Source organism: Diabrotica undecimpunctata, chromosome 7, assembly GCF_040954645.1.
Source record: "Diabrotica undecimpunctata isolate CICGRU chromosome 7, icDiaUnde3, whole genome shotgun sequence".
Taxonomy (NCBI): domain Eukaryota; kingdom Metazoa; phylum Arthropoda; class Insecta; order Coleoptera; family Chrysomelidae; genus Diabrotica; species Diabrotica undecimpunctata.
In genome coordinates, this window is record NC_092809.1 from 12,903,004 (window position 1) to 13,118,307 (window position 215,304).

At 32.9% G+C, this 215,304-nt stretch overlaps 10 protein-coding genes across 10 annotated transcripts; 6 read left to right on the forward strand and 4 right to left on the reverse strand.

Moving 5' to 3' along the window:
• The first annotated feature begins 14,904 nt into the window (after nucleotides 1-14,904).
• LOC140446274 (uncharacterized) lies at nucleotides 14,905-15,342 on the forward strand. Its single transcript, XM_072538812.1, has one exon. The coding sequence runs from the start codon at nucleotides 14,905-14,907 to the stop codon at nucleotides 15,340-15,342; it is 438 nt and encodes a 145-aa protein (XP_072394913.1).
• Nucleotides 15,343-16,933: 1,591 nt separating this feature from the next.
• Nucleotides 16,934-95,943, reverse strand: MYPT-75D (Myosin phosphatase targeting subunit 75D). Its single transcript, XM_072536732.1, is given in 8 exon segments — nucleotides 16,934-31,413; nucleotides 44,207-44,421; nucleotides 47,711-47,786; nucleotides 47,844-47,969; nucleotides 50,065-50,308; nucleotides 53,748-53,949; nucleotides 62,179-62,449; nucleotides 95,924-95,943. Coding segments are annotated over 7 exon segments (1,611 nt in total). The 5' UTR covers nucleotides 62,411-62,449; nucleotides 95,924-95,943; the 3' UTR covers nucleotides 16,934-30,897.
• A 9,460-nt stretch (nucleotides 95,944-105,403) lies between these two features.
• On the forward strand, nucleotides 105,404-106,009 carry LOC140446275 (charged multivesicular body protein 6-A-like). The gene has a single exon (XM_072538813.1). The coding sequence runs from the start codon at nucleotides 105,404-105,406 to the stop codon at nucleotides 106,007-106,009; it is 606 nt and encodes a 201-aa protein (XP_072394914.1).
• A 2,219-nt stretch (nucleotides 106,010-108,228) lies between these two features.
• Nucleotides 108,229-115,756, forward strand: LOC140446277 (uncharacterized). The gene is made up of 3 exons (XM_072538814.1): nucleotides 108,229-108,545; nucleotides 108,599-108,720; nucleotides 115,405-115,756. Exons 1-3 carry the CDS (start codon nucleotides 108,480-108,482, stop codon nucleotides 115,754-115,756), a joined length of 540 nt encoding a protein of 179 aa, XP_072394915.1. The 5' UTR covers nucleotides 108,229-108,479.
• LOC140444973 (uncharacterized) lies at nucleotides 110,152-115,319 on the forward strand. The gene is made up of 5 exons (XM_072536731.1): nucleotides 110,152-110,397; nucleotides 111,653-111,760; nucleotides 111,970-112,546; nucleotides 112,602-114,215; nucleotides 114,403-115,319. Exons 1-5 carry the CDS (start codon nucleotides 110,345-110,347, stop codon nucleotides 114,493-114,495), a joined length of 2,445 nt encoding a protein of 814 aa, XP_072392832.1. The 5' UTR covers nucleotides 110,152-110,344; the 3' UTR covers nucleotides 114,496-115,319.
• Nucleotides 115,757-122,323: 6,567 nt separating the features above from the next.
• parvin (beta-parvin) lies at nucleotides 122,324-156,711 on the reverse strand. The gene is made up of 7 exons (XM_072536733.1): nucleotides 155,891-156,711; nucleotides 151,785-151,976; nucleotides 151,558-151,647; nucleotides 151,233-151,504; nucleotides 150,871-151,173; nucleotides 131,054-131,297; nucleotides 122,324-124,711 (listed from the first exon to the last, which is right to left on the reverse strand). The coding sequence occupies exons 1-7, from the start codon at nucleotides 156,612-156,614 to the stop codon at nucleotides 124,635-124,637; spliced, it is 1,902 nt and encodes a 633-aa protein (XP_072392834.1). The 5' UTR covers nucleotides 156,615-156,711; the 3' UTR covers nucleotides 122,324-124,634.
• A 6,843-nt stretch (nucleotides 156,712-163,554) lies between these two features.
• glu (structural maintenance of chromosomes 4-like protein gluon) lies at nucleotides 163,555-189,467 on the reverse strand. Its single transcript, XM_072536734.1, has 20 exons — nucleotides 189,112-189,467; nucleotides 188,861-189,052; nucleotides 188,622-188,798; nucleotides 188,295-188,399; nucleotides 186,987-187,174; nucleotides 186,674-186,814; nucleotides 184,130-184,319; nucleotides 181,475-181,657; nucleotides 180,569-180,931; nucleotides 178,951-179,153; nucleotides 178,550-178,734; nucleotides 177,145-177,380; nucleotides 176,763-177,079; nucleotides 173,446-173,624; nucleotides 173,246-173,385; nucleotides 172,830-172,994; nucleotides 170,042-170,289; nucleotides 169,708-169,891; nucleotides 166,652-166,919; nucleotides 163,555-163,847 (listed from the first exon to the last, which is right to left on the reverse strand). The coding sequence occupies exons 1-20, from the start codon at nucleotides 189,367-189,369 to the stop codon at nucleotides 163,717-163,719; spliced, it is 4,053 nt and encodes a 1,350-aa protein (XP_072392835.1). The 5' UTR covers nucleotides 189,370-189,467; the 3' UTR covers nucleotides 163,555-163,716.
• A 239-nt stretch (nucleotides 189,468-189,706) lies between these two features.
• Nucleotides 189,707-190,393, forward strand: Pfdn6 (prefoldin 6). The gene is made up of 2 exons (XM_072536735.1): nucleotides 189,707-189,871; nucleotides 189,924-190,393. The coding sequence occupies exons 1-2, from the start codon at nucleotides 189,808-189,810 to the stop codon at nucleotides 190,238-190,240; spliced, it is 381 nt and encodes a 126-aa protein (XP_072392836.1). The 5' UTR covers nucleotides 189,707-189,807; the 3' UTR covers nucleotides 190,241-190,393.
• A 2,404-nt stretch (nucleotides 190,394-192,797) lies between these two features.
• On the reverse strand, nucleotides 192,798-193,623 carry LOC140444979 (mitochondrial import receptor subunit TOM20 homolog). Its single transcript, XM_072536736.1, has 2 exons — nucleotides 193,421-193,623; nucleotides 192,798-193,366 (listed from the first exon to the last, which is right to left on the reverse strand). The coding sequence occupies exons 1-2, from the start codon at nucleotides 193,545-193,547 to the stop codon at nucleotides 193,023-193,025; spliced, it is 471 nt and encodes a 156-aa protein (XP_072392837.1). The 5' UTR covers nucleotides 193,548-193,623; the 3' UTR covers nucleotides 192,798-193,022.
• A 298-nt stretch (nucleotides 193,624-193,921) lies between these two features.
• Nucleotides 193,922-198,499, forward strand: Blos4 (biogenesis of lysosome-related organelles complex 1 subunit 4). Its single transcript, XM_072536738.1, has 3 exons — nucleotides 193,922-194,128; nucleotides 194,183-194,476; nucleotides 198,318-198,499. The coding sequence occupies exons 1-3, from the start codon at nucleotides 194,063-194,065 to the stop codon at nucleotides 198,387-198,389; spliced, it is 432 nt and encodes a 143-aa protein (XP_072392839.1). The 5' UTR covers nucleotides 193,922-194,062; the 3' UTR covers nucleotides 198,390-198,499.
• The last annotated feature ends 16,805 nt before the right edge of the window (nucleotides 198,500-215,304 follow it).

Sequence of the window (215,304 nt, forward strand, 5' to 3'; positions counted from 1 at the left end):
AGGGAACTTACAGCAAGCGTGCAGCTATGGGAATTATAACATGCTGCGTGATAACTTTTTCATCACATCTGGTTCTTTATACTTTGTTTTCGATAGATCAATAACACCTCTTGACTTTTCTGTAATATTTTTTAAGAGAAGTATTAATTTTTCCATCACTTTTATTATCAATAACACATATCTATTGTTCTTTCATGTTTTGTTAATAAAAATAAATTCAGTTGGTACAGTTTAAATTCCGATGCACGCCATTATCTACGTCAGAGATTTAAGTTAACATTGTTGGCAAATTAAAAAATTTCCTGAATTCATTTTAAATCAAATATATCACATATTATTGCAGAAGTGGATTATACAACTAATTATTCTATTTCTTTGTCACTATGTTTCTTTAATTATTATTAATAGAAACCTTCAAACATTATTTCTAAGCGTATATAATAAAATATGTCTAGTGGTTGTAATTCTAGTGTACTTAGCTAAAAGTTTCTAAAAAGGAACATACCTACGTGAGAGCGCCCACCAAACTGGCATGAAAAGTAGAAAGTAGCGCGAGTCTAACAGGTTACTTAAAATGTAACCAATGTAAACGAATGATTCAGCGCAAACCAAAATGACAGTGGCAGTGTCATGCAGCTTGCTATGCCGCGTCGTTAAAAATAGAGATTGTTCTACTTTTTGCCACTTGCTACTTGCATTTTGCATGTGTGTTTGTTGAAAAAGTTTAATATGGAAGACAGTCCAGAATTTAATATTCGTTTTGTCTCATTAATTAAGAAATTTTCAGGTATTTATGACAACGCAAGTCCGGAATTTTGCAGAAGGATTGAAATTTGGCGGGATGCATATTTAATTCTTTAAATACATTAAATCCACTATGCTCTTACATCTCTTTCCAATAAGGGTGTACCCAAAACTCACGTTGCCGTGGAGTTTTGTTCATATTGTTGACGTTTAAAAGCGTAGACATACCTTCATCCTCAGAGGATGGCATTTTGAATTTAACTGACGTTTTTAATGTCATGCTACTTTAGTGTGCGCTAGCTGCTACGTCAGTGCCACGCCCGTGCTATGTCACTGCCATGTTACATGTCACCCCAGTTTGGTGGGCGGTCTCGCTAAGACTTAAATATTTTGTGTTGGTATCATGTGACGTCACTTAATATGACGCGGATGACCTACATCGGGATTGATACTGTACCAACTGTATGTATTATTTATATATTAACTTATCAATCAATCATGGTACCGCAGTATGTTTCATGCGACTTAAACTAGTGATGATACCCTTTTGCACTCACGTTTTTATATATAATAAATAGATTTTTTATAGGTAAGTCACAACTTATCCCAAATATATATTAAAAAAATACACAGTTGTTCTAAAAAAATGTTTCTCAACTCGTACTCTATGAAATGGAGTAGACATTTTAAAGTATTCGACATTTGCTGCGTATGTGCTGTATGTTCATTTCTTGAATTTCCAACATTATATAAAATAACACTTCCAATAATGATTAAAGTATCTCAATTAAATTGAACATCTAAATTGTAAGTACTTTATAGTTATAGACGAGTAAAAAGTAACTGGAGATAACACCAAAATATTGTAATAGATATACAGGGTATTCCATTATTCTTTTATAGTAAATTTGGAAAATCAAACATTCTTTAGTACAAAAATTATTAACAAGAAATTATTTTCTATTTTGTGATAATTTGAATACTCTGCATAATTATTACATTTAGCATAACATTACATACATTTTATGTTTTACTATTGATTTTTTTCTGATTGTAAATAATTAATTTTAGTTGAATAAGACAGGTTTTCTGAGTGTGGACTGATGTAAGTGTACATATTGTTTGAAAACTATTGTATTTTCGCTAAATACTTTTAAAGTTTTTATACATAATAAAAGATTTATACAGTATGAACGTTAGCAGAAATGTGTATATATCTTAGCTCATTGTTCTAATTTATTGTTTTTCTTTTACAATGCCTAATTGTATAAATTTTAGTGTCCAATTGTGTTTAAACAACTTGTTAATTTTTGTGCAACATTTTTGTAAATATTGTTGAAAGATATATTAAAACTGATATTTTTTACAAAATTGTTTTATTTTTATGTTTATTTTTTTATTCACGGTGTCCCAAGGAAAATTTTTTACTTTTTACCCATAACTCGACAAAATAAATAATTTGACAAATATTTTAAAACCGGCTGATTTTTATATCGACGGCTCAATTTTTATACAAAATCATGTCAAACGAACCCCATTCCACGCTTAAACTTACTATTTAACCTAATTAAGAACACACACATTTTTTGAACACAAGGATATACACAAGTTCACGAGAGAAGTCAGGAGCAGAAATGAAAAATCAATTCTAGATTATGTTCTCATTAATAGAGAATTTAGGAAAGAGGTCACTGATGTCAGAGTTAAAAGAGGTCCGGAAATCTATAGTGACCACTATCTGGTAATGGCAAAGATAAGATTACCTCAAAAAACCCCTAAAACCACTAAACAAAGAACGAAAAATAATAAAGTGAACGGGAATATCCAAAACTATAAACTAAATGACCAAAATGTCGCGGCCATGTTCAAAAGTAAAATAGAAGAAAAACTAGCCAAATTAACTAATGCACATAGTACTGACAACTTACAGGAAACTTGGAAACAATTTAAAGAAACCATCGTGACGACAGCAAAAGAAACGTGTGGAATAAACCATGTAAACAGAAATAAGAAGCAAACACGATGGTGGGACGATGAATTAAAAGCCCAAATAAAATATAAAAAACAGAAAAATGGAAAATATACTTAAACAAGAAAACAGAAAATAGTTACGAAGAATATAAACGACAAAGAAAGGTGGTGAAAGAAATGGTACTGAAGAAGAAGAAGAAAGCCTGGAATGAGTTTGGAATGAAGATGGAGGCAGATAGTCGGGGTAACCAAAAATTGTTTTACAAGGCACTAAAGACGCTAAGAAAAGGTAAAGAAACAACGATGAAACAGGTGAAACGTAAAGACGGCACACTGATTATCAGACCAAATGAGATTATGGAAAGATGGAGACAATACTTCAGCGAACTCCTAACACCAAGACAACCGAAAGAGGAAACTTTAATGATAGAAGGAGAACATGGACAAGAAAATGATATTCAAATAGAAGAAGTCAAAGAAGCAATTAATAATACAAAGAGAGGTAAATCAGCTGGCCATGACAAAATCACTGCTGAAATGTTAAAGACAATGGGACCGAAAGGAGTTGAATTTTTAACCAAAATTATGAATATGGCTTGGAACCGATGTACAGTCCCCGAAGATTGGAGAATTGGCATAATACTACCAATCTTTAAGAAAGGAGACCCAAGTTCTTGTGAAAATTATAGAGGAATTAATCTACTCAGTATCGTCTCCAAAATATATGAAAGCATCCTAGAAAAGAAATTAAGACACATCGTTGAACCACATCTGGATGAAGTACAAAGTGGGTTTAGGAAGGGACACAGTACGCAAGACCATATATTTACGTTGAAACAAATAATTGAGAAAGCTAGAATAAAGAACACAGAAATATATATGGCATTTCTAGATATTGAGAAAGCATTTGACAGAGTGTCCCAGGAAGCAATTTGGAAAAGTCTGCAAAATAGAAATGTTGACCATCAACTAACAGGTGCTATCAAAAGTCTGTATCAAAATAACAAGAGTTATGTACGTAAGGATAACTTGGAATCAGAGATGTTTGCAATAAACGAGGGTCTAAGACAAGGAGGTGTTATGAGCCCCACACTGTTCATATTGATTATTGACGACATAATTAAGAAAACAAAAGCAAGTATACACAAAGTACATATCGGATATAGTAAACTACGACCGATTGGTATAGCTGAGTGTGCATTCGCAGATGATCTCATGTTATACGCTTCCAACGAGAGGGACCTCCAGAAAAATATAGATAGATGGAATAATGAGCTGGCAATTAGAAACATGAAGATTAATGTTAAGAAAACCAAGGTGATGCTAATAGCGAAAACTAACCGAAATGTTAACATAGAAATTAACCAACAACTCATAGAACAAGTAGATGCATTCAAATACCTAGGGGTTACAATAGACAGAGAAGGTACCATGCAGAATGAAATAACAGAAAGAATAAGTAGTGTTTCAAAAGTGTACCATAATCTTAGTAGAGCATTCATAGGTAAACCTGAAATCAGCAGAAGAACCAAAATGACAGTTTATAAGACAGTATTCCGACCAATCTTGATATATGGAAGCGAGAGCTGGGTTTTAACAAAGCAATTAAAAAGCAAGATATAAGCCATTGATATGAAATATCTAAGACGAGTCAAAGGAATAACACGACGAGACAAAATAAGAAATGAAGATGTTAGAGAAGAACTGGGCATAGAATCTGTACTACACGCTATTGAAACACAACAAATAAAATGGTTTGGTCATTTGTGCCGAATGAACGACAACCAACCCGTTAAGCAAGTCTGGAAGGCTAAAGTGAAAAAGTTTAAAACCAGAGGCAGACCACGGAAAACCTGGGATGACGAAGTAGGGCAGATTTTGAAAAGTAGGGGAATGGAATGGTCAGAAGCTCAAAATAAGGCAAAAAACAAGAAAGAATGGACAAAATTCGTGCACAGTCTAACTAATCTAATTAAACTAACCCTTCTACACGCTTGATCTTGATGAAAAATGGACGAACGTCTACAGAACCTGCAGGTCTCTCCATTGAACTTTTAAACTATAGACCGAACTCGCTACTGCAACTACTCCCTTTTGTGTTCAATTGCTTTTTGAGAGACAAAGAACTGTCACTCGAATGTGTGATGGTAGCTCTTTTAGACAACAGATTCAGTAGAACACAGGTCTAATTTAAATAAAAATATATTCGAAATTAATAAATAACAAAATAAAATTAGATCGCGCTATGACCCCACTGTTTACCACATGCGAAAAATAAAATACAATTAATGTTATACAAAAAGGTGTAGTAAGGGGGTTATACAGATTATAGCAAATTAAGTTTATACAAAGTCTTACCAATACTTCTGCTACACACACACTCGCGGTATTTACAGGCTTTCATTTGCGGTTGTTCTTCATACGGGGAAGCTGTATGGGTACCGGTTTCTGAACACGTGTTTCGCGGTACTAACACTGAGATCACGAGGTAGAGCACATTTTGCGTATGTACACGATTTAAAACAGTATTTGCGGTATTTTTCGCGTAACTATAAGCGGGAGAGAGAGAATGTCTGTTGTTAGCGGCAGTCAACAGTAGAGAGTATCCTCTGTTACTAACGATAGTCAACAGGGAAGAGAGAGCGACTGTTCGTAACTACAGACAAGAGAGCGACTTCTTGTTTGCTAGTTTAAAACTGTCTATATTTCTAAAGGAGGGGAGGTTGAAATGGAATAGGAAGGGTTATCAAGGGTTGGACTAAGGCAATGATTGTAAAATTGTGGTAGAAGGATAGTTAGTAATACAGCGAAAAAATGTCATGATTTTTCGCATGTGAAAAAATTGAACATATGTCATAAAATCTAAACGGTAAGTACGGTGTGTTAATATACACTTGGCGAAGACGGAAAGGGACGTGTCGAAAGAATAAAGATGGACATCTCTTTGCTTAGCTATTTCAGCTTGAGCATTGACATCAAATGTAGGCTTATATCTACCTAAATATCCTTTGATACTTCCTTATTCATTATTAAACCTACGCAGTGTAATTCGCGGTACTTTAAAGGTTTTTACTGCTGTTGCATGTCCCATTGTTTTTATGCGACTGCGAATATAGCTTTTTTGGTGTTGTTGCCAAATAAATTTTAAAAGAATGTTACGTAGGGAAACAGGGATTATTTATTTTAACTTACCAGCTTGTAAATATATAAGAATAGTATTAAGCTTTTATTTTTACATGTTTCTTGAATACCACGTAATAAATAATATTTATAAAAATATTTAAACTTGGCAACATCCTAATCAACCCCCTGGACTATTCAAAAAAAAAAATTAGGTGGGTCTTTTATACATAATTTGTTCTTGGTTAAGTTCAGTTGTGTTTTTTTCTAACAAAGAAAATGGCTAGTTGCACCTCGTGTGAAATTTCAGACAATGATAGTGTTCGCATGGATTGTAGAAATGAAGTAATGAACTTTTTTTATTCACACGGGGTGTTAACCCTTAACAACAGAGATCCGGAATTTCTTACCGGTGGACGGTCCCAAAACGCGGATTTCGTGGTATCCGCACCACTTACAATTTCATGTGTCTCAGTACCTCTCGGGCAGTTTGTCTAACTGTGCTAATCAAAGCGGTGGGCGTCTATTCTGAATATTTTCTTTCGTAGCTCACATCAAATTGATTTTGTCGCAAGTGATGTGGACTCAGATATAGGGTATTTATCAACAGACCATATACTGAATCACTGAAGAAAGAAAAACCACTCATATTTGCATAATGTGCAAGATCCGATATGTTTACAATGCAATTGCAATCTTTCCAAGAGTTTGCAAGGAACGTGCCATTTAATTTTTTTGACAATTTTACCTCTTTCAGATTTTTTCTCATTGATGTATAGATTTTCGTAAATACTATTTTATGTTTCTTTTATGATTCTATATTTGGTTTATTTGTTTAAAAAAAATCTAAATTTTTGTTCATAGCATTTATGGTTGTTTGTTTCAATAGACCAAAAATGTTACCAAAATTATCCTTTAATAGATTATCTTGTATCTTTAAAAATCTTGTATTTTATTATTAAAATCACCCATTTCACCAGTTCTCCCATATCTAGGCACTACAGAAAAATACATAATGAATTTTTTGTTATTAATTTCATATTGGACTTTATATTTGACTCCATTTTATAATGACCGGTAAAAAATACTGGGGCTCTGTTGTTACGTGGTAATAATGGAATGCCTGTAGTTAAGGGTTAAAAAACAATAGAACATGTCCAGTTTGCGGCAGTGTTTTGAAAGTGGATGGCGAAGAAGAACGCTGTGGTTTCTCTGCATCGGCAAAGAAGGCTACTTTTTTTGAGTATGCTAAATTTCCGATAGCGAAAATATGCTAGTAGTATCCATGCAATCTGGAACACATAATCTTTTTTGTTCATTTCTTTATGTTACCATTGTTATTCCGTGTAATGTGTTCGATTTCATAATTAAAAATCATCTACTAAAATTGTACATTTTTGGACAATTTATGAAAAAATAATATTGCGTCCTGTTTTTCTCAAGAGAAGGAAGACTTTAACTTTAATAATGACATAAAGCATGGTACAATGAACACAATGTGTTCATTGTCCTCCTCAGTCCTAATCCCTTTTGGGATGTGGTGACACCATCAGGCCTTTACAGTTTTTTAAGATTTCCCTCCATCCCTCCCTGTCTTGGGATAGTTGTTCGGCTTCATGTAACCCTTGGTTAATCAATATTTTTGTTTGATCTACCCAACGGCTTGGAGATCTTTCCCTAGGTCTCTTTCCTTCAACTCTACCCTCAACTATCAGTTTTTCCATCGTACCTGTTCTTCTAGCAATGTGTCCAAAATACTGCAAATATCTCTGTTGTATTTGTTTAAGCAATCTATCCTTTACTTTAAGTTGTTCTAATATCGATACGTCAGTGCGATGATCAATCCAGGATATTATTAACATGCGGCGGTATACCCACATTTCAAAAGCGTCTAGTTTATTTTTATCCGCTTTCTTTAAGGTCCACGTTTCGGATGCATATGTGGCTATGGGAAAAATGAGTGCCCTTACCAGCCTTAGTTTTGTGTGTATCGTTATGCTAGAATTTTTCCAAATTGTTACCAGTTTCATCATAGTTGTTCTAGCAATAGTCAACCTTCTACGTATCTCTCTGTCACACCATCTATCATTTGTTATTAGGGACCCCAGGTATATGAAACTATTTACTACTTCAAAGGCCCCAATTTCTTTAATGTGTTGAAGATTATTCCGAGCTCTGTCTACTATCATGATCTTTGTCTTACTCTTATTTAGCTATAGTTCATATGTTTTACTTTTGCTTTTCTCCTCCAGACATCTCATTATGTCTTTCATTTCTTCTTGATTTGCCGCGATTATAAAAGTGTCATCAACATATCTCAAGTTACTGATTTTTTGACCTCCTACTGATATTCCATCCTTCCATCCGTCTAATACCTTTCGCATAATGTGTTCGCCGTAGATATTAAACAGAGTTGGCGAGATTATGCATCCCTGCCTGACACCTGCCTCTGTTCTGAAATGATCGGAATGGGTATTGTTTATTTTTACTGTGTACTTATTATTTTCATATAGATTTATAATTAGTAGAATTAAGTGGTGTTCCCATTTCCGCTAGTATGGACCATATCTGCTGCCATTTGACTTTATCGAAGGCCTTTGTGTAATCCACAAAGCAGATAAGCATAGGAGTATTGAATTCGCGAGTTTTTTCGGTTAGCTGTCTGACATTAAGGATGTGTTCTCTTGTGCCTTTTCCCGCTTGTTTTCTGATATCTGAGACAATAGAAAAGCTTTTAGTCTTTCATGTATTATATGAAGTAGAGCCTTGCTTGAATGCGATATTAGGGTTACCGTTCTGTAGTTGCTGCAATCTAGCGGAGTTCCTTTTTTGAATATAGGGATGAAAGTGGATGTTGTCCAGTCGTTCGGCCACTCTCCGGTTTCCCCAATCTTTTTGCAGATCATATGCATAAAATTTACTCCAACATCTCCAGTCTCTTTTAAAACTTCTGTGCGGTGATCTGGTCTGCGCCAGGAGATTTTCTATTTTTTAACTTTTTGATTGCTTTTTCTACCTCTGACTTTAGAATGTTTGGTTCTCTCTCTGCAGTGAACTCGCATTATTGTTTGTGTGATTAGTTTAAATTCCCTTGATAGATATCGGACTTTGTTATATAACTCATGGGATTCATATCGCTTTGCAAGTCTCTCTAGTTCTTCGCATTCTTCATTTAAATGTTTATTTTTATCATCACTACCTGCTCTTTTAATTTCTCTATTTAACCTTGCTAATTCGTTTTTGTTGCTGTCGTTTTGATATATGAGAGATTTGATTTTTCTTCGCTTTTCGAGAAGTTGCAGCGTTCTGTCTTCATCCAGTGTTTTCTCTTGATGATCTTTTTTTCAGTTCTGGTTCTTTCTACAGAGGTTTCTATGGCATTTCTGAAACCTTTCCACATTTCTTCTGGGTTGTCTTGTGTGTTCAACATACTATTTTCCTTTAATGCATCTCTAAATGTTTTCGGATTTGAAATCTCCAGCCTGTTTTGATTTTGGTGCGACATTGTTCTTTTTAGCTTCATCTTGAAACAAGCCCATAACAATTTATGATCGGATCCACATTCAGCTCTTGGTCTAGTTCTTACGTTTGTAAAACATGTCTTCCATCTGTTTCTAATCAATATGTAGTCGATTTGGTTCTTGTATTCTCCATTTGGGCTGGTCCACATCGATAAAGGACGGGCATGATCTTTGAACGTTGTGTTTACAATGGACAAACTGTTTTCGGTTACAAAATCTATTAAACGTTCGCCTCGACTGTTTCTAATAACTAACCCATAGTTTCCTACATTTTGGATGTTATCATTTCTTGTTTCTCCTACCTTAGCGTTAAAATCGCCCATGATTATGAGTGGTTCTTTAGATGAAATATTACTTATTGTGTCTTCAATAACGGAGTATACGTCTTCCACTTCATTGTCTAACGCGTCTGAGGTTGACATGTAGACCTGAAGAATGTGCATTTTGTTTGGTGATGCTAGTAAGGTTATTTTTATAAGTCTATCATTTATCGGTTGGTAATCATACACGTATTGTGAAAATCTTTTAGTCACCATAATTGCAACACCATTTCTTCCTGTGTTATTTGCTCCCGATATGTATACAACATGATCTGCCATTCGGAAGTGTCCTTGTCCTTTACAATGGGTCTCCGAAAGTCCGCATATTTCTATATCCTCTCTTTCGACTTCTCGTTGTAGTATACCTATGCAGTTTGCCTGGTTGCAATAACCCTGGAACATTCCCATTGCTTTTCTTAACCATTATACCATGGACATAAAGTGACAACGAACAGCGCTCAGGAACGAGACTACCAGTGCCACTAACCGGAAGGGTGCCCAAATAAAAACGTGCGTTGTCCTTGGCTATCCTTGTTACCAATGTGCTGTTAACCAGAGCAGTAAAATAGATAAATTACACAAGTGGGAGTGTGCTATGGTAGTACTCATAGATAAAGAATATATTGAAGTAGTACTTCACTGAGCATAAAAATATATGCTGAAAATTTAGCTCCCTGATCCAAAGATACGAACGTATGTAATCCTTAATACTAATGCAATTAGGCACATGAAAAAAAAACTACTGTTTAAAAAAAGAATATATTAAACTTAACTGTTGACAAATTTACATAGACAAAATAAAGGTACAATTGTGCACATGCAGTCTAAAAATTCTTATCATTAATGGAATACGTATTTTATTTTCTGGTGCATTTTATGCGTTTACGTGATTTTATTGTCTAAAGATGAAGTACAGTTCTTGTTTCAAAAGGAGCTTTTACAATATTATTAAAAGAAAACAGACACAATAATAAAACAATACATATATATATATATACATATATATATATATATATATATATATATATATATATATATATATATATATATATATATATATATATATATATTAAACTTAGAGCTAAGATTAATATTATTATGAAGTTATGAATATTATAATAATATTAATCTTAGCTCTAAGTTTAATTGTACTAACCGCGGAAATCTTTCCGAACATACCGGTTTAAAGCTTATCATATAATATATTGCTACTACATTAATCAAAATTATAGTAGAAAGACTTCATTCAAGTTATATTCACAAACTTTTAGTTTTGTCTCCAAACTAGGTAGGATATAAATATTCCTTTTATTGGCAGTCAAATTGAACAATTAACAATGTGTATGTAAATATTTACCCACACACATGACCAGGGCCGCCGAAAGGGATGAGCGGGCCCCGGTAGGAATTGAAGAACGGGTCTCCGGCAAACAGTGAAGAGCAACAAAATTGTTTAATTTTTATAGAAATAAAATTATCAATAATAAATAGTAATTAACATTTCAAATATTAAATTTTGATTACATTTATATTAATGAAAATATTTATAATAGAAGTGCTATTCGAGATTTCTGATTGGCAAAAATGTCTTAACGCGTAACAATAAATAGACTTAACGCGTTTGAAATGTGGACATTTAGAATATTGTTAAGGATTACATGGGTAGATAGAGTCACGAATACAGAAGTGTTAAGGAGAATAGGCAGAGGGAGGGAAATGGAAAATACAATAAAAGAAAGAAAATTGCAATATCTCGGACATGTGATGAGAGGCGAAAGATACAACATCTTGAGACTCATAATTCAAGCAAAAGTAGAGGGTAGGAGAAGCGTAGGAAGAAGACGCGTTTCCTGGTTGAAGAACCTGAGAAAGTGGTTTGGTTGCAGCTCAAGGCAATTGTTCAGAGCAGCTGCTTCGAAGGTCGGAATAGCCATGATGATTACCAACCTTCGTCGCGGAGATGGCACTTAAAGAAGAAGAAAAATAGTCTATAATTTTCTAAAAGTCGCATTTTATCAAATCATGCTCAATGCACAAAGTTGCTAGATCAGTTAACCAATCCTGCTTCATTGTCGATATCATAACATTTTTTATGCGAGAAAGATAACTAAGGACATCATTTCATCTATCAATTCTTCCCTGATGTCTTCTTTATAAAATTCGCCCAACATATCAATTTTTTTTTTCTTAATATTGTCGTCATCTTCTACTGGGACTAAATGTTAAATAGCGAATGAATTTCATTTTCCGCATTAAATCTTCTGGTTAAATTGCTTATTATACAATCTATGACAATATTAAATATTTCACAGCGAAATATTGCGTCGGGCTCAAAATTATCAGTGGCGTCACTACTAAGCTAATGATTTCCTTGTTGGATTGTTCCAAGTACATGTTCTAGATTTGTTCTTCCTAAGTTCTACTCGAAAATATGATTTGGAATAATAAGAAAAATTATTGAAATTAGTGATAAGTTAATATTTAAAAATTTAAAAGTTTAAAAAAGTTTGATTGGGTGGTTGAGTAAATAGTTCTTTAAGCTGTAAACAATTAAGTAAAATAAAGTTTATAAATATAAATTAAATTCTTGGAGAAAAAAATGAAGCGGACATTATCTGGTTTAAATCCACTAGTACTCATCAAAATAAACAATACTCATATTAATTAGGTCTATGGAATTGTAACTGTTACATTTTTATTTATATGCATCCTTCACCTCGCTTTCTTCAATCCATCACTCCTCCGCACCAAAAGTAAAATCGCTCGTTAGAGCAATTTTCGGAACTGTATTGTAGATTTTTCGCCATATTTAAATGAAAATCGAAGATATACAAGTTGCAGAATAAATTTATAATTATAATATTTTTTTGTAACAATGAACAAATGAAATAAAACGTAATTCTACGTAAACTCTACCAACATCTGACATTTCAAACATATTTTGTTCTTGAAGCGATAATAATATTAATTATATATTAATATAATTAATAATACGATTAATTTTTTCGCAAAATTGTCAAAGATATTGATTGCTGTAATTTTAAGACAAGATTTAATAAAAAAAAATAATTTAAAGCTAACAGAAAGAAATCTGAACTACCAACTGACATGAATAAACATGAATAAAAAATATTCCCATGAGATTTTTTGAATAATCACTTTCATAAAATACCGCAGAATAATGTTCAAGAGGTCGCTTATACAAAAAGTGGTCCTAATTTATCAAACAGTTTTGTATAAATCCATTTTTAGCTTGTGATAAGGGCCTCAAACAACTAAAAACGATGTTTTTAAATTAAATAAGCCCAAACTAAAGTACCAGAAATTGATAGAACAAGGTTTGGTGAATTCAAAAATAATTGTGTGTTTTTGAGCCTTCAATCATCATTTTTCGTTTTTTTTTTCAGTTTTAAATTGTAAGTTGGAAACGATCTACTTTAGAGAAAAATTACAATTAACCTTTTTTATTCAGAATGATCCAAAAACTGATAGAATATTAAAAACGATTGTTTATAAAAAAAAAAATCGGTTGCCTGTAAAGTCGGTTTTACGGGCGAAGATTTTACGTGACGTCTTTTTTTCGGTAGAATATTTATTGATATGAATATTATTAAATTGCACAATAGGAACAAGGAATTGAATTAAAATAAGAATTGCACAAATTTAAACTAATTTCTATTTGAGTGATTTTGTTGAGGATAGGACGATGATAGGAGAAATATGAAATGAAAGGAAGTGTTTCTGCTGTAATGTGTCTTGAACGCCAAGAACGCTCGAGAAAGACAGACACACAAGCACGCACCGATTCAACGCGCCTAATTCTCTAGTGCTGCGCGCGCAGCGGACCGATCATGTTTGAGTGGGAGAGAGACGCAAGGCATTCGCCGGTCCGGCGGGCCTCTCTCTCGTTCGGTGACTCACTGTAACAGACGTGAGCGGGCGTTACACTTTTTCATGAATGACTCCGAGCCACAACCTAATTTAAGACGTTGTCACGTCAAAAAATTAAAATATTAAAGCTATTTCACTAACGCAAAAACTAGTTCGTCTCTGTCTCGCTACGATAATGCACTGAAGAGAACTGCATGTTTTTAGCAATGCCTGATATTATTGTTTCGTTCGTAGGTCGACGTCACTAAATGATTACGTCAGGTCCACGACGTTATGAATTATCCCTACTATTTTATCCAATGGAAGTGACTGTAGAGTTGAGAAGATTCAACCGTTCTAATCTACAACATTTTATAACCTAGAATTAATTCCTTCCATCACAAATTGTAAAATCAAAAGAGATATTTAAACATTAGTGTGATTTCTTTGACAATTAATTAAATATTGGTGTTCCGAAATAAATTTTACGTTTATCTTACAGATAGGTAACAGTAACATAATAGACGGGTACATTTTACTCTATAAATAAATGTCTATCCTTCAGATAACTATCTGTCAGATAGGACAATATTTATCTGGAGGCTGGAGGTGAAAAGACCGGCCCTTTAATAAAAGGAGTTTATTATTTTAAAAATTTAATTTTTAATTCTTTTGAAAGTTGTTGATCCTAAAATATTGGCTGCGAATTTGGTGATCGGTAAAAAATATAATACAAAACTCGAGCTTTTCCAACAAATGAATTAAAAAACTAGAATTACGCTGATTTTTAGTGACTTATTTGTTATGAAAGTTTTACAGCAGACTAAAATATCATTTTGTTGTTGAACTGAAAATTTACCAATCATTATGCAAACAAATTATTCGGTGAACAAAATTTTTACAGATGAACAGGAAGACATTCTGTGTAACTACATTAAAACTTGCAGTAATATGGAGTACGGCCCAACCACCGTAGCAGTAAGACGCATCGCATTTGATGTAGCAAAAGTAAACAAATTGAAGGTACCAAAATCATGGACAGAACGTAGAATGGCCGGTATCGACTGGCTTCGTGCATTTATGAAAAGAAAAAAGTTGAGCATACGACAACCTGAGGCATGTAGCTTGGCACGCTTGACTTCTTTCAACCGACACAACGTTCAGCTGATTTTTGATAATCTTCAAAACATCCTAAACAAATATCCTATTTTAATTGAGAGTTCACGTATTTTTAATCTTGATGAGACTAGCACAAAAACTGTCCATGACCCCAAAAAAGTTATAGCACTAGTAGTGAACATGGTGTACTAGTTACCACCTATTGTATATCCGCCCTTGGCACATATTGTCCACCAGTGATGGTGTTTCCACGTAAATTCTTTAAAGAGCATATGCTTAATGGAGCACCTCGTGGTACCTTAGGACTACCTAACCCTTCAGGCTGGATGACAGCAGAACTTTTTTTACAAGTATTAGAACATTTTATCAAATACAGCAGCAGTTGGAAAGAAAATCCGTCGCTGCTAATATTTGATAACCACGAGAGCCACGTCACAGTGGAAGTAATCATGAAGGCTCGAGAAGCAGGTGTCCATATTTTGACGTTGCCTCCACATTGTAGCAACAAACTCCAGCCATTAGATGTGACTGTCTTTGGGCCTTTCAAGGCATATTATAATGCTGAATGTGAGGCTTGGCTACTGAATCATCCAGGAGCGCCCATCAAAATATACAATATCGCTGAGTTGGTTGGTACAGCACACGATAAAGCTCTCGTACCTCAAAATATTCGGTGAGGCTTTGAAAAAACAGGGATATGTCCCTTCAATCCAAATGTTTTAAGAGGGAGCGACTTTTTTGGATCGGCAGTGACAGATCGTCCTATGGAAATTGTAGAAGAGGGGTCCTTCCAGGACCATCGGCAATAAACTCTGTTCCTCTAGACCCAAGTACTGAAACACCCTCTAGAACTACTAAAGAAAATAAAAATTTCATTTCACCAGAGATGTTGCAAGGATAGCCTAAGGCCAAGGCAAGAAAAGTTAATAGGAAGCCGAGAGAGAAGAAGAAAAGTAGGATCCTCACAAGCACGTCTGAGAAAGATGCGCTCGAAGCAAAACGGAACCAGTTGGTTTCTTCGACAATGAAACAGACAGTTACACGTGTTGTGGATATTGAAAGTACTTCGGATGAGAGTGAACCAGTTTTTAATTTGGGAGATAGTCATGATAATGATGGTTCTTGGATAGGACCAGTGGATGATGAAGCATTTGACTGCAATCGTGACCCTGTAGAGGGTGACTATATTTTAGTGAGATTCAAAGAAAAGTCCAAAAATATATTTTACGCGGGACTTGTTGTATCGTGCAAGAATTCAGAAGTAGAGGTCAATTTTATGCGCAAAACCAACAAAATAGGTGCCTCGTATTTCGTATTTCCCACTGTTCCTGATATTGCTTTCGTAGAGAAAGAAGACGTCAGATTTGTTCTTCCAAATCCAACGCCATTTCGCAATAACAAGGCTGACAGCATCTCACAATAAATTTGAAATAAATTTTGGTCATCTAGACGTTCGCTAATTAGCCTTCATTTCAGATATCAGCTCTTATGTTTTCTTGGGAAATATATAAGTATTTTACGAAGTTATATTGACTATTTTTTTTATTTTTATTATCGAACTTTGGAATATATCATGTGTCTCACTTTGTACTAGTAACATGTCGCAATGTGTACCAGGGGTGGTACACACAGAGACATGTGCAAGGTTGTTTTTAAAGTTACATAACTTTTTTTAATTAAAACTACAGGCCTTTATATTCTGTCAGTTCTTATCGATGATTAAAACAATTATATCGCCAATAATTCATTTTTTGTCTCACTGTGTACCACCTTCCCCTGTATTTTTTTACTTTTTTGTTGTTTGTTTAAAAATTAAATAGGTAAACAGTAACAAAAACACTTTTTTGATATACAGATTCTTAACAATAAAATCACTATTCTGATCTACACATTGTTATCACACAAAAATAGTTTCTTTCAGAAAGTTATCATTCTTCTGAAGAAGCTGATGTTGAAGAAGCGAATTATGTGGTTGACTATATTCTGTCGCAATTAAAGCAATGTTTTATTTTATATTGTATTATTGATATGAATTTACATAATGTAACTGTCAATTCCATAAGTAGTTCAAAGTATAATCTTTTTCTGAAATGCTATATTTACTTGTATATTCTAGTTATAAATTCAACTGCAATATTCGTATTCGGCAGTAAGGTACTGTTTATTTTGATGCGTCAATGTGAGAATCTGACTAATCCGATTAATTACCTATATCTTGAACACAACACATAAATATCACATTTTTGATCTTATTGAAAACACACAAAAAAGAATTAAATAAAATATATTTCTTTCAATTAATACGTTTAACAAAATGTTAGTTACAGAAATATCACAATATTTATGAACAATGTTCAAAAATAAGAATAAACATTTGAGACAAATGTTTATTTAGAATGATAAAAAATTCTTGTATAAAGATAAATTTAGAAATGAGGTAGAAATATATTTAAGTTTAATAACTATAATTCCTTTCCATAGACCATTACAAGAGCAATAAGGTACTACGATTCAAATAGTTTATTCTTATTTTTAACACCATCATTGAAACCAATTAAATGTGGAAGGATGTGGAATATCACTATCATTGTAAAAATTAAAGTAACCTACATCAATACAAAAACATTCAACTGTATTGTCTGCAATAACCCAAAGCCAGAATTTCGACAAAAAAATTAAAAATATAATGCTGTAAAATATATCAATAATATTTATAATTTTATTCTGTGTCTGGTTATAAAAAAATATATATATCAAATTGGAGATACATAAAAGCAAAAGTGGCTCCATTTATGAACTGATACTATTATTATAATAGAATAAACCAGGCTTTATTATTATTATTCCATTTATTATAAACTAATTGAGACATAACAAGTAAGAATTATACTAATTCAAATTAAATGCATAAAATACCTAACTATATATAACGGATATTGACGTATTAAAATAAAAATATAATTTCCCTCCAAACTGTAGTTTCCATAATAGAAAACTTAAAAACACAATACTTTCCTTTATTTTTAAGAAATTTAATTTTTATTTGATACTAAAAATGTAATAAATCGCTCTTAACTCAAGTGACAAAGAAGACCAATCAAATTGCATGACGTAACTTGTTCACCAACATCATCGGTTATACGTTATTTTGTTCCTAATAGTATACTGATTTCTATGCAGTTACTTTGAAATTTGCCTATTAACGAATAAAATCTCTTGGATCCTGATTTTAAGAAGTTTTTTCACATTATAAAAAGGGGATTTATTAAGTGACATAGTTCTATTTTGTCAAGAATTGTTTTACGGTGGCCAATTTACTTGTATTTATACTTATAGCCAGTTACTTATATTATACTGGAATTAGGAATATGAAGACAATGTAAGTAATTTACAAAAAAAGGCGGTACAGTAGGTGGTACTGTAGACAAGCGCGAAGCTTCATATAGTTCTTCTCAGAGCCTTCTTTCAGTACGTCAAAGTTTTTCGATTTCTTTCTAACGCATTAAGTTGGATGGGACGGAAAAAGCGGCAGTTCCGTGATTAAACACAAAAATATTGCAGCGTTACATACATAAGTGTTCTATTCCCAACTTACGTTTAATTCGTTGATATTTAAAATGCGCGCTTTCTAAAGCCAATCAATTACGCGAATAACGAACATTTTAAGTAAAACTTCATCCATCCTTTCGAAGTGTAAAAGTCGGTATTTGGTCAGGTCAGTATTTGACATTATTTCACAGTGCTATGCATTATTTTGTGTTTTGTTTATTAAAATATTTTAGAAATACCAAGATATACAGAAAAGGAACAAGTACTGATATTCAAATTACTTAACTATTTTTAATTAGAAAAGGAAGCTGGACAAACTTTATTACCAATTTCTGCTGTTCGTGAAGTGTTTTAAATTATGCTGAAAATAAAATTGTTTTACCTAGTGTTCAGCGTGTAACTGAAGCTTTAGAAATTTCTTTGTCAACTATAAGACGATTGGCAAATGAAGGTATGGAAAAAAAACATATGATTATTCCAGCACAATGAGCGAATCAGTAGCCATTAGTCTTGATCCCAAATTGTTAATAAATAAATGAATCGAATCAAATATCAAATCTAATCGAATCAATTATTGAATCGAATCGTATATCGAATCTAATTGATTATCTAATCAATTATAGATCGATTATAGATATTTGAATCAAATCGATTATCAAATAGAATTGATTATCGAATTGAATGGATTATCAAATCGAATCGATTATCGAATCGAATCAAAGCGATTACCGAATCGAATCAAATCTCGAATCTAATCGAATCGATTATCTAATCTAATCCATTATCGGATAAAATCGAATTGATTATCGAAATGAATTGATTATCAAATCGAATCTATTTTCCAATAGAGTCGATTATTGAACCAAATCGATAATAAAATCAAATCGAATGGAATCAAATCGAATAGATTGTCGAATTGAATCGATTATCGAATTGAATGGGAATAGAATCGATCATCGGATCAGATTTGAGTCGAATCTAATCAAATATCGAATATAATCAAATATCGAATCAAATCGAATCGATTATCGAACCTAATCGGATCGAATCGACTATTGAATCTATTATCGAATCGATTACTGAATGGAGTCAATTATCGAATCCAATAGAAATAAAATAGAATTTAATAAATAATAAAGTAAATTAAAATCATCGCTCCTTGCTTAGACGATAAGAAAGCTATGCTTCCTCGCCTCGGTCACTCTCGGAGTGCTACATCCGTTTTTTTTTGTTTCATTAGTTGATTAGTTACATAATAAAAATTTTTTAAAACAATCTTTTTTTGTGTTTACAAAAAATGACGACAAATTATTTAATTGTATAAATATAAAACGAACCTATGCTTGTATTATATACGATTACAAAAAACAATAAATGGATCCTTTTGTCATCATTTTTGCTCCGATCACTCTGAAATTTTAACTGAATACTCTTGAAGAGTTATACTATCGAATAAACAAATTTAAAAAATCGCAAAAATACCCTTCCCCCTTAGTCATAAGTTAGTTTGTTTCTTTTTTTCGCTTTATTTATGGCCTCGTCTGAACGAAAAGAAGGATCGATATGTGAGGATATAAGTGGCAGTAAGCAAGCTAGTAGAGGTGAGCTAAATATCACTACCTTGTGATTAGAAAATAACAATCACGACCTGTGAATAGCAAAAAAATATACTGTGACTATGATTGTGGTTTCGGTTTTATTTTAAGTCTGTAGTTCTTAATCGCTAAAACGTGATATATCACGTTCTCGTTTCAGTCGCAAAGTTGTGAAATGAGAGACGTGTAACAGGATAACAAGAAACGAGATAAAAGTAGTCGGCACATCGGCGGTATTGTGAAGTCTCTTTCTAATGAGGAATGTAATTTAAATCTCTGTTACATCATCACAATCACAGGTAAAAATTACAATGAATAAAAAATCACGATCACAGTTATACCTCTGACTGCAGAATCACAGTTTAGCCCACCACTACAAGCTAGTATAAAATAAAAAAAAAATCTACCAAATATCTAATGAATTAAACTTGAGTTAGTCGAGAAAAGTTCATCAATTTAAAAGTTATGATATTGATACTAAGCTTTGATACATTGTTGAAAGACAATTGCGTCGCAGTCAGTTTATAATAAATAATCTTTAGTTTTTATATACGTGACGACTCCAAATTTAAAAATATAGTTTTGTAGAACTAAAAAAAACTCTGGTACAATACAGGGCGAACATCAGTTGATGTATGGAATAAATTGTTTAAATCAGTAACATCATAACAGTATAATCTTAGCTGCTTAAACGTAATGTCAATTATGACAAAAGATATTCAAAGTTTTCTGATGTGAATAAACGTATTTTAGACTGAATACACTACATTTCGAATTGGTGTACTCTCTTCTTGATTAAAAAAAGAACATACTATTAAGCGATTCTTATAGTTAAAAAATTTGAATATCTGCAATATCATAGGTACTAGGTACATTGTTTCATCGAAATACCTACAAGAATTGTAGAATATAATACTGTACAAAATTGCAACCAATACTAGAAATAAAAAAATATATACAATAACAAAAATATATGCATAAATTTACAATATTATCCTACAAATGCAAAATATATTTAAAAAGCGGCAATCTCTTGGACGAATAACATAATAACTTACTTTTATTATGTGCTAAAGTTCGATATATACATTTTTAGGAAATAATATTTGAATTAAATATGTTTTTTATTAACTCGTGGAGAGAAAATCAAAAATAAAAGTTGATAATAATATCAAAATATTTATATTGATCATTTGATCTTTTTATACACATAACTTTAAGACAACTTTTCAAAAATAATGGTGACGTTATAGTTTTATTTTGAGTTTTCCAATTGTGTTTGAAAAATGTCTTAGGAAGTAAAGATATCTGTAATGAAGAAATATCTTGTTATGTATAAGATTAATACAATTGAATATTAACAAAACCAGTACACTACACAGGCATGTTGTTATTTACATATTTATATAAAACATGTCATCATACTGTGTCATTTAACGTTGCGATTTCTAGATACCTAAAGAAGAGATGAAAGACGGAAAGTGAAAGTAATAAAAGTATGTTAACAACAACGTAGTGTAGTGATTTGACTTAAGTGACGAAGAAGTGATAAAAATACTTAGTTTGAAAATGACACCAAATATGCTATTCGAAGGAAATTATTTGCTTTTTTCTAAAATGGGATCCCAAATTTCCACAAAACCACAGTCAAAATACCTTCCAATGGTTTGATACAAAAAAGGAACGACGTGATTTATTGTGAACATTAACACCTTCACAATCAGCGTATATCGCATGGACTGACACTACGAGCGGCCATAGAGTCGTCTGTATTGTAGCATTGGTTAGATACTTTCAGAAAAAAAATAAAAAGTATAAAAAACATGCAAAAGCAAAGTTTTAACCACTTGTCCACACAATACCAATATCTCATCCGCAGTGTCAAGTGAACAATGAAAGTAAATGTAATTTGCTGCTTTACACGACCTGTGGCCTCACTGGCACGTACAAAAGGCACACATACGGTGTGATCGACAACGAACGAGTTCGGGGAAATGAATATTAAACATAGGAAAAGAAGTAGGAATTGTGTTAATGTAAAAAGAGACGAAATTATCTCTTTGCAGAGTTAATAATAGCAAAAAATCCAAAAGTAGTGTTAAATTCTGAATCCAACAAGTGAGTAGAGTAGAGTATTTATTTAACTAGATAACAAATACCAATATTGTTTGTAGCAAGTCAAAAAAAATACATAGTATATAAAAAAGAAATATAAAACGTAACTTAAAATACATACAAACAAGAACACATATTAAACAGAAAAAGATTTATGGCAAAGTTACGGTAAGCAGTTTAGTGGATGTTCTGCAATGATCATATATTCTTCTGAGCAGTAAAGACAATGTTTTAGAAGATATTTGTTTATAACTTTATCGAAACTATTACAGCTTAGCTGTAGAATACTTTTTGTTAAAATATTTTAATAGATATAATTAAGGCAATTTTTTTCTGAAAGACTTAATCTACAGCGATTTGTTCGTAGGTAGTGACAGTTTCGCGTTTTGTGAACGTGGACATCAGATTGCTTTATTAAATGGGTGCGTTTTCTGTGAATTTCAGTTAGAACTTGAAGTATCAACAGGATAGGTAGCGGCATAATTTTGTATTTGATAAAGAAAGGTCGGTAGTGTTCTAGTTAACTAACCCCTGCTAAAATCCTGATAGCTTTCTTTTGCATTCTAAAAATTTGAAGTGCATTTGTTGAATTGCCCCATATGATTACACCATAGTGTAGGTGAGAATAGAATAAAGAAACATATGTCATTTTTAATGTTTCAAAGTTGACGACCCATGTTAGTTGGCGAATAACAAATAATGAACTTGATAGCTTTTTTTTTAAGTTGTGAGATATGAGCCGACCAGTTCAGTCGATTATCTATGGTTATTCCCAATAGTTTAACAGTCTCTTTGCCATCTGGATCATTATGTAAATTACTTGTAGATAATTTTGCGTTTTATCAGAGTTAAGTTTTAGTTTGTTTGCAGCAAATCATGGACTAGATTTAGTAAACACTTATTCATGAGACATTTTTAAATCATCATTATTTTTTCCTGGTATAATGTATGTCGTATCATCTGCGAATTGTATGGATCTGTACGGATATATGAATTTAGACAAATCGTTGACATAAATAATAAACAAAAGAGGTCCTAACACCGAACCTTGTGGGACTTCATGTTTTACGAATAGAAAATCGGAGAGATGACCTTTAGACACTACCGCCTGGTGTCTGCCACATAGATAAGAAGTAACAAGCTAAGAGGGTTAACTTCGTGAATGTCCCTGCAATTAGAATTACTAAGAGACTTTATTATTTGAGAGACCTCGTCTTTCACACCGAGCCGAAAAAACAGGACTTGCTCGAAGAAGGATAATTTCTATAATTGAAGACGACATCGATATTAATAGTGCGACGACATGTAATTATATTTTCTGCAATTGCAGTAAAAAATTGATTTATTTCGTCTGGAGATAGATCAGGGTGTGTGGAAATAGATGCACAAAAATTTGAAGTTTAGTTTTCAAAGAATTTATAACCTCTTGAATAATTACGTTGTCGATGAAATGTATTGTGAAAGGAAATTCCTCCCTATCTAACATAACGTGAGCTAAACCGTATCAAGCTTATAAAAACACAATTAAAAAAAAGATGGTATAGTAGGCGGTACAGTAGACTAGCGCGAAGCTTTATACCATGTTTTCTGAACTTTTAAAATGTTTAAAATTGAATAGAGTCGAGAAAAAACTTGACTTCTAAATTGGATGAAATGAAAAGCCTGCTAGCTACTGCAAGAAAATTTTAAGACTGAGTCATAGAAAAATTGCGTTAGACATATAAAGGCAGCATATGGGATCTAGACACATGGGATTATTGTCGTAATTAAAGAATTTTTTTAATAAATATTGACTTTATTGAATATATTTTCTTTGATGCTTTATCAAACAAACCGTGTTCATTATTCTATTATTTGGGTGCTGTATTTTATAGTACTATTTAGGTGAAAGTCTCATAAATAATTTTGGTATTATGTATCCATTCTGATTTTTTCTCCACGAGTTTTAATATACAAGCGGAGAAATAATTTCTCCTAGTAAATTCACAACCTCAATCAAGGAATTACAAAAGTTGAATACTAATCGCTGATTTCTCAGCTCTCAAAATCGTTATTTATAATTAACAATATATTTAACCCTTCATTTTAACGATTTAATTTTTAAAAATTATGTATTAAGGCAGTCAAAAGAGCAACAATTTTTTTAAGTGCAAAAATACTGCTTTTTCGGGGTTTTAAATACTATTTGTATCACTATAATTGTCTAACATATTTCTAAAGTCTATAATGTGTTCTAAATAACAATAATTGGTGTTTTTGCTACTATTGCATTTGAAAATATTCAAGCATATGTCTAATATTCAATTAAACGTATGAAATCTATGTACAAAAACTTTTATGAACACATATCCAGACATTTAATTTCAAAATTTGGCTTGTGCTTCACAAGATTTATTTCAGCAAAAATTTTCTGACCAACCATCTCCTATATTTATCATTTCGGATAGAATTTTAATTCTGAAGTAGATTTTACATTTTAACCAAATTAATTTTAGGCTACAGTACACTATGACAGGTGCAAACAAAATTCAACTATTCTGTTCAAGCTGTCGGATATTTCTTGCTAAAAGAAACCTTTTATAACATAGCAAATAATCGATACTGAATGCTTTAACGTCAACGTACTCTTATTTATTAGCATATATACCAATGAATGGAACAAATACACTGGATAAAATAAATCACTGATTCTAATATTTGTGGATTACGAAAAGGCTTTTGACCGGAAGGACCATGGCAATAATTGCTGCACAGCTGGTTGTAAAGATATCAAACACAAAAAACCTATATAAAACGCAACATAAGTGCGAAACTTCAGAATTATACATCAATATTACAAATGGAACATAAAGTAGGAGAAAGTGATAACAATAATGTATTCAAACTTTTTACAATGCTGTTAGAAATTACTCATTATATAAAAATTTGAGTGTACAAATATTGAAATAAACATTGATGGTGAAATATTACCACACGTATGCTTTATTGACGACATCGTGCTGATTTCAGAGGAAAAATATCGTGTAGATTTAGACTGTGATGGGAAGAAACAAGGAGTGGATAGTAAACCAATTAACGGCATTTTGATTTTTAACTCTTAAAGGCTAACCTAAACCAGCGCGTTCAAGGTGACTTCCTTACAGGTTCAGTGCGAAGTGAGACTGATAGGGTCTCACACTTTTGTGGGATGTTGAAGCTGTAGGATCTATGGAAGCCACTCTGATCTCACCATTTATGGCAAAAAAATATATTCTGTGATATTTTAATTTGTATGTAAGGTGGCATTCAACGTGTTTAGAGCATTCAAACAGCTACAAAAGCTTCAAAGAAGCTTAAAAAAAGAACTGAAGCGAAGAGTGTCAACGAACTGTCAGTTGAATGTCGCTAACATGAGTTGAAACTTTTTTGACGCTTTTTTAACACTTTCTAACGCTTTTTGGGCGATTATGACGCTTTTGCTTCGGTTTTTTTGACGTTATTAACGCAAATAAAAATTTTTCTTTTTTAAATTATTATTATTACATTTAGCGCTACATTTAAACAATAAAAGTGATTATTTACTATGTTATGAGACCTTCATGTAATTTCAGAACATTTTGAAATAGAAAATAGTGTATAAATGTTTACCATAGAATAAGCTCTTTTTCGAAAGTCGATGAACACATTAAGCTTAAAATTATTTCATAAAATAGTTCGATAATAAATAATTTGAGCTTTAATTTTTTTTAATTTAACTATAAGTAAATAATTTTTATGATACCTGAATTATATTCATACATTCTATTGTTAAGTAGATTAAAAATGAGTAAATCTTCAACTTGGTAAAAATCTAAGTATACAGTTGAGTCCATGGTTCTTTACCCGTGCATGGCGAGATCAAACCCATACTTTTTATCTAGCATCACTGTCTTTCGGACATGAAACTAAGATAAACCAGCTAACCCTTGTTATTAAGTAAAGACACACGTTTGTCCTGTTTTGCATTTAGAAGTTATTTAAATTACACTCACGGGTAAAGAACCATGGACTCAGCTGTACATACACCAACTGTCATTTACGGTGAGGTGCGAAATGATGTATTTTCGCTTTACCAGAGAAAAGATCGGAATCTCGGCACGCATTTTATGGCGAATCTGCGACTTAATTACTGCTAAGTGTTATTTATCCTTTTTAATTATATTGCTTGGTTCTTTATAATAAACTTTAGCATAGTTGACGTTTGCTGTAACTGGCAATATAAGAGATATCACAAGTCTAGATGCAAAAGGAAGCCAAGGAAAGAACGCTTTTAAAAAGTATCATTGCAGAAACATATGGTGGACAAAATTGCCGAACAAAAACTATTTCGTCATAAACTATTATCTTTTTTTCAATCTAGAACTCAAAGATTAGATATTATATTAATCATTAAATTTATTAATTTTAGGCTCTATATTTCAGTTTTTATGGCCTTTAATTTTGATAAACTTTGTTTTATACCTACAAAGGCAATTTAAATAAGTGCAAGTCCTAGTACACAAATGTAAGTTAATCGACATGGACATTTTAAAAGTGAAGCTCTCGGCCCAAGCGAGTCGTGGTTCAGTGATATCTTTTTATTCAATCAAAAACTATTTCTTTAAATATGAAACAGCGAAAAATATTGCTTTATGTTGTCTTTAGATGCCGTTGAATAAGATTTAACAAGGCGGAGAAACACTACAGAATGAACAAGTTACATTTATGATATAATACAGGTATCAAAAAATTGCATAAGATATGCTAATATAGGTGCTTTTTACGTCATTCACTTTTGTATATATATATACGTTTCCGTATATCTCCGGATTTTCATCCGTTCTGAAGTTGACTTCCTTTTAGTAGAAAAGGTTCATAGACGTTTCGACATTTTTACACAAGGTACATACAAAGCAGAAATAATGAATCATATTTCGAAGATCTACAATATGTCGAAACGTCGACAAACGCAAAATAATTTCTGAACGGATGAATACTCGAATACATACGCAAACATTTTCTTCCATACGTGAACCCATCACTTTAAATAGTGAAACATGCAATAGAGTACACTCTAAAATTTATTCGTTTATAGTGCAAATGGCATAAGACATGGCAAATCTTACTTTTGCACAGTATCAGAGCAAAATATTACAAATCTGACAATCTAATAAAAAATACTAGATCGGGAACGTGTTTGCTAGCACTTTAACGGGCAAGACATGTTTGGCAAGAAGGTTGTTTTTAATTTTGTTAATTATATGATTCGATTTGGGAATATTAATGGATATCTTTCAGGTTATGAATAGAGAAAATAACTTAATTCTTTCTCGGCCAGAAAGCGTTTATGGCACTCGAAACAGATCAAACTAACAGTCTAAAGAGAACAGACATGAACGCTTAAAGTAAACAAGTCTTTTAAATAGTTACTATTACAGACAAAAAAGAATATTTAAAGACATATTATACAGTACACTATAGCAAGATCAGGTTGAGTTTACCGAAAGTACAAGCTGATTATAGCCGCAAATGTCAAACATGGAACAAAAAAATTCGGTTTAGCAGTGTTGACATGTTTTTATAACGTAGATGCTGTATGCTTCAAATATAAAAAGGTAAAGCTTTAGAAAAGTACATTTTGTTTATATTATGTTATGAATTCTGCAATTTTTGATTTATATTAAATAAGAATGAGTAAATATTCGTTACTTTGGAGATTAATTGCAGTTAATTATTAGAAATTTATGTTGGCAATTGGCCTTTGATAGATTGGGGGATAGATTGGCATCAATTAATCTCGAAAGAGACAAATACCTACTCGTTATTGTTTCATATATAAATTAAAAATTGCGGAATTCATAAAATAGTATAATAAAAATGTACTTTTTAAAAGCTTTCTCTCTTTATATTTGAAGCATACAACATATGCATTATAAAAACATGGTAAACATGGTTGACATTTGCGGCTATATTCAGCTTGTACTTTCGGTAAACTCAACCAGAAGATCATAAAAAATCACAGGACAGCCGCGGAGGAATATTAAAATAGTCTAACAGTACTTTACAATACGCTTTTTATGAATATTAAAAAAATAATAATAAAACTCAAATACACATTTCATTTAAACATTATTTTATTTAAATATGACTGTTGTGTTAAATAATATCAAATATTTTTCTGAAAATCTCATTTAGATCCAAAATAATATTCTTAGATTTTTTCTTTTCTTGTTAAAATTTTAAATTCGTTGTTTTACAAATTCCTTTGTTACCAGATGCAATTTTCATTATAAGACAGTTTATGGAAAAACTCAGGAATAAAGAAACAAACGCTCATATGGTATTCGAGATACACTAAATAAGAAAGGAGTCCCCGTTGAATGTATAAATACTGTGAGAGACATGTACGAGTCGAAACAACTAGTGCTAAGACAGGTGTGGGAGAGACTGATAAATTCCATGTGACAGAAGGATTTCTTAATGGCTGGTTGCTTAGTTGTTAATTAATCTCATTAGTGTTTGATCAGATAACAGAGAAACTGCAGGATAACATTCCCTGGTGTAGTATTACAAATTAATAAAGGACTTATCTTACAAACACTGAGATAAATACAGTAATTCAAAAATATTAAAAGTATTATATCGCAAGAAACATTTGTTTTCAATAGAAAACGTATCATATATAGGAGCACACGTATCTCTTATCACTTTCGTTGAGCATGACTCCGGTCGGTGTCAAAGTGGTTCTTTGCTAGGTGCGCATGACTCCGATCAGGGACAGTTGATTTTTAAGACGGTATATTTTACTTAGTACGACGCCGGCGTTAGTTAACGTTTGTCAGGGTGTGACCGCGGACTTAAAGTGCCAAAATTGTTTACCAGTTCTTTGCTGTAGTAGTATCGTGATTCAAAATGGCGGAAAGTATGCCGGGCCCTTCAAACTGTAAAAACAAGACATAGTATTTCCTACCTCCAGACTTAGTATTTCGAAAATTCCTATGGTTAATAAGGGACGAACAAAGAGAAAGCGTTGTAAAATATGCTCCGAAAACAAAATTAGAAAGCAGACAACATATCACTGCGAAAAATATCCTGATCAACCCGGATTTTGTGTTGAATGCTTTTTAAAATTGCTCATATGTGAATCAAAATCAAATGAATATATGAATCTTACTGTATTTTATAGAATAAATAAACTTTTTTTTCTAAAATTCTTAGCCAGGTGCGCGTAACTCCCATCATAATCTCCAATGCACAAACTCCAAGAGACCAGCCCTCCCCTGAGCACAAGGTGCCTCGTACACCATAGCCGAGATGATATTAGTGTTCAGCGACCCCAAAACCCCTGAGTAACGAGTTTGCACTAATTTTGTATCAAATTTATACAAAACTCCAGGAGTCAAGGCGGTACTGTGCCCCAAGTACCTCGCACACTATCGGTGACATGATATTAGTGTTCAGCGATCACAAAAACCCCTGAGTAATGAGTTTGCACTGATCTTGTGTCAAATTTCCAAAAAAACTCCAGGAGACGAGACTCAGGTGCACCAGGTGCCTCGGAGGACATCGACGTCATGATAATCATGTTCGTGACCCCAAAAACCCCCGAGTAGTAATAATCGAACTTATTTCCGTTAATTACTTCCGATTTACAAATTTATCATTTTTCATCACTTCGAAATGCATTTTTCTTGTTAAATAATGCAATTTTCATTTCCACATCATCATTTTTATTCACAAAATTTCCTAACAGTCATACGAATCGAATAGTTCATGTGAACGACGTTCAAAAATTGCATTAACACCAGCAACCATAGCAAAAATTCATGAATATCATTTTGGAAGATCGCCTATCGAAAAAACTCTATCGATCTCATTTCATCTCATCTCAAAAATAGATTCGAATATGGTTTGGAGCGTTTTAGAAAATATACAGAGGATTTTAAGCACTATAGATCACACTTAGTATACTATCATGATCCAAATTTAGAACAAGGGACTAAAGAGTGGTATGAACCCGGTACTTTGGCTCTGAAGTGAGGTAGAGTCCAGAAAACGCTAATATAATTTATTTGTGTCCCAGCTGGATGTAAAAATCCGTGAGAAAGGTCTGCCTTTAAATAAGACAAACAATTTTTTCATCAAGTCAAACCCTCCCTCCCACACATTCATTGCCGAAATCAGTGAATTAAGTTACGAATTCTTAATATATGACCTAACCTATCTCCTTTTTACTTCCGACTTCTCACATCTCAAAAAACTCCTATTTGCGAAGCAATTTTGATCGAACGAAGAGGTAGCAGCAAAAATAAAAATGTTTTTTGACAGTTTTCTGTATTTTTACTTCAAAGATGGAAACTATAGCTTAGAAGGATACTGAAGTGTATTGATGCCCAGGGAGATTATATTGAATATAAAAATTTATTGCAAACTATAAAATCGTTTTCCTATCGAACGACAAAACTTAAGCTAAAAAAGAAATTTTTATGTACTCTTAGTTTGAAAATATTCGTAAGCCACAATTTCTGCCGTAACAATTTAATAAGTCATTTCTTTTACATAATTAATATGCGTTGTCTTTATGTATGGTAACAATTTTAAGGAGTCAAATTATCTACTATAAACAAGAACTTATTAGTGTGACGGATCTGAATCCAATGTTAAAAATAAAAGTTACATTCATTTATAATAAATATATATTAGATTGTCAGATTTGTAATAAGGCTTCATAAAGAATAATATATAACGAGTCTTTACAAAAAGGAACTTTTTGACAAATTAAACAAAAAATTTGTTCACTGGAATGTAAAAATGGCCATTTTTCGCCTAAGACTTTTTCGAGAAAGCACTCGCAGCTTAGGAAGTTTTTTGTTTACGTAAAATTTAATAAATTTCTAAACTACCATCATAGATAGTGTAACAAAAATGTTCTCATTTCTAAGAAAATTCTAAAACTTCTATAAAAAATATTGATCTTCACATTATTACACAACACCTTTTTGGTTTGGAATAATCCATATTTTCTTCAGTTGTGTTACCCGTCAACCTTAAGATATCACTCTCGGGGTCGGGATTTGCCTCGTTATCTGCGATACTACCTACGGGAGATGTCAAACTGCTGACGTCATTACTGCTGTTTCGTATCTGAGTTCTTTGTTTCTTCAGATCGGCTAAAGTGCCATTCCCGTTTATAGTAACTACTACATGGACAGTTACTTTTCCGTTCACGTCGGTGGTGTAGGTTTTCTCTTTGGATCCGTCGACTTCTCCTATCGAATCGTTGTCTTTTCCTTCTGGGGCTGACCTCGTGTCTTCGATGAGGTGAACAGAACTATTGACGGGAGATATGTGGTGGTTTTCATCGTTGATATTACTTGAATTTAAGTCTGATAGGTGATTGTTGTTTAATATTGATTTTGGTGGAGTTGTCGTCGTTGTGGTAGTAGCCGATGGTGGTGGATATGATGCCTTCTTTTCAATGACTTCTATGCTCTAGAAAAATATAAATTTAAGTGAGTAGAGTTCGAAAAATTTTATATTTAAATTATTTGGGAAAATAACTCATATACATTTTCAATACTGCAATAAATACCAAATGCAGTATTAAAATACCTAGACAATTTTTTTATTTAAAATTTTTTGAAAAGTACTTAAAAAAAGAAACGATAATAAACTTGTGAATAAGACGAGTTCCATATAAGAACCTTTAAATTATATAACTAATCTAAAATCAATATGAGACTTAATGATTAACGTGTTATTATCTATCTATATAAAAGGTTAGGACGACAAGTCACACTAGGAGTTACAGTATAACTACCAACATCTGATATTTCAATCATATTTTGTTTTTGAAACGATACCGTAGAGTTGGGTGACTTGAGTACAATTTGGACATTAATTCAGTAATACTTGCCATACCGATAAATCTGTTACAAAACAAAAAATATGGTGTTATGCCACTTTTGGTAAAGAATAGAACCTATATAAACTTATATTTTTTTGAAAAAACAAAAAAAAAGTACAAAAAAAAATAAAAACCGTGTTTCGCAAGTTTCAGATAAGAATTTGCAAGGAGGAGACATAACGGAAAGTCAATACTAAGCTGAATGAAACTAATAAAAGAGTATTTAATTATTTATGAACGTATACGTATATACTAGTAAGTACTATTTTGTAGACAACAATTAGGTATCTTGAGAAAGGTATTAAGTGCTCAATAGCGTAGCCAGGCGAAGTTTTGATTATCCAATCGCATTCGGTAACCTTCGTATATGTCCGTGTCTTTTCGTATCCCACGCGCACTTGTCGCGTTCACTTACTAACGATTACTACCGAGCGAAATAAGTAAAGTAGATTACAATTTACAGTGAAGTTAATTCGACATTATTGTAATTTGACCTACGTAGATTTAGAATTTTGCACTATAAAGGTTCAAAGGAGTTAACAAGATAACTGTAGGCAATTAACACATACATCATAACAGCATTCAACCACGTGGATGATCTTATTAATGCTTTGAAACTTTTGAGACATAAAGTTGACGAAGAATACCTCCATTTCTACGAAGAAGCAAAGGTGTTGTACTCGAAAAATGGAGGGATACTGTTTATGTCACGTATCGTCGGAAGGCAGTTGAATCGCTCTAACATTTCTGCGTCGGATATCTCCATGTATTACAAAATAAATTTATTCATCCCATTTCTCAACCATAAAATTCAACAATTGTTTGAGAGGTTTATAAAACACCGTAAGGACTGTCCCAATTCCTTCCAGGAGCTTTTTTGCGTATCTATTTTTTACACCTTTAATGTTTTTCTTATGAATAACGGGTTATTTTTTGTACTTTTAGTCGTTTTATTTTCTTGAACCCCCCTCCCAATACTAACACCTGACTACGGCCGTGGTTGTGCTGTAAACGAACATGACGTCTCTGTTAGATAATTTGGAAGATTTGGCACAATTTTTACATATTTATTTGTAATTTGATTATGAAATCATCGTTTAGGTTAAAAGATGCATGGGCGTTAAACGGGCTAATATCAATTTATTAAGAATCTGTACGCGGTAGAAAAAAATTATTCAAACAAAAAATGTAGCTGAAATAATTTTAAACAAAAATGTTTATTAGAATTTTTTCTGTAAATAGAAACAACGCTTGAAGCGACCGGCGATGTTGAAAGTTAGTTACGCGCGCGAAATCAATTTTAAATAAAATTTGTATTAACTCGACGGTAAAAATCCGACATCTTTTGATCAAAGTGTACTATTAACCAAACTTAAAATGGGATTTAAAGGTTATGAATAAAAATTAGATACTTTTGGAATAGTACATATATATTTATCAGTTTTTTCTTTTCTTTTTGAAAATTTGGATTTTCGTCCTCTTAAATAAGTCATTTAATCGCATTGCACAGGCCTTTTTTGGAGGTTTAACAAAAATAAGAAAAAGGTTTCAATATATCTTTGGAACAAATAATTAGTTTGGGCGATTTTAATAACCGAACCAAGTACAACTTACTGTATACAAAATGCATTTAGGTATAGAATCATCGTCAGGAATATCAGAAACTACCACTTCACACCAAAGACACATTTTTAACAAAAAGAAAACAATTATGAGTTCGACACTAACATTTAAATGAGATAAAACACTAGACACAAAAAGATTTTTTCATTAAACTAGTAAGAAAACCATTATGAGAACAGGACAGTCGCGGTCGACAAAAACAAGTGATTAAGACAACATTCCACTGAACATTTGCTTATCAAGAAAGTTAGACGATTTCATTACTAATATCTTAGGGCATTTGATATGCGTTACAAACATATTAGTAAAAAAATTAAGATGAATTTTGTTTACAAAATACGCAATTATCAAAAATATAGACAAAAATGGTTATTAGAGATTAATTAATAGCAAAACACTCTTAGTTTTATCTCTCCAATTTATAAATTCATAAACAAATAAATTTTTCAACTTGCTGCTTAGTCAATGTAATTTTATTTCATCAACTGAGCCCTAATACACACAATGTCCAACTTCATACTGCACATAATACACAATATCAATAATAAATAGTCAAAAAATTCAATTTATTTTGTAAACATGACAAAATTTAAAAAGCTTAAAAATTAAAATCTTCAATTTAGTGCAATTTAAGCGAGCCTACGTGATTAGTCGTATTTATTTTGTAAACATGACAAAATTTAAAAAGCTTAAAAATTAAAATCTTCAATTTAGTGCAATTTAAGCGAGCCTACGTGATTAGTCGTATGGTGTAACACGGAGCAGCCGAGCGCATGGTGTCATTTTATTTCCTGATTAAATTGATAAAACTTGAAAATAAAATATTAGGTTACTTGCAGGTTATTATTATTTACTGAGAATAATCCACATAAGCCATTTTACTTTAAAATAAATTTATTTTGACGTTTAGATTTTCTAAATATAGTAAATTGTATTAACATCATCATCAATCTGTATGCGTTCACTGCTGGACATAGATCTCCCTCAGCTCTTTCCATATGTCTCTATATTGTGCGGCTTGAATCCAGTTACCACTAACACACTTCAGGTCGTCAGTCCATCTGGTTGGTGGGCGTCCTCTGCTCCGTAGTGCTTATTGTCTTGGTCTCCACTGGACAATACGTTTTGTCCATCGGTTGTCTGATAATCTGGCGACGTGTCCTGCTCAATTCCATTTTAGCGAAGCGATTTTTTTGATAGCGTCTGTTTTCGTTTGGGATTTGGTCTCTCAGAGAGACATCCAACATCTGGAGCTCCACAGGCCTTTAAGTCACGCAAATCTTATTCACTATCTCTTTATGAGTGTTAATGTTTCCGCTTCATAAGTGAGTATAGGTAAGATACATTAATCAAAGATTTTCCTCTTGAGGCATATGGGTAGGTCCGATTTAAATACAAGCTTAATTTACCAAACGCTGCCCAGGCTAATTCTATACGACGTGGAATTTTTCGATTTAGCATCAGATTAATCATTACTTGCGTCTTGTTCATATTAATCTTTAGTCCGACCATCAAGGAAGCGTGATAAAATTTTCCAACATTATTATTGCATCATCGATACGATCGGCTTTAAGAACGATGCCATCTGCGAATCTCAAATGGCTTAGCTCTCTCTCTCCATTTATGTTGATACCATGCTCGTAGTGTAGCGATGGTGTCTATTCGGAATTCTGGCAATACTTTTAATATGTTCTGCTGGCTTATGGTATCGAATGCTCTCTTATATATATATTGTTGTGATTTGCTTATAATTGTAAATCTACTTATATAGTCTGAAAAGTAATAAGTTTATCTTTATCAAACAAATCAAAATCAAAAAATATCTCAGGGCTGAAAATAATTATTATATATAATTTTTTTAGTTAAAACGTGGCTTCAAAGTATCTTCTGCTAGTTCCATTTAAGAAAGATAAACAAAAAGAAAAAAAAATACTAGACAATCAATTCTGATATTATAACAATTGTCCTTTATTTTAAAATATATCAAATTAATTGAAAATTCCGTTGAGGATAAATCTTACACCATACACTATAAATAGAATAATAAAAAAAATATAATCAATCATCCATCAAATCACACATCCCTTAATAATTAATAAGGTTTAACTACACATATTTCTAAATCAACTATCTCTTAATATAAAAATTTTAAGAAAGAATTATTGTTTCCTTTGCTTGGATTTTACCACAATCTCCAAACTCCAAGATAAACAAACTGCTTCCTCTCAGACACAACGAAAATATATCTGTGTGTACTTACACAGTAATGCCTCTGTTTCTACTGGCATTCGTCTGTTTACCACAATGGCTGCTTAATTTTCCACACAAAACACTAAACACTACTTCTTATAAATTCTAAATTAGAATATCTTTTCTATAATATCAGAAAACCACCAAAAATTCATAAATTTTTTAGGAGCATCTCTCAATTCGCGTTCTCGTTTGACAGTTCTTTTGACAGTTATTTTGACAGTTGTTTTCACAGTTCCCTGTCATCCAACGCATCATCGGATTCTTAGTTCATAAAAATTTTTTTGTTTTTCCAAAAATTACTTGACGTTAAAATACTTTCCTTCAAACGAACTTGAATTCTTTTTTCAACTTTTATAAAGGAGAAAACTCAATAACCAATAATGCTTACTTATTACTTTCTAATCTATTATATCCGCAAATTTCAAATAGTTGTGTACTAAATCTAACTGCTTATGTCCAAACCGTATTTTTTTTTTATTGGAGAAAACTGTCCAAATCACTTATTCACTTATTCGGAAACCACTCATGTACAACTAAACTATTTCTATATACAGGGTGTTCTCGATTTTTTTAATGGTCTTTCTAATTTTAATTTTATCTAAAATTTGGGGATCTTATTAATATATATATATATATATATATATATATATATATATATATATATATATATATATATATATATATATATATATATATATTGAAATTTCTGCAGGAGTTATATGTGATTTACACCGCGTTGAATAATTTTGGCTTTGATAAAAACCATTATTTTGACGACGTTTCGGCAAGGTCGCACTTGCCATTGTCAAGTCAGGTAGTAGCGCTTCTCGCTGATGCTTGAAGTTATTTATTAACTAATTAATAATTAACTTTCATAGTATCTACTTTATGGAGCGTCTGAATGCAGAACACGTGGCTTAATTGATCAAATACTGGTAGGAAGCAAGCGCACGTAAGTAATAACTTGTGTTTAACTAAAAAAAAAAATAATATCTGGCGTTGAGAATAAATGCGAAAATGGTGTGATGAATAAAAGGAACTGTATGGATAAGAAGCTGCAAGAAATAAAGAAGTAGATCAAGAAATTGAGAAGGGTATTGGGAGAGGAGAGGTATAGGAAATGAAATTAAATGTTTTATTGGCAATGACATTAAGACAACGTTGATAGGTAGTTTTAAGAAATAAAACAAGGTTAAAGACCCTTTTGTGAATATTTTTGTTAAATTGATTTGTTAAATAATTATGTTTAATTATATTTAGAAAATAATTAAGGTTTAGGTTAAATTGACTTAAATTAAATTGAGAAATTTTGAGTTTAAAATTTTAAACATTTAAAATGCAATTTCAACATATTCACTGTTTGTGATGGGTCTATTAAACAACCACTCTTAAGTAAGTAATCTGAACCACATGTTTTATTTAATCGTCAAAATCGCAACCACATTACCTAGTTTTAAGGTTCACTGATGATGGTCTGACAGAACCGAAAACGTTGTAAATAATTGTAATCCCTTTGGATTTTAAAATTGAAATATTTTATTAAACATTATATACCAATTACAAGAAGTTTTAAGTTCGCTGTAAAGTTTTTTTAAAATAAAATATTATTTAACTGTTTATTACACTGAACGGCCAAAATAAGGGGCCACCCTATAAATTTCCGAAAATAAAAATTCATTGAAAGTTTTATGCATTGTTTCATATTGCGTCTCAATTTAAATATTTATTGCGATTATGTACGCTTGTTTTTGACCGTTTTGACATTTATGTTGTTGTTTTCTGTAGTCGCTGTTTATCTTTTAAGTTAAAAACATTTAATTAAACAGTAATTTAGCTTTTCAAACGTGGATTTCGACTAAGTGAATAATTGAGATATAGTGCTATCTACAGTAGATGTTGCCCGAATAATTTCATTGCTACAAGACGGAAAAAGTCTAGTTTATGTATCCCAAACTTTTGGTATTCCGAGAACTACAGTACAGAGAGCTTTCCATCTCTTTATAGAGACTGGTACATACTCAAGTTGACCTGGTTCAGGTCGTTGAAGAGTTACCTCGCAAAGAGGTGATCGTTTTATTGTGATGGAACTTATAAGAAATCGTCATTCCACTGCAATTGCTGCAAGAAACCGTCTGCAGGAGGTTCGAAATGTAAATGTAAGTGAGAGAACGGTTAAAAAACGCCTCAATGAATGAGGACTAATGGCAAGAAGGCCGGCTATTGTTCCCGAATTACAACCCAGACACTGTAGGAATTGAATAGGTTTTGTTCGACATCAACAAAGGGATATACAGGATTGGAGCCAAATTCTCTTTACTGATACATATCGGTTCTGTTTGGCGATGGCTAAGAGAGGGTTTGAAGACGGAAAAATGAAAGATATGCCCAAGCTTGTATGCCCCAGAGAAGAAAGTATGGCGGTGATGGTGTCATGGTTTGAACTGGAAATTCATTTGAAGCTCGAACTTCACTTATTTTCACCAAGGGCCCCCTGAATGCTCACCGGTATATAGAGGATGTTTTGGCAAAAGCAGTAGTTCCATTTAGTCCATTTTTTGTGGACAATTTTGTCTTTATGCATGATAATGCACATACTGTTTACTGCAAGAATCGCGACAAATTAAGTACTTCGGGAAAGTAGAAATCAATAATCTAGAATGGTCAGTCTGCAGCCCTGATTTGAATATCCTCGAACTTCTTTGTAATAAACTTCATCGTAGGGCTAGAAGTCAATCAGGCCATCCAAAAAGTCTTGCAGAACTTTAAAACATGCTTCGTGTAGAATTTGAACGTATTCCTTAAGTTTTTATTCAAAATTTGTTCCTTTTCCTTCCAAATCGTATGCAAACGGTTATTGATGTTTTCGGGCATAATACCCGATATTAGACAATTTCGTTCAAGTTCACTCGTAATTTTTATTGTTTGTTAGATATTACAATATTTTCTTTTGTAGATTTCTAATTAAATTATGTTAAGGAATCAAGTAGTAATGGCCTTTTTTTTTTGTTTTAAAAATGAAAGATGCTGAGTAAACAAATTGAAACAGTGCATAAAGCTGCCAATGAATTTTTATTTTCGGAAATGTATAAGGTGGCCACTTTTTGTGCCGGTCAGTGTATTATCCTAGTATTTAAATGAACCGATGGTTTTAAAAAGTTTTTTTTTAATTAATAAGATCAAAACTCACTTTATACGATAGACAAACTACAGACGTCGTCGTCGTCTTTTTCCTGCTTGGCATGCTAACAAAATGAGCCTTTCAACAAAATCACACAACACAATCGCCACTCGATTCGATAAAATACCATTTTCAAAATAGAAATAACTCGCGGAACCGTCTTTCCGATTACAATCTAAGACGAAAATAGATTATATTGTTTTGAGTTTCTTCATTGCTGGTGAACTTTCTTGGAATGCGAGCATAACTCGTGTGTATTCAGTGATCGTAAATAATTAAATCAATTTAGGATACTAAACACTCGTATATGAAATTAATTGACTTAATCATAACGCGGTGTTATCATAAAATTAATGAGAGAAAAGAGAATTGCATAAAAGTTTCACTTTTTGTAGGTATATGCAGCGATTGGAACTTTTATTTTTCATATAACGAGTCGATCATTTTTTTAATAAGTATGTAGATCTAATGCGGAAGAAATTTAAATGAAGACAAGGAGAGATTTTGATGTTACATTCATATTGGAATTAATCAACTGGAAACAAATGATGTACTCATAATAATATGATGCAACAAACTGCATATAAATAATTAAGATTTTAATTTAATATAAATAAAACCACAGACGATTAAACTGGATGAGTGTAATGAAAAATAAACATACATCATAAGCGTTAAAAATTTGACAACTACTAATAAAAGTGGCACACAGTGAACAAAAAATATAACTTAAAACAGGAGAGTTTCTAGTGGTTGGCTGTATACCATACTTAAAAAACTTTCTAATGAAATAAAAGGCTTCCAAAATAATTGGTACATTTGTTTAAAAAAAACGTTCTTCTTCTTCTTCCTCTTTACAAGCAATTCTGCTTGTTCACTGGCGGATTAATACCTCTATGGAAGGTTGTCACTCCATCTTTTGCGCCGTCGTCCGATACTACTTCTGCCGATTGGTGACTTATCTCCTATTTTGACGACACGGGTCTCCTGTTTTCCTATTTTGTGTCCATTCATTTATACACTGTACGTTACATTTTCTTCTAATGTCTTCACTTCTCTTTCGATCTCTCAGCGTATTTCCTGTCATTCTTCTCAGTACTCTCATCTCTGTCGTTTCCAGTAGCCTTTGCGTTGTGGCTGTGTCGGGTCTTGTTTCTGAGACATATGTCATCATTGGTCTTACACTGGCTTTATAAATTTTTAAATTCATCTAAGTGTTAATGTGTCTGTTTCGCCATATAGTGGCATTTTGCTTTTTGTACTTGATCTCTCACTTCTTTGTCCAGGTCTCCATAGCTAGACAGTGTAATTCCCGGATATTTTATTTCCATCACTTGTTCAATACTAATGTCATCAATTTCTATTTTACATCTGGTTGGTTCTTTGCTGACTACTATTGTTTTAGTTTTTTGAGATGAGATTGTCATATTAAATTCTTTTGCTCTTATGTTAAATCTGTGAACCAGTCTTTGCAGACTATCTTCATCTTGGGCTATCAATATCGCGTCGTCTGCGTAACACAGTATTTTATTTCTTTGTTTCCCATTCTGTATCCTCTTCCTTTGTTAACGCTTTTGATGATTTCACCCATGATTTCACCAATTGAATAGCATGGGGCTCGATGAATCCCCTTGTCTTATTCCGCTGCCTATTTCTATAGGTTCTGTAAGTTGTCCATCTATTCTGACTTCCATTTTTTTTGTTTTGGTAGATGTTTTCGATAGTATTTAGAGGAAATTCTTTATTATACAGAAGATGGATTACATGTTTGAGTCTTACTCTGTCAAACGCTTTCTTTAGGCCAATAAGACACATAAATGTTGGTCTATTATACTCTGGTGATTTCTCAGTAATTTGCTTTATATTGTTCTGAAGCTATTTTCTTGTGGCATTTTAAAGTAATTACTATTTAAATGGGAATAAGCCGCAATTAAAGGTTAAAGTACGTTTATTGACGTTTCAATTTCCACTTCGGAAATTTCCGATTTAAATAGTAATTAATTTGCTTTATAACGAATATTGCATCTGTACACGATTATTCGGCTGTTTTTTATCTCCTTTTTTGAATAGTAGAATTATTTCGCTCGTGTTCCATTCTTCCGGTATTTTATTGTGTTTAATAATTTTATTAATTAATATTGTTAATTGTTCTGTCATTACTGCTCCACAACATTTCAGTAATTCGTTTGGTATCCCGTCATTACCTGTTGCTTTTCTGTTCTTCAGGTGTTCAAGTATTTTCCGAACTTCCTGTATATTTATAGTAAGTTCTTCATTTGTGGTAATTTCTGGTGTTTCCGGTTTTAGCATCGTTTGTTCTTCCTCCGCATAGAGCTTTTATAGGTAGTCAATCCACGTATCCTTTTCTATGTGTTTTGGTTCCATTAGTTTCTTTACCTCCGTTCTTTGACCTCTTATGAAGCGCCATATTTCCTTTTGCAGACCGTAAAAATCCTTCCCAGTGATCATTTTTTTAAATTTTCTTACAAGTGCATGTGTTTCGTTTCTAATTGTCTTGTAATTATGGTATGCCTCTTGTGTTTTGGTTGACATGTATTTCAGGTAAACTTTTTTCTTTTGTTTACATTTTTCCTTGACTTCTCTACAAAACCATGGAGTTCTTCGCCTTGGGAAGATTTATTTTTATTTATATTTCTTTCACCAAGAAGTTCCTTGGCCGAGGCCAAGGAAGATATTAGACTTAATTTTTGCCCAGCTTTCTTCGACTCCATCACTTTCTGTGATGTATGTATTTCTGCTTTTTTCGGTTATGCTTTTTTGGAATAGGTATCTTGTGGAGCCATCCTGTAAGCGTTCGACTTTTATCTTTGTGGTGTATTCTGGTGTTTTGTTATCACATATGTGTTTTCATTCGGATTTTGCACAATACCAATTTATGATCGCTTCCTATTTCTGCTGATGTTGGTGCTCTTACATCCAAGATTTGAAAGGAATGTAACTTTCAAATTAGACAGAATATAGTCTATCATAGATCTTTGTCCTCTACTGTTTTCAAAAGTGTATTTGTATTGTTCTTTGTGAGAGAAAAATGTATTATTAACCGTTTCTACTTTAACAAACGTTAAAAATAAAAAATCTAAACGCATTGCAATTGTTCAAAACGTTTTGGGTCCTATTAGACCATCATCAGTGAAAACACGAGTACTAGCTTAATATCCCGTCACAAAACAGTATTATCATTATCATTCTGACTTTATAACTTTGTGTGGGTTCTAGCCTCCTCAAGAATTTCTCTCCAATCGTCCCTATCCATCGCCTTCCTCCAACGAAAACGTATTTCCATGATTCTCTTGTCTTTATCGATGTTATCAAGGGTCAATGGATCTATTAAGGAACGTTTTTCTAGATGAGTCAGTTTGTTTAACAGGAAACCGACAAGAAATTGCCAATAAATTCAACAAGATGGCGGGCGATGAGGACGCATGTTCAGTTGATGGAGATAAAATAAACATTTTTCTTCAAAATTATCTCAGCTACTTATCTCAACTTTTTGTACGGCGCCGGCGTACAGATTCTTGGTAATTAGATTCCCCCTCCCCTAAGAGGGAGTTTTAGAGGGAAGTCGGGGATAAACTTTTTTGCATCTTTTTGGGGTCCCAGAATGGACGTTCTCGGTAAAATTCAGCTTGTTCGTATGATTTTTAGAGCTTCAGTGGCATTTTCGTCTTTGAGGACTGAAGTAAATTACCAAAAAAGTGAGAAATAAAGTGAAAGTGAACCCATTTTGTTGTTAACATCACAGAATATGCAGCCTACACAATCAGTTATATCTAAAAGAGGTTGTAGATAACAGTAGGTCATCTGAACCAAGACAGTTGGTAGTAAACAACAAATCTAGTAAAAATAAACCAAAAGGAATGTTGAATTTGGAGAATAATGGCTATTTGAGTCAGAAAGAACAGAATAGTACAGTTATTGTTGATAATGAGTCATGTGAAAATAGTGGATTTGTAGAAATGATAAACAGACGCTATAGAGTTCGGCATGCCAGCGTATATTTGCTTCATTGATCTGTCGAAGGTGTTTGACAGGGTTCGCCTGGGAGACATTCTAAATATATTAATAGAAAATAAAACGCCGACCAACATAACAAAGATAGTCCATAACCTAAATAACAACAATGTAACCAAAGTTAGAGCAGGAGACCAATTCACTGAAAATATTCTAACACCGGGAGGAATTAGACAAGGCGACAGTTTAAGCCCCTTCTTGTTTAACCTACTCATGGGCAAAATTATAAACAAAGTAACATCTCTCAATCTCGGATACAGAATGGGCAACAAAAGAATTGGTATGGTGTGTTACGCAGATGATGCAGCAATTATTGCCGAATCAGAAGATGATCTTCAGAGACAGCTCTTTCAGTTCTTTCAAATAAGCCGACAACTAAATATGACCATTTCTACCAACAAAACTAAATGTATGACAATAGCAAAAGATCCGCTCAGAAGTTAGTGGTTGAGAACAACCTCATAGAACATGTGATGCAATTCAGATATCTGAGCATAGATATATCAAGAAGACACGACCCAGTAAAGGACCTAAGGAGTCAGATCAACAAAGCATCCGCATTATCGGGATGTCTGCGGGAGATAGTCTGGTCAAATCCGTATATGAGCAAAGATAGTAAAATTAGAATCTATAAGACTTGCATACGACCGATCATGACATATGGCATAGAAGTGCGCAAAAATACCAACAAAACGAAACAGATGCTAAGGGTTGCCGAAATGAAAACCCTAAGAACAATAGTGGGCAAAACAAGAAGGGACAGGGTTAGAGAGCAGTGCAAAGTTCAATATATTGTAAGTTGAGGAAGGCAGCGTAAAAGGATGTGGTACAATCATGTAAGACGAATGGATGAGAATAGATTCCCAAAAATTGACCTAGAAAACAACCCGCCCGGTTCAAGACCTCCAGGAAGACCACCTAAAACATGGAGGGATAGTTGGCAATCTACGTCCCAGGAAATTAACCAGAGGCAGCTTCAGAATTTAAACAGATCGAAAGATCTCCAAGAGGTAGAAGAAGAAGAAAAGAAGAAGATAAACAGACGAAGGAAAAAGTGGAAAACTAAAAGAAAGATTTGTACTGCAGAGATAAGTCCAGATTAAAATGGATAATAATAATGGCTAATAATCATAAATATTTAAATAATGAACTAAATATACAAAGCATTTTGCCATTTTCACATAGATACAAGGGATATATTGTCTCCCAAATCTACTATCTGCTGATCCTAAATCTACGAAAATATTCAGCACGACTACAGTTATTGTTACTCAAAATAAAGATATACTCACATTGCTTTCCGCTTGCAGCCTCAATCTGGCTTCTTCTACAGCGTCCCTTCTTGCGGTCAAGCCTTTATCTCTCAAAGACGTCCGCCTAACGGACTGTGTGCGTGTGTTACTCTGAGATCTTCGAACTTTTCGTTTAGCTTCTGCTTGTTTCTTTATTTCCTGCTCCGTTCGGAGTTCTAGAATTCTATCTTTTATTTCGGGATCTTCACAAATATCTGTAAAAAAAAAGGAAATTTTCTTTTATAAAATATTTTGTCATTAGAAAAGAAATAAACGGAAGTTTTAATAAATCGCCATTTAGAAGCTGGACTGGGACAGTAGATCAGCATACTGAAGTACTATATATCTTTCTAAGAGGTGTTAATTAAAATGAGAGATAAAAAAATAGTAAAAACCACTAAAACTAGAAAACTAATGTTTTCTAGTTTCTTAGATCTAGTGGTGCCAGGAAGAATATTCGGAAGAAGTGAATATTTCAAGTGAAGACGACAATGATATGCACAAACAACCCAATCTCTGTTTCCAGTAGCGGATAATACGGGGATGATCTTCAATATGGTAAATATTATGCCTGTATGGGATTAAGAGACAATTGATTTTAGTGAAAATTACATTTTCTTAATGGGAAGTGTCTACGTTTTTAATTACATGTTTCTGCATTCGTCGCATTTTGTTATCGATGAAAATGGCCGAGAGATGCCAACACCGAATTTTCGTTAAGATTTGCTTTAAAATCGAAAAAGTTGTGCGGAAACTGTCAAGTGATTCAAAAATCCATTGGAGATGAATATATGAGTAAAATAGAGATAAAAGACCGCACATCTCGTTGACACTGACCCACGTTCTGGCCAACCTCCCAATATACCAAAAACGGAAATTGTCGAACGTGTGAGCAAAGAATATAGATAATATAATTAAAACGCTCTTCTTATAAAATATAAATAAAATTAATTAAAAGTCAATCACTGGGAGAGAAAGCCCAAAAAAATTCCAAGGTGTTTCGATCAAAAACCAATTCCGGATCTCGTTAGTACGCTAGAATTGCGTTTTAGCACATACACCAAAGTATTATTTATTATAATTTGAAAATTCAAAATTATAAAGTATAATTTCGGATTTTTAAATTTAAAAAATAAATAAGTAAGTCACAAAAAAGGCCTCTGTGGAGCTCAACAAAGGAAGATGAGGAAAAAGGCAAAAATGGCTGCTGGGATATGGACCATAGCAAATTCCAAGAAAACCAAATCGGCTACATTTGAGAATAAAAAGAGACTTTGTGAGAATACTATCACTCCCCTCGCAACAGAATTTGCTAAGAAACCAAGAGGACGAGCAGACTAGGTCATAAAGCAACGTGACAAAAATATAGAGAATGGTAGTAGCTCACAGACCTCATCTTGATACTCAACTAGATCGGGCTCCAGCAGATCTGATCATTAACAAATTGAAACAAGCAGCTGATGAGGCTCCTATCGGAGGTCAGAATGAACTTCTGCAGTTCCATAAAACGTCGTTTAGAAAAGGGGCTCTGTGGGTGAACTGTGCTAACGAGTATTACAAAAAATGGATTACTGAAGTGGTAAGGACTATGGAAGGCCCGTGGGAGGAAGCAATCTTAAATATAGCTGATCCAAATAATATACCCAAGGCCAAATGATCCTCACCCTCAAAGGGGCTGATAAAGAAACCACCAAGGAGGACGAGGATGATTGATGATAAATCATTGAGGGCTGCTCATTTCAAGACATACTACAAACTTGGAAAGGTATCCTTTAAAACAAACGGGGCCTGTCAGATAGTTCTCGGATCAGCATACCTCCCATATGATGATCCCGAACAACCATCGTCAAGGGATCTACAAACCATAAAAGGTATACCTCTTTACAACCAACTCTACCTCAAACAACCTGGTTTCAGAATTTCAAAGCTCCTCGTAAATATATTACTACTATAAATCGAATACGCTTTGGACATGCATGCTACCCATGCCATTTATTTAAAATTAAAGTCATCGATGATGATAGTTGCAAACATTGCGGCAAGCTAGGTGACCTCGATCACATCTTCTTTGAATGCCCTAAATTTATTCAGCATTCAAACTCCCTGTATACAAAATTAACTAAATGCAATACATACGCTCCATATAATATACAGTCTTTGTTAGCCATAGGTTCTGTAACAATATATAATTTAATTATAGAATTTTTGTCAGACACATGCATAGCTTTATAAATCTGGTACTCGTTCATGAAAATTTTCATGAGCGTGTATAGGATTAGACTTGTACCCTTTGTTTATCCTATATGTAACAATACCTTATCCGTGGTCCAGTATTGTTTGTCTGTTAAAATAAATGTCTTGACGGACCCCTAGACGAGAAGCGAGTGTCCTTGTATTTCCCTTCGACGTGTTCATCTATTAATTATTCGTCTATTTCGTTTTAGGGATATCGCTGTGCATTTGTCTGAGAGAAATAATCTGTACTTATCTGTGTATACTTTTTTGAGGAATATATTATAACCTTTCGAGACTGGCTGAATGACGAAAGTCAATGCCACATAAAAAAAAAAAAAAAAAAAAAAAAAAAAAAAAAAAAAAAAAAAAAAAAAAAAAAAAATCGTCAAGGGAGTTAGAACAGCTAATGATAGATTGCAGGGAACATGTACTGCAGTTAATCATTAGCTGTGATGCGAATGCGTATAGACGATAAGAAAGCTATGCTTTCCCCCCTCCCCCACTCTTAATACAATAGAGTTTTTGGAGCTTCAAAACATCGAAGTGTTAAACCATCCACCGTATAGTCCCGACCTACATCCCAAGGACTTCTTCACGTTCCTAAAGATAAAGAATTCAATACTTGCAGCGATTCCAGTCGCCAGAAGAAGTCATCGATGCCTTTAAAAAAGCGATTTTGAAGGTGTCAACTAAAGACTGAAATATCTGTTTTACGAATTGGTTTGAAGGTATGCAAAAGTGTATCTATTTTGGTGTGACATATTTTGAAAAGCAATAAAGTACTTTAAGTCTATATATTTTTTTGTCTTTATGGCTATATGCGAAACGGAGGTTGTTTCATGTGAATTGTTTATCATCATCTTTTTATGTCAATAATAGGTTCTATTGAATTGTAGCCTGATGGTGTTCTACTTTATAATATATGCCGCATTCTGCATTTATAGTTTATCCATGCTCTGGATATTTTAAGATACAGATACATGCATTTGGTATCCGTCACTGCTTAAATCGTTCTTAGTGTTTATTTCAAAAATTCTCATTAGTTCATCATTTCCAAAATAACACTTTAAAGTTCGAAAAGACAAACTATTGTGATCTATTGGCAAAGCCGTTTCTTTTGTATTTGATAATCAATTTCGAGACAATGATGATATCTGCTTTAAAAAATGCAAGGCTTGATCGATACTTTTGGGACGTGTAAGCTAGAAAAACCATAACAATGATAAGTACACAAGTTATAGATACAATACTAAATATACAAATTTTTACCTGAAGGTGTTTCATCATGTTTATTCTTAGCATTTAAGTTTGCTCCTGCTTGTGCCAATAATTCTAGTACTTCTGGCTAAAAAAGTATACATAACTTAGAAAAATATGGAGGACAATGTAATTTAGTACTTACATGACCCCAACAAGCTGCTGCATGACTAGGTTGCCATTCGTCTTTGTCTTTCACGTCAGTTCTTACACCCATCTCAAGAAGAAACTACACTACAGATAGGTAGCCATTGGCGGCAGCGATATGTAACTAAAACAAAAAAAGCGTAAAAATTATAAATATAAAAATATAATAGTATTTTATTAAGTAGGCAATACTGAGTTCATTTAATACTTTCTGTTATATTTCAAGTTATCAAAGTTATCTAAAAGTCTACGACTAAAATATAATATATATTTTAACAGAAAACTCTGTGCGAGTATGTTTCTTCTTAGAGTGCAGTCTCCCTACGAAATTTATCTATATCATAATGGCTATTTTTATTTTTGAACTTGATGCTCTATACTACAACAATTTTCAATTGAAGGTGATTCATTGGCAACATCACACTTAAAGCGACCATCCGATATTCCACTTATCAACTTTTCAGAGGCGTACCAAAATAATATTTTAATGATTTATTAGTTATTTAAACACATAAGTAATTACGTAAAAATTAAATCTAAGACCGATATAATTTTATTAAATTATCAGGTGTATTTTGACAGGTATCTTATAATTGTCTAGCAAAATAACGTAAAGTTTATTGTTATTATAGAGTGCCTAATACAGTACTTCAAAAAACAGAAAACTTTGCAAAATAATTATTATATTCCATTTATATAGAAGAAGAACTATAAAGCAAAGAAATAATTACCTAAGGTATGTTTATAAAGTTTTGGAATCCAATGACTCGTCAGAATAGTTAACCCAATAAACCAATCGTTCCTTGTGAGTTCTAACAAACGTTGGACATCAGAAATGTTATATGCCACCTTTTCACGAGCCACGTAACCCTTTACTTGAGCCCAGATTAATTCTATAGGGTTTAAGTCGAAATGGTAAGGAGGAAGTCTCAAAATGGTGATGGCTTTAACATGAGCCATTGTATCCATAACATGCTGGCGTTATCTGTCACGATGCTGTCTGATGACACTTGTAAGCTCAACCTTAACCATGTTCCCGGAAAATGGAATTCCATTTTGTCCTTACCAACTCTGCATGTCTGCTTCCATCACTATTACCGAATTTGGCTCGACTCGTGACAGAAGGGATTCAAACCATTTTTTAAAGCGTTGGGCGTCCATGTCTTCGTGATAATCCTCCTTTTTTTGGATAAAAAATTAGTGCACTATCATCTAAAAAGCCACTCTCACTACCTATATGAGCGACAATCAGTCGTTGCCCTTTACCCGTTGGTCCTCGTAACCCTGTTGATAAACCGTCCACAAATGCTTGACGATAACTCATTACAGTAGTATTTTGCCCGATCTTAGATACTGTGTGGCCAGCATTCACCCACGTTTCGTCCAGATAATAAATCTTTTTGTGGACAAAATAAACTTCTCTAATAGAGCTAAGATATGTTCGCCGCCATGAGACTAAATCTTCTTTTTCTATTAAGACAGATTTACGGGATCGTTTCGCATATAAAAATTTTTAATCTTCTTTTATTATTATCTTTAACGCCTCTTTGCTTATTTTTGGAATGAGATCATTCTCCATTACCTTTGTCCTAATGGATTCGAGGGTTGGCGTTTTATTTTCAAAAAAGAAAGAATGCATAGTAGTGCGTACAAAATTTTTCTGATAACTTGTCACTTCTGATAGTGTTTTTGAATTCAATCTCCAGTTATTTCCCTATTAAATAATATCCATATCAAGGTTGTACTCCTTTTTTGTCCCTCAAGGATTTATTTTGAGCCCACAACCCACAATTAATTATATGAAAGAAATTATAATATTGTACCGAACTTGCTTATTTCGACGTAGCCCATATAACGGTTGCATCTCGAGACGACGATGATCTGTGTTCGATAACCTTCCGGATGTATTGGACGGGATGGAATCGAAGCGATAATGCAAGAGAATAGAGGTGGACTATTCCAGAATATTCTAGTACATAATAACTTATATAAGTAGCGCTGATATTACCTTAAGTTAGTTGATAAGATATTATCGTGCTGTAAACTTATAAATAAATATATTTATATAAATTAGAACCGCTCGTTTTATTGAAACACGCTACAAGATATTAACGAACATTCGAACTTGTATCTTAACATTGTTTAACATGAATCATATTATCTAATATCTTCCAATTTACATTAAAATGGTGTGCAAAACATAAAAAGGTAAGACTTACTGGTGTGGCTCCTTGTTCATCGTAATACTCCAAATTTCCACCGGCAGCTGCTACTTTCTTCAAGTCTATTAACATTTGTCTTTCCGTTGCGGCCCTGGTATCGTCGATGAGTTCTTGAGTGACACCGCGTTTCGCCATTTCCGTTTCGATGTAATCTAGAGCTGCATCGTCCTCGCATATATCGTACGGCATGTTACCGTCAGCATTCACAGCTAATAAGTTGGCTCCTCTTGCTATAAGAATCCTAAAACAGAAAAAAAATTACTACATACTTTAATTAGATTTACAAATGGTCTTTTTTCCTAAGTTCTACTTGAAATCTCCCACTCCGACCGGAAAGTAGATAAATATTCCTGTCGGAGTGCAGCTGCGACCGGTAAAAACGGGTAGCAGCTAAGGGAGCAGTAATACCAGAATTATTATGATATTACGATATAGAAGGGCAGATCGATCGACTGCATTATCAATCCCAAGAAAGTTAAGCATAATGTCCAATAGAATGCTTTGGATGTTGTCACGCAGTCCGGGTCAAGGAGTGAAAAATCTGCTACCGGCCAGGCATCGTGTATAAATTTAGTTACTGGCCTACACAGATCACAATCAAGACAAATAAGGAATGTCGGTACATGGAACGTGCAAGGGCTGAAGACACATAATGGAAAAATGACATTTATTGAAAGAGAGTTGGCAAGATACAACATTGAAATCGCTGGACTAGCAGAAACGCACTGGTTAGGAGAGGCCCATTTCAGAATTATACAGGTGTAGCCAGTTAATTGAGTTTGCTACCAAAAATAATTATTCTACCATGAACACTTGATATGTTATGTACACCGACTCTATACTTGGAAAAGTTCTGAAGATAGGTCTAGAAATCGAATCGATTATATTCTCATTAATATTCGCTGGAGATCATCAATCATAAACAGTCAAATCATATCGAGGGGCGATATGCGAATAAGATCATATTCTCCTCATAGCTAAAATAAGTTCAAACTTAAAACGCCCAATAAACGGAGAAAGACAAAAAAGATAGAAATAAGGAACAAGGAAGATTTTCTCTTAGAAGTGGAGAAAAATACGCCCTCTATTCGTAATGGTACATCCCAAGAAATAAGGGAAACTATTAAACACTGTGTAAGACCAATAAACCACCCAAAAGTAAATAATGGAGCGAAAGGGAAACACTGGATAGTAGTGTAGATACAGAAATGGAAAAAGCTAGTTTAAGAAACCCCTAAACAGCTTCTTGTATGTAGGCTTTAAAGCTTCTTTATTCTTCAATATTAGCCTCCTAAATTGTTTAAATTTTCGCACCATCTTTTTCTTGGTCTGCCAATACTTCTTCGTCCATTTGGTGACTTATCTCGTGCTATTCGTTTCGCACTATACTATCCTCTGCCATTCTACTAATGTGTTCGTTCCTCTCCTGTTTCCGTTTTGTCACCCATCCATTTATGTCTTCTATATTGCATGCTCTTCTTGTGTTTTCGCTTCTCTCCCTATCCAACAGACTTTTCCCTGATATTCATCGAAGTACTTTCGTCAGTGTTTTCTCCACCGTGTATGTTAATATAGGTCTAATTGCTGCTTTATAGATTCTTGTTTTTGTGTCTTGTCTTAGGTGTTTGTTCTTCAAGATTGTGTCATTAAGAGATCCCGCCGCTTTACTTGCTTTTAAGCTTTGTTGTCGTACTTCTTCTTCAACAACTCCGTAACTAGTTATATCTATTGCCAGATATCTAAACCTTGCTTCCTGGTTTATTATTTACCCATCAATTTCGATTTTACATCGTAGTGGGTATTTAGATGTTGTCATACATTTGGTTTTTTCTGTTGATATTATCATATTGTATTTCTTGGCTGTTGTATTGAAGATGTGTGTTAATCTTAGGAGCTCGTCTTTTGGCTATCACAATATATACAAAAAAATTGAGAGCCACGATTAAAACAACCAGCCGAGAAAGCTGTTTACAAAAATGCGCTACATAACAAGAGATTCTAAATCCAGAACTTGGACCATTAAAGAACCTTGACAAGAATCTTGAGAATAAACAGAGAAAATATAGCAGGGACATGGAGATTATACTGCAGGGATCTGCATATATAAAGACGACCAACACCAGAAACTTGTCCACCAAAACCCTGACGAAATAGAAGAAGAACCTGATGTACTCGAAAATTAAGTAAGAATGGAGATGAGTAAACTAAAGTTCAACAAAGCACCAGGTCAAGGTGTGATAAAAGCAGAAATGCTCAAAGTTACACAAGGAACTGGAATACATTTGCTTCACTTACTCTGCAATCAAATATGACATTCCAGACAATGGTCTAATGACTGGATAAAATATACAATAATGACAATATATAAAAAAGGAAGCTTCCATAAACCTGACAATTACAGAACTATTTCCCTTGTCGCACATGCCAGCAAGATAACGGTACACATACTCAATCAGAGACAGAAAACTTTCCTACAAAGAGAAATACCACAAGAGCAAACCGGATTTACCAAAGGTGGAGGTACACTAGAAACCTTTTGAATATAAGAAAAATAATCGAAAGATCTAGGGAATTCAATATCCCGTTGTTTCTCTTTTAAAAGATTATCGCAAAGCGTTCGACAGGGTCAAAGGGCAACACTTATGGCGTATCCTAATATAAGTAGGTTGATTTCGCTCATAACTGAACTATACAAACATACTATTGAATCAGTAAAAGTGATTGGCACACTTTCCAATGACTGAAATGACTGAAAAATAACCAATTTGCGATGTTAGGATGGTACAGCCCTTTTTGCGAACAGTCAAGAGATCACAGACGACTGGAAATATACTTGGTGTGCAGTTAAAGATATCAAAAACAAAAATCATGATAGTAGATAGAATACATAACAATCATCCACACATATCCACGACTGTGAATCACTACAGGAGATAAACCATATCTAATATAGGTCTAGATAACCAGGTCTAATAATTTAATTTTAAGAGAACTAAAGATCAATCAACGTCTCTCAAGATCAAACACAGAAACAATGGAGAGACTCATCATCCAAGAAAAGGTAGAAGGCATCTCCAACAAGATGGGTCGACCAAATTACAGGAATATGCATAAGACCAATGCATGAATTAAAATAAATGACCAGAGACCAGAGATCTTTGAAGACAGACCATCCACGACGACTACTACACTTCCTACGGAGGGTCAGGACTGAAGAGAGAGAGAGAGAGAGAGAGAGAGAGAGAGAGAGAGAGAGAGAGAGAGAGAGATATTACTGCTTGAGAATTTTATTTTAAAGAATACAACGAAACGAAGCTTTTTGTATAGTGTAGATTCCACAGTTCTCAAGCTAATTGCAACTATGCACGTCTCTCTATCAATAATATCAAAGTGCCTCAGGTACCAATTAATAGCAAAAGTAATGAAGTGATGTGAACTAGAGTCTCAAGAAGCTGAGTGCTGAACATATCTCAGTAGTAAATCATAAGTTTAATTTTTTTAATCATTACAATAATAACTAGACTATAATCGATATTTTTTAAATTGATACAGCTTCATATTCCTGTTATTATATCTCTGGCTACCCAGGCATTATTGTACTAACAAGCATAACAGTACTAAAATTTTATGACATTTTTTATGACGTTTTTCATACAATTCTGAAATAATACATTACCCACCTTACTAGTTTTAAATGTCCACAAGTAGCTGCGGCGTGTAAGGGTGTCCATCTTTCGCTATCCTCTGCATTCACGTTAGCGCCGTACTCCAATAATAATAGTAACATGGATTCATTATCATCGATGCAGCATTGGTGTAGAGCTGTGAGACCATCCTCGTTGCAAGAATCAGGACTCACGCCTTTCATCAGCAACCTTCGAACTAAAAAGATCTCGTATTAATATTGTTTATTGTGGTAATTTTCACCAGAAAATATATTGATGTGATATAAATTTAGAAATTTGATTAATTATCGACAGTAGTAAAATTACAAATATGGTAAAGAGTTTTACATGTACGTAAGAATATTCAACAGTTTTAAGCTGCAACAAGATGTAAATATGATACGATAATGATATGCATGCATTTAACATCATATTTTATTATTTTATAGATACATGAATTTATACGTTATAAAATTTTCAAGTGACCTAAGGTCCTGAACACATGAGGGCGTTAGAAATCGCGTTTGCCTAAGGGTGCGTTCATAACGGAGACCATCGCACCGTCTCCTCGACTAAAAGCGTAGCACTGACGGCGAACGCTCGCATTTAAAGTAATGCATTTATTTTACCGAAAATAGATTAAATTATACCATCCCATGGCCCGAGCCAGGGTCGGCGCCTCGTTATGAACGCACGCTAACGACGTGTTCTAAGGGCCTGTACACATGAGAGCGTTAGACGCCGTGGTGAGCGCACGTTAGAAAAAAGTGGTATCGTACACACGACAGTGCTTAACGCCGTTGTTTACCAGAATGTCGACAGCCAGTACAGTTATGGAGTTAGCATGTATTTGGTTATTACACCGTAGATTCAGAGCAAGCTAAAGACGACAAAGAAGATGGTGGATGCACTCTTTATTGACCATGGGTTCTTTTGTAACTCTATACCCCAAATTGAGACAATAAACGTACTTTAACCTTTAATTGTGGCTTATTCCCATTTAAATAGTAATTATTAATACAGGTAAAATGACCCCTTTAGTTATGTTGTACAGAAAAAGTAATAAAACATTGCTATTTACAAAAATCGCAAATATACATACAATTTCTGCTTTCCAGTTACACCTGCTTATAATAGATGGCCCCATTTATTGCACAGGGTGCACTTAATTCAAACCTCCTTTTGTTTCCCAATTCCCAAAATATTTTATTTTCTTTCTTTTTCTTGACGTTTTAAGTTGACTTTGGTGTTTTTTGTTTTTCTTTTATCAAAAGATAAATTGGTGTGGATGTGAAAACTTTGTTCCTTTAATCAAGTTCATCCTTACGAAGGTCTTGAACTCCTTATCAAAGGAGGTGTCTGAGATGATGGAATTTGAATGGAAATGATGGTATTGAATTACCAATTGCAGAGCTTTTAATGTCAACTTTATCGTTTGAAACAACAACTTCCGGATTTGAAGCTGCAGTGGATAAAGTTTTATTTTCTGATAATCCCCCGGACTGTTTCCAAAAAGGTGACATCATCCGAAGATCGTCCATTTACTTCCCATTCCTCTCACTCGTCTGATGAAGATGTATTACGATTTTTTCTTTTCCTTGTAAGTAAAGAACTTCGAAGCGAAGAGGTATCTCTTTGTATTTTTCTTCTCCTTATAGATAAAAAACTTGGAAGCGAAGAAGTATCTCTTTATGGAGAAGTAGTTCTTGGTTCATGAATAGGATCAATGGTTTCATTTTCCACTATAGGTCGATGAGTTGTACACAATGGTTTAAATTTATAATCTGGGAATATGTTCGGATTAAAAGGACAAATGCATGTTATCTGGAATCCACTGAGTCCGTTGTTAAGCGTGGCAGCTGTTCGATCCGATTTTTCAAACAAGCTAACAATACTGTACAGAATTCTTTTCCAGGGTTTTTAAGTCATAAACTAACTTCCTCAGTAAAATACAATACAATTCAATTGACCACTATGTATGTTGTTGAAAATGATTTAAGAACAGAATTAAGGTGTCAGATTTTCAGGTATCCAGATTAGTTGTAAAGAGAAAGTGTTCCATACGGGACGCCTTGATTAATTCCTTCGTTTGCGGGGGAATATTATTGCTGGAGGAATAAATTGACCCGCAGCATTTACACAGAGAACAATGGTGACATTGTATCTCCTTTCAGCGCATGTTAAGAAACCAACCCGTTTCTGCCCTTTATGTGCTAAAATTTTGGGCAACTTGCTAGAGGCCGTCTGGATACCAGACTCATCCATATTATACATTTTCATAGGATTGATCTTATTTTTATTTTGTATTTCATCTAAAAGGAAAAAAATTAAAGCTTCTCGCTCTGGTGGCTGAGGTAGCCTCAGTAGTTCTAAAAGAAATTTCTGAATGTCTCTTTAGAAAATCTTTAAACCAAGCTGTTCCAGCTGACTTGTAGTTTTCAGAAAACCTGTGTTTATTAACGTTGCTGTCAGCAAGCTCGTAGGCTGTTTCACAAATGTTTTTCTTCGCCATGTCGAATAGTCGTTCTCCCATCTCTAAAACATATTTCTTTAAGTAAGTCTCCCATTCTTTGAATAATGTTGTAGTGAATCGACCAAGGCTTTTCGAATAATTTGTTGTGTACAAATTGTGTTGTAAAAGAAAGTACCGATAATGTTCTGACATCTCTCTTACGAATAAAGTAGTCTACATTTAGTTCACTTATCAACACATTATGATTTTCGGTCCTTTTTTTAAGTACTTAAGAGCAGCAACCATTATTTCTGTATCGATGATATATCTACATATGATTATTATAAAAAATATTTCCAAAACTTTATTTGGTAGGCTAAGGAAGGGTAAAATGGTCCCGGAGTCAAATGGAAAGACCATTTTACCTCAAAATCTGATTAAATATAAAAACTAATTTATAGGAGCGATTGATGATAATTAGGGAATTCCAACATATATGAAATAAATAGAAATAATGCCTTTTTAAACTACATTAAAAAAACTACCTACTTTAATTAAAACGACTAAAAACTAAACTTTTGTAAGTACGAAATTAGCAATATTACATGTATTTTTATAGGCTATTGTTACGAACAAGCTTTCGGCATGGCCTATGTAACGGTTGCATCTCGAAATGGCTTCGAGAACCTTCGCGATGTATCGAGCGCTGTAGAAATCCATTTGTCGAACAACGAATTAGAGGTGGGGCTACCCCAGAAGTTTCGAGAATAATACTTTTTGGTATATATATGTAATGATGTTATGAGTAGTTAGTTGTTAAGATATTACCGAACTGTAAACTTATAAATAAATATATTTATATAAATTCGAACCGCTCGTTTTATTTAAAAACATTACACTATATTAAAACTAGCCTATAATGCTTCGCACATCTTCACGGCTTCGTACATAAGTGGCACTAGTAGTACTGAATATAATAAAGAAAGCTAAATGGCGGTTTTATGAAAATTATGCGACATAATATGTTTACGACCAATTTACCCCACAATATTGTTATTATACTATAATTCTGATTTATAATTATTATATTTTGATTAAAGATCTCGTAAAATAAGGATTTTTAAAGTGATAGCGAATACGTCGTTTTAACAACAATCTTATGTGTTTTAAATAACTTTAACTTGCAAAAACTTTAGCTGCAAATTATTATAAGGAAATGCTAAAATTAATTTTTCAATAGTTAAATATAAAACTGTATCTTATAATCACATTTGTCTAATTGATTTGGGTTAACTTGTCCTTATTTTAAAATCCAAATGCAGTTCAAATATTTACACATATGGAGCACTCTGTATAAATGTACAACTTTTAACCCAGTCAAGCAAATTACGCAAACATAAATCCAACCACAATCTAATCGAAAACTATCTCTAGATCTACGAATATCTTTTACTAAATACATTTCTTACATCATGTTTTATGTCTAGTACCCTATATATTTTCGACTTATTTATCGATTCTTTCTGTGACATAACTTATTAGTGAGAGTACAAAATAAATATTAAAATACCATCGCCGACTTTTTAGTATTCAACGTCACATTTATCGGACACTTTTTACCCAAATAATTGCCTTCTTTATAGAATTAGTCGAGACTGTTCAAGTGAAAGAAGCTATTAAACAAACTAAATTGTTTTCCCATATAAATTAAAATGACTTTCACTGTATTACTGTAATTTCTTTGCTTACGAAAGAACTACTTAAATCAAGACTTCTACGCCACAAATATCTGAATCAAATTTCGATATTGAGGCTATTATAATCCGCCAAATTGGTTTCTCAAGTTAAAAAAGTTGAATTTTGTTTAAAAAACTTTTGCGAGATCACAATAATTACGACAGGGTCTATTTTTAAGTTATAATTTGAACCCAGCCTAATTAATACTTTTAAATAGGAATGTTCCGAGACAACTGGTTGGACAATACCCTAATGAAACACTACTAAGAAAAAAATATTTAAAAAGTAATTAAAAATGCGAATATGCAAATCTGTAATCCGGTCTGTCATGACTAATATCGCAAAAACAAGATTTCTTTCAAAAACAAATTCAAGATATTCTCGCGTCCACTTTTGGACATAAGCCTCCTCCATAAAAAACGCTTAAAAATGATTAAATCCTCAGGAGATTTATATAGAGAAGTATATCCTGGAAATTTGGCAGACTTGTTTGTGTTACCAAGTAGTTGGAGAGTATATATTATAAAACAAATTCTAGGATAATGAATTGTTCAGTATACGAGAGAACTGAGAACAAATATTTTCCCAAAAAATTGTGCGAAGTATCATTCATATACGCTGTACGGCAAAAAAAGTGGCCATCCTATAAATTTCCCAAAATAAAAATTCATTGGAAGTTGTATGCACTGTTTTAAGAGACTGGTACATACTCACGTCGACCTGGTTCCGGTCGAAGAAGAGTTACATCGCAAAGAGATCATCATCATTTTATTGTGATGGTACTTTTAAGAAATCGCCATTCCACTGCAGTTACTGCAAGACACCGTCTGTAGGAGGTCCGAAATGTGAATGTAAGTGAGAGAACAGTTAGAAGACGCCTCAATGAAAGAGCACTAATGGCAAGAAGGCTATTGTTCCCGAATTGCAATCCAGACACTGTAGGAATCGATTAATTTTTGCTCGACAACATCAACACTCTGGGATATACATGGATTGGAGTCGAATTATCTTTGCTAATGAATCACGGTTCTGTATGAAGTCTAACTATGAGACAGAAAGGGTTTGGAGACGTAGAAATGAAAGATATGCCAAGGCTTGTATGTTCCAAAGAAGAAAGTTTGGCGGTGGTGGTGTCATGTTTTGGGCTGGAATCTCATTTGAAGCTCGAACTGAACCATCAATGGCCCCGTGAATGCTTATCAGTATATTGAGGATGTTTCTGCAGAATCAGAAGTTCCATTTGGTCCATTTATTAGGGACAATTTCGCCTTTATGTATAATTATGCACGGCCGCATACTGCAAGAATCGTGAAAAATTCCTTGTGGGAAGTAGGAATCAATACTCTAGAATGGTCAGCCTGCAGCCCTAATCTGAATATCATCGAACATCTTTAGGATAAACTTCATCGTAGGGTTACAAGTCAACCAGGTCAGCCATAAAGTCTTACAGAACTACAAAACATGCTTCGGGAAGAATATGAACGCATTCCTCAAGTTTTTAAACAAAATTTGTTCCTTTCCCTTTTAAATTATTGTATGCAAACGGTTATTGATGTGTTAGGGCATAATACCCGATATCAGACAATTTTGTTTAAGTTCACTCTTAATTTTTATTGTTTGTAATTCGTTTTGATATTACGCTATTTTCTTGTGTAGCCTTCTAATTAAATAAATTATGCTGAGGAATCAAGCAGTAATGGCCATTTTTTTGTTTTAAAAATGAAAGATGTATACAATATGAAACAGTGCATAAAACTTCCAATGAATTTTTATTCTCAGAAATTTATAGGGTGGCCACTTTTTTTGCCGGTCAGTGTATATAAGGTGAAAATGACTTATGGAATAAAATTATTTCTGTCCTTGTTTTAAAAAATTATAAAAAAATCTGAGACCCGTCCACTTTTATATATAAATATGAGTTTTTAAACATAAATGTAACTGTACAGGGTGACTCACGCAAGCCTAGCATAGTTCAAAAGCTTTTTTTAATGGAACACCTTGTATATTTTTTTATATTTTTAAAAAGCTCCTTAACAACCTGATCTCAACGAACTATATCGTGTTGAGTCTATTATGACTTATGAGTAATACAGGGTGAAATTTTGAAATTATAAAGTATGGAAACCACTTATGGAATAAAATTATTTCTGTCCTTATTTTAGAAAATTTTGAAAAACACTGAGACACGTCAACTTTTAAATTCAAATGTGCGCTTTTTAAATACAAATTTAATGTAGAGGGTGATTCACACAAGTATATTTACACCTGTATAAAATATACACCTGTATATTTTTACGTTGAGGTTCATTAAATTTGATTTAATTTAGTTAATGTTTATTTATTTAACACCCTTTATAAAAACTGACTTCATTTGCGGCAAAATACAAAAATTGCATACGAAAGCTTCACTCTTCACCTTTAAAATGCATTTTAATTTTTGTCGATAAGACACTTTGATCAAAAGATATAGAATTTTTACCGACGAGTTGATACAAATTTTGTTTAACTGATTTCGCGCGCATAACAGACATTCAAAATCGCCGGTCGCTTCAAACATTGTTTCTGAGAGAACAGTTCATTCTACATAAAAAGTGTTAATAAACAATTTTGTTCAAAATTATCTCAGCTATATTTTTTATTTGAAACATTTTTTTCTACGACGTACAGATTCTACGGAAATCGATTTTTTCCGTTTTTTTTTTGTCTTACGAGAGGGGTTTTAGGGGGTTTTCTCGGTTACGATATTTCCCGTTTTCTTCTCCTCTCTTAGAAAAAAGCCCGGGGGTAGGAGAGGAAAACTTTTTGCATATGTTTTGGGGTCCCAAAATTAATATTCTCAGCAAAATTCAGCTTGTTCGTATGATTTTTAGAGGTTGAGTAGCATTTTCGTCTCTGACGACTGGAGGAAGCGAGTTTTTTCGATTTGTTTGGGATCGGGATACTAAGTTCGCAGGTTTACGCAGCTAATTCCCTTTCAGGATCTTCATTCAGATCCTTGGTGACTAATTATTATGTACTTCAAATAGTACATAAGACGCCACTATTTTGTAGGGTATAGGAAAAAAAAATTTTGGCGTTTTCGCCCTACTGTGGTGGGTCTCTATTCCAACAATAACTTAGTCCATCCATTATCGCCAAGCCGTGCTGCAATGTCCTCCATTTTAGCCTTGAAATTTATTGTTTGACGGCTTGATGGTTTGTCAACCATCTCTTGCATGATTACGAGGCACTAGATCGCAGGCGAAGACCACTTTTTGGAAACTACCAAGTGATTCCAAAAACATATGGTACCTATCAATTAGATATGTACAAACTGGTTCAGGGTTCCAAGATTAACCCACTAAGGGGCAACGTTGAAGAAACAGACAATACGACTAAATAAAAAAAGAAGAAAAAGAATATGCATACTGTAAATCTTAGTTTGCGTTACTTTGCTAAATTATATAAGTAACTCTGCCTGTGTTAGTTGTGGGGTGAACTGAGTAGCTCTAGACGCAATGTAGCCGGTCCCAAGCCCGGAAAAAGAGGAGGGATAAAGTAGTATCACCTCTATAAAAACCAGTTCAGCTGGCCAGGCTGATAGCACTACGTGCGAGTCCATTATCTAGGGTACAGAAGAAGATCACAACGGTGATGACAAACGGGTGAATCAAGAATGATCAACGGCGTGCAGATATGGAAAGCAACGGGAAACTACCACATTAAAGGTTTGTATGATATCCCTAGAACAGTCATCATGGCAGTGACAACAAGGAACGTAAACGGCACTGATCACGGTAATTGTAATCCGAGATCCGACAAAAGTGGCACAAGGATCACATGGCCTACCAGGTCATTAGCAAGCGAAACCCCTGTGATATACTGAAGAATACACCTATATCTTCCTCATCAAGTACCATGTACTTTCAGAAAGTTGGTTACCATCATAGTTATCTTAATTTTATTCACTGTCACCCTAAATAGCATGCCTAATTCTCTGTCTTGGTGTACGGAGTTGAAGCCTGGACTATTACAGATGTAACTGAAAAGAGACAACACACGTCCAGGTTGAAAAATTTAAAGCAGTGTGATCAAAATAAATGAAAAAAAAAAAGAGGTAGGTAGACCCTAAAAAAGATGGGTAGATGATACAGCTCTTACATTTACCAAAAATATATAAATAGTTTGATTTTTAATGGATTTTGTGATTCCAATGTCACCCCAATAAAAATAAACCATAACCCGTTTTAAAAATAAGATACATTAAAAAACAATCACCTTCATCAATGTCATTTCTAGCTGCAGCTTCCAGTAATACGACGCTGTCATTAAAGCAGATTCCCCTTTTGTTCGATTTTTGATATTTGGCGCTCCTTTTTCCAAATTCCTTCTCCTTCTGCAACCATAACCTCAACTGAAAGGTTCTTCTCTTCCTTGCCAATGTCAGTCTCTCTTGTGTGGGCATCTGTTCCACTATAGGCATTTCCTCGATCAGCTGTTGGTGCTCCATTGTGGCGTTGTTATTTCTGCTGGGGTTTATCAGTCTTAACTGTAATAAGAAAAAAATATTATAGTCGTATGTATTTAAAACAATTAACCAAAATAGTTTTGTATGTAGCTGTCTATTATTGTACTATGATTATTTTACAGAATGGGCCGCTGAAAAAACTCCACTCTTATATTTGGCAATACTCATTAGATTTTGTGAAAATGGTCGATTTTTATTTCAAAAACCAATACTATTATCATGTATGGCATTACAGTAAAACCTCGATATAACGGACCTCTATTTAACGGACTTCGGATATAACGGATAAAAAATCCGGTCAAATGTAAAAAAAATAAAAACATACTGTTAATATTACACATGCGTCTCATATATGTAATCAATATGGCATAAAAAAGCAAACTTTCGGACATAAAAAAAAACAAATACAAAATAAATAAATTTCCTAAGACAGAGAAGAATTATTTCACGTTCAGAGCGCTTGCGAAAGCCGTTCTGATGATGCCTATTGGGCTGAAATACGTATAAACGGATGCGCAAGCTCCCTATACATGAAATAAAATCTTAACTGTCTTTTCCTTGTTATTTCGATATACTCTGTACGAGTACTAGAAACCAATTCGCTAAGAATTTTGCTTAGTTGAAAAGATATGTTGTGGAATGCAAGTTTTAGATTCCCCATGTCTCTCTTAACACCTTTATCAACGTCTGTTTTTGCCTTGCAATTCTTAGAAGGCACAGATAAAAGCGGAATTCTTGAATTTGGTTTCGAAAATTAGTCTACGATTTTATTATCAGATGTCGCTACATTGCGTCTATACGAAGCCATGTTATAGTTGCTTCCTAAGACAGAGAAGAATTATTTCACGTTCAGAGCGCTTGCGAAAGCCGTTCTGATGATGCCTATTGGGCTGAAATACGTATAAACGGATGCGCAAGCTCCCTATACATGAAATAAAATCTTAACTGTCTTTTCCTTGTTATTTCGATATACTCTGTACGAGTACTAGAAACCAATTCGCTAAGAATTTTGCTTAGTTGAAAAGATATGTTGTGGAATGCAAGTTTTAGATTCCCCATGTCTCTCTTAACACCTTTATCAACGTCTGTTTTTGCCTTGCAATTCTTAGAAGGCACAGATAAAAGCGGAATTCTTGAATTTGGTTTCGAAAATTAGTCTACGATTTTATTATCAGATGTCGCTACATTGCGTCTATACGAAGCCATGTTATAGTTGCTTCCTAAGACAGAGAAGAATTATTTCACGTTCAGAGCGCTTGCGAAAGCCGTTCTGATGATGCCTATTGGGCTGAAATACGTATAAACGGATGCGCAAGCTCCCTATACATGAAATAAAATCTTAACTGTCTTTTCCTTGTTATTTCGATATACTCTGTACGAGTACTAGAAACCAATTCGCTAAGAATTTTGCTTAGTTGAAAAGATATGTTGTGGAATGCAAGTTTTAGATTCCCCATGTCTCTCTTAACACCTTTATCAACGTCTGTTTTTGCCTTGCAATTCTTAGAAGGCACAGATAAAAGCGGAATTCTTGAATTTGGTTTCGAAAATTAGTCTACGATTTTATTATCAGATGTCGCTACATTGCGTCTATACGAAGCCATGTTATAGTTGCTTCCTAAGACAGAGAAGAATTATTTCACGTTCAGAGCGCTTGCGAAAGCCGTTCTGATGATGCCTATTGGGCTGAAATACGTATAAACGGATGCGCAAGCTCCCTATACATGAAATAAAATCTTAACTGTCTTTTCCTTGTTATTTCGATATACTCTGTACGAGTACTAGAAACCAATTCGCTAAGAATTTTGCTTAGTTGAAAAGATATGTTGTGGAATGCAAGTTTTAGATTCCCCATGTCTCTCTTAACACCTTTATCAACGTCTGTTTTTGCCTTGCAATTCTTAGAAGGCACAGATAAAAGCGGAATTCTTGAATTTGGTTTCGAAAATTAGTCTACGATTTTATTATCAGATGTCGCTACATTGCGTCTATACGAAGCCATGTTATAGTTGCTTCCTAAGACAGAGAAGAATTATTTCACGTTCAGAGCGCTTGCGAAAGCCGTTCTGATGATGCCTATTGGGCTGAAATACGTATAAACGGATGCGCAAGCTCCCTATACATGAAATAAAATCTTAACTGTCTTTTCCTTGTTAAATAAATTTGCATTCATGTGTGATGTAGAAGAGCATAGCAATCTTGGAAAACGAATGAAATTGGCTCGTGAAACTTCACTGGAAGAAGCAATCTTAAAATGGTATGGGTAACAACGTTCTAGTGGGATCCTGGTCCGAGCAGTCGAATTGAAATTTGCTACAATTAAATTAGCAAATCATATGGACATACCATTCAGAGCAAGTGATGGATGGCTCTGGCGCTTTCGTAAAAGGCACGGAATCATGAATAAAAGAATTTACGGCGAAGCTTCAACTGAACCAAAAGAAGAAACAGAACCTTTTAGGCAAAAATTAGTAGCAAATATAGCAAGTAAGTAACGAAATGCTATTAGAATCTCAGATTTACAATGTTAACGAAATTGGTTTGTTATGGCGTACTTTGCGTAAAAGCGCACAAGCCTCCAAATATGAAAAATCGGATTCTGGAAGAAAAATCAGCAAGGACAGGATCTTGTCACTGCTTTGTGCTAACGCTGATGGATCGCATAGATTGGCACCTGTAGTGGTTGGCAAATCTCGCAAACCTAGAGGTTTAGAAGACATAATGCATCATATGCCCCTTGTATACTATAGCTCTAAGAAGGCATGGTTCACCTCAGATATTTTCAAAAATTGGTTTTTCAAAGAAATTGTACCTTCAGTGAGAAAATTTCAAGAGAAAAAATTGGGAATACCGTCAGAAGAGGTGTAATGTTTATTGCTTTTAGACAACGCTCCTGCTCACCCCTCTGAAAATATTCTACGTTCAGAAGATGGAAACTTCAGGTGTATGTTTTTGCCAAAAAATACAACATCGCTTATTTAACCCATGGATCAGGGAATAATTTTGGCAGCCAAACGAATACATCGCAGAAAGTTTTTAGACGAAGTAACGGTTGTATTGTACGATGGAGATAATGCAGAAGATACAAGAGCGCAACGTACCTTGCAAAACTTAAGGTCTTACAATTTAAAATCAACAATTTTTAATTTTGCTGCAGCATGGGAGGAGGTGAAAGAGCAAACATTAAAAAATGGTTGGAAGAATTTGATGGATGGCCAAGATGCAGACATAGATTTAGAAGGGTTGAAAGTTACTAATTTCTGTAGGACAATACATAATAATGCCGGAGAACATGTAGCTGAGGAAGATGTTTTACAATTGCTAGAAGTAGATGAAGGTGACCCTGGGTATAACATCATGACTGAAAGTTAAATAGCAGATGAAGTTATAAACCTTAAAAATAAGGACGGAAGTAAAGATAGCAAACAAGACGACAAAACAAGACTGTTAAAAATGAAGTTATCAGAGGTAAGATCGCATCTCGACGATCTAACAACATTTATTGATTATTCATCCAATAGTTAAACTGTTTTCAGGGAGTTGATCGGGATTACCCAAAACGGGATTACCAACAGCAAGCGCGTCGATATCCACAGCAACGTCACTTCACGACGAATGTCCGAAGACAATTACTTAAATAGAATTTTGTTTTTATGTTGTATTTTATATATATATATATATATATATATATATATATATATATATATATATATATATATATATCTAATTACAGTGTACATATATATTTTCAAAAAAAAGTATTTTGATTTATTTTAACCATATTTTTATATAACGGACTTTCGGTTTTAACGGACACCCCCTCCCCCCAAGTAGTCCGTTATATCGAGGTTTTACTGTATTATTAAAAAAGCACTTCGATAAAGCATTCAGATTTCCATGATTTTTCTTTCCCCATCGATACTTTTAAATTCGATTTTTGTGAAAAGTATAAATTTATTGAAAGTCATACACCGCTTTCGCCGACGTTTTGCTAATGTGTTACATTTTTCCTTTCCTTCAAACACTACATTCAAACAAATTTTACAAAAGTTTGTAACTAGATATTTGGATGGTTGATAGAGTTTAACAGGTGTTCAAAACAGGTGTTTAACATACAAAGATCACACTCACAATTTTGAAGATCTGATCAATTAATTATGACTAATGACTAAACTGTTCATGGATAATAAAATTTGTTAGTTTAGTTCATATAGCGTTTGATGTAATGGAAAAAACTGTATAGGAAGTTATCTGTAATTTTGGTAATCTTGGCGCTATTGACCCCAAATTCAAAGAAGAATCTATTTACCAAGATTCAATAATAACTGAATCATCTGCATTATTTCGACGATGTTCTTCAGGAAGCTACACAAACTTCGAACGTTGATAGTACCAACTATTAGAATATTTATTATAAATAAATGAATTAAATAATACTTTATTTTAAAATAAAAATTCCTATCTATATAATTTTTCGCAAATAACAAATATCTAATTTATACCAAATCTAATCTTAAAAAAATCTGTGACAAAACATGTGAGATTAAAAAAAGCTGGGGATATTAAAACAGATTAAACCGAGTTATTTTCTAAATAAAAAATATAAGTACTTTTTCAATGTTGAACCACCTATTGTGATCTAATGCATCTAAAAGGAGTAGATTTGGATTAAGTTGCCTTCCATGATTGGTTGAAACACGACCAGTTTTACGCAAAGGTTAAAATTCGATTCGAATGGCGGAAATGTTCCAAGAAATCGTTTATAGCGCAGACAATACTTCAAGTTTAGTAACAATGATAGCAGTGGTGTTCTAAAAAATACATACTTTTAACCCAAATTATTAAAAATTGGTAGGCACAACAGTGTCTTTACTTGAGTGTGTTCTATTTTTATTTAAAATTGTCTCATCTACATTTTTTATTTGGAATATTTTTTTCTACGCACAGTTTCTTGGTAAATCGATTTTTCACCTATAAGGAGGGGTGGTTTTAGGGGGAACCGGGGGTAGGAATACTAAACTTTTCAATAGTAAATATAATTTAAATAGAAGAAAAAGTAAATAAAAGTTCAGTGGCATTTCGTCTCTAGATCGACAAAAGATGTTAAAGCAACTATCTATGTTAGGGATACCCAATAAGTTGGTTAAACTTATACGAATGACTCTGGAGGGTTCCAAAGCTATGGTGAGAATAGATGGAAATATGACGCAGGCCTTTGATATTGAAAATGGAGTTAGACAAGGGGATGCCTTATCAACAACACTTTTTAATCTAACTTTAGAAGCTGTTGTTAGAAAACTGGATATAAACGGCTGTATTAATACAAGATCTATGCAAATATGCGCATATGCGGATGATGTTGCCATAATAAGCCGCAACAAAAGGGTATTAAGCGAAAAAGTTATAAAACTGAAACGAGAAGCTGCTACGTTTGGTTTATATATAAATGAAAGCAAAACAAAATATATGGAGAGCACAAAATCGAATGAACATGAGAATCTGAAGGTAGACAACCATACCTACAAATATGCCTCCACTTTTCCCTACCTAGGCTCAATAATAAATTATAAAAACAACATCAGTCAAGAAATACAAGCACGGATTCTTAGCGGTAATAAGTGCTTTTATGCATACAAAGACTTAATGAAAAGTAAGTTACTGAATCGTGAGTCTAAGCTGAGAATCTACAAAACAGTAATTAGACCAGTGGTCACATATGGATGTGAAACGTGGACCCTCTCAACCACTGATGAAAATCAACTGAAAATATTTGAGCGCAAAATACTAAGGAAGATATTTGGACCAACCCAATGCAGCGATAGTTCGTGGAGAATTAAAATGAACCATGAGCTGGATGAACTAATGCAGAGCTCAGATATTGTCAGATTTGTAAAGTCACAAAGACTAAACTGGCTTGGTCACCTAGAAAGAATGCCAGATAATCGAGCTGTAAAAGTAGTCCAGAGACGGAAGCCCCAAGGAAACAGAACAAGATGAAGGCCCCGTAAAAGATGGATAGACGACGTAGAGAGGGATCTTAAAACCATGAAAATCAGGCAGTGGCGAAGGAAAGTATCCGACAGGGCAGAATGGAAGAACATTGTTAAGCAGGCCAAGACTCACAAAGGGTTGTAGCGCCATCAGAAGAAGAAGAAGGCATTTCGTCTCTGACGACTGAACTATAAATAAATTAATTTATTTATAACAAAACTAAAGCATCTCTGGCATTTGGCATGCGTTTTTTTAGATGGCTCTATTCGATTTACGTCGGATTAAAAAAAAAATGAAGAAAATTGCTTTATTGGAAGCCGAGAAAATACATTTTTTTAAGTATACCGATTTGAAATTCAATTTTCTTCAACCTAATTTTTTTGGTATTTGGTATATCAAACTTTGACCGATTGTATCTCAGGAACCACCATTCGTAATTCAACTTTTTTTATTTTATAAGAAACTACTTGCCGAGTCTTTTTCAATGCGTTTCCTGAATTTAATTTAAGGCAAACCTATGATAGGATTGTGCCAAGAAAATGGATAATTTATGGAGATTTGTTTCTAAAATGGCTTATACATTTTAGATATTTCGTGAAACCATCATTGACCTCGAAAGTAATTTTATTAGTTGATGGACATAAAAGTCATAAGAACTTAGATGTACAGTGAAACATCCGTTAACCGAAATAATTGGGGGGGAGGTCGTTTCGGATAACAAGAATTTCGGTTAAAAATAACATTTTATAATATATATTTACACATACACATACATTTTATAATAATCTTGATCAAAGTATTGGTATTAAAAAATACTATGAGTTGATTTCGTAATGTTTTCTAATTTCGTTTTCGTTTGACAACGATGTTTCTCTCTCCCTCCATCGTTAATTTGCAGAACGTCATGAGTTTGCCTCATTCGATTGTTCGACGAAACGTAAAGCAATCTGAAAAGGACAAAACTTTATGTAATGACAACAAAAATTAAGAATCTAGTCGTGTCCCTAACTAATTAGGCCTACTGTATAAAATTCTTTCCTCTAAAGCATTGAAAATCTCGTCAACGGTCTTGTGCTGCCTGTTGCCTCTTGGGTCGTCATCTTCGTCATCTGATATGCTCAGGTTGTCTTAATAAAGAACCATATCAATGATGTCCTGGTCGATGAATTCACGTTCTGAGTCATCAACTGCTAACCAGTCACGTATCTCTTCTTAGTTAATTTCGTCATGCCCCGGCAAATTTTTAATGAAAGGTTTAATTTCTTCTGCCGTTTTCTTACCATTTTCTTGTTCAGGATCGTCAATCAAAATCTTATCAAAAAGTTTGTTCCAGCATTTTTCCAAAATTGAAGATTTGATCTTGGCCCACGACTCAGCTCACCAATAAAAATGTTTTTTATTGTTAAAGATTTGAGAATTTCGGGAACACTTTTGGATTAATTCGTCTCCTGTAATAACAGATGTCTTAAGAATGCTTCTCTATAATGTCTCTTGAATGTCTCTATGACTCCCTGGTCTAATGGCTGGATTAAGCTTGTGACATTCAGTGGCAAAAATCTGACAATTGTCACCATTTTGTAGATTTTGAGGGTGAGGGCGCATTGTCAACAAGCAATAATGCTTTGATGAGAAGGTTTTTTGATTTTAAAAAGGATTTTACACTTGAGACGAATTCATTTTCAAACCATTCTAAAAATAAAGTGGTCGACATCCATGAACTTTTTTGGCTTTCTATACCTTAAAATGCCTTTTCGGAAATATCTTTTAGAGGTCTTGGTTTTTGTGATTTCCCAACACACATAGACATCAATTGGTGAGTGAAATTAACGGAATTGTTTACGTTTTGCGACAAACATTTACTTTTTATTGACGACATTATTGAAACTGTCAGCCGTTTAGGTTAAAAAGGTTTCGGTTAAGGGAGGTTTTACTGTATTGCAATTTGCAAAACAAAATGGTATTATTCTATTTTGTTTTCCGCCTCATAGAACGCTTTTTTACAACCATTGGATGTAAGCGTTTCTGGGCCTTTAACCATTTATTATGATCAAGAAATTCAGAAATGGTTGCGATCAAATCCAGGTTGTGCTGTGGCGCACAGTCAGGTAGGGGAGTTATTTTGTAATGCATACAAAAAAAGCAGCTACAATAGAAAATGCTTTTAGTCGTTTTTCTAAAATAGAAATTCACCCGCTAAATGATATATTTCCTGATTATGTTTTCGTTGCTGCTGAAACTACAAATATTGGAGGCCGTCCAAATAATCCGATTTCAATTCCAAAAAGTACGTTAGAGAGGTTAAGTGCGTTTTTATAAATAAAAAAATTAGCCCAGGGAAATAAGCATTTTTTCATGACACTCGTCCGGACAGGCAAACGACAGTTGTTTTTAGTAGTATGGTCCTCTGTAACAAAAACCTATATGTTTCCTGCAGTCGATTTTTTGGACTTAATTAGTTATTAACAAATTAAGGTCAAAAAACGGAAAATTTTTGCTTTTTTCGTCGATCAGCAAAAAGTGAAGCATTTTAGACAAATTTTAGAAGAGAAGAAACTTATAAGTCATATAAAAACCTTTAAAATGGCGTTTTCTAAATGTTTCTATCCTTATTTGTTGCTTGGAAAGTTGCAAACTAAGTAAAAAATTTCGGTTTTTTATAAATGTTAATAACTTTTTTGAAAATAAACTTATAACATTTATATTTCATGGAATGCTGTGCCTTGTAGTGCTTAATTGGTTATGGTTAATGGTTAAATATGGTTAAAATTTCAAAGTGATTAGTCAAATAGTTTAAAAGTTATTTTATTTGTTTATCCCAAATTTTTTTTGCAACAATATAAGTAAAAAAATTATAAAGTTTTAGTAATTATAAGGGTAGTTTCTGGAAGAAGAAGACTTGTTCTATTATTAACATTAAAAAAAATTAAGAAAATTAATTTTAAATATTGCAAAATAATTTTGCAAAAACATGTCGCTTTTTTGCTTATAAACAATTAGAATAACTTTTTAACCATTGCCTGCAAGAATATTATTTTTTTATATTTAAGAAGCCTGAATTTTTTCACAAATTTAAAAGAAAAAAAAATTGTCCTAAAATAATTTGGGACAAAGTTAGTCTCTTTTTTTATTTTATTCATAGCAGCTTTGTTTATAATAATTAATAAATCTGATTAGCGTTATATAAAAGAAAATACTTTATAGTTTTAACGTACCAAATTCTAAAAAGATTGCCCTTCAACGAAATCGTTCACAAAGCTTCAAAATGTGGTCCTTAAAATCGGCTGGCTTCGAAACTCACGGAAGCCGAAGGGAGGGGGAAGGAGCTGTTAGCTGTATCTCTGGTTCTTATTTATGGGTTTCAACGTTCCTTTTTTAAATTGTATGTACTGTTTGCGTACATTACGAATATGCATTATTTCAATAAATTGTTAAATAAACTATCTAATCTGCTTCAATTTTTTTTTTCAATTTTTATTATAATATTTGAGATAATTTTTATTTAAAAACATAAATATTTATAATTAATTTATACCTCTTTAATAAAATTGTAAATAATTTATTTATAATAGATTTTATGGAAACAACAAATTGTCCTATTCAATTGTTTCTAAAAATAGTATTGCTTTGGAAATATTAATTAAAATGATTAATAAATAATATTAATTAATAATTTTTCTAATGTCTATTCTTTATTATTTTATTATTATTCTTTTTAAGTTAGAATTAATTTCATGTTATCGAATGAACTATCCTACAATAAAGTCGTCCCAAGAATGCAACTCAGTAATATTGGCAATATAATTTTAAAGTCATCTACTTTAAAATATATGTTTATATATATATATATATATATATATATATATATATATATATATATATATATATATACATGGTGATTGATTAGTGTAAGGATTAGTTTTAAAATTAATTACAATCTTACAGGCTGTTCCATAAGATGGTGGCAGACCAAACTTTTGTTTTTTTCTGCTTCACTTCCACATCACAACAATGTAAAGTTTTATTATATTATACCGGGGATTTAAAAAGTTCTAACCAATATTACCTGAAAATCGTATCAAGTTTAACTCCCTGTATAATTAAAAAGGTGTATAGGAACATTGATATATTGCAACCATAGTTTTTTAATAATTGTTAAAAATTATAAAACATATTCGTTAAATCAAATACAGGGTAAACGTTAAAATATCTACCAAATTAATACTTTGATAGAAAAATAAAAATATCTAGAAAACTGATAACTTTAGGTATAGGGAGTACTTTATAAAATTTGAAGTACGATATTAGTACTTTTTGATAGTGATATAAAATACAGGGTGTTCTATTTAAAATTACCAAGAAAATAATGTACTTGCATTTTTGAACCAAACAAAGTTTGGTCTGCCACCATCTTATGGAACACCCTGTAAGATTGTAACTAATTTTAAAATGTGGAGTTTAAAGCTGCCTACAATTTTTGTCAACAACTTTTTTTTGTAATTCTTACTATAACAGATCTACTGAGATTTCTTAATTGTTATAAACAAAGCTGCTATGAATTAAATAAAAAAAAGAGGCTAACTTTGTCTCAAATTATTTTAGGACAAATTTTTTTTCTTTTAAATTTGTGAAAAAATTTAGGCGTTTTAAATATAAAAAAATAATGTTCTTACAGACAATGGCTAAAAAGTTATTCTAATTGTTTATAAGCTAAAAATCGACATGTTTTTGCAAAATTATTTTGCAATATTTAAAATTAATTTTCTTAATTTTTTTTAATGTTAATAATAGAACAAGTCTTCTTCTTCAAGAAACTATCATTACAATTACTAAAACTATATAATTTTCTGACTTATATTGTTGCAAAAAAAATTAATTTGGGATAAACAAATAAAATTAACTCTTAAACTATTTGACCGATCACTTTGAAATTTTAACAATATTTTAAGCACTCATAGACACAGCATTCTATGAAATATAAATGTTATAAGTTTATTCTCAAAAAAGTTATTAACAATTTCCTAGGCAACAAATAAGGATAGAAAATTTTGAAGGTTTTTATATGACTTAAAAGTTTCTTCTCTTGTAAAATTTGTTTAAAATGCTTCACTTTTTGCCGATAGACGAAAAAAGCAAAATTTTTCCGTTTTTTGACCTTAATTTGTTAATAACTAATTAAGTCCAAAAAATCGACTGCAGGAAACATATAGGTTTTTGTTACAGAGGTCCATACTACTAAAAACAACTGTCGTTTGCCTGGCCGGACGAGTGTCAAAAACAGGTTACTTTTTTTGCTTATTTCCCTGGCCTAAATTGGCAAACTTCAAATTGACAAAAAATTCAATTTAAAAAAAAATTTAAATTGCAAAATTATTATGCGAAAACTCTATTAAATCGATTTTAATAAAATTTGATAGGCGATTTCATTACGTTTTAAAGATTTTCCAGACGAATTATGAAGGTCTTATGTTTAATCTAAGTGGTAGAAAAACATTGAATAAAAAAAAGACTTGTAGACCCCCTATTTTTTGTATTTATTGCTATTTTGCAGCAAGGGTAATAAATTAAAACATTATTAACCAGCCGTATCTTATAGAAAATTTAATTGTCTCTATTTTATTTCAGTACGACTTTGCTCCGAAATGAATTGTTTTAAAGTTATAAGCAAGGAAAGTTGAAAAAAATCGATATTTTTTGTAATTTTTAATTATTTTAATTTTTTTAATAATGTTACCGACCTATTTGAGAGGGAGGATGAGTCAATTGTTATTACTGAAGTTATCACCTAATTATTTCTGCAAAAATCCGAATGCCATCTCTCACATCCATCTCAAAACAGATCCGCCCTTCTCTATTAGTCATTAATATGAAGTACAAGTCTGTGGCTGGAAGGCAAAAGGGGATAAGTCGATTTTTTGCGAAATAGTGTTATGTATACCATTCGACAGCATTTTTGATTCTGCACAATCTTGGTAAAGAGAGTTAAGTGAAAGTTTACTAATTAAAATATTATTATTGATCAAAAAGGGGTAACTTGGCTACAATTTAATCGTTACGACTGTTTTAAGTATATAACTCAAGATATCTTCTGGAGAGCAAAATAGTAATTACTAGTAAAATGGTATATGTGCACATATTTTCTAACATTATGAAATTAACTGAGAAGCAAAACGATTTAAGTCATGTTAACTTGAGAATTATTCGAAATGTGTGCTAGTAAAAGGGATTAAATCAAGATAACCCCTTTTGCCGGAATGTGATAGAAGAAATATATATGAAAGTATTGCTAGGATATACAAAGTTATCCCTTTTTGCAAGAATGCGGTGTCCACGCAAATCATATTCGTATCAGTTTCTTGTCAGTACTTGTCTAGATTGTGAAGAGAGCACACGCAAATTTTATCAAGGAACGTTCACTACGATGGCAACTCGAAATAACAATTATTATTCCTCCACGTGTGGTATAATTGTTGATTATTGATCACTACATTCCATACTTTTTTTTAGTAAAAGAAAATATACAGCAAGATTTTGACTCAGACGACAGCGTAAAAGACCCGGCCTATGATCACATTCAAGAAGACCACCATAGTGATTCTGACACCGAACAGGAGAAAAATGGCTCAGATGAACCAAATTTTGAAAACAATGAAGAACATGGCCAACCAATGCACACAATATTGAAACGAAAAGTAGGAAAAAGAAAAAATAGACAGGTTTTACGAAATACGGGTAAAGGATATGAAACAGACAAAGGAAACGCAATAAAGCTAGGCAGTCACGGTCACTGCGAGATTGTAGAAGAAAGTGTAAAAACAAATATTTGGTGAACATAGATTATCTCTGTTTCAAAATTACTGGAGAATGGGCAACTCCGGTAGAAGGGTAAGTTGTATTGCCTCATTAATTCAAATTTCTGACAAGAAGATTACTACTAACAGAAGTGATACTGATAAACCTTCAAAAAATATAGGGAAAAGTGTGTTACATATTTTATAGAAATCCAAGGAGGAAGAATCCAATGCTGCAAGGTATGTTTTTGTGCTATTTTTGACAAAAGTAATAAATTTATAGACACTGTTACAAAAAAGAAAATGTCATCCAACTGTGGTATTAATATGGCTGATAGCAGAGGCAGGCATAAACCAAAAAACAAAATTTCCGAATCTAGAATGGAACTCGTCTATAGCCACATATCAAAATTTCCTGCCTATGAGTCTCACTACTCACGAAAACATACTAGTAAAAAGTATCTATTTTTTTTTATAGTAGCAGAATTAACAAAAGCTAAGATGTATCAAATGTACACCCAGGACATAATATCTGAACCGGTTTCTTATAAAGTTTACTCTCAAACAATCGATAAATTAGGCTTAAAGTTTAAAAAACCAAGCAACGATACCTGTAACAATTGTGATATTTTTCAGAATCATATTAATATCAGTAAGACAGCTGATGCAAGGAAAAAATATGAGAATTTATTAGCAGATCATCATATAGAATTTGAAACTGCTTACGACTCAAAGAGATTAGACAAATTAAAATGTATAAACAGCAAAAGTCAAAAAATATTTGTATTTGACTTACAACAGGTTTTTCCTATTCCTTACTTACAAACTAATACCGTGTTTTACGTGCCAACGAAATTGCTTCTTGTTTATTTAAGAGTTTTGCTAATTTACCTTCTGAAATGCTTTCTGCTAAAAGGAATGTTAATAAAGAGAAAGAAGAGAGACAATAAGACTGAAATTTGCTGGAGAAATATGAAATGGCTAAGATACACCAAGGAATTTGGCATTATTAATTTTAAAACATCGCTTCAGGAATATCAGCTATTTCAAGAAATAAATTTTAGAAGACAAAAAAAAAGATACACTCATCGATATCAAGAACATTACTTTAGATAATTTGTATGATAAGCCAAGACAAATAAGTGAAAAAAAAGTAAGCGATCTTTCAGAGCTTATTATGTTAGTTGATGAGAGTGCAAAAGAATGTTATCGTGGACTTGCCCAAATCCCACGAAATTCACAAGATCTGGATAATACTGCTGACACAGATCCAGACATAGATAATTATTTTAGTGATGACGATTTTTAATAAAATATTCTAAAACAAATATTTGTGTAGTTTATTATTTTAAAGAAACAGCTTCCGAAAAATATTTGTGTTCATCAAAATTTTTTTTTCTTCCTGCGAAAGCTATTCTGTTCGTATTATATAGAATATATGTTTTTATTTTGTGTTTAGGATGCGCCTTTAATTCTCTTTCTAAGTATCATCTTGATCAATTGTTAATTTGTAAACGTATCATCAGATTGCTATAGAAACCGCCATGTTTAATAAACTTTTTGAAAAAATGTACGTTTTATTTCTTGTTCTGTCAATGCTATATCCAGAACAAAATATTTTCTTTGCTTTATTGTGGTTGCCCTTTGTAAGTAGAAATAACTGCAGTTAACACTACAGTGCACATATAATGTTAACCAAGTTACTACCGAGCATAAGGGTATAAATCTACATAACCCCCTTTACCAAGATGATTTTATGTTCATTTCAACTATAACTTGACTTATCTCCTTATGCTTTCTTGAAATAATTAAAAATAATAAAAATATCCTAAAATATTTTTTTTAATTTATCAAAATATTGGACACATAGATATTAATTTAAGAAAAAACACTTAAATATATCTAACAGAATGTAAGTCGGATCTAGAAATATACAAACGTTACTAATATTACGTCTATAAGGTAACAAAAAGACCATATGAACTAAAAATGTCTGTACTGAAAAACTTCCAAATGAGAGTTATCCCCTTTTGCCTTCTAGCCACAGAAGTGTTCAAAACTTCAAAATAAATGTATTTTTAACTCAAGTTGTGGTTAATTTCCATTAAATATTAATAAATAATTGTCAATAATACTAATAAGCAAATCACGTTTATTTTAAATTTTATTTGGGTATAAAAGTTTCAATATATTAAATACTAATGCACCACGTAAGTTGATGAGTATAAATATGTATCCATAAATATCAAATTTACGTAAGAGTCAATTAATAAATCTACCTACAAAAGTCATGACCATAAATAGTTGACATTGAAACGATTTTAAGAACTATGTGAATAGCTTATTTATAAGTATTTGATCAACTTTAGTAACAAGTTATATAAGAAGATAAATCTCGTGTTAAGAACGAAACCAAATTTGGAAATAAATCTTGTCGCTAAGAAAAAATGTAGTAAAACTAGATTAGACAACTTTTTAATACATACAAAACGAAGAAACTGGAAATCTCAAATTGCAATATTTTTATATGCTCATTATTGTACAGCTTTATCTAATCGATGTATAGAATATGTTCAGATAACTTAGGGTTAGTTTGTATGCTTACGAGGGTATATGGCAAAAAAAAACGATATAAAAAAAATATAATAAAATTTTACACATTCACATTTAAATATTTGGAATTGGATGACTTAACATTTAACACTCACATACACGGTGGTGGTCTATCAGAACGGGGTTTACGCGCAAAAAGCTATTTCTTACATAAATACTATACATATCTGTTTTTTTTAGTAGGTACCTTTCAGGCACCTAAAAAAAGTACTTATCTAAATATTTTACAAAAATTAAAGCTTTTAGTTTTTTTTGTCCTAATAGACCACCGTCGCGTCGCGCGGTCATGTAACTTTTAGAAATATGTACTTCCATCTATCGGCTGTGGATTAAAGTCACGTTCGAACGTTAGTAAATAGGAATAAAAACAGTATACGGCAGTGTTTGTTGTGGTAATTCCCAGAGTACTCATATAAGGTTAATTTAGGCTAATAAACGTGGAAAATGGTTCAACTCTCTTGAGAACAATAAAAGTAAATGGAAGAGAAATTCCTGCATATTTCTCTAACAATCAAGGACGACCTATTGGCTCTAGTACATTTGGGTTTGGTTCAAGAGGAACACTCTTAGTGTCATATAAACAAAAAAAAAACAAAAACGTTTTATTATATTCCACTATGCACCATGGGGACGACTTTGATCCTGTAACTGGAAAAACAAAATACATTGCAAGTTTTTAGGAAAATTAGAATTTTTACGTTTTATTGTATAAACTGTTTTCCTTTCTTTTCTAAAGAATTGAATCGTTTAAAAAGAATAGTAATCTCCACTCATATTTTACGTTAATAACAGACCAAATCCATTAAAGAAATTTAATCATGTTAATTTTAAAAAGTCCCCCTACTATGCTGGTCCCTTTTTTTAAACCGTTCTAGATAAATTATGCGCACAATATGACGTTGTAATAGAAGATGGCCTATGGTTGTTTTTGTACCGCCTTTTAAATGTTACAGCAATAAATTCCATTGTTATTTACAATTGTAACATTCCAAATTCCACAAAGACCCGACGAGAAGTTTTGATAAATTTAGCATTTAGCCTTACGTATAACCACCAAAAGAATCGAAGCCAAAATATCTATACAGTGATGAGTGTCTTACCACCCGGCAAAATAGCGGAAAGGATAGAAGACAGATTAAGTTGTGAGATAGTACGAGATAAGGCTAGTTATTAGACGTGTCTATTTGACTTCAGTCATAATTATACGGATGACCTCGAAAATATTTTATTTTAATAATTTCTGCTGTTAGAATAAATGATTAAATATATTAAGATATATTATAGTAAAAAATATTAATTAGTAGCGATTTTAAATTATAAATCTTTAAGTTTATTTAATAATAAAAATAACTCAGCTGAAATATTTGACTAAACTAAATAGGTATGTTCAGCCCGAAAACATTAATTGTTGTATGAGGAGTTGGCGTAATAGTTAGAGACGTTGCCTATTAATAAGAAGACTGGGGTTCAATTCACACCAAGGGTAAAATTTTTGTTTTGCTCAATCAAAAATAATAGAAAATATGATACATATTAGGTAACAAGTTTTCGAAAAACTCATTATTTACAATTTATTCTTATTCCAAAGTTATAAAATAGAAATACAAAATATTTCAAATTCAATTCCAGTTTTACAGTCTTCAGTTGTGAATGGAAAATAATCCATTAAGGACTGTTTAATGTCAAATCCATCACTAAATTCTCAGTGTTAATGTCAATTCCTCTGTACAGGTAATGATTTTCAAAACAATTGACGACATTGGAATGGATGCGCGCGAACAGCTACCTGCTTTATAGCTAACCAAATCATCAAGCCTTCAAGTTATCAAATAATAACACATCGAGAAGTGTTTTTTACGGTAAACAGAAACTTTTTATTGAAAAAACAATTCGTGAAAAGGATTTTAACGGTCGAGGAAAAAGTGCAAATTGTTGTCTGGCATGTGAATGGATTATCAGACAACATGATTATACAACAATTTGTAAATATGTTTCCAAATAGGCCGGCTCCAGCACAATCAACAATTCAGTCTTTTATACGTAATTTTTTTACTTATGGATCCGTGTTCGATCCAAGAGGAGTTCGCAGACGAAGGAAGGTAAATCCAGATTTGGAACTAAGGGACACTTTGATTTGTGCAAGTATTGAGCAAAATCCTACCCAATCAACACCTCGACTCGGAGAACAATGTGGAATTCCAAGATTTAGAGTAGGTGAAATTTTATAAAGACATCGATACCGTCCCTATAAACTTCATAAATCCAACGTACAATTCCCTGGGGATCAATATAGACGTTTAGAATTTTGTCAAACTGCAATGGAAATGTCACATCAAGATGAACATTTTTTAGAGAACGTTTTGTTTACCGATGAATGTACGTTTTCATTGCATGGCCGTCACAATTCAATCAATGCTAGGTATTGATCTCGAGGAAATCCTCGTCAGATTTATGTCGCTCGTACCCAGCGTCTTCGAAAAGTAAATGTTTGGGGAGGCATAATAGGGAATCATGTTATTGGTCCATTTTTTATAGACGGTATGTTGACTGGGCGGAAATACTTGGAACTTCTGCAAAATGAAATTGTCCCAGCCCTTTGTAATTTACCAATACCTTTCGATTCCATATGGTTTCAACACGATGGTTGTCCTGCACATAATTCTCGCATCGTCAGTGAATATCTCAGTGCGACTTTTCCTAATCGATTGATTAGTGGCCACGGATATTTTTTTATTTTTGTAGAATTTTTATTTATTCTTTAAAAGTTTTTACTTTATTTTCGAAAGTACGACGATACTGTTTTGTCAATAAGATTTTTTGTTTTAACTTTAGTTTTTGTTTAGTTTTGTTTAGTGATTCAAAGCAAAACGATCTTTGCATAATTTCAAATTATTAAAAAAAAAAAAAGAAAACCACATGTGGGTTTTGAACTCTAATTGTCTGCGATGTCTGTATCGCAATGTCGAATTCTTACCACTAATCCACGAAGGATTTATAATTATTCTGTGACAAGAGTGTATGAAACTCCTCAAATCATAGTAGAAATTATTCTTGGTTAATAATTTAAAACTTTAGATTAAATAATCACTATTAATTAAATTATTTTATTCACATTTTTGCTTTATTGTGGTCAATCAGTTTTTACTTTATGCGAAATTAAAAAATGAAAATACGTCACACATTCGACGTTACTCATAATAATTATGACCGAGGTGATTTAGCTCGAATCTAACGTCTAAAGGTGTGAGACTATTGATAGTGGTAGTGGTAATGTAATGTAATGTAAATTATAGGTTTCTATCGATTATTTCTCACCTCTACGAGTTTCATCTCTTTTTATTTCATAAGGTAACTGTGTTTTCTATCTCTTACGTTAAAAAGCCGGGTGGTAAGACACTCATCACTGTATACCCAAAACAATAAGGATTCGACTAAAGAAGATCTGTCATTTGGACGAAGATCTCGTGCCAATTTAAAGAACTCTGGGAGCAATTGGGAGGTGTGGTGACTGTGGATGGAAAAAGAATCGAAAAATGAAATATTTTTGTTCGATTTGTAAAACATATCTTTGTTTGGAACATGTAAATCCAATTTACAATCTCTTATATTTTTTTATATTAAGTCTTAGTGAAATAATGTTTTTTTTTTGTTTAAGATAGTTTTTGAAGACTGATATGTAATTTTAAATTAATTGTAATTTGTTTAGTAAAAAAGAGAATAAATCAAACTATTACAAAAATTGTAGACCATGTTTTGTGATACGTAAATAAACATTTTAAATAAACAAAATATGTCAATAATAGCCATGTCAATAATAACAAAAAAGGTTAAGGGTTTTTGTTATTTAATTTCGTTATCTGTCCTCTTGTATTTCGTGGTATTTTCCATTTATTTCATCTACCTATTATCTCTAAATTATTTACGTTATCTATTCAGTAATCGTGTATAGTATACCAAATCCTAGTGATATCATAAACAATAGATTGTTATAATTCAGTAAAATTATCGTGCACGTGAATCACATTCATAATGAAAAACATGTTATAAAAAGTAGAGGCGTTAAAAAATGTAATACGACAGAAAGTGAAAGTAAATATCGAGCCACGATGTTTTTTATTCAATTGTAAATCTTGTTTGTTGTTATTCTTTCCCAACCACGAGTTATTTGCATTCAATATATTAATATAATTATGTTCTTACACGGAGTGCTTTTTTTAACCACGAAAGACTGATTATTAAATGAAAATTATTAAACGATTGGCAATATCAATATTGTAAAGTTAGATTTTGAGATGTTATGAAACATAAGTATAAATAAATAATATTTTTAAAGCTATAAACAAATTTTAATAACAAGGTTGTGTTGAATAGAAATTAAAAATTGGTATTCCAAATACCTTCAGCTGCCTTAGTCCAGTCGTCAGAGAGTTGACCACTAATTATCGTACGAACAAGCTGAATTTTGCCGAGAATATTGATTTTGACACCCAAAAACAAGATGGAAGAAAGTTTACCACTTTTACCCCTGAGCTTCCAGAGGCCGGGGTAAAATTCGGAAAAAATCTATTCGCTATAGGTCTAGCGAAGTATTAACAAAAAATATTCAGTATAACGTGAATATTTCTAAAATTAAAAAATATACAGTGTGTCCCATTAAAAAAACTAAGTTATAAACAACTTCCGGTATAACCGGAAGTAGAAAATAGATGAAAATATTTTCATTAAATATTCAAAACCCCTTCATTCTAATTTTCATCATTTTGTTACCTTTAATTCTCGTGATATTTCTAATTGACCGTTTAACTGCCGCGCTCTGTATAGTATGTACTCTGTAAAAACGTTAAAACAAATAATTCTTTAAATCTCGTGTTCAAGTTTTCTTGATTATATCATAAAAAGGAGTTAAGTAAAATGGATGATTAAAATGAGCGATCCGTAGTGACAACACTGGGCTCTAGAAGAAAGTGACACTCTTTTTTGCAATAATTTTCTAACTGTGTATTTGTTTACACACCCAACTGTGCATAATAAACTCAACATTTTACTAAATTATTTTACCAAAAATAACAGAAGAAAGCTACAAAACGAGTGCCTTGTCTTTACTTTGGGCATAAAAAACGGTTGTTTTTTTATGTTCAATTGTTTTTAAATCATTGTTTTTTTTTGTAATTATAAGGGATTTTACCTGCGATTTTAACTTGAGAAAATATTTATTTTCCATTTGTTTTTGTTTTTCATGTCAGTTTACGCAACGCCAGAAGTCAGGAGCAGTAATTAAAAGCTGCTGGAGTAATGAGAAAGTCGCCTGAAGTGTTTGTAGAAACAATTTCAAAAATAATAAACAGAGTTGTGCAATAGAAGTATCTACTAAAGTTTTAATTGGAGTACGAAAAAGAAGTTTTTAAAATCTACTTTGATTTATTAACTAAACTTTAATCAGAAATACTGGGAAATGTAATCAATATAACCAATGGTTATTTAAAGATTTGGAAAAGATAAAAATTGTATAACAGTCATTACTATGGAGCTTAAAAGATTACCTTATCGTCTTGGTTATGATTAATACGTATATCTGCCACAGTACTTTTAATCTAATAATCTGATACACAAGACAAAATGGTCTTAAATCCAAAGAAAGATTTTTGTAATGTAAATTATTAATTAAAGAGCAGATAACCACGCGGAGTTGGAAGACCTTTTAAAAATGACAAAACAAAAAATTACTATATTCTTTAAATCAATCCTTAACTTATTTTTACCAAAGAAATATTCATTTGGAAATAAATCAAAATTATAAAAAAAAAACTTTATTTGGCATTGTGGCTCCTAAATCGAGGCTACAGACATAATCATAGCATAGGATTGGTCTTTAAAATTACCACTTTATAATACAAAACGTCTTTTTCTTCAAGTGCCTCCTCCGCTACGGAGTTTGGCAATCATCATTGCTATTCGTCTCTTTGAAGCTGCTGCTCAAAATAATTGGTTAGATGTGCCAGAGAACCAGTCTATTAAATTGCGCAGCCAAGATATACGTCGTCTCCCCACGCTTCGTTTGCCGTGAATCTTTCCTTGGATAATTAAGTGGAGCAATCGGTACTTTTTCCCTCTCATCACATGACCAAGATATTCCAACTTTCTTCTCTTGATGGTGATCAACAGATCCCGTTCTTTGTTCATTCTTCGAAGAACCTCACTATTTGTTATTTTGTCTGTCCAAGGTATTTTCAAAATTCTTCTGTATATCCACATTTCGAAGGCCTCTAGTTTATCGGTATTGCCCTTGTTTAAAGTCCAAGTCTCTACTTCGTACAGTAGAATCGAGAAATGTAGCATCTAACCAATCTCATTTTCAGGTTTAAGTTAATGTCATGACTTCCCAGAATGTCCTTCATATTAACAAAAGCAGCTCGAGCCTTTCCAATTCTAGTTTTTATTTCTTCTGTGATGTCATTGTTGTTATTAATGCTTGTTCCCAAATATTTATATTTGTGCACCCGTTCGATTTCGTTATTGTGAATGTACAGGTTTGCATTCAATCTTTGTTTTTTTGAAATAATCATGAATTTCGTCTTCTTGACGTTAATTGTTAACCCTTTCTCTTCACTAGCTGTGACTACCTTGTTTAAAATGGCTTGCAGGTCTTCTACTGTCTCCGTCATTAAAACCGTATCATCTGCGCATCTAATATTATTAATTGGTTGGCCGTTAACTTTTATCCCAATCTTCTTCATAATTTCTTCCGAATAGAGATTAAATAGCATTGGTGACAGCACACATCCTTGTCTAACTCCTTTTTTAATTTGAATTTCATTTGTTGTGCTATTTTCGATGCGTGCGACTGCCTTCTGATTATAATACAGAGTAGATATTATTCTTATATCGCGAGTGTCTGTTTATCTTCCAAGATCTCTAAAACTTGGTCATGCTTGACGTTATCAAACGCCTTGTTGTAATCAATGAAACAAGCAAATACATCTTGATTCACATCTAAACACCTCTGTGTCAAGATGTTAAAGGCAAATAATGCTTCGCGAGTTCCATATCCCTCCCGGAATCCAAACTGAGTTTCTCCGATATCTTCTTCCAATTTTCTATAAATTCTATTGTGAATTATTTTGAGGAATATTTTTAAGGTATGGCTCATCAGACTGATCGTGCGATGATCACTGCACTGCTTGCATGTGCATGTGGCTTCTTGGGAAGAGGGACAAAGGTTGATCTTAGCCATTCTTCAGGAATTATACTGTTTTCATAAATCTTGTTAAATAAGTCTACTAACAAATGGATTCGATCTTCGTCGATCAACTTGAGTATATCCGCTGGTAGCTCGTCTGGTCCTGGAGCTTTGCTATTCTTTGATGACTTCACCAACACGTACATATCTCGTAATGTATAAAACGAATAGGTGACATTTCAATTACAGCAGAAAATGACAAAATTCTAAAAATCATTCAAAAGTGATAAGGAAACTAGTTTTTTTTCAGAGAAATAAAAGTTATCAAAAAAATATCAAGTGTTGATAATTTGGTGAAAATTAGTAAAAGTAAAAGTATCATAGGCCAGTCAGTGTGCTATAGAATTTTGTAAATGACACCCAGATAAAAATGGACTCCGCTGCTTCTACGACGATAAGTCATCATATGCCATCTTGGACCAAAATGGATCTTACACATACTGGAATAAATCAATATCAAGTGTACAATTTACAAGATAACGTTCATATTGCTTAATATTTAAACACAGCATATTCTCAACAATTAACAACCCCAATACCTCCAACCACACAAAACCCAACTGAAACTTGAAAAGTCGTCGAAAATTCAAATAAAAGACATAGAACCAGCCCAGACAAAAAAACTAAAACAGTTAAAAATCAACGATTTTATTGGCTGAACTCGCCACGCAGAGAAACCAGAGAAAGAACTTAAACCTCCACCAATATTTATTCAAGCAGTAAAGAATATGAAGCTACTAAAACTAAAAACCAAAAATAATTATGAACTGAAAGACTGAAAGTTCTAAATTTTGATCAAGTAAAAGTACAAAACAAAACGACTGATAGCTATACAATAATCACAAAAGCGTTGAAAAAATTGCAAGAATTTTGATACACTTTTATTACGTACTTTATACAAATTACAGTAAATAAGCCGACGATACAGAATAGCGACTAACTTGGTCTAGTGGTCTAGTGTTCAGAGCGAAGTGAAGTTGTTCGTGCCAAAGCTGACTTCTCCTTCAACGGCTTAAACCATGAAGCGCTCTATAAACAAGAAGCGCTTTCTTATAGTCAGTGGCGCGTATGTTTAAATACAGATACAAAATGAATATATTATTATTATGACAAATGATTTCAAATAGTTTCTTGGAAACTACACCGTGCCGGTGTAGTTTCCAAGAAGGAGGAGTTCTGAATTGAGTAGGGGCTCTTCAGTACTTCTTGGAAAACACACTCGAAGGGGGGTAGTTCTCAACCTCAACACGGCGCGTCCCAATGGCTGATAGGGAACGTCCTACAGATATGTGGGGCAGGTGTGAATAAGGCCTTGCCAAATAAACACCCGCGGATCAACTGAGAGCATAGCATAGGGCAGCTGCTATGTCATTACAGGATCGGAGCGGTAGAGAAAATCTCTTTACCGGTCTGATACTGAATAATCACAGGCGGTAATTATGATTTAACCGGTTGTGACACTGCGAAATCACCGAATGTTTGCCGGTATAAGCAAACCCCCACTTACTGACCAACGGCTTCGGGCGGATGAGTTGGTAAGTGGGAGGGCCCTCTTTTGTCCTGAGATTGAGAAATCGATCTCAAATGCGGATGAACCAAGATCAGCGGCATAAGGATGCAGAAGGCAAGGAGAAACCACTGCATTAAAGATCCCTAAGGATTCTCAAGAACAACCACAAATGGACGTAAATCAAACAGTGGCCCCGAGTGCCCGGCGTCCCTTTAATGGGACAGGGGTGAGAAGAATCCCCGGGTGGAGAAACAAATTTAGTGTAAGCGATTTAAAACGCATAGCAACGTGGAATATATGAACACTTTATGAAGCAGGAAAATTAACAACAGTCATGCTAGAAATGGAGAGATTAGACATACAAGTATTGGGCCTTTCAGAAGTCCGATGGTCAAAGTCTGGAAACTACACCAAGGATAATAATACTATTTTCTACTCAGGCAAAAGCACTGGAGAACACAGCCATGGTGTTGGTATTATCATCAACAATAATTTAAAAGAGTTTGTGACAAATTTCATTCCCTTTAACGAACGTATGATGCTACTTCAGCTGAAAGTCAAACCTCTAAACATAAATCTAATCTAAGTGTATGCTCCAACATCTGATAGCAATGATGCTGAGCATGCTGAACTAACTCTTGGTGGACAGCAAATATAGAGAGTGACAAAATATAAATATCTGGGAGCTTACATCAACACAGAATTAGATCCAGACCAAGAGATCAGGGTACGAATAGAAATGGCAAGGACAGCATTCTTAAAATTCAAGCAATTGTTCTGTGACAAAAATCTGAAAACTGCGCTGAGACTGAGGTTTGTTGAATGTTACGTCTGGTCGCAACTATTGTACGGCGTAGAAACATGGACATTAAAAGCGCAAATAGTTAAGAAGCTTGAAGCCTTTGAACTTTGGATATACAGGAGAATGTTGAGAATTCCATGGACTGCCAGGGTCACCAATGAGGAAGTGCTGAGAAGGATGGGTCGAGAAAAAAAATTGTTGAAAACAATAAAAGTACGCAAGACTGCATACCTTGGACACATACTAAGAAATGATAAATATAGTCTTCTGCAGGTCATCATGCAGGGTAGAGTCGATGGCAAAAAGGGAATAGGTAGAAAGAGGAAGTCATGGCTACGAAATATTAGAAACTGGACAAACATGACTGTAGACGAATTATTCCACGTTGCAAAAGACAGAGAAGCTTTTAAAAATGTGGTCGCTAACCTCCGTTAATGGGGACGGCATAGGAAGAAGATGACAAATGAGTATGAAATAAAAATAGATTCGAAACGGAACAAGCGTTAATGGAGAAAGTTTCATACCTATCAAATGAAGAATGCTAGCAATTTCAGGGTCGTACATAAATAATTAGCATTAATCGATTGACACAAATTATTTAAAAAAAGAGTTGGAAGAACTTGGTCATATTGTTACAAACATTTGGAATATTAGACATCCTAAAACCAAAGCACAGCTTCCGATGTTCTTTACTGACCTAAAACCAGCTGAAAACAACAAAGGAATATACGAAATAGATTACTTCATAAACCATAGGGTTAAAATCGAACCGCCTCACCAAAAAAGGCAGGTAACTAAGACCACGCTGCGTAAAATGCACCGCCGATCACGCAACCAAACAATGCACACAAATATAAATCCGCCGATGTCAAATGTTCATTTGTGAGGGAAAGCACCCCGCAAACTATAAAGATTGTAACATCTAGAAAGAACTGCAAAAGAAAAAATTTCCCGCACTTAGAGCTAAGCAAGCCACTCACTCGTCTCTTCACAACCTGCACCACCTGGCATCAGCTTTGCACAAGTCGCTAGTAACAAGAATGTTCACGAAGTACAGAGTACCAATATCAATATGATCCAAACAGAAACCAAAAACGACGTGAAGTAACTAAAAGGCATGTTAAAAACACTAATGGAACAAATTGGCACTATGCTAAACCTACTCCTAAATCTCAAAATGAATACGTTCATGAAAATAGCCATTTGGAACGCCAACGGGCTAGCACAACATGCCCATGAGGTCAAAGCTTATATAACAAATCACAATATTGACATACTGTTAATATTTATCTGAAACTCATTTTACAAATCGAACTTACATCAAGATTTCAAACTACTTGATATATAATAAAAAGCATCCAGATGGCACCGCACATGGAGGAACTGCAATTATAATTAGGTCATCGATAAGGCATCACCAAATAAATGCATTTCGTAAAAACTATATCCCAGCAATAGCAATATCAAGAGTTTTTCAATACAGTCGGAAATAGGTTTCTTGCGGGAGGCGACTACAATGCTAAACACATTTACTGGGGATCTAGATTAATAAATCCGAAAGGCAGATAACAGTATATGGAAATGAATAGTAATAATCTTAGATATATATCAACAGGTGAAGAGGACTAAAGCGACATACTCCCAGTGATCTTTTAACAAGATTTCTAAACTGAGTTATTTTTATATTTTTTGTGTAAATCCCAAATTTACAAATAATTTTTGTTAAATTTAAAATATAATACCTAGTTTTCTTCTAGTGGCCGGAGTCCATTTTCCTATCTATTTTCAGGCATTCTCTGCAGGTGTCCATGTCAGTTAAGTCTTTTGGTTTCGATAGTATCTATTATGTCTAGATCAATTTCCATTTCTCTCCTAATGTCTGCGTTCCTCACTGGAAAATTCATTAGAGTCTCTGTCTCATCGTTAGGCCGGGACTTATTGACTGACGTATTAGATGGTTCTCTGCACTCTCTGTTTTAACTAGCATAAGAACCCAACGATTGGACATTTTTTAATAAGATCAATAAAACTTCAAAATTATTCTTTTATGCAGAAATATGATTGAAAATATACATGTTTTCAATTTTAGTGACGTAAGTAATTACGATATCTGTGTCTTAAAAAGAGAACCAACCGGTAGTAATCTTTTATGGCTTTTATTACACTTTATCGTAACATTAAATCTTTAATTAAAATGTACAATTTGCATATACGGCTATAAAGATATCTCTCGTAAATATTTTTAATTAAGTGACGATACAATATAAGAAAAACGTAGATTACTTCACTAATAGTAGGCTAAAAATTTTATAATATATGACAATATTTTATGTACTCTAAATTTAATTAAAACAGCAATCATTTTTGTTACGTAATTTTTAACAGGTACAAAATGATGAAATTGTTATTTAATACAAAAAGCTTAAGTTTGTATCACCTACAACTAGCCATAATAGACCTCTTAGGTCGAGTGGAAGAGTGGTTAAGCGCCCACTCATATTGAATCTAAACTAACCTAACCTAACCACCTACAATTATTTTATTTACTACATATATTTTTCAACCGTATGATCAAATAAGTCTTTAAAAGTTATGATTGATGTTTAGGTCACGTGGTCGATAAACCCGGCCCATTAGAAAGAGATGCAGGGACTGCTTTGCGTCAGTTTTCTCTCTCGCACTGGGGAAACGCGACTGAATTGTAACAGTCAGTCTATTTTTATTATATGTCTATGGGATGGCTTAATTGATCACTTAAGGATTCTGGAAAAAGTACCATTGGAAGCCTTAAACCAGATAATTCACCCTATGGCAGTTACGTTCGAAGTGGTCGTAGAAAATCACTGGACAGAACTAGAGTGTTGGACAGAAGCAAAATTTAGATTAAATTGGATTTTATGGTGTACGAAGAGATCCTACATAGAATTGAAAATAAATATAAACAACCAATTCAATCAGATGTCAACAATTTTGTATACAAAACAAATCACTTAACAAACACACCTAACCTACAGGTGGAAAGCGAATATCAAAATAATAAAATGGATGAAATAATTAATCTCGCTTTGCTTATATCATAGTTATAAGAAGAATATTGGACAAAATGAGGAGTCTGGTGATTTTAGTGCCGAGCGTAAAGTTTGGTTATACCTTTATAAAATTCTTCTTCTTCTTCTGGTTCCTATCCGTTTCGGATGTTGAAAATCATATTGGCAATCATGACCTTGCTCGCTGCGGCTCGAAACAGCTCCGTTGAGGTTTTCTTAAACCATGTTCTTAAATTCCGCAGCCATCATATTCTCCTTCTACCGGGTCCTCGCTTACCTTTGACTTTACCTTGCAATATAGACTGCAGCAGGGAGTAACGGTGCTGATTTCTCATAACGTGTTCCAGATATTGCAATTTTATGCGTTTGATCGTAAACACAATCTCTGGTTCCTTCTTCATTTTTTCTAGAACTTCCTTGTTCGTGATCCTTGCTGTCCATGATATTCTCAGCATTCTTCTATAAAGCCACATCTCAAATGCTTTAAGTTTTTTAATAGTGGTGTCTGTAAGCGTCCATGCCTCCGCCCTGTACAACAACACAGAGAAAACATAGCATCTCAAATGTCTCATTTTTGTATCTAAGGATATGTTGTGACTTTTGAAGATGGCGCTCATTTTGTTAAAGACCGTTCTTGCCTTTCCTATGCGGCACTTTATTTCCTGTACATTGCTCCACTGTTCGTTTATAATAGTTCCCAGGTAGCAATACTGTTTTACGCGCTCTATCTGCGTCCCATTAATGTATAGATGAGCCCCATTTATATTCTCCTTGCTGATAATCATTTGTTTCGTTTTGTGGGTATTAATGTTTAGTCCGTACTGTTGACTGTACTCGTTTATTCTGTCCATTAGCCTCTGAAGTCCCTCTAAACTATCTGCTATCACCATGGTGTCGTCGGCATATCTAACATTGTTTACTCTTTCACCATTTAGAAGGATGCCTTCGTCTATTCCGTAAAGAGCCTCGTTAAAAATTTTCTCTGAGTACATATTAAATATCAACGGCGATAGGATACATCCCTGTCTAACTCCACGTAGTATTTTTATGTGATCTGTTTCTTCTCCGTTAATTTTCATGTATGCGGTCTGATTCCAGTATAGTTCTGAAATTATTCTGAGGTCTTGGTCATCCAGGTCTGCTTCTTTTAAAATGTTTATCATCTTTTGATGTTGAATTTTGTCAAATGCCTTTTCATAGTCGATCAAGCACGCGTATACGTCGCATTTAACGTCCCTGCATCTTTGAATCAGTACCTGTACACCGAAAAGTGCCTCTCTGGTACCCACTGCGTTAATGAAGCCGAACTGTCAATCCGATATTTGTTCCTCGCACTTCTTATAAATTCTTCCATGGATGACTCTAAGAAACAATTTCAACATGTGGCTCATTAGGCTGATTGTTCGATATTCTTCGCACTTTTTAGCCCCCTGTTTTTTAGGTATCGCTATGAATTCTGATTCTAGCCATTTATCAGGGATGATTCCTGTATTGTATATTTTATTGAAGACAGCCGTGATCCAATTTATTCCTTCTTCCTCTAAGAGTTTTAAAAATTCAGCTTCGATATTATCAGGCCCTACAGCTTTACTGCTTTTCATCCGTTTTATTGCTTCTTCTGCCTCGGATTTAAGTATGTCCGTATGTTATAAAATTAAGCGGCATGTATCATCTGGAAATATCCAAGAGTTCGTAAAAAATCAATAACAATTATCTGACGCGGATGTTATTGTAAAGGAACTACCGACTGAGGAAAACCTTAATAAGTGTTTTATGTTTGGAATTAGCGAAAAATACAAAGATCAAATCTACAAACAATCTACGTGGCAAAAGGAATCGGTTTTAAACGTTTCGACTTCAAAAAATTCCACAACTACTAACGTAACAATAAGGATTTTTGAAGGCCTTCCCAGATAAGAAAGGAATTAGTATCTCCCAACCAGGACCAAATAGAATCTTTGACACTACAGGGCACAAAAATAACATAAATAATATTGTAAGTGTGGTAGGTGATAAACTGGATACCAGTATATCTAAATCTAATATCGTTAATAAATTTTCTATTATTTTATACAACATATGTTCTGTACGCAATAAAGTTGAGGAACTGGAAGTATTTCTTAGCGAAAATGATTGGCCACATGTTGTGCTTTTAACTGAGCACTTGTTGTATCCTTTGGAAACACTTTATATTTACAATTACTCCATAATATCCAAATTTTGCATATCTGAAAGCATCCATGGAGGCACAGTAATTTTAATTAATACAATGTTTCAGTATAAATTCAATTTTGTTGACCACAAGAAATTTAACCACCTCTGCATTAAATCTGAATTTGAATTCTCTATTAAGTCTAAGTCCCCTAAGTCTATTATTCTGTTATTCTTTCAAATATTGGAATCCTTGCTTGAAAAAATTTCACAACAGCCATGTTATTACCGATCCAACCAGAGATAACAGCATATTGGATTTTATTTGTACTAATCTACATCCAGATCTGTCTGTGTGCAGAGTGATTCCCTATTTTTCATCAGATCATGATCCCATTCTAAGTGAATATCCCTTAAGAATCCACCTTATACAGCCAGATGGGGTAGGATTTTCAGCAAAAGTAATTTTGACAGGTTTATCAAATTTTGTAATCAGGAAGATTGGAATATTTTTTGCACTCCTGATTTGCTTCATCAATTTCATCACACTCTCATGAAGATTTTCAATTTAGCATTTCAAAAAAGAATTCTTAAATCGAAAGAAAAACGAAATTACATTAAAAAACATATAATATGCAATGATGAATTTTTGATATATTTCTATGTCCATATATAGGAAGGTTACTAAATTAGCCAAATGTATATCTTTTAAATCTAGAATGGAAAATGCCAATAATAACAAAATAAATCTTGGCGTATAGTTAATAATCTTAGAGCTAAAGTTCCCCAAACTACTGATATAGTCTTAGACCCTAGTGAGCTGAATAAATATTACTGCTCGGTAGGTCCAGAACTCGCGTAAAAAATTAATTCTTCTGATCCAATGCATTTTTTAAACGGAGTAAACATTACAAATTCCTTTTATTTTCTTCCCACTAATTCGGCTGAGGCATTATGAGGGATACAAGGCATTAAAAATCCTATGGCTGCAGGCTGGAATTATATCCCATCTAAAGTTCTATCTCTTCTTCCTGATAATGTTCTGAGAATTTTGGCGGAGGCAATTAACACATCCCAACGGGTCACTTTAGCGATTGTTTAAAATGTGCTAAGGTTATTCCTCTGTATAAAGGTGGTGACCACGATTTACCTGCTAATTATCGTCCTATCTCTTTGTTACCGTCGCACGTCGCTTTCAAAGGTTGTAGAAAAATTGAATGATGCCTTTCTTACTTACAAAAACACAATTTACTTTCTTTTAACTTCTTTACTCTAAGGATATGCTAAAAATCTTACGAGTGGTGCAAAACTAATCATTTGACATTTAATTTTCAAAAACCAAATTAATTTCTTTTAAGAATAATCTAAACAACATTACTCTGTGCAATGAAGGCATTTGTTCTGACACAGTAAACAAATTTTTAGGTCTCTATATTGATAATAAACTTAAATTTGAGCAACACACTGTATGTTTAAGCAAAACGATATCATCGGATTGCTTTGCGGTCAAATCAGTTGCTCACCATTTAGATTACAAGATTGCAAAACGTGTTTATGTGGACCTGATTGAACTTAATTTGAGATACGGTATTGCCTTTTGGGGTAGCTGTTCTCTTCATCATTTGAGTAGAAATTTTGTGCTACAAAAGAGAGCACTAGATATTTATGCAAGGTCAAGTTTGGTACATCATGAAGGCCTCTGTTCCGGAAACATGGTATCTTGACACTTCCTTGCATGTATATCCTTGAATTAGCGTGCTATTTTTAAAAAACATAAAGAGGATATTCGGACAGATTCCCCTTATAACACTCGTCTAAATTATGTTATTCCACTTCCAATTCCCTCTTCTACATTAACTAAAAAATCATTTATTTGCACTGGTAAGAAAGTGTTTAATCACCTACCACTCGATATAAGATCCTCAAGCAATATTTTTGTATACCGAAGAGCAATCAAGAAGTTTTTATTATCTAAATATTACTATAGTATAGAGGAATTTTTTGAAGACAGTTGCGCTGATTGATATATTTTTTTTTAATTATGGAAATTTTATAATTAGTATTTTAATGTATCTTGTACCTTGTTTGTACTATACCATTTCAATCGAAATACACACGATATAAATAAATGCCCACGTCAAGGATAAGAAGAAATAAGGAAGCTGACAAGTTGACAAAACAAAAAGCAAAAACATCTTTCCTAGGGTCGTAACTCGTTTGTGCACTAACAAAAACTACATCATCATCATTTGGCTCTACAACTCTATGTGAGTATTGGCCGCGTTTACTATTTCCATCCATTGTTGTCGGTCCCGAGCAGCTATTTCCCATTGATGTATTCCCATTTTGCGTAGACCACTGACTACTGCGTCCTTCCATCTCTTTCTTGGGCGACCAACTCACCTTCTGCCATCGGGCCTTTCCCAGAATGTGGCGTTCAGGATTCTTTCGTCATCTAGTACGTGGCCCGCCCATCTTATTCGGTTTAACGAAAAACTACATAGGAAGTTAATTTCGAGCACGGGAACATGGTCCAGTCGTCACCAGATTTGACCTCTAAAAATTATACGAACAAGCTGAATTTTGTTGAAGATGTCAATTTTGGGACCCCAAAAAAATGCAAAAAAGTTTACCACTTTACTCCGCGGTTTTCCTCTAAAACGCCCCGTCCAAAATTATGAACAAAAATGTTTATTAGCACTTTTTGTGTAAACTTGACCGTTCTCTCAAAAACAACGCTTGAAGCAACCGACGGTTTTAAGTCAGTTCAGTCAGCAACTCGACGGTAAAAATTCGATATTTTTGCCCTGCACATTTTACGCGGAAATGTTTTTTTGTCTAGCAGTTTTACCTTTTTTGGTTGTTCTGGGTGTTTTGGGTGTTCGCCGGTAATCCAAACAGTACTTTAAGAGTTTCATTGATAGACCGAATTAAAACGCACGTTTGAGTAAAATATATGTAAATCACTGTAACTTATTATTCCATATATTCGTAAACTAATTGTATAATAAGAAACTTCATAATGTCAGGACACGACATGTTAAAATTATTCAAGGAAAAGAGTTCCTTAGAAGTGAAGCTCTATTGGATCTACAATGGTTTTCATAAAATTACGCAATTATTTCGAACAAGAATCAATAAAATTAAAACAACCATTCTATTAAGCAACTTCAATATCCCAAATAGATGTACCTGTTAGAAGATGTAGGAAAATTGTTATATGATGGCACCAATCTCTTAAAATGTTTATTTTTATTAACAGGTAAATCTTTTCAAGTCAATCTATATATTACGCTACCTTAAAATATGTTCTCTAGCTTATCACAATGAGATCATCCTTTAAACAAAACACTCACATAATAAACACAATTACTAAAATTCACTAGTAACAAACAGTAACTGAAAAAAATATTATTTTGATATTATTTGTAGGAATACTGTACGATCATTATCAATGTTATCAGAAACGAGATGATGCTAATTCAGTTTTATCAAATTCGATAATGTAGGTGTTGGATTCTATCAGTGCCGCACAGAAATTATTATTAGAAGTGTGCATATCTGAAGACGTATTAAAAAACTGGATTAGAATTTAGAAATAAACATGGACGCTTAATGAATTATCTGTGATAAGCATGCGATAATAATAGATTACACCTCATGTAAGAATTTATTTAAAAACAAAAGCATTCTAATCGTTACTAAAATCTTTAAATAAACATTTTTAAAATGGACTTGGATTGTTTCAGTAATGAAATATCAGGTTTCAAAACAAAAGTATTTATTACCAAACAATTTTAATATCATACAGTTATTTTGTGACTTCCTTGGATTTTTTAGTTGCTGATGTTTGAATAATATTTTTGTAAAATGGTTTGAACGGTTCCTCCACCCATTGAAGCAGTGTGGTCAAATTTCCTTTTTGTCCTCTAGTATTGGAATTGGGTCCTCTAGTATTGGAATACGCCTTTTGAATTGGCATATCGCACCATTAATGTATTCACTAACCTCCATAAAAAGATTAAAGAAGCGGCAGGCTTATATAAACACAAGAACACTGGATTCCTGACAGATAATCAGGGAAACATAGTACTGGAAATAGAGCATAAAAGAGATATTTGGATTAAATACGTAGAAAAAACTTTGAAGATATACGAAGTAACACTGGTATTACAACAAACACCAATTGCGAATCTGGACCACCATTTACAGTCGAAGAAGTAAAATATGCCATCAAAAGCACCAAAGATGGTAAAGCAGTAGGCCCTGATAATTTTCACTCAGAATTCTTAAAACTTATGGACTATGATGGCATAAAATGGTTGACAAATATATTTAACAGTATATATGATACGGGCGTGGTTCCCCAAGAGTGGTTAGTGTCAACTTTTATAAATCTTCAAAAAAAACCCAATGCGAGAAAGTGCGAAGACTATAGAATTATAAGCCTTATGAGCCATTTACTTAAAACATTTCTAAAGGTCATTCACAAAAGATATATACAAAATGTGAGGAACAACTAACAAGAACACAATTCGGATTTCGTGATGCTCTGGGAACACGGGAGGCCCTTTTTGCTGTACAGGTGCTATTTCAGAGTTGCAGGGATGTGAATTGTGACATATACGTATGCTTTATAGATTACCAGAAGGCATTTGACAGAGTAAAACATGACAAATTAATGACTCTAATGCAAGAAATTGGAATTAACAACAAAGATCTTAGAATTATCAGAACATTTACTACAATCAAACGGCCAAAATCAAAATAGAAGACCAGTTAACTGATAAAATTGCAATAGAACGTGGAGTACGACAGGGCTGTATTTTGTCTCCATTGTTGTTCAACATTTATTCTGAATGGGTATTTAAGGAAGCTTTAGACGGTTGTGCGAAAGGAATACTAATAATGGTGAATGGTTGAATAACATTAGATATGCAGATGACACTATAGTTTTTGCCGATAATCTGAATGACTTACAGATATTAACAAATCGCATAACAGAAGTCAGCAACAGATACGGACTAGCTCTTAACATAAAGAAAACCAAATTTATGACAATTAGTAAAAAACCAATACTAAACGCTCAACTTACAATCAACCAACAGAATATCGAAAGAGTCGAGCAATATACATATCTAGGCACCAATTTAAATAGCCAATGGGACCACTCAACAGAAATTAAACAGCGAATAATAAAAGCAAAAGCAGCATTCGTTAGAATGAGAACCATTTTCAGCAGTCGAGACATATCATTAAAAACAAAATGCCGTCTATTGAACTGCTACATATTCACAGTTCTGCTCTACGGAATGGAAGCATGGACACTGACTGTTGCATCTATGAATCGGCTCGAAGCTTTCGAGATGTGGTGTTATAGGCGCATCTTACGTATATCCTGGGTTGACAGAGTTACTAATGTGGAGGTCCTGCGTAGAATGGGGAGAGAATGTGAAATTCTCATGACCGTCAAAACTAAAAAGTTGGAATATCTAGGACATGTAATGAGAAATCCAGAACGTTACGGCCTTCTCCAGCTGATTCTCCAAGGGAAAGTGAATGGTAAGAGAGGACCGGGAAGAAGACGCATTTCCTGGCTTCAAAACTTGGGAAAGTGGTATAACACGACTACCACTGAACTGTTCCGCGCTGCAATAAATAAAGTAAAGATAGCCGTGATGATCGCCAACATCCGGAACGGATAGGCACTTTAAGAAGAAGAAGAAGAATGTATTCACTAGCTCGAAAACTGCCGGGAGCATCAACGCTGTAGACAAAATGATGCAATTTGGAAATTGAGAACGAAATTCGTTGGTCCCTTGTTAACTTCTGTGTCTCGGTCAACGCACATACAGACTTTTTTTGTTGTTTGGTGGAAATGCAACTCGCTACAAGAAATTTGACCCGCGATGATTATGTTCAAGCAGGGACCTTACATAGCGAAGGACTTAGCTACCATGTTATCGGTCGGAGGTTGTGAGTTTCACATACATCAATTTTCCGGAATGTTCAACGCTTTAGAGAAATGGACGACTACAGCAGACGTCTCGAACAAGGTAGACCTCGAGTTACTACAGTCGCTCAAGACCGTTTTACTGGATTATGCGCTTTAAGAGAACGATTTACCACGTCAAGAAATCTAACGGAACTTAGTACAGTTCTTAATATCCAATCCAGCGTTGATACCGTAAGGAGACGTCTTGTAGAACATGTCTTGGGTATTCGAATACCAGCTACAAGCCCAGCATTAACCACCTCAGAGTTAGATTGCAATTTGCCAGAACACACGTACACTGGAATAATGACGACAGGAAAACGTTCTGTTTACAGATAAATCCAGATTTTAACTCTATATTTCCAATCGACGTTTAAGAGTAATCCGACAACCAAATGAGCGTTATACCCAGTCCCCAGTGCAATATACGTAGAAGGACTTTAGTTAATGGAGGGTCTATAATGGTTTGGGAAGGAATTTCTTTAACATAGGTGATAGATCTTGTTCCTTTACGTGGAATTTCTTTAAACAATGAAAAGTACATAACCAATATCTTATTTGAGCATGTTGCACCTTTCGCTTCTTATATTGGTACCATTTTTTTGCTAATACACATATTACACTAATTACAATAGGTAAATCTTCGGATTTTGAATTGGCCACCGCATGGTCCAGATCTTAACCCGATCGAACGTTTGTGGGACAGAATTGACAAAAGACTACGACAGCGTTTACCACCTCCTAGAACCTTACAAGAGGTAGAAACATTAGCTCTCGAGATTTGGAATTATATTGATCAAGACCAAATAGCAAACCTCATTTCGAGTATGTTTCGTCGGTGTGAAGCCGTCATTAGAAGTAGAGGCGGAAACACGAGTTACTGACGCGTATTGTATTGATTTATTTTTGTTACTTTAATGATGTTATAACGTGTACTTACGTTATGCTAATTAAAACGTTTTGTATTATAAAAGTATACATCTGTTTTATTGTCGAAAATAAGCGAATGAATCAAAAAACAAAATGTTAAGACAGCCTAAGGCTACAATTAAGTTTTAATTTCAACATTTTATAACTGCTAGAATATTTCATAGGGCATTCTGAACTTTGAGAAAAAACACAGTATGATTGTAACACCCAGTATACAATGACATTTACTTGTCTAGCAGTAATATTATTACAGCGATATTCTTAATGTCGTTTGTAACTTACGACATATTCTATTTTATTTTATGAAACAAATTACACATTGTTACAATAGACCCATATAACTTTGAAAGAGTGGAGAGTTTTAAATATCTCGGAGCAACAATAACTGCAGATAACGATATCGCGGAAGAGATTAAAGGAAGAATTCAGGCAGCAAACAGATGTATGTACAGCCTCCACGAACATCAAAGATTAGAATATATAAAACGATGATTAGACTGGTGCTCATGTATGGGTGTGAGACGTGGACCCTGACCAAAGAAACTGAAAGAAAACTTAGATGTTTTGAGAGGAAAATCCTCAGAAGAATATTTGGGCCTTATCACGACATTAATAGCAACCAATACCGAATGAGAACAAATGCTGAGGTCAAGCAGATGTATAGAGCGAGCGATATAGTCCAAGGGATTAAATCCCAACGTCTAAGACGGCTGGCCATATCCATAGACTTCCTAATAACCGTCTTGCCAAGTTAATATGGGAGGAAGCCCCCACAGGAAGAAGGCCCTTAGGACGTTCACGAATGCGATGGAGAGACAATATATATATATAGATGTTAGATAATTTTCGTTTATCCGAATTTTAAAATATTACAGTACATGTCGCTTAAGTTGCAAATGCATGTCTTTTAATTAAATGACTTTTTGTTTTTGTTTATGTGGTATATTTCGAGAAATCGTCTTTTTTATACCTAATTATTTTCTATATCCAAGATCTTGACATCTGCTAAATTAAATGTATGGCCTGTTGTGTTGAAATGGTGTGCTACTGCACAAGTACGTTTCTCTGTTTTGCAATCACTTTTGTGCTGCGTTATCTTTTGTTTTAACCACTGCGATGTTTGCTCTATATACTGCCGGTCACATTCGAGACAATTTACCAACTTTCTTTCCTACCCTGGCTATGTGGGATTCGGCTTCCACCGCAGTAGGCCAAATGAGGGTTAGATTGACATTTTCCCCAAAACGAAAGACATATAGTACTTTTCACTTTATTGTAACTTCAACGTACTTACAATTGAGATAGGTGGAAGTTACGACTTACATAATTACAGATAGGAACTGTACACTCTAGATTGAAATATGAACGTTTTTAAATATGCGGTATCATATTTTCACACTTAGATAGACGATTAACTGTACACTTAAAGTTATAAACTTAACTCGATATATTGCATAAATACTAGATATGCGAAAAATTAGAAGGAATTGGGCAGAAGGTATTGTGGAAACAAATATATTTATTAATCTGCAATAGCACCATAGGATGAAGATTATATATGACTGTTTGATCAGTTTTTGACATATATACTATACTGAGTACAAGATATGTGGACGTGGACCTTATAATAAGAACAATGATTGCTATACAGATATGAGTATTCGAGTTTGTCTCCACATCAACGTTCTGCGAAGTGAGAAACCCCTCGCTAATAATTTATGTACGTCACTGATAAGTATACACTTAAGGAGTAGAGTAGATCATGAAATTATGATTAACGGCGACATGTTAATTTGATTAACAATAATGTCGATAATAGAAAAATTACAAAATTAAATAAACCTATTTTTGTCATGAACAATTCTTCGCTTAAATGAATAAAAAATATCTATATCGAATTATTGTTACAGATTATATTGTAGATAAACTCCACAATAGAACATTAAAATGTTTCTCAATCTAATAAATGTGCCGTAAAGTAAACGTTTAGTATCATACAGTGGAAATATTAACACTATTATTGTGCAAACAATCACAGTCATCCAAATAAAGAATTTATTTATTTGCACTTTTACCCCGACATCGAAGTTAATCTGAAAAATTTTATTGAATGTTGTTTAGGAATTTTTGAAAAAAAAAATGTAAATATTTTTCACATGTAGTCTTACTAGTTCTGATGGAAATATCTATTTTGGCTTTTTAAGTACCTACATTTAAAAGAATTGTTACACTATACAATAGAGTCAAACAATTAATTGAAGAGGTGATTCATGGCATAAGATTGGTGGGAAATTCTGGAAATTCCAGCGGCGACGTTAATTTATTATTTTTTTAGGATTGAATAATTCAGAATAATTAATAATTATTATTTTAAAGTGATATAAGGTTGAATGCTCGAATAAATGAATTTTAATCAAATAAAAGGCAGATATCGAGCACAATTTATTTATTAAATCTTGCTGAACAAGATTTAATAAATAAACTGTGCTCGATATCTGCATTTTATTCTGCATATTCTAAATCTGCATATTCGTAATATGTACGTACACATAGGTACACATTTTTATTAAATATGACTATCTATCTGCTTATTTTATTATTTCATCGTATATCTACATATAAACTAATAAACGTATCCTAATTATTATTATTAGGGATTATATTTCATATTTTTCTTTGGATCGTGGATCCCTCGCCAACCACGGTTTCACCAACAGCGCCTTTCTCCTCGGAACGCAAGCCCCGCGGTTGAAGAGGGATTACTCTAGTGACAATTCTTATTATTTTTTTGAGCTATCCCAGTTTAAAAAAAATGAAGTACTTAAACTAATTGCAGATAACGAAAGTAAAAGCCTAGATTTAATAACAGCACTATTCAATATAAGATATATGACACAGGTAAAATACCAACAGACTGACTAAAATCAACATTCGTAGCATTACCAAAAAAATCGAATTCCTCACAATGCGATGATTATCGAATATTAAGCTTGATGTCTCATGTCCTTAAAACTTTTCTCAGAATTATCCATACACGAATTTACAAGAAGTGCGAGTTCCAGATGAGTGACACTCAATTCGGATTTCGAAACGGATTGGGAACACGAGAAGCTCTTTTTGCTTTAAATGTGTTAACGCAACGATGCAGAGACATGAATGTAGATGTATATGCATGTATGTTTTATTGACTATCGAAAAGCATTTGACTGCGTTAACCATCAAAAGATGATCGAAATTCTGAGATCAACTGGAGTTGACGAACAAGACTTGCGAATTATCTCAGAACTATACTGGCACCAAACGGCAACAATTGAAATAGAGCACACAACATCCGAAGACATACAAATCCGACGAGGAGTGAGACAGGGTTGCGTCTTATCACCGCTACTCTTTAATTTATATTCGGAGTCTATATTCAGAGAAGCATTAGACGAGGTCCAAGGCGGAATTAAGATTAACGGAATCAGCATAGACAACAGCATAGAATCAGATATGCTGATGATAAAGTCTTAATAGCAAGCAACGCACAAGAACTACAAAATATAATAAATGCGGTAGTTCACCACAGCGAAATGTTCGCTTTACATCTAAACGTTTCCAAAACTAAAACTTTAGTATTTTCAAAGACACCAATAAACGTACAGGTGTATGCCAAGGGTCAAATAATAGAACAGGTAAATTCCATAAAATATTTGGGAACAAATATCAATACTCAGTGTAATCCAAAAAAAAAGAAATCCTATCAAGAATCGAACAAGCAAGGAAAACATTCATGAGCATGAAAACATTTTTTACAAGATCAGACCTTAGTCTACAGCTTCGAATGCGAATGATCAGATGTTACGTTTTTTCTGTCTTACTGTATGGCTGTGAAAGTTGGACAATGGACTCTGAAATAGAAAAAAGAACAGATGCCTTTGAGATGTATATATACAGACGAATGTTGAGGATTCCATGGGTACAAAGAGTTACTAATGTTGAGGTACTTCGTCGCATGTGTAAACAAAAAGAATTACTAAGAATAATCAAAGAGAGGAAAATGCAATATTTAGGTCATGTGTTGAGAGGCGAAAAATATGAATTACTTCAAGTTATACTGGAAGGAAAAGTACAGGGCAAAAGATCAGAAGGAAGACGCCAGAACTCGTGGCTGAAAGACCTGAGGAGATGGTTCGACCGCTCATCCGCAGAGATCTTTTGCGCAGCAGTTTCCAAAACTACAATTGCCATTTGGATCGCCAACCTTCGAAAGGAGAGGGCGCAATGAAAAGAAGAAGACGTGCCATATAAGCCGAGATATTTCAAATTTTGCCAGCGCCATTTTTCTTTATGAAGTAAAATTTCAAAAAGTGTGCCATTTTCATTTTTTGAGTAATATTCTTTAATATTGTTCTAAAGCTATTTTAAAAATTGTTTCATTGCCAAGATTTAAATATTATTAGAGTCCAGTCGTCAGAGATTTGACGCCTGCAGGAATACAAAAAAGATGCAAAAAAGTTTATCACTTTAACTCACAGGCTTCCCTCTAAAACCTAAATCGTAAGGGGGTAAATACGCAAAAAAATCGATTTACAAAATCTGTACGACGTAGAAAGAAATGTTTCAAATAAAAAATGTAGATAAGATAATTTTGAACAAAAATGTTTATTAGCACTTTTTGTGTAGAATGAACCGTTCTCTTAGAAACAACGCTTAAAGCGACCGTCGATTTTAAATGTCAGTACGTGCGCGAAATCAATGACCAATGAAAATTTTATCAGCTCGACGGTAAAAAATCGATATATTTTGATCCAAGTCTCCTATCGACAAAAATCAAGATGAGTTTTAAAAGTAAAGAGTGCAGCTTTCGTATGCAGTTTTTGTATTTTATTGAACATTTATTTCGATCGTAAATGACATTCAAAATCGACGGTCCCTTCAAGCGTTGTTTATAAGAAAACGGTTTATTCTACACAAAAAGTGCTTATAAATATTTTTGTTTAAAATTATCCCAGCTACATTTTTTATTTGAAATATTTTTTTCTAGGGCGTACTGACTCTTGGTAAATCGATTTTTTTGCGTTTTTACCCCAGTACGAGGAGGGTTTTAGGGGGAAGAGCGGGGGTAAAAGTGGTAAACTTTTTTGCAATTTTGTTCGTATGATTTTTAGTGGTTTAGTGGCATTTTCGTCTCTAACTACTGGAGTATTAGAAGTTTTTATTTAATAAATAGGAAAAGATTCATTGCATGTCAATAGTTTTTGACATTACAAGTAATATGGACTGTGATCACTTGCGCTTGGTTGTATAGTAGCTTCCTTTCTTATCCAAGCCTGAGCCAAAATTTGACCAACATAACACAAATTAATTCTTGTGGTCTTGTCACTTGGGACTTATCTGAATGAATAAAGTATATATAAAATAGCAGCATGCATTTTAACACATTCTCATTTCTGAGAACTTATTGCCTACAATTTTGAAAGTTTACTATACTTTTAGCATTTCTACAAAAACTTTTAATAAATGAACATAATCCTAGCCAATTTGCTGTTTAGTATTCAGTTATTTGGTAGCTGATATATTAATTTAGTCCTATTTTTAGTATCAGTCTAGATTACTCAAAATAACTAGATACAAACGGCATACAATTATTTTTGTTTAATTTAAAATACTTCTTATGTAAGTATGTACTACAGTACTACAGTAAATCACATAGTAAAATCTTAACTCTTTATTGTACCTCTTAAGACCATAGAGATTTTAAAGTGATTTTAGGTATTTTCATTCCAAAAATTCCAAGTTGTCAGTGTACAATATACAATGACATTGACAAAATGTATTTAAATTTATGATTTTTCATGTTTCCTTGCTTCCTCAAAAAATATTAAGCATTTTAAGTGCAATGAGGTGTCATAATTATTGTTTCTGTAATATGGGCTTACCATGTAGTAAAAGAAAAAATACACAAATCACTGATCAAGATAGAACTATTCTTAAGTTAAAACAGAAAAGAGACATGTTACACAAATACCAAAGAATGATTAAAGCATCATTAGTTCATCAAAATGAGATAAAGCAACTGATAGTCCAAGGTAACACAGAAAAGTTAAGAATATTAATAAAAAAGAAGGTTTTTAAAGAGCAACTAATAAACAAAATTGACGGATTAATATATAATATTGAACAAATGGTGAATGATATAGAATATGCCAGAATTGAGGCAGAAGTAATGGATAGTCTGGTAGCTGCTAACGAAATTCTCACAAGTATTAATGAAGTGTTTGATATTAACACTATTGAAAATATATTAAATGAAACAAAGCAAGGAATACAGACACAAAATGAAATTAATAAGTACATCAGTAGGCATTTAATAGAGGAAGATGAAGAAGCTATAGAATTGGAATTGGCAGAAATAATTGCTCAACAGATGCCTGTAGTGCCTGTAACAGAAATTGAAAGAGATACATCTGAAGATAAAATCCACATTAAAAAGAAAAAAGAAATAAAAGAAAAGTCGATGAATAACGATGAATAAAAAAAATATATCTTTTACTGAATCACACATATATTTACTTTTGTATTTTTTGATGCACCTTTCTGCATACTGGGCTTTAGCTGCTTGGGTATAACAATGTATGAAATATGCATACGATATATTTTCAGCATAGCGAGAACCACTCATAACATTCACATCATCATATGTTTGGACTATCAACTTTTCAGAACTTTGCAAAGGAAATTTCATTGTTTATGCAAGTTTTGAACCTACTGTGGCCTTACCTTTAACTCTAAAAAAACAAAAATGTACTTTTTTCATAAAAATGACCTCTTGAAATTTCCCCAAGAGGTCAGCACTTCTTTCCAGAGAGACCTAGAAATTGTGTTGTGTTATTAAAGCAGAATGTTGACTGTAGATTACATGTAAATATAAGTACCAAGTACCTATAAATGGTTCTGTGTAATTGTGTTATATCAAGATTCATTTTATTTTCTCTGATTCTCTGAACTGTATTGGGTTTTTTTAATAGTCAATTGTATATAGTGGAGGAACTAAGTGGCTCACATGTATACCATATGCAACAGTGGTATCATGCACTGGAGACACATAAATAGAAAAGGGAAAAAGAAAGACAAAACTATATATTATAGTGTACATAAACAAATATTTTACTTCAACTTATAGATAATTATAAATAAAATGCAGTCACTAATATTTTATATTTAGTTGATATTTAAATATGTTAATCTTTACTTAAAATCAAAATAGATTTGCAATTCAGATATTTACAACTGAAATAAATATGTAAAAGATGGGGATTGTTTGATGGTAATCTAAATTAATTGATCCAGTTATCCACAAAAACCATACACACATTTTAAATGCCACTAGCAAGTACTTAACATATACCTACTCTGTTATGTTCTTGGTATAGTATGTCTGATTAATATTCTAGATAAGTACACATTTAAATATTTTGGTTATAAAATTTTGAATATTATGATAGTTTATTCCTAAATTTTTGTATTTATTTATAAAAATTAGTTGGAATAAATTTTAAAAAACATATAGCCTTCAAATGCAGAAGCTTTACCACAAACTTTTAATATTAGCATTAGCATTAAGTAGCTAAATATTAGGCAGCGTTATATTACACTGCATTAAGAAAAAAAAACAGTCGATTACAGTACAATTTTAAAATAAATAAATATGATACTTAATAGCCAGAAATGTTTGAGTATAATTACATCAATATTAATAATAATGTTGATCACCAAACATAAAAAACTGGTTTGTTTTAAATAATAAATTAACATTATATTTATATATAATTTTCTGTATCTGTAGTTCTATAGAATTAAAATTCAAAATATTTTTCTCTATCATTCTAATTAGATGTAAATCAAACTATATATTTGTTATTTTTATTATTGAGATTTAAAAATAATATTAGGAGCATTTTTTTCCAATATTTTTTTTTCCAAAAACTGCAAATATTCCTAAAGTAGTATCAATGATTATAAACGTAGTATATCCCAATCAAAATCTGTACTTATAGTTGTCTTTTTGTAAACACTGCAATAGTAGGTCAACTGCATTGTAACAAAACACAAACAGGGAAAGGGGAAAACTACTAGAGGAAAAAATAACACCACTACAATACTATGAGTTGAAGTTGATAAAATCTAAGTCTTAAGTAATATGCTCTATTGCAGAACAAATCACCTACCTGTTCATTTTAAACACTAACATAAAAAGTAATTCTGACAAAGAAGGTCAGAAGGTGAATGGTCTACTTGAAGTATTAAAACAGCATTTCCTGTTATATTTTTTAAATTACCAGGTTACCAGGCTTGAGATAAAAAATATGTGTTCCAGCGATATACAAACCCAAAAGATTTAAAAACAGAAAATAAGTTTTAAAAACTTACCTCTCAGTAACAGGTTATCTTCAGTATTTAGATCATTATCTACAATAACACTTTATGAATGAATATTTATTATTTTAACACGAAACTTTCTGAGAACATTTTGTACGTTTCATCAGGCTTTTTTATTTAATTAAGTACAGAAAACGGTTTCCCGATCGGGTCCACTGATTTTAAATAGTGCACAATTGCACTGCACGGTGCATGTTTCGTATCTCGTATCTCTCACCTTTTCACTTTTTGTTTACATCGAAGCTGTGTCTCTAGACCCGTCACCGGATTTAAAAACTATAAAAGAAGGGGTATAGCTGAAATTAAATAATTAGCCAATGATTATCCATAATCTAATACTATTATTAACACGATCTTGAAGGAGAGTGTGTGTGGATGTTTATTTAATTTATTAAAATATTATAATTCAAATTACGCTTAAATATGAAAAACAAAGAGATTTATTGGTCATAAAATTATATTTGGCAGAAAAATGTGTCAAACTCTTTTGATTCTGACATTTATGCTGCGCTGGCCTGACACTGACAGAAGTTTAAAAGTTCAAAATATAAACAAAATGTTTAAAAATGATTCCTAATAATGTTTACCCAACTCTTCTTATAAATAATAATATTAATTTTATTTTATTTAAAGTAAAAATAGCAAATATGTCCAAATGATTTTTAATTAATAAGTTTTTTTCTAGGTAGCTATACACTTTGCAGAAAAAGGATTGAATGTTTGGTTTATTTCTCCTTCCGTTCTGGATAGTATTCCTGCTAATATTGTTCCCCCAGACAGAGAAATATTACAGCTAATTACTTTTATGTAAGTATTTTCTTCTTCCATCTTTTGTAATTGGGAAATTACAATAGTGGAATTGGAAGAAGTATGTATATTGTATTATAGTTGTCTTGGACACCCTATAACTCTTTTTCTTACTAATGTATACCTTCTTACATCCATACCTACACAAAACGTGCTGATTCTGTGTTCTTTAACTCTTTTCTAATCCCAGATTTTGGTACCACTTTATGCTTCCGCTTCAGATCCAAGAATCTTCCAAGCAAAAAGTAAAGTTTAAAAAACATTACTACTCTACAATTACTATATGTAGAAGCTGTTGAACCTCATCTTCAGATCAGAAATTATTTTTAAATATCCGTAACCTGGGCAATATAGGTCTCACTAACAAATATTGGGCAAAAAATTGCTTTTATGTATTATTTTACAGGATTATTTCTATTTTCCCAAGAAATTGCACACCATGGATAATACTGTGGGGTATTTTGCTTTATTCCATAAAACTGAAGTAGTGACACACACAGTGACAAGATTACTTGTCTGTGCAAGGGTATAAATGCATTTAATAGAAACCTAAGAATAATACAAAAAAATGCATTACAAATATAACGATATAAAATATATTAAATCCAATTGTAAGTTTATATTTCTTCCCTTTGTTTAGCTAAAAGTGACAACACATTATCTGTGGTCCAGTATTGTTTGTCTAGGGGTTTAGATGGGCCCATAGACAAGAAGTGAGTGACCTTGTATATTAATTATCCATCCATATCGTATTAGGGATAGCATTGTATATTTTTCTGATCAAAGAATCTATTGAAACTGAATTATACTTGGAATCATAAAGTTGAATATACAGCAGTTTAGTAATGTTTCTGGCTCAATGCAGTTAAGATTTTAAAAATATCCCGTGATATTTTATTATCTTAAATATTTATTTTTAATTTTAGCTTTATGTGTGAAATGTATCAAAATATTTCTTTCCTTTTTAAGGCTGTTTTATCGGTGCACCAAAACCTAGGGACAGTGTTTTCTCTGTTATTTACCGACGAAATTTCTCGAAATTTGGACACGTTATTCGAAATTATGTTGCCTTCAAATTGATGGTCTTACTTTTTTTATTTTTTTGAAACTTCTGTTGAAAAATTGGATTAGACTGTTTAACGTTCTATTATAACCAAACTTTTTACGCCCATCACTTGAAAGAGTTTTTTTTTCTGTAATCGTTGGTTTTTTTTTTCACCTTTCTGTGTCCAGTAATAATCGAGAAAAGCGTGTTCCAACTTTGAAGAAAATTGCTAAAATATACTGAAATCTAATAGTGAAACGTGTTACTCATCATTGTCGCATAGTTTCATCGTTATCGCCTTCGTGACGTCAAATCTCATGAACGTACGGTCAGTTAGTTCGCTTAAATTAGAATCCATTATCAGTTATTCATTCTTGTATTTTTTTTCATCAACTTGCTTAGTATTTACAGTTTACAATATTCTTAGTTATTTTGAAAACATTGAAATTCTTTAGTTTACGGGTATGTTAAGTAATATATTATTAGTTTAGTGGTATAAGTTATAAGTTCTTTAGTTTACGCGTATTTTTAAGTATTACATTAGTTTACTGATATAAGTTATCAGTGGCAAGATAAGAAATGAGTCCCAGTAAACGTCCTAGGACAAGGAAAAGGAGAGCAATTGCACTACAGTAAGTATTTATTATTTATATATTTACAACCGTTTTTAAAAGCTTTTATTTAACTTGACTTATATGTACCTTTTTTACGTAGTCAATTTTGTTCGTCATATATATAAATTTTTATTTTTTAAGTTTGTCGGTCTTTTTAATAAAACACTTTATTTTGCTTAGACGTTTCGGCCACTTGAGGTTTTCAATACACTCTTTATTTATTAAAACATTACACTTCTAACATATTATTTTCACAATACACGTTATATTTCAAAATTCACAAAATGCATGTTTATTCCTTGAGATGTGAAGAAGGAATGGTAAATTTGAGCGTACACATCATATGGTAGATATTTCAAAGCATTTCATCGTAAACCATTCAAGTCGTAAACCAAAGATTATACACAAAAGATCAAGTTACATTTAAGAAAAAATCCCTACACAAGAAAAAACGTTCCCTATTAATCATGGTTTACTGTCGTTAGTATATAATTATTTTTATATGAGCGTATCATTGATGTTCAAATAAGACAAAAAAGATACACAAAACCTAAATAAAATATATTTCAATCTGATTTAAATAATAATAAATATAACACCATAAAAAGCTCTTAAAGTCATAACATATCTCCATTTTACCTTTTTTGAAAACATCAATGATACGCTCAAATAAAAATAATTATATACTAATGACAGTAAACCATGAGATATCAGATATCAACTTTTATTTGTCAGTTCATTAATGTCTGTGTCCCGTTTTACGTTTTGGTAAGTCAATATATACATATTTTACAATAACTGTTTGTTCTTATACATGTACATTATACATAGAATCTTGACAAAGGCAAGGATTTCCTGCCGAAACGTTGATTGCTATGGAAAATAAAATCTAGTTCCACAAATAATATATATTTTATTGAACCTAAACCCAAGAAATACTAATTTTATATTTATATATATATATATATATATATATATATATATATATATATATATATACATATATATATATATATATATATACATATATATATATATATATATACATATATATATATATATATATATATATATATATATATATATATATATATATATATATATATATATATATATATATATATATATATATATATATATATATATATAGCGTTGATTACGTTCTTCACAAACACCCGTTGTTCGTTTTATTTTAAAAATATTATAATAGTTCATTTTCAGTAAGTTCATATCTTTTTCCTACAATAATTTTGTTTCTTTCTCATATTTTTAGAAACTTAAAAATCAAAAAAGTTACTTTAAACAAAAGTTCTTTATCAAATAGTTCCTTCCATCAAGGATTAGCAGAAACATCTACTTTACCTAGTTGTAGTGTCGATTCGTAAGTAACCCTTTTACAAATGACTATATTTTATGATACCTAATTGGTAATAGTATTGAATACTTAGTAAAGTAAGTAAATACAGTGTTCATGACCTTACATATTATTTGTTTATGGTCAAAACATTACCAAGGTTTTACTCTTAAATAATAATAATAACCAATAATATCATTTGCAGAAAATACTTTAAATTTTATCGTTATTTCTAGTGACAGCTCTCATTCTCAGTCAATTGAAATTGCATCTCAGCAAAAACCATATTTTTCGGTAGAAGGTAGAAGAATAGTGGACATGAACTTTTTCATTAAATCGATTCAAGGTTTGAATGATCATTCTCCATTTTCATGCAACTTTTCTTATATGGAGATTATCAAAGAAAAAATGGACGGACTGATAAGTACATTGACTTTTAAATGTAAAATGTGCAATATTGAAAAGGAGATAGCAACAGAAAATTCTGGTAACAATTCAATGAACTTGAATGTAGCACAAGTGATGGCTACTATATCCACAGGGTCTGGTTATTCAGACATACAGCAGCAACACGCTGCATTAAATATACCTGTGATGTCCTACAGGCAGTATGCAAAACATACGGAGACAGTTGCAGATATCATCTGCCAAACACTTTGTGATTCCATAGAAGGGGCTGGACGGGAGGAATTAGCTTTAGCCAAAGAAATTGGTGAAGTAGATTCCGACGGAAATGGGTTAATAACCGTTATAGCTGATGGTGCTTGGTCCAAAAGATCGTATAAAGTAAACTATGATGCTTCTTCAGGTGTAGTAAGTGTGTTGTATTGACAAGATAGACAATCTTTCTATATATTTTGTTTTTTAGGCTTGCATAGTCGGTGCCAAAACTGGAAAGATTTTATTTGTTGCTACAAGAAATAAATACTGTATTATATGCGCGAGAGCTGCAACAAAAAATGAAACAGTTAAATCCCATACATGTTCTAAAAATTGGGAAGGATCATCCACGTCCATGGAAACTGATATAATAGTTGAAGGTTTTAAAAGAAGTGTGGAGATGCATCGATTAAAATACATACAGTTAGTGGGCGATGGAGATAGTAGTGTATATAATTCATTATGCATTAAAAAACCATATGGTCCAAATATTTTAATAAAAAAAATTGAATGCATAAATCACCTTTTACGCAATTATTGCAGTAGATTAAGAGATTTGGCAGCAAAAAAAAATTCAACTAAAATGAAACCTGTGGCGCCAGAACTAAGAAAACGTTTGTCTAGTAATATACTAAGATTAAGACTAGGAATCAAAACAGCGATAGCCTACAGAAGAAATGAAACAAATAATATAGAAATTCAAATGAAAAACCTAATAAAAGACATAAAAAATTGTCCGTACCATGTCTTTGGACAACATACAAACTGCGATCAATATTTTTGTAAAGGATCCAAAGAAAACGAAATAAACTTTGTTATCAAATTAGAAGAATGCGGATTATTGAATGACATTCTCTCGTGTGGGAACAGACTAATTCAACATACTCATAGCTTATTGTTGAATATGAATAATAATGCAGCAGAAACATATAACTCTGTGATTTCAAAGTTTGTTGGGGGTAAAAGAATTAATTTTGTTTTGAGAGGTAGCTACGATACACGGTGTAAAGCTGCAGCGATATCATTCAATGAAAGAGAACATTACTTTAGTGACCTACATAAGAAAATGACCATGAAAAGTCCAGGAAAATATACAAACAAATACATCGATCAAATCAAAAGAGTAAGGAACAAAAGAAGACTGCGTAGAGAATTACACCCAGTAATAAAGAAAAAAAGAAAAATTGCACCTGCTGATAAAAATTACGGTGCATTAGATATAGAAATACCAACAAGCGAGAAAGAGAGTTTTTTGGAATCCTTACAAAAAAGTAATGAGGAGATTGCAAAAATAGAACAATCTACCAGGGGTCAATCTACAAATTTTTTGTGGAAAGAATACAGGCATAATCGTTTAACAGCCTCTAATTTTGGAATTGTATGCAAATTGAGGAAATCTACAAATCCTGCAAACACCACAAAAAAAATATTGTTTTCAGATTTTCACGGATCTGCTGCTACAAGGTGGGGACAAGATCATGAGGCAATTGCAAAACTGGAATTTGAAGCAAAATATAATTTAAAAGTACGCGAATGTGGATTATTCATTTCTGCAGAAAATCCGTTTCTTGCAGCGAGTCCGGATGGCATTATTGATGACGATCATATCGTAGAAGTAAAATGCCCCTATTCGGCTTGTAAGTTGACCCCAGAAGAGGCTGTTAAATTAAAAAAAATTAAATACCTAACACACGAAGAAAATACGTTAAAATTAAAACACACCGACAATTATTTTTATCAAGTTCAAGGACAGCTAGCAATAGCTCAGAAAAAATATTGCTACTTTATTGTTTGGACACCTATGGGTTTTATTGTTGATAAGGTACGTATTTATATTAGTTTATAAACGTATTAGAAACCTTTTTTTCATGTCAGAATTTTTAAGATATTCAAACAATATTTTTATGATTACTAGTATTATTATTTATGTATCATTATTTATCGTATACTTAATACTGATACCTGCACATACTAAACTACAACAACTAATAAATATTTTCTAATTGTAGATAGAAGCCAAGCCGGAATTTTGGAAGCAAATATTGCCAAAATTGAAAAATTTTTATATTGAAAATATGTTGCCACGTATTTTAAGTAGTTAAAAACAAAAGCATCTTCAGATTACTTTCTTCTTCAGAAGAAAATACAAAACAGGGTGTTTTAAAATAAGAAAGAAAATTATCCACGATTTGTGTTTTATTCATCAATTGGATACTTTTCTTATGTAACTGCAACCTATAAATATATTAAAATAATGTATATTCCATTCCGAGAACTTTTTCCTCACAGTGCGTCGCCTCGAAATACTTGCCAGATAAATACATTTACTATTATGATGGTTTTGCAGGTACCAATTTTTTATAGATAAATAAAAATATTTTTTGTTTAATTTTTACTAGGTTAATATCGGTTTTCTCTAACAAATAAATAACTTCATGGGATCATTTTTAAGCTATAACTGCGAAATTGTTTATTTGTTTGTGACAACAAGTTGGAATTTTTTCGATATTTTTATGTTATTTTAAATTTATTATAAATAAACACCACGATGTTTTTTGCAGTCACGTTTCACAAATTTTTATTCAATACTATATTTAGCTAAGACATATAAATTAAAAATGTGATAATTCTTTTTAAAAAATTATCTACGATAATCAATCTGAAAAGGTATTCCCGACAAAACTTATTTGAATGGAGAATAATGCATTTGTTGTCATTAAACTACCCGTCGGCCGGCGCCACTGAGTAAAGATCGAAACAAGTTAACACTGTAGATTTCAAATTAGGGAGTTACGTAGGTCTGACGTAAGCAGTGTAGAGAAGTAAGTGATACGCCCATTTCAAATCGCAGTGTACTTCAACTGCTAAAACAGCCTTAATAATATTTCATCTTCTTTTTGAATTATCATAGGCATAAGAATTACAGCTTTCCTCTGTATCTATTTGAAACAATATTATATTAAGTATATTGTTTTCAAAAATCATGAATGACTATCATTATATTTTTTTAGATACCTCAAAGATTGCAAAGATCTGTTGAATCATCTGAACACTATCCATTTATGGCACAAATCTCCCACAGTTATTCTTATATCAGGTTTTGATATTTACACAAATATATTTGAAGAAAATTATAATCCTATGTTAGTTGCACTGTTGTCAACCACTCTATTGGATAGTTCAGTAGTATGTTATAAGAAAAACAAAAAGTCAGTATATTTAATCCTTACTCTAGAGACTGTACCTGATCATTATAGAGATAGAATAAAAGTTTTATATGACATGTATTTTCCTAATATTATAACACATCAACCTGAAGAAATTGTAATAGATGAAATTGTTAATTATTATATAAATAAATGATATTTTCTTACTTATCAGTAGTTTATAGAAACAATAGTGACTGACAACATATGCCAGAAACAATTCATATGGTACTGATATGTAAACATAATGGGAGAAGTAGAGAAAATAATAAACTGGAAGCCTACAGAAACACAGAAAGGCAATGAATGGACAGAAAACTAAATTAGGAACCGAAAGGCAACTGCATTTGCTATGAATCTGATTGCACTCATATATTTATGCTGTTTTCTACTAGTAATATGAGGGATAGAAGATAGTAAAATGCAGGGAGCAAGACCAAAAGGAAGGCCACGAAAAAGATGGGAGGATTAAGTGGCAATACAATATACTCCCTCTATAACGAACACGGTTATTACGAGGTTTCGCTTATAACGAGGTATACTTTTTCCATCGTCAATTTGCCAAGCGTCGGCTTTTGAGGTTCTTTGATGCCAATGCCGACCATTGGCGTGGAAATTAAGAAAAGGGATCAGTTATCAAACGCATATTTCAAGAAAAATCATATAATTTTTATTAATTTTTACATAATTATATTCAGGAAAATTTCTCAATTTTTGAGCAGAAATTGTTTAAACAATTTTTTAAACAAATTCAAAATATCACCTTTTGTGCTCCAAAAAATATTTTTTAGGTTTTTGGGTGACTCTAAATAAGATCTATGTCATTTTTCTCAAAAGTTAATAGTTTTGGAGATATAGGCGATTTAAAATCCGAAAAATGCGATACCTAATATGCATTTTCGAGGCTTCAAAAATATGTAAATGAGTATTTTTGAGATTCAAGAGTATCTAAACTAAAGTATCAACATTGATTTTGGTGAGAAATCGGAGCAATATTTTCCGTAGCAGAAAAAGGTGATCTTTTGAATTTGAATTGTTTCCGGCAAAAATGTCCGGCACCCTTCAACCTTCGATTTGTTTAAACGGGGCATTTTTGAATAGGACTCTTCAAAGGACAGAATCAGTTTTTTTTTCAAATGGGAGCGGGCTCACAACATCGAATAAATAACAAATTAATTCTTTCAAATTAAAGCTTGTTAATTTTAGTGATTTATAAGAATATTGGACTTATTATTTAGTTTTTACATAAACCATAATATTTTTTTACAATTATCTGTAAATAATGGCTCATTCTGTCAGAAAATTTTAAAAGATTGTCTATCCAGCAATTAAGATAGTCAACTGAAATTTAATTTTTAAACACGGCCTACTGTTAATGCACAAACATCTTTAGACAGCCAATTGTAGATTTAGGATCGAGATTACAAATAATACTGAAAAACTTAAATTGCGAATTTTGTCATGAAATTTGGTATGTGCGGTTACAATAAGTGGAACAACTTTTCCAAATAAGTTTTTCCGATTTCTCTAACGCGAAGCAAAATATCGAAAATTTACCCTGTTTGTGGATTCGCAGTAAGCCGCGTTTAAAATTTTAATTTCAGATGACTATCTTAAAAAAATGTGCACTATCAACATGTATGACTGTGCAAAATGTCAAATCTGTATGTATTTTAGTAGCTGATATATAGAGTTGTCTTCATCTTAAATGCGACACACTGTATAATAATGAATACTAGTGTTCGAGATGCATCGCGATAGCTGTAAAGAAATTAATTAGAAGGACTGAAAAGAATCGTCAGAGTCTTCTGAAGTCGAATCGTTCCCAGGTTGGATAAATATTGGTGCTATTGCCGGTAAAACAGGATATTCGTTTTCTATTTTTACAACATGAGCTTCGCAATTTTTCCACACATCGCTATTAATGCCACTAATTATTTCTCGAATATTCTCAATGGCCATTGCGCTTAATGTTGGTGACTGATTATATTTTCGCAATCGTTTTTTTACGGTACCCCAAACCATTTCAATTGGATTAAAAATGCAATAGTATGAGGGTAATCGCAAAAGAGTATGGCCGTGCCTGCTGCAAATGGTGTCAATAACGTATTCGTTTTTAAAATTCCGACTTTTGATCATTCTAATTAATTCTTTCTTTACTGGAATCTTTTTAGGAACAGTGATGTTGTTAAGTTGCATAAATTTTAAAATTTCGTCCTTTTTCGTGTTATTATTAGGTATTTTATTTAATATGCGGGAATGATCCGACGCATTATCCATAACAATCACTGAATTCGGCGGAATATATAATTATATTCAGGGAAATCTCTTAATTTTTCACGAATCAGTTCTAAAGTAGGCACTCTATTTTCTTTGTAAAAATTGTAAACTGTTCGCTGAATAACGTCTTTTGCAGCAGTGTCAATCCTACCCAATTTTTTATTTGGTCGCTTTCGTTTTAAGGAATGATCTGTAACTGTGCCTAATTTAATAATTGTATATATCGTCTTATACCCGATTTTTTTAATACATGAATTCTCGAAACAATTGCATTATCAATTGTAAACTGTTCGCTGAATAACGTCTTTTGCAGCAGTGTCAATCCTACCCAATTTTTTATTTGGTCGCTTTCGTTTTAAGGAATGATCTGTAACTGTGCCTAATTTAATAATTGTATATATCGTCTTATACCCGATTTTTTTAATACATGAATTCTCGAAACAATTGCATTATCAGCCATCCCAATATTTTCTTTTTTCAAACACTCATACATATTTACAACTATTCTTTGGGATTTTACGTGCAAATCTTTATTTTTTAATTCAGAGCTGTCATTAACATAATTGTCATTATTTATTGATAACACAGAAGTTGATGCATCTTAAAAAATGCCATCCTAGAAAAATATAATATTACTTATAACTTATATTACCTATACCGTATAAGCCTCCGCCTCTGCAAAAGGAAATATTTTAGGGTGTCGCATAGCCAGACAACAGGTGTTCATTAGAATTTACGGCTTTGCGCTTCGCGCTGTTGCCATAATGCATGAGTTTAAAATTAGTGAATATAACCTTAATACCATTATTAATATATCTGCAATTTTTCATGTTTCCGGGTAAGGTATAAAATCAATGAAATTTGGAAAAAAATAATACAATTCTTGAAACCGTTTTTGAGAACTTGGATTCCAAGTTGTCTGATTTCTTAAAAGTCGATCATTATATCTATAAAAGTATTACCGCTAAATTCACCAACAGGGCAACGTCGAACGTTCAAATTCTCTCCAGACTACAATGTTGCCAATATTCGAAAATTACTTAGAATATAAGTAATATATACAAAGTTCACGGTTGCTTTAATTCATTAGTGAAGAGTCCATGGAAATATTAGTACCTAGTTAATTAATTTATATATATATATATATATATATATATATATATATATATATATATATATATATATATATATATATATATATATATATATATATATATTGAGAATATGTTTATATTATTTTTTAAGAGTGTCGTTCGTTGACTAACAATTGAATAATAACGAATAGGGAATAGAGAATATTTTTTAAATATAACCTTAGGAATTTTAGGAAATATGTCTGACAACCTTGATTTGAAAGGCGGTCTCTTTGATACCAGAATGAGACATGTTTATGTTGGAAAATTATTAGTGGATGTACTATACATTAGATGTCCCGTGAAATTTCTATTCAACTATAACCCTTTATAGCGAGGCAAATTTGGTTATAACGAAAGAAAATAAGATCGAAAAACGTGTTTTTTCACGTTTTTGGACCGGCCGTGGCTATAAATAAATACCCTTTTTAACTGCCGCCCGCAATAAACTTCTTCTGTTTAATCTACCGACCGATATTGTGTTGTCGGAAATTTACAATTTATGATTCACAAGTGTCAGTGTAGGGGTTTGACTATTCGCACCTAATAAACTATGTAAAGAGGCTTAAAAACATGACAAATGAAACAAATTTCACCAGAATTTCATTTCACAGTTGTTTTTGTCGTAGATGTTTATCTTTTGTTCCCTGATTGTGTTTTCGCGTCTTGAAATTTGTGTTGTAGATTACATAGACACATAGATTACACACTATGACTCCTAAAAAAAGCATTTACTTTAGAAGAAATGATTAACGTCCTTAAAGATGTTGAGAACGGTAAGAAGAAAGCAGAAGTTTGTCGTGAAAGAGGAATTTCAAGTTCCACTTTATCTACCATGCTCAAAAATAAACACAAGATTTTCGAAGCAGGTTCGTCTTTTTCGGTAAATCGAAAAAACTACGTGCCGCAACTAATAAAGAACTCGATACTGCAATGGTCAAATGGTTTATCGTAAACAGGGCTGCAAATGTTCTAGTACGTGGACCACTGCTTCAAGAAAAAGCAACAGAGTTTTCGCAGGCGCTAGGTGGTGGTGAGAATTTTAAAGCATCGAGTGGGTGGATGAGCCGTTTTAAGGCCAGGCACGAAATTATGTGTAGAAAAATTTGCGGTGAAGCGAAAAGTGTTTCCAAAGAAGTCACCCACAACTGGTTGAAGTCATGGTCTACAATAAGACATAATTACAGTAACGATAATGTTTTCAATGCCAACGAGCTGTGACTTTTTTTTAGACTTACTCCAGATAAGACACTCAAATTCAAAAATGAACGTTATATAGGTGGTAAGTTATCAAAAGAAAGGGTAACTGTACTCGCGTGTGCCAACATGTCCGGTTCCCAAAAAAGGAAGTTAGTCGTCATTGGGAAATCCCGAAAACCACGATGTTTCAGAAGAGACATGAGTTGGAACATCTAAAGATTCTTTTAATTGTCGACAATTGTACAGCCCATCCGAAAGTTAATAGTTTAAAAAAAATTGGTTGCCTGTAAAGTCGGTTTTACGGGCGAAGATTTTACGTGACAACGTCTTTTTCTCGGTAGAATATTTATTGATATGAATATTATTAAATTGCACAATAGGAACAAGGAATTGAATGAAAATAAGAATTGCACAAATTTTAACTATAGAAATATATTTTGTTTACTAAAACATTGTACATGTAAACTTAAACTTAACTAATTTCTATTTGAGTGATTTTGTTGAGGATAGGACGATGATAGGAGAAATATGAAATGAAAGGAAGTGTTTCTGCTGTAATGTGTCTTGAACGCCAAGAACGCTCGAGAAAGACAGAGACACAAGCACGCACCGATTCAACGCGCCTAATTCTCTAGTGCTGCGCGCGCAGCGGACCGATCATGTTTGAGTGGGAGAGAGACGCAAGGCATTCGCCGGTCCGGCGGGCCTCTCTCTCGTTCGGTGACTCACTGTAACAGACGTGAGCGGGCGTTACACTTTTTTATGAATGACTCCGAGCCACAACCTAATTTAAGACGTTGTCACGTCAAAACATTCAACTTCTTTTTTGCTCCCAAATTACACATCTGTTCTGCAACCGATGGATCAGGGCATCATAAGGTCCCTTAAAGTTCACTACATAAAAGTTTTACTTAAGCGGATCCTGAATAATGTGGAAAACTCGTAGATAAAAAAAAACATCAGAAAATGTTTCGGTCTTGCGGGGAGGATAAAGACCGAGGTAGAAAACGAAGAAGATGAATATCCTGTAGCAGAGTGTTTGAGGTTACAACAGCAAGGTCAAGAACTAACCCAACTGAACAATGATGACGAGTTTGCTGAATTCATTGCCATTGATGATGACGTCATTGTTTGTGATCTTCCGATGGATAGTGAAATTATCACGGAAGTAATAAATCTGCCGGCGGAGCGCGTTATCGTCAGTGACGAAGATGGAGAAGACAATCGCGGTGAATCTACGCAAGAAGGTCCTAATAGACAAGACGTGGAAAGTGCTTTCAACGTTGTAAGAAACTATCCAAAGACAAAACGGAAATGAAGAAGCATACAACTGTTTCACATCTTTGGAAAATATGATAGATAGAATACTGGACAATTTAAAGCAGTCAACAATGACATACATCTTCCAATTGCAGAAGCAATAGTTTATGTTATCCTTGAAAATACGCTTTATAAATTATGTAGTTGACAATAATTATTTATACATTGACAATAAAAGTAAACAACTTTTTTTTCAAAAACGCCATTCAAACCATATTTAGCATCTTATATTGCTCCGAATGGCTTCACTATAGTAAGTTAATGTTTTAGAAAACTACATATTCATATTTATGCAGGTAATTAGTCTGCCATTTCAGTTCTCGTTATAGAGGGAGTATACTGTATTTGCTAGACATGAGAACATGGAGAAGATCGGAGCAGAACCAGTAAGGTTGGAGGAGGCCAAGGCTCGATTTGAGTTGTATTGCCATTGGAGGTATATATATATATATATATATATATATATATATATATATATATATATATATATATATATATATATATATATATATATATATATAAACACTTAAAATCTATTTACTTTGTCTTATAAGTGACTCTTTGACGTGCCGAGATAGGGTTTGATCTTCTTCAAGTATCTTCTTTTATAGAAGATCAGCAGCCTTTTGATAATTCCTTCTTTATTGTGGGTCTCTAACAAATCTTGATCCAAACCTGTCCAATGTTGGATGACTTTGTTACTTGATCTCATCCTCTATTAAGAACTATAGAAATTCGTATGTACAGGATGTGATAAAAAATATAAAACAATACTTTTTTCGTTATTTTTATTATATAATTTAATATAATACATATTAATATACAAAATATATATTTTTAATGTAAGTATAACATTCAGTTAATTTTTCTTCAAATGACTAAAAAAAGTTAAGTACTCTAAAGCACATTTTTGATTAAAAAGTAGTACAAGTGGGAGTTCTATCTGTAAACATATGTATATTCATTAAATTTGCTTGTAATGCATCAAAGAATATATTTTTAAAGACGATCATAAATAATTTTGCTTCATGTAAAGAAAGGTCGCATTTCTTCTTTATACGAACAAGCTTTTTAATATATCAAATGTAAATATATTTATATATATGAGTGTGCTATGCCAAAAGGAAGCCCATTGTAAAATAAAATTTGATAACGCTATTATTAATTCCTCTGAAAGAACATGCAATCACAGTTGTCTTTATTTAATTTAGGAAAGTTTAATTTAGTTAATTGAAAATCGCTTGCGATTTACAAATATAAAACTTGTCATAAGATCAATACTATTTTCCAATATAATCAATCGGTCAGAAAAGTGGGGAATGACTTTAAAGTAAAAATTAAATTATGCATTAGGGAATAATTTTGATGCAGATAATATTCACAAAGAAGGCTGACATAGTGAACATAGGTACAGTCAATCTTATATTAACTTAATAAGGGATAATTTCCGGGAGTTGGCTGTATATCATATAGTTAAAAAGCTCAACATCGAAGTAAAACACTTCTATTGTAAATGGTATATTGTCAACTTTTTGAAAGAGTTGGTATTTTCCATTCCGACAGTTCGGACGTAGAAATAATTTTTTCGAATAGGGAATTATGTTCCCGGTTAGTAATCCAATTTCATCGGCATACTGCCGTATAATTTAATACTTTCAAGTATGGTCTCATCAATGTAAACCCAACCACTATTTGGTTTTGCAGTTATTTACGCAAGTACTACAAAAGTTCACTGAAGATAGACTGATTTTTCTGAACTTTTAAGATGACACGGTAATTAGCACTAAGACTATAGAAGGGCTATAAATTTTACTAGAGTGTATAGTGCAGTAAATAGCGAATGCATCAATGAAACTTGACGTTAATATTGATAAGACCAAGATTACGATAATGTTAAGGTTTCTACAAATAATGAACAATTAAATCTGAGTGGGCAGTAAATAGAGAGAGTGGAAAAATATATATATCTGGGAGTCTACATTAACTCGTGAATTTGATCAAGATAAGGAGATCAGAGTACGAGTAGAAATGTCAAAGACAGTGTTCTTAAAATTCAGATATTATTTATGTGACAGAAATCTGAATAGTGTGCCTAGGCTGAGGTTTGTTGATGTTCGTCTTGTACCTTAACTGCTATACGTGGTAGAAACATGGACATGAAAAACGCAAACAATTAAAAATACCGAAGCCTTTGAACTATGGATATACCAGAGAATGCTGAGAATTCCATGGAGGACCAATTTCGCCAACGAGGAAGTGATGAGAAGAATGGGTCAAGATAAAACATTGTTAATAACAACAAAAGTAAGTTGAACACATACTGCAAAATGAAAAATACAGTCTATTGCAGGTCATTATACAGGGTAGATTAGATTAATAGATGTAGTGGAAAATCGTATTCGTAATCGTCTTACATGTTCTGCTTTAAATATTTTTAATATTCGGTTAAGTAAGTTGTTATATCTGGGCCTGCGTAGCGCAAGCGGTAGGATGCTTGCCTCGCAAGCCGGTGGTTCGGAGTTCGAATCCTACCGCCGGCAAGAACAACTAGACATTTTTAAAAATGTCTATAGGCCCCAGGTCGACTCAGCCTGAATAAAAATGAGTACCTTGGGTAAAACCAGGGGTAATAATAGGCGGTTGAAGCGTAGCACTGGCCATGTTACCTTCCTTGTATACCGTAGGCCCTAGATATAACAGACTACCCTGCTATACTCCCAAAGCCGCGAAGCGGTATAAAACGGGAGACTATTATTATTATAAGTTGTTATATCTTACAAAATATGTTCATTTAGGAGGATCAATCTAATTTTTACTATTCGACAAACACAAGCGAATACAATTAACGTTTTATCTACTTTAAGATCTCAAAACAAATGTTTTTCTAAATATATTGTTGGCTTTATAATATTCTTTGAAGACTTGGTTTTATAATTTAATTAGTAACACCAAAAAATAGTATTAATAAATAATTTCCCTATAAACATTGTCAATAAAACAACTATAAAAATATGCTAGTAGATTGTTATGTACATTAATAAACTAACAACTTGTAGATAAGTTTTAGAGGCAGTATAAGGCACTAAATATTTCGATTCTCGTTTATATTATCGTTCTGTAGCGTAAAAATATGTTGTACAGCACACGAAGTGTTGATTTCAGATCCATATTAACGACATCTAGAAAAAAATTAGATATATTATTATATTAGTTTATATATATATATATATATATATATATATATATATATATATATATATATATATATACATTTGAACAAATTTACTAGGCTCGCCTAGTTGCAGTAAGCTGCAGTACTTGGGACATATAATGAGAAATCAAGGCAGATATGAGCTATTCCAATGCACTTTGCAAGGTAAAATTGAAGGAAAAAGGGCCCCAGACGAAGAAGAATATCCTGGCTTGCTAACCTGAGAGCATAGTATAGAAAGACCTCAACACAGCTATTCCGTATAGCAACCAACAAAGTCATGATAGCCAGAATGATCGCCAACGTTCGGAACGGACTAGCACCCTAAGAAGAGAACGAATCTCTTACTAATGAAAAAGTCTCTAATATCATCAAAGATATCCCGTAACTGGACATAGTTTGGACCAGACAGAGCTTAAAACTTCTGGTCGTGAGGTGTTGAGTGATTGTCAATATTAATTAATCATGTTGTTTATAAGCCACAGAAGATACCAACATTAATTACTCAGGGAACCACTTATTTAATACCGAAGGATCAAAACAACATCCAATATTGAACAAAGTACAGCTAATTACTTGTCTTCCAACTTTTTACAAATTGGTCACATTCTGTGTAGTAATCCAACACATGTATAGTCGGTTCGCTATATTTACGCGGGTTTCGGATTAACAAAATTATGCTAATGACTCATTGATAACCAGTTGCAGTAAACGACTTCCCAGAAAATTAGGTAAAAACTGCATTAATGGTCATATTTTAAAATACATTAAAATAACATTAGGGTAGGTATAAATTTGTTACAATATTGCAGTTGAATTGATTCTTTGCCAGTGTTGACATTGTATGTTTGGTGGAAATATTTAAAAATGCCTAAACGTGTGTTAGATGTAGATAGTCTAATTTGTAGTGTACATGAGTATTTTACGGATGAAAAAGAAAATGGCGGTCCTTTAAAATCGGTAATGTCTGTTCAACAACGCGTATGTGATGCTCTAGGAATTAGTGAAACCAAACTAAGAGGAGTATTACAAAATCGCAATAATGAACGGCCGAAAGAAGATCACCGAAAAACTCGCCTATCATTGAAAACGAAAGATATTCCAGATGGAAAAAAATTTGAAATTCGTGATACCATTTATCGAATGCGAGCCAACAAGGAACATGTGACCTTAAATACAATTCTCTCGGAATTAAAAGATAGAAAATTTGACGAAATTGGCAGAACAAGTCTATGGCAAGTGATACATAATTTGGGTTTCAAATTTCAAAAGGAGGATAACAGAAAAGCCCTTTGTGAAAGAAGTTGTGTTGTGCATAAAAGAATTAACTTTCTAAGAAAATATTCTAAATTAAAAGAAGAAAGGGCAAATTTTATATATTTAGACGAAACATGGATATTTTCTAGGGGTGCAACCAAGAGAATATGGCAAGATGATAACGTAAAGTCTATCAAACATACTGATGGAGAAGGGAAGCGACACATAATTTTACATGCAGGAGGGAAATCGGGTTTTATAGAAGGTGCTGATTTAATATTTTCATCTAAATCAAAATCAAGTGACTATCACGATAATATGAACACAGAAATGTTTGTAAAATGGTTACATGAAAAACTTCTCCCAGGTTTAAGTGAGCCCAGCGTAATTATTTTAGACAATGCACCTTACCATTCTGAAGTATTAAACAAAAGTCCAACGAATTCTTGGACTGTTAATAAAATTAAAGAATGGTTGACAAAGGAACATATACCATTTACACAACATATTTTAAAATCAGAATTATTACGCTTGGCAAATATCCACGCAAAACCAAAAATCTTTGTTGTGGATCAGATTATTGAAAGTTATGGTCATCAAGTTTTACGTCTGCCACCGGGTCATTTCCAGTTTAATCCCATCGAATGTATATGGGGAATAGCAAAACAATATTATGACAACCATATTGGGCCTAACGGTTATAGTGACGACGCAGTTCGGGAAACTTGGCGAAAGGCACTTTCAATTGTAACTCCAGAGGTGTGGTGCAACTGTATATTCAAGTGCGAGAAACTAATAGAAGATTGGTGGACTCGTGAAAATAAAATAAACGAAATAAGTCCAATCATAATAACAATTAATGGTGATGACAGCGATGATGATGACGATTATGATATTTTGATGATAATGACTGATTTTCATTTTTGTTGGCAAGTTAAATTTTTTTATTTTTCATTAGAAATTCTCTCCATGGAACAAATATACATAGACCATATTTTCTGTGTGAAGTGTAATATAAAATTATTATTAGGTTTATATTAGCCACATTAGACTCCATTAATGAAGTAATTCTCCTTATTATACTGTCAATTATATAAAAGATTTTCCATTATTATTTAATTAAAAAAAGTTATGGATTATTTTTCATTTCATTTGACCAGTTGATATTTCCCCAAAGAGCAGGTAATTAAAACTGGGTACTTACAATAAAATTTTTAATCCGAAACCCGCGTAAATATAGCGAACCGACTTTATCAACACTGTTCATGAAACAATATCATAGAGCTTTAACAGCAACTTATAATTGACTGTCATCTCTGATCAGGCGTACATCAAGAAAAGAAATCTGTTTACTGTCTATATTGATCACAAGAAAGCCTTTCATTCACTGCCGGATGAACGGCTTATAAATGGAAAGTTATCACTGTAACAATCCAGTAACGTTATTGTAGCAATGGAGCATGCACAGTAGAATATATAATTATACATTAACCTAACATCTGCAACATGAATAAAATATTTCAATTTTAATGAATAGTATGAACACGAAAGGAATAAAAAAAGGCTGAAATGTACAGCTAGTGAGGACATTTTACTACAAGGAGTGCGGGAAGTGAGCACTTAATTCAGACCTGAAATTAGGCTCAAATTCAGAAGTATGTTTTTATGCAAACGGACAATTTTACAAATAGGACTCTTAAAGAACACACATATAATTTAATTAATACACTGGAAGTATAAAGTTGTATTTTTAAAAATATGATTTAAAATTAGGCATTCTACTATTAGACAAATACAAGATTAGGCAGTACTGACAACTATTAATATGACATATAAATTCGATTATTTAATAACTCTAAAATAAGAAATTAAAACTGAATACTAAAACTCCATTTAAGGTGTAACTAAAATTACACATCCACTAAAGTGTATTTTACTTGATAATTCCCTAATGTGTTAAGAATATAAAGTCGACGATAATGAGGGCTATGATGTATCGTTTATGTGAAATAATTACATGCTGTAAACTCCGATTTTAACACATTTATGTAAAAATTTTCAAATCGGTATGATGTAAGACCTACGTATAACGGGTTGCCTACCTTGATATGTAATTTATCTATATGTAAATGTAATTTTTAAGCTGTCTAAAATTAGGTGCCGTTTTCGCTCTTAGTTAGGTTATGTTATTGTATGTAATTTGTGGAAACAAGTTACTATTTTTTTATAATTATAATAAAATAAACTAATGGCTTCAATTAAAAAGAAAACAACCAGGAAACAATTGTAAGTGATGTTAGACTTCATAAAAATAAATAGTGCTTACTGACAAAATAGTCAAGGAAGGCTAAGAAAGTAGCCCAATTGTGAGAGGAATTTGCTATCATGGTAAATACAGTAGATGGTGGCCCTAAAAAATAGGAGAACAATGAAGACATGTAAGAAGATTAATTTCTGTTACTATCAAATTTAATAAATGCTAAATTTTTAGGTTTTCAATGAGTGGAAGATTTTGCAACTCATTTCAAAGATTCATCTTGGGGAGCCCCAGATTATAAATACATTGGAGTTTAAAAGTAAAGATTAATTATTGATGTATTATGTTTATTATGGTGTATAATATTTTTCAGAAGGAAAAGGAAGTCAACCTGTAAAAATTAAAAATGAAATAGTTTTATTTAAAATTCTATAAACATATCCTTTATAAAATTATATCTCAATTATGGAATAAACTGAATATAAACATTTTTATTTAACAATTTTATAACTCAAAATTTTTTAGCCACTTTGTAATATGTTTCAGATTTTTTGTTTTGTCTTGATCTTTGTGTTATTCTTTTTGATTTTGTAACTAATTGTAACATAAATACCTACATATCATTATGAAATATACTAATTATAAACACTTTTATTTAACAACTTGTTTTTTTTTTATTTTATAACACCAAAGTTTCCAGCAATAATACTTCTTCATATTCTCTAAGGGTTATGAGCACATTTGGACCATTTTGTAATATATTTTAGTTTGTTTTACCATTATCATTAGTCAACATCAATGCAACACAGGAATATAGGTTTCCAGCTTTAACAAGGCTATAATGTAAAACTCTGTGCTTGTGCAAATAATTCTTTAGGACAATCCTCCATTTACCCCTGTGTCTATCAACTCTTCTGTACATTCTAACTCCAATAGATTTTAAATCATCGTCTAAATTGTCTTAAATTGTCTTGATACCTAAGTCTTGGTTTTCTTCTGGTTTATTGTCCCATCAGCCCTCTTCTGTTAAAAACCTTTCCGACTGTTGCACCTACCTCTTGCCTGATGAAATGCTCTGCTCTATCCATGTAAGGTATGCTACCTTAATGAGTTTTATGTCAGGTTCTATACAACCCAAAGTTGTAATGCTTGTGCTACAAACCTTGTTCTTTGTAGTAGTATATTTTAGGTGTATGTGTAGGTTTACTTTGTGGTATATTTTAGGTTTGCGTTAATTTTTGAAATTGTATTCTTTACTTGTATGTTTTAATTTTCCAAGGGTTTTAACTAATTTTGGACTACTTTTTAATATATTTTAAATTTGTTTATTTTGAACTTTTTTCAATTAATTGTAACATACGGGTTTTATGTTTTTAAACATTTTTATTTAACAATTTTATAACACAAAGTTTGTATAAATATAAATCATATAATTATAAAATAAACTGAGGATAAACATTTTTATTTAAATATTTTATAACATAACATTTGCAGCGATAACACTTCTTTATATTCTCTAAGGGTTTTTAAAACTTTTGAGCCAGGTTGTAATATATTTTTATTTTGCTAGTGTTGTGTCATTTTTGTAATTAATTGTAACATACATGATTTATGTTTTTGTTTTTAACAATATATAAACATTTTTAATTTAATATGTTATAATACAGTGTGAAGCAATATAATATCTTCGTATTATCTAAACAGTTTAAAAAATTTTTGAGCCACTTAGTAATATGTTTTAGATTGTTTGTTTTGAGCTTTTTGTAATTAATTGAAATATTAACATTTATATCACTAAACTATACTAGATTATAAAACTCTATCATATATATTATAAAATGATGAAATATCACTAAATTGTAAAATTATATTACTAAACTATATTTGATTATAAAACTATATCACTATTTATCGTTGTGAAATAAATAAATTATGAAAATATTAATTAGTTTTTGTTTCACTACACAAAGTTTGCAGCAATAACACTTCTTATTCTCTGTGCTTCCAACACCCAACCATTGTTTTGATTTGCCTCCTTTGGAATCATTTCTATGAGAACTACAGGCTGTACTTCATCTTTTTCGCCATTTTGGTACAAAGTGTTCCACTATCCCTGCAGCTATTTCTGTTAATACTTTACTAAATGTACTTTGTTCCATTGAAAATAACAGGTTGTTACCAGTACATTTTTGGTAACTTCCATTTCCTACAAAATTTAGTAGGGAGAGAACCTTTAATTCTATTGCAATTTAGTTAGAGCTGGTTATATATTTCAAATGGGTTACTGGTGTCCCGTAACTGAAGTTGCTCTACATTTACATAATTTCTTTCTGCCACATCCATCATTCAATTCATTGAGTAATAACAAATTTACAAAATCCATTTTTTCAAAAACAAACAAGAAGCCAAAAGTTAGGTTAATTTGAATTATCTGACAGATCTTCAGGATATGACAGAACCGAAAATAACGTTTTATCAAAGAATATAGACGCTTAGCGTCTATATTCTTTGGTTTTATGTAATTTTCTGCTGTGGCTTGGTCATTTTACGCATAGCAACGCAGGGCATGATACATCATACCGTTTTTACACATTATGTTTTGAGAACTGTAATCTGATGTACGTTTTCTGAATTTTACACTAGTATGTAATTATTTACGTAAATGATACATCATAGCCCCCAATATTGTGATATTTTTAAAACATAAACTGTCCCAACAGATTAAACATTTTAAATTCTAGTGTAAAAAATACAAATATAAGTTGTTAAGCGCATAAATAATCATACATTACATACCTTCTGGTCTAGCTTTTGGTTTCTGCAAGCCAACTTCCTCCATAAGTTCAAAGGCAAAATTAACATTATGTACTTTCTGTTCAAACTCGTGGGGAGTCAGATGGAAACTGTAATGAGGAACAAAGAAACCTTCTAAAAGTCCCATAAGCATGATCAAGTAGACACCATCATGGAATTGGCTTTCTATTTCAGTAACTTCAAAGTTCATTTTGTTCAGATGTTTGTTCACAAAAGTTACCAACGACTAAAAAAACATAACACAATAATTGATGAAAATTTATTTCACAAATAAAACTTGAAAAATGCTTCTTATAGTTTTATAACTGTTTCAGGTCGTTGGTCGCATTTTACTTTACACTCGAAAAAAGCTGTGCAGAAACTATTAAAAGGATGTAACAGTTCTTTGAATATACAGGGTGTTTCAAAAAAAGGTAACCCCGTCTCTAGGGTAGGTAAAAAACTGAAAAATAATTGGGGTTTGCTTAGTAAAAAATTTTTGTAACGCCATCCGTTTTCAAGATACGGGGTGTTAAAGAAAAAACAATATTTACGCATTGTTTACGATTTTGCCGAAACTACTGGCAACATTGTAATGAAATTTTATACGAATATATTTTGGAAGCTGAGACATCCCATGGATTTGTTTTTATATCTGATTCTCATAGAGGGCGCTAGTTACACGGATCGTACTAAGTATTAGTCAATATAACTTTTTTAAGAGTATAATTATTAATCAAAATTTCAAGTAAACTTAAACATCATTCAATTTTACACGAAAAAGGTACTCTTGGTAAAACTCGATACTGTGTACCGTTTTCGGAATATTTTGATTTGAAAATTATGAAGTAATAATTGATGCTAGTAGTAATGATAAAGTTCTAATAGGTATACCTCTATTTTCTCCAAGTGTGCCATGGAAATCTGACATTTATTGATTGTTATGACGATAAATCAACAATAATTAGAGTTTTGAAACCTTGTTATTTGTAAAATCAAATCAAAATGTACTCAAATTTTGAATACACTGACATGTTATTAACCTTAGGCGAATGTTTAAGATGTTCTAGTGCAGCTGTGACACGTTATGCAGAAAAGTTTCCTAGTAACTTACCAAGTAAAAAAACATTTAGAGCCGTTGAATGACGTTGTCGAGAAAATGGGAATGTGAGACCAAATAAAATAAATTCTGGTAGACCAAGAACAATTAATAAAGAAAATAATATTTTAAATTTACTTGATCAAGATCCAACAGTTAGCGTAAGGAATATAGCAAGACAAACAAATACTTCTTCTTCAAGTACTTGACGGATACTGAAAGAACAGCAATTACATCCTTATCATTACAGACAAGTCTAAGAGCTCTTGCCAGATGATCTACCTGTTAGAGTGGATTTTTGTGAAACAATGCAACAAAGGACAGCCCACAATCCAAATTTTTTAAAATGCATTATTTTTACGGACGAGGCCACCTTTATACGACAAGGTATGTTTAACTCCCATAATGCACACTACTGGTGTGATGAGAATCCACAAAAGTCAAAAGGGTATCACATTACCAACACTCATTTAAAGTTAATGTTTGGGCAGCAACTTTAGGTAACAAATTAATAGGTTATCATATTCTACCTGGAAATTTAAATGGTGATATGTATCTTGATTTTTTAAACAATTCCTTATTCGAGATATTAGAAGATTTAACGCTAAACGAGCGAAGATCTTTATTTTTTATGCACGATGGAGCTCCACCACACTTTGATAGAAGGTGTCGTAATTGGTTGAGTAATCATTTTCCGAATCGATGGATTGGTAGAGGTGCAGAAGCTCCGATTCATTGGCCTCCTCGGTCCTGCGATTTTAACCCTTTGGACTACGCAGTTTGGTCGTATATTAAGGAAAAAGTCTATGCTACAGAGGTAAATTCACGCCAAGAATTGGAAGAAAGAATTCAACGTCAATTTAATGACATCATAGCTGATTCCCTACCGTTTAGAAGGTTAATGGAATCTTTAGAAAAAAAGAATAGACTTGTGTATTCGCGAAAACAGAGGGCATTTTGAACACTTATGTTACGTTCCAAATTTAAAGTAGAAAGTCCCACCTCTATTTTATCAAAATTTAAATAATTCAGGACGTGTAAGAGCGGTTGCCTATAATATATTATAAGCAAGGTGGCGAAAATAAAATTAGTAATTTTTAAATAGGGGTAATGTCTGGCAAATTGTGCTGAAGTTAAGGGAACACGTCCTCTTTTTTGTGAAGAAACTAATTTAGATCGTTCTTTCTAGAGTTATCTTGGAAGAATTGGGATCATAAAATTGAAATTTTTGAATCTCGGTATTATTCGGTGACCTCCGTGTGTCAAGTTGTCAAGTGTTCGGAAAGACGACGGAAAGAAAGTGATTCCAGATTTGACGGTGTTACTGAAAGGTTGGGCTAGATTAAAAACGGCATTTTGTTTTTTTGCTTTTGCTGCTGTTCCATGTGGGATCTGGACTAGTCCGAACCGTGTGGATATTCAAGGGGATTTGCTGCCTTCGTGGAAGGGTTTTTTTTGGAATATCCACAATTTCGCTAAAAAAAGCGGATCTACAGTACACGTGAATACCGGGAGTCGTATTTAGATCAAGAAATTAGCCTTAATCACGAGTCCAAATAGCCGGCTACGCTTCGGTCCAATTTGGGATATTTCAAACCCCTAATCTGGCTAAGAAGGGGTTGGTTGGTTTGTTTGTTTTTTTCTGCTTCTTCTTCTTCGTATTTTTCCGTCTGGCTGTAATTTTTAACTTTTCAACATTGTCACACAAGTCTATGTACAGCGACAAGCGTATGGGATTTTGGATTGAAGACACGCTGAACTATAACTGGAATTCCACGCGGTGAAGTATATGAAAATTCGAGGTATGGATCGATAATTAATTTTCAACGGAAGATTTAAGCGCCGTCTAATTTGGTTTGCGGAATACAATAGTTTTTTTAAAGATTATTTGCTGTTAGTTTTTATTTTCATATTTACAAATACTTTACAGATTTTTTTTAAAGATAATTTGCGGTTTATTTTATTAATTCAATATTTACACATACCTATTTTAATTTTGTAAACTGCGTCTAAGGGGGGGTTATATATTTGAGATTTATTTTTTTTATATTATTTTCTGCGCACGCACTTGAGCTCACGTGGTGTCCTATTTGCGTTAATTATTTTTTTTGGTTGGTATTGAACCGCACACCCCTTAGCGTCCGGTACTTTTGATACGTCTTACCTTTCATTTTGTTCTGTTAAATAGAAATAACTTATGAATTTTTGTTAGGCAAGTAGAAGCCGCATTTTTATATTATTTTTTTATTAAGCCTATGGTAAAGTTAAATAATATTGTAATATGTAGTATGTATGTATTTATTTTCAACTATTTTGGGAATCTATTTATTAAAATTGACTAAATTCTAATCTGACAATTTCATTTATTTTTTTTTTATTTATTCAGGTTGTATACTGTTACTTAGTATTTTAGTAGTAAACCTATTGGTAAGTTGGTGGTTTATTGAATAGTAACGTAGGGAAGGCTGTGGGCCAATTTACCTGGCGCCCCTGATATAACTTCGGATTTTTTTTGTTTTGTGGACCGCACGACCATCTCCACTGTTTTGTCTAGCCGCGAGCCATTCCCAGACTGTCACCGTATAGTACTTTTCTTTCCGGGTGTACGTCTGATTTATATTTGGTACATTTTGTAATTTTTTTATATAGATTCGGTTTTGTACGCCACATATTTTGGCGCCCAACGTGGGGCCCTTAATTAATTAACCGTTTTTTTGTCAACCCCTTGTGTAGATTCCTTTTAATTAGTTAACCTAACGTGTTTGGGCTTTAATTGACTAACTTTGATTTATTTACTTTACCACTGGTTTTGCACTTAGTAGTAGTCTTAGAACTTCGTGTTTAGTGGAAGTGTATGCCAAGAAGTGCTTACTAGTTTTTTTTTTGTGTGACGTGAAGTTGGAAGAAGCCAAAAATGGAACTTAAAAGAAGATACTTTGAAGTGGTGTTGTGGAACTTAGAAGAATTATGGATATATTAGGACTTTGAAATATTTCTATTTCAGTTGGAGTTCAAATTTATTTTTTTGAGAAGTTGGACTTCGAAATTCTACATTGTGGTTTAACTTAGTTATGTTAGGGAATGTAAAATCTTTTTTTGAGATTATGTTGTGACTTGTAATTTGTTCTGAAACAATGAAATTTTGAAAATCTTTTGTGAAATTTTATAGATTGAATAAAGCGACTATTACTTTTATTTTGCTTTTGGTTTGCTCCCATTAATAAAGTAAACTGTACCTGTGTGTTAATATTTTTACTTATATCTTGATTTTGTTTGAATATTTGCTCCTTTCGGTTGATACATTTTTTTTTAAATTTTGAACTTTGGCAAGATGGTGCGAAAACTTGTACCCAACTACTTAAGGAAAGAGGAACTGGAATATGAACTCAAAATTCGTGGAGTGTCTACTGGCACTGTTGAGTCTATGAGGTCTAGTCTGTCTGATGCACTTAGTCGTGAGGCAGCAAATGAAAGCTTTAGATATCCTGAGCACCCATTCACCTTTTCACAGGATAAAACTGCAATCGAGACTAAACTTGCGGAGCTGAATACGGCTGTTGGAAAGTTTGCCGGAACTCCTACTTGTGCTGAGTCCTTGAGATTGCGGACACAGATTAACCATGTCTTGGGGAGAATTGATCTTATGGTATTGCCAACAGGTGACGATGCAGACGCAGCCCAGGTTGTTAAGTCAGACTTTCTTGCTGAGATTTTGAAGTTGTCACAGGATTTACATGATAAGCAGCATCCAATCGGATCTGGTTCGGTACCAGTAGCGCTCGATGTGATTTCGGTTTTAAATCAGTCTTTTCAGGCAGGGGTAGGACAAGTTCATGCTTCTTCTCCTGGAGCGATGTCACAAGCTGGTAATAATGTTTTTTCAGGGTCTGTCTCTAGTTTTTCTTCTGGGATGATACTTCCTCATAAATGGGGAATAGAAAAGTTTTCAGGTTCTGCTAGGGGTATGTCTATTTCTGCATTTTTTGAGATGGTGAATGAATTGAGTCTCGCTCGTCATGTACCAGATAGTATACTTTTGGAATCAGGTATAGATTTATTTTCGGATAAAGCCTATCAGTTTTATAAAGATGTTCGTCTACGTGTAGGGAGTTGGGCTGAATTAGTTGAAGAGTTTCGTAGGGAGTACCTGTCAGCTCACCATGGGGAAGCGCTTTTTGAAGAGCTTCGGAGGAGAACTCAGCATTCGTCTGAGACTATTGGAGTTTACTTGGCAATAATGAATAGTTACTTCAATCGCTTGCGTTGTCATGTTCCAGAGGAAGTTAAATTGTCTATAGTTATTAGGAATTTGCATCCGTTCTATCAAGATAGATTACGTGATCCTTTGCCAGCTACCTTGGAGGAACTTCGTGTTCTATGTCGCAGTATGGAGGAAAGACGTGATTGTATTAGGAACTATGTTGAACCGAATAGTAGGAAAATGAATACTTTGGAAAAGGACCTAGCTTATATCAGTGTGGATGCTGAAAGTTGTAGTAGTGTTAGTGAGGGTCCTGTTGCTTCATCCGAATCGGAGTCAGCTAGAGGAAAGTTTAGGACTTTAGTCTGTTATCGTTGTAATCAGTCAGGCCATAAGGCAGTAGGGTGTTTAATGAAGAAGGAGGCTGTTCACTGTTTTAAGTGTAAGAAAGAAGGGTTTACAGTCAGAACTTGTCCTTCGTGTAATTCGGGAAACGGAAGGAAGCGCACCTAACTGGTCGAAGAGGTGTTGCCGACGTTGACTCGACCAACCTACGTCCTATTTTAGACTTTATTTTACATCATTCCGAAGGAGATGAACGTCCATATTTGAAAGTTAAAGTCTTAGGAAAGGAAATTTTGGGATTATTGGATTCTGGTGCTTCAAAGACCATTGTAGGAAGAACTGGTTGGAAATTTTTACAAAACTTGGGTTTAGAGTTGGATACTTCGAAGAAGACCGTTTGTAGAGTGGCGAATGGTCAGATGTGTGAATCGTTGGGGGAATGTTTAGTACCTTTCATGGTTAGGGATCGCTTGCGTGTCTTGCCAGTATTAGTTATTTTGGACGTACCGCACATTCTGATTTTAGGATCTGATTTTTGGCGTGTTATGGGTATCGTTCCAGATTTGAGGCATAACGAATGGTATTTTTCGGACGCTCCAGCAATGGTAGGTTCAGTGGATCATCTCCGAGGTCAAACTATTTTGACCGATGCAGAGAAGTCGCAATTGGAGGAAGTTATTAATAGAAGTCGTGAACTAATGGGCACTTCTCTTGGTTGTACTGATGTCACTGAGCATGTGATTGTTTGTAAATCTGCACCCATAAAACAACGTTACTATCCTGTATCCCCAGTAATCCAAAGCCATATTGATAAAGAGCTAGAAGATATGTTGGCGAAAGGAGTAGTGGAGCGATCGAATAGTGCTTGGTCGTCCCCGATTCTCTTGGTGAAGAAAAAGGTTCCAGAAGGTGAAGAACCAAAATGGAGGTTCTGCGTAGACTATCGAAAGCTTAATGCCGCAACAGAGAGGGATGGCTACCCATTACCGTACATCTCTAATATTTTAAATAAATTGAAGAACGCGCATTATCTTTCCACCATAGACATTAAGTCGGCGTATTGGCAGGTACCTGTTGCTAAGGCTTCCAGGCCTTATACTGCTTTTACGGTTCCTGGTCGAGGTCTTTTTCAGTTTTGCAGAATGCCTTTTGGATTACATAATGCCCCGGCTACATGGCAGAGGTTGATAGATCGTGTCCTCGGTCCGGAGTTGGAACCCTATGTTTTTACTTACTTGGATGACGTGGTCATCGTGACGTCGTCTATTGAAGAACATGTAACGATCTTAGAGGAAGTCTTTAGACGCTTGAGAGAAGCTAAGTTAACCGTTAGCTGGGATAAATGTCAATTTTGTAGACCGGAACTAAAGTATTTGGGTCATGTGGTTGATAGGAATGGACTACATGTTGATGGTGATAAGGTCAAGGCTATGCTACGTATCCCAACACCCACATCCGTCAAGGAAGTTCGTAGCATCATAGGCACATTTTCCTGGTATCGAAGATTTATTCCTTCCTTTGCGACACTACTAGCTCCAATTACAGCGATATTGAAGAAAGGAAGAAAATTCAATTGGACCCCGAGTTGTGAAGAATCTTTTCAGAAAATAAAAGAATGTCTAGTTTCTGCTCCGATACTTAATTGTCCTGACTACAATTTGCCTTTTGTTGTCCAATGTGATGCCTCAGGATATGGAGTGGGCGCCGTGTTATTGCAGCCAGGCCCGGATGGTGACGAAGTAATTAGTTTCCTGAGCAGATCACTAACGCGTCAAGAAAGGAATTTTTCCACGACGGAACGGGAATGTTTAGCTGTGTTATGGGCAGTCGAAAAACTGCGTCCTTATTTGGAGGGTGTTCCGTTTACGGTCGTGACTGATCACGCATCCCTCGTATGGCTTCAAAATTTGAAGGATCCTACTGGAAGATTAGCTCGATGGGCGGTAAGATTGCAACAATATGACTTTAAGATTGTGCATCGGAAAGGAAAAGAACATGTTGTCCCCGATTTGTTATCTCGGTCAGTTCCCGTGCTTGATATGGTTGAAGAGGTTGTACCGCTTCCTAGTGGTGATAGTTGGTATGATAAACTTTGTAGAAAAATCGAGTCTAATCCCTTGAAGTATCCTCAGTGGAGAATGTCTGGTGGCAAACTTTATAAATACATCCGTCCCAGTCATGGATTTTTGGTCGAGGAAGCGGACAATTGGAAGGAAGTCGTTCCTAAGGGTCAACGATTGGAAGTGCTGAAGTTGTGTCATGATAGTCCTTTAGCAGGTCATATGGGGATCCTGAAAACTTATAAGCGTATTAACGAGAAGTATTTTTGGCCGAAACTGCGGAGTGATGTGTCTCGTTACGTTGGACGTTGCTCACTGTGTGCCATGCATAAGGTGGAACAAGGTAAGCCCAAAGGCTTTATGACTCCTCAACCTAAAGCTACTCAACCATGGGAGATAGTAGCAACCGATCTTATGGGACCTTTCCCAAGATCAACTCAAGGCTATAAGTTTATCTTAGTGGTAATGGATGTGTTTAGTAAATTTTCTTTGGTATTTCCGTTGCGATCCTCAAAAGCCGTGCATGTCGTTAAGAAAATAGAAGAAGAAGTTTTTCTCGTATTTGGAGTTCCACGTCTGTTACTATGTGATAATGGTGTCCAGTATACTTCGGGTATTTTCAAGAAAATGATGGAAACCTATGGTGTCTCAGTTCGTTATAATGCGTTGTATCATCCACAGTGTAATCCATCTGAACGCTATAACCGAACCCTTAAAACAATGATGGCAACTTATATAGCTGACAACCATAGGAAGTGGGATGAAAATTTGGCCAAACTAGCATGTGCTACGCGCACTGCATACCACGAGTCGACTGGTCAAGATCCCTACTTCATAAATTTCGGTCGGAAGATGGTAGTGGATGGACGAGATTTTTCCCGAAAGGACAAACTCGGAGACCCGGAGGACGAAGTAGCTAAAATGGGATATCCAGGTGGACTCCAGGAATTATTTGTTGATGTTAGAAAACGTTTAGATAAAGCTTCGGCTAAGTGTGAGAAGACCTATAATCTACGGAGACGTCCAGAGGAATTTCAGCCCCATCAGTCAGTATGGCGGAGAAATTTTGTGTTGTCAGATGCCGCTAAATATTTCACGAAAAAGTTAGCTCCTAGATGGATAGGACCCTACTTCGTGAAGAAGAAAGTTTCCCCCTGGACATATAGTTTAGAGGATGAAAATGGCAAGGATCAAGGTATTTGGAATATTAAGGATTTAAGGATTAGTAACCCGACTGGTGATCCCGATAGGATTTAGGTCGGAGTAGAACGGACTAGCAAAAGTTTTGTCTAGTCTAAGTAAATTTAGTTAGTCTTTTGAAATTGGTTGTATTTATTTTTTTTGTTGTGTCCGTGAAGGATGACTGAGTGTTGGCTATGATCTGTTCTTAGGATGTATTTGGATGGTCAACCGATTCGTTTTTTTTTGTGTTAGGTAGCCAATACGAAGTCGTAGGGTTGCGGTAGCCTTAATTTCTTTTGATTTATGGAATTGAATGTCACTTAGGTTTGGTCAGAAATATGTTGTCTTCGATGATATGGCGTTGGGATTTGTTTTGATGTTAGTAAGCCATTCTATTTAATTGGGATTTTTTCGAAGCCACATAATTATGTTTTGGTGAATCTTGTTGGATAATAGCTTAGTTTTGGATGATTCACTAAATTTCGTTGTATACGGATTTAAATTCTGAAAGACCTATCTCATTTTTATTTTAATGAACAATTGGAATTACACTACTGTTTCGGTAGATGTTCCTCGCAGTATCAGTAAGAGTGGAATGGTGGAGAGTTTCTTATGGACTCATGTTATGCGAGGTATAGTGAAGTACTAGCGATGCCCCAGAGCTGGGAGGTCGCGAATAAGGGCAACATCCAGTAACCGACCTAATCAGTGTTGTCAGATTGACGTTGGAATTTGAAACTATTCTACTTGATCTCATACGATGAGAGATGACTGTTGTGTGGAAGTGGAGTAAGTGTTGTAAGTAAGTTGTTGCTTTGTGCGTGTGGTTTGAGATTGGTATGTCTTTCGTTGTCCAAGTACTTGCGCACGGTGAAGACGGTGTGGATGATGATTGTGTTGTGGACTTCGCTCGGAGTTTAGGTAGTGCGTCGCTAGCGCGAGGGAAAATTTTCTTCGTCTAGTTTTTCCTCGTAAATCTTCCTCTGGGAAAGGGAGGTGTTGTTACGTTCCAAATTTAAAGTAGAAAGTCCCACCTCTATTTTATCAAAATTTAAATAATTCAGGACGTGTAAGAGCGGTTGCCTATAATATATTATAAGCAAGGTGGCGAAAATAAAATTAGTAATTTTTAAATAGGGGTAATGTCTGGCAAATTGTGCTGAAGTTAAGGGAACACGTCCTCTTTTTTGTGAAGAAACTAATTTAGATCGTTCTTTCTAGAGTTATCTTGGAAGAATTGGGATCATAAAATTGAAATTTTTGAATCTCGGTATTATTCGGTGACCTCCGTGTGTCAAGTTGTCAAGTGTTCGGAAAGACGACGGAAAGAAAGTGATTCCAGATTTGACGGTGTTACTGAAAGGTTGGGCTAGATTAAAAACGGCATTTTGTTTTTTTGCTTTTGCTGCTGTTCCATGTGGGATCTGGACTAGTCCGAACCGTGTGGATATTCAAGGGGATTTGCTGCCTTCGTGGAAGGGTTTTTTTTGGAATATCCACAATTTCGCTAAAAAAAGCGGATCTACAGTACACGTGAATACCGGGAGTCGTATTTAGATCAAGAAATTAGCCTTAATCACGAGTCCAAATAGCCGGCTACGCTTCGGTCCAATTTGGGATATTTCAAACCCCTAATCTGGCTAAGAAGGGGTTGGTTGGTTTGTTTGTTTTTTTCTGCTTCTTCTTCTTCGTATTTTTCCGTCTGGCTGTAATTTTTAACTTTTCAACATTGTCACACAAGTCTATGTACAGCGACAAGCGTATGGGATTTTGGATTGAAGACACGCTGAACTATAACTGGAATTCCACGCGGTGAAGTATATGAAAATTCGAGGTATGGATCGATAATTAATTTTCAACGGAAGATTTAAGCGCCGTCTAATTTGGTTTGCGGAATACAATACTTACTGTAATTGAATTTTATTTTATGTTCTTAGTCATTAATTTAATTTTCTTCTTGTGTTTTGTTTAATTACTAACTATTTTATACCAGCATCAATGATTACTTCATAATTTTCAAATCAAAATATTCCGAAAACGGTACACAGTATCGAGTTTTACCAAGAGCACCTTTTTCATGTAAAATTGAATGATGTTTAAGTTTACTTGAAATTTTGATTAATAATTATACTCTTAAAAAAGTTATATTGACTAATACTTAGTACGATCCGTGTAACTAGCGCCCTCTATGAGAATCAGATATAAAAACAAATTCATGGGATGTATCAACTTCCAAAACATATTCGTATAAAATTTCATTACAATGTTACCTGTATTTTCGGCAAAATCGTAAAAATGCGTAAAATTTTTTTTCTTCAACGCCCTGTATCTTGAAAACGGACGGCGTTACAAAAATTTTTTACTAAGCAAACCCCAATTATTTTTCAGTTTTTTACCTACCCTAGAGACGGGGTAACCTTTTTTTGAAACACCCTGTATAAGCAAAACATGGTTCATCGGTTTAAAAATGATTACTTATGTTTTTTTTTTTGACAGTGATCACGTTCTCGTCGACCGTATGGCAAAATATTGCACTTGTGATTGAAGAATATCCTCGTTTGACCACGCACAAAATAGAAAGCGATCTTTGAATTCAGAAAACGAGAGTTCTAACTAAAAATTTTTAAATGACTCAAAATAATGTATACAAAATTGCTCACGGCAAAAGCAGAACAAGACTCTCCCACACGTGTCAAGTTTAATAAAAGGTCTTCATAATGGAATCTTCCACATAAATGTCTATTATATTGATAGTCTAGGCGGGATCTGTTTTGGATTGGACATTTTCCATAGGAAGCTATTTTTTTGCTGGAATCACTTCAGGATGTGCCCAATATCGATAATCACGATATGCGCCAGTCACAAACCCTGTGCTAAATTTTTTATTTAACAAAATCTGAAAACAATTGAAAATTTCTCATTTTTTTGCTCCTATTTTTCGTTTATAATTCGGAAAATATTGATCCTAGAGAAAAAATTATAAGAAGTTAAAAGTTTCATTATTCAATTTTACACAATATTTCGTTAGCTAGAAATTGAAAATTTAATGTTTATTGTTGAAAAAATAGCAATAATTGGGAAAAAAAGTACAAAAAAATGAAGTTAACCCTTTAAATGTTTTCGACTTTTTAAACTTGTCTTACAAGCTCCATATTCCGCCTAGAAAAACTTTTTAATATGTTTAAAACGTGTGCTAAATTTTGTTAAGATCGGTCGGATAGGTTTTGCATAATAATTTTGCAATCCAGCCTACTGGAAAAAAATCGCAAATTTTCAAATTTATAGTAGGCCCTAAATAAGGCTTTCAGATAGTTGCAAATGATTTTTTTACATATAAAGGAAGGCTCAAACTTTTAAACGCTTTTTGTAAAATTCAAATCGGTTCACTAGGAGAGCCTAGAAATTTTTTAAAAGTTTTAAACATTTTATATATATATATATATATATATATATATATATATATATATATATATATATATATATATATATATATATATATATTAGGCTTATAAACAAATTGAATAACTTTACGAGCCTTAAACATTTCAATTTCAAAATTTTTACACTTAAAGAACATTAAAAGATGCTTCTTTAAAAAAAAAGATACATTCGGCTTACTTGTTACCGAGATATTGAAGGTCAAAGTTGGCATACATTTGCCGTGTAACCATAAGTGATAGAGGGCTCGTTTTTAAACAAATACCCTCGTCTTGTCAAGTACTTTTTATATCAAAAATTTTACGTAATGCGCTTCATGGCAACATCCATAAAAAAGACAAATAAAAAACCGTTTTCGCGTAAAATATCGCTCGGAATGCATGAGAGGTGGTGGTGGGGGACATTCACTCGAAATGTGCGCAAAATCATAGCGCGCCCTAAAAATTGCATTATCTCTGCTTCTTGTTAACCAATTTTGCTCTTTTTTTTTAATCACTGTCTCGGAAGACAAGGATTTCAAATATCATATTTTCAATTATAACATAATAACAAACAATTGTATGTTAAACAAGTAATTGCATTTTCTCGTCATGCATTTTTTTTAAGCTTGCAATTTATACATTGAAGTAAATTGTTACTTTTAGTAAACAAATATGTGTTTATAAATTGTTAATAAATAATTTAAATTGTTAAAACAAAAGCGAACGAAAAAAAAATTTTTTTTTCATAAATAAACTTTATTTTTACTCAATCTTCAATAATTTTTTTTAAAGTCTTTTTCTTTTTTTGGAAGGATATGTTTAAAGCTCGTAAAATTATTCAATTTGTTTATAAGCCTAAAAAATGTTTAAAACTTTAAAAAATTTTCTAGGCTCTCCTAGTGAACCGATTTGAATTTTACAAAAAGCGTTTAAAAGTTTGAGCCTTCCTTTATATGTAAAAAAAATCATTTGCAACTATCTGAAAGCCTTATTTAGGGCCTACTATAAATTTGAAAATTTGCGATTTTTTTCCAGTAGGCTGGATTGCAAAATTATTATGCAAAACCTATCCGACCGATCTTAACAAAATTTAGCACACGTTTTAAACATATTAAAAAGTTTTTCTAGGCGGAATATGGAGCTTGTAAGTCAAGTTTAAAAAGTCGAAAACATTTAAAGGGTTAACTTCATTTTTTTGTACTTTTTTTCCCAATTATTGCTATTTTTTCAACAATAAACATTAAATTTTCAATTTCTAGCTAACGAAATATTGTGTAAAATTGAATAATGAAACTTTTAACTTCTTATAATTTTTTCTCTAGGATCAATATTTTCCGAATTATAAACGAAAAATAGGAGCAAAAAAATGAGAAATTTTCAATTGTTTTCAGATTTTGTTAAATAAAAAATTTAGCACATGGTTTGCGACTGGCGCATATCGTGATTATCGATATTGGGCACATTCTGAAGGGATTCCAGTAAAAAAATAGCTTCCTATGGAAAATGTCCATTATGGTCTGAATTTCTACAGATCCCGCCTAGTCTATGATTGTTTTTTGCGATTATGTAGTAGATGTTGTGCACCGTGAATTGAGTTCTAAAAAGATTGGGTTTCATTATTGATTGAGTTGCGACTGATTTTTTCATCACGATAATGCGCGATCACATTCATCGAACCTTGTACAGCAGCTTTTGACAAAAAAACACGCTTAAACAACTCCGTCAGTATCTGTACAGTCCCAACATAGCACCTTGCGACTTTTTCCTCTTTCACAAAAACTGAAACTTTCAGAATTTCTTTTGTGAGTTAAAGTTCCGATGGGAGCATGTTTTTAAGTCGAATGGGGATTACTTTGAACGACGCCACATGTTGGATGACGAATAATATATTATTGCGAAATTATGAACGAATGTCGGAAGATTTTTCGAAAACATGTTGTAAACTCAGTGGCGGCGCCTGGTGTAAAGTATTGGGGGTGCACACATATTATATATACCATATAAAAATAGATAACACCATAGGCCTCCGCTTCAGCCCTATTTCCGTAAGCAAAAGTTTTCTGAGTGTCGTCAAATTGTAAAAATCAAAGGATCTTATTAAGAAACTACAATAAATAATGTATTTTATTAAACTTAAAATTATAATTTAGTTTTTAAATGTTACAAGCAAGTTTTGTATTGAAAATCAAGTCGCCTGTCTTTTTTTGAGATAAATTCTTCAATAACCAATTCATTAAAATTTGGAATTTCTTGAATCATTTTTTTTTTTTCAATTGATAACATGGCGAGTGCAGTTAGTCGATCCTGGCCCATAGTACTTCTAAGGAAAGTTTTGATACGTTTCAATGTAGAGAAACATCGTTTTGCTTCTGCTGTTGTCATTGGCATCGTAACAAGTACTTGAAGAATGAATTTAATTTCAGAAAAATCTTCTTGCAAATTATTTTCAATCAAAAATTTAAGTAAGTGAACTGCTCCGGAAAGTTCTTTAAAATCGGATCTTCTATAAACAATTTCCAATTCAGTCCTTAATTTGTTTTTATTTAAAAAGGGATAATTGTTAATTGCTGATTCCAATGTCAATGTAGGAAAATTTGAGCTGTATATTTCAAAATTGTCCACTGAAAATAATTTTGCTATTTCCTAATGTCCTGTAAACAAAAACCTTCTTTTAATTTCAGGTAGTATAGTATCGCAAACTTCCTTAGCTTGAATAATTGTGGAGACATAAGAATTTCTGTCATCTTTCTTCCGTCTCTTCCTGGATTGACTATCGTCAATGTCTGTTAACTCGGTTTCTCTTATAGTGTGAATATTGTCTCTTTCTTTTTGTATATTTTCTTCAAATGTAGTCAGACATCGTTTTACGATTACGGAATCAGTAGCAGTTTTTTTGTATTTGTGAATATAGTATTTTAACGTGGGGCATAACACGATGAAAAACTTTCAACCAAAATACAAATTTATTATCATTCAATAACCTTAAAAGTGCACCTGCTTTTGTTATGGTACCAGATTGCCTGGATGTGGATTGTATTCTTTCCATGCACTCTATTAGGGCTTCTCTATTTTCATACACCATGTTCACCGTTCTAATTTTGAAATTTCATCTTGTAGCAGATGCTGACGGAACCCTATTTCCATTTCCCACAACTTCATCTAATATGGCAACTCTCTGAGGTGAATTTGAAAAAAAATTAGTAATGTCGGTCAAATCAGCAAAAAATATGCGTACATTAGTATTTATGCTTGTTGCCTGAGACATTAACAAATTTAACTGGTGCGCATAACAATGTATATAATTGGCATATCTAAATTTATCCTGAATGAGTTTTTGCACACCCCCATGAACGCCACTCATAACATTTGCTCCGTCATAGCTTGGAGAAATTAACTTATCAGAACTTGATAAAACACAACTTAAACATTCTTTCATGCAGCCAGCTAAGGAAACAGCATCGTGGTTATTTGGTTTTAAAAAAGTCCAAAATCTTTCAACAGGGGTCCCGTTTTGTAAAGTGTAACGATAAACTATAACCATTTGAAAAATATTTGAAATGTCATTCGTTTCATCACTCACAATGGAAACAAATTTTGAAGAAGCAATTTCTTTTTTGATATGTGCCTGACACACTGAAAGCATACAATCGAGTAAATCATTTTGAATGTCTTTTGACGTTCCTTTAAACACAGTAGCTTGCTGCAAATGGTCTTTGAGAGCTAAATCCAATTCGGCGAAAAAATTTATGAGACCTCTAAATATACCAGGGTTTATTGAATCCTTTCTTTCATCATGGCCGCGAAGAGCAAGTTCAAAAGCACCACAAAATTTGACACAGTTTATAATTTTTGATAAGATGTACCTATTATTTTTTATTTGTTCATTATGTTTTGCAATATTTAATCGGTATGCACTATTTAGTTGTTGCCGGCCGAATATCTTGTTTACCTAGGACAATAGGATTTAGGATCACCGATCACAATCGATTTGTGCACACCAGGCCAGCTACAACGCGTGGCTATTGCGGGGAAGTGGGAAGTGCGGTCGGTGGTATTGGGCCAATGAAAATTAATTTTTAGCTGAGCAGTGCTCTGGAGATTGTGTCTCATGTCTCGAACCCGTGAAGTTTCCGCATGTCTAAATAGAATAAACATAACTAAATGTTACCTATTACTTATAAGCTGCTCGGATCTGTAATTTTTTATTTCAGTTACGGTTAATTAGTTGATTAAAAATATTATTTATAGAATAATAAATTTTAAATACATATTTATATAAATGTTTGTATGAAAATAATTGTGGGAGTGCACGTGCACATGTGCACTTATGAACGAACCGCCACTGTGTAAACTGGTTGTACTGCAACCAGTTAGCTTATTGTGTATCCTCCATTCACTCATGATACCCATTCCACGATTCTGGTACCCTGTACCAGCTGGTACATATCCTCTAGACAGGTAACATGTTTTTGGAGTGACTTGTAGTTATCGAAAAGTTTTTACCATCTGTAATCTAATGCCTCGCAGTACTGCAAGATATGGTTGACTGTTCCATGTCCTCTGTCATACAGATTCCATGAAACAGCTGAACTCTTTATCTTTAAAACGCATCTTGATTTTTGTCGATAGTTCACTTAAATCAAAAGATATCGAATTTTTACTGTCGAGCTGATACAAATTTTATTGAACATTGATTTCGCGCGCCCAACTGACATGCAAGATCGACAGTCGCTTCAAACGTTGTTTCTAAGACGTTGTTCGTTCTACACAAAAATGCTTATAAACAAATTTGTTGAAAATTATCTCAGCTACATTTTTTATTTGAAACATTTTTTTCTACGGTATATAGATTCGTGGTAAATCGATTTTTTTGCGTTTTTACCCCCCTGCGAGGGGGGTTTTAGGAGGAAGTCCCGATGTAAAAGTGGTAAACTTTTTTTCATCTTTTTATGGTTCCAAAATTAATATTCTCGTCAAAATTCAGCTTGTTCATATGATTTTTAGAGGTTCAGTGGCATTTTCGTCTCTGATGACTGGAGTATTCATGGACCATTCTTATCAGATTTTAATATAAATGATTTTCTTGTGTACTAAAATTTTTTAGATTTTTCTTTTATGTAAATTTTTGACAATCTAAAGATAATTTGTATTGATTGGATTTGATATTTTTAAAATCTTCCAAATGAATATAACAAGCAATATATTTTCATTTAAAAAATCCTTGATGATATTATGCTTACAAACTTACATAAGTTCAACATTAAATATTGATATCTTCAGAGTTTTTTCTTGTTACAATGAATGTACTCCTTTCATTTGCATCATGAATATTTCCTTTTGAAAACATAATTATATACATTGGACACATTTTTAATATTAACACAGATATATAGTGTTATAGCTAAATCTTACAATATTTTATTGAATTTTGCACTTAACTCAGCGATATAAAATACATTACAAAACCATGTAATAAAATTTAACAACAGGATTTTTATAAGGGTTCTGTAATTATTTTTTTGGCATATCTAAGTTAAATATTATGTTTATATGGAACTAAGCCACAATTTATTGTAAAGAAAATTTCATTCTATAACTATTATTTCATGTTTCAATTTCCACTCCAGAAATAATTCTCAAAAAAAAAGAAAAATCTCTGTTATATATTCTTTCTAAATACAAAGCGATCTGTCACAAGTTTTTGAAACATATGCAGGTTTACTGCAGGGAGATGCGCTGGCATCTCTTCTCTTTAATATAGCATTAGAAAATGCTTAAAACTCCACTTTAAGTTTTTCTCAAAAAGTCAATAGAATCGAAACAAGCTATACTATTAATAATCAGCCACTGAATTATGTTTCTTCTATTCAGGATTTGGGTGTTATTTTCGATGAGAAGCTTACTTTCTGTGACCACATAAACACTATTTCAATAAAGGCATCTAAACTTCTCAGTTTTGTTACAAAGAATTGAAAGTATTTCTCCATTGATTCAACAAGATTAGTGTTGGTTAGTTAAAACTGTTTTGGAATACTGTTCAGTTATTTGGTCACCCTATTTTCAGAACAATATTGATATGTTAAAAAGAATCCAGCATAAATTTTGAGATAATGTGCTTAACATGTTCACACTACTATTGAAAACATGATTATTCCCTTATCAAACAACATTTATCTTTACCCTCACTCAAAAACTGTATTGATATGTCAGGAGCTATATTTATATAAGATCATACATGAATTTATTGATTGTTCAAACCTGTTAAGCCAGATTAACTTTAATGTTCCCCATCAAGCTCTACCTTACCACAATGTTTCAATATTCCTTTTCACATAACAACCTATGGTATTCACAACCCATCGGATAGATACATGGTGCTATTAAATGATCTTTTCTGATTCTGATATTTTCAATATAACTTTAACTTGGTTAAAAAGATATCTTGCTTTGTGATATGTATATTGGTATTGTCAAATTTTGTTCTTGTTATATTTTGTTTTTTAGTATGTAAGATTTTTAGTCTCATTTTTTAAACTTTTTGATATTGATTTTACATTATAAGTAATTTCAAGTTTTGAATCCTAACTGTGATATTGTATATTGTAATTTAAACTGTTAATGGTTATCTTGTGTATTAAATAAATAAATAAACTAAATATTTTACAAATTAAAATCTATTGATGACAGTGAAATGCTGGATTATTGGTTTATAGATTATAATAATATGAAATTTGCTTTGAACTTGGCAAAAAAGCTTAAATTAGAATGTTTTTTTTTTGTAACACAATAATATAGTTAAAGAAACCAAAACAAAATATAAAAAGTTCAGTAGTAGAATATTAGAATTTGCAAGAGAAGTCAATAAAGGTCCACAGTCAAAGGAAACCTATAGCTCACACACAAGAATATAATGTGAAATTCCCTTAACCATATATAAAGGGCCTAACCAAAACATTATAAAAAATATCAATTGTTATTACTGTTAAATGGGGTAAAAATATATAATATTATTGTTAGTACATATTATACTGAATAGAAAGAAATGAAAATTGGAAATTCAGTATATGTGTACCTTTCCCATAACTTGTTCCCAAGTTTTCTGTCATTTCTGCATGTGTCTTATGCATTGTTGTCACATTTATTATTTTTCTTTAAGGGAAGACACATATATCTTGTCCAGAAATTAATTGTAATATTTCACATAAAAGAAATGTTCGTAATCTAAGCTACTGCCATCTCTCATTTTTGAGATGACATGCACTTAGTAAAAAACACTCAATAACTGCATATTACATTTGTACAAATAATAGCTATTTGGAAATGGCTCAGAAAAATAACACCTTTTTAAAATAGAAAATACCATACTAGTATTGGATTGTTTTGTAAGTTTTCAATAAATATTATAAATTCTGTAACACCATATTATTTCCTAAATACTTCAAAACTGTAAGCATCTAGCAGATAACTTTTATGATTATGATGTGTTTATTATTCATGGTTATATGTTTGATTACCTTTTTCACGACTTGCAGTTTATCAGGCGCATGATCAAAGAGTGTATCAAAGGCATCTCTCTCACATCTCATACCAACATCATCATAAGCTTTTGTCAAACTTTCTCTCACTGTCTTGTGTGCCAATCTGCCACTAGCCTTCTGAACTACCACAACTTCAACTGAAACATGTTCTGGAAGCCTTACTGGTGGTCTAAAATGCCTTGCTAGAGCTACCAATAGATGTGTTATAGCTACTATATTCTTCGAGTGAATTGATTCTACATTCCATTTGTTATGAGATAACCTTTGGATTCCCAAAACCTAAAAAATAGCATATACTTAATGAGATATAAATTTATTTTAAAGTATACAAAATTTACCTTATTAAAATGATCCAAAACTACCATTAGTTTTTGCTTTTGTCCTTCTTCAGATTGAGTGACTTCAGGGACATCAAATTTATCTCCTGTAAGCTTTTCGAGTAATTTTTGTAGTACTTGTCCATCATACAAGTCTTCAGACAGATCCTGCACAATAATTCTTTGGGAAGCAAGTTCATCATTTATCCATTCTTTTAAAACATTAAGTAAGTCGTAAAATTTAGGGTCATCATATGCTCGAGGGTCTATCATACATCTTTCTTCATTATCCTCTGCAAAACAGATGTGAATTATAAATATATCACTTGCATATATTATAACTTACCAAGGTTATAGTCTTCTGGGGGTATAATAGGAGCAGTAGGACAACCTGGAGAATCGATAGCATGTTTACCTTCTGCTTGTACTTCTTGAACTAGAAAATAGGACAAAATTGTCAGAAATTCATTGTAATTTAAATTACCTTGGTCTATTTATCCAAATTGTCAACAATCATAACCATATAAGGATACATGCTCTAATTTATAGTTAGTCCAAGCAAACCATACCTACCTTCTTTAATTCGTTTTTTACGACCTAAAGTACCAAGTTTATCCCATATAGTTTCTTCTTTCTCGCCTTTTAATGGCACTGGGCGAGGAGATTTTGGTCTTAAAGTAGCCATGTCTTCGTTTCGTTGGGAGGCTCCACCTACTGTGTTGTCTCCGTCCTTGTCTTGTTCTCTATCCTTCTTCCTGTGCAACGCTAAAAAAAACATGTCAAAAATTGGATGTGTTTAAATTGTCGCCAACGTAAATTTAATTTGAAAAATAAGCATTGTCACATTCTGGTGGTATTCATAAAGAATAAAATAATTAACAAAAAACTGGTTTTAAATAGATAATGAATATAGAAAGACTGTGTTCTCCTAAAAGGGACCAGAAAATGAATGGCCCATCTTTATTTGATAGCTTATTTAATGCTAATAATTTTATTGATTAAACAGATATTTTATGATAAGCAAATTATATTAAATTTTAATTAAATACCATGTAACAAAATTATTCTATGTGTGTATCATTAAAAAGATAAAAATTTTATTTAAAGATAGTAACAACAACAATGTAGGAAACAATCTAAAAACAACAATCTAGGAGGTGATCCCAGGGTCATGAATATAAACTAATTTATAATATTATAGGTACTTACTAATTTTTTGAATCTTAATAATTTATATTTAATTAATATTAATTAATTACGAAGGGAAATAATATAGCTGACACAAGAGAAGAATGTAATGCAAGCAGAAGGGAAATAGAAACAAAAATGTCTATGTTTTTGAACAAAAAAAAAACAAAGATACCTATAAAGTTAAAGAAAAAAGGTTTCCCACCAAGAAAACGCATCTGAAAAAAAGGATGGTAGGACTTGATAAAAGATCAAAAAGCAAAATTAAATTCTTGGTTAGAACATTTTGATCAAGCTAACTAAGAATGAGAAGCTACATACCTTTTATAAAGGCTTTTAATAATTTTTTTTTTCTTCAAGAAAAATTTCTGGAAGTATGAAGTATTACTGGAAGTTTTATGATAAAACTCTTGTAGTAGTAGACATACTAGATGGTAGTGATGACGAAGGGCTATCAGATCATCAGATGGTGATATTTTCCCTATTATGTTAGCCCCAGAGTCAGACTATGAAGATGATAATAATAGATAATAATGAATCAGATATTATTATCCCAGAAACGGATTTAGAAAGCAGTTCGGATAGCGAAGATAATATTTCTTTGGACGAATTACGACGTAATCTAATAAAGAATAAAAATAAAAATCATCCAACTTGGAAAGAAGGAAATTTGCAATTTCAAGTCAATAGCAATATTGCAAGTCAATAGTGCAATTGCCAAACGTTAGAAGTTATTGGAACTCCAGCCTGAATCATCGATTGATCTCAGATGTCATGTCATGCAATAGATGGTAAGAAATTGATTGATTTATTTAATGTCGTCAGAACCACTGAGGTTATAGACGAAGATGGGAAGAAATAAAACGTTTTTTATATTTTGCGAACAATAAGGATGCTTTTGTTGCCGGTAATCCTGGTCATAATAAACTTTTTAAAATTCGACTGCTACTAAATAAACTAAGGAATCAATTACTCAAAACCCCACAAATGGGGATATAAGGTGTTTGTTCTTAGTGATGTCGTGACAATCGTTAGGATTGTCCTACGATTATGAAAATTTTGTAAGCCAAACTAATGTTGTACCCAAAGGTTTTCCTGATTTAGGGATAAGTTCAAATGTGGTTCTTCGGCTAACACAATTAGTACCAATACTTATAAATCACAAAATATTCTTTGATAATAATTGGTTCAACAGCGTCCCATTGCAAATTTATCTAACGAAACAGGTTACCACTAGGCACAGTTAGAATAAACAGAGTGCCAAACAGTAATATGCCAAAATAGGCTGAATTAAAAAAGAACGGCCGAGGAGCTATGATAGAGAAAGTCGCCACAATTGTTGGTACAAAAATATCTGTTGTTACATGGTATACCAACAAATTAGTAACATTTTATCAACATATGCTGGGAGTATGCCAATAGTTGAAGTTAAATGGTTTTCGAAAAAGGATAAGACACATATAATGGTTCCATGTCCAAAAGCTGTAACGATCTACAACAGGAGTAGATCTCCTGGATTCAATGTTAGGATATTATAGGATCAAACTCAGATCCAAAAAATGGTACATGCGTATATTGTTCCATATTATTGATTTGATGACTGTCAAATCACAATGGACAAGAAGTAACTAGCTCTAGCAGATTTCAAAATGGCAGTAGCAGAGTGTTTATGCAAAGTTATTACAAAAAGGGGTTGTCCGTGTGGAAAATTTAGAAAACAAGAAAAGAAGGTGTCCAGCAACCGATATTCAATGCAAGATTGTACGAACAGATGGGTATGGCCATCTTCCATTATGGTATAAAGGTAGAGAAAGGCAAAGATGCAAATATTCCTGTGGTTCAAAAAGCTTCATAAGCTTTTTACCGTAATCTTGAAGTCAAGTTTGTAATCATAGATTTTTTTTTATAAAAAATAAAAAAAATCAAGCAGTAAAGGGTTAAAGAAGGCCTCTGGCTGGGAACAAAATAATTTAATCCCAACATGCGATATATTAAATGAAAGGGGAGGATATAACGAATTTATTAGGATAGAAAAAAAAAACAATAAAAAGGACTACCAATGGGCCACTACACAGTATCATTAATAATGAAAGTATAGCGACATAAGAGTTATCACAGGAAACTGTGGATAAAAATAGATAAAAATAAGCCTATTTTAGATTTGTATCAATACTTTTTTGTTATTTTGGAGATTTCAAGATTCAGAGTTCACTTTTTTATAACAGTTGACCTCATTAAAATAGAAACGTTACTGTTATAGGTAGGCTCATGTACTGGTTAGACTGCATCGATATTTCCGTAATCAAATTTATATCAATTTCCAATAGTTGGACACTCCTTTTTGCTTTCAGACTGTGTTTTACGACGGATAGAAAGTTTAAAATTTAGAATGTAGGGAAAATTTCTCCATGTGTGCAAATATACACCTAGAAACTAATTTGGACGTTTTTAACTAGAAATGAAAAAAGTCTGATCGGCAGGTACATCAATCATCATCATCATCATTGATGCTACAGTCCTAGTTGAGCCTCGACCTTCCCCAGTCTATTTAGCCAGTCGTTTCTGTTCATCGACAACCGTTGCCAGTTTGCTGCATCGATCTTCCTCGCATCATTGTCCACATCATCCCTCCATCTCAGTCTTAGTCTACCACTACTCTTATTTCCTACTGGTGCCGCTAATAGGGTTCGTGTGGGTGGGTAATTTTCATTTGATCTCGACACATGTCCAGTCCATCTAAGCCTACCTATTTTATATATCTATTTTTATAGAAGATATTACATATCTACCATTATTTATATATTTATACTTCTCGTCCAATTCGAAATATTTCGCCTTCTTCAAACACCATTCTCACACATTGTGCCCATTATTCTGCGTAGTTTCTTCCTTTCGAAGATGAGCAGACGATTTGTGTCTGTTTTGGAGATGGTCCATGTTTCTGACCCATATGTCAGCACTGGTAGGATGAGTGTTCTATATATCGTTAGTTTGGTTTTTCGCTTAAATTTCTGTTTTTTATTAGTACAAAATAACATTGTCCGCTATCACCGGTACATCAATAAGGTCTAAAAAAATATGGTCTATGTTCAATACATATACAAAAATTGAAATGTGATGTTTATGTGGAATTATGCCAAAATTTATTGTAATAAAAATGTTTGAAGTTTCGATTTACACTCCGGAAATCGTTTTCAAATCGAAATCATCGAACTGGAAATCGAAATCAAATAATAAAACGAGTTGATGATCAGAACGAAGTAATCACACATCACACACATTAAAAAACAACCAGGGGAACAGATGTAATTAAAAAAATCCATGTTATAATGGAATTATGTTCGATATATAGAAAAAATGAAAGACAACACTGAAAGACAAAATATAACCAAAATAAATAAATGGACACACCCAAGGCAAGCTTACATCCGATAATGGATTAAACAGCTGACGATAAACCAAAATTAAACATAGGTTATTATTAAACTCACCTTTTAGTAGACCAACTGATCGTTCCTCCTCCTCCTTTATTTCTGTCATTATATTTTCTTTACCCATATAGCCATCGTTTTCCCATGCATCACTACTATTTCTAGAATCAGTGGTAGGAGGATCGTGTAATACTACATCTTTTTTAAAACCAATCTCAAGTTTCTTACTCAACTCTTCTCTTAAACTGGAAACCGAACTTTTTCTTTGAATATCGTGACTTTCTTGGGTATTATTATCGTAAACACTAGTACGTGGTGACGGGGTGTTCTTGTTTTCTCCACTATTATAAATATGTTCAAGTTTGTTTCTAAACTGTTTACTTGCCGTAGGAGAAATATTTCCTCCATCACTATCACTTATCTTAACGTTTTCAAACATAGGCGACATACTGTTTGGTTTAGGCTTAGGTGATACCAAAGGTTTTAAAGGCGCACTCATTTGATGTTCTTTTGTCATAATTTCTGTATTATTTACTTCCCTATTCTCGAATACCGGAGATCTAGATTTTAACCTAGGAGAAATTTGAGGTTTCGTATTGGGAGCAGGTGTGTCTGGCATTGACATCTGAGACTTTTTCTTACAGTCGACGATTTTAGGCACATCCTTGGATTCGTCAAAAAACTCATCCTCTTGAGAATATCTGGAAGGTGTTAGCGGCGTTTCTATTGAACATTGTCGAAATAATATTTCAGTTTGAGGTTTTTCAATTTGATCTTCTTCCATTTTAGTTAACACTGTTATCCACTGACGATTTTTATTTGAATATGCTCTGTTAAGGTAAACAATGAGGAAGCAAACTTCCGCTTGATAAGAGCGCAAACCGCATTGAATCATAAAATTTTATATCTTTTATATTAGATAAGTAAATACAGGTGGAGTCGATTTATTACCGGGAACGTACACAATATTAATCGTAAATAAATATTAAATATAATCAAATCTTTTTAAAGATTCATTACTATATCATCAATTATAATGTCTGATATAATATAGTAGACAGTCCCGAAGTCTACCTTGATAGAATTTATCAAAAATATAAGTATATCCTCCTTATTATTAATTAATCTTTATTTAGAGTGTGGATGAGAACATATCTATAAAAGGACTGGCGCAATATATAGATAAGCGTACGATGCAAGGTATGACTATGACATTTATAAAAGAATAGAGCTGTTTAATGGAATTTTAAAAGGTAGCAAATAACATGGTTCGTTTAAATGTATTGTTGTATTTTTATTAAATCTAATTTATTGTCTTTATTTATTATTAAAATGTTCTAACACTTAGTTTATTTAATCTTTATTTCCAATTATTATATTTATTACAGTCTTACTTATATTTATTACAGTCTTCCACACTTATTCTAATTCACTAAAAAAACACAATAATTTATATTAATTTATTTTACAACTTATTGATACAACAATTTATTTTCGACTAACTGTTCTCAGCAAAGTTCCCTCTTTAAATATAAAATGCCGTTAGTTCTGGAATGCCCTCAAAGCAGACATGAATTGGCTCGAACACCATGGGGGAAGACCGGTCGCAGCGGTGTTGACCTGAATTGCCTCAAATGAACGGGAATCCAGACTGGTTTTTATCGCGGCTCGGAGAAAATACTAGAATAGAAAAGAATTATAAATAATATATTTACAGTTTTGTGCGCCATAATATTTATCGGAACAGTATCATCATCATTATCATCACGGTGCTAAGAGCCTCTACCCTCTCAAGTTATCTGCGCCATTATGTTCTATTACTTGCTTGGATTTTCCAGTTGGTAAAACCGATCTTCTCAGCATCCTGTGTTACCCATAGACTGAGCAGTCTGTAGAGCCACTAGAGCTAAGGGACGACGCTATCTTTTTTTTTTCGTTATTTGTTGTGTCTATCTTACACCAAGTAGGTATAGCAGTGCCCTCTTTTGGTGGGGGTGAGAGAGAGTGAGGAGTTTTATTGCGCTAGGGAGAGACAGATCACAGATCGAACAACCGCAAAAGAACTTGTCGTCAGTACGTGCAGCCGGTATGCTCGGTCTATGCTGTTACCACGAGAAGCTAATTAACCCAAGCGTTAGGTGCCGACGTTGCCAGATTTTCTTAATTAGATTTTAGGGCGATTTTTGAATGATGATGAATGCCTAATAATGCTCTTTAGGTAAACACATAGTAACCATAAAAATGAAAATTTTACAAGGGACGAATTGTTTTGAATAAAGTCTTCCCTGTTATTAACAAATGAATGAAATATTTTTGTAGTTATTTGGGTCCATGGTATTTTCAAAATCCTTCTATAGCACCACATCTCAAATGATTCCAACTTCTTTATATTATCCACTTTTAGTGTCCAGCTTTCCATTCCATACAACAAAGTCGAGAATACGTAGCATCTTAAGGCTCTTATCCTCAGATCCAGAGGAAGGTCTCCATTGAAAAACATTGTTTTCATTTTTATAAATGCTTGTCTTGCAATTTCAATGTGTGTCCTTATTTCTGGTAACTAATTTCAAGGTAACTGTTGCAAAATTTAATTGGCCTATTAAATTACAGCATTTATACATAAAAACTACACAATATTTCTATTTAAAAAATTTTAATTTGCAAGTTACAACACAATAAAAATTCGAAATTTTAGAAAATGTATATTTATTTAATATTGATGATCATGTGATAGTGATACAGCTTTAAAAATAAATGATTCTTCACTGGAATGTAATAAATTTTCTTTAATATCGCTGAGTTCTATCCTATCTGGCTTCCACGGCGCTCGGGAAGGTTCACGAAGGGTCACATTTTTGTCAGGGTTACCTCAGGGCTCAATCTTAGGTCCAATCTTATTTACTTTATACACCACCAATATTGGTACCTCCTTGAATACCTGTAATGATACACAAATTTATCACTCATTTTACCCAGTTGACAGAGCAAGTGCTATTGAGATTGTTAATCAAGATATTAAATCATTGATAGCTTGGACAAGAAATCATGCATTGAATATAAACTCTAAAAAAACTAATCTGGTAGTTTTTGGTCCAAACAGGGTGTAGTTACAGGAAAAGATAACAAAGAACATTTAGAGAACTTGACTGCGAGGTTCTTAAGAGACTTTTAAAAGCAGGATTTAGGTTAAATTTGAGTAAATGTGAATTTGTTAAAGATTGTATTTTTTATTTAGGACATAAAATTTCAAACAGGGGACTGGAAACGGATAATAAAAAAGTAGAAGCAATTAGCAATTGTGAAACTGCCAAAACCAAAGAATTTGACGGAGTTAAGATCATTTCTTGGTATGATAAATTATTATTCTAAATTTATTCCAAATTTGGCAGATAGGGTGAATCCATTATATAAACTTCTAGAAAAAAATAGCAAATATTTATGGACAGATAATTGTCAAAATTCATTTGATGCTATTAAGAAGGAGATAACTTCGAGTCATGTGTTAATGCATTTTGATCAAAATAAACCTATTAGACTAGTTTGTGATAGTTCAGAATACGGGTTAGGTGCTGCATTATTGCATGTATTGCCAGATGGATCACAACGACCAGTTTGCTTTATATCAAGGGTTTTAAATAAGGCAGAGAGAAATTATGCTATGGTTCATAAAGAAGCCTTAGCAATTGTTTGGGCAGTACAGAAGCTTTATCATTACTTAGCAGGTAGAAAGTTTGAAATTTTGAGTGATCATAAGCCCCTGCAGGCACTTTTTGGTGAGTTTAAAAGTCTCCCGAAAATGGCCTCAGCAAGGTTACAGCGTTGGGCATTGTTTCTGTCAGGATTTGATTATGTTTTTAAATGTATTAAAGGAGCTGATAATGTCCAGGCAGATGCTTTGAGTCGACTTCCTCTAGAGAAAACAGTAAGCGAAAATGAGGAAGATGTTGATTATCTACATTTTATAGAAGGGTTGACTCCCATTGATACCCTCAAGGTAAAGGTAGAAACCAGGAAAGATCCGGTGTTAGGTCGTTTGTTTAACCATATTAGGTATGGATTCCCAGAGACAGTAGATGAAATAATGAAACCATTTTTAAATAGAAAAGAAGAACTATCTATGGAGAAGGGGTGATTATGTGGGGATTTCAAGTAGTAGTGCCAACAAAGTTAAGAAAACAATTGCTGTTAGAGTTGCACAGTACACATGAAGGAATTTCCAAGATGAAAGCAAATGCACGAGCTTATTTTTGGTGGCCAAGTTTAGATACAGACATTGAATCTTATGTAAATAATTGTAAAATTTGTTTAGGGTTTAGAGCAGAACCAAGTAAAGCTTATAAGTTAATATCATGTGAAAAGGGAACATGTATGTTTGAGAGGGTGCATGCTGATTTTCTGGGTCCCATAAGAAATAAAATGATTTTGATAATCATTGATACTTTTACAAAATGGCCAGAAGCATTTATTATGAATAATTTGACCACTGGGGAGACTATTGAAAAATTTAGAGATTGTTTTGCTCGGTTTGGTTTACCTAAAGTAGTTGTTACAGATAATGGCCCTCAATTTTCATCAATTGAATTTTCAAAATTTTTACATAATAATGGTATTAAACACTCTACATTACCACCATATCATCCAGCAACAAATGGTTTTGCAGAGAATTTTGTTGACATTTAAAAACGCTGCTTTGAAAGGATTGAAGGATAATTACAACTGTAATAATTCTTTACAAACTATAATCAGTAAGTTATTGTTCCATTATAGAAATTCAGTACACTGTACTACAGGTGTATCACCCTCCAGTCTTGTATTTAAACATACAGTTAAAACCCGATTACATTTGCTATGGACATGTAGTGAGAATCAGAGTTCTAAATTAATTGATAATAAATTAAATAGTAATGGACGAATTGAAACTTTTCAAGTGGGGGATAAAGTCCTTAGTAGAGATTATCGTTATCCTAATCGTAAAACATGGGCAAAAGCAATAATAGATGAACTTTTAGGTGACAGGATATATTTGTGTAAGTTAACACAGGAAGGTTTAATTTGGAAAAGACATTTGGACCAGATTTTGCGTGATAAAGGATCTGATTCTAACTACAATAGTCTTAATGAAACCATTCTAACTGATATAACTAATAATAATAATACAATTAGTAACAGTGTTGGACCCCTCTCAGCTCTAAGAGAAGGGGAAGTATTAAAACAAAGTGATATTGAAGCGATAAATTTTGAAGAGTCTGGTAATGAAGTAGCAAGTGAAGCAGTGGTTAGTGAGGTTAATGAGAAACCAGAGACCAAAGAAAGTGTGACAGCAGTTCCAAGTAGGCCAAAAAGAAATGTAAAACCACCTGTGCGTTTAAACTTATAGTGGGGAGGTATTGTAGTATATTATAATAGAGAAAAGAAGAGGAAGTCATAACACATGTCATGTCAATTGTAAATAAATATTTCGACCGTCGATCTTCGGCAGTTTTTCTTTCTTATTGTATTTTATGCATATGTAATTTATATATTTTGTGTACTGTATGAATTTGAAGGAAAAATAAAGACCTTTATTATTATCATTATTATATTATTTTGACTAGGGAGAGGTTGATAAATATATTAAACTATAATATTACGTATTTATTTGCTATTATGTATTTACAACGGGATAACTACTAGGTGAAATTACTTATTGTACGATGTATTAATTACGTATGTTTACATCTTGAATAAAATTACCGACTTACCAGCTTGACTTGTTATTAACTCTTCTTTAATTTCAATGTTTACTCTTTTTATAATCGTCCTTGCCTATGATGATATCAGTCGATCAGTAGGTCAGCTGTTGTTGCGGAAATAGTACCTACTTGGTAAAAAAGGCCACCCTTTGATTATTTGCAACTCGGTTATTTTTTAAACTTAGCACACACCGCGATTACTGCGTGTCCCAGATTCTGATTGAAAACTTAAAATATTAAAAATTTTTAACACAAAATTTTCAATTAGAAAAAAATATCCGACAGGTAGTATACTATTAAAAAAAATCGCCATTTTGTTTATAATTAAAATTAAGAGTTCGGACATACCTCATTTTTTGCGGAAATATCCATAGTATATTGTGTCAAAATTAGAAATCGAGATATCTACACCGAGACGAGATATCGCAAGTTAAATATACAATTTCATTAAATAGTCCAGTCGTCAGAGATTTGACCTCTAAAAATCATACGAACAAGCTGAATTTTGTTGAGAATGTCATTTTGAGACTCCAAAAAGGATGCAAAAAAGATTACCATTTTTACCCTCCAGCAAAAAGCTCCATTGTAGGGACAAAAAACGGAAAACATCGATTTACCAAGATATTTTTTCCAGTTTCTGCCCTTACGAGGGGGCGTTTTAGGGGGATGCCGGGGGTAAAAGTAGTAAACCTTTCTATATATTTTTTAGGGTCCCAAAGTTACCATTCTCAGAAAAATTCAGCATGTTCGTATAAGTTTTAGAGGTTTAGTGGCATTTGCGTCTCTGACAACTGGAGTATACACTTAAAAAATCCAAATTTTTTGACTTTTTCTTGTTTGTTTTCATGTTACCCTACCCCAATAAAAAAAAAAACGGGTGTGGCAGTCCAGTAGGACTGCCGGTAGAAGTTATACTTCTATACACGCGTTCGCCGTTAAAAATTTATATATGAGTCAATCTGCACAATCATTACATATGTAATGCTATAGGTAAAAGAGAGCATAAAGAGAAAAAGAATTAGTTATATAGATAGATTATATAGATTGTATCAATATTTTAATGAAAATATATATTTTTATTTTTATATATGTATAAAAGGAGTTGAATGCAAAAAAAAATTTACACATACTCTGCAGTAAAATTCATTGTTTATTTTGTTACTAATATAAAAATTACAATACAATAAATACACTGCAACATAATTCAATATAATAATACAATAAATTAAAATGTAATATTCATAAGTATTTACAACTGCCAATATATATAAAACTTACTTTACGAAGATAAAAATAAAAAACCAACAACTCGGATTATGTTGTAAATTTTCATTTTATTTTAAAATTTATGTTTTTTGCATATATTACATATATTTAATAAGATTAACTTGAGGTTTTTAAATATTTCAAAAATAAAAAAGGAAATTCATAATTGGGATTCGAACTCACAACCACCAGCGTATGAACCAAACACGTAAAGGATTTGCCAATTAGACATGACACTAACAGATTTCAAAATTGACAGTTCTCGGTAAAACAGTGATTATTTTGAAATACATAAACGTTTAATTTTAAATAATACAAAACATATCACATAAATAATAATATTAATACATATTATATTATATATAATATTATATATATACAATATTATATATATAATATATATAATATTAAATATATATACAAAAGGAACATTTTTATTCTAAAGAGAGGAAGAGAGAGAAAATATATCTTCTGTCTCTCTCTTACTCATTATCTTACATATGTAATGGTTTCACAGATTCACTCTCATGCAAATTTCCAACGCCGACCGTGCGTATAGAAGTATAACTTCAAAAATTTGATATAGGAAAGTTGTGCAATTTTTATTACCAACATTTTGGATGCGCGGTTGGTCATCGTTTTGGGGGTTCGCTGCCATTATACGTTTTCTGTTCCTGTTTTCATGGAATTATAAATATAATATAATAATTAAAATATGTAGTGAAATTTTTTTTATATTTTATTAAATAACTATAATCTAAGGATATTATAAAACATATGAATTTATACAAATCAGTACAAACTAAAAATATGTAATAAAGTAACTAAACATGTTTCAATTTATTTCAAGAAGTATTAATTAGATCACAAAACTATCCCCTTCATATTTTAGGGCACTTGGGATTCTTGTAAACTATTTTCACTCATGCTACTAGATAATCCAGATGAATCCCTGGTATTATTTGTACTCTGGATGACACTATCAACTTCCATCAGGTTCGAAGGTTCTGTGTCTACAACTGAAAAATATAATTAACTTCAAATTAAAACGAAAAAGATAAATTTAGTATATAATTTACCATAGTTAATAAAAAATAAACATAATTATTAATATAGTGATACACTTTATTATTATTAGTATATAAATAAAAGGACATTAGGATAAAGTGTATGATATATATTTAAAAAAAAATGTAAACTAATCAGTTATGCGTAACACTGTGGGAAAAGTAACCAGAAACACGTAATTTCATTAAGAATACAAGACAAAAAATAATCCTATTGGCCAATCGACCTAGAAATCCCTAATATCGCTCGATACGCGTATATAAAAGTAAACGATTTTCAGGTCAGCCAGGTCAGTCACTCACGGGATCTACTAGAGTCAACTGCACTCTAGGGGCTCTCCTCCAGGTACCACTTTCAGACTATATGGCTGATTTATTTAACAACGCAAATTGGTGTTTTTATTTTACTTGTTCATGTAAGAAATATCTTGTCTTTATCAAGACAAGAGACACCGAAACAATATTTCACCAAGTCCATACTCAAAGACTTAGCAGAGGATTCTTCAACTACGACGGTCGAAGCCCTCTGCAGAGCATACGACGATGCCAAGGTGGTTCGACCCCTTATTTCCGACGAGATGACATGGCGCCCAACTCGGTTTTTCGAAAAAACGCCCAGCCACACCGAAGGCACATTGATGAATCCGTCGTGTGCTGGATTCAAGAAGACAGCGGGAAGAACCATCGGATCTTAGAGCACTTATTCTAACATTCCGCCATCGAGACCTTCTGCAGACACTGATGCCTTCAGTGTACCAGATACCTTTGACGAGTCAGGATTTTTCGAAGTTGGAAGCCCCAGAAGCTAACGGAAGTCCCGGAGTAGGCCCAGTCACTGCCTCCCTACCAAAATGTGGCCCGACACCACGTAGGCCCAGGTGCACTCGACTACGAAACACCGGGATATAGCAGATGGGAACCGGATGGCTAACCAGAAGACGAACCCGCCGAAGGAGTCAGTACATCGACCGAGGATGGCACCTGCAGGAGAAGAAGATGATGTCAATGCCACCAACCTCTGGAAGCTGTCGTAAGTGTTGTGTAGTGCTGTGCTTATTTGAACATTAATTCTAATTGTATTTTCTTAATAAATTTTTTCCCAGCCGCAGAGTCTCCAGAAGAGGGGGGATGTCATCGAGTGCTATAGTCTGTGGACTAGTGCACATCGCCCTCTCTCAAATCCTTTCTATTGGCTAATCGACCTGGATATCCCTAATATCGCTCGATATATAAAAGTAAACGATTTTCAGGTCAGTCCCTCACGGGCTCTCCTAGAGTCACCTGCACTCTAGAGGCTCTGCTCCAGCTACCACCTCCAGACTCTGAGGCTGATTTATTCAACAACTAAAATTGGTGTTTTTATTTTATTTGGTCATGTAAGAAATATCTTATCTTTCGGAAATACCGGAAGAGACACCGAACCAATACTTCACCGAGTCCTTACCCAAAGATAAACTTAGCAGAGGACACTTCACCTACGACGGTCGAAGCACTCTGCAGAGCGTACGAGGATGCCAATTTGAATCATCCATATAATATCCACCACATGTTTATTAAAATTTTATAAATATTATTTAAAATTTAAAAATAAAGAAAACATAGTATGAAGCTTGCGCTAGTCTACAATACCGCCTATTGTACCACTTTTTTTTTAAGTAACACCACACATTCAAATTCTTTAAAATATAAAAATTCTTAATTTTTTCTTTTAAAATTTTGTTTAATGTAGTAAACAAAGGAAGTAAATAGACGTGTAGATAGCCTCGGTTTTAGTGACGTCAATCCAAAGGAGTATATACTTCATCTAATTTACTTACCGTTGCACGTCATCCGCGTCATAGTCCGTGAGGTCACATGTTACCAACACGAAATATTTAGACGGTAGGTGTGTTCTTTTTTAGAATCACTTTGCCGAGTACACTGGCATTACAGCCACTAGACATATTTTATTATATACGCGTAGAAATAATATTTAAAGATTTCTATTAATGTTAACTTAAAGAAATACACAATAATGGGTTTCATTTAATTTGTATAAATGCATTATAAAGCGTTTTTATAAAGAACATTTATACGACGCATACAAGCGGCTCAAATTGTTTTTAACAAGATTATTTTTTAACTCTTGTTTTGTTTCTATTTATTTACATTAAATATTAATTTGTTTTGTTGTATAACCCACTTTTGCAATAATTGTGACCTATTTGATTTAAAATGGATTCAGGATTTTTTTATACTTTGGCAACTATGTTAACTTCGATCTCTGTCAATGATAATGACGTACAACGGTAAGTAAATTAGATGGACTGTATATGACTGTTTGTGTGTGAAAATAAAATTATTGTTTTTACTATTTTCCTTACAACTTCATACTATTTTCTCACCTTTTAAACCTTCCTTGGACTTTTACAAATATTTCAAAATCAAAATTAGCCAAATCGATGTCGTCGTTCTCGAGTTGTTATAAAAAAGATATAAAAAAATAAAATGGCGTCTGTTAAACGTCATTTTATTTTTATAAATAAGTGCATATGTATGTATATGACGTATATTATTATATACAGCAAGGTTGTTGCAAGCGTTTCGGTCACGTATGAGATTATTCCTGGCCCGTGCAAAAACATACAGATATACCGAGCGATAAGAAGTATTTACTTCAAAATGGTTGAGATATGGTAAATGGTTGGTAAAGTAAGTCCGTACTTATCAGTCTAATAATTTAATTTTTATAAACTACACATATTCTTTCTACTCGCCTTCACTGCTAACATTTCTTTCTGGATTTTTATCTCCAGAATCTCCAGTACCAGAAGCGGCCTCAATCGGTCGTCTAGTCTCTTCGTTGGTCGACCCATGGGACATTCGCTTTTCATTCTGTTTTGTTTGCTCGTCATATACTCTTGGATCTATCGTTATAGACTTCGTGCAATCGTACGTTTTGTAAATTCCTATGAGATTATCGCACAGTTCGAACATGTTGGATCGAAGAGAGATTATAATGAATTGGGCATTTTTGGTGCGTTGCTGAAATTAATAATTCATGAACTGAGTATTAAAGAATCGATTAGCTATCTAAACTACCCCATAATATATAATAAGGTGAAAATAATTACTATTTTAATGGGAATAAACCACAATTGAAGGTTAAAATAAGTTTATTCACGTTTCAATCTCCACTTCGGAAATCGTTCTCAAAATACAAAAATTAATAAATTAAACAAATTTTGTTTTTTGTTTCTTGGTGAAAAATTCTTCTAATAATTTATTTTAATTTGACTTATTTATATTGACAATTCAGACATACATTATACATTTTAAAGTAGACGACTTTAAAACGGTATTGCCAATATTGCGGAGTTGCGTTCCTTGGATGACTTTGTTGTAGGATAGTTCATTCGATTACATGAAATCAACTTTAACTTGAGAATATCCGTCAGAAAAAATCATAGCATGTAATTCGTCTTTAAACAGAAAATACATGCCATGATGACAGTAAAATTCTCCTGTTAGTGATTCCATAGTGAATCATAAGGAAAAAACAAGGAAAAAAACCCTCACTCACAATATTATCCCGACATGGTAAGTATTTGGTGATACATTTAGTTTATTCTCAATAAACACCAAATTCTGATTTTATATGTTTGTTACTTCTTCTTCTTCCTATGCCGTCCCCATTAAGAGAGGTTGGCGACCACATTTCTAAAAGCTTCTCTGTCTTTTGCAACGTGGAATAATTCGTCTACAGTCATGTTTTTGTCCAGTCTCGAATATTTCGCAGCCATGACTTCCTCTTTCTACCTATTCCCTTTTTGCCATCGACTCTACCCTGCATGATGACCTGCAGAAGACTATATTTATCATTCCTCAGTATGTGTCTAAGGTATGTAGTCTTGCGTACTTTTATTGTTCTCAACAATTTTTTGTCTCGACCCATCCTTCCCAGCACTTCCTCATTGGTGACCCTGGCAGTCCATGAAATTATCAACATTTTCCGGTATTTCCAAAGTTCAAAGGCTTCAATCTTTTTAACTATTTGCGCTTTTAACCTCCATGTTTCTACCCCGTACAATAGTTGCGACCAGACGTAACATTCAACAAACCTCAGTCTCAGCGCAGTATTCAGATTTTTGTCACAGAACAATTGTTTGAATTTTAAGAACGCTGCCCTTGCCATTTCTATTCGTACCCGGATCTCTTGGTCTGGATCTAATTCTGTGTTGATGTAAGCTCCCAGATACTTATATTTTGTCACTCTCTCTATTTGCTGTCCACCAAGAGTTAGTGGTTCGTTATTTATTGGACTCCTTGATACTATCATAAATTTGGTCTTATCTGTGTTGATGTCAATTGAATGCATTCACTATTTATTGCATCTAGTAAAGTTTGTAGTTCTTCTATACTCTCAGCCATAATTATCGTGTCATCTGAAAATCTCATGGTGTTTACGATTTCTCCACCAATTCTTATTCCCTTTTTTCTTTCCCATAAGGTTTTGTTATTAAAAAAATATAAATGATGTGTCCTCGATATGTTACTGACTTACTAATAGTGGTATTTTCTTTTTATTTACTTCCTCTGTTAATATGGGTAACCTGATCCTTGATCAGTGTTAGTCAAGATAGAGAACTGCTAAAGACTGTTAAACATCAAAAAATGTCTTATCTGGGACATATAGTAAGAGGAAGTCGATATATTTACAATACAATATTACAACTGATCCTTAAAGGCAAAATAGACTGCCGTAGAGGTGTAGGAAGAAAGTTTCTTGGTTAAAAAACATTCGTGAATGGACTCAGATATTAAATGCAGGACAATTATTCCATATTACAGAAGATCGAGAAGCTTTTGCAATGGTGATCGCCAACGTCGGATAATTCTGATATGGCACGCGAAGAAGAAGAAGAACCTGATCCTACTGCATTTTGCCGAGTAATTTGCGACACAATTGGTCTCCTTGAGCATAATTAGAGCCGCTTCTTTGATTTTTCTCTTTTTACCATTTGTTTCTTTGAGGACTATACTTGAATCATTCCATGGAACCCTATGTTCATTTTCCCATGCGTGTTTACACATTTGAGATCTATCAAATTCTCCTATTTTTAATATAAGATTGATGTTCACTTATTCTAATATTTAATGGCCTTGATGTTTCACCTAAATAAAAATGATCGCATTCACAAGGTATTTTATAAATACAATTCTTTGTTCTTTCTTGTTCATTGTTAGGTCTAGTTTTAGATAAAATAGATCTCAATGTGTTTGTTGTTTTGAATGTTGTTGAAATGTTGAATTTATTTCGTATCTTGTTCAGTTCTTCTGATAATCCTTTTATGTATGATACTGTTATTTTCTTCGTATTATTACTTATGTGTGCTGTAGGATCTCGTTCTAAGTTGTTCTGTTCTATTCGGTCGATTGTTGAAAATTCCCTATTTATAAACGATAAAGGATAATCATTTTTTAATAAAACAGATGTTGGCAAATGTTTTTCCTCGAAGAACGAATTTTCGTTAGAACAAGCAATTTTGGCTCTATCGTATAAGGATTTAATAATTCGCTTTTTAATTTTGATATTGTGATTTAATTTGTAATTTAAAAATCTGTTGGTGTGTGTTGGTTTTCTATACACCTCAGTCTCGTTCTTAGATTTTAAAACATCCAGGACAAGTAGTGTGTTATTATATTCATTTTCCATGGTAAATGTTATTGTCTCTTCTCTATCATTATTTATCTTTCAAATATACCCGATACTTCATACTCAATATGACCCTTAATGTAATTTATTTGTAAACTCACATAAATATCAACTTACCTTAATGTAATTTCCAACAATTGAAACATTTTTGAAATCTAAGGCTGCATCAATCTCGTCCATTACATATAGTGGCGAAGGTTTGTAATAATGCAGAGCAAAGACAAGGGCCAAAGACGATAACGTTTTTTCTCCTCCAGATAAGTTAGAAATTTTCTTCCAAGATTTTTTCGGAGGCCTCACACTGAAATAAGTTTTTTATATATATAAGTTTGTAGCGTCAACGCATATGGTCCGGAATAATATCTTACTCCTAATCTTAAATCCTAATATTTGTTATAATAACGCGAGTAAGATGGTTTAAAATAGAATATGATAAATAGAGAATACTTACTTAAACTGAATTCCCTCTGAAAATGGATCATACGTATCAACCATTTCAAAATCAGCATCTCCGCCTAAAGTTATCATTTGATACATTTCCTTTAATTTGAGTTTTATAATGTTATAGCCCGTTATGAATTCGTCCTTTCGTCTGCTCTTCAAACTTTCCAATAATTGTTTCATTTCTACTCTTTTGTTATTAACTTCTTCTACGTCTTTGCATCGTTCTATATAAACAGTCTGCTTTTTTCGATACTCCTACAATTTTTAAAATAAACTTAAATAAATTGTCCTGCGCAAATTGTCCAGTGACTTATACTGGGAGAACCGTGAGACCGTTGTAAATACGGATTAAAGAAAATTTGTCAATATTGATAAATCTAGTTATGGTCATCATTTACACGAGACCAATTTTTGTCCCAAAGAGCTAGTAGGATCTTACATAACATACCTAGTAACAACTATACTAAAATGAAGTTACTAGAAGACCTAGAAATCAGTAGGAGATTAAAAAAGAAATCCTCAAAGCTGCGATAATACTCATATTATATTAAATTGCAAATTTGATCATATCTTTAAGAAATTTATTTTGTTTTCCTAACATGTGTTGAGGAACTAAGAACATTATGCTTTATTTTAACTGTTCGAGAATCTCATTCACTAGTTACTCTAGCTAGGGTAATTTTTGATATTTCGTCAAGTAGACACCAATTTATCTAACCATGGTTTTTGTTTTTCATTTAATTGCTTCTAGACTTGATCAAACAGTTTTTGATGGATTTTTTGATAATTTTGGATATTTAAATTTTCACTTTAAAATTCACTTCATAAATTCAATCTGCACCTGAAAACTTAGTCATTTTCAATTTTAATTATATGATACAGAGGTGGCTTAGTATATACAACCCTCTTGACAGTCTTGACATACTTTTGCACAGCTGTTTCCCTCGTTTTAACCAGGCAGGCATTGGTATACCAAGCACTCCTAAATGTGATTTTTACAACTTTTTTGTGTTTTTTTTGTTAACAATAATTCTTCCATGAAGTATTCAAAACCTCCTACAAGTTGTAACTTTGATCTTTGTAATTTTTCCATCAATTTCGATTTTACATCGTAGTGGGTATTTAGACGCTGTCATACATTTTGTTTTTTCTGCTGATATTGTCATATAGTATTTCTTGGCTGTTGTATTGAAGATATGTGTTAATATTTGGAGCTCGTCTTCTATCTCGGCGATTAATGCGGCGTCGTCTGCATAACATAATATTTTGATTTCTTTGTTCCTCATTCTGTAACCATGACCTTTACATACTGCTTGTATTATTTCGTCCATTATTATATTAAAGAGAAGTGGGCTTAACGAGTCACCCTGTCTGACTCCGCTTTGTACTGGTATACACTGTGTTACTTTTTCTGATTTCTGAAAAATTGATTTCTATTTCGTATTCTTCTATAGGTGTCTCGGGATTATGGAGTATTTAGGCCTCTCGTTTCTCTTTACATTTCTCTTTTATTTCTTTTCTGAACCATGATGTATTATTGTTGTTTCTTTTGTTCAGTACGACTTTGCGTTTTCCCAGAGCTGTTGCTACTTTTTCCATGTTGTTTTTAATTTTCTCCCAGCTCTCGTTTATATCTTCGATGTCGTCTATTTGTTTCAGCTGTATCTTCTGTGCTAGCCTCCTTTGGTACATTTCTCTTGTGTAGTCGTTCCACTGTGATTCTACATTGAATTTGTCCTCGGTGATTTCCTGTAGAAAATGTATTGGTGCTATTTTCATTCTTGTTTTTGCTAGTACTAGTTTGTGTTCACTCCCTGCGTCTGCTGAGTTTAAAGTTCGGATATGTAGAATCCGCTTTGGGTGGATTTTTTCTATTAGTGACTATAAAATCAATCATGGATTTGTGCCCCCTGGTGTTTTCAAATATATATTTATACTGGAGCTTATGGTCGAAAAATGTATTACTGATTATCAGTTCGTTAAAAGCACAGATATTAGCCATGAGTTCTCCATTTGCGTTGACATTTTCATTAAATCTTTGTTTTACTCCTGGAACTATTTCATTTCCGATTCGTGCATTAAAGTCACCCACAAGAATTAACGAGTTCTTCATGAGGATCCTTCATTTCATCCAGGATAGTTTGCAATTGTTCGTAAAATGCCTCTTGTTCCTCCTTAGGTTTATAGTTCTCGGGACTATAGTGACAGATATGCAGATACGATGGCATGCGACAGGTTGAAAGTACTTAGCTGATTTTAATAAAAAAAATTACACACTATCAAGTTTTTGAGAACATACACCTATTGCCAGTTTGACCTATATTTTAGAAGTGTGTACAGGTCATACAGTCTTTTTCCAATAATTTTAATTGGCTATCTTGAAGCAGGAACTTAATGAGAAACTACACCATATGCAGAAGAAAAATGTGTTGTTTCTCCAAGATCATGCACTGGCTCACAAGATCATTATGACAATAGAAAAAATTAATGAATTGGACTTCCAACCCATGAATCCGGCTTATTCTCTTGATTTGGCCCCATCCGATTATTATGTGTCCCAAATCTGAAGAGATGGCTCGTAAATAAAAAAATGCAGCTTGAACGAAGAGATAATTGACGCCTATTTTGTAGATCTTCCAGAATCATATTATTCGGACGACATAAAAATGTTGGAAAATCGCTGAACTCGTTATATTAAACTAAAGGAGACTACATCGAATAAAACAAAAAAAATTCTGGAAAAACATGTTTTTCATTTCAAAAGAGGTTATTTATTAGACCATTTGGTAACTTACCTCAATTGCATTCAAATTTGGTTTGGCCACTTTCAGATGGGTTTCAGCCGCTTCCAGTTCCTTCTCAACAGTAGCGGTATCCTGATCTTCTAATTCTTCGTGTGTATATTTTTTAAGCTCTACTGGAGTTTCATTGGGAATATCTTGGGGTTTCAAATGCGAAATCTAAACAAAATGTGTTATTACTTTTTGTCTTATTTCCCTGTCGTTCTGTTAATTATACTTTCTTTCACAGAATCGTTTAATCAAAACCAAGCATTTGTGAATCGTAAAATAATTGGCAATTTGGCACTAATCATCAAGTAGATATTTTATAACAAGCTAATAAGACAATATTTGCAATAGTTTTACATCTTTAAAAATAAACGATCACTGAAGTCTTAAACAAACCTATGTACTTAACTATGCATACATACCTTCTTTTCCAATTGGTGTATAGCCCCCTTATAGTCAGAAGCCTTGCTATTAAATGCTTTTACCTTTTGATCAACGTCAACTTTATCAGATTTAATCTGGTTTTCTTGCTTCAACAAATGAGCAACTTCTTTCTTTACATCTATAAAATAATTGATACATATAAATAAATTTGATATTGACGTCAAAGATAGAAACCTACCTCCATATTTTTCTTCTTCCTCGGCAAGCTGTTCGGTAACTTCCTTAACGTAATCCAATAGTTTCTTCGCATCTTCTTCTATTTCAGTACGTTCAGCTTTCATCCGCCTCAGTCTGTTTTCCATATCCGTAATATCTTGTTCCATAGTTTTAATCTTTTCTTCAGATTTTACCGTATTTCTAAAAATCACAAGGCATCAAAATCATATAATCATAAATAAATACCCGGGTACTTTTATTCCCTTCAAAAGAGCCCCAACAGTACACAATTCTAGCAATATAAATATAGTCATAAACACTATACAACTATAAACTTAAATTATAAAAAATATATTTTATGGTAACATATTCCGACCACAACAGTCTATAGTGTCAGTGGCGGATCCAAGGGGGGGTCACGTAGGTCATGACCTCCCAAACAAAATTAAATATCAATCAAATAATCCTAAAAAAAATAATTTAAAACCCATCAAGCCTATAAGCAGGAAGTCAAGAGTTGAAATGATTCAAACTCATTTATTCTAGGGGTAAGTGTAGAATTACGCGAAAGCCTTTTTACATTGCTCTTTAAAAAAAATCAACAATCTGTTCTTAGTAGCGAATGTGTGTCCATGCCTGTCCAGTCCCTTACATTGTTCAGCCAGGAGCATTTTCTTCTTCCTGGACCTCTTTTTCCTTCTACTTTCCCTTCCATTCCATACTTGTAATTCCGAGAGTCCATGTTTCCACTCCGTATAGCAATAAGGAATAAATGGATGTTTTTACAAATTGATATCGGGTAACCAACGATAAGATAGAGTTTATTAGGAATGTTTAATACATTCAATAATGTTTACACTTACATTGAGTTATTGCATATAAATTACTTAACTTTGGTTCATACTTATTTATCCTTGGTTTGTTCTTGATTTTGTAAATATAGGATAGGTGGGTTTAAATTAATTGTCTTTAAAATACCTAGTTTAAATTGACAGTCCTTGATTTTTTAGTATTTATATTTTAATAACTTTCCTTTGGTTTAATAGTCTTGTACACTTGATTTTACAGTCATAAAGTATGAGGGTTTAATTTTTTAAAACAATTATTGAGAAAATGGTTCCCTTATATGAGGCACAAATCATATCAATCGTAAAGGTGCAAAAATCTAAATCCTATATCATAATCACCCGCAACACCCATGACACCCCACCCCCGACAAAAATTTCTGGATCCGCCACTGTATAAGGTGGTATTAATATGTAACCCCCGGTACAGCATATTGAATAAAATTATTCAATATACATTTTGCTGAATAATAGTCCAAGATTCCACTGCAAAATCACTATGTTCTTAACGTATTTAATCAAACTCGTATTTTTCAATACATTTATGAATAGGAGAAACAAAATTTTCGTTTATTTATTTTTTAAATAAAATTGTCTGCGAGTCATTAGATCGTAGGCGAACACTTCGATTAAACATATTGTGTCTTTTTATTCTGATCGATATTTCACAACCTACAGTACTGTGCGAATTAATGGAATCATAGGTAGTTTTTGAATGAAAAACCAGTTTATCTAGAAAAAAACGGGTGTGGCAGTCCAGTGGGACTGCCGGTAGAAGTTTCACTTCTATACACGCATTCGCCGTTACAAATTTATTTGGTAGTCAATCTGCACAATCATTACATATGTAATGCTATAGGTAAGACATAGCAGAAAGAGAAACACAATTAATAACAACTTACTAACAATTAATAAACAACATTTGACCTGTAATAGGAGTATAGTAAATGAAGGATTGAATCAATATTTTGATGAAATATTTTATTTTCATATATGTATGAAAGGAGTTGAATGCAAAAATTTTTTTACACATACTCTGCAGTAAAATTCATTGTTTATTTTGTTATTAATGTAAAAATACAATACAATACACTGCAACATAATTCAATATAATAAAACAATACAAATTAAAATGCCATATTCATAAGTACTTAAAAATGACAATACTATACAAACTTTTCTATTTACGCATATGTTTAATTTACCATGTAATAATATTAATAAAAAAGTCCTCCCCGACTGGGAATCGAACCCCGGTCTCCCGCGTGACAGGCGGGGATACTGACTACTATACTACCGAGGACATGACACAAACGTATTTCAAAATTGACAGTTCTGGGTCATACAGTGATTTATTGAGATTATTATTTTGAAATACAAAATACTAATATAATTATGAACATTTAATAAATAATATACAAAAGGAACATATAAGGAATATATAAAATACAAAAGGAACATTTTTATATTCGAGAGAGGAAGAGAGAGAAAATATATCTTCTGTCTCTCTCTTACTCATTATCTTACATATGTAATGGTTTCACAGATTCACTCCCATACAAATTTCCAACGTGGAGCGCGCGTATAGAAGTATAACTTCAAAAAATTATATTTTGACAAAACTGTAAAGATAAACTTACATCATTTAGTAGGAAATATGTCCCCCTTTGTCTGCAATTATTGTTTTTACCCGCTTTGGCATAGATTCTACGAGCTTCTGACAGTTCTCAGATATCCTTTATCTCGAAACCAACGGTCACCTGAATGACCGCTTCTATCATTTTTATTTTTGTAGTACAGTCAATTTTGCACAGTCTAGCTGTGCATTTGGCCCATACATCTCAATGGGGTTGAGGTCTGGCGAATTACTGGGCCAATATAAAACATGAATCTTCTTATTTTTGAAAAATTCCATCATTTGCTTTGATTTGTGACAAGGAGCAGAGTTCAGAGTTCTGTTGAAGAATCGCTTATCCTTGAGGCTGACATTTTTGGAGATCTGTGTTCAAACGCTGTCCCAAGGTGGATTTGTATTTTTGGCTGTTCATCATGCCTTCGATTTCAAAACATTTCGATCATCAAAACATTTTTTTGACTGGATGTTTTACGGTTTGATCAATATGAGATGGTGTAAGGTTTACATTGTCAGACTTCCTGACGAATTTCGACCGCTGCCGCGTGGTACGTGATACGGTTAACGTGATAATCTTTTCACGCTTCCTAGGCGTAATATCCATGATAGAATTAAACGAAACAAACTCACTAATTACCGAAAACAACACCCAATAGTACAAAACAACTCAAACTTAGTGGGAAATGTCCTAAAACATCCTCAAATAAAACGCAGAGAAAAGTAAGGTTATGTTTTCAATGCTTGGTCAGTTGTAAATGTGTCGACAGTGTTGAATATTGAAAAATGTCACAATGATTCCATTAATTCGCACAGTACTGTACCATTATAAAAAGGAATTTACGGTTACATTTAAATAAATACCTTTGTGCAGTAGTTACAGCTACTCTAAGTCTGGTTATTTCAGCTTTACACTTATCTACAGTCTTTGTAGCCTCATTAATATTCTTATCGATGGTTTTCATTTTACCAGAAGTTTTTTCTTTAATTTCCGCCGTAAGATCATCGACTTGTCTTTGGAGAACTGCAGCTCGTTCACTTGCTTCGTCATATACTTCTTTTTTTTGTTCCACTAGGTTGGTTAATTTTTTCACTTTTGCAGGATCGGCTTTTGTAGCTTTGGATTTCTGCTCTTGTTCTTTTAGTTGTTTCTCTAAGACAGGTTTTTGTTGTTGTAAACCCTAAAAAAATGCAAGTTAAGCAAAAAACGACAAGAAACGTTTGATGATTAATTTTGTTATAATACCTTTAGTTCCATTGAGAACTTCTCATAGTCTACTTTCATTTGCCTCAGTTCGGGTTGTAAAGTATTAATTTGGCTTTCCAATGAAGCCTGCTTTTGTCTCAGATCTCGGACCTGCTGCTCCATCTGTTGAATATCTTCTTCCAAATTCTGTAATTCTTTAGGATCTACGTTCGATACACGAACAGACTGACCCATCCTGCCTTTACTTACTCTACCTCCGCCACCACTCATGGTACCTAAAACATATACGAAGATTAGCAAAAATACCATTCATGGTACCTAAAACATATACGAAGATTAGCAAAAATAACAATTATTTAAAACTAGGTCAAAGAAATAAACATTAGACTTACTCTCAACCAGTTTCTTGTACCTTTGAACAATAAACTTTGCTGTTTATCGTCAGAAATCCGGAACGGTTAATTAAATGATGCCACAGTTTAATTAAATGGTGCTGTCAACCACAGGTATATTTAAATGTCTTTATTGTCTTGATGATTGTGTGTTGTTTCTGTTTTTGTCCTATCTATTTTGTCGTTTAACCTCACAATTTTTTGATAACCATCAAAAACTAGATTTTGGAGCTCTACAGTGCAATAAAGCTGGCCCTCAGACAACAGCCTACCATAATTGAGTTTTATGTAATTATGCTTCCCCCCTTCTTTCTCTCTCCCTCTCTCTCTCTCTCTCTCTATATATATATATATATATATATATATATATATATATATATATATATATAAATTATTATTATGATTACGATTAAACCTCTGAATTCACTAGTTGAATACTTTAGAAATATATATATATATATATATATATATATATATATATTTTGAGACTTTTTGGGTAAAACAGTTGAAAGAATAGGCTAAGTGTACTCTTGTTCCTTTATTATTCCAATATTTCGTCGATAGTCATCGACATCATCAGGGATGAGGATTTGAGATTATCGCCGTAGAGAAAGCTGGTCAAAGTTATAAAAATTTTGTAAAAAATTGTATAAGTTTTTTTCACAAAATACATGTATTGTAAATTTACAAAGACTGGTACAAAGACAACGCACAATTTTTACTGTTAATTATTGGACAGAAAGTCCTCTCTAGAGAGTTTTACATCTTTTTTTATTTAATTGTTAACCTGAACTTTATGTCATGTAAAGCCGACAATGTGGTTGATTTGTAGGTTTGAAAACTCTGGAGGTATAGGCAGACCAAAAAAAAAATGGATACAGCAAGTAGTAGAGGCGGGAAAACTTAAACAAAAATCACTCGAGGAATTGAAAATAATGGCAGGAAAGAGAAAAGAATGGAAGAGGTGGGTAAATGGAAATTAAAATAGCTAGCCCAAATCCGACACCCTGATAGGGTAAAAGGAAGGGGAGAAAGAAAGAAAGAAAATTTACCTGTTGTTTCAATTAATTCTCCATTAAGTGTCACCACCCTAAATCTCTGCGCACCATAGGCAATTCTTGTAGCTTGTTCCAAGTCGCCTGCTACCAATGTATCTCTCAAAGCATAGTAAAATGCAGTTCTAACATCTTCGTCTGGTACTTTGATCAAATCGTATAAGCGGTGTACGTTTTCCGGTCTAAAATTTCATGTAAATAGACAAATTAATACAAAAAATTAAACGGGGGAAATTTAAATATCCAATAAAAGAAGATGAAGAACCATAACTCTTTATTTTCGGGTCTTTTTATAATAGTACAGGACAAGAAACTCAATGTTATGGACAGATAGTAAAATAGGGAAAAAGCGGCTTCAGAATAATTTGCTATAGTAATATAAAAAATTCTAAACTTACGTTGATATTCTACTGGTTGCGTATGGCCTCAAATGTTCTTGTTTATCGAGAGCGATAAACGTAGCTCTACCCAGATTATATTTCTTCAAAAATTGTATACACCATTCTGCTGTACTAACTGTATCGACAACTATGTTATCGAGAGGTCCGCAAGCAGTTGAAATGGCAACATCGTATTTTTGATCGATCGCACCTAAATCGCCCTGTAATACAGATTATGTAATTAACGGACAGTGATATAAACCAATAGCTATAGATTAACTATAGTACACAGTAACTATAACTATCGAGTCAGGCCATGGAGTGGGGGTATCTACATTGTAAAAAATGACATGCACCCTATCCTCCATGCTATGACATGCTGGACGACTGATACCGTCTGTACAGTAGTCAACCCGTGGAGATATAAGAGGGAACACAAAGTGTATCAATACTCATAAACTTATGAAATGCACCTGGCGGAACATAAGGGCCTTCAGATTTTACTCTTTTTCAACTTGTCTTGAGTGAATCATTTCCTATCAGCCTCTCTTACTATAACAAACGACAAGTGAATACTCGTATATATGCCTTCAACGTACAAACAGCATTAAATAGAAGCGTCAATGATAGAACTGGAGGTAGGACTAAAATAAAATGGGATAAAGTCGGTATAAGTGAAGTTAGGAACCGAGGAGAAAACCAAATAATACTTAAGTCTGGAAATGTGTTCCATTTCAGAGAAAACGAAGAGTCATCTGTCGGAGGATCTAAGATGCAAACTTCAAATTGTACAGTCTTACGCACCAACTACGGGCCACTCAGATAAGGAAGTTGATCAATTTTATGAAGATGTCAGCGCCAACTTCAACAACCCATTATACAATGATAATTGGAGATCTCAACGCCAAATTGGAATTCACACAAGATGAGGCAGAATCCGCTATGGGAAACTTTGGATTTGGTGGGAGAAACGAGAGAGACATCAGGAGTGTTTCTTTGTGATGAACTGTGTCAGGATGTGACGTTCCAGCTTCCGAGTCTTAGTATATATTTTTTTTCATATTCGTTTCCGTTTTCGTGGCATTTTGTCATCTGTGATCCGTCCCTTCTCCGAGGCTGTTACGATAGTTCTGCGAGTAAAGTCCTTCTTTAATACCGGTAGGTTACTAGCCTCTCCTCCTTTGTCCGAGATTGGACGGGCAGTGACGGCAATGCAGCCTCCTGAGCTACGCAATCCACCCAGTCAGCTACACCACTACCCCAGGCGGAGTTTTATATCTCTTTCTGATGGATAAAACAGGAAATGGTGTGATAACGGTCTGATTGTTAGTCTTCATCACCTTCTAAGTAAAATGTGACAACTATCTATGCTTCCATCACCATGAAATCGGTAATGAGTATGCCTTTATCCAAATACAATAAGTGACATTTTTCAATTCACCAATACGAAAAATTTAAATAACAGAGCAGTGAATAAAAAGCTTTTACTTTATTACTACTACACAAACTTATTTTTTTTAAATTTCGGATTATTCTACATATTAGGAAGTAATGTTTCATTTATTTATTGCATAATTATTAATTGTGTATTTCATATTTTTAGTTAGTTTTCCTGAATAAAACACAATGCACTTACCAATCTTCCATATAGTCCCGGACAATTTCCATCACGTTTTTGGTTCATTAAGCCGTCCAAAACAGCTCCTTTCGACTTAGTCGCTTGCATGGAACTCCTCTTCTCTTCTAATTGAGTTCTATTTCCTCTAATTTCAGAAATTAATTGTGATTCTTGCAACTTGACCACATTGAGTTCCTCCATGGCACTGTTCAATGATTTTTCGGTAGCTGGTATTTTCTTTTTTAACGTATTGACTTGTTTTATCCTCTCTGCTATGGTGGAATCGACGTTTTCATACTCTTCGAGCAAATTTTTTAGCTTTTCTTTTTCGCCTTCTTCATTGCTCACGTAAATGTTTAATTCTGATTCAGCCAATTTGTACTAAGGAAAGAAGTATTTATTAATTAATTTCGTACAGAAAAACTTAAATATAGTATATTTAATGAAGATATTCCATAAATTAAAGAATTTGAGCCGACTTTATTCTGGTGAAGCCCTAATATATTTTATTTTAGATTAATAAAGTATTAAATACTTATTATTAAGTACAAAACTTTGAGTTTTTTAAGTTACAATTAATATTGGCCATGTAAAATGAAATCTATGTGGAACGAAGGATAGAGCTGTTAGAAATTGATGGAAGGAGCGGTAGAGGAAAACCCAGGAGAAGGACTGTGTGATAGAGGACTTGAGTGAGAAATTGTTGGTCGCTTCCTGACGATCTATATATATATATATATATATATATATATATATATATATATATATATATATATATATATATATATATATATATATATATATATATATATATATATATATAATGCAAATCACAATATTTAAATTTAAAAAGTAATCCTAAATTAAAAGTACATAAAAATTCATAAATGAAAGGCTTCCAACCAAAATTGAATATATAAATACCTGTGATTTAGTTTCGTCGACAGCTTCCTTTAATCCTACTAATTGATTTTGTATAACATCTTTCTTTTCTTGCAGAGTTTTAGTTTCGGTTCTTAGACTAGACAAAATCTTAGTTTTTTCTTCTTCATACTTCTCTTTTTTGGCAGAGACTTCTTCGATCTTCCTTTCACATTCTTCTATACCCTGTTCAAGTTTTACATCATTAATATTATATTACAAATATTATTTATAAGATTATGCAATGAAATATACGGATATATTGAATATTGTCAATTCCACAGAGTAGAAAACAAGAAACTTCAACACCTTTTCGATACCATTTGAAGATTTTAGTTCATTAGGTTGATGATTTGATTACACGCTAGTCAAAGAAATGTTTCAAATGTAGCAAAGGGTTTGTGGCTTTGAATTTATAAGTCAATGTTGAAATCGAGTCACAGCTCGATCAACTCCCATTCATATACTTTACCAGAAGGCATTAAGAGACTAGAAACCGGAATATAGTAGTAGTATAGTAAATTGTGAGGATGTGTTATTCCCAGTTAATACAGTATACTCCCTCTATAACGAGATTATTACGAGGTTTCGCTTATAACGAGGTACATTAGATGTCCCGTGAAATTTCTATTGAACTATAACCCTCTACAGCGAGGCAAATTTGGTTATAACGAAAGAAAATAAGATTGAAAAACGTGTTTTTTACGATTTTGGAGCGACCGTGGCTATAAATAAGTACCCTTTTTAACTGCCGCCCGCAACAAACTTAACTGCCGCACGCAATAAACTTCTTCTGTTTAATCTACCGACCGATATTGTGTTGTCGGAAATTTACAATTTATGATTCACAAGTGTCAGTGTAGGGGTTTGACCTTTCGCACCTAATAAAGTACGTAAAGAGGCTTAAAACATGACAAATGTAACAAATTTCACCAGAATTTCATTTCACAGTTGTTTTGTCGTAGATGTTTATAGATGTTTGTTTCCTGATTGTGCTTTTGCGTCTTGAAAGTTGTGTTGTAGATTACATAATCGCATAGATTACACACTATGACTCCTAAAAGAAAAGCATTTACTTTATAAGAAAACATTCTTAAAGATGTTGGGAACGGTAAGAAGAAAGCAGAAGTTTGTCGTGAAAGAGGAACTTCAAGTTCCACTCTATTTACCATGCTAAAAAATAAACACAAGATTTTCGAAGCAGGTTCGACTTTTTCCGGTAAATCGAAAAAACTACTTGCCGCAACTAATAAAGAACTCGATACTGTAATGGTCAAATGGTTTACCGTAAACAGGGCTGCGCATGTTCCAATAAGTGGACCACTGCTTCAAAAAAAAGCAACACAGTTTTCGCAGGCGCTAGGTGGTGCTGAGAATTTTAAAGCATCGAGTGGGTGGATGAGCCGTTTTAAGGTCAGGCACGAAATTACGTGTGGAAAAATTTGTGGCGAAGCGAGGAGTGTTTCCAAAGAAGTCACCGACAACTGGTTGAAGTCATGGCCTAGAATAAGACAAAATTACAGTGACAATGTTTTCAATGCCGACGAGCTAGGACTTTTTTTAAAACTTACTCCAGATAAAACCCTCAAATTCAAAAATGAACGTTGTATAGGTGGCAAGTTATCAAAAGAAAAGGTAACTGTACTCGCGTGTGCCAACATGTCTGGTTTCGAAAAAAGGAAGTTAGTCGTCATTGGGAAATCTCAAAAAGCACGATGTTTCAGAGGTGTGAATCAGCTTCCTGTCACATATAAATTTAATAAAAAATCGTGGATTTCAACAGAAATTTTTAGTGGAGAACTTTTGAACTGAGACAGAGAGTTTTAACATCGAAAGATTCTTTTAATTGTTGACAATTGTACAGCTCATCCGAAAGTTAAGTTTAAAAAACATTGAACTTCTTTTTTTACCCCCAACTTGCACCTCTGTTCTGCAACTGATGGATCAGGGCATCATAAAGTCTCTTAAAGTTCACTACAGAAAACTTTTAGTTAAGCGGATCCTGAACAATGTGGAAAATCGTAGTGAATCTCCTGTTACTTTATTAGATGCCATAAATTTCATTCACAAAGCATGGACCCTCGTAGATAAAAAAACCATCAGAAAATTTTCGGTCATGCGGGATGAACAGAGACTGAGGTAGAAAACGAACAAGATGAAAATCCTGTAGCAAGGTGGTTGAGGTTACAACAGCAAGGTCAAGAACTAACCCAACTGAACAATGATGACGAGTTTGCTGCATTCATTGCCATTGATGATGACGTCATTGTTTGTGATCTTCCGATGGATAGTGAAATTATCGCGGAGGTAATAAATCCGCCGGCGGAGCGCATTATTATTGTTGTCTGATATAACGAGATCAGCTTATAACGAGGTAATTAGTCTGCCATTTCAGTTCTCGTTATAGAGGGAGTCTACTGTACAATTATAATGATTTCGTCTTACAATATTTCTCTGTTTAGTTCAGCTATGTTAGCTTAGGTTCAATATGAATAGGTGCTTAACCACCCTTCCACTTGACCTAAGAGGACTATAATTGAGGCTCTTACTTCAGCTACTAAAGACCACATTAAAAAAATCAATAGAATACATACCATTCACAAAATATTTTTTCTGTATTATATATAAGATTATTCAATTACTAAAATGAATTCATACCCCTTTACTTTCTTCTGGTACTTTTTTGAGCTTTTCTAACTTCGCATTTTCTGCTACAATAAGTTCTTTTGTTTTCTTTCTGGTAGTATTAGTTTGTGTCATGGTCTCTTGCAGCTGGATGTCCTTTTTATTAGCTTTGTTAAAGGCGTCAGTTAAACTTTCCTTTCGTGTCTTAAGATGTTCATAGGTTCTAAAATATTAAATTAAACTAGATATATACAAAACATGCATAATGAGACTAATACACCTATATGAAGGTTAATAGAGTGGTAGAAAGCGATCAAGATAGATCTACAATCTATCACTCGAACCTATAGTCTGTCCCACCTTGACTTTACAGTACAGGTTCTTATTACCAACAGTGATGCCAAATTTTATCAGAAACAGGTTTGAAGCAAATATACTTTTTTCTATATGATAACTATAAATAACTTAGGAATTAATATTATTGACAATTGACAATTTTGTGGCTGTCAGGGGTTCTAAAACATTATTTTTAGTAGGTTAATAAATACGTAGGTACCTATATAAATGATTAAAATGTATTTTACATTTCTTCTATACTCCCGTCTTCCTTACTTTCACTGCCACTGTCGTTATTAAGGTTTATTATAACTGCGTTGATATTGTTCAGTAAATTATCGATATTCCACATCTATTTTTCTGTGCTAATTACGTGTTGCACGTACTAATTCCGTTTTTGTGGGGAAACTTGAGAGTACGCTTCACGTATTAGATTTTCTACTTGTTCCTTCTTAAAGTTTGTAATATGTCTTGCCACGAATCTTTTTATTTCACTCCGTACCAGCTCTATCGGATTTAGTTCACAGTGATATGGAGGTAATCTTAGCAACTTAACATTCTTACTTTTTGCCATTTCATCTACGATACCCTCATCATACTGCGATTTAAAATGAGCTACAACGTCCAACAGTTCGGATTTTAGGTAATCTTCTTCGAAATAAATATCCTTTGAACGCAACACTATTTTATTTCTTCCTTATTGTCAAAATTGTTCGGAATTCTTTCCAACTTCCTGGAGTGATTGTCCTTTACTATTACAGTTTTATCGGGAATATTTGGAAGAAGTTTAGTTTTAAACCAATTTTCGAAAAGAGGTCCATTCATTTCGTCATGATAATCTGTTGTATTTTTCTTTGCTAAAAAAGTTAGTTCGGCTCTATTAATAAAACCATCTTTACTTCCTGTATGCAGTAAAACACAGCGTGGGCCACGTGCAGTAGGCGGTTTCAAGCCCCTAATGAGTCCACGAAAAAATGTAGCCCTATGTGACGATACGGAAGTGTCCTTCCATTCATAATTGACACTGTGTCGCTGTAATTTCAAACGGGACAGTCGATATTACCGGCATTCTGCTTATCTTTAGTTAAATATAAAAATAAAAATCCAGTTTTTTGTCGCGAAACAAATTAAGTGATTGTTAATGGGACCCAAAAAACGAAAATGGACTTCGCTTCTACAGCGACAAACCAGCATATTCTGCAATCAAACCAGCCGATGAATTGCGAGCCAATTACGAGTCAATAGCCAGTGGCGTACGATCCACAATACCCAATGTGCTCTGATCAACAATTACAAGGTAATATGCAAATTTCTCAACCTTTAAACACGTCTTACTTTCAACCCTTACAGCAACCCCAATGTATTAACCCACCTTCCACCCCTCTAAATCAATCCGAAATGTGGAAAAAAGTCGAAAACTCCAACAAAGGCAACGAACTGGTCCAGACAAAAGAAATGTAAAGCAAACAAAAATAAATGTTAAAAAAAAATTGACAATGTGACCAATATTTACCCATGATTCGCCCAAATATACAATGTAGTAGTTTTGTTCCCGAAATGTACGAATTTCTCGCAAATATCGATGGCGCCAAGAAATAATTTCGGGTTTTTCTATCAACATTGACTTTCTGTCGCGGTTTGTGTACAGAAATCCCATGTCCCTAATTAGTCTATGCAGTGTAGTTCTAAGGTAGATGTTCGTCTTTATTTACTACTGCTAATAGAGAATGTAATGCTGGGGGTGTATTCTTACGAAAAAACTTATGCACTATTCAATGAATGCTGTTTTATGAATGAAGTTTTATCACGCGATAATGAAGTTAGCTTGTTCTTGGATCGTCTCTTCGCTGGTTGTAATCCAAGTGTGGAGGAATTTTCTTTTTTTACAGAGTAAATTGTTTTTTCTGAAATGCCGGTTTCTACTGCCACTGTTTGTATTATTTTTGAAAGTGAATCATATCCTTGATTTACACGATAATTCACCATGTTGATTTGTTTCTCCCCTAATGACAATGCCTTCCTCTGGGGATGTTTAGAGTGCTACTCTCCATTAATAAATTCAATTGTTATAACACAAAAAACCACAATAATAACTATAGTCGATATGAACTTCAACGAATCAAATGAACTAACTAAAAAATGAACTAACTGAACTAATTAACAATTAATGAACTTCAACGAATCAAATGAACTAGCTAAAATTAATTTCAAGTATATAGACCTAAAACAAATAATACTTACGCAGATTTTTCTTTCAATAATGTTTCCTTTTCAATCTTCTTCTCATGTATTTGTTGCAAATTGTCTTCAAATGCTTTTTGTTCCGCTACAACCTCTTTTTTCTGTTCCTCAAGTCTTTCTAACTTAGTCTCAATATTATAACTAAAATTCAAACATACAAGAACTCATATAGGTACCTATAAAAACTGTTTAATTTGTTTATTTGATTAAAAACAGGAAAATGTAAAGTATGCATAGAAAAATGAGAAACTAAGTATTGCAACTTATAAGTATCTAAAACTAATTACTGTAGTGAAAGCTATAGAAAACTCACATATTCTTTTGATATAGAAAGTTTTTGCTTGTAACGACTTTGTTTTCAACCTTCAAAAATTTGACAGCTTCTTCCATAGGGGCTTGCAATTCTTTTAGTTCATTATCCACCAGCTGCATTCTATTTAATTTTTCAGTTTTTAGCGCAGTAAGATATTCAACTCGTTCTGTTACTTGAGTTAATGGTTTCTAAAAATAGATAGTATGGTTAAATATTATTTATAAAATTTTACATATCGATGGCTTGGTTCCAAATGTGGCTAACTACAATTTTTCCATTTTTGAGCTATTTACACAGTAAACTGCATAATTATTTTAAGGTTTGTTCCAAATATGGCGAATTGCATTAATTTAAAAATCTGCGCCAGAATATATAGAACCATTACTATCTATATACACAATGAACATAGTTCGCAATTCCATATGTAGCTAGTAACACACAGTCACCTTTGAAATGGACATCTTTCTATGTGGGTCTAGTTAGCGCCATTTGTTTTATTATAACCCATGGTACAATGAACATACCATACATTGTTCTATGGAAAGGAATATTCAAAACATAGTGGTAACGTAGAGCTTGATGGGGAACATCGACGCCTAAATGTTTAGGTAGAAACCTAAGACTATTGTAGATGATACTGAATCTTTCTTCTGGTATATTAGTTATCTCGGCTCTTTGTGTAGCGTCTTTCTCGAGAAAAATAAAATCTTCTAAACAATTTAGCAATTTCAGAAAGTAGGGAGTCTTCTTAGTACGTGAATTTCTTTTTTTTTGTAATTTATTAGTTTTACTTTTATCTTATCTCTTTTATATAAACTGATGTTTTTTATATAAAGACCTGATTTGATCTACAGGGTTAAACTTAAAATTTCATTAAATTGAAAAATATGATTTTGTAGTTAGCTACTTTTGGAACAGGCCATCGATATAATAAATTATCGTTTTTATTAAACAATCTGTCAATATAAAATTAGCATGTCTAAGAAGTAATAGATTATTTCATAAAATCAAAGATTGGACATTAGTAATGTGTAACACCAATGTCCTTTATAAATTAGGTATATTTAGTACATAATTATTGTATTACACAAGCAAGACCATCACTGAAATAATGTATCTCATACTGTAACAAAGAAAAAGACTGTTGTCACGAGGGTAAAGACACATACTATCAGAAAACAATGAACAAACTAAGTCCTGCAGATGACTCCAGAGAGGGAATAGAAATTAAAGCCACAGTCCATTAACTATCCTCACATAAAAAACTGAGCTCAATAAAATATACAATGATTAAAAGAAATTATATACCTTATAACGGTTAGTTCCTATGATATCTTCTAAGTACTCTAACATACCAGTTTCATGTTCACTTTCAGCTTTACACTTCATCATAGAGATTTGCTCCACTTCTCCCTGTGAAATTATAATACAAAATAAAACTATTAGTAAAATTCAGCAATCAAATATGGTTAAAAGAATATTTCACAAACTGTATGAAATATAAAGCAAGCCCAGTCAAAATGTAAGTAAATTTATGGATTAATTTTAAAAGCAAAGGCACTGGTGTTCTCCCCAATTATCAATAATTTTTTAAAAATTTACTGACAAACTATATAATTGCATGCTGAAACATACCTGAAGAATAAGAAACCTATTGTGATCCAAATCTATACCATGAGTTTTTAGTATTTTACCAACTTCTTTAAATTGTACTCTTTTGCCATTTAAAGTGTAATGTGAAGAATTATCTTTGTTAGCAACTCGAGATACAACAAATTCACTTCCAGGTACTACATCATACTCATCTCCAGACTAAAAAAATATAGTTCAGTAACATGTTCTGAATAAATTAAATGGTTCTTAAGTAATATCACCTTGTCGATAATTAGAGCAAAGTGTACAGCAACTGAACATGACTGCACATTTCTGTATCTATCAGAGTTGTGTAATAATACTGAAACTTTCTTTGATCTAATCTTTGTAGCTCTATAACCAAACACAAATAACATTGAGTCAATAACATTGCTTTTGCCACTTCCATTGGGTCCAATGATAGCATTAAAACACTAAAACATAATAAAATCAACATATACAAAGACATTTTCATTTCCAGTCTGCTTCCTACCTTGTGAAATGGTGCTAAAATCTGCTCTCCAGCGTAACTTTTAAAGAAATTGTTAGTAATTTTGGTTATAATTAAACGGGGACCCGTAGGGTCAAAAGATAAAGTTGGTTTGGTAGCCCTAGGAATTCGAATACCCTCTATTATGTCCGTATCATCATCAGATAAGTGTTGATCGTCGTCAATTATATCGTCCTCTACAGATTTTTCTTCAACGATTTTCTTTCTCGCCTTCTGTTTTTCAGTCATTTCGGCAGGCATTTTAATTTAATTTAAAACGATTAACCAAACATCAAATCTTTTATTTATAACAAAACATTTCCCACCCATCAAACAAAAATCAAATTAACCGACATAAACTTCTTCTCTTGTTTGAACTGTCGACCGACGTTTCGTTTGGACAAGGTAAGTTATCCAGCCACCACTTCCACTTGTTTAGCTTTAAAATTGTGAAGGAAATTTTACTAATACTACAGATCGATGATTTCTTCACTGGAGTAAATATTTTAATGTAAGGACGATAAATAATTGTAATAATAAATATGTAAGTTATGTATAATATTTTGTTTGTATTATTTATAGAATTATTCAAATTTCATTTGTCAATGTCACTTTTTACTTGAAGGACAGAGATTTCCTTAATTTTTGATTAAAATAAATTTAGTCAGTCTGTTTGCTTTTTCGATTTAAAAATTTAAAATGAGTGAGGATATACAACGAAAACTGCAAAATGAATTAGAAAATTACAAAAAAACTCAGAAAGGTAACTTATATTTTATTTGTGGCACATTGTTCTTAACCTCAATTATTTTTAGAACTTCAAAGAACCATTCAAACCAGACAACAATTGGATGGTCAATTAAACGAGAATGAAATTGTTAAACAAGAATTAGACCTACTTCCAAGTGATGGTAAAGTTTATAAATCCGTAGGACCTGTACTGATTAAAACTGAGTTAATAGAAGCCAAACAAAATGTCAGTAAAAGAATGGATTATATTAGCAAAGAACTGAAACGAGTCGACGATCTTATTAATACTCTAGATAAAAAACAAGATGTTCATAGGGAAGCTCTTCAAAAATTGCAACATCAGTTTCAACAAGCTCAAGTGAAAGCTGCTTTACATGCTTAATTTTAGTACTGGACTTACTTTAATGCTTGAATATTTATTTTAAAAACGAATTTCTGATAGTGAATCACATTTTCTGTTTAAAGATTCTGAATCTGCAGATGATACATTTTTAAATATCTAAACACCTTTGAACAGGCATTATTGTTACAAATCTGCAAATAAATCAAAAAGAAATAAAATAAGGTACATTACCATTTTACTATTAATTAAATAATTTTCTTGCATATGTAAAATAATTAATTTGTTATAATCTAATTTTTTCCTATATTATTCAAGTGCTATCACATGAAAATATAGTTTGCACATTTATATTTTGAAAATGTGTAAACTTATGTATCACCTGATTCAGTTTCTTTGACAATATTATTATTTTTTAATGAAATAAAAGTTAATGAGCTATTAAGTTTTTTTATTACTTTATGTTTGCTTATTGGTATGTAAAAAGCTTATGTTGATCGTTTTAAGCGAATTGATATCAAGATTGCAATAGGGAAATTGTATGTGAATGATAGCTTGAATAGTGAACTGTTCTGTGTAGCATATTTATTAAAATGCAATTTAATGACAAAGGGAAATGCTTACCTCAAAATGTGGCTAGCATACAAGTAATTTCATTTATTCCTCTTCTCACATGCTTATGCTCATTCAAGAGCCATTACCATTCTACCTCTTTTACTCATCTTAAGAGTATATATCTTTCATACTAGAGTCATCAGACTGAAGATCCATTTTTTATTGACTCAATAAATTGCTAGGAACTGGCCTTTCAGCTGCTTTTACAACAGAATGCACCTCAGAATACTATGTACTTGAGAAGTCAACAGAGGAGTAACTAAAGGATTGTTGACATAGGAAGTATTAGTCTACAAGTCTACTCAGCATTGACGGATAGCTCTTTAAATACAAATTATATTTCATGCTGGGATGTGGTTTTATGAAGTGGATATCCCAGAAAGATTTTCTGTTCACCAAAGTAACAGTTTTGTAAGCAAAAAAATTCTGGCAGTAATATCTTAACAAAATGTTAATCTGTATTTGTTCAAACAATCTTCAGAATCTTCCTTGCCTTGATTGTTGACAAAACTAGAGAAACTTGAGTTGTTAATAGCAAATCAGCTGAGCTTCAAGTGGGTCATACTGTTCCACTTCCATTTGAGTTAAGAGGTCTATTGTGGCTCCTTCTTAGGTTAAAATTGTTTTCAGCCTTTTTAAAACAGACTAATATGGTCTTTGGTGAAATTTATACGAAGTTATAGGGCTACAATTGATAATGCTAAAATGAATTGAGCTTTATCCTATACAACTATGGACACTTGCATAGAACATGTTTCTCTGTCTCAACATCAGCCTGACGAATTCTGCAATTCACACTTGCTATCAGTCCAATTTTAATTCATGTGCCCCTTGAGGTCACAGCATTCTATTAGGAGACCTAGAATCATTTGCAGATTATTCATACCTAGTAGATCTTAATAGATTATTCATGCCTAGTAGATTTCTTCTTCGAAGGTTTATGTATAAAAACCTGTTTGAGACCAGTAGTTACATTACATCTGTTCCACCCAGTCCGATATCATTCTTTAGGTTGCGCTTTGTGTTATGTGAACAAAAGGTTCTGGGTCTATATATGAGGTTATTTAAGGGGTATATTTGGGTAGCTCTGAAACAGTGACAATTATTCACACATGAGCAAAAAAGGTAGTTGTAATACTGCTATTAATATCTTAATAATGACCCAAGCAGAGTAAGTGGTCATTTTTAATTACAGCAGTGTTTACATGATAAAAAACAATTATAATTACTGTTTTTGTTGTGAATAAGCCACAATTTAAGTTTATATAGTCCACATCTCATTCAATAATCACCTAATAAAACATATGTTAAAAAACTGTCTTCTAGTTGAGTGAGATTCTGATTTTATACTAAGGGGATTAAAATCTCTAAAGGAAGGTGAATTAGGTGGTCTTTTTCTGGAGCAGAGACAAATTGTTTAAAAACTGATGACATTTTTTTAATAGTTTGACAAAAAAGCGCAAAGTTTAATTTTTATCTTTTTAGTAAATTTTAATATATTATTAAGTCGTTTAAAACTTATTAGCGTGGAGCATACAATAATAAATATTTGTAACATTAATAAATCAGAAGGAAGAAAGGTTACCAGGAATTAAAAAGGTTATAAATAGGTTTTCATGACAGAAATTGTTCAGCTGTAGAATGTATTAAGGCAGTTTTTTTTTTCACCAATTTACTTACTTGTGTCTTTAACATTTTCTGTGGTTGGCATACATGTGAGCCACATAAGGCCTCCAATGGGCAGATAGTCCACATGTATGCCATTGGCTATATTCCTTTCTAAGATGTAAAAAGTTTCAAAGTATAATTATTAGCTCATACATCCACATGCAGTGTGTTAAATAAATAAATATATAGGATATATGTCTGCTGTGACACTAAATGAAAGAAAACAAATATTTATTTACTCTTATATTAACAATTAGAGACCCAAATAGTCCACTAAATAAACAACTGAACAATTGCCTCAAAATCATAAAAATAGTCAGAAATATATTTTACTATATTTTCCATCTAAATATCTTCATAACTGACAATAAATTATTCACTTTGTATTTCATTCTTCCAAACTGCAAAAACATACAACATACAAAATATTGCTCAAGTAAAACTAATTTATTACTTTGATACAGCAACAATGAAGGATGACAGGAATCTATAACAGTTCTAACAAAATGAGACTAGTGAAAGAGCAAAAATGTATCTACAATCACTCAACATCATCTTCTTGCAAAGAAGCGCTTTGATTTCCACTTTGTGCTTTCATGAGACGAGGTGCCACAGCTGGCAGTCTTTCAATAAGTAAATGGAACACATTGGGTTGTAGTGTTTGTTGTAAGACTTGTAGTAAATCGTTTGGTTGCCCACAAACAGTAACTGCATTACCCAAATGGTCTACTCCATTCTCAAGGTCACCTGCAGCTAATAACTCTTCTCCTAGTTGGATTTCTTGCAAGAAAAATCTTTGTACTGCTTCATGATCTTTAATATTAGGAAACACTGTACTAGATCTTTTTCCAGATGATGCAGCTGCATCCCGACGAGCACGTCTCCCTAAAACAGGTACTTGTTTATAAAATATAACCTATAAAGAAAGGGGTGACTTACTTTGTCTCAATTTTTTCTTAAAGTCTGGGTCGTTGTGCCTCTGTTTATCAAAGTAAAAACAATATCCGATAAATAGGGTTGCTGAGACGCCTGCACATATGCCAAACATTGCTTTGGGGGATACCATTTTAAGAAAATTTTCTAAAATTGTCCCTCAAATGCCAGTGTCCATCACCCCACCACCACACAAGCAAAAGAAAATAATTTATAGGTGGCGACACATTTCCGGATCGATGACAAATAAATGCATGAGGCATTTTTTGGCCTAAATGCTATTAATATTATTAATAAATAGAATAAAATATATTAACTAGAGAAATTGTTTAAATAAAGAGAAAATACAAAAACGATAAATTTTTATTTTAAAAATATGTTTTTTATTTATGTCGACAAGCAAGACACCGCCAGAGACCTCTTTTCTCAAATATAGCTAGATGAATAAATTGTTAAAAATAGTGCACATAAAAAGAACAAGAAGAACACAGATAAATTACGTGTGTTATGCAAGAAGAAAAAGATAGTTTGTAGGTTAAGCGAAAATAAACAAATAATTGTTAAATAAACTGTAATAAAATTATCATTGTTTATTAAAATTTAAAAATAACATTTGTTTTATTAATTTTTAAAGTCACATTTGTAAACATGGAGTACATTCAGAAAACGGCAAAAGATTATAAGAAATGCTGTGATGTAGATATGGATTCAAAGGTAAATAGAAATTGTGTTTTTGTTGGACATAATAGAAATCCATTGTTTTTCTAGTTGAACTCATTAAATAAGTCTATTGACGAAATGTTGACGAGATTAGAAGAATTCCAGACAATGATGTCATTTGTGGAACAGGATAGAAAAGATTACAATGATATTTTAACTTCAGTTCCAAATTACAAAGATGAATTTGACATCTTATGTAATCGAATAGATACAGTGGATAAATTGACTACTCATATTAAATCTAACTTAGATGTATTGGAAAATGAAATTGAAAAAGCAGAAAGTAGTTTAGGATGTAGTGAGAAAACAGCTAAAGTTACTCAAATTTTTACACCATTGTTTGTAAGCATCTTTTTATTATAGTATAAATTTGTAGTAATTATATATACAATACTATAGTCATTGTATATTATACAATAGGTGTGCTTAGCCAAAATGTGGTACTAGTGTAGTAAGAGGATAGGATGTCTATGGATATGAAATTTATATAAATGAATTCTGCTTTATTTACTGATGATTGTACAATGATTTTTATTATCTGAAAAACATTATTTTTTATGTAATTTGTATTTAAAATATGTGTTATTTTTAAAAGCCATCACCATTATATATCATGAAACAACAAGAAATGACACTAATGACAACCATTTCATATGCTCAACTAGTGTAACTCTAACCAGTGTGTCCATAGTTATACAAAATATGTTTTCTTATGAAAAATATTTAAAGATTTTTAATGAAATATTTTAAAATTTTATTCTTAACTACTTTTAACATAAAATTACTGCTTTGATAACAGATTTAAGTTAGTTTTGGTTTGGTTATGTTAGGTTACACTAAACTATTTATTCTTACCCACTTTTAACAAAAAAATTACTGGTTTGCTAGCAGGTTCAGCTTAGATTTGGTAAGGTTCATAGGTTAAGTTAGGTTTGGTTACATTCATAGACATATAATACAAGATAGACTGACTGCTGCAACACAGTAGCGTTCCTCCAGTCCAACAGAGAAAACTGACACAAAGCAGTCTCTGCATCTCTATCTAATGGGCTGAATTTATCGACTTATCGACCATGTTACCTTCCCATTGGTCATTTCTGTCACGTGGTCGATAAACCTGGCAAATTAGCAAGGGATGCAAAGGCTGCTTTGCATCAGTTTTCTCTGTCGCACTGGCGGTCCGACGCTGTATTGCAGTGTTTTTGTATTATATGTCTATGGTTAGGTTAGGCTTAGTTAAGTTAGATTCATAGACATATACAAATAGACTAACTGTTGCAATACAGGCCTGTTTCCCCAGTGCAGCATAGAAAACTGAAGAAAAGCTCTCCCTGCATCTCTTTCTAATGGGCTGGGTTTATGACCCAAATGACCAATTGTAAGGTCACATGGCCGATAAATCCAGTTCATTAAACAGATATACAGGGGCTGCTTTGCGCCAGTTTTCTTTGTCGCACTGGGGAACAGGCCTGTATTGCAACAGTCTATTCGTATTATTGTCTATGGTTAGATCCAATTTATTTTTCAAACAAAATTTTTGAGTCTTTTTAAAAGTTAAAAGTGGCAATAGTGTCGAATGTACATAAAATTTTGCTTTATGTGCATATCAGCCAAATTGAAAGATTAAAAATCATTATTACTTTAAACAATATTTTTACACAAGTTGATAGTAAAAATCATTGATATTTATTATTTTTTAATTACGTTTGTTATAATTAAGGGATTTAAATATCTTTGTTGGGTTTTCATGTAAATTTTTTTTAGGTTAGTCTATTACTTTTTTGATTTTTGGTCACTTTTACTAATTTCCAGCACAGAAAACATTAACATTTGAGCTTTCCTTTACTTTTTCGGCACAGTTCACCAAAAATTAGGCATTTTTGAGGCGTACCCTCTTAAAAAATAGTTACCCAAAACGCAATTTTTTTCCACTTGATAACTTGCAAGCCAAGTATAAAAAGGTAATGTGCTTAAACTTGTTATAAAAATTAAAACAGTCAAAAAGCAAAAAGTATGAAAGTAAAATTGTTTGAAAATTCCCAATACAGTAGACTCCTTAACCAGTCCCGCATTAACCGGCCGTCGTATTAACCGGCCACTCCCCCTTCCTATTGTTTTGCGTACGAGACGTCCTCGCCCCCGGTTGTGTTTTTGCTTTCGAGGAGGATTGAATTCGTCTTGTGCGAAAATGAGTGAGAAGCGTAAACTGGAGGTTGTGACGATGGAAAAACGTCTAAGTCACTCTAAGTGTGCTTAAACGGATCGACAAACGTGAATCGGTAAAGAAAATTTGTTCAGAGTTGAATGTGGGGAAAAGTGCAGTGAATGACTGGCGAAGGGATCAGATAAAATTCTAAAAACTAGATGCACTAAAAAAAATGAAATTCGAGATAGTAGATGAAGCTCCTTGGTTGTGGTTCCTTCAAGTACGGCGAAGGGGCACACCTATTAGCGGCCCGATTCTAAGGGAAAAGGTTTTATGTATACACAGCAAAATTATAGACGGAGCCGAATTTATTGCAAGTGAAGGTTGGCTGACTCGCTGGAAGGCACGCCACGGAGTTAATTATGCACACGTAAGTGGAGAAAAAATGTCCGCGGACGCTTCAGGTGCAACTGATTTTACCTCCAAGTTTGTAGAAATTATAAAAATGGAAAAATTAAAACCCGAACTAGTATATAACATGGATGAGACGGGTCTCAATTTCAAAATGCTTCCAGAAAAAACATTTTTGGGAAGTCATGAAAAATCGGCTTCTGGATTTAAAAGAATAAAGAGCGCATTACAGTTGCTGTTTGTTCAAATGTTGCAGGAACACACAAAATTCCTCTTTTCGTTGTTGGTAAGTCCGCTAAACCGCGTGCATTTAAAAATTTACATCCATCGTCTCTCTCCGTATTCTACAGATCAAAAAAATCGCCATGGATGAGCGCTGATCTATTCAAAAAATGGTTTGAGCGTGAATTTGTTCCGTAAATCTTCCCACTAAAGCAGTCCTACTTCTGGATAATGCTCCAACTCATCGTGGAAACCTAACATGTGAGACAGATGACATAAAAATTATCTTTCTTCCTCCTAATGTGACAAGCTTGGTGCAACCGATGGATCAAGGGGTGATTGAAAGCTTGAAAAGACGATACAGACGTAAATTACAGCCCGAAATTTTACAATGCGCAGAAAGTGAAGATCTCAATCTTATTGATATCATCAAAAAAATTTACTTAAAGGACGTAATTTACATGTTAGCTTCCACCTTCCAAGAAATTCCTGCTTCTACTTTCGTTAAGTCTTGGCGAAAACTTTGGGCCAACATTGAGGAACTTGTTGAGTGTCAACAATCGCACGAACAAGATAATTCTACCACCATTCTTTAAGATTTCCAAACGTTATCCGAAAATGTCCAATAGAAGATATTGAAGAATGGATGAACTGTGACGAGGAACTTGAAAACGAATTTTTGACAGACGACGAAATAATTACACTAGCAACACATGAAGAGCCCTATGAAAATGAGGAGACTGATGATGATGATGATGTTGACGGAGACGAAAAGGCCGTCCACACCGAAGCGACGGCTGCAATGGAGGTGTTGAAGTTGAAGTATATTGAACAACAACCTGGGTCATCTTCAATAGACGTCTTGGTTTTTAAAAAATGGAGAGATATAGCTTTTAAAAATTCACTTAATGTCAAGAAGCAGAAGAAACTTACCGATTTTTTTAAAACAAGTTTGTAAAATATTTAACTATGTGTATATTTTTCAACTGTATACCTACTCCGTGATATTCACCTTCCTGTACATGTGTTTGATATATGTATGTATGTATGTACATACTTGATTTGGCTTATGAAAATGCCTGCACATCGGATTAACCGGCCAGGCTCTGATCCCGAGGTGGCCGGTTAAGAGGGAGTCTACTGTATGTGCAGGAACCATTGTTTCTACCATATGAAATAATTTGTGGTTTCTTACCTCCAAGAAACATACCCGTTCCATCCGTCGCTCCCGCACTTACCGCATTGAAACAAGTCGTAACCTGTCACGTTCGAAATACACACACCTTTTGCTTAATATTTGGCGTTTCAGTCAAGAGCGTAGCCGAATTTTCCAATTTATAAATAAATCATTTAAAATTTATTTAAAGCCACATTTTAATTAAATTATGTTGTTTTTTTTTACAGAAGAAAAATGTAGATAAGAAGCAATCAACACAGAGTTCTGAACTGTTTAAAACTGAAGATTACTTTGATTAGCATAGTGTATTTTAAAATCTTCTATATTTGTATAGGTACACTAAGTAAAATATTTTTATATAATAATATATTGTTAAAATTATTACAAAATTAAAAGTATAAAAATTAAATAGGTTTTGATTTATCACACCAAGTAACTAATTTTTATCTGGCATTTTAAATGCAAAACGGTCATTAAGCTATACAAATTGCATTTTTATTTTCAATATTAATACTGAAATGGGAGTATTATTTGTTTGAATTTTAAACAATACAGTCGATACTTGAGCTCCGTTACACTGAATTAAACAATTAAATACAGGGTCTTCCAATAGAGACTTCCAAATTTTGACAGTTGCTAGCAGCTACATTTTCTTCCATATCTTCCAAATATATTGTAACATATTTAGTCTGTTTTTCAAAATCAAAATGGATGGATATAGCGTACATGTCCAAATGATAAGATTGTTTTATCAAAATGGGTGTTGTGTCCGCCCAGCGCGCATCGCCCATTGTATAGTCGCCATAATCGTTCTACCGAGGGGAAAATTCGCAGTGTGGTGGATAAATTTGAATCAATTTATTCAGTAAATAATTCGCTCACAAGAACTCTGGCTTTCACATAACATAACTGGGCAATACCCATAGAAACTACCATAGACAGCATTATCATACTTAACTAACATAACTGACTAATGCTTATACAGGGAGCTAAAGTTTATTCGTTTACCAAATTCCCATCAGTAAACATGAGCACGTGTTGATATTCGCCGTCTCATTCGTCAAGAGGCTATTAAATATAATTTATTAGACAGATTCTCATGTTACAGATCCCAACTTGCCATCATTTTAAATTCAAATTGTATCGTGTTGATTTTTAAGTTAATATATTGTGTTATATTTATGTTATAGTTATTGTTAAGTTATTTACTGGTCGTGTTATTTTTTAGAGTTTAGTTTAATTGTGATATAATGATTAATATTCAAGAAATTCTTACACTAACAGTTTCAAAAGTAAATATTTTTAAAAATCATATGATACATAGGTCGTACATCAGTACGACCCTGTTTGGCTTACACGTGGTTCTATTGACGATTGGGAATTTGTAGAATGAATAGGGTTTAAAAGTAATTTAATTTAATAAGAGAAAAACGGGATTTTGCACTCTGGGAGTGACCGAGGAGATGAAGCGTAGCTTTCTTATAGTCTAAGCAAGGAGCGATGGATAAATGTACTTTAATTTATTTCAAATGATGGAAATGGGAAGTGCTTTTGAAATGTGTAAAAGATTTTAGTTCCTAGCTGAGCGCTTTCGGCAGACAAAGCCATCTTCGGAGCTATGGTCAAATATTAAGTATCCTTCTAGGATAAATCATGTGGTAAGCAGAAAATTGCTGGTTCTACTTTTTCTTTTCTTTCTTTAAACAATGGAAAAAACAGAAATGACTGTACACTGGACTGAAAAATGGTCAGAACACGACCATTTTCACTGTAGTTGAAGCAGCAGATCTGATTCGTTAATCGATTCAATTCGATAATCGATTTGATTTGATAATCGATTCGATCATCGATTCGACTCGATTTGATAATCGATTCTATTGGATAATCGATGCGATTAGATTTGATTCGATAATCGACTCAATTCGACAATCGATTCAATAATCGATTCGGTAATTGATTAGATTCGATAATAAATTCGAGAATCGATTCGATAATTAATTCTATTTGATAATCGCTTCGATAATTGATTCGATTCGATAATCGATTTGATTTGATTCGATAATCGATTTGATTCGATAATCGATTCAATAATCAATTTGATACTTGATTCGATAATCAATTCGATAATCGAGTCGATTCAATAATCGATTTGATAATTGATTCGATGTTTGATTCGATTCGATTCGATAATCTAGATTCGATTGAATTCGATGATCAATTCGAATCGATATTTTATTAGATTCGATTAGATTGTATTTTATTTTATTTTATAAAATATATAAAAATAAATTTTATTTTATTTTACTTATTTTATTATAAACACGCCTGGCACTGCCTTTACTACTCCATGTAGTGTGTGGACGAGCGTAGTGTGTGGTCGCCCGATGTGTCTTTACAGTCGTTGCAAGTTTATTTTTTTCACATCAAAAAAGCTATGCTTTCAATAATTTTACAATAAACGAACTGCAATATTAAATTAATTATAACATAAATACTTTTCGGCTAAATTAAACGCTCAACATGCCATCCACCATGTCTTGACAATAAGCAAATCGACGAACACATTATTTTTAGATATTATTACGAATAACTTCCAGAGTAATTTTGTTAACTTCGTCTCTAATTCGGTCCTACAACTTCTGTAGATTTTGCGGTTTATATACCTACCCAAACTGATTAAATAACCCATAGAAAAAAATCTAGGATTGTAAGATCTGAAGTTCTTAGGAACCACTCTCTTGCTACTCCTTTAGTAATCCACCTCCCAGGAAAAACATGACGTACATAATGCCGGGGTGCAAAATCTTGTTGTATACACATATTATATGGTAAGTTAGGATTGTTGGCATTTAAAACATATTGGCAATGACTGGTATAACTTTTGTTCGCAGAAATTGCAGATAACGTTCCCCTGTACGATTTCCTTAAAAAAAAATTGGGACCAATAATAATTGTATGATTAAGTAAATATTCCCGCCCAGACATTGATTTTCTGATGGTGTTGGGTATGACCGTCAGTCATCCAGTAAGGATTATACTTACTGCACAGAATAATAAACAATCAGAGTGCCCACTCTGTTTGAAAAAAATAAGTACGCGCATCTCGTTCGCGCATAGACATTTTATCTGGTGTGCATAGACAAATTAACCCGATTTAATTTATTGACGGCAACTACAGACATAATATGCACTATTTTATTCGTACTTTTAGTTGAAGAATAGATTAAATTATTCCAAATGTACTAAATTATTAATCTCTAAAAATTTAAATTACAGTTCTGTCGTAGCTTGTCACAAATTTCTCAATTCGAGTCTATGTTTCCGTCTAAAATATGGCGTTCGCGTGCTGACGAACTTCAAAGGCGGCATCTGAGAGTGGGCATTCTGATTGTTATTTATTCTGTGACTGAACCATTTAGACAACATATAGCCTCATCAGAAAGCATAAATTGTTTAATAAAATGTGGCTTGCGGTTATATCAATCCTGTAAAATGCCACAAAACTGCATACGGCGAACGGAGTCATCTTCTTTAAGTTCTTGATATAATTAAATTTTGGACGGATATTATATTTCGTCTCTCAGAATATGTAATATCGACCATTGAGATATGTCTGTGTCTGCTACAATTTGGCGTTAAGTATTATGAGGATTATTTTCAACACTTAATACAACTTTAAGTTTCATGTTTTTTGATACCTTAGGTTTAGGACGTTCAGACTTTTGAACATTTTTAACATGACCAGTTTGTCTAAATTTTTTCTTAATTTTACTGACTGTTGATCGGCTGATAGGTTTGCCGATTTTAAGCAAAAATATACAGTGTGTCCGTAAAGTATGGAATAAATTCGATATTTCCTAAATGAAAAGCCTTTTTAAAAAAATCTAAAACACGTCTATTTTTAAGTTTAATGTTCTACATTCTACAATAAAATTTCATTATAAAATGTGATACACATTAAGATCATGAAGTCATCGGCTCTTTTTTTAAATGTAACACCCTATATTTTATGACATTTTTAGATCGATAAAAATGAGCTGATTCCAAAAAAGTATAATACTCGGGGTCTAATGGATATAATTTGAAAGATATGCGCCTAAAAAATAAATTATTTATTATCAATTGCAAAAAAGTAGCCTACTACTAGTTTTTAGTGAAAAGTAATTATTTTTAGTAACGTTCAATAACAATTAAGTAGTAAAATAAATGTATTAATTCGTGAATGTTCTGCAGTATTGCTTAGCATTAATTTGAGGTAGAAATGAATTTGAGTGTAAAGCAAAGAATTGAAATACTCATGATGATTGGGTATGGAGACAAATGGCGAACTCAGATGGAAGTGTGTATGTTCGGACTTTATCCAAACTGGCAACAGCGCTCCCACGTCTTACCCCTCGCTGCAACATCGCGCGGTCCAAAATTTGACTCTGCGAAAGATTGCACAGAGAATCATGGTACAATGAATACACATGTGTATTCATTGTACCATGCAGAGAATTCTCGCTCTTTACGTTTCAACTGCCGCATGAAGCAGCCACACCGGTGAATCATCCGATCACGTGTTAACAATTGTAAGTGATAATATTTCTTATATAAAAGCAGAGAGCAAATAACTGTATTATCTATCGAACAATTTAAAAGTATACTGGTTATAATTGTAATACATTTCTACTGAGTAAGAAGTAGTTTATTTAAATCCATGCAACAAAAATAACCACCGCTTAATGGAAATACACCAAAAGTCAAGGGAATAATCTGACGTAATTATACCTAATTACTTGTACCCAGCCGAAATATTTATTCAGCTACACTTGGACACAAGAAATTTCGAGAAACTGGTACAAAATAATCCTTCGGATTATTTTATGTGGGGTCATTTGAAGACTGTTTTTTTATAAAACGAAACCTGTAAATATTGAAGACTTAAAAACAAGAATTCGTAAAGAAATAAACAATATTTCTCAAGAAACCATAAACAAGGTCCTACAAGAATTTGTACAACGTTTGGGTTACTGTCAAACACAACAAGGGCTACAATACGAACATTTACGATAAAGTCATGTATTAATTACTGGATTACTTTCAAGTTATTTATTATAATTCATTTATAATTTGTTTATTAGAAATCAATAAAAATTAATTTTCTAAAATAAGCGCATATCTTTCAAATTATATCCGTTAGACTCCCAGTATTATATTTTTTGGAATCAGCTCATTTTTATCGATCTGAAAATGTCTTAAAATACAGGGTGTTGCATTTAACACTTTAACTCCTGGGCCTATTTATCCGCATAAGTTGTCACAGCCTGACCACTTTTTTTTCACGTTCTTTAATAAAATGCTCTATATGTATGAGTTAATTCATATAATGACATTTTTTTTTTATTTAAAAAGGGCTTTGTAGGGTGTGTTTATTTTTGATACACGCAGTTCACGTAGACGACTTTTCATAATGTCATTACCCATAGCCTATATGTATTGAAATTGATACACATTATTTATGAAACTTTATTACGAAAAAACATAGGCAAACATTTAAACAAATTATTTTAAATATACATTATGTGTTTTAAAAAAACAAATGTTACAAATAAATTTTTTTTCTCTACATTCAGTGCCAGTACACCTAGTGTTGCACTGTGTGGAATTCTTAGATGCATGTGCGCGACCAAAGGATTTTGCCAGTGTAGTGTAACATATAACACATCGTCCTCTTTTGTCATATTCTTCCAGTCTATGGTGTGTTTGTTGAGGGTTTGTAACATTATTGTCTTTGCAAATGGCACTTACTAATTCTTCGCGAAATTGTGTTACATCTATTTTTTTGTTCAAAGCTTTGTTGTACAGAATTAAAGCATTCACTACGGCTGTATTTGTCAATAACTCTACTCTCACTTTCCGGTACCATTTTATAGAACGTCTGATGGGATTACTGTAGGGAACTTTTTGATCAGAGACGTCAATGTAAGATTTAACAGAATTATATTCTACTATTGTAGACGGTTTTCTTTTTATTCCTGATTTTGTACGAACGTCGACCATTTCTGGACAAGATTTTGTAGTCAAAAATGTTACCTCTCTTTTGTCGATCCCTTTTCCTACAATAACTTTTGTGTTGCTCTGTAGCGCCATCATATCTCCTTTATTTAGCTTTGCTTCAAACACTGACTTAGGATTGTATTTCCTATTTTTACGAAGTGTTCCAATTAGATGAATATTGTTATCATTTAGTTCGTGTGCCAAATTGACACTAGTGTAAAAATTGTCAGTAACCAATGTTCTTCCTGAGTGTAGAAAAGGTTGCATTAATTCCATGACCACTAGGGATGCTAGTGATTGTTCCTTTGGTCTTTTTTGCTTTCCGCCGTAAATTTTTGCGTGATATGTGTAGCCGCCTTTATCGCAGAGTTTGAAAACTTTTACTCCATATTTATTCTGTTTGCCAGGTATGTACTGTAAAAATGACAAACGTCCTCTAAAGGGAATTATCGATTCATCAATGCAAACGTATTTGCCTGGTACCAAAGCAGATTGACAACTTCTATTGAACGCCTGCAACAATGGTTCAACTTTGAACAATCTGCTTCCTTCAGGACAAGCTTCATTATCTGAAAAATGGAAGCAAGCAAGAAGAGCCTCAAATCTACACCTCGACATGTTTGTCGTCTTGTATATTGAGCAATGATGGATAAAATTAGTGCTCCAGTAATCTCGTAGTCGTGGTTTTGTATTCAAACCCCTCCACTGTTTCGGCAGAAAGTGTTTCCACTTTCTGCCGTTTTGTTTGTGGTTCACAATCTGAAGTGTATTCACTGCTATCGGAAATATCAGTGTATAATGGATCGACATCTGAGTCATCAAATTCACAATCACTTATTTCGCTAAGATTTTCAGCCAGATGCTCAAGTTCATGTAAAGGAAGGTATCTCTTGTTATTTTTAGACATTGTACATAAACAAACCTGACTACAATAAAGGTCTAACAGTAACTGGTATGCCACTCGACGATTTTGTGTCTCCAAATTTTATCTACAATGTTGCCGATTTTAGTATGCTAGGATTACCGAACTAACATTGAAAATTGGTTACCACAGCCTAAAGGAATGATAATACACGTATAAATACATTACAACTGCGTTCGGGTCACATACACAGTCGCTTGAATGCGTTCTACTCTTGTGTATCAAATTCATACACATAGGCTCAGGGAGAGTTCCTGTTGTGTATTATATATGATACACATAGGAGTCAAAGTGTTAAAAAAAGAGCCGATGACATCATCACCTTAATGTGTATCACCTTGTATAATGAAATTTTATTGTAAAATGTAGAACATTAAACTTAAAAATCGGCGTGTTTTAGATTTTTTTAAAAAGGTTTTTCATTTAGGAAATATCGAATTTATTCCATACTTTACGGACACACTGTATGTATTTAATGTACCTAATGTATTTTAAAAATGGTATCAGTTATTATTTTGTGTAATTGTTTTTTTTTTTTTTTTTTTTTTTTTTTTTTTTTTTTTTTTTTTTTTTTTTTTTTGGCTTAGACTTATCGTCATACAGCCAGACACAAAAGGACTAAGACAGTCATCATTATAATTATTTACCTAAATGCCCTATCAAAATAAAAGACTATTACATCTACTAACTAAATAATTTTTAGAGAATTATAATGATAATTTGCTGTCTTTTAAAAATTGAATTAAGGAGTTGTAAATATCTACAGAGCCAAGTGATAATAAATATAGTATATTCCAAGGAGCTGCTATTTTATATTTTAATAAATCATTTATAAGTTTGGATGAGTACACTCTGTTTTTAGAACAACCAAAAAATATATGATCTAAATCACTTTCCTCTCCACAATGCTCACATTTGTCATCATCCAAAACCTTTATTTTAAATAAGTGCTTTGGATAACATGCGTGTCCGAAACGTATTCTAATAATGGAGGTTATGTGCCTCCTGGAAGCTCTAAAAGACTTGTACCAAGGAAATTTGGGAATATCTGGCTGAATTATCGAGTATCTATTTTGGTTCACAAAAGAGTATTCCTTCCACTGGTAGCTCCACTCTCGAAGCAATGTTAACTTGCAAGAAACAATACTGTCAGAAAGCGTTACTTTATGTAGAATACCAGTATCGGATAAAATGCTTTCTTTGGCTAATAAGTCGACATATTCATTATGTTCAAATCCTGCATGTGCTTTAATCCAGAGAAAATGTACATTGATTCCTTTAGTTAAAAGAGTTTGAATAATATGTTTAATTCTATAAATGTATGGGCAGTCTTGTAAGTTAGGTGGTCCATATTTACCAATGGATTTTAACACTGCTAAGGAGTCCGACAGAATTAGAATATGGGCAAACTCAACTTCAGCTACATATAATAAAGCTTCATATATTGCAATAGCCTCTGCTGTATAAATCGAAGTTTCCGGGTTCAGTTTGAATTTCTTTTCTATATGTTCCGATGGTATAAAAAAAGCGCATCCGGTTCCATCTGGAGATTTAGACGCATCTGTATATAGAGTTATTGCCTCTTTGTATTTGCTTGTTAAAGATAGAACAATATTTTTATTTAAATATATATTTTCACTATAATTTGGTACAATAATATCTGTATGTAAAAAGAAAGAAGAGTAATTTTTGAATATATAGTTCGTTCTATCTATATTTTTTAAAAGTGCTATATTTTGATTATACGCTTCGCAAAGTAAGGGAGATTTCTTTTTTTGCCAATATTTATTTGTCAGGTCATGGCAATTCAAAGTGACTATCTTTTCGTATAGAGATGAGTTCAGTAAGTATACTTTCATTAAATATTTTTTGGACAAAAACCTTCGTCTTATATTTAAAGGAGGTTCTAAGGCTTCCAAATATAAAGCTTGTACTGGAGTGGATCTCATGGCTCCTAAACATATTCGTAAGGCTGAGTTCTGTAAAACGTTGATTTTGTTTAGTAGTACATTACTTGCTGATCCATACAAAACACTTCCGTAATCCAAAATAGATCGTATGTAAGCTTTGTAAAATAATAAACTTACTTCAACATCCGATCCCCACCAAGTTTTATTAATTGATTTAAGAAAGTTTAATCCCTTATTGCATCTGTTCAACATGTCATCAATATGTAACTTCCAGGTCAATTTCTGGTCGAGTATCATTCTCAGATATTTAATTGTGTTTTTAAGGGAAAATTGGTGCCCACCTAAATTTATTGTGCTAGCATTAGGAAAGTTATGTCTGGTAAATAAACAAACTTGTGATTTACTGCAGGATAATTCGAAACCATTTTCTATAAACCATTTTTTATGGAATCCGTACACTTCATTCAGGTTTTCAATGGATTGCTGATATTTTTTGTGTTCTGTGTACAAACAGAAATCATCAGCATATTGTACAATATTAAATGCAATATTAGTAATAGTGATGTTGTGTAGATCTGCTGTGTAAATGTTAAACAAAATAGGACTCAAAACGGAGCCCTGAGGTAATCCTTTGTTATTAAGTCTAGGTCCTATAAGAGTATGATTGTCTTTTAAATAAATTATCCTATTTGTGTACAAGTTCACAACGTTAGAAGCAAACTGCGCTGGAATATGAAAAAATTTAATCATTTTTTCTTGGAGAATTGTAAGAGATACCGAGTCGTAAGCACCTTCGATGTCTAAAAATAAAGCAGGTACATAACTGTTAGTGGAAAAACTATTCTGAATGTCTACAACAAGTGTTGTTAAGGAATCTAAGGTTCCATAACCTTTCTTAAAGCCATGTTGGTTAGCGGGTAAGGGACTTTGATCCCTTAGCCACCAATCTAACCTAATTTTAATCATCCGTTCAAGAGTCTTCAATATACATGATAATAATGATATAGGTCGGTAAGCTTCAGCTAATTTAGGGTTTTTTCCCGGTTTGGGAATAGGGACAACTATAATACGCTTAAAATCGATTATGCCTTTACCCTCAATAATTATCTGGTTAAATATATTCAAAAGTAATTCTTTTGCGTTATCTGGCAAATTTTGTATCATAGGATATTTGACTGCATCATATCCTGGTGAGGTACTGACGCGATTATCAAGGGCAAACTCTAATTCAGCTCTTGAAAAAGGTGTTAAGAGAAAATGATTCTGATCAGATGAGAGAGTTTCAGATGGTATTACATCTATCTAGTTATTTACGTAAGGTGGAGCTATTTTATCAAAAAAGTCGTCTACCCATGTGTTATTTAGAGGCAGTGGAAAGTTAACTTTTTTCCTGTTCATTTTCCTTGCTTGGTTCCAAATAAGACTAGATGAAGTTTGTTTATTTAATTTTGAACACCATTCAACCCAACTTTGTTTGGCCTTCAATTTCAGGAATTTTTTGACACGAGCATTCACTTCTTTGCATTTACAAAAATTTTCAAGAGAAGGATTTTTTTTGTAGTTTACTAATGCTTTCTTTCTTTCCGAAACGGATTCATCACACTCCGAATCCCACCACGGAGCGGGAGTACGTTTACATTTAAATGATTTATATTGACAAATTGATTGTTTAGAAGCTTCATTAATACAGTCAATAAGGAAATTATATTTTTCTTGCGTGTCTGAGTAGGCGTGAGGGTTGTTAGTTAATAAGGTTTCAATAAACTGAGAGTATACTGACCAATTGGCTTTTTTAATGTTCCACTTACTGCTGGGATAAATGATATTCGCATCAGTTCCCAAGATATCGATTACAACCCTTATAACGAAGTGATTTGATCCCAAAGTATCAGTATCTACAGACCACGAAATTTTATCAAAGAGAGAAGGTGAGCAAAATGTGACATCAATCATGGAATCTGTGTTTCCTGGTCTCGTTTGGCAAGTTGGTTGTCCATTATTCATTACCACATAATCTAGATTCTGAATTGTCTCCACAATTTGATGGCCTGTTTTATCATTTTTAGATGAGCCCCACAGAGAATTATGTGCGTTCATATCTCCTCCAATGATACAAGGGTGTTTTAATTGAGAAAATAACTTATCCCAATCTTCGGTGTTAGTTTTAGCTTTCGGACACCTATATACAGAGAGTAAAGTTAAATGACTTTTGTTATAGTTGATTTTAATACCACAAGCAAGCAATTCTTTATTATAATTTTTTTTAATTTTTATGTTTTCAAAGGGAATACCAGTTTTAATTAAAATAGCAACTCCGGAATAGCCGTCATCCCGATCTTCGCGAATTACATTATAACCTCTATAACTATAAACAACATCCCGTTTAAACCAGGTTTCACTTATTAAAGCTATATCAATATCTTCGGTTATTAAAAAGTTGAGAAGGCTGTTTTTGTTAGCAACAGCTGATCGAGCATTCCATTGTATTATTTTGAGTTTAGCTTTGAAAGTAATTAGATTAGTTATTTTTTAAAAATATTATCTAGAACATTATTAATACCTTTGGCTAACATATTAATATCAAGTGATTTTGCCTGTTCTAAACAATTAATATTTTGAATAAAATCTGAGAAAAGAATTACTAAAGAATCTACTAATTTATTTTTATCATTGTCTATAGTTGAAAAACTTTCCTTGTTTAAGGGTGGTAAAGGTTGAGATGGTCCAAATCTGAAAGGGATGTGAGGAGATGTAGGATATTCGGAAGTTGGAGATGATACTTTTCTTTTTTTATTTTCTCTATAATCAGTGCTTGATTTACTACAACTTGGTTGACTAATATTTTTGGTTTTCTGTAAATGAGGCCTCAATAGGTTGGAATAAGCAGGTTTATTAACTTCAGATGTGTTAGTTAATTTTGGAAATTCTCTATCTGAATTTGACAATATTTCAAATCTGTTATTACAAATAAGACCAGAAAAAGAAGAATCGTTTAAATTTTTGGCCTCCAAATATGAAATTTTATGTTCAATCATGATATTTTTTATTTTTTTTTGATGTTCGAAAAAAGGACAGTTTTTAGAGATCGATATATGCTTATCACTTTTACAGTGTATGCAATACATTTTTTTTTCATCACATGTATGTGTATCAGTTTTAGTTTCTCCACATCGTATGCAGTATTCCTGTGTACCTTTACATTGTCTAGAAATGTGTCCAAATTTGAGGCATTTATAACATTGTGTAACTTTACCTAACAATTTTTCAACTTGAAAATATACATAATTAATTACAACATAGTTTGGTAAACAATTGCCTTCAAATGTAATTATAACATTACGTCTAGGTACATATTCTGTATTTCCATCCTTTTCTATTTTCCTGTGCATTCTTTTAATATCAATAATTTGTGAACTAGAGGTCATATATTTTTTCAAATATTCAATGTTATATTTGGTATCGACATCACGTATCAGCCCTTTGATTTCTAAGAGGTGATTGGGAATATACGCCTTTAAATTATCGTCTTTTAAATGACTATTAGTGACTAATTTATTTGCATCCAAAATAGATTTGAGGATTACTTTAACACGGTTTCTTCCTATACTTTTAATTTCCTTAATATTGTTGATCTTTAATTTTTGATGTAAAATATCACCCACAACCATAGGGTGCAATCGGCCTATATTCTGATCATTGGTCTTTTCAATATATACACAACAATTTTGAAAATCGTAATTACTAGAATTAATATTAAAAAGTTTGACTTCCCTTGTAGCAGGAGAAATGGTGGTATTAATTCCTGTATCCATATCTTGTTCACTAACACTAACAACTTCAGAAGTATTTAGTTCGCGCATTGGCGTCTTATTGGTATTCTCCCCCATCAGGGGAGAATATTTTCACTTTTTTATCACTATTTTACTATAATATGTAAATATTTTTAAACACGACGAAATTAAAATATTCTAATTGTCACAAAAACTGGGAGCTTAATGACTTTATCAATAAACACGTCTACCCGATATCAATGTATCGCTTCGACTGGTTTAAAATTATTAAAAACTATAATTTTTATCGGAGAACTTTTAAATTCAAATTTTCACTTTTGTGTGTAATTGTTAAAATCCTGTGATGTGCTGGTTTGTTTTTAATAATAATTTTAGTGCACTCTTGATGAAGCTAATAAACATTAGCGAGATATCGAGTTTGACGAGATAATAGAATCGTTTTATTTTTTGAGAAAAAGAAATAATTTATTATGTTAATATCACGAAACAATTTCTAAATAATGCATCATCATGTTTGAAAAATATTAATAATATAATATTAGCCGATAATATGAAAATCATGCAGGCACGATGAACGTGTATTATATGCAATTTGTATAAAAGGTCCCGAAAAAATTTCACAACAATATATATGTGTGTGTGTGCCTATTCACGGGGTGTTTCATAATCCTTTAACGACGAACAACGGAATGGTTCTCTGAAACAAAGAAGTAAAAATCATTTCTTAATTCACTTTCGAACATATATCGATCCTTACATAAAGGATACAGTTCGTTTATTTTTAGCGAAGGCGGTGAATTCAGTTGCAATCCAATGAAATTTTGTATTAAAATAACTTTACGAATTGTCCTTAGACTGTGAAAATTGTCGTTAGTTAACATACAATTTTTAAATATTTATTTGGATGTTCTATTAGGCCAGTACTTACAATTTTGTCTTTAATTGAAATAATGACGTTCTAAGAATGTACACTCGCGATCATAAAATCCGGGTCACCTTGAAAATCACCGATATTTCATTTTTAACGAGCTTTATCGTAAATAATAATAACACAAATACAAACTAATGCATGGTTCTGAGAATTGTTGCGGTTTCCTTTGTAACAAAGAATTTCAACAGTGCCAATTTCGCTGTAAAGTGCACACTTCGCAAAATGAACGCTACCTGTAACTCCGCTTGTTTTAAATGTCTCGTTTGTGCTTCGACTTTCTGTTCAAAAGCAACGGACAAACGTTTATTATTGCCACTATTAGTGTTTATTAGTGCCATTATTGGTGTTTATTTTTTGACAAAAATGCCTTTGACTGTTGAAACGGCACAAATTGTTGCACTTGTGGAAGACGGTCACACTCAACGGCAAGTCGCAAGAACTGTTGGCGTAAGCCTTTCTACGGTTCAACGAGTGCTTCAACGCGTTCAGGAGGCAAGTTTGCTAACCAGGCGACCGGGCTCTGGACGAAGAACAACGACCACGGCACTAGATGACCGTTTCCTTGTGTTTCAGTCTTTACGAAACCGGACCTCAACAGCGGTTATGCATCAAAATCGTCTAGAGGAAGTACGAAATCGCAATTTTAGTGTTGCAACAGTCAGAAGAAGACTTCGTTCTTCTTGACTATCTTCTCGGGTAATGGCTAGAGGACCGCCACTTCGCCGGGTGCCTCGAGTTGCACGAGTAGCTTTTGCTCGACAATCCGCGCGTTGGGTAATTAACGATTGTAGCAAAGTGTTATTCTCAGATGAATCCCGTTTCTGCCTACTGGATCCGATGGACGTGTAAGAGTTTTGAAGAGAACCGGTGAACGATTTTCACAAGCTTGCATTGCTCCAAGAATGCCATTTGGGGGAGGCTCGGTCATGGCTTGGGGAGGTATATCTTCCGACTTCCACACAGAATTACCCTTCATCGAAAATGGGTCCCTAACTGCACGAAGGTACATTACGGAGATTCCGGAAGAACATGTTATGCCCAACATGGCAGGGCTTGGAGAAAACGCCGTTTTTATGCAGGACAACGTGCGATCGCGCGTTACCAGGATCAGTATGTAATTCTTGGACGAAGTTGGAATTACGAGGGTAGCCTGGCCAGCTAGGTCACCGGACCTGAATCCCATCGAACATCTCTGGGACGATTTGAAAAAACGTATTCAAACCCATACACCTCCTCCTAACAACGCATAGGAGCTTAAGGATCTGTTAGTGAGTGAGTGGAATAACATACCACAACATGTAATCCGGAGAAAAAGTGAGAGTATGCCCCGTCGTCTGCAAGAGGTTATTAGAGCAAGGGGAGGTAATACACGATATTGGTCATTGAAATTTCACTGATTTTTTACCACGTTCTGTATTTTCCATATTTTTTCCTATGTCTATTTTATCAACAATTTGATTTGTTTTCTGTTTTTTTCGATAAAAACAATAAAAAACCATTTTTTTTCTTTCAAAACAAACATTGATAACAAATAAAAAATACATTAGCCAAAAAAAAAGGTTATTACTGCACCAGAGGCAAAAATATTGAAGAAACTTGAAATTTTCAAGATGACCCGGATTTTACGATCGCGAGTGTATTTAGAAAAGTATGTTCTGTTACCAATTTAGAATGAAAACGAATGAAATATTCCAAAAGCGATCGCAAAAAAATGCGAGTAAATCGAATTTTCATTTTAATCGAGTAACATACGTTATTTTTACTACGATCGGAACGTATGAATAAAAACAATGATTAAAACAAGTTATATTCAATTACCTGCGACCTGTGTGATTAGTGGCTCGTGGCTGAGGAATACAATTCCTAACAGGTGCGGTACCACAAAGTTGCAGGCGGCAATCAAGTTGATTTAACGGGCTGTGATACTGCGAACACTCACCAACCCGTCTGAGAGGCATGGTGTTTTAATGCCAATATACCCCTTAAAACCGCGATGCCAGATTATAAAACAAATACAGATGTACCCCAGGTGAGTAGGATGCGTCCAAAATCTCACACTCATTTATCAGTCTGTCCCAAGGATTTTGGGTGGGACAAAAAACTGACTATACGAAAACACAAAACTCCAGATGCCAGAAGTCTACTGTCCGAGGAGAGATTCACAGAAATGGAAACTGAAATGAATAAAATTAAAAGGGATGTCATAGGTATCAGCGAAGTTAGAAAGAGAGGTGAAATTTTGGAAATACTGAAATCAGGGCATATATTCATATATATAAAAGGGATGTCATAGGTATCAGCGAAGTTAGAAAGAGAGGTGAAATTTTGGAAATACTGAAATCAGGGCATATATTCTATCAGATTGGCCCTGAAACTACATCAGTTTAAGAGAGGCGTATGTCCAGCAGTGGACGTGATAAATGAAGGCTTGCTGATGATGATGATGATATTCAATTAATATTTATATTTATATTAATATTTATATTTATTTATATTGTACAAAAAGGGTGTACATATGTGAAATTATGAATATTCAATAATTTCAGTTGATGAGGACTGTATTAGATAGGGCTGGTTCAAATAAATTAGGATATGTGGTAAAAGGTTATACAGATTATAGCAAATTAAGTTTATATAAAGTCTTACCAATTCTTCTGCTGCACACACACACGGTATTGACAGGCTACACTCGCGCTTGTTTTTCATACGCGGAATCTGCCGGATACCGGTTTATGAACACGTGTTTCGCGGTACTAACACTTAGATCACGATATAGAGCACATTTTTCGTCTGTAGGACTCAGCAGACGAAAGAGAGGACGACTGTTTCTAGCAACAGTCAGTAGTCAAGAGAGCCCCTTGTCACCAAGCGATAGTCAACAGGGGAGAGAGAGTGTCCGTTATCATCGATAGACAACAGGCAAGAGAGTGTGTTTTTTCTTTGCTATTTTACAACTGTATGTATTTCTAATGGAGTGGGGTTAAAATGTGAGTAGGAAGGGTTGGAGAACGGGAAATAATTGTAAAATTGTGGTAGAATGGTAGCTAGTAATACAGCGAAAAAACGACATGATTTTTCGCATGTTAAAAAATTGAACATATATTTATTTATATTGTTTATTTTTTTTTTGTTTAAACTTAAACCCTTAATCTTTCAAATGGTTATTTTTAAATTACGTATTGTTTATAAACAAAGCCCCGCTGAATTTAAAAAAAGGCTAACTCGGGTTTTAAGAGTAACCATAGGACATTATGTTTTTTTTAATTCGTATAGAAATGATAACATGGCGAATAACAAAAAATAACTTTCTACATGTTACTGCGTTATTTTAATTGTTTTTAAGGTTAGAATTATAGTACTTTTGCAAACCTATTTTAAAATATTTAACACAAACTTTTTAATCGTTAAATCATTTTTTTTTATTTCAACTTTAACGTGCTCGGCTACTATGGCCACTTACACAGGTACTATAACATGAATTTTCATTACACAAAAATTAAGTGTTACATTAAGAATATGTTACAATAATACGGAATGATAATAATATGTTATACAATGTCTAATTTAAAATCTAATTATTATTTTGATATAAGTGTTCATATCTAAGGAATTGTAGCACAG

Bases quoted from the DNA above. Each gene is read 5' to 3' on its own strand.
- LOC140446274 (XM_072538812.1), top strand. From the start codon at position 14,905: ATGGTGTTTCCACGTAAATTCTTTAAAGAGCATATGCTTAATGGAGCA.
- LOC140446275 (XM_072538813.1), top strand. From the start codon at position 105,404: ATGGGCTTACCATGTAGTAAAAGAAAAAATACACAAATCACTGATCAA.
- LOC140446277 (XM_072538814.1), top strand. From the start codon at position 108,480: ATGATTCCTAATAATGTTTACCCAACTCTTCTTATAAATAATAATATT. The intron at 108,546-108,598 runs GTAAAAATAGCA...GTTTTTTTCTAG, and splicing joins TTAATTTTATTTTATTTAAA to GTAGCTATACACTTTGCAGA. The intron at 108,721-115,404 runs GTAAGTATTTTC...ATATTTTTTTAG, and splicing joins TTACAGCTAATTACTTTTAT to ATACCTCAAAGATTGCAAAG.
- LOC140444973 (XM_072536731.1), top strand. From the start codon at position 110,345: ATGAGTCCCAGTAAACGTCCTAGGACAAGGAAAAGGAGAGCAATTGCA. The intron at 111,761-111,969 runs GTAAGTAACCCT...CGTTATTTCTAG, and splicing joins CCTAGTTGTAGTGTCGATTC to TGACAGCTCTCATTCTCAGT. The intron at 112,547-112,601 runs GTAAGTGTGTTG...TTTGTTTTTTAG, and splicing joins ATGATGCTTCTTCAGGTGTA to GCTTGCATAGTCGGTGCCAA.
- parvin (XM_072536733.1), bottom strand. From the start codon at position 156,614: ATGGAAGAAGATCAAATTGAAAAACCTCAAACTGAAATATTATTTCGA. The intron at 151,977-155,890 runs GTGAGTTTAATA...TGTTTTTTTTAG, and splicing joins ATCAGTTGGTCTACTAAAAG to CGTTGCACAGGAAGAAGGAT. The intron at 151,505-151,557 runs GTAAGTTATAAT...TCTGTTTTGCAG, and splicing joins CCCAGAAGACTATAACCTTG to AGGATAATGAAGAAAGATGT.
- glu (XM_072536734.1), bottom strand. From the start codon at position 189,369: ATGCCTGCCGAAATGACTGAAAAACAGAAGGCGAGAAAGAAAATCGTT. The intron at 177,381-178,549 runs GTAAATTTTCTT...TATATGTTTTAG, and splicing joins AGAATTAATTGAAACAACAG to GTACCATGAGTGGTGGCGGA. The intron at 166,920-169,707 runs GTAAGTTGATAT...TATTAATTTCAG, and splicing joins TTGTTGGAAATTACATTAAG to CAACGCACCAAAAATGCCCA.
- Pfdn6 (XM_072536735.1), top strand. From the start codon at position 189,808: ATGAGTGAGGATATACAACGAAAACTGCAAAATGAATTAGAAAATTAC. The intron at 189,872-189,923 runs GTAACTTATATT...AATTATTTTTAG, and splicing joins TTACAAAAAAACTCAGAAAG to AACTTCAAAGAACCATTCAA.
- LOC140444979 (XM_072536736.1), bottom strand. From the start codon at position 193,547: ATGGTATCCCCCAAAGCAATGTTTGGCATATGTGCAGGCGTCTCAGCA. The intron at 193,367-193,420 runs GTAAGTCACCCC...TACCTGTTTTAG, and splicing joins TAAGAAAAAATTGAGACAAA to GGAGACGTGCTCGTCGGGAT.
- Blos4 (XM_072536738.1), top strand. From the start codon at position 194,063: ATGGAGTACATTCAGAAAACGGCAAAAGATTATAAGAAATGCTGTGAT. The intron at 194,129-194,182 runs GTAAATAGAAAT...TTGTTTTTCTAG, and splicing joins ATGTAGATATGGATTCAAAG to TTGAACTCATTAAATAAGTC. The intron at 194,477-198,317 runs GTAAGCATCTTT...TTTTTTTTACAG, and splicing joins AAATTTTTACACCATTGTTT to AAGAAAAATGTAGATAAGAA.